The sequence below is a fragment of the Mauremys mutica genome, chromosome 7 (assembly GCF_020497125.1).
Source record: "Mauremys mutica isolate MM-2020 ecotype Southern chromosome 7, ASM2049712v1, whole genome shotgun sequence".
NCBI classification, from domain to species: domain Eukaryota; kingdom Metazoa; phylum Chordata; order Testudines; family Geoemydidae; genus Mauremys; species Mauremys mutica.
In genome coordinates, this window is record NC_059078.1 from 33,991,634 (window position 1) to 34,279,991 (window position 288,358).

Below are 288,358 nucleotides of genomic sequence, written 5' to 3' on the forward strand. Positions count from 1 at the left end.
GACTCCCAGTCTAATGCACTAGGGTATTCAGGAAAATCCTGTCTTTTCTCCCACAGCTCACAGTTGTGTTTAAATTACATCATTTGATTAGATTTTGAAGATATTAGTTTGTCTCAACCTTAGCTATATTGTACTACTGCCCATGCCCCCTTATAATAAAAGTGGATTTCTGTAATGCTTTGCAATGTATTATAGGGTCGTTGTAGCACTAACACAGACATCAGCTTGGGGGATGCTTCAGTCCTCAGATAACGCTCTGCAACTGTTCCTAGAATTCTGTCGGCAGAGAGCCCTTGGCTATAGTATAGAAGATACTTTCCCTGGTGGGCAGGGTTTGTTTGCTCTCCAGGGTCGTAGTAAAGAGGAGTCTCATGGGTGTATTTTAGTGTAATTTAATATGTATGTGTGATGTGGGTGATAGACTTTTGGGGGTGGGGGAGAAGCAGGGAAGTCTTGCTGCTCTAGTGATGGGCACTGTTTTACAAATACCTGTATGTATATCTATATGGCCTTCTTGATAAGTACAGTGAGAAAATTGTATGCAAGTTTTTCCACAGCTAGCGATCCTTACAGAGTGTGGTTACTAAGGCATGAGCTAAATCCCAGCCCCTGGGGTAAAAAGAGTTGATAGTACTTCATGATATGTTTGCTGAGACAGAACCCTTGAGCTCCACTGCTGATGCTTCACTGCTGGACTGGGAATCGGGAGACCAGCGGTGAAATCCTGGCCCTATTGAAGTCAATGAGTGTTTTGCTTTTGATTTCAGTGAGGCCCTGAATTGTGTTCCGGACTCTCACTGACCTGCTGTGTGACCTTGGACAAGCCTCTTCCCCTCTTGGTGCCTGTCTCTCCCTTGTCTGTTTTGTGCATGTAGATTGTCAGTTTGTGACCGGGACTGCCTCATTTTGTGTTTTTGTACAGCCCCTAGTGTGATGGGACCCTAGTCATGGCTGTGGGCTCTAGGTGCTACTGTAATGTAAATTAATAATTAGAACAAGGAAGAGCTTCTTGCATTAAATGTGCACTATACATCCTTAAAAGACAGTTCCTCAAATAATAGATATTGGTTAAATCTGCATGGTGCCTTTGATGTGCTCACTGGTAACTGTTTGCTTAATTCTTCTTCTCAGCTTTTTTATTGTGTGCGTTGCTCTTCTCCCCTTTGGATGCAGCATTGCTCCCTAGAGGTTTCTGTGCCCCCCCCCTTTTTTTTTGGTCCTCCTTATCTGATACATGATGCTGCTTAATCTGTCCTGAGGGCTAAATCCTTATTAAATCAGTGTAGCGATGTATAGTTGCAGAAGGTGTGACAGCTGGAAAGAAAGTTAAAGAAAAAAAGTTGAGCGTTTAATGAGGCAGAAGGGAAAAAGAGAGCTTTTCTACCAGAAGCAACCTTCTGTTCCCATCAGCAAGGGGACATTCTGCCCATGGAGTCCACAGAACCCACTTCCCTCTTTGCTGCCTTGTCGTCCTGAAATAGGAGCATCTTTGTTTTGATCTTAAGAACCTCATGGGAAGAAACATTCTTGTTTGATTACTGTGGAGATGTCACTTTCTTGCTGAGTTTAACTGAAACCTAGCAGCAAAGCAGTTTGCTTCACCAACCTGAAAATACGATGACAGTAAAACCTCTTTGGGTGGATAGATTGCCTTGCTCCCCATCCAAGTTGGACACAGGTGTGTCTAGCTAACTCTGAGACATTGGGGTAGTGAAAATGTGGCTTAAACAGGAAAGGAACAAAAGGATCAAGTTTTACTAACTGGTGCTTCATGGAAGACCTCTGACAAATTACAGTGAATCAGAAGTAGTGAGATTCTGCTAGAACAGGACTTGGACAGCTTACATTGACTGACTGTCCAGGAGCTAGAGGGATGATGGAATGAAGTTTGACACAAGAGGAGAGGGAATGTCTGAAGATACTGAGAGAGATGACTGGTACAGAGGAACTGCTTCCCATGGTGACAGTAGTGTGACAGCCTAGCTTAGGTTGGGTGTTGGGAGCAGAAGGAATAAGTGCATGTTAGTAGGTTTCACTGGATAGTATATTTCAGTTGCCACTTTTCACTGAACAGAGGCACCCTTTATTGATTTTTAACTTTAAAACCCCGTTCTCTGCAAAGAAATAAATTATTTCTGACTACACAGGAACAGAATTTACAATGAAGTGGAGAGGGTGGAAGCAACCACTCTATGGCAAACTGAGAAGGCACATTGGATGGATACACAAGAGGTAAGCATTTTTGTTGTTGTTAACAGACATATGCAGATAAAGGAGACTTCAAAACAAAACTCTCTAATGCCAGTTCACTGGGGATTTCAATTCCCCTGATAAGGAAAAGCGTAAGGAACGAGCAAAGGTGCATAGTTCTGAAGATAAATACTACAGGATGTTAACCAGCAAGATCAGAAATTGTTTTGGGCTTGTTTCTTGAGACCCAGCTAAGTACTGTATAAAACGATAAAGCTGGTGAATGTGTAGGCCCACTTGTCATATGAAATGCTTACAGTGCATGTGGGATTTTGCAGCCCAATCCAGGAGTGGTGAAAGAATGACACAACGGTTAAGCAAAGGTCAGTGAATATACTGTAGAAAAATAGGGACTTATTAAACTGGCAACACTTTAATTATGTCATTGTATAGCTATTTTATTATAAAAATCTGACTCCTTATGGCACTAAATAGATGCCATCAAAGTCTGCCTTGCAATCTGATAGATGGAGAGCGCTTACATGGGCGCCTGTGCAGAATTTCTGAATGGCCACGTGTCCTTTGCTCCTTCATTCACTGCCAGTGTGAAAAAGCTAAAGGGGGCAAAGGGATGGATCTGTGTCTCTGGGAAGCTGCAGGGCGGAATGTTAGAGTCCAGAGTCTCAGTGACACGGGGAAAGAATTCAGATGAGATAAGAGTGCAGGCTGAGGAGGGAAGGGGATTGAGACACTTCTGTGGTGAACTCAGCACATGGAGTTCATTTCTTTTTTGCTTTTCCATAGATGAGCCTGTCCCCAGAGAACCCAGAACCAGCAGTGCTTTGGCTGAGACAGGTGGCAGAAATGAGAGGAGAGTGGAGGGGAGGGTGAGTGCTGGTCGGCTTGTAGGGGTAACTCAGCAACACTCACACAAGGTTGCCTACACCAAGTAAACTTTGTACTCCAGAAGAGTGCCTTTGAGGAGGCCAGTGGCTGCAGAGATGGGAGGTGGATCTGATCAGATTCCCTAATTTCAGCCCTCTGGTGGTCTCCTGTCACTAGTCAGTGGTAGTGAATGTGATGGGTTGTCTGTGCCGTTGCAGTGATGAAGCCTCATTACATCCTGATGCAGTGTATGGGGGTACAGACTGAAAGGCATGGTGGCTTTCTGGAGGATGGGATTCAGAACAACTTGGAAACCATCTCAGTTCCGGGGACTGGAGAATTCAGACATTCATAGAACCTCCTAAAATCCATTAAACTGCTCCCACAGATCCCCAAGGCCTAGCAGCCATCAGACCCCAGCACGCTTGGAGAAGTTTGTTGCTGGGGTGTAAATGTGGGTCGCTTCCCCGTTTGGACAGACTTGCCTGAGATGTACAGAAGGGCAGGTCTCATCTGGGATGCCATTGTGTAACAAGCTGCAGTGCCTGTATGTGTATATGGGCACAGCCAGCTTACATGCTCCTCAGTGAACCAGCAGATTAGCCGGCGTGGTGTCTGTGCACTTATTACTCTCACAGATTTAGCACCGCAGCAGCAGTAGGTGGCTTCATTAAAATGCCAGATGATTCACTGGCTCCTCTTGTGGTATGCCCTACACTTGCCCCTGTCCAGGAAATAGTTCTGGGGTTAGAGGAATTGGTGGGAACATCCTGGGACCTGAACCATGTTCCCCCACTACAGTCATGGCAGGGAGATAATCATACAACCTCTGTATGATTATCTGGAGGGGCAGAGTTTGCCCTCCAGACCATCCTGCCTGCCCTGCTTGCCAGTCCCTGGGACCCAACCTCGCATACCAAAGAGGAGCTTCTCCCTGCAGATCTCTGGGTTTGGGAGGAGTGCTAATCTTGGCCTTCTTCCATGACATCTCTGTAAAGACAGAGGCAACTCACAAGTAGGTTGCACTGTTGTCCAGGCATAGGAAACGATTGGCTTAGGCAGGGGCGATGGCCTTGGGCTAAAGTCTCACTCACACCCTTAAGTATTATGCCGCTATTTGGCCCCTTTGTGCTAGCCCTGCCTCCAGTGCCTTCTGCAATGATATCTGCAGTCTTGAGGGTTGTGGGAGGCTTCATGATGATTCTGTTGCCCACAGTGAGTAGACCCTGGGTAGGGGATTTGCTGCCTTGGGCAGCTCCACTGACCAAAACTGGCTGTGAATGACATACAGCAGTTCATCCATCAGCTCCATTACAGTCAAATGTTCAAGTGCAGCAAAAACCTGTTGGAGGAGTAACAGATTTGTGCACCTACATGTTAGTTATCAGTGTTCCCATTTGTTTAGGGGGGCACTGCTGTCTTAGGGATAGAGAAAATGTATTTCTATAACAGATCTTTTTTTCTTTGCCCTACAAGGGGTCCTTTAAGTTCCTTTTGGAAACCCAGAGGATTCTGCCACCACTTTCCCATTTATATGTTATCTCCCCTGGGGCAACCATCTTTCCAGCTGAGGATAGCTGGATTCCCCTCACCTCTCCCACTGGACTAAGTAGACTGGCTCTGGAACTAGCCTAGCTCATGCCGGCTAGGATTGGAGGAGAGTTGGGGCTTCAGACTTGTATTCCCACCTAATTATACATGCAGGTCTCTCTTTGCAAGGAAATCTCCTTGGATGACAGTCACTCCTAAGTCTGTCTAATTGTCCAGACAACCTGCTGGACCTCACTGAAGAGCTTTAGGGTACTTAGCATTGAAATCTGGATGGTCACCCTTAGACTGGGGAACAACAATTCCTCTTTGAGTGATTATTCATGTGTATTCCACAGCCATGTGCACCGGTGCTGGAAGTTTTTCCCCTAGCAGTACCGGCAGGGGGGAGTGCCCCCCGCAATCCCTGGAGTGGCGCCTGCCTGGCACAGTATAAGGGGAGCTGTGCGCTCCCCCCACCCTCAGTTCCTTCTTGCCGCCAGTGAAGGTGCATTGGAACGGCTCAGCTCCAGCCTTACTGCAGCTTGTCCCCAGAACTGTTCATTCAGTAGTACCTGTAGTCAGTTTAGTTTTCAGTGAAGTTTAGTTAGTTAGTAAGCCCAGGCTGGGGCATGCCCCATGCCCCAGGATTTAAGTCGTGCAGCTCCTATAGGCGTTCTATGCCAAGGAGTGACCCGCACACAGAGTGTCTGCTGCTTGGGAGATACCCATATCAGCGAAAGGTGTAAAATCTACAAGTGGTTCAAGCCCAGGACTAAAAAAGAAAGGGACATTAGACTCCGGGCCATCCTGATGGAGTCGGTGCTGGCCCTGACCCCAGCATGCCACTCCGATCTGGTACCCAGCACCACAGAGATCCTCTGGTACCTTCGACTACTTGGCACCACTCCCTTTCCACGGGGCATGCCAAGAGGACCGGAAAGACTCCTTCGCAACGGCACCGAGGGAAGTCTGGGACAGGGACTAGGCCCATGTCGGGTAGTCCTTGGTCCCCATCGGGCCCTAGGCCTCCGACTCACACAGAGCGGAGTAGCCCGGCCCCTTCGGGGCAGGCCTCTCCAGATGTCTGGATGCCATCTACACCCAAAGCCCTCTAGGTGGCTAAGGACGTCATATCCATGCCAGTGCCAGGACTGCTGCCCATGTCGGCCCCATGCTCCAGAGGCAAGCTGCCGCTGGGATGGCTGCAGTCGCCCCTGGCCCGGTACTGGTCTCGGCTGAAGGAATGTTCCTGACACCGCTCACCGCCCAGCGACTGTTCAGGGCTCAGTCCATGTGGATAGCCCTTGACGCCAGGTAGACTGTCTGGATGGGTGCCATCCGATCGGGACTCCTGGCACCCCTTGTCTTCATGGAGCAAGCACAGACGGGACCGTGGCGGACGTTGCCAATGGTCCTCGTCTCAAAGGCGGTGCCGCAGTCGGTTGCAGCATGACCGTCAACGCCGTTCCAGCTCGGAATCCTGCTCAAAGTCTCTGCCAAGGCACCGTAGCTCCGGGTGTCAATCGCCGGCTCCTTGTCGTCACGGGTCTGCCCGTCGAGACCGCTCGCGGAGCAGCTACTACCATTGGTGCTGTTCTCCCGCCTCGAGGTCACGGTCCCATGGTCGACCTAGATCCCGACACCGCCGCCACTCCCGGTCCAGAGGCAGCAGCGTGTCGTACGCCAGACCGACCTCCGCTCTCAGTCACCCGTCTACAGGCCAGGCTAGCCAGCCTGATCGTCCAGCCCCGCCAGTGCCTCAGCAAGTGCAGTGGCACCGTGTGTTGTGGCCAGCCCAGTGGTGCCAGTGGGCACTGTGGCCTCCAGCACAGCCCCCAGTGGGGGCTCGCTCGGTGGCTGGGGCGTCGGAAGCACTATCGGCCTCCATCCCAAGACCGCCAAGGAAAGAGTCAATGGGACCCATTTCCTCGGTGCCATGCCCGGAGTCCGACCAGGTGGTGGATCCTCCGGTGCCAACTGACACCTAAAGTACCGCACCGGCCTCCTCGCCCCATCATGAGGAACCGATTGCGGCCCCATCCCCCTCTGTCCCACAGGAGGACTACCGGGCCCATCAAGAATTACTAAAAAGGGTGGCAGCAAGCCTCCATCTCCAGGCAGAGGAAATGGAGGAGCCCTCAGACTCCCTGTTCAATGTTCTGTCCCTCTCGGCACCGGGCAAGGTGGCCTTGCCGCTCCACGAAGGGGTGGCGAGAATTTCAAGTGCCCCGTGGCAAACACCAGCCTCTTTGGCTCCCATCTCTAAGAAGGCGGAGTGCAAGTACTTTGTACCCACTAAGGGGCACGAGTATTTGTATACCCACCTGGCGCCCAACTCCTTGGTGGTCGAGTCAGTCAACCACAGGGAGCAACAGAGGCAGCCAGCCCTGACCCCAAAGAACAAAGACTCTCGGAGGCTGGATGTTTTTGGGAGAAAAATTTATTCATCGTCAAGCTTCCAGTTGAGAGTAGCAAACCATCAGGCTCTCCTGGGTCGCTACAAGTTTAATCTCTGGGGATCCCTCCCCAAGTTCGAGGACTCCCTCCGGGAGCGTGATAGAAAGGAGTTTAAGGCGCTCGTGGAGGAAGGGGCAGCTGCCACAAGGGCGTCTCTGCAGGCCGCTTCGGATGTAGCGGACACGGCCGCACAGTCCATGGCCTCGGCGGTGTCCATGAGACGGGCATCCTGGCTTCTGCTCTCCAGGCCGTCAAGTGAAGCACAGTCATCGATGCAGGATCTCCCTTTTGACAGGAAGGCACTGTTTGCGGAGGAAACAGACACAAGGCTGCACAGCATGAAAGACTCCCACACGGCCCTCCAGACCTTGGGCCTCTCTGTCTCTGCTCCGGCAAAACCCAAGTTCAAGCCACAGCAGGCTCCCGCCCAGGCCACCCTCCCAAAATATGAGGCCACCCATAAGAAGCAACGGGACTATAAGAAACACCCGCAAAGACAATACCGGCCTGCCCCCCAGCCTGGGTCCTCTAAGGGCAAGCAGGCGGGTAAAAGGCGGTTTTGACAAGACGCTTGGGGGTACCCCACTAGTTTTCATCAGGGATCCACCCCCAATAAAGCTCCCTTTTTCCAATCGATTGTGTGCGTTCCTCCCGGAATGGTCGCGGCTCACCTCGGACTGTTGGGTCCTCGACACCATCTCCCGAGGTTACACCCTCAAGTTTACCTCCTACCCGCCCAACCACCTCCCACACCCATCCCTCTTGGGGGACCCATCGCACAAGGCTCTGCTCGAGCAGGAGGTCTGGAGGCTCCTGGAACTAGGAGCGATAGAGGTGGTGCCCAAGGAGTTCCTGGGCAAGGGGTATTACTCCTAGTATTTCCTTATCCTGAAGGCCAAAGTGGGGCTCAGACCCATACTGGACCTGTGAGGTCTGAACCAGTACTTGGTAAAACTCAAGTTCTTCTTCGAGTGATTGCTCCTATGCATTCCAGTTAGGTGTGCGCGCCGCGCGTGCACGGCATCTCGGAACTTTTTACCCTAGCAACTCCGGCGGGCCGGCTGGGCGCCCCCTGGAGTGACGCCGCTATGGCGCTGAATATATACCCCAGCCGGCCCGTCCGCTCCTCAGTTCCTTCTTACCGCCCGTGACGGCCAGTTGGAACTGTGGAGTGCTCTTGTCCTCCACGACCCTAGCTCTCGCTTCTTGTTTGTACATAGTTAGTTTAGTGATTAGTTTTACAGTTAGTTAGTTAGATAGTTAGTGTTAATAGATAAGGTAAAAGGGGGGGGGTTCCCCTTTTGCCTCACCCGGTGCGGGCTCATGCCCAAAGCACCGGGCTTTAAGCCCTGCGCTGCGTGCCAGAGGCCTATGCCCGTCGGAGACCCGCACGACGCCTGCCTCCGTTGCCTGGGCGAAGGGCATAGAACAGATAAGTGTTCGCTCTGTTCTACATTTAAACCGCGGACTCGAAAAGAGCGGGATATCCGCTTGAAGCAGCTCTTGATGGAAGCGTCGCTCCAGCCACCGGCACCGTCCGCGCCGGCACCGCGAGCTTCCTCGGTACAGAGCGCACCGGCGGCACCGAGCCGCTCCGGCGCCGCGGCACCACAGCCTAAGAAAGCGGCTACGAAGTCTCGGCACCGCTCGCTTTCGCCTTCGAAGAAACATAGGCTGGCGAAGGCACTGGCGCAGGCTCGCGCTGAGGACTCGGCGAAAGCGGTTGCGCCACCTGCGGCCCCCGCGGTGACCGTGCACAAGCCGTGCACCGGACCTTTGACTCCGGCGCCACAAGGCCCGTTGAGTCCGGCGCCGCCACGCTCCCTGGTGCCGTCCGTGGTTGAGCCCCGGCTGCCGTCAATGCCGGAGACATTCTCTTCCGCGCGTGAGCTGATTCAGCTCATAGAGGCACCGAGCCTCCGGACCCCGGCACCGCCGGTGCGGGCTGTCGTGTCGGCGGGAAAGCTGGCCAGAATGACCCGGCCGCCCTCTCTGGACAGGCGACATGGACGGCACACCCGGTCCCGGTCACGTTCCCGGTCCCATGGCAGATCTCCGTCCCGTCACTCGCGATCTCGGCACCGCTCGCCATCGCGGTACCGATCGCCGTCGAAACGTCGGTCGCAGTCCCGGTACCGCTCGTCATCGCGGTACCGGTCGTACTCCCGGCGTCGCACGAGGTCCAGGTCGCCATCACGCCGGCACCGGCAGAGGTCTCAGTCCCGGCACCGTGACTCGCGCGGGCGCTCCCGGCACCGCAGGTCTCAGTCCAGGTCGAGCTCCCGGCACCGGTCGAGCTCCCGGCACCGTGACGGACGTCGCTCCCGGTCGCCATCCCGGTACCGAGCGGACCAGCATCGCTCTTCGCTGCCATCCGGGGATGGACTACCTCACTCCGCAGCGCACTCCGTCAGCGCCTCGGCACCTCCTTGGCCATCCCGTCCCGCATCGGTCGCTTCTGGGACGGAGGGCTACGGACTCCTGCCACCCACCCCGCAGGGCCATCCTCAAGGGACACAGCCGTGGGGCTTCTGGGTTCCATGGGCCCAGTATGAGGCGCAGGGGGTGCCCTTCCCCCCAAGACCCCTCGCGTCCGAGCGCAGGGTTCCAGAGGCGACAATCAGCCGACCGGCCCCTTCGCCGCCTGCTGCGGATGCTATACCACCTGAACCCCAGGGGCACGCGCAGCCCGACCCCCCCGACAATCACGCGGCGGATCCCTCTTCGGAGGCGGTCATCCAGGGCTTGTCCTCGTCCTCGCCTGATGAAGCGGTGGCCGGAGCGTCGACGAAGGAGCCTCCACCCATAGACTTAAAAGCGCACCAGGACCTCCTTCGCCGCGTGGCGACGGCTATGGCTCTGCCGATAGCGGAGGTACAGGAGGACGAGGACCCCATCACAAATGTAGTGGGGGCAGAGGTGCCAGTGCGAGTTGCACTGCCTTTCGTGCGGACAGTGCAAAAGAATGCCACCACTCTCTGGCAGACGCCTGCGTCCGTACCTCCTACAGCCCATGGGGTTGAACGCAAATACTCTGTCCCTCCCATGGGCTATGAATATCTGTACACGCACCCGACCCCGGACTCCCTGGTCGTCCAATCGGTTAATGATAGGGAGCGGCACGGCCAACCGGCCCCTGCACCCAAATCGAGGGACGCGCGGCATATGGACCTGCTAGGCCGAAAGGTCTATTCCGCTGGCGGTCTGCAAATGCGGATAGCCAATCAGATGGTCCTCCTCGCCAGGTACGTCTTCAATATCATGACGTCCCTGGCGAAATTTACGGAGCTCCTGCCAACAGCCTCCCGACAGGAGTTCGCGGCGATGTTGGAGGAGGGAAGGAGGTCATCTAGATCCTCCATCACGGCCGCCCTCGACGCTGCGGACTCAGGTGCTAGGACCTTGGCCTCCGGCGTGACGATGCGGCGCATCGCTTGGCTGCAGTCTTCCACCCTGCCGCCGGAGGTTCAATACACGCTACAGGACCTACCCTTTGACACAAAGGGCCTTTTCTCCGAAAAGACGGATTCTCGAATCCAAACTTTGAAGGACGGACGTATTGCGATACGTACTCTCGGCATGCACACGCCGGCGACGCAGCGCAGGTCCTTCCGTCAGCAGCCCTCCCGACCCGTCTATCAGTCCCGATATCGGCCATACAATAGCCGGCGACCAGCCCAAAATCGCCGTCGTCCTTCAGGCAACCGCCGTAACCAGGGCCAGGCCTCATCCAAGGCCCCTCGGGGCCAAGCAGGCCTTTTGATGGGACGCTCGAGGACGGCCCATCACTCTCCCTACCGGATCCTTCCCCGTTATTTTACAACCGCCTTTCCCATTTCTTTTCGGCGTGGTCCCAAGTAACATCAGACAACTGGGTGCTTCAAACGGTCCAGTCGGGATACCGCCTGCAATTTGTTTCGCCCCCACCTTCCCACCCACCCTCCCTGTCCCGCTTCAGGGACCCCTCTCACGAGCAAGTCCTCTTACAAGAGGTTCACACTCTGTTGAGCGTGGGTGCCATAGACTCACCGCCCACTCGACGAGGGCGCACGCCTCGTCGGCTGCCTTCCTGGCCCATGTTCCGATCCAGGACATCTGTCGAGCGGCCACCTGGTCTTCGGTCCACACCTTCGCCTCCCACTACGCGTTGGTGCAACAGTCTCGAGATGACGCAGCCTTCGGCTACGCGGTATTACACTCCGCCACGTCTCACTCCAACCCCACCGCCTAGGTAAGGCTTGGGAATCACCTAACTGGAATGCATAGGAGCAATCACTCGAAGAAGAAAAGACGGTTACTCACCTGTAGTAACTGTTGTTCTTCGAGATGTGTTGCTCCTATCCATTCCAGACCCGCCCTCCTTCCCCACTGTCGGAGTAGCCGGCAAGAAGGAACTGAGGAGCGGACGGGCCGGCTGGGGTATATATTCAGCGCCATAGCGGCGCCACTCCAGGGGGCGCCCAGCCGGCCCGCCGGAGTTGCTAGGGTAAAAAGTTCCGAGATGCCGTGCACGCGCGGCGCGCACACCTAACTGGAATGGATAGGAGCAACACATCTCGAAGAACAACAGTTACTACAGGTAACCGTCTTTTTCGCATGGTTTCCATGGCCTCCATCATCCCCTTCCAGGATCCTGGAGATTGGTATGCAGCCCTCGATCTGCAGGACGCGTACTTCCACGTCCACATATTCGAGGGGCACAGGCACTTCCTCCATTTGGTGGTGGGACAGAATCCTCCAATTCACGGTCCTCCTGTTTGGTCTATCCACTGCTCACAGGGTCTTTACAAAGTGCATGTCAGTAGTAGCGGCCTACCTCAGGTGCCGTGGGGGGGGTCCAGATATTCCCCTATCTGGACAACTGGCTTGTCAAGGGCACCTCCCAATTGCAGGGGAGGGATCATGTGGCGCTCCTCCTGTCCACATGTACCGCACTGAGCCTGTTGGTAAACAACACCAAGTCCACATTAGTCCCGGTCCAACGCATAGAGTTTATCGGGGCGCTCCTGGACGCAACATCAGCCAGGGCCTCTCTCCCCCCAGACAGGATCGAGACCCTGAAAGGGATCATTGACTCGATTGTAAGGTTCTCGGTGACGACAGCTAGGTCTTGCCTACAGCTGCTAGGTCACATGTTGGTGTGCATGTATGTGGTCCGCCACGCCAGGCTCTGGATGAGGCCCCTCTAACTCTGGCTGGCCTCGCAGTTCTTGGACAAGGTCCTCACCCTGCCGAACTCAGTGACCACCTCCCTGCGGTGGTGGTCCACACCGAGCAACATGCGCCGGGGAGTCCCGTTTAGGGGTAGGGCCCTGTCCATGGAGCTGGTGTCCGATGCATCGGACCTGGGCTGGGGAGCCCATGTGGGGAATTTTCAGACCCAAGGCCTGTGGTCTCCACAAGACCTGACCCTTCACATAAACATCAAGGAACTCAGAGCGGTGCGGCTGGCATGTACGGCCTTCCGCTCACACCTGAAGGGCAAGGTAGTCAGGGTTCTCACGGACAACATGGCCTCAATGTTCTATATCAACAGGCAAGGCAGGGCCCGATCCTCCGCCCTCTGTCACGAAGCCCTCAGTCCGTGGGACATCCACCTAAAAGCCTTTCACCTACCGGGTGCCTGGAACGTGAGGGCGGATCGCTTGAGCAGGGATTTTTCCTCTCAGCACGAGTGGTCCCTACACCTGGAAGTGGCCCTCTAGCTTTTCCAGAGGTGGGGAACTCCCCAGGTGGACGTATTCGTGACCCGAAAGAACCGACGATGCCCCCGGTTCTGCTGCGGGGGGGCCTGGGGAGGGGTGCTATCTCCGATGCCTTTATCCTGCTCTGGTCAGGCCAATTCCTATATGCCTTCCCCCTGTTCCGCTGATCAGCAGAATCCTAGAGAAAATAAAGATGGACAAGGCCAGGGTTCTCCTCATTGCCCTGGCATGGCCCAGGCAGCCTCTTGGGCCTGGTGGTGGCTCTGCCATGGCCGTTGCCACGCCGTCCGGACCTGCTCTCTCAGGACTGGGGCCGTCTCCTCCACCCCAACCTGGCAGCTCTTCACCTCATGGCGTGGCTGCTCAGTGGCTAGGTGGCGAGGAGAGGACATGCTCGGGTTCAGTGCATCCTCCTTGAGAGTAGACAGCCCTCCACTTGCCGCTCCTACATGGCGAAGTGGTCTCATTTTGCTAGGTGGGCGACGGACCAAGGTGTATCCCCAACGGCCGCCCCAATCCAGCTTATCCTCGATTACCTCCTCTGCCTGAGGGCCCAGGGCTTGGCGCCCTCGTCAGTCAGGGTGCATCTGGCAGCCATATCTGCTTTCCATCCCCCAGTGCAAGGTCACACGGTGTCCCCCCATGCCGGTTCCTTAAGGGTTTGGACCGGCCGGTTCCTTAAGGGTTTGGACCAGCTTTACCCATATTCTAAGCCCCTGGTCCTGCAGTGGGACCTGAATCTGGTGCTGGCTTGGCTTACGGGGCCCCCGTTTGAGCCGCTGGTCACATGTTCCTGGTCTCACCTCTCATGGAAGGTGGCCTTCCTGGTTGCTATCACGTCAGCCAGGCGGGTCTCGGAGCTCAGGGCCCTGACCTCAGAGCCACTGTATACTGTGTTTCATAAGGACAAGGTCCTGCTCTGCCCACACCCCGCGTTCCTCCCGATTCTCCGCCTACCACATGGGTCAGGACATTTTTCTACCAGTCCTTTGCCCCAAACCACACATGACTTATGAGGAATGCCACCTCCACACGCTCGATGTGAGGCAGGCTCTGGCTTTCTACCTTGAGCGAACCAAACTGTTCAGAGAGTCCTCACAGCTGTTTGTCGCCTCAGCTGAGCGCGTGAGAGGCCAGCTGATTTCCACTCAGCAGCTGTCCAACTGGATCACTTCATGCATCAGCTCCTGTTATGAGTTGGCGGGTGTTCCCCTGCTGCCTATTGTTAGGGCACACTCGACGTAGGCGCAGGCCTCGTCGGCTGCCTTTGTGGCCCACATCCCTATTCAGGACATTTGTAGGGCCGCCATGTGGTCTTCGGTTCACACGTTCACCTCGCACTATGCGATAGTCTCCCAAATCAGGGATGACACTGGGTTCAGCAGTGCGGTACTCCAGTCCGAGAATTTGTGAACTCCTACCCACCTCCAGCAGATACAGCTTGGAATACACATGAGCAATCACTCGAAGAAGAAAAGGCAGTTACCTTTTTCCATAACTGGTATTCTTCAAGATGTGTTGCTCATGTGTATTCCACATCCTGCCCTCCTTCCCTGCTGCCGGAGTTGTCTGGTAAAAAGGAACTGAGGGTGGGGGGAGCGCGCAGCTCCCCTTATACCACCGCAGGCAGGCACCACTCCAGGGGGCACAGGAGGCGCTCCCTCCCCCCGCCCCGGGTACTGTTAGGGGAAAAACTTCCAGCACCGGTGCACGTGGCGAGCATGCCCACCTACTGTGGAATAGACATGAGCAACACATCTCGAAGAACACCAGTTACGGAAAAAGGTAACTGTGTTATATGGAACGTCTCCCTCCCTCTGTGATGTTGCATTGGTGCCATTTCTCAGACAGAAAATATCATATTGCCGCTACATAAATCCATAGTATGTCCACATCTTGAATACTGCGTGCAGATGTGGTTGCCCCATCTCCAAAAAGATATATTGGAATTGGAAAAGGTTCAGAAAAGGGCAACAAAAATTATTAGGGGTATGGAATGGCTTTCGTATGAGGAGAGATTAATAAGACTGGGACTTTTCAGCTTGGACAAGAGACAACTAAAGGGAATATGATTGAGATCTATAAAATCATGACTGGTGTGGAGAAAGTAAATAAGGAAGTGTTATTTATTCCTTCTCATAACACAAGAACTAGAGGGCACCAAATGGGCAGCAGGTTTAAAACAAACAAAAGGAAGTATTTTTTTCACACAACACACAGGGAACTCTTTGCCAGAGGATGTTGTGAAGGCCAAGACTATAACAGAGTTTAAAAAAGAACGAGTTAAATTCATGGATAGGTCTATCAGTGGCTATTAGGGATGGTGTCCCTAACCTCTGTTTGCCAGATGCTAGGAATGCGTGAGAGGGGATGGATCACTTGATGATTACCTGTTCTGTTCCTTCCCTCTGGGGCACCTGGCATTGGTCACTGTCGGAAGACAGGATATTGGGCTAGATGGACCTTTGGTCCGACTCAGTATGGCCATTCTTACGTTCTTATGCCTCTTACTCCAGATCGCCTCTAAAATGGAAGGGGAGCAACTATGACTGTCTAAATATATTTGTAAAGAGGTGCCACCTTCGATGGGTTTGTGCGTAGGAGGTGATCCTGTTCCTACTGACCGTCTCTGTTGCTAGGGATGACTTTTCTTGAGTTAGGAAAGTGGACAAACACCTTATTCCAAATTAAGAGCGTCAGGAGAGGCAGCCTGATCCAGTGGATCGGACCCTGGAAGCGGACTCAGGAGGCCTGCGTTCAGTGCCTCAAGCTGCAAATGACTTGCTGTGTGACCTTGGATAAGTTGCCTCCCCTCGGTGTCTGAAATAGAGCTAGACAGGAGCTCCTGGTTCCCACTCCCCTGTTTAGACCACTTGACTAAGCATGGTGCAGTTGAGGGTGGGGGGCCCCCACAAACCTAGTTTTCCAATAGATCAGAATCCTTCACAGGTTTAGCTTGTGCATCAGGGTGAAATCCTGACTCCACTGGCGTCGATCAGCGGGAAATTTGCCATTGATTTCCGTGGAGCCAGGATGTTCCCCCAGCAGTTATAGCTTTTTCTTTTAACAGGTATATCCCTATATCCTGTTCCTGTAAATGTTGATTTAAGTGTGTGTGGGGGGATTCGGGGGTGTTTGTTTTTTGGCTGTGTGTTGTTTTGCTTTGGTGTACAAACCAGTATTCATTTAACAACCCTGTATGTAAGTTGTGTGCACTTAACAAAGAGGAAAACAAACGCGTTATAATAGTGGAACTTGCAACACTTTGAAACCGCTTCAAGGTGAACTTCTGGCTTCCTTTGCTTTGTAGTGAATGAGCCTCTCATTGCTTCACAAGAACCCCTAATAAAAACAGGAGGGGGGTTAAATAAATACTAATTACACTAATGGCAGAGGCCGACTCCCACCCTTTTGTGCCTCCTCTCCCATTGTTCAGCTGCAAGCTACAAGGAATGTAAAGGATCCTGGTCCAGTTGAGTTCACCTTCAGAATAACCCATCTGACGTGTTTGGGAAGTTCTGATTTGTTCCTTGTAATCTAACCATTGGATTAAGTCTAGCATTCGGGTTTTTACCAAGCTAGATAGATTTGTGACTTCAGGCCTGAAGACAGTTACTGATAAGACCTATGAAACAGCAGTTACTCCAGTTCCATCAGGATTCTTGTGATATTTTGGTGTTTAAAGCCCCAGTTCCTGCAGTCAAGTTGTTATGCAAAAATGTTCCTTTTTATAACGAAAGCCCAGTTTCTAGCCCTCATGGCTGCAGAGAAAAGCTTGAAAATATGAACCTGAAAAGATCCAAAACCAGTGGAGGAAAAAAAGGACCCCAAGGCTCAAAATGTAGCACTTTTGCCAATCTCATTTTTGGTAGCCCTGACTTGTGTTTTTTAAACACTTGGAATTGGCCATATTGGTTATTGCATTAGATAAATGGGGTGAACTGCTAACCCGGGATGAAGTACTTCTCTGAGGCCCAAGGAGGTCCTGGAAAGATTGGTTTCTGGAGTTGCATTGCTCCCTTACTTGGTTGGGTTGTTTCACAAGCGAATGCAGACAGAAAGGAAACAGATTTCCTTTCGGTTTCACTTTCAGAATGCCATTAGGCAGCCTTTGTGGTTCTGCCCTTGGCTTTTACTGGGTGCTCTAGTAGAGCTAGGACAGCATGGTTGTTACCAGCTAGCGCCACTGGAAAAATTAATAGTTTAGTGGGAATGGAGCGTCTCCATTTACTTTCTCCGTTTACCTCTGAGTCTAGTGTTGCCACCTGGCACCTTTCGTGAGCACCGAAAATCCACATTTTGTGATTCTTCCCCTTGCCCTGTTGCATTATATTCTCAGAGAATAGTGTATATGGGACTGTGGTGGGCATGAAAGGCACCAGAGCAACAGCACTGGAAACAGAAGTCATCTTTTTATCCGAAGACCAGGTATAGCATGGACAGTGGCAGCAAAAACATCCCCGCCACTGCCTCTCCAAAGCAGCTCAGTCCTGATCCTGATAAGCATTTCCATGGCTGGGAGGATAGTTTCATTTCTGTGACCATTCACTATTTGGCCTCTTTGCATAAGGCAAGAATATCACTAAGGCTGCCAGCTCATGTTCATGATGTTTCCCTTCTTCTTTGCACCCTCCACTTGGATTTGTTTCTCTGCAAAGACAGATTATGTAACAAAACCATCTTGCTCTCCCAGTTTTCTGAAAAGCCTTACAAGTTCTGGTGAGGCAACGCAAACATGTTTCAGAGATACGGGAAGTGCTTTCCTGAAGAGGTTGCCCTCATGGTGCCTTATATTTCTGGGTAGCAGAGAAGATTGTGATCTGAATGAGGCTAGAGTGCTGTCACCTAACAAATAAACAGATGTATAGATATACTGGTAAACCCGAATCCTCATCTGTGAAGAACGGTTCCAGCAGAAGGCAATGGCTGTAGATTAACTTCCTAGAAAATCGACACATCCCGTCTACTCCATGTGAGCTGTCCCAAGTGGTTGGGCTTTACAAAGATAGGTGAAAAATACCATAGCAAAGCATAGAAAAATAGCTTCAATTCTTCAACTGTGATCTCCCTGCTAATGTTCCTGAAGGGAACAGACAGGAAGCTCTTATTGCAGTGTGCTTTTAGCAAAAATGAAGCCCGGGGACTGCTGGGTTAGGAAATGCAGTTTGCTAATGGTTTAAAATGCTGTTTATATAAACGGCTTTACACAAATTCCACTCTGCCCATGCTGATTGCACAAGCCTTTTCATGGGAATCATTTTTTAAAAAGCATTTTCCTGAACAGTTCTCTGCGATGGCCGTCTCTGCGGTGCAGAGAGAGCCTTAATGGCCAAACCAGGGTAGAGACTTGCATGTTGAGGTAGCCATCAGACAAAGCACATGCCAGAGGAAATCCGCCTGTGTGCTGTTGAGGGCAGCGCAGTCTGGAAGCAGGGCAGAGTCTCGCTGGAAACATAAGATTCTGGAAAATAACCTCTTGGGATAATGGTTTGCTTTCCAGAAATGGGGGTTGAGTCCAGCAGCTTCCGTACTCACTAGTTCTTGCTCCAGTATATCTCAGGAGAGGTTTCCTTCTCTATCACTTCTGCAGTTCAGCAGCTACCGAGCTCATGATGGGTGGAATAGGCAGATTCTATCCTTGTGGTTCCAGGATAGACAACAGCAGCAACAGAGGGTTTATTGAGGAGAAGTGTCTTTCTCCTTTCCTTGTGCAGATTAATTGATGGTTTCTACCTGCATCATTCTCCTGGATGTTTGTTCTGCAGTAGCGGGCTTGTTCTATTTTTCAAACTTCGTTTATGCTCTCCTGTATTTAGGTCATTGTTCATCAGGCTCATGAATGACTGTAGATGTAGCTAGGGAATGGTATTGCCATGTACTGTGTAGCAGATCATGTGAGATCTTTGCGGGAAAGGAGATGATGGAGGAGAATGGATTTCTCTCTCTTTCATCTAGCAGATTAATTCTGAGGGAGGTCCCCTGGTTTGTGCTGTTTCCACCTCTGTGTAGGTGGCAACCCTAACTGTATTTCATTGGCTATTGTTTGAGGGAATGCTGCAGCTTTCCTCGCTGCGTGAGAGCTCACTCACGGTTGTAGGGGAGGTCATTATGTTTTCCCAAGGGGGTTATTGTATCTGCTAATCTGGACTCACAGATATTGTGTCTTTTGTCTGGGCTTGCTGTTGCTATAGAAGAGAGAACCCCAGTTTGACGGGCACTTACCAAAAGAGGAGATGCATGAGGTCAAGGAAGGAGGAAAGAGAAGGGATATGCTGGAATGTTGGGCCTTAGGTTTTTAATTTTCACAGCAAAGTGAATGTTGAAAAACGGTCCTTTAGATGTTACATTTGTTTGCAGAGCCTGAAGAGGGCTGCCTAGCACAACTGGATTGTTTTACAAGGAGGCGTTATTGGTGTTAACGCTGACAGAGAGAATCTCTGTGGAGAAGAAACTCTTGCGGAAAAAGGATCACTCAAACCCTTCATTCCACTACAACTGTAGCTGCTCTTAGGAGCATTTCCCAAGCACAGGGGCTATTTTAATAAGAGTAAAACTCAGACGTTGAATATGTTATATGAGTGGCATGATGCAGTTGTTGTGAAATGACACTTTAAGACTGTTTATGGTAACTGCGGTATGTAAACTCTTCACATTGCCTGGAAAAGGAGTGCATATGATATAGGTGAAGCACAGGAACTATGCTTTTATGAACGTGATTCTCATGACTGCAAGTGATTGCTTATGGTATGACTGACTGTTTCCCACTTGATGACGATTACTTCAGTCAGTTAATAGTAACGCAGCCTGGAAATGGGTTGTAAAAAGGCCAGGCCTAAAAGATAGGAAAGAAGGAACTCAGCGTGGTTATACCTTCCGCATGAGCTTAACTCTGTGATGACCCCTCGTGTAAATTATGGGGGCCTCCATTGGGCAGGTCCCCTTCTCTCCAAATCATAAGCACCTAACATCCTTGTGGGGCCTACAGTAATTACTGTCCTATTATCATTTTTCCATCCGAGCATTTAGTGTATTTTTTTGCTTTCAGTGAAATTTAGCAGCTGGAAACCATCCATGGAGATCAGTGATCTGCAAACTGTAGAGTGCACCCCCTAGGGGGGCACCTAGCAATGTTACGGGGGGTGCACAGTGGGGCCTAGGCCAGCCCCCACAGGGAGTGGAGAAGGAGCACCCCACTCTGCCCCTAGACCAGCTCTGCCCCAGCTCCACTCCACACCCCCCCCGCTCTGTCCCCAGCCAAGCCCCACTTCTACCCCCAGCCACATCTCTGCTCCACCCCCAGCTCAGCTCTGCTCTCATTCCCTCTCTGCCCCCAGCTCCTCCCCCATCCCCAGTTCTGCCCCCAGCTCCACCTTCAGCCTAAACTCCTCTGCTGAGCCAACTGTGCAGTATGGAGGAAGGAGAGCACCACTGGTTTAGATACTTCTCTGGCTCCCATCACTATAGCATCGGAGTCCCTTTCAAGTATTTAAAAGTGGATATAACAATCTCTCTGTCTTCCTAGGAGAAATAACTTGATTAGTTTGTAGATTGCCTGTCTGCTTTGCTTGTCTGTGTGAGAGTGAGTTGTGTGGGTTGGGTGTCTGTGTGAAGGAATTATTGAGGGAAAGCTAAACCAAAGTGATGGATTTTTAACTTTCATAGAATCTCAGGGTTGGAAGGGACCTCAGGAGGTCATCTAGTCCAACCCCCTGCTCAAAGCAGGACCAAACCCAACTAAATCATCCCAGCCAGGGCTTTGTCAAGCCTTAAAAACCTCTAAGGAAGGAGATTCCACCACCTCCCTAGGTAACCCATTCCAGTTCTTCACCACCCTACTAGTGAAAAAGTTTTTCCTAATGTCCAACCTAAACCTCCCCCTCTGCAACTTGAGACCATTACTCCTTGTTCTGTCATCTTCTACCACTGAGAACAGTCTAGATTCATCCTCTTTGGAACCCCCTTTCAGGTAGTTGAAAGCAGCTATCAAATCCCCCCTCATTCTTCTCTTCTGCAGGCTAAACAATCTCAGTTCCCTCAGCCACTCCTCATAAGTCATGTGCTCCAGCCCCCTAATCATTTTTGTTGCCCTCTGCTGGACTCTCTCCAATTTATCCACATCCTTCTTGTAGTGTGGGGCCCAAAACTGGACACAGTACTCCAAATGAGGCCTCACCAGTGCTGAATAGAGGGGAATGATCAGTGATGAGCTGCCAAAATCATAACAACCGGTTCCCTCCTCACCCCAGGAGGAATCATGCCCCCCCCACGGACTCCTGCCCCAACCAACCCCCGCGTTCCTTGATGCCCCCCCCCAGGGACCCTTGCCCCATCCACCCCCCTTCCCTGTACCCTGAGTACCCTCCGCCGCTCCATCCAACCCCTCCTCTCATTCCTGATGGCCCCACAGGACCCCTGCCCCATCCAACCACCCCTTCTCTCTGTCCCCTGACTGCCCCTGGAACCCTTACCCCTGACGGACTCCCACCGCCCTATCCAACCCCTGATCCTTTCTGACTGCCCCCCCAGGACCCTGGCCCCCGTTCAATCCCCCTGTTTCCTGCCCTCTGACCCCCCACTCCCAAACTCCCCTACCCTCTCTCCCCAACACCCCCTCCCTGCCCCCTTACCGCGCTGCCTGGACCTGGCTGGGCCGGGACAGGAGTCGCGCGGCCGGAGCCGGAGGATGCGGCGGGAGCCCGGCGGCCGGAGCCAAGTGGCTGGCCGGGTGGAGCCAGGGAGGGCTGCAGCCAGAGCGGGAGCCGGGCAGCCGGGGCCGCCGCCACGCCCAGACCCGCGCTGCCGGAGCCCGGCCCCCTGGCAAAACAGCAGGGGCGGCTGGAGCCACGGGGCCAGGCCGGGCCAGAGGTGGGGGGCCGTGACCAGAGCCGGGCATCCCGGTAGGTGGGGGCACGGCAGGGCCGGGGGGGGGTGCAGCCGGAGCCGGGCGGCCGGGGGGGGTTCGGGGGAGGGTCGTGGCCGGGGACGCGGGGCCTTGCCGCGGCCAGTGAGGGTCGGGCGGGGACCCGGGGACTGGGGTGGGGGGGCCGCGGCCGGGGAGGGTCGGGCGGGGACCCAGGGACTGGGGTGGGGGGGCCGAGTGGCCGGGCAGGGTCGCGGCCGGGAACGCGGGGGGGGGAAACGCGACTGGGGCCGGGGAGGGTCGTTGCGGGGCCGGGGAGGGTCGGGGCCGGGCGGGGACCCGGGGACAGGGGTGGGAGCGGGCCGGGTGGCCGGGCAGGGTCGCGGCCGGGAACGCGGGGGTGGGGGGGGACGCGGCCGGGGAGGGTCGGGCGGGGGGGGGGGCGCGGCCGGGTGGCCGGGGTGGTCGGGGACGCGGAGCTGGAGCCGGGTGGCCAGGGAGGGTGGCGGCCGGGGAGGCGGGGACGGGCCGCGGCCAGGGACCGGCCGGGGCACGGGGACCCCCCTAGTTTCCTACCTCAGCGTCGTCTTCCTGGGCCGGGGAAACCTGCTTGCTTCTCAGCCCTCCCAGGCTTCCCGCGCGAACAGCTGATTCGCGGGAAGCTGTGGGGGAGGAGAAGCAAGGAGGAGCGTTCATGGCAGGAGGTGGAGGCAAAGCTGAGGTGAGCTGGGGCGGCAGCAGGGAGGGAGCGCTTGTTAAATTTAAATGCCCTTTTAGAACCAGTTTGTCCCACGGGGAACAACCGGTTCTAAAGGGGGCTTCTAAATTTAACAACTGGTTCACGCGATCCAGTGCGAACCGGCTGCAGCTCACCACTGGGAATGATCACATTCCTTGATCTGCTGGAAATGCCCCTACTTATACAACCCAAAATGCCATTAGCCTTCTTGGCAACAAGGGCACACTGTTGACTCATATTCAGTTTTTCGTCCACCGTAACCCCTAGGTCCTTTTCTGCAGAACTGCTGCCCAGCCATTCGGTCCCTAGTCTGTAGCAGTGCATGGGATTTTTCCGTCCTAAATGCAGGACTCTGCACTTGTCCTTGTTGAACCTCATCATATTTCTTTTGGCCCAATCCTCTAATTTGTCTAGGTCCCTCTGTATCCTATCCCTACCCTCCAGCGTATCAACCACTCCTCCCAGTTTAGTGTCATCTGTAAACTTGCTAAGGGTGCAGTCCACACCATCCTCCAGATCGTTAATGAAGATATTGAACAAAACCGGCCCCAGCACCGACCCTTGGGGCACTCCACTTGATACCGGCTGCCCACTAGACATGGAACCATTGATCACTACCCGTTGAGCCCGACCATCTAGCCAGTTTTCTATCCACCTTACCGTCCATTCATCCAGCCCATACTTCTTTAACTTGCTGGCAAGAATACTGTGGGAGACTGTATCAAAAGCTTTGCTAAAGTCCAGAAATAGCACATCCACTGCTTTCCCCTCATCCACAGAACCGGTTATCTCATCATAGAAGCCAATTAGGTTAGTCAGGCATGACTTGCCCTTGGTGAATCCATGCTGACTGTTCCTGATCACTTTCCCCTCCTTTAAGTGGTTCAGAATTGATTCCTTGAGGACCTGTTCCATGATTTTTCCAGGGACTGAGGTGAGACTGACTGGCCTGTAGTTCCCTGGATCTTCCTTCTTCCCTTTTTTAAAGATGGGCACTGCATTAGCTTTTTTCCAGTCATCCGGGACCTCCCCCGATCGCCATGATTTTTCAAAGATAATGGCCAATGGCTCTGCAATCTCATCGGCCAACTCCTTTAGCACCCTCGGATGCAGTGCATCCGGCCCCATGGACTTGTGCTCGTCCAGCTTTTCTAAATAGTCCCGAACTACTTCTTTCTCCACAGAGAGCTGGTCACCTCCTCCCCATACCGTGCTGCAGAGTGCAGCTGTCTGGGAGCTGACCTTGTCTGTGAAGACAGAGGCAAAAAAAGCATTGAGTACACTAGCTTTCTCCACATCCTCTGTCACTAGGTTCCCTCCCTCATTCAGCAAGGGGCCCACACTTTCCTTGACTTTCTTCTTGTTGCTAACATACCTGAAGAAACCTTTCTTGTTACTCCTAACATCTCCGGCTAGCTGCAACTCCAAGCGTGATTTGGCCTTCCTAATTTCACTCCTGCATGCCTGAGCGATACTTTTATACTCCTCCCTGGTTATTTGTCCAATCTTCCACTTCTTGTAAGCTGTTTTTTTGTGTTTAAGACGAGCAAGGATTTCACTGTTAAGCCAAGCTGGTCGCCTGCCATATTTACTTTTCTTCCTACACATATTTCGTTTTGATGGTAGTGAGGTCCCTGGTCCCTTTTTGTCTTTCAGGTATGAGTTCCAGAATCTAGGCCCACCTGTGGTGAAAGTTCTGTCTCCTTCATTCCTGAGCCTGCCCCTGAGGACCAATTGCTCTATTACTCCAATGGAACACAGCTATTGTGGTAGGTCAAGTATATAGAGCGAGAGGTGTTCTCAGGTAGGTAGGGTCAATGCATGAAGGAAACCAGGACTGTGTGACCAGCCACCCATCAGTAGACCATCAACACATTGCCCCATGCACCACCAGAAATTCCTGGAGAGCACTGTGGGATACTGACATAAGGCATCTGTGGAGATTAATACCTTTTCATGGGAGATTGAAATCCAGCTGTTAATCAGCCTCTGACATTGCTGTCATTCACTTTAATCTTTCAAATAGCATGAAAATAAACAGTTATTGAGCACGTAGAAATATGTTTCTAACTAGAGGATGAGAATTCTGTAAAGGAAAACTTGTCTTGCAGTGGGGTAGCTGTTGTGTGTATTTCTGAAAATTCCCATATGCCATCAGGGCAACCTGCACAGTCTTAATCTTGTGGCTAGAAAAACCTGTTGTAGGTGTTGACATTTTCCAGGGGTAAAGGTCATGTCTCTGAAGCCCTCTCAATCCTAAGTAGCATGCTACAAGACTAGACCCTAGTCTGTCTCTCTCCTGCATGCACTTTATGTAATCTCCTCAAGGTAGAGGAAATCTGATACAAAATTATTCACATAATCTAACAAAAATAATGGGTTAAATACACACACAGAAAAGGAAAGGTGAGCCAGGCTTGAAAGAATATCATCATCATCATGAAAAAGACCTGTAAGAACACACCCTGAATCATTTGCTTCAGTATACAAGAATACTGAACTAAACTTACACAGTGTTGTAATGATATGTTCTGAGCTAAAATTAACTAGGGTTCTCTTCCATTATCTGCACTGAAAATTGGAGATGCTATCCCTTTGTAGCCTGAACATTCAAACCAGCAGCTTCCCATGCTATTCACTTCCTAGCCTGAACAGTTCTAAACACCCAGACCTTTAGACCACTCAGCAGAAAGCCTGGGTCTTGGCTTTACTTGGAGTGGAAACAATCACCTGGATACCCTGCCCCACCCTGGGCAGAAAAATCTGGACAGTGCATTTTAGTTTCCTTTTGAGATTTAGAATATGTGTGAGTTGCCTTGGCAAGTGGCATGCAGCCAGCATAATATTCTCCACAAAACAATAGTCTGGAACTATTTCTACTGCTGAAATAAATGTCATTGCACCAATGCAACCATGGTGGTTCTTCGAGTGATTGCTCATGTCCATTCAGCCTACGTGTGTGTGCTCGCCAGATGCGCCGGTGCCGGAAGTTTTTCCCTCAGTAGTATCCATAGGGGACTGGCTCTGGTGCCCCCTGGAGTGGCGTGCATATGCCACAGCATATAGGGTGCCACTGGCCCTTCTTGCCACCAGTGACGGTGCATGGAACTGGTGCTGCTTCAGCTAGAGCTGTTGCTTTTTGTTTGTTCAAATTCATTTTCCTCTTGCAAATATTACTGTATATAGTTTCCCTCTAGTTTAGTTCAACCTATTTACGTTAGAGACTTAATAGGTCCCTAAAGGGACTTCGCCTCGGGATGGGGCATGCCCCAGTCCCCAGGCTTTAAACCTTGTAATCACTGTAAAAGGCCCATGCTCATTAGTGATCCACATAATAGTTGTTTACGGTGCTTGGGCAAAGGTCACATTAGTGATAAATGCAAAATCTGTAAGTCCTTCAAGCCCAGGATGAAGAAGGAGTGTGACATTAATTTGAAGGTGGTCCTGATGGAGTCTGCCCTTACCCCGATGCCAGAGCAGCACTCAGATTCTTGATGCGCAGCGCCCCGACGGTACTGTCTACTATTTGGCACTGGTCTCTTTCCGTGGCTCCAGCTAAGAAGCCCAGGAAGACAGGGTGAGGAAGCTTCCCGCAAAGGAAAGGACAAGTCTGGGGTGGACCAAGGCCCTGTCTCGGGCGCCTCTTCACTCCCTTCAGGATCCCGGGCCCCAGTTCCGGTCAAGCAGTGTAGCCCAGCCCGTTCCCCGCCGGCTACCCACGCCGAAGGCCCTCCAAGCGGTGCAAGACATTATGTCCCTCCTGGTGCTGCTCACTCCATCCCCTGCGGGGTCCCAATCCCGAGGTAAACCCGCCTTGGGACCACCACAGTCTCCACCTTTCCGCAGCGACGTCCCGCCAAAGGTCACCCTCTCGCAGCTGCCACGCTTCTGACCATAATAGGCCAAATCCTCATAGCCCCATAGCCCCATTTGGTCTCTGGACCTAGGACAAGGGCAGAGAGGCTTGAGGCATAGCTCACTGGTAACCGGGTGCAGACCTCTGGATGCAGGTACCCACCGGCAGGAGTTTCAGAGTCAGCACCCGAAATTTCCGTGGCACTGGTACTGCTCCAGGGACAGGTCAAGGGACCCACGGTACTGTTCCCGAGACTGTCACCGATCCCCCCCAGGGCGGCATCACCGCATGTGGCTACATCTTCACAACGCCAAGCTGCTCCAATTCCCAGTACCGCTCGTTAAACGTGAGGCATAGATCGCTGGCCCGGGGCTGTTGTGGATGCGCTGAGCGCCGCCAGTCGCCGAGGCCCTGATTCAGACGCTAGTTGAGGTCAGCCAGATCCAACTCCGGGAGGGGCGACCGTTACTGATTGGGACAGAGCCACCAATCAGCCCAATCTTGGTCACAGGAGAGCAACTGCTTGGGCTCTGGCTCAGGTTTGGAGCAAGGTTCCCTAGTGGCAGGAAAGGTTCTGGCACTTACAGTGCAGACTACGTTGGCGGAACTGCAGCTGGGCCCGTGGCCTCAGACTCCGTGGCTGGCACAGAGGTACCCATGGGGGTTCACTCAGCCCTCTCAGTCTGCCCGCTTGGTATCCAGAACTTCGGAGAGACCGGCAACCACCCTCTCCCACCCCACTCCAGCCCAAGAGGCCTTGGCTGCAGGCACCCCACAGGCACAGGAGGAAGTGGGTGAGCAAGCTGCCAGACCACCTGTGGTGGCGGAGGACCCCTTGCTACCAGCTTCCTCCTCATCGTCGCCAGATGAGGCCATAGTGGGGCTGTGACGTTGCACTCCATATATTTATGGAAATATGCTTATGAGTGTAAATATTATGTAACTGGAATATGCTTTATGCAAAAGGTCTCTTGTAAGGTATGAGTACAAAGCTTATAATCTACTGTGTTCATCCTATTTGTATGAATGTATCATTCTTTTATCTGAAGCTATAAATATGAAGTATAACTCTGAAGTCCTATTGTAACTATGCAAAGTGTGGGCCATTAATGGTGGCTTGGAATCTTGATGGCTCCCATTAACTAGGACAATTGGTTGTAAATAGCTCTGTTTACTTGTAAGCTTTCCTGTATACATGGGTGCCAGCCAGTGGGCAATGAAGTCTCACGGGACATGTGATCATGTCACTTAGTACTGGAATCCATCTTAAACCTGGTGCTTTTCCATTTAGAAGGAAGGATGAGGACCTGGAGAGACAAAAGATTCATGCCTTGTGCCAAAGCTATAAAAGGGGGTGGAACAGAACAAAGGGGGCTGCAGTCTTGAGAAATCCTCTAGTTACCACCTGAGCTGGAACTAACAAGAACTGTACTAGGGGAAAGGATTGGGCCCAGACCAAGAAGGAGTCTAGTCTGTGAAAGAAGCTTATTGGAACGTCTCTGAGGGTGAGATTTACCTGTATTCAGTTTCTTAAATGTATTAGGCTTAGATTTGCGTGTTTTTATTTTGCTTGGTAACTTACTTTGTTCTGTCTGTTATTACTTGAAACCACTTAAATCCTACCTTTTATACTTAATAAAATCACTTTTGTTTATTAGTAAACCCAGAGTAAGTGATTAATACCTGGGGGAGCAAACAGCTGTGAATATCTCTCTATTGGTGTTATAGAGGGTGGACAATTTATGAGTTTACCCTGCATAAGCTTTATACAGAGTAAAATGGATTTATTTGGGGTTTGGATCCCATTGGGAGCTGGGTGTCTGGGTGCTGGAGATAAGTAACATGCTGAGTGGTTTTCAGTTAAAGTCTGCAGCTTTGGGGGCGTGGTTCAGACCTGGGTCTGTGTTGCAGCAGACTAGCATTGTCTGACTCAACAAGGCAGGGTTCTGGAGTCCCAAGCCATCAGGGAAAACGGGCTCAAAGGTAGTTTCAGCACATCAGGTGACAGTCCCAAGGGGGTCTCTGTGACCGAACCTGTCACAGGGGCCCCCTCCACCAGGGCCCCAGGATGATACTAAGGTGCATCAGGAGCTGTTAAAGAGGGTTGCCGCCAACTGGGCCTCCAGGCTTAGAGGAACCCACAGACTCCCTCTTTAATGTTCTCTGCCCTTTGGCCCTGGCCAGGGTAGCTTTGCCCCTACATGAGGGGGTTGCTAAAATTACAAATGCCCTCTGGCAACCCCCCTGCCTTGCCTCCGATCTCTAAGAGGGCAGAGCACAAGTACTTTGTGCCATCCAAGGGCCACGAGTACCTTTATACCCACCCTGCTCCCAATTCCCTAGTGGTGGAGGTGGTCAACCACAAGGAGAGACAGGGTCAATGGGGGGCTACCCCTAAGAATAAAGATTCAAGAAGACTAGACTTGTTTGGGCATAAAGTTTATTCATCCTCCAATCTACAGTTGCGGGTGGCCAACCATCAGGCCTTTCTAGGCTGCTATGATTTTAATATGTGGCAGGCCATGACTAAGTTCGAGAGCACCCTTCCTGAGGCTTCTGGGAAGGATTTCTGGCCGATCCTGGATGAGGACTCAACTGCAGCCAGAGCAGCATTCCAGGCGACATCAGATACTGCGGACACCGCCACTTGTACCCTGGCATTGGCCATCTTGTTATGCAGGGCTTCATGTCTGCTCCTCTCTGGTCTTTCTTTGGAGGCTCAGCAGTCAATGCAAGACCTTCCTTTTGGCAGGCATGCCCTGCACACAGAACAGATGGACATTAAGCTCCATGGCCTGAAAGATTCCCGCATGACCATAAAAACACTGGGCCTGTACGTCCCCGGCCCTGCCTGCAAGCGGTTTAAGCCATAGCAGCCTCAGAGGCAGGGGAGCCACCCTCGCCAGGAGCCTCTCCACAAAAGATCCAGGGGCTACAAGAGGTGCCCTGGCCACCAACCCCTGTCTACATGCCAGGTGGGCTCGACCCACAGTAAGCAGACAGGCAAGCGCCTGTTTTGAGCGTACACCCGAGGGCGACCTACCAGACTGTTCCCCTGACCATGGCCAGGGTTTGCCTATTCATACTAGGTCACATGGCAGTATGTACATATGTGGTGCGCCATGCCAGGCTCCGGTTGAGACCTCTGCAGCAATGGCTAGTGATGATCCACTCCCAGTTCAGGGACAACCTGGAGAAGGTCATCAGCATCCCCGCAACGGTACTTACCTTGCTGTGATGGTGGACCGACACCGGGAAAGTCATGGAAGGAGTTCCCTTTGTCAGCACTCCTCACTCAGTCGAGTTGGTTTTGGATGCCTCCAACCTCGGCTGCAGGGCGTACCTCGGCACCCTCCAGACTCAAGGTATGTGGTCCCCAGAGGAATTGACACTACACATAAACGCCAAAGAGCTCAGGGTGGTGTGCAGAACATGCGTGGTCTTCTAACCTCATCTGTTGGGCAGAGTCCTTACAGACAACACAGCCTCGATGTTCTACATCAGCAGGCAAGGTGGAGCGTGATCCTCAGCCCTTTGCCAAGAGGTGCTCTGTCTCTGGGACTTCTGCTTTGACCACAGCATCCATCTAGAAACGTGTCACCTTCCGGGTGCCAAGAACATGATAGCAGATCACCTAAGCAAGGACTTCTCCTCTCACCATGAGTGGATGCTCCACCCTGAGGTAGCTAGAATGATCTTCCAGAGGTGAGGAACTCCTCAAGTGGATTTGTTCGCCACCAGGCAGAACAGAAAGTGCCACAGGTTTTGCTACAGACAGAGTCTGAGCAAGGGCTCCCTCTCCGACACCTTCCTTCTGCTGTAGGCAGGAAGCCTGATGTATGCGTTCCATCCGATTCCACTTATCAGCAAGGTCCTAGCGAAAATCAAGAGGGACAAAGCGCACTCGTGGAATACACATGAGTGATTGCTCATGTGTATTCCACAATAAGTGTGCGTTCTTGCCATGTGCACTGGTGCCAGAAGTTTTTCCCCTAGCAGTACCCATATGGGAGCGCCCCTAGTGACCCCTGGAGTGGCGCCTCCATGTCACAGTATAAGGGGTGCTGTGCGCTCCCCCCACCCTCAGTTCCTTCTTGCCGCCAGTGAAGGTGCTTCGGAACTGCTCTGCTCCAGCTTGTCTGCAGCTTTCCTCCAGAACTCTTGTTCATTCAGAGTAGTAGTACCTGTAGTTAAAGTAGTTAGTGTAACTTAGTTTAGTTTAGTGCACCTGGGCCAGGGCATGCCCCGTGCCCCGGGTTTTAAGTCATGCGACCCTTGCAGGCGACTGATGCTAGTGAGTGATCCACACACGGACTGTTTACACTGTCTGGGCGAAACCCATCTCGGCGATTGCTGCAAGATTTGCAGGTCTTTCAAGCCTCGGACCAAGAGAGAAAGAGACATTCGGCTCCGGGCTATCCTGATGGAGTCGGCGTTGACCCCAACTCTGGCGCACCACTCTGAGTCGGCACTGGGTACCGCGGTGTTGGTGCGCAGCAATCCCTCAGTGCCATCTGCCAGTCGGCACCACTCCCCATCCACGGGGCACGCCAAGAAGGCAAAGAAGAGGACTTCGCCGCCGTGACACCGGAGCAAGACTGGGGGAGAGGCTAGACCCATGTTGGGCAGTCCTCGGTCTCCATCGGTTTCCAGGCCTCCAACTCAGGTTGAGCAGAGTAGCCTGGCCTATTTGGAGCAGGCTTCCCCAGATGCCCTCCAGGCCAGAGGCCCTGCAAGCTGCCCAGGACGTTATGCCCATGCCAGTCCCAGGGGCACCGCCAACGCTGGCTCCATGGTCCAGAGGCAAGCCACCGCTTGGATCTCCACAGTCGTCCCCGGCTCGGTACCATTCGCGGTCGAGGGAATGTTCCTGACGCTGTTCGCCGCTTGGCAACCATCCCGAGCGTAGTCCATGCTGGTCACCGTTGACCCCCAACCAGGTTGTCTGGTTGGGTTCCGACTGACAGGGGCTCCAGGCACTGCTCAGCCTCAAGGAGCAGGCCCCATTGAGACTGAGATAGACGCCACTGAAGGTCTTTGTCTCCGACGGGCTACCGTAGCCGGTCGCGACATCAACGTCGACACCGTTCCCATTCATTGTCTCGCTCCAGGACCCCACCATGGCACTGCTCCCGCACTTCCGGGCATTGATCGCCATTGCCTTGCCGTCGTGGATCCACCCGCCGGAGCTGATAGCAGAGCAGCTGCTACTGGCGGTACCGTTCCTCCACGTTGGGATCGTGGTCTCGTGGTTGGCACCGTTCCCAATGCCGCCGCCGCTTCTCCCGGTCCAGGGACAGCACCAGGTCATACGCCAGCCCGGCCTCCTTTCATAGTCGTCCATCGATGGAACAGGCCAGTCAGGCTGAACAGCCTGTTCCGCCGGTGCTGCAGCAGGTCCAGCGGCACCAGGTTCCATGGCCAGCACAGTGGTACCAATGGCCCTGTGGCCCCTGACGGAGCCCCCAGTGGGGGCTCGCTTGGTGGCCAAAGCCTTGGACCAGCTATCGGCCTTCCTGTCCTAGCCTCCGAGAAAGGAGTCGGTGGGACGTGCGTCTTCAGTGCTGTGCCCGGAGGGCAACCAAGTGGTGGGTCCTCTGGTACCGGCAGACATGCAAAGTACCGCGCCTGCCTCCTTGCCCACCCCGATGAGGCGATTGTGGTCCCTCCTCCCTCCATCCTGCAGGAGGACCTTACAGCCCACCAGGAACTATTGAAAAGGGTGGCATCAAGCCTCAGCCTTCAGGCCAAGGAGGTGGAGGAGCCCTCGGACTCCCTCTTCAATATCTTATCCACCTCAGTGCCGGGCAGGGTGGATCTCCCACTCCACGAAGGGTGGCAAAATTTTCAAATGCCTTGTGGCTTCTTTGCCCCCCATCTCTAAGAGGGCTGAACAGAAGTACTTTGTGCCCGCCAAGGGGCATGAATACTTGTACACCCACCCTGCCCCCAACTCCCTGGTGGTCGAGTCGGTCAACCACAGGGAGCTGCAGGGCCAACCAACCCCTACTCCGAAAAATAAAGACTCAAGGAGGCTGGACTCATTTGTGAGAGAGGTTTATTCATCCTTGAGTTTCCAGTTAAGGGTGGCGAACCATCAGGCTCTCCTGTGTCAGTATTAATTCAATTTGTGGAGCTCTCTGCCCAGATCTGAGGACTCCCTCCCGGAGCATGACAGGAAGGAGTTCAAAGCTCTGGTGGAGGAGGGTACAGCGGCTGCCAGGACGACCCTGCAGGCAGCATTGGATGCAGCAGATAAGGCTGCACTGTCTATGGCTGCCACGGTGTCCATGAGGAGGGCGTCGTGGCTCCTGCTGTCTGAACTGTCCAGTGAGGTGCACAGCTCCTTGCAGGACCGCCTGTTTGATGACACGGCTCTGCTTGCGGAACAGACAGACATGAAGCTGCATGGCCTGAAAGATTCCTGCACTATGCTTAAGACACTTGGCCTCTATGTCTCGGCTCTGGCTAGACCTAAGTTTAAGCCGCAGCAGGCTACCACCCACTCTAAATACGAGCCTCCTCATAAAAAGTTGCAGGACTATAAGAAACGCCTGCAGAGGCAGTCCCGGTCTGCCTCCCAGCCGGGGTCCTCCATGGGCAAACAGGTGGGGAAACGGAAGTTTTGATGGGATGCCCGGGGGTGACCTACCAGTTCACATCAGGGATCCACCCACAATAAAGCTTCCCTTCGCCAACTGGTTGTGTGCTTTTCTCGTGGAGTGGTCGTGGCTGACCTCAGACCAATGGGTCCTCAACACCATCTCCCAGGGCCTCACCCTCCAGTTTACCTCAACCCCACCCAATCACCCTGCACCCCCATCCCTCCTGGGGGACCCCTCTCAGGAAGCCCTGCTCAAGCAGGAGGTGGGGCGGCTCCTTGGTTTAGGAGTGGTGAAAGTGGTGCCAGTGGAGTTCAAACACAAGGGGTACTACTCCTGCTATTTCCTTATCCCAAAGGCCAAAGGGGGGCTCAGGCCCATCCTGGACCTGCGAGGCCTGAACCAGTACATGGTAAAGCTCAAGTTTCGCATGGTCTCTCTGGCCTCCATCATTCCCTCCCTGGATCCCGGGGACTGGTACGCCGCCCTCGACCTTCAGGATGCATACTTCCACATTCACATATTTGAGGGGCACAGGCGTTTCCTCTGTTTCACGGTTGGGCAAGAGCACTACCAATTTACGGTCCCCCTGTTTGGCCTGTCCACTGCTCCCAAGGTATTCACAAAGTGCATGTCTGTGGTGGTGGCCTACCTCAGATGTCGTGGGGTCCAGATTTTCCCCTATCTGGATGACTGGCTGGTCAAGGGAAGCTCCCGGTCGCAGGTGCGGGATCACGTGGTGCTCCTCCTGTCCACATGTGCCACCCTGGGCCTGTTGGCAAAAGACGGACAAGGCCCAGGTCCTCCTGATTGCCCCGGCGTGGCTCAGGCAACATTGGTACAGGACCTTCATGAGCCTGGCGGTTGATCTGCCATGGCTGTTACCGTCTCGCCCGGACCTGCTCTCTCAGGGCCAGGGCTGCCTCCTCCACCCCAACCTAGCGGCACTCCAGCTCATGACGGGGCTGCTCAATGGTTAGGCCGGGAGGAAGGGATGTGCTCGGAGGGGGTTCAGCGTGTCCTCTTGGAAAGCAGGCGACATTCCACGTGTTGAGCCTACTTGGCAAAGTGGTCTCGGTTTTCCCTATGGGCGGCTGAAAGGGGCGTTTTCCCCCGTGGCTGCCCTGATCCATCTCATTTTAGACTATCTCCTGCACCTTAGAGCCCAAGGCCTGGTGCCCTCGTCCATCAAGGTGCACCTGGCAGCCATATCGGCTTTCCACCCACCAGTGCAGGGGCACACGGTCTTCTCCCATGCTATGACTGGCTGATTCCTTAAGGGATTGAATCATCTCTCTGGGAAGGGCCTGGAGAAGGCAGGCTGGAAAGGACTTACAGGGAGCAGTGTAGGCTCCTGAGGGAAATCCTGAAGTAGGGCCTGAAGAAGCAAGAAAGTCCCTGGGAAAAGCTGCCAGCATCCCTGGGGAGGGGAGGCAGTGGGGAAACCTGCTGGGAAGAAGAAGCTCTAGGGAGAAAGCCCTGGGAAGCAGTGCTCAGCTTACAGCACCTAGGAGAGCTCTGCAGGGCCCGGGATTAGGAGCAAAGCTCTCAGAACTTCAGCATAGCCCAAGAGGGGCGGAAAAGCTGTTTGTTTAGATGCTTATTTGGATTTTCAGCTGGACTTCTGTTACCCCAGAAGGGGGTTGAACTTAAAAGGTGACCTGGCTGGAGGACTGGGCTATGGAAGATGTAGATGGAGACAGGCCATTGCAGCACCAAAGAAGTGGTCAACATGGGGTACTAGAGGTGAAACTGCCTGCAATGCCAGGTCCTGACACCTGGGGGTGCTATAGAGGTGAGTGGAACCCTTTAAAACCTAAGTACTTTCCTGAATCAAGCACTTTAATGATGTGCTCTAAACTCGAATGTCTCCCTGCTTTCCTGTTATCTCATTCATCCATCTACTTCCCTAGCGTGCTTCTCCCTGTCTTTGGGGCCTGATGATCCGAGGAGATGAACATAGGCAATTCCATCCCCAGCATTGCTGCTGATCTGTTGTGAACTGCTCAAATACATATTTAAAAAACAGAGGGGGAAACTGGAAGAGAAGTACCCTGCCACCAGCTAACTCCTATTTTGTTTAAGTTCTTGAGGCTAAGGGTTGCCTCTCTGTTCCCTATAGTTTTCTTAAAGAGCAGGCACAGATGAAGAAAAGTGATAAATCAAGTTTCTTCTTAATGTTAAAAAATCCAAACAGGGTAAGTGTGTACAAAGAGATAAGAGGTTCATAAGAGTATATCTATACACACACTCAGACAGAGAGAAAACACTATGCATCTAGAGGAAAAATGTTCCAAAAATGGCATTTAAAACCCTCCCAGAAAACTCCCCAAATGATTACTAGTTCTTATCTGCGTAACAACAACTGTGGCTGGTGCTCGTCTGTGGGGATCTGTGAACCTGGATCTAAGAGCATGAGACTCTCCTGCTTGAGATAACAGTCTAGGTATAGGGTTTTCAGAAGTGCCCAAATAACAAGTCCTAGGCAATGCGATTTATGCTCCTAGATCACTTTGGCATATTTGAAAATCACATCCGTGTCCATGAGCTCAAAGACAGTAGCGGACTTGAAGACCTTCACATGTGGTATAGGTAGTAGTGTGGGACAAAGAGCCATACTGTGTTAGCCTGGGTTACTATTATCCACCCACAGAGACTCAAATCAAGATGTTAGCTGAATATACGTTCTGATTTTTTTTCTGCTACGTTTTCAGTACTTGCCCTTTGCTCCAGAAGAAACAGGAGGAAGTTGAACTCAGTGCTCCAATCTGCATTATACCAATTAGAACGTTACAACTGAATCCTGCCGCTCCTTCCCCATTAATGAGAGCAGTCTCTTGCTGTGGCTGGTAGGTCTAAATGCCAATGAGGGCGTTAGAACAACTAGATGACCTGGCAAACTGTAGGATATTGGGTACACATGGCTAAGGGTGGCTCAGAAGTACAATAACTGAGATTCCTAGCAAAGAGCTCTAAGGATTTTGCATCAGCTGGCTGGTACACTAATACCGGGTATGTCACAGTTTATCTTCGTTGTTGCTGTCAGAGTCCCCTCAATATTAAAAGGGCCTAGCTCCCAGTGGCAGCAGTGAAGATGTGTTGGCAATGGAGCTCAGACAGTGCTTTGGAAATTGGGCCGCTTGCCTGGAGCTGCTGGTGGAAATTATAGAAAGGACAATAGTAGGGATGCAAGGATAAAGTTTTTCCCAGATCACATGGGTTTGTCTCAAGCAGTTTCTGAAGCAGTTGGGAGCTGGTGCAAAGCACAGAACATAAAGTGATGAGCTCCTACGGTTGCGAGTGCATACACACAAACTGGGAAATGTTTGGGTTTTTTTAAATTAAAATACTGATTGTACAAATGCAAAAATGAACTCCAGAATGCACATGTATCAGTCAATATACACATGCTTTCCGTGTGCAGATGCAAAACCCATTTCTCCAGTCCTTTCTCATGCCAAACTGCAGTGGACTCGGTGAATGTTTTGCCTGAATATGTCCTTACAGGATTTGGGCCTGGTCATGAGTGGTTGCGTTTAAGGCCCATCCCCTATGATTTTACAGTGTAACTGCAGTCTAGTGTATACATTTACAAAACCCCTCTCTTCATTTCATCCAACCCAGAGGGTGCATCACGCCATGTCTTGGTTTATGGTGGGACCTTTAGGGTGTGGCTGAGACTGCTTTGGATGTGACCCCATCCAGAGAAAACCGGTAGATTGAAGAAGCATCTGGGGAATCTGGAAACGAGGGTGTATCTCTGCTCAGTGTCAGTCACTTTGTGGCTTGTAGATATTGTTAGACTCCCAGCTGCTGTTAGATAATCATAGCCAGAGAGACTCGGATGGTTTTATTCAATCTGCAATGGTCATAAATTTGTGATCCTTCCTCTTGGTTGCAGACCACACTCCCATCACCCAGGCCTTTGTCATTTCAAGATTGGACTGTTGCAATGATCTCTGCTTGTGTCTATGCTTTAAATCAGTTTGGAAACTGAAGCTGGTGCAAAATATGGTGATTTGCTTGTTAAACAAGAATCTGTTACCATGAGCATGTGACTCCAGTGCTCTGTGATCTACACTGGCGCTTGTTGATTTTGGGGGGAGTTTAAGGATTTATTTTTTTCCTATAAAACTCTAAATAGTCTGATATCCACCTGCCTGAGACCTCTTCTTTCTCTTTCTCCTACTGCAAGAGCTGAGGGCAGTGGAGGTGTTTGAGCTGGTGCTCCTTTGGAGTAAGCAAGAGGGAGCCGTGTGGAGTGGCCTGTTCTAGTGCAGAGGAAGGCAGTTGGTTTGTTACAGCTCTTTGTGTCTTTGTTGGACTGTGTGTGTCATTATCTGTCAGGAGTGCCCAGAGCCTGCATAGGAATTGTTATGCAGAACTCAAACCTAAGGAATACAATAAAGAAATATATGAACTGTGAATTTAGGCTACATCTATTGTGATCCATGAGCAAGTCATAAATGTCTCTCTATGATAGGAGGTATACAGTGGGGTATATTGATAATACCTAGCTTTTATGTAGCACTTGTCATCAGAAGATCTCAAAGTGCTGTACAGAGGAGGGCAGCCAGCATCTTTATCCCCATTTTATAGATAAGGAAACTGAGGCATGGGACACAAACTGCCCAAGGTCACCCTTCAGCTCAGGGCCTGAGCAGGGAATAGTACCCCACTCTCCTGAGTTCCAGTCCAGTGCTCTACTCACTGGGCACCACGGCCTCCATACGACTATTTTTTCACTGAAAAAAAACGTTACTAACCGTCTTTCCTCGACTCACATTGCTAAAATCTAAAGCCTAGATATTGAGCACTAGTGAAATAATTAACTGACGTAATCCCCATGGTTACATCAAACAGCTGAGCTTTTCTTTTTATCTATGTTCTGAAATGAGTACACAGAGAGAGTAATAGACTCCACATTCCTGGAGCAAATTCAAATTTAACAATACACATGGTGACATTATTCATTGGGTCCTTTGTGATGATATTAAACTGGAACAGAGTTGTCTTTTAATCAGATACTGGTTAAACTCCTGATATATACCAGATTAGACGAGGGCTAAATATGATCTCATTTAAAAAGGAAATATATTGTTTTATTTTAAAAACAATTAACTTTCTTGCCCCAGATTGTCCGGATAAATGTCTGTAGTGCTGTCATCTTGACTCTGCAAGCAGGCTTGAGTGATAGTTCTCACAGATGTGAACTGCTCCATTCATGTCAAACTCTAAAGCCTACAGACTCCAGTTTAAATGTTGACTTCATTTACATGAAACCAGGTTAATGGAAACATCCAGCTTCTCTGGGATTGTGAGAGTGCTGCTCCATTTCACCCCTACAGGGCCCCTAGCTAAAGTGCTAGAGCTACCCACTTGACTCCCAGTAGGGGTGGACTCTTTGGCCTCCTTAAACTTTTTTGGGCTAAGTCCTACTCCCATGAAAATCAATAGGAAATTGCCATCAATGGCAGTAGGCTCTGGCCCATAGAATAAGAGGACTATTGCTTGGCATGTGATCAGATACCTGCATTTCACACTAGTCTCTACCTATCCTGTAATGATCACAGTCAGATTTTGTTACTCTGCTTTTCAGCACATTGAAAACTTTGTTTTGGAAAGGCACTAAAAAATTCAGTTTCCATGTTCAAAGGAAAACAAAATGGCACCTTGCAGTGCTGTCTCTGCATACACATTTCATCTCAAGACCAAAGCCAGGTGAGATCACTTGCTTCAATTCCCCCCCCCCCCCGCCCTTTCCTTACTAAGATTCACTGTCGCCCCACTAGTTTGTGGTGGAGGGAATTCCCCTGTATTACATTTTGGCAAGATTGCTGAATGCTTTGCTACACCTTTTCCTCTGCTGCTTTACTCTCCTAGACCTGGTCTCCTGTTTTTCTGACTGGGGCACCATAGGTTTTGTCTCCTTTTAATTTTCAAAAGTGACTAGTGATTTTGGGTGCCCATCTTGAGATATCCTAAAAGGGACCTGTGCCTTAGAGAGCAGGTGCTCGGCACTGTCTTCAACGTGACTCAAGTTGGCACCCAAAAAATTGGAGGGTCCCAAAGTCACTATCCACTTTGGAAAATGCAGGCCTATATTACTAACCCTGGCAGACTGCATCGTTACTAACCCTGGTAAGCTGCATTGTTAGTAATCTGAGTTTGTGATGTGCATACAATACTGTGCAATACTTTGACCCCAGTCTTATGGGGAAAATTTGAAACCCTACACTGTTTATAAAGGAAAGCCATCATAAAATATTTAACAATCATTTGCAAGGTCATCTACTACCAAACAATCCCAGGGGAAGTGGATGGCTCAGGATATTGATTATGGGATAGAGACTTTCACTTCTAACACTGCTGTCTCAGTCAGAGGCCTCTATAAAATGACTTGTCAGTCTCCCACCAGTCTTGGTGGACAGTTCCCACTGGTACAACTGTTAACCTTGTTGGTAATCTCAGTGGAGAGACCTAGAACTAAGCCTATATGGAAATGAGAATCTCCCTCGCGTGCCAAAAGGTGACGCCTCCACATCAGGATGGAGGCACATTGATGGAGCAGAGCAAGAAAATGTACATAGCTCCTCCTTGGTCTGAGATAAATAGAAGATTGTCAACTGAGCACCGTTCAAAGCACTAAATCCCCTACAATTAATCCCATATCAATTTATTCAGTGTGCCAAGTAAATAACTAATTTAAGCCTCTTTCTTAGTGAATGCTTTAAAGTTAGTTACTGCACTCCAAAGTGAAGCCGGAGGAAGGCTACAACCCACTCCCCCAAGCCCCTCTCTTGTCCATTACACAAGCTACCATGATCCTTGCCTCTTTACCAGCTTGGCAGACTCCCGCTGCTGGAAGAGAGGTCTTCACCTTTCAGAGAGAAGTATCCGTTCAAGCTGAGGATCCTCTTACACTTCTGCTGTTACTCACTCTTCTTTTTGTGGAGGATGATTGCAGTTTTGGGCTGTATAGTATTGTACTCCTGGGCTGCCTTTAGCAACCTGTACCCAATATCCTACGGCTCTGATTTGGCACTTCATAGAGCCAATCCATTTGTTTTAATCTTTTAAGGGTTACAGACCTAGTCACTCCATTTCTAATTTAAGGGTGGATGGACTGACTTAGGTAGACTTATGTGGCTTTTAAGGAAATTTAATATTGCAGAATATCTCCATCAAATACAAGTTTTCCCTTCAAAATACATAGGTCTTTCATGCATCCCTCCCACACCTTGCTTAGACCCCTGCTAATAATTCTATAAAGCTTTTGTTTCTTTAGGCATTACAGTGCAATTCCAGCATTGGGTTAAAATCATGTTACTTTAAAGTTTAACCATCTCTCCTTTGGATATAGAGTTGGTTATCATCAAAATAAAGTTTTGGGGTTTAGCGCTACATGCTGTACTTAATTATGTTTATGGGCGTTTGCATATACACCTATATTATACATGGTCTACTTAAAATGATGTGTATATATGGGTGTGTACACACACACACACACATCATGTATAGCAAGTTTGGCAACAGCTGTAAGTGTACTTTACAAACTCCTGCTTTTGAGCGTGCTGGAGAATATGTTAATAGGTCCGGGGGAAGGTTTATGACCATTTGAATCAATCAAATGACTAAAGTTGGGAATCAGCATGAGAAAAACGGGACAAGTGCCATTTTACAAAAGTTTGAACCGGCCGCTGGAATTCAATGGACAAGGCGTATTGGGAACAACGCGGTGCAAGTGTCACATCCGGTGCAAATAGAAACTTATCGTAGGGGACATGTTTTATGTTTCTCGTTTGCAAACAGGATCGCGGAAAAGAAGCGCCACAGAACGCAAGGGACCAGCTGGTCCGCGCGGAAAGCTTTATTTCCCTTCAACGCGCTGTCGGCGATGGGCACCGCAAACACGCAGAACAGAACAAGCCTGTTCCAAAAAGTGTTGGCTGGAAGCTGTAGTGTGTCTTCAGAGGCGTTTTCCTGTAAACCGCCCCCCCCTTCTCAGCGTTGGGAAGGCTGCTCTCTCGGACGCCTCCCTGGTGCAGAATCCTTTCCCAATGGGATCTAGAGCTGGTGGTGTGAGTTCCTTGTTTGAATTCACTCCCGGTTCCCATCTCTGCAGGGAGCACAGCCCCTTGGCCGCCCCTGCGCTGTGTGCAGCATAGAACGAAATAACTTTTTTTAAAGCCCCTATTTATGTCCCTTTAAAAGCAGAGTCGCTGCCCTACTTTCAGGTCCCTTTTTGGACATTCCCGCGCTCTGACTTGTTATATTAACAGTTAGGTTCATTTACCCCCCCCCCCCCTTTATTCGGTCCTGTTGCCAGGTGTCACTCGATTTGCAGGTGTGTGTGTGTGGGGGGGGGGGGACTCTGTCCCCCTCGAATCTGGAGCCTGATTTTTGTTTTTAAGGCCAGTTTTTAAAAGTCTCTCCTTGCAGTGCGGAACGATTACGAGATCTTGGCATTCAGCGCAGCCCATCTCCACTCGTCGTTTATTTCTTTTAAATCTCCCTCCTTTTACTCGTCCCCGTTTTTACACCCAGCCCTGCTTGTTTTTCTCAGCAAGGTGGGTTACCTCCCCTCTCAGCCCTCCCCCCCCCCGGCTAATATTTTGCCCGGTGCCAAGCTCTGAGTTTTCAGATTCGCCTCCCCTTCTGCAGCCTCCCTCCCCAGCCCCATCGGAGGAAATATTACAATGTTGCAAGCTGACGTAAGGACATTAGAAGGAAAGGGCTACATTTCGGAGTGTTTATGAAAAGCCGCGGTACTGTACTGTCACCAGGGGGCACGCAATAGAATGCATTTCGCCAAACATTTTGGATAATAATCATTTACCAACAACAACACACACAAAAAAAGCCCCAGTTCGCCTGGAGCTCGCAGAGCCAGAGAGGAGCCATGCAGCCAAAGTTTGGGAAGCTCTTTATTATTTTTCTGACATTGCGAGCTCGCCCTTGAGGAGCTGTAATTGCATTATCTGATTTTTTTTTCACCCTTCTCCCCCCTCTTTCCCCCCCTTCCCGCTCCGTCTCTCGACATTGCAATTTTTTTGCTTGCGTTTTGGAAGGAGAAGCCGCCAGCTACCTAGCGGCAGGAGCCGCCGCCAGCCCTGCTCGCTTGCCTGGGAGTCCAGTGTTGTTTTGAAGGGAGCTCAGCTAACATGGCGACGGTGCCCGTCTATTGCATCTGCAGGCTGCCCTACGACGTAACCCGCTTCATGATCGAGTGCGATGCCTGCAAGGACTGGTTCCACGGCAGGTAACACAAAGGGCTCGGGCCTGGCGTCCCCCCCCGCACCCCGCTCGGGCTGCGATCGCCCCTTCTCGCCCTTGGCCGCCTCGTCTCTCCGGGGCAGAGGGAAGCAGGCGGCGGAGCTGCCGCCGCCGCTGCTGCTGTGTGCAGTTTTCCAACAGGCCTTTTTGGAGAGGAGGAGGAGGAGCCTCGCTGCCCCCGGCCCTGGCTGCTGGGGCTTTTTTTTTTTTTTTTAGGGTTTTGTTTTGTAAATGTTCGGTTCTCTGCACAATGCCTCCCCCCCCCCGACTCATGGGGGGCTATTGTCCGGGGGGGGGGGTGGCGGCTCTGGCTCGCGCCTGCTTTCCGGACCATTGCACCGCTGCCGGGTGGGCTCGTAGCGCCGGGGGGAAGCGGCTGCGCGGCGGGGCTGGGTGGTTGCCACCCGGGGCCGGGGGGCTGCGGAAGCGGACACAGAGTGTGCGGTGGCCGGGCTCGCGGGAGCGTGTCCCGGGGAGGCGGCGGCCGCCGGGCCGGGCCGGGCTCCGCTGCGGCGCGCGGGCGGGTCGGCTCCCGTGTGACAGGGGCACAATGGCCGGAGCAGCCTGAGCCGAGCGCCGGGCAGGGCCCGCGGCGGCACATGGGCGGGGGAAGCGGCGCGGAGACAGGCGAGCGCGGGCCCCGCCGCGGCAGGGCGGGCTGCGAGCAAGAGCCGGAGAGGCGGGTGGGGGCCGGGCTGGGAGCCCCCGGCCGCTGCGGTGGGAGCCTCGGGCGCGCTTGATGCCCGGCACGGGAGGGGGAAGACCCCGCTAGCCGAGAGCCCGCCCCTGGCAGGGCAGGGCAGGGTCCCTCCGCGCGGGTCCCTCCGTGTGCCTAGGGCCGGGCGGGGTGAGACCCCCCGTGACCGACCCCCCACCTCATAGCAGCGCCCTGCGACTGACCCCCACACCCCAGAGCAGCCCCCTGTCACTGTCACCCCTGGGTTTCAAGCGGTGCCTGGAGCAAAGGGGGGGACTTCGGAGCCCACTGACAATTAGCAGCGTGCTAACAATTTAACAACAACACTAACCCATTGCAATCGTTTAACCCTGGGGTCAATTGACACTCCGCAGAACGGGCGCCGCCGCCCTTGCCCTCGCTCATTGTATCGCTGCTGGGGGAGCGTGGGTCCGGAATACGTTGCTTTGCCCCTTTGTCATGTAACCACCACATTGCATTATCGCTGAGTCAACAGCATTGCTATGATCTTGGTGTCACAAGAGTAAGTTTCTGGGACCACAGGGATTGCCAGAGCAAAACAGAGCCCCCAGGTGATTTACAGCTAGTCGGATATAAATTGACTGAACTTTATATCTCCACAACTTTTGTGGGAGGAGGGGCGGGGGGAATGATGTTTGGGAGAGTTTGTTCAGGAGCAGACAAAGGGAAAGGCTTATCTTTTTATTTATTTCCTACTAAACCATGGTATAGAAAGTATGGTTGAGGTTTTATGTAAGTGACAATATTGGACCAATTTCTGGTGGTGAGAGAGACAAGCTTTAGAGCTTAAACAGAGCTCTTCTGGGGAGGGAGTGTTAATCAGGGGAACAAATACTGTGAAACTGAACTTCAAGAACATGTTTCTTTTTCTTGTTAGGAATGGGGAAGTTAGTTAAAAATAGCTTGAAAAGAAAGTTAAGGGGATTAAAATTCAGAGAGTCCTCTTGAAGGTTGTTTAAAAACAAACTTCTTAGAGTCATACAAGATTGGGGTACTCCAGATCAACAGAAATTAAAATCAAGGGAAACAAAGAGGGGGGATGAACAGCAAGGTACCAGAGGTTTAGGATTAAAAGGACTCAAATGATACTAATAGAATGGAAAACATCTTCAGTGGTTATTTGAAAACCCCAGAGGAAACTGGGGGAGTAAGTAGCTAGAAGTATATAAAATAAGAAGATATTCTTCTAAATTTATCTAGAGGACTGTTGGAAGCACTTGGGAGAGTCAGTGTGACTGCTAGTCCCTCAGGATGGAAAGGTGGACATAAAAAGCAATTCTTAACAAGTAGTAAAGGTCAGATACTGTGAGCGATCGAAGTATCAAAAAAGAAGTGAAATTAAAATAGAGTAAATCACCAGGGCCAAAGATGTAATATATCTCTTAGTTCTCAAAGAATTCAAGAACAAAGTAGCTTAGTTAAAAACTATTGGCCAGATAGGCCAGGAAAAATAATAGGAAAATAATTTAAAGATTGTGTTAAGCTCCTACACTGAGTGCATGAAGTGTGATAGGTATTCTGTAAGGGTAACTTGCGACTCTCTCCTGTTCACTCTTTTGAAGAGTTCTCACAGAATACCAGATAAAGCAGATTGGTTGGAGCAGGCTAAGGGCCTGTTTTCGCTGTCACTGGGTACTGGAACAGGCCCTAAACAAGCTAATGGAGACTGAGCTGGAGATAGTTTATAGAGGTATTTCAAAAGGAATTTGATAAACTTCCTTGCAAGAAGCTATTATAGAAACTTGTTAACCGTGGGGGGAAAGGTAACGTCTCATCATGGATTTCAAAAGTGGTTCAGAAATGTGAAGCAAAGTGTGTGAATTAATGGCCAGTTCTTATAGGTGAAAATGTTAATAGTGGGGTGCTCTAGGGTTATGTACTAGACAAATTTCCATAGTGGTGTGCAGTATCTCATGTTTGTTAAGAATTTGGAAGAGAGGTGATAAAAATTAAACAGCTAAGACTAAAGAGGATTGTGAGAACTCAAGTAGGACCTAAAACCTCAAGGTTTTAAGACCGAATGGTGGCAGAGTAAAGTCAACATAGACAAGCAAGTAAGAAGGGACTAGTTAAGATACTTGTATACACTGATGGGTTTTGAAGGAAAATGCTCAGGAAAATGATCTCTGCATGACTGTGGACAGCTCAATGAAGACAAAGCTCAGTGATAGTGAAATAGGATGTTCTGTGCAGTATTAGAAGGGAAAGAACGTAATAGCAAACGGGTGGTGTATCTTCACCTTGTGAACTGTGTTCAGTTTTAATGATTTTAAATAGAAATAGTGGCAAACATAAAGGTTCAGAGATGGAGTCTAAAAATAACTAGGGGTTGTGATGGGGGTTCCACATAAGGAGAAAGTAAAAAGACTTAGTATTTACTTTGAAGAAGAGACACATAAGAAGAGAAAGGCCATTCGGAGCTCCTATTTGTTTTTTTTCCGTAATGCAAGCAAAAAGAGATAGTCAACAAATAAAGGTTTCAGAGTAGCAGCCGTGTTAGTCTGTATCCGCAAAAAAAACAGGAGTACTTGTGGCACCTTAAAGACTAACAAATTTATTGTAGCATGAGCTTTCGTGAGCTAAAGCTCACTTCTTCGGATCCGAAGAAGTGAGCTTTAGCTCACGAAAGCTCATGCTACAATAAATTTGTTAGTCTTTAAGGTGCCACAAGTACTCCTGTTTTTTTTTCAACAAATAAAATATACCCAGTGGTTTAGTTTAAAAAAAATCATGGGTGTCTCCTAGAAACCTCAATCTTGCGTGTGTGTGTGTGTGTGTGTGTGTGTATTTTACATTACCACCGAAAACTATTATTTTTAAAATAATGTAATTTGTTTCAATAAAATATACATAAAAATCTTAAACTCATGTCACACATTCTGTGCACTTATGATAGTCACAAAAAAGTTCATTTTATTTCTGAATTAATACATTGTCTTAATATTCAAACTAATCAATGTACAAAGAAACTCATCAAAATTAGTAATCTTTGAAGGGTGAGAACTTCATTGATTTCTTCAAGTACCGTGATAGGCTGTGGGATTTCTTAAAAATTCCATAATCCCTATTTTGTTTTTGTGGAAATGGCTCAGGTGTTTTCCTGATTCCTCTGTGATGGGGCTTTCCAAACTTTTTCATAGCGTGCACCACATCTTAATAGAGATATTTCATGGGTTATTTCACACCACACTCCTAACCTAGCCTAGTATCTTATGTCTGACAGTGGCCAATTCTGGTTGCTTGGATTAAGGTATAAACCCCTCATAATGCACTTTGGTTTGCAGTACCATACAATGGAAGATTATAACTATAGATTCAACTCCTGTTTGTATAAATATAAATCCTGTTTTGAATCTTACTGACTAGTTTCCCTCAATATTATCAAGTGTCAGTGTGTTTTGCAGATTTACACTGCACAAACAGTGTTTCATTTAGTATGAGGAATTAAAAATATGAAAAAAATGTTGCATATGTTTAGTTGTTTAATTTTACATCATAAAGATTTTAGGTGTTTCAGAGTACCCTAAAGGAATAATCCACACTAAGGGCTGGGCTATACAGGGAAACTTACTTGAATAGCTGTTGTGGAATAAACTGTTCCACAAAGCACACTAATTATTTTGGAACAGAGTATTCACATGCAGAGCTATTCCAGAGTAGTTATTCCAGTCATTTCCCCCATGTAGACAAGCCCTTAGTGGGAATTGTCTGCTTTTAAAAAAAACTAACTTGTTTGTTTGAAACCTGGTGCAGCAGTGTTTGAAACTAATATACAACCACATTTTAAGCCTCCTTCCATTGAAGTCAATGTTTGTTTCACCATTTATTTCAATGGGAGTAGGATCAGGAACAACATAAGAACATAAGAACGGCCATACTGGGTCAGACCCAAGGTCCATCTAGCCCAGTATCCTGTCTTTCGACAGTGCCCAATGCTGGGTGCCCCAGAGGGAAGGAACAGAACAGGTAATCATCCAAGTGATCCATCCCCTGGTGTCCATTCCCAGCTTCTGGCAAACAGAGGCTAGGGACGCTATCCCTGCTTATCCTGGCTAATAGCCATTGATGGACCTATTGTCTATGAATTTATCTAGTTCTTTTTTTTGAACCCTGTTATAGTCTTGGCCTTCACAATATCCTCTGGCAAAAAGAGTTCCACAGGTTGACTGTGCATTGTGTGAAGAAATGTTTCATTTGTTTGTTTTAAACCTGTTGCCTATTATTTTCATTTGGTGACCCCTAGTTCTTGTGTTATGAGGAGCAAATAACACTCTCCACACCAGTCATGATTTTAGAGACCTCAATCATATCCCCCCTTAGCCGTCTCTTTTCCAAGCTGAAAAGTCCCAGTCTTATTAATCTCTGCTCATACAGAAGCCATTCCATACCCCTAATAATTTTTGTTGCCCTTTTCTGAACCTTTTCCAATTCCAATATATCTTTTTTGAGATGGGGCAGCCACATCTGCACGCAGTATTCAAGATGTGGGCGTTCCATGGATTTATATAGACTCAAGCAATATGCTATTTTCTGTCTTATCTATCCCTTTCTTAATGATTCCCAACATTCTGTTCGCTTTTTTGACTGCTGTTGCACATTGAGTGGATGTTTTCAGAGAACTATCCACAATGACTCCAAGATCTCTTTCTGAGTGGCAACAGCTAATTTAGACCCCATCATTTTATATGTATAGTTGGGATTATGTTTTCCAATGTGCATCACTTTGCATTTATCAGCAGTGAATTTCATCTGCCGTTTTGTTGCCCAGTCACCCAGTTTTGAGAGATCCTTTTGTAGCTCTTCACAGTCTGCCTGGGACTTAACTATCTTGAGTAGTTTTGTGCCATCTTCAAATTTTGCCACCTCACTGTTTATTCATAGATTCATAGACTTAAGGTCAGAAGGGACCATTATGGTCATCTAGTCTGACCTCCTGCACAATGCAGGCCACAGAATCTCACCCACCCACTCCTCTAACAAACCCCTAACCTATGTCTGAGTTATTGAAGTCCTCAAATCATGGTTTAAAGACCTCAAGGTGCAGAGAATCCTCCAGCAAGTGACCCGTGCCCCATGCTGCAGAGGAAGGCGAAAAACCTCCAGGGCCTCTGCCAATCTTTCTTGGAGGAAAATTCCTTCCAGACCCCAAATATGGCGATCAGTTAAACCCTGAGCATGTGGGCAAGACTCACCAGCCAGCACCCCTTTTTCCAGATCATTTATGAATATGTTGAATAGGATTGGTCCCAGTACATACCCCTGGGGGACACCACTATTTACCTCTCTACATTCTGAAAACTGACCATTTATTCCTACCTTTTGTTTCCTGTCTTTTAACCAGTTGCCAATCCATGTGAGGATCTTCCCCCTTATCCCATGACAGCTTACTTTGCTTAAGAGCCTTTGGTGAGGGACCTTGTCAAAGGCTTTCTGAAAATCTAAGTACAGTAACTCCTCACTTAAAGTTGTCCCGGTTAACATTGTTTTGTTGTTACGTTGCTGATCAATTAGAGAACATGCTTGTTTAAAGTTGCAATGCTCCCTTATAACATTGTTTAGCAGCCACCTGCTTTGTCCACTGCTTGCAGGAAGAGCAGCCCATTGGAGCTAGCTGGTTGGGGCTTGGAACCAGGGTGGACCGACAGCCCCCCTATCAGTGCCCTGCTTTCCTAAGTTCTCTGTGCAGCAGCCGCCCAGCAGGCTATCAATGGCTGTGCAGTACAGCTGTTCCTCCCCCAACTGCCATGTGCTGCTCCTCCCTTCTGCCTTGTAGCTGCTCCCGGGAGCCTCCTGCTTGCTGTGCAGGGGGGAAAGAGGGGTGCTAATGTCAGGGTGTCCCCTTCCCCCTGCTCCTGTCCCCTGCTCCTTTACCCCATTTCCACAGAGCCAGGGTAGGGGGTTGCAGCAGGGCTCAGGATGGAGGGAGCTTGCTGGCAGCAGCTGCTGTTTCAACTTGCTGATCTACTTAAAAAGGCAGTGTACTTAGAGTGGGGTCAGTGTACTTAAAGGGGCAATGCGCGCCTCTCTCACACACAGGGTGTGTCTCTCTCTTTCTGTCATGCTGCCTCCCCTCCCTCCATTTGTGCTGCGTTGTAGAGTGTGAGGCTACATTAACAACAATGTATTAACCCTTTAGGGCTCAGCTGAGTGCTCATTCATCATTTAGCAGTAAGGCATTCCCTGGGAAATATCCAACCCTCTTCCATCCTCTGACTTCACCACCTCAACCAAGCTTCACAATCATCATTGCTGTGTACAGTATTAAAGTGTTTGTTTAAAACTTATACTGTGTATACGTGTGTGTGTGTGTATACACACACACACACACACACACATATATATATATATATATATATATATATATATATATATATATATATATATATATATATTCTTTTGTCTGGCGGAAAAAAATTCCCTGGAACCTAACCCCCCCATTTACATTGATTCTTATGTGGAAATTGGATTAACATCATTTTGCTTAAAATAGCATTTTTCAGGAACATAACTACAACGTGAAGCAAGGAGTTACTGTACACTATATCCACTGGATCCCCCTAGTCCACATGGCCTGTTGACCCCCTCATAGAATTCTAGTAGATTGGTGAGGTATGATTTCCCTTTACAAAAACCATGTTGACTCTTCCCCAACAAATTATGTTCATCTATGTGACTGACAATTTTGTTCTTTACTATAGTTTCAAGCAGTATGCCTGGTACTGAAGTCAGGCGGCCTGTAATTGCCGGGATCACCTCTGTAGCCCTTTTTAAAAATTGGTGTCACATTAGGTATCCAAGGCCTTTACATTATTCTGTAAGTTTAAAAGAGTTTAAAGAATTTAAATTGCCACTTAAAATTCAAATCCATTTGGTGTCTCTGTACTTCCCTTTGTTGCAGTCTTTTAAGAGGAGATCACATTTTCTAATCGGATCAGGAACTCTACACTTAGCCTTCCTTCATAAATATGGGATTCAGAATTAAGCTCCCATGCTAATTATCAAAACATAGTTTTCAGCTGCAAATGAACTCTGGCCAGCAGGTAAAGGAAAACAATATTGTGAAGCCCATCAGTGTTGAGTTCTTGATCCCGTAGAATGACTCAGAGGTAATTGTTTCACCATTTTGCTTGTTTTGAGATATGTAACTATGGAAAGAGATTTACAGTGGAAACTATAACAACTTAACATGCTGTAGGATACTTCCGATTGATGCTCCAGTATCTCCAGAGACCTTGTGATGTCAGTCATAATATCAAGACTACTTTGAATCCATTTATTAATAAAAACAGTGTATATTCTCCATATACACTGTGGATTGTCAAATTATTAATAATGCATCCTGTTTTATTTTCTAGAAAAAAATTGCCAAAGGGCCAAAAACTTGGTGTGAATGGAAAAAGGTTGAATTACTCAGCCCTAAAAATAAAAAGTTTACAATGGGAACTGCAAGTCGACCTTAACTCTGAGGTGCCAGAATTCTAATACTGACAACCCCAGGCAAAGCACTTCAGTAGTTACACAGCACTTTATTTCTAAAGTATGGGCTCCATGTTCAGATATGCATGCAAGGAGAAAGTGGATTAGCTTCCTCAGAATAGTCAGTTCTTTTATCTTTAGGTTTTCTGTTCCCATTTGGAACACTGCCCAGGTATCAAACTAGTATTTGGTGCCTGTTAGCATGATATCCAGTGCTATAATGCTGACTTTTGAGCTGAGTGGGCTTTTCACTCCTGAACAGTGCTTTGTTGTAGGACTCAGTATGACTATTGATTAGAAAGCTCACAGCTTTTCAGTGCCTGGGTGATTGAGGCTCAGGCACTATAGCATGGTGAAAAAGAGTGGTCCTTATTGATAGGTGTGGGATTGGAAGTATAAAGTCTTGTATTTAAACCTGTTTGTTAGAATACATAATGGCCCAAATTTGCAAAAGGGTCCATCATGAGACAGTTTGAGCTTTATTTTCAGAGTGCTGAGTACCCAATTTTTATTCATAGCAAATAGTATAATGAATGCTTAACAGCTCTCTCAAAGGCAGCCTGTAATCTCTCAGCTTGGGAGCCCAAAAGTCAAGAACCCCAAATTAGTGGATATTTTAGAAAATATGAATCTAAAGGATAGTAACTGTAGACACGTATATGATAGGAACAGACCTGCAAGTGTGTTTCTGAGATACTAGCATCTGACAGCAAGTAATAGACTTGTCCAGTTGAACTTCTAGTATGTGTGAAAGTCCTTTAAAGATAAAAGGATTTTACAACAGAAATTATAATAATGTTATAAATATTGGACACAATTCAGGTTTAATTAAAAAAAAATCTAGCAAAAGGCTCCAGTGCTCACCATGAACCAAAAACCTGTTGCTGAACCACATTTGGGGCCCAATTCAAGGACAAAATGTCTGTTAACTTCAGTGAGTGCAAGATTGGACCCTTAAGCATCTGGCAGTTTTTAGCCAGAAGGGTTCAAACAGCATCATTTTCCAGGTATGGTTAGTAAAGGGAAATAAATTCTGTCAGTGAGCAAGGAGGAGATAGGTTAGCTGACCACTGTTCTTTGTAACCTGAATATGTCTGTGGTGGGGGAGAATAGATATTTTTTTTAATATTTCTGCAAAACCAGTTAAAACAATTTAACCATATATGAGGAAAAATTGTTGCTGGACAGAGAAACTTTGTCAAGATTATTGTAACACTTCAAAAATGATTTCCCTTTATTTTTAACAGCTCCCTCAACCTATTCCTTCTCTCACTAATAGGCAGACTCTTCCATTAACATTGTCACCATTTGTTGATCTGTTTGAACCTGTGTAATTTTAATGGAACTATTCTGGTTCTTCCACGGTTCTCATGATTATTCCAGTTTTTACGTAGGGGGCTAGATGGCTTGGGAGATTGGCGATGAGTGTGTAGCGCCTTTTACCACCAGGTTGTTGGTTTGGGTCTAGTTAAAGTTGGCAGAGGGCCGATGTTATTACCACGTCATGACTGTTCAGTGATCTTTGTGAAATGAGTTGGTGGGCTCCATTTTTGACCTAGGTGATAGATAGATAAATAGGAAACACATCATAAAAACCACCCTGGGCAAAATTCTGACCCCATTGAAGTCAATGAGTATTTTGCCATTTACGTCATTAGAGTCAGGATTTCACCCCATATCTGTTGGCAACATTTTGAAAGCCCCACTGGAGAGGTCAAGATTTGGATGAGCAATGGAGAATGATCTATTATTTTACCCGTAATGGCACTCCCTCTATCAGGATACCAGATGTAGAAGGGGGTCAGTGGGGAAACTGGAAAAGGTTCACTATCTGTCTTTGCTGCCTGCCAATGTTCTGGGCATGGGCACCTTCATTCTCCAGTGCTGTTAATCTTTGTGCCTTGCATGATTACTGCATGCATTTCTGTTTTAAAAGTGAATGATCTTTTTGCTGGAACTTTTATTAGCAAAATTATATTACACTTTAAAATGACATTCAAATTCTGTGTGAAATCTCAGCAAATATAAAATTGTACTAGTCGTGTAATACTCTGATAATCCCAGTTAACAGAACTACCAGTCAGCCAAAGGACAATCACTTTCCCTGATATAATAACTTCCTTTCCTGTTAATCAGAAACTGAGTTTATTCAAAATGTTTTGCATCTACTCTCTACATTTAGATAAACATGGTTGAGTGGTATTAAAAAATCTGGTATAATTATGCATTGTTATGACTCCAGAGACTTCGCTGCAATGTACGTATCCTAAATTTTGTTTAAATTGACCAGATTTTTCACAGTAGCCATTTTATGCATCTAATCTGTGGCATGGAACACAATGTGCATGTTTTAAAAATTCTTAGATCTCACTGTTTTACATATAAAGTATCTCCTCTCTCAATTTAAACAACTCAGTTATTTCTAAGTTAGTATTTGAAAATGGTAGAAGTGTATCATCTGTGTTAGGTATGTTATTTTCATATTGCTGTTCATCTCCATAGTATCTGAGTACCTTCCACACAGGGTATGTCTACACTTGGAGCTGGAGGTGTGATTCCCATCTCGAATCAGACTCGGGCTAGCTCTCATTGAGCTAGCGTGCTAAAAATAGAATGTGACTATGGCAGTGTTATCTGAGACCTTCAGCATGTAATCTGGGTGCTACCTGTCACACTGCTGCAGCTGCATTCTGTTTTTAGCACACTAGTTTAGTGAGAGCTAGCATGAGTATGTCTCTTTGAACTGGGACTCACACCCCTAGCTCAAAGTGTAGGCACACCCTTAAAACAGATTGGCAGTAGCTAGGTCCCTAGTAGACTTCATGCAATCTCTGACTCTTCTCTGTTTTCAGGGCACAAAAAAGAGATTTATTAGTTTATTTAAATGACTTCAAAATTTTTATTTGTAAAGATGTAACTGTTAAAGGTGCAGAAAGTGAGGTAGATATCTTACAATCTGAGGGCAGGTCTACACTAAGAATGGGGGTCGAACTAGGGTACGCAAATTCAGCTACGTGAATAGCGTAGCTGAATTCGAACTACCCTAGTTCGAACTACGTACCCGTCCAGACGCCGCGGAACCGAACTCCGCGGCTCCAAGGTCGACTCTGCTAACTCCAGCTGCCGAGGTGGAGTACCGGAGTTCGAACTAGCGCTTCCGGAGTTCGAACTATCGCGTCTAGATCAGACGCGATAGTTCGAACTCCGGAAAGTCGAACTCACCGCGTCGACCCGCGCGGTAAGTGTAGACTAGCCCTAAGGCCTGGTCTACACTAGGACTTTAATTCGAATTTAGCAGCGTTAATTCGAACTAACCGCTCAACCGTCCACACCAGGAAGCCATTTAATTCGAACTAGAGGGCTCTTTAGTTCGAATTTGGTACTCCACCCCGGCAGGTGGAGTAACGCTAAATTCGACATGGCTAGTTCGAATTAGGCTAGGTGTGGATGGAAATCGAACTTAGTAGCTCCGGGAGCTATCCCACACTGCACCACTCTGTTGACGCTCTGGACAGCAGCCCGAGCTTGGATTCTCTGCCCAGCCACACAGGAAATGACCCGCGAAAATTTGAATTCATTTTCCTGTCTGGGCGGTTTGAATCTGACGTTCTGGTTGCACATCGGGGCGAGCTCCGCAGCACCGGCAGCAATGCAGAGCTCTCCAGCAGAGGAGTTCATGTAATCTCTGAATAGAAAGAGGGACCCGGCATAGACTGACCGGGAACTCTTGGATCTGATCGGTGTGTGGGGCGAGGAGTCTGTGCTTTCGGAGCTGCTCTCCAACGAACGGAATGCAAAGACCTACGAGAAGGTCTCCAAAGCCATGATCCAGACAGAGGATACAGCCGTCATGCAACGCAGCGCCGCGTGAAAATCAAGGACCCCAGACAAGGCTACCAAAAAATCAAAGCGGCCAACGGACGCTACGGAGCCTGCCACCACTGCCCCACCAGTGACCATGGACTCTGATGATGGGACAGTGTCGACGGACAGTTCCTCGACGATGTTCACGGACGGGGAAGATGAGGAAGGGTTTGTGGAGGACGAGGCAGGCGACAGCGCTTACAACGCTGGTTTCCCCGACAGCCAGGATCTCTTCATCACCCTCACGGAGATCCCCTACCAACCCTCCCCGGCCAGGAACCCGGATCCTGAATCAGGGGTAGGAGCAGTCGGTAAGTGCTTTAACCATGTTAACTTTTATTCTTAATATAACAGGAATCTGAAGTGTGTGAAAAGGAGGTCTCTGTATATATGGTGATAGAACAGAAATCCTCCTGGGAGAACGCCACGAAGCTCTCCTGCCGTTAATCGATAAGCATCAGCAGGAGGTTCCTGGGGAGAGCTGCCTTATTGGGTGCTCCGTGATAGCACACTTTTCCGCGCGAGGCTTTCATGCGGTATTCAGGGAGCACTGCCTCCCAGAGCACGGCTGCATAGGTCCGTGGTTCGTGCTAGCTTTCACGCAGCATGCGCTCTCTATCTCCTTCAGTGCCTGTCCTCACGGTGATCTCGCTCAGAGACTCCTGCATCTAAGTAGGGGAAGAAATGTTACGTTACGCCTGGTCCAAAGTATTTTTAATAAATAAACGGACAGACGGCATAGCACAGACTCAGCACGCAGCTGCGTGACGAGCGTAACGGAAAGCCAAAGAATCAAATGGACGCTCATGGAGGGAGGGGGGAACGAGGACGCAAGGTATCCCACAGTTCCTGCTGTCTCCGAAAAGCATTTGCATTCTTGGCTGATCTCCAAATGCTTCTAGGGTCAAACACAGTGTCCGCGGTGGGACGGGGCATAGCTCGGCAATTTACGCACCCCCCCGACCCCCAGAAGTTAAAGGGAAAACAATCCTCTGTTGACTCTTTTACATGTCACCGTATCTGTACTGAATGCTGCAGATAGACGCGATGGTGCAGCACTCAACACCAACATCCTTGCTCCCCCCACGCTATGGATGGCTGATGGTACAAAAGGATGGAAATCCATCCTCATCATCAGCCTATTGGCACATGGGGCAGTGCAAAAGGGCTGGTAACCATGACAACCGTACCAACTTGCTTGGGACGGTCGGTCAAGGCCGCCTGTTGCTAATTTTTCATGGTAGATGGTGCAGTATGGCTGGTAACCGTCCTCATCATTGCAACAGGGGGCTGAGATCCATCAGCCCCCACCCTTCATTGTAAAGAAAAGATTCAATTGCCCCTGGACTAGCAGAGGGATGAGTGGCTCCCTCCTCCACACCCCTTAATGTCATCTCTGGACTATCATTGCAGCTGGAGGCTTCCTTCCACTCATTTCTCACAAACGACTACCTGTGTCTATATGCATTCTATATTACTTCATCACACAAGTGGGGGGACAATGGTACTGGAACCCAGGAAGGCTGGGGGAAGAACGGAATGAACAGCTGGGGTTGTTTCAGGAGCACACCCTGTGAATAGCGTTCAGCTCAAAATTTATGCAGGATTGGACAGAGAGCAGCTGTGGTCTCTGGTTGTATGATACAGTGGTTCTCTAGTACACTTGCACATAATCTAGGCAGGACTGATTCTATTTTTAGATACCCAAAAAGGAGGGATTGACTCGGGGAGTCATTCCCAAATTTTGCTTTTGTGCCCCTGGCTGATCGACCAGGGGCACTTATGACAGCACCAAATGGCGCAGTGCAAAAGGACAGGTAACCATGACCATCTTATTACCGTCTTCTTACCAGTTCATGGTATGGTAGACGGTGCAGTATGCCTGGTAACCATCGCTGCTGTCATGCAAAAGCATAAGCATGCTGCTGTGTAGCGCTGCTGGTCCGCCTCTATCAGCGGCATACAGTACACATACGGTGACATACACAAAAGGCAAAATAGGGTCCATTGTTGCCACGCTATGGCGTGTGCCAGGGCATTTCATGGAAAACGTGATCGAAATGATTGTCTGCCCTTGCTTTCCCGGAGGAAGGAATGACTGGCGACATTTACCCAGAATCCACCGCGCAAATGATTTGTGCAACAGCAGGCACAGGGGTTCTCAACAAAAAATTCACAGAGACAGCCTAGACTCAGTTAATTGTTCGCAAAAAAGTATCATTGCAAGGAATTAACTAACTGTTTCCCATCTCACAGCTTCCACTGTCTCCAGACCTTCCACAGCATCCACCTCGCAGAGGCTGGCGAAGATTAGGCGGCGAAAGAAAAAGACAAGGGACACGATTTTCGATGAATGTGTGGGCTGCTACCTAGCCGAGGCGGACCAGCAGAGGCAGTGGAGGGAGCACAGCGAATGGGAGGAGAGGTGGCGTGAGGAACACAAGCAGGCGACTCAAGCAATGCTTGTACTACTGAGGGAGCAAACGGACACGCTCCGGCGACTTGTGTATGTTCTGCAGGTCCGCTGCAGGACAGAGCCCCCGGCAGTATCTCTGCAACCGCCCTCCCCCACCACAAAGTCACATACCCCCCTCACCCTAAATAACCAGGAGGATGCCCGCCCTGGGCCGTGAATACTGTCACTGCACCCCAGCAGAGTGCTCAAGTAACCAAAAGCTCTCATACCCTACGTTTGCATAAGTCCTTCCCTTCCGGACTCAAACAAGTCCCAATCCCAGTCCCATCCCATAACTGTGTACTTAAGTAATAAAAATACTTTGCTGTTAAGTACTGTTTCCGTCATGTTTCCTCACTGAAGACTGTGTTTGAATGGGGTGCGTGGGGAAGTGCGTTGCTAATTGCATAGGACAGGCACCTTTCGCAGGGTACAGACACGGGGGCCGGATCAGCAGCGGGTAACACACACAGTGCAGTCAGCAGGCACCGTGGTCGGTATGGGAGGTGGTTTCCAGGTTCTGTGTGGGCGGTGGGGATGTGACTTTTTAGCGGGGGAGGTCGGGTACAGATCTTATACAGCGGTCCTTGTTGTGGACCGCTGAGTCACGCAGCAGAGGAATCTGTATCCGTCCTCCTCCGCCACAAGGCCACATAGCCGCCCGCACACAGAATCCCAAAAAGGAGGGATGGCAGGCTCCGTTGAAACAAGCAGTCCGGCAATGCGGACCGCTGTAGGAGCAGGAGCCTGTCATTCCTTAAGTTTAGAGGCGGTCTTTACATCAGCGCACACCCTACCCACCGCAGTCTGCGTTCCAGTTTCGACCCTTTAACGAAAAGTCATGAATAAAGAAACCTCTCCTCAGTAACAGTGTGACATGTATTTTATTTTTACACGTGTCTTGGAAGTGGAGGAAATGGGGAGAACGGGGTATTTAACCGAAGAGGAGAGTCAACAGTAACTGGGTAAAGAAACAGGGGCAGGTTCAGCTTCTCTGTAAAGAAACTGAACAGTCACAGGTCACGCTGCTCGCTGCTCGCTGGTATTTGAAGAGTTCCTTGTCGCTGTCCCAGTCGCCTGTATAGGGCTTCATGAGCAAGTGCATTAGCGGGCAGGCTGGGTCACCGAGGATCACTATAGGCAAATGCACATCCACAACAGTTATTTCGTGGTACGGGAAGAAACTACCTTCCAGCAGGCGTCTGAGCAGCCCACAGTTCCTGAGAACACATGCATCAGGAACCTTGCCCGGCCATCCGACGTTCATGTTGGTAAAACATCCCCTATGGTCCCCCAGTGCTTGCAGAACCATTGAAAAGTAGCCCAATTTCTCAGCAGCTGAATGTGGAAGAGGTGGACGATAAAGTGCGAGGAGGAGAAAACGGCGAGGATCGCAGCGGGCTCCATGCTTGCAGTGCTGTGGCGTCCACGCTTTCACTGACCAGAAAAGTGCATGAACAGATTGCCCGCAGGCGCTTTCAGGGAGGGAGGGAGTGAGGGCGTGATTGACGGTTCAATGACGACAGTTACCCAAAACCACCCTCGACACATTTTTTCCCCCAGCATGCATTGGGGGGAAATCCCAGCATTCCAATGGGCAGCGGGGACTGCGGGAACTGTGGGATAGCTTCCCACAGTGCACCGCTTCGAAAGTCGACGCCGGCCCCGTGAATGTGGACTCAGAAGTTCGAATTAGTGTATTTAGTATGGATACACAAATTCGACTTCATAAGGTCGAATCCACAAATTCGAATTAAGTAGATTCGAAATAGTCCTGTAGTGTAGACAAGGCCTAATCCATTACAGATCAATCATGTTAACACTTTTTTAACAATGCATTCCTAGGCTGAGAATATATGCACTAAGTGTCAATGCAGTATGATTTGGAAAGGCCAAGTAATAAGTCCCTGCATAAACAGAGTTAAATTCATCCTGGAAAACAGTGACATTATCCCAGCGATGTGTTTAACCTGTGGGGTTTATAACACAATTGCTGCTATATCTGTATCTATGATGATACTGTTAAAATAGCAGGCTATGTAAAAAGTTTACCTGGCTACTGTAAGTGAACTCATCATTGTGGGGAGGGATAGCTCAGTGGTTTGAGCATTGGCCGGCTAAACCCAAGGTCGTGAGTTCAGTCCTTGAGGGGGCAATTTAGGGATCTGGGGCAAAATCTGTTAGGGAAGGTACTGGGTCCTGCTGTGAAGGTAGGGGATTGAACTCAATGACCTTTCAAGGTCCCTTCCAGTATATTTCCATATTTAAAAAATAAAAATCAGTCTTTCTTGAAGGCAATTTGCCTACCACTATAAAGAATGCAGTAGTCCAGCCACTTCCAAAGTAACCCACACTGAACACCCATCATCACCTTGTCTCCAACCTCCTTTTACCAGACAAACTCATTAAGAAAGTGGTGATGACCAAACTCCAATGGTTTCTCACCTTTGGTGGTATCCTCTACCCTTTGGAGTCAGGCCCCTGATAGGGATATGGCACAGTTTGCTGATGGGTGATTTTCTCTTGGCCTTGGATAGCAAACAAGCCTTCATGATTACACTATTTGATCTCTCAGCAGTCTTCAGTACTGTTGACTGTGCAGGGCCGGATTTAGGGGTGGGCGACCCAGGTGACCACATGGAGTTCCAGGCTTGGGGGGTGCTGGGCTTGGGGTGCTGTAAGGTATTAAAAGTTTAATGAATGGGGGAGAGGCGCTGAAGGCATTCGTCACCTGGAGTGCCATTTGATCTAGGGCTGGCCCTGACTGCAAGGGGCTGAAGAAATGCCTAAGAGACCTAGCTGAAGTAAATGTGGTAGCTCTTCACTGTCTCAGACAGGCCCCCCAAAACCTAGACTGGGGTAGGCAACCTATGGCAAAGCTGATTTTCAGTGGCACTCACACTGCGTGAGTCCTGGCCACCGGTCCAGGGAGCTCTGCATTTTAATTTAATTTTAAATGAAGCGTCTTAAACATTTTAAAAACCTTATTGACTTTACATACAACAATAGTTTAGTTATATATTATAGACTTATAGAAAGAGACCTTCTAAAAACATTAAAGTGCATTACTGGCATGTGAAACCTTAAATTAGAGTGAATAAATGAAGACTCGGCACACCACTTCTGAAAGGTTGCTGACCCCTGACTTAGACACTCAGGGCACGTCTACGGTAGCATCGAATGTCGGAGCAGTGCACTGTGGGAAGCTATCCCGCAGTCGCCGCTGCCCATTGGAATTGTGGGTTAAGCTCCTAGTGCATGATGGGGCAAAAACATTCTCGTGGGTGTTTCTGGGTGTGTTCTGTCACTCGCTCCTCCCTCCGTGAAAGCTACAGCAGACGCCATTCTGCCAGCAGAAGGTGCAGTACGGTGCACCACCTGTCTCCTGGTACTATGAATCCACCTCGCATGTCCTCTTGTCTTTCTATCTACTCTTTTATCTAACCATTTCCTGCCTTTTTTCGGTTACCATGAGCCGAGCAGCACAGCTTCCGCCGCAAACTGTGCTCTCCCGCTCTTGCATCACTAGCTAATTTTTCCATATTGTCTGTCCCGGGCTCGCATGCAAGCTACAGAAGGCAACAATTCCCCGCCGTTTTTCAGCCATCGTGAACTGAGCCACACAGCTTCTGCCGCTTTTTCCATGTTGTCGGTCCTGGGCTTCCGTGGAAGCTACAGACAGCAACAATTCCCCACCATTTTTGAGGCATAGTGACCTGAGCCGCACAGCTTCTGCTGCAAACTCTGCTCTCGCTTCTGCTGCAAACTCTTCTCTCCCGCTCTTGCAGTTCTAGCGAGCTTCCCGACTCCGTGAAAGCTACAGAAGACAACCATTTACTGCCTTTTATCGGCCATCTTGAACCGAACAGGCCTCCTACGTTTCGCGCCCTTTTCCGAGGATTACCCGTGCAGGCACCATAGCGTGGCAATCATGGAGCCTGCTCAGATCTCCGCTGCAGTTTTGACCATTGTAAGTACCTCGCGCATTATCCAGCAGTATGTGCAGTACCTGCAAAACCGTGTGAGGCAGCGACGACAGTGTGATTACTATACTGATGAGGACATGGACACAGACATTCCTAGAAGCATGGCATGTGGTGATTGGGAGATCATGGTGGCATTGGGCCTGGTTCATGCCGTGGAACGCCGATTCTGGGCCTGGGAAACAAGCACAGGCTGATGGGACCGCATAGTGTTGCACGTGTGGGATGATTCCCAATGGCTGCGAAACTTTTGTATGCTTAGGGCCATTTTCATGGAACTTTGTGACTTGCTGTCCCCTGCCTTGAAGCGCAAAGACACTAAAATGAGAGCAGCTCTCACAGTTGAGAAGCGAGTGGCCATAGCACTGTGGACGCTTGCAACGCCTGACAGCTACCGGTCAGTCGAGAATCAGTTTGGAGTGGGCAGATCTACTGTAGGGGCTGCTGTGCTGCAAGTAGCCAATGCAATCATTGACCAGCTGCTATCAAGGGTAGTGACTTTGGGAAATGTGCAGACCACTGTGGATGGCTTTAATGCGCTGGGGTTCCCTAACTGCGGCGGGGTGATAGACGGAACGCATATCCCTATCTTGGCCCTGGCACACTGGGGCGGCCAGTACACAAACCGCAAGGGGTACTTTTCTATGGTGCTGCAAGCACTGGTGGATCACAAGCGATATTTCACCGACATCAACGTGGGATGGCCGGGAAAGGTGCATGACGCTCGCATCTTCAGGAACTCTGGTCTGTTTGAACAGCTGCAAGAAGGGACTTAATTCCCAGATCAGAAAATTACTGTTGGGGATGTTGAAATGCCTATAGTTATCCTCGGGGACCCAGCCTACCCCTTAATGCCATGGCTCATGAAGCCGTACACAGGCACCCTGGACAATAGTAAGGAGCAGTTCAACTATAGGCTGAGCAAGTGCAGAATGGTGGTAGAATGTGCTTTTGGATGTTTGAAAGCGCGCTGGTGCAGTTTACTGACTTGGTTAGATCTCAGCACAATCAATATTCCAATTGTAATTGCTGCTTGTTGTGTGCTTGACAATATCTATGAGAGTAAGGGGGAGACATTTATGGTGGGGTGGGAGGTTGAGGCAACTCGCCTGGCTGCTAATTTCGCACAGCCATACAACAGGGCGATTAGAAGAGCGCAGCAGGGTGCGTTGCACATCAGAGAAGCTTTGAAACCCAGTTTCATGACTGGCCAGGGTATGGTGTGACAGTTGTGTTTTTCTCTTGAAGTTGCCTGCCCCCTATATATATGAAAGGAAATAAAGTCAAAATTGTTTAAAAACTGTTCTTTATTATTTGTTGCACAACACATTGAGATAAATCTGAAGGTAGACTGGGGGTAGGGGGTTTTTTGGGTTAGGTGGGTGGAGGAGGAGGGAAGGACAAGTCCAGAAACCAAATAAAAAGTTCGCATATGCCAGCTTTTTGCTGCTTGGGCGATCCTCTGGGGTTGAGTATGTGGGTCCCTGTAGCCTCCCCCTTCGTGTTCTTGGGCACCTGGGTGAGGAGGCTATGGAACTTGGGGAGGAGGGAGGGCGGTTATACAGGGGCTGCAGCGGCAGTCTGTGGTCTTGCTGCCTCTCCCGCATTAGATCCACCAGACAGCAGAGCATGTCAGTTTGCTTCCCCATGAGCTTGACCATAGCGTCCTGCCTGCTCTCATCGCGCGCCTCCCTCCTCTCTTCGTGTTCCTGTAATGCTTTACGGGACTCCGCAATTGTTTGCCTCCATGCATTCAGCTGGGCCCTATCAGTGCGGGAGGACTGCATGAGCTCGGCGAATATGTCATCCCGAGTTCATTTTTTCCGCCTTCTAATTTGGACCAGCCTCTGGGACAGAGTAGATAGGGGCCACGTTCAAACATTTGCACCTGCAGGAGGAGAAAAAGGAAAGGTAGTATTTTAAAAGATACATTTCAGAGAACAAAGGGGACACTTTGGTGTGAGTAAGCCACCACACACCACCGGGCAACAGAATTCATCTTGCAGGCAGCCTAGGGGCATGTGGAGTTCTGCTTCTTCTACATTCATTTCAATGCTTTCAAACTGCTGGGCCCCCTTTCCCACAGCAAGCAATGCCTGGTGGGTTTACCATATAAAAGGAGGGCCTGCAGGCTGTCTAGGATGATCGCTTCACACAACACCTCCCCACCCCTCACCCCCCCGCACCTACCGCGTGGCTCCAATGAGGCTTTGAGCAGGGATGAGCCCTTTAAACTAAACACGAACAGCCCAGCGTGGCTGGGTTTCCCTCCTGCCCCCCACCGCGTGGCTCCGATCAGGCTCTCACTCAACAGAAGTACCTTCTCCAGGGTCATGGTTCGGGAGCCCGCCTTGGGAGTGGGGGGAGGCTATTGACTCCAGCGTTAAGAATAGTTCCTGGCAAGGGGGAAAACGGATTCCCCACTTGCTGCCTGTGCACTGTCCTCCTCCTCGTCCTCCAATGACTCTTCCTCCTTGCTCTGTGCAACTCCCCCCTTGCAGGTGTCCACGGACAGTGGTGGGGTGGTGGTGGCGTCACACCTATAATTGCATGCAGCTCACGGTAGAAGCAGAATGTATGAGGCTGTGACCCAGAGTGCCCATTCGTCTCCCTGGCTTTTTGGTACGCTTTCCTGAGCTTCTTGATTTTTGTACGACACTGCTCTGTGTCCTTGGAGTAGCCTCTTTCCGTCATGGCCCTGGAGACTTTAGCGTACGTATTTGCATTCCTTTTTTTAGAATGTAGTTCTGCCATAACAGACTCATCTTTCCAACATGCAATGAGATCCAGTACGTCCCATTCAGACCATGCTGGAGCTCGTCTGAGAATCTGGGACTGCGTGATCTCCTGTGATGGTGGACTCTGCATGGTCGTCTGTGATGGTGGACTGTGCTGATGGTCACCTGTGCTGATGGTGACCAAACAGGAAATGAAATTCAAAAGTTCCCGGGGATTTTCCTGCCCACCTGGCTAGTGCATCGGAGTTGAGAGTGTTGTCCAGAGTGGTCACAAGGGAGCATTCTGGGATAGCTCCCGGAGGCCAATAATGTTGAATTGCATCCACAATACCTTTAACCTGGGATTGCGATCTCAATTTAAGTGCCACTCCACTTGCCAAGGTGGAGTACAGAAATCGGATTAAAGAGCCCTTTAAATCGAAAAAATGGTTAGGTCGTGTGGACGGAATCATTTTTTTTCCGAATTAACTCAGCTAATTCCGAAATAACAGACTAATGTAGACTAGGCTTCACTCTCTATACTTGGTCCCCAATCCAGGAGAGCACCTGTATAACTTTAAGCATGTGAGTAGCCTAGTGAAATTAATGGAGTTATTCACATAATGGAAGCTAGGCACATGTTTAAGTGCATTACTGGATCCAGTCTAATGGCTGTCACATGGAATCCAGCAGGATTCTGTGCTTTCGTCCATCATATTCAATATCAGTGGCTAGAGCTGGGCAAAAAACTAACAGGAAATATGCTCCAATGAAAAGCAGATCTTTTTTTCAATGAAAATGTTTGTAGAAGATTTCCACCCCCCCATTTTTTCAACCTGTTCTCATATGTATTAGAGCTAGCACATGTGGCAACACTTATAGTTAAGGTTACCTAAATGTTTCCATTAAAAATATCATTTTTAGTTGCTTATAACTTTCCCAACAATTTAGCATTTCACCAAAAAATAGGTATTCTTGCTCCCAGATAAGGAGAACATTTTTCATCAAACACATTTCCAAGATATAAGGATTGAAAAAAATCAGATTTTCTGCTAAGAAACAATTGTTGTGACTTTTTTTAGCACCTCAGTGGAAGGTGTTGAAAACTTGACATTTGACAGAGATGTAGTCCATATGTCATACCTGCCTTACATTGGTCTGGAAAAGAAGCCCATATTTAATGCATGTTCACTGTTAAAACATTTAATACTAATAATCTCCCAGTGTTCCACTGGCACAGTAGATATGTGTTATGTGTATACTGAATGGGAATTTCCATGAATAGATATCATCTCTGGATTTCATTGGATTTGCACATGTGCTTGTCAAAGCGTGCAAACACCGAATGAGTACTTTACTTTGCACCATATATGTTCTTTGCCTGGAGCTTTTTGTATGAAATATTTATATATACATATAAAATTACTGGGAGAAACTGAGTTACCATGGACATGCACTAATACTTCTCAAATGATGCAACTTCCTTCATTTCAGTGCTGGAAAGAAATAAACATGAAAATTATTTGGTTCAGTCATAATTTAGAGAATGCAGAAGTGATAAAGGTAGGAAGTAGGGCTGTCTAACGATGGGAAAAAAATCACAATTGTGAGATTTTAAAAAGTAATGATTAATTGCAGTTTTAATTGGACTGTTAATAATATTACCAATTTAAATTTATTATAAATATTTTGGACTTTTTCTACATTTTCAAATATATTGATTTCAGAACACAGAATACAAAGTGTAGAGGGCTCAGTTTATATTTTTGATTACAAATATTTGCATTGTAAAAAGCTAAACAAAAGAAATAGTATTTTTCAGTTCACCTTGTATAAGTACTGTAGTGCAATCTCTTTATCGTGAAAGTGCAACTTACAAATGTAGATTTTTATATATATATATATATATATATAACTGCAGTTAAAAAGAAAACAATGTGTAAAAGTTTAGAGTAGAACTAGCAGTCCTACTTCTAGTTCAGCCAATCACTCAGACAAACAAGTTTGTTTACATTTACAGGAGATAATGCTGCCTGCTTTTTATTTACAATGTCACATGAAAGTGAGAACGGACATTCACATGGCACTTTTGTAATATAAAGTGAGCACTGTACTCTTTGTATTCGGTTGTAATTGAAATCAATATAGAAAAACATCCAAAAGTATTTATAATTTTAAATTGGTATTCTATTATTGTTTAACAGTGCTATTAAAACTGTCATTAATTGCCACTATTTTTTAAAATCTATTTAATTTGTTTTCCGTTAATTGCATGAGTTAGCTGCAATTGCCAGCCCTAGTAGGAAGAATAAAGCACTTGCAGGAGTTGACTAAGGTACCAATCCCATCAATGCATCTGACCACCTAAGTTCCCTCTAAGCTGCGCAGCTGTGCAGCTGCCTATTAAGCCCCACGCAGGGGCTCAGGGCTGTGGCAGGGAGAGATGCGTCTCCCTCAGCGTGGCGGGGAGAAGCACCCCTCCCTGGGCCTGGCCCAGCCCAGCCCAGCCACCGCAGCTGGGGAGAGGCACCTCTCCCCCAGCCCTGAGCTGCTGTGGCGAGAGAGGACTGAGGGGAGTCTTCTTTCCTACAGCAGCCCTGGGGCAGCCTGCACCCCAAACCCCTCATCCCTGGCCCCACCTCAGAGCCTGCACCCCCCACACCCAAACACTCTGCCTCAGCACTGAGCCCCCTCCTGCACCTTGAACCCCTCATCCCCAACCAGAGCCCTCACCCCCCCCGCACCTCAACCCTCTGCCCCAGTCCTGAGCCCCCTCCCACACTCTGAACCCCTCGGCCCCACCCCCGCCACATGAATTTTGTTATGTGCACCAGTATGGAAATGATGTGTCACACATCACCTCCATATTGGTGCACATAACAAAATTCATTCCGCACATGGACGTAAAAAATTAGAGGGAACACTACTGACCATCATTCTTCAAAGTAGTGCATAGGTTTGGGGTTATGTTGAACTCCTCGTAGCAACTAGCTACACAGATTGCAGCAGTGACGGGGAACACTTTCCACCTCTCTGATCAGTTGAGGACTCAAGCACTGTGATCCATACGTTCATCACTTGCAGGTTAGGCTACTGGAGCTCTCAGTATCAGGGGCTGAATGTAACTGCTATATGGTAAATACAACTCATATAGCATGCACCATTAAGGTAGCAAGACTGGTGTGAACATATCACACTCATGCTTTGCATACACTGCTCCTTTCCTGTCCATTGTTGCACAAGATTCAAAATTCTAGTCTTACTCTACAAGATGTCCAATGAGTTAGGATCTCACTATCCAACACCCACCAACACAACTGCTCTCCATATGGATGCTACATCTAGGGAAGCCTAGAATAAGAGTCTCATGCACTAGCCCAGAGATGTCTTGGTGCCAGACACCCTGTTTGAAGAATTCTTTACCAGAGGAGACCAGTTTATTTTACATTGGCCTCTCTCAACACTGAGGAGGGACAACAAAGGCAGAAGGATCGACTCATTTCTTGGGCAAAATACAAAGAAGGGGGGGGTGTCAAAGGCTCACAATGAAGGATCCAGAAGGGGATCTTGAGCAGAGATCCTTGGACAGAACCCAGTGCTACAGAAAGGAGCCAAGCAAGGATGTGCTCTAACAAGTGTTTGGAAGAAGATCCCACATCCACAGAGAGCTTCCTGGTCTAGCTTCTTCTTCCTGGGTTGACAAATGGATAATTTAGCCAATGCCAGGAGTAGATTACCAGGGGTGATCAGACTGACCCCCAAGGCCTAACCATCTATGGATAAAAATGCAGGAGCCACTGTCTGCTGGCTTACCTTTCCTCCATCAGGTGTGGCCACTTCTTTGGTTTCCCTCTTGTTGACTGGATAGTTAGTCTGAGTCCTTCCAGGGAAACGAAAGTCCAGCCTTTCTGATGGGTGTAGAGATGGATGTTGAAGGAGTTCAGGGTAGTGTCTTTATGGCCAGTTTGGGAAGGACATCCCAGGTGTCCAAGGGGCAGGATGGAGAAAAGTACAAAGGGGCTTATGGAAGAATTGGACAAACAAATGAAGGAGGCTGACACTGTTGGACAAGAGAGAGAGAACTTGATGTGATGGAAGAGCAGGGACTCATAGGTAGAATTGGTGGGACATTGTTGGAATGATAGGCCAGCCAGGTGATTTTAACAGCAACATTTTGAATGGGCCTGAGTGGAGAAAGGTATCGGGAAGGTCAGAGAGGAGAAGGTTGCAATAGTTAAGATGGGAGATAATAAGAGCCTGGATGATAGTTTGAGCAGTGTGGACAGATAGAAAGGGCTTAATCTTGGCTAAGGTTCAGAGAAAGAAGTGGCCAGATATGGAATTAGAGTATTTTAGCAGAGTGACTCTTTAAAACCAATTGCCTAGCTCATATTATACCTTACAAAAGGCTTTGAAAATGTCCGTCCTAATAAAGTCAGTTCAGTAAAACTGCTGTTTGCTGTATCAAAGATTAGAATTTAAATCACAAGCAAGGGAGAAGAGACCTCTTTGGGTAAATACTATGGGGGTGTATTATGCTAGAAGCTACTAAATGAACATAGAATGTGTTCCTGTATGTACCTGTGTATTCAATAAAGGTGAGTCATGTGATTAAATACTACAGATTTATCCTTTCAGTTCAAGTCATCATCATCAATACTAACATAATGTGAAAGAGTATCTCATTTTAAAGTTCTAAGAGTGGGTACAGCAGTCTTCAGCGTTCTGATGCCAGATACAACAATGAATGCAAATGTTTTTCATTATGTTTTTGGATGAATAGAGGATAACGTGGGAGTATATCAAACAGTGAGTGAGCATTATGCCAGAATACAATCCAAACATCACAGAAGTCCCTTCAGAATCCAGACAATTTCCTTCTCGTTGAACACGTCACCAGAGCCTCTATTCCAGGGATACTCAAACTTTTTCATTGTGTGGATTGTGTTTTAATGCTGAGAATGTCTCATGGATCACTATCCCTCCATTGGTGATTCTATGGACCACCTTCTCTCCTGTTCATGATCACTAACTATTCCTGGGGCAACTACAACACTTGCTTAGAAAACTCCTCAATGTGTTTTTTAGGGCTTTTAATGTAGTTTGGCAGCTGAAAATAAGGAGGGAGCAGCCAATTCTCTGCAGACCATCAACATGCATTGCATGGGGCCCATTTGGAATTGTGTATCCTGTGGAATTATAAAATGCTGTTGTGGTGAGGGATCCTACTGAGTATCAGACAAAATCCTAATCAAGACTGGAATGGAAGCATGTAGGCCCATAAATTCCCTTCTCCTTTGTCACACCAAGCCAAGTCACAGAAATCCCATGAAAAAAACTATAAAACAACCCAATAAGCCAAGGTTATGTTTCCACAGTGGGTGGACTAGAGGGCCACAGTGGAGTTTGGTGCCCTCCAGTCCTAAACAATCCTGGCTGACTCATCTCTACTATGGAAAGTGTAGAGGATCTCGCTTATCACTCCAATATTTTCTCTGTCTGCTGTGGATGAATTTTTAAAACCTGTTTTCTTCTGTGATAAGATGTGTATGTCCCACATGCAGCTGGAGAGTGAATGGATTCAGTCATGGGAAAGGCTGCATTAGATTCCAGCTTTGGAGTGAATGCCTATCAGTTCAAGCTTGTTAATAGGCAGTCATAAAGGGGCGTGGGTTTCTTGGGAGGGGCCTCCTGGAGGGGAAGGAGTTTCGTTTCCTTCCAACTGAGTAGAGAAGACACATGACTTTGTGCCCTGGAAGCAGTGTTCTCTTACTTGCTTAGATATCTCAAGGGGGTACTTGAATTGTTGAGTTCCATTCTGCTGAAAAGAGGACCTTACAAATTTTAAGGCCACAAGGGGACCAGGATGGTGCCCTGCTCTGACCTCCTGCATAGAATTTCACTCAAAAATTTCTGCATCAAGGCCATAATTTCTGGCTGAACTAGTGCACATCGAGAAAGACATCCAGTCTTGAGGAGAATCTACCAAATTTCTCGGAAAGTTGTCCCAGTGGTTAATTACCCTCAGTGTTAAAACTCTGCACCCTATTGCCTGTCTGAAATTTTCTAGATTCAATTTCCAGCCACTGGATCTTATTTTGACTCTGTCTGCTAGATTAAACAGTCCTCTGCTATTGGAAATCTCTTCCCCATATAGGTTCTTTCTTATACGTTTGTTTAAGAAGGGAGAGCCATGAAGGCTCTGTTTGACTGTAGCAAACAGGGAATCCCTTTGTTTATCTCTCTAAATGCAAGAAGATAAAGTTGTTTGTTTTGGGCCCTCGAGAGGAGGAAATTGACCAACCGATGACTCCCAAGAAAATAATATATTTATTTTTTAGACTCTTGTATTCCCCTCCCCTGCACCAAGTTAGCAACCCCTTAGTTTCTAGGATGTGACAGTGACCATTTTCCTGTGTCTTCCACTCAGCAGTATTTTTTCCCCACTTGAATTCATGCTACAACTTCAATTACTAACATGCTCATTAAATCAAACCATGGACCTTTTTTCATGCTTGTATATCACCACAACATCCAGATGGATTTTTACCCATTATTTTTGAAACACCTCAGGACTTTAAAATACCTTTTGGTATGGTGTCAGTATGGTAGAGGGAAGTATATTCTGCACTTGTATAGGGATAAAAACAACAAGGAGTCCGGTAGCACCTTTAAAGACTAACAGATTTATTTGGGCATAAGTTTTTAGGGGTAAAAAAACCTCACTTCTTCAGATGCATGGCCTATGCATGAAAGCTTATGCCCAAATAAATCTGTTAGTCTTTAAGGTGCCACCGGACTCCTTGTTGTTTTTGTGGATACAGACTAACACGGCTACCCCCGATACTTGTGTTAGGGGTAAACTCTGTGAACCAGTGGGCGTGTTTTCCATTACAAGACTATGAACTTGCATTAATAAATGTCAATCCAAAGAATATAATTACTGAAGAAAGTTGAAATCACTTGAACATATGGGCTCATAATGGATTTAATAACAATTGTAGTGTCACTCTAACCAGCCCAAACTAATAACTTCCAACAAAAGACAGTTATGGGAGCAAATTATGTAATAAGCACCACAAAGTACCGGTAAATTTCTCTGTCAAATTTGAAAAGTCATCATGATTTTTTGCAGCCATCCTCCATCTCTCAGGAACACTCTGCCTCTTTTAAAATATAAAATATTGTGGTGGTTTGGGAATATATTTATTGGCATAATGGTTCATATAATCTAGCGTATTTGTCAGAAATCAGAACTTGATGCTTAAGAGGAAGGTTAAAAAATGTGCATAAAAACTTTGTAATGCATAAGTCTATGTAACTGTGTGTGGGAGAAAAAGTCCTTCCTGATCATTCAAAGTGATCTGCAATGCTCCAAAGCATGAGCGAGGATTGTTATTGGGACATTTTCTTAGTTTGTAAGAGTTCCGTGTAGGAAATTCTCTTGATGGCTTTCCTGGGAAAAATATGTGCTGTAGAGGGAAATTAAATTAATTTTACCAGAGAACCTGCTATATTCATTTAGAAAATATTACTTCAGTCTCCCATGTCTCTATGCCTTTGTGAATCCCATCTAACATGAGACTACTCCCTGAGCTCATCCACAAGGTCAAAAATCAAATTGATTTTTCAATACTTTACACTTCTTACTGTTATCAGAAATAACAGCATTTTGCCCATCTGCTGTTGCCTTCAAGTCCTCAATTTTCTTCTCAGTCTCCTGCAGTTTTATTCCAACATCTTCAAGCTTCTTATCTGTGGCAGCCATAGTGGCCTAAATTACATCCAAGTTTGCATTGTAACTCACACACTCTTTTCATACTGCCTCAATCCGTGTCCTTATAAGATCTCACAAGCTTAGCAGTCATGCCTAAGTAGTACTTGGATGAGGGATCCACAAGGTCAATCCAGTGTGCTCCTGGAAGTAGTACTGGGCATTCTGGAAGTGACATGCTGCCTTTTGAGTCAGTATTGAACCAAGCCCCCCATGTCATGCTAACAGGAACTGTATCATTGGAGGTGGTGTCCGCTGAGTTAAACACAAAGCCAATGTTCTGACTGCTTGTGATCATCAGAGCACTTTTTGCAAGGATGGGGGTGATAGGCCGGGTGATGTAAGCATGAGATAGTTGGGGGTTATTACATTCTGCCTGTCTAAATTCCACAAACAGCTTCTATTGGACAAGATATTTTTCACTTCCTGTTCATGTGTGGTATCTCCCTCACCGCTAAAATGCAGCAATGTCTGTGTTGAAATGCACAAGTTCTTTAACAGTGCATTGCAGCTCTATACAAATTTTGGTGCACGTATGTGTACTTAGATTTTGTAAACTTTGTAGAGTGGTGGATGATTACAGGTTCTGCATAAATTACTGTGTTCAAGTCTCTGTATTGAACACTTCAGCCGTATTAATATAGTTATCTTTATTAGATATGTTGGTTAAACACAGAGGTTAATGCAGAGGACAGGGAGATGGGACTCTTGGAGTCTGCTGTTGGTACAGCCTCTGCCTCATTGGGAGACCTGGGGGAAAGCAGGTAAACTCTCCGTGCTTCAGTTTAATCATCTCTAAAATGGATACAATACTGACCTGTCTTAGAAGTGTGTTGTGAGACTCAATTAATGCTTAGGAAGTACTCTGATATTTTGGGATTAAAAAGTGATTTTTCACTTTTCATTTGTAATTTCACTGTAAGTAAGATTAGATATAGTGGGGAAAGCTAATTGTTTACACCAGGGGAAAAAAGGTAGAGTGAGGACTGCTCTGTCAGAAGGATAGAAGTTGCAAGATGTTATAAAGACCTATTTTACTAGTGTCTTCATAGACTTCTCCTGGATTCCATTTTAACTTGGCTGGCTGAACATGAGGATCACACTTGCTTCTGAATTATGCAATTGTCATTGTAGCCAACTTTAATAGAAAGTCTCCTCCTTTGCACTGAGTTGTACTGTGAGTCTGGTATATGTTCTTGTTCTTTGCTCTTTTAAATGAATTTGCTACTGGTGGCAGCCTTGCAAGTTTGTAATTCAACGGAATCTTTTACTTGTTGCTGCAAATGGAACATATATTAAATATCTTAAGAAAATGATTTCTTTAAGGGGAAGTATGTGCCTTTTGAATGCACTGTGCTTCAGTGCAGCTTGTCAGTGATATGGCATAGCAGATAAGTGACAACCTACTGTGATTTTCTGAATGCGTGTCAGAATATTTAGTTCTAGTTATACATTCTATTTGAATCAACAAATCTGTGTACGTTTTTCAGCTTCTGGAATGATGCTGTCATAATCGTGGGTAATGTCATTTGCTCACCCTTTGCTATTTTGGATTTCAGGAGTCTTCCAACCCAACATTTTTTATTTTTCTTTCATTTTTTTTAAATTCAGCTCAAGGATTTGGAACTGATCATCTTTTCTTCTTACCATATTTTTAATATTCATCCCAATTCAAAAATAGGAGCCAGATCCTCAGCTGCTGTAAACTGGTTTAGCTCTGTTGACTGCAGTGGAACTATGCCAGTTTACACCAGCTGAGGATCAAGCCCAGTGTTCTCATTGTGCATTTTAGTGTACAATTCTGATGGAAGTCTTTGTGCCAAATTCATCTTTGATGCAAATGGTTTTGCAAGTTGCACTCAGTGTTAAGTGGGTAAGGAAGCAGGTGTCAACAGAACGGTTGTGTAATTTGCACCAGTTTGACATCTGTCGGAGGCCAGATTCTCAGTTGTGGTACACCAGAGCAGGTTGGAGGAGGTGGTGTGAAACTCACCTTTGCACTTCCCTGATTTTGTGCCAGTTGTGCTCCAGTCTGGTTCCTAGTGTAAGTTAGAGCTGCTCTGAATCATCCCAATCAATTTGTGGCAAATCCCAAAGAGATATGGCCACCTTATAGATTAAGTGCCACCTGGATCGATCTCTGGCTAGGTTCTTAAGGTGGTCTGGCTGGACATTGAGTTTATATCCATCACTGGCAATCTTATCTCTCCGCTGAAGTTTTGGTGCCCAATTATGCCAATCCGAGGGGCAGGAAGAGAAGGCGTAGCTGGACAAACAGCAAAGAGAGGGCATGAGATAAAGCAGTTACATTGACTGTATAATTACTTTGTTAGATAGCCTGCTCACCAATACATAGGCTTTACAACACACTTGTATCTTGCATGTAATTACATCACTGCTGAATTTGTCCGAGTTTGTTGTAGCAAGATAATACATGTATTAGTATTGCTGAAGTAAAACTACTTTGATAATATTTGAAATCATATAAAGAGTAAAAAATGCACAAAGTTATTAATAAGCAGCAATGTTCATAGCCTCTTTATACTTTAAAGCTAAAAGTAATGAAGAAAGGGATGGATGGGAAGAGAGAAGTGGATAACCAATATAGACGTATCATTTATATTAAGGGATAGTGACCCACTCTTTGTAAACACACAGAGGCCAGATTTTGCAGTTCTCACTCAGGTAAAGCTGGCATTGCTTTAAAATGAGGTTTTCCTGAGTATGGACTGACAGCCAAATCCTTCTCCCTTAGTTGGGAATACTCCTGCTGAAGACAGTAAATTGGTAGGGTGAGCAGGATTTGGACCTTATTTTCTCCATCAACCAAAAACCTTTATTTTAAAGAAGCCAGTTAGCAAAGGTTGCCATTGCAGGCGTTGATGTCAGGAACTGTTGGTGATTTCCAGTTTGTTAATATTAGCTTTGTTGCCATAAATGGTACTTGAAGTAGTCAGCTGTTTCCCGGGAGTCTGACATTGAAGGGAGAGAGAGTTGTCAAGTTACATGTGACAAAGAAGTGCGGGTCTCAAGGCGGCAGTGATGTTCAGAGTGCACTCCTGAATAGCTATTAATTTGAATTCAGAAGCAAACAAAGATGTATTTTGTTTTCGTCTTCCCCTCTGACTGTTTACAAGCACAGTCTAAAATCATGTTGAAAGTAGTCCATGTCTTGTGCTGTTTTCTTAATGGTACTTTTCCCTTGCATTCTCAAATTCTGTGCAAAGCAGAACTGTTTATTCTAAGCGTGAAACACAGCTGAAGGCACTTGCTTCATGCAAGGTTCAGCTCCATTGGCCCATTCCTATTCCCACGGAAGTCAGTGGCAAAATGCCCGCTGACTGGAATTGGGCCAAATTCAGTCTCCCTAATGCTGTAGTTCTTCAAGGAGTTAGGAACAGCCAGAATTAGAGACAAGTGAACAAAGGTCAATGTCTGCCTGTTGATGCTGACACATGATTCCCTTGGAAACTTCTGAGAGCTGCATATGCACTCAAGAGCAGAATTTGGCCCTAAATGAAACTTTCCTACTATCTGTGCAGTGCTGTGCCGTTGTCTGCCAGTGCTCAGAAAAGGGCAAGAGTGCGAAAGGCTAGGCTATTCAACAAGATTTTTCATTTAAAAATGAGATGTGTGATTTCAAATAAATGCTGCGAGTAAAACTCCAGAATTAAAGTAGCTCTTAACTGTCAGTACCCACCACTGCTGAACGTAGGTGCTGGAACTAAGGGTGCTGCTGCACCCCCTCACTTGATGTGTTTTCCATTATATATAGGGGTTTATAGTTTCGTTCAATGGTTCTCAGCACCCTCACTATAAAAATTGTTCCAGCAACCCTGCTGTTGAAGGAGTATGTCACTCCACAGACTGATTGTGTATTACAAGTCCACAAGTGCCCTCATGTTAAAAAGCGGAACTTTTATTTGGCAAGGGAAGCATACACCTTAATCCCCAGTATGGAAGCACATGCATGAGCGTGTTCTCTTGATGAACTGTAGATAGTTCAGAGAAACAGAAAGTTCTGTATGTGTGTCTCCTAGGGTGGACCTGAATCTATATTCTTGACAGCTGTGTGTACATCATCCCTTCCCCTAACTAAAGGCTTGAGTCTACACTTAAGCTTCACTGAGCATTTTGCCTGCGAAAGGAGAGCAAGATTGGCTCATAATCTTATATTGATTAGTATATTTTTTCTACATTAGGCTAAATAAACTTTGTCTTGTTCTGTGTTTAAGACTGCATTACAAGAGACTTAAGAAATAAGAGGGAATTTATTACTTCCCATGTGATGATTTAACAGCTTTGTGAATTTGGTGCCTTTGGTAATATAGTTTTCTTCCTCCTACAGTTTTCAGATATACTGTATCAACAAGTAAGCATGCCCTCTTAAAACTGGGCACTCATAACTTTGAAACATAAATAGAACACAAGCACTGCTCATACATAAAAACAAGAGCAAAATGTTTCATCTAAAGGCTATAGGACCCGCCCCACCAGTTTAAGTCAGAAGTGGTAAGGAGGATTGTAGTTTGAAAAAAACAGAGATTCCAGGTGTGTGAACAATCAAAGCCATTCAATGTGTTTATTGAGACATTTAATCCATGTCTCAAAATGTAACATGATTAAATTTTTTACAATTCTTTGGTAAATGGAAATCTGCTTCATAAATTGAGTGCAGTAAGTGTTTGTCAATTTGCAGACATCCGAACTGAGAGAAGCAAATAGCAATTTACTACTGCAAGGACCAACATACATAACAATGTGCAATCTCAAGGGCATCCTTCAGTTACTAATGACAATATATATGACTAGGTATTTTAAGTCCTATTTACTTGAATATGCTGCTCTGCAATTCAAAGTAATGTTTCATTTAAAAATATTTAGGGAGTTTCATGCCCGCTTGAAGGAAATAAGCTTCATAGATGTTAGAGTAGCAATTTCTAAAGCATAGAATAATTTGTAAACAGGTTAAGAATTACAGGAGGTAACCAAATGCATACTTCATGGCAAAATCAAATTGATATTCTTTTTCTTTGGTAAAACCAGAGAGAGCTTAATGGTTTTTTTTCAAAAAATTAATCCAAATTTACTACCGGCTACCGGATGAAATCCCAGCCTTACTGATTTCAGAGGGGCTAGGAATTGTCTTTTACTAATGACCTAGCTTTTCCTGGAGAAAAGAGAGAAGTATTGATCCTTTTGCTAAAGAGATTGTATCTTGTCTCGAGCATTAGTGCCACTGAGGGTACGTCTACATTGCCATTGGAAGTGTGGTTTGCAGCTCATGTAGACATACTTGCGATAGCTTTAATCTTGCTAAGAATAGCAGTGAAGATGCGGTGACATAGGCTCCAGCATCAGCTAGCAGTGTGAGTTCGTACCCAGGGTTCTGGGTGGCCTTGTACAACCTCTGTGGCCAGGCCTGTGCTGCTATTTTTAGCTGTGCTAGCTCTGTTAAAACTAGCACCGGTATGTCTACATGAGCTGCAAACTCCTCCTCTAATTGTACTGTCAACATATCCTAGGACTTGTCTTCACTGCAGTGCTAGTTTGAGAAATGAGGAATATAACTCTAGTGTTGCCCCTAACCTGACTCCCAAGCACCCAAAACAGTCACTAGCCTGAGTTAAATAGTGCTTAAAACTTGAGCTAGCTGGTCTGTCAGTGGCTGAGGGTTGAAGTGTGAGTGCTGTTGACGCTGGAGCTTGCAATGCAGCAGGGACTCAGCTACTCTGTGCTGCTGATCCAATCTCTCTTTGCAGTTTGGTGTAGTGTTGTGTTGTGACCACTCTCGCTCGAGCTAGGCTAACTGGAGTGTAGGTAACATGAGCCAACGCTGTGGTGATGGCGAGCCCTTAGGTTGGAATTCAAGGTGCTTTTAGGTATTAATTGGGTATCAATCACTGAAGGCAGCATTCTAAACATTGCCTACTATAGTAACTGGGTATTAGGGGATTTCAGTCCTTCTGAAACTGGAAAGCCGGTTTCATTTCTTAACCTAGAATTCTGGTATTTGAGGTGAGGGGGGTGATTCATTTTCCATAGAGTCATTAGGGGCTTGATATTGCTGCCACTGAAATCTGTGTTCCTGTTGACTTCAGAGAGAGTAGTGCAGTAAAGTGGTCATGATAGCATTAACTGGGTTGGTTACTGAGTATTATGGGATGGAGCCATGCTTCACCCTCCCTCCATTCTTGTTTAGTCAGGAATTTTCCCCCTACTCTTGTGAGGCAGTTAAACAAAGCAGCAAGTTCCCCATCCTGGCTTGCAGCCCTGTGAGTAGACTTATTTTTGTTGCAGAGTGGTCCCTTTGCAGAGTGTAGAAGCAGGCCCAGGTAAGCAATAGTGCTGCATTGTCCCACTAGTTTTATCAGGTAGATTGCATGGTCTAGTGGCTAGAATCCTGGACTGGGACTCAGGAGACTTGGGTTCTGTTCCCAGCTTTGTCACTGGCCTGCTGAATGAGACGTTACTTCCTGTTCTGTGCCTCGGTTTCCCCATCTGTAAAATGGGGATAATGATGCTGACCTCCTCTGTAAAGCACATTGAGATGGACTGATGGTGAGTGCTATCTAAGGATTAGGAGGTGGTATTATTAAGAACTGCTTCAGTGGAGGCTTGTGCTTAACTTCATGCACATTGAGGAGTCCTGAGTCCATCAGAACCGGGGCCCAAGTCAGGAAAGGAAAGAATTCAAAATAACAGTATGTGTAAAGTTTTCTGGAAACAGATGAGGTTTTGTCCAACAGTAAATTTAACTAAGGAAACGAAGCGATCCCTTTAAGAGGAGGAGTTGTGAGAATTGAATAGTTTTTTCCAGGACATCTTAATTTTTCAGTCACATACATTATTTGTTAATGGTTTATTGCTGCAGTATTCACAGTAATATGGATTTGGGGTTATGTTGCCAGGGCCTTGGTTTAGTGTGATGCTCACCGTCAGACAAGACTTTTGCTAACTCTTATCTAACACACACACACAATCAAAGAGAGAGGGAAAATAGTAAAATAATTACAGCTGAAAAATAGAGTAGCCTTGTATTTCTACAAAGTTTTAATTTTTTTTAAAAGGTGTAAGAGTTTTCAAGGGGGAAATTCCTTGAGTGAAAGTTTTTAAAATGGCATTCAGTGCTTTTGTTTGAAAAAAGAGAGAACAAATCAGTTTTAAGTAGAGGCTAAAGTTCAGTTCCAGGTTTGTGTTTTTTGTAAAGAAACCAAGACAGACTCACCCAAAAGGAATGACAAGGGAAGAGAGGAAAGAACAGCAAAAGAGAGGTGTCATGGTTACAGGGTGATCTGCCCTTTAGGGCGCCTTCCAGTCCCCCTCATTCAGTCCTCGAGTGAAGGGCCTGGCTTCTCCTACCTCACTGTGGGTGGAACCATGTGGTCCAACCACTCAGCCAGGATCTCTGAGCTACCAGCCCCTGTTTACCAACTGTGCCAACCTGACAGGCACAATTGTGTTTGGCACCTGTAAGCCCTTTTTTTCTGGATGTCTGAGACCAGCGAGCTGATTCTAGTGAATCCAAAGCAGCTTCTTCAAAACAAAGTATTATTTATTCTTTCACCCAAAGGTACAGTACAAAGGGATAAAGCAAAAAGCCCTATGTGCATATTTTCCCCTAGCTACTCCTTAATCTTTCCTTGCAAGCTTTAGTGAGCTCCATTCAGCTCAGTTACCTCCACCTGTGAGTTGGACAAAGCAGACTGCATTGTTGCAACCTGTGAGTCTGTGTTAGAGATTCCCCCCTAGCTGCTGCTGACAGCTCATTCAACTCTCCCCCCCCGGCCCCCCCAGGCCACCATCTTTAAGGTTTTAGCATCCCCTTGGATCCTAGGTTCAGCCTAGGAAAAGTAAACTTTGCCAGCCTGGCAAAGGGGCAGCTATCTTGTTCCATCAAAATCCCCAAATTCAAGCGCATTTTTGACAGCAAATATATGGCTATGCTCTTTCATATATTTTCGGAAGATTTAGTTTAATTTTTGTAATTGTACCAAAAGTTTAGTGAACCTGTAACTAGCTCTTGTAGCTATTTACTTTATTTTAGTCGTTGAAGCAAATTTACCTTACATAATGTTTTTACTTTAGTTTGGAGGGGTTTGTATAAATAACAAGTTTCCACAACGTGTGGAATTTTCAAAAAGCGCTCAGTTTTGCCCCCACTCTGCTCCCTTAGCAGTCAGTGAGGAAACTCCCCTTGGCGTTTGTGAGAGCAGGATTAGCTGCATTTCATGCTGAGCAGTTTTGAAAACACCACCAAATATGTCTATAGGTGAAAATGACAGCTAACCACTTTTTACTCACTCTAAACAATTTGAGACCCTAGCACTGCAATGAGTTCTACATTCATGTCATGTTTCTCATGTGAGCAATACCTATTGACTTCAGAGGACTACTCACATGAGTAATAATACGTGTGTAAGGATTTGCAGGACAGGGCCATATGACTATGCCAGGGTAGGGTTTGCAGAACATAGTTATGTAAAGTATAATGCATGATTGGTTTGAAAACAAGCATATCCTAGCAGTTATTTATATAGCATCTGTGAGCTCACACTTCTGCTGTATCTAATATTCTACTTCTCTCTTTGCAAAGCATCATACCATTGTCTGTGTTGAAATTCTGGGAGCTGTAATGAATAACTGCCAGAATGTACAAGAAGAGAGTGTGAGAATGTCTGTCTGCTCTGGAAGATTTGGTAGATAACGGTCATGCAAGGCAAGAGAGATACAGCATGGTTAGAAATGTGAGGAGTTCGGCCATGATGTTTAAACTCTTTTGGACCTGATCCTGCAAGCAGAACTTCTGTTGAAGTCCATGGGAGCTCTGTACACAGAGGGATTGCAGGATCGAACCTTTTAGTTTTAAGTGTCCATATATGTTTTACTAGTAATGCTACATTAAACCAGCTGTGTTGTCAACTGGTCAATTGGATATCACCAGTGGGACCAGAGGCAATGATCTTTAGCTGCAGATGTGTATTTGTCATGTATTCGATTACATCATTTTCACCATCTGCTTAGAGAGGAGAAAATAACTTTTCACAGTGTTTTAATACACATTGCCATCATGAAAATGCTTTCTGTATTTACACCCATGGTGACATTGACCTTAGCTTCACTGTCTTTCTTTAAATCCATTATTGTCAACTTGCTAGTCTTTGCCATATGTAAAAGTTAAATATTTTCATTGCAGCATAGGGTAGAGACCAGTTGTACCAGTTAATCAAGGAAGAGACTATATTCAGGGCTAGATTCTCAGTTGGAGTAAATCAGTGCAGCTTCAGTTAAGTCAACAGAGCTACATCAGTTTATGCCTGCTGACAATCAAGCCGTCAGTCATGTTATAAGTGTCTGATAAAGTGAAAACCACTGGCTTTGTGCCATTGGGAAGTGCAAATATCACCAGCACATTTTTTCTTTTTAATGGTGCATTTCCATCTTAATTTTCTCTCTCTGCCATCTGATCTCTGTCAGACATGAAAGGACTCATTGTGACACATCCCATCCTATGTAGTGGAGGAGAAAATTAGCTGCCTCCTGCAGCAGATGCCTGCACTGATCCATTTAGTAAGGAGGATGTTGTGTGAGCAGAGCAGCCATACGCTGCCTTACAAATAAGTAGCTTCTGAGTTCAGTCTGTCAAGGATGCAGAAAATGATGAATGAAAGACATGCACATACAGTGATGGATAAAGTCAGTTCTCTAGCTTAAAATACTGTAGTAAACAAAGACTGTACATCTGTAATCACTTCTTTTTGACTGAATATTAATTTGCCATTTCTAAAACATCAGTATTTTTCTGGGCTATTGTATCTGACCAGTATGATGATAAAGCCCCATATGAGCATAAAAATTAAATTACCTTCTGATTTAAATTTTTGCTTAATATTGTCTCCTTGAACCTAATCATAAATAATTAACCTGCCAGTCCATAAAGAAAAAATAGCTTTGCTTTACGATATGCACTTAACATACCACACATTTATTTTGCTACATTGAGATTGGAGTAAGTAAACATACCTGAATGAAAAAAGAATATGAGAATTTCCACTTTTTCTCTTAATTGGACCTGGAAAGGTATTAGTACATTTATTTGGTGATATTTATTACATCCAACAGATCGAGGTGTCAGTTTAGGATCTAAAAGTGCCTCATCATAATGGTAATTGCATAAGAATAGCAACTTTGCTCATAATTTCTTTCCGATATTTCTGTGCCAAATTAATTCTAGAGTAACCAGTGGCATTCTTGGATACATGAAGCTCTGTTGTTGAAAGGGGTAAAGTTAGTATTTCCATTAAGCATGACGTGAAAGAGTGGTAAAAAGAAGACCATGTGTGTGGAAAGATTTGAAAATGTGTCAGCTCTATGGATTAAAGATAAAATGTAAGTGCTATTAAGGAGCTGGTTGCAATATAAAATGTAGGGAAAACAAGAGAAGTGGTGTCAAATTTGCCGATCCTTATGACTGTTCTGCATGATGAATGGAGAGAGGCCACCAGAAGAAAACCGGAGTAGTCTGTGAAGAATATATGTACTTTAGGGCACATCTACACTTAAACTGCTGCATTGGTGCAGCTGCACCGCTCTAGTACTTTAATGAAGATGCTCTAAGTTGGTGGGAGAGAGCGCTCCTGTTGACATAGCTACCACCTTTCGGGGAGGTGGATTAACTATGTCGGTGGGAGAAGCCTTCCCACTGACATAGCGCTATCTACATGGGGGGTGTGTGTGGAAAATCGGTGGAAAAAACAATTAATTTTTTCTGGGTAAATATTGGGGTTTATTTTGGTGGATGAAAGGATGGGGAAAAAGTATTCAGTAGATTAATGCTTTGATAAGGGAATTCACTGTGGTTTGCTGCAGAACTAAAACAGAACTCAAAACACAATGCTGTCTCTGATTCTGAAATAAAACTTTTCAATTGAATAAACAGTTTACTGTTGAAGACTTAGAACTATTAGACTATAAATATTTACATTTAATAAGTAGGCCACACATTTGCAGTGCATACACTCAACTTCATCCTTTTCTCGTTTTAAACTTTTGAATACTTCCTTGTGTTCTGAAATGTATTTGGCTACAGATTTTCATTTTCTTCTCATTTTAGTGTGTCAGATCTTTAAACTGTTATCTCCTAACAGCTTGATATGTGTACATGCAGGGTGTGAGATTCATCTGTACATGTGCACCTGTTTGTTTATTATGTGTATCTTCTAGACTAATACATAGCCTTACTTCAACAGGCAGGTTTGCATATACACACAGACTACTCATAGAATATCAGGGTTGGACGGGACTTCAGGAGGTCATCTAGTCCAACCCCCTGCTCAAAGGGGAGCCAATCCACAGACAGATTTTTACCCCAGTGCCCTAAATGGCCCCCTCAAGGATTGAACTCACAACCCTGGGTTTAGAAGGCCAATGCTCAAACCAGCGAGCTATTCCTGTCCCCTGATATGTATACTGTAATACATATATCTCATGCAATATATTGTATTTCCTAATAAAACAAGTTATTTTTTATATATTTGAATGATTCAAAGTAGGGTGAAAATTGGGAAAAAAACAAATAATACTTTTTGTAAACCCAGGATTTTTACGGTAGAAATCAGTTTAAATTGAAAACGAAGGGGCTTAACTATATTGCAACAGTATGAAAAAGGATCTTGAAGTAATGATTGATACCCATATAAACACATCTCTACAGCCTGTAGAGGCAGTTTAATAAGGCTAGTTCAGGGCTCAGCCGGAGCAGGAAAATAGATGCTGAAGAATGTTGTGATGAGATATTATTTCAGTTCTCTGATTATTTCCAGGTTGGGGTCAAATATTCAGTTTTGGCCACTACATTTTAAAAAGATTTTGCACCCCTTTGAAAAATACCCAGAGAAGGGCACGAAAGGGATGCCGAGTACTGAGAGTGATAAGCTACAAGACGAGGCTACGCCGTGAAGAAGAGAAATATCCAAGAATGGCTATGGGAGTTATTTGTATAATTTATACAAAAGGACATTGCCAAGATTGTTCTTAATGTTCTAAAATAATTGTCATTATTATTATAACCATCCTTTAGTGAAAAATGGAAGAGAAAATGATTTCCTTACTAAATACCTTCCTGGCTTCCCCTCTTTTTGCGTACAATTATTATTGGGGTTTCCAGTGTGTGCAAAGCTGTTGGCTTTAACCTATTTTAAAGCAAAAAGGAGCATGGGAAAAGCCTGCATGCTATCACTCTACAAATTATGTAACAAAAAAAAGTGCAAGGTACTGTGAGCAAAATCTGGAGCCAACCAAACATTGCAGTGTTTTTTCAAGTAAAATTTTAAGTGGATAATGCCCATCCATATTATGGTTGTTAGTCAATTGGGTGGTGTTAACAGGCATTGGAATGAAAGCAAACCACAAATACATAATACACCTCTACTTGGATATAACGCTGTCCTGGGGAGCCAGAAAATCTTACCACGTTATAGGTGAAACTGCGTTATATTGAACTTGCTTTGATCCACCGGAGTGTGCAGCCCCGCCCTCCTGGAGCCCTGATTTACCGTGTTATATCCGAATTCATATTATATTAGGTTGCGTTATATCGAGGTAGAGGTGTATCAGAAAATCGTCCCTTGGACAGACAGATGGACACACACACACACACACGTGTCCGATCTGCTTTTTTTGTAAACTTACCTGTTTTGGAATGTTTATGATATGTAGAACGTCAGGAAGGTACATTTTCCCCAGTGTGTTGCATTGAAGAATTAGGTGTATTATGCTTTTCTTTTCCACCTTCCAAAGTAGTGTCAAGTTTTACCCAGGGCTGGTGGCAGAATACTTGATTTGATGGATTGGTGGTCTGAGCTAGTGCAGCAGATCTTGTGTTCCTAAAAGAATGGCTCTCTGTGCAAATTACAGCATGCAGAAGCTGTTGAACAAATTGCGGCTAGCTTAAAAAAAGGTTGGCTGGGGGATATACTGGCAGCGCTATGCAATCCCACACTGGGGATCCATGTTTGTGGCCAAAGTGGTGTGGAAGTAGCACGCTGGTCTCGGTGGGAAGAGAACGCCTTATGAATTTGTTGAACAATTTCTTCTGCTCGATGCGCAGAGCTGCACTGGCAGTCTGCAATGGAGAGTCACTCTGATGCAGAGCATTTGAAGGGGACAGTTTATCCTACCTGAATATCTATTGATTTCCATTAATCTGTCTATGTATCTGTGTGGCAGTGATAACTGAGGTATCCAGGCATTTATGCTTAGGTGGGAAATGTGGGAGATCCTCACGGAACCCTGTCTCCTAAAATACATCTTAAAAAGAAGGTGTGGTCAGCTATATTTGCTTTATCCATTCCCCTGCTCCAAGTGCAGGGCTGGCTCCAGACCCCAGCGTGCCAAGCGCGCGTTTGGGGCGGTGTCCCAGCGGGAGGGCGGCAGGCGGCTCCGGCGGACCTCCCGCAGGCATGCCTGCAGAAGGTCCGCTGGTCCCGCGGCTCCGGTGGAGCATCCGCAGGCATGCCTGCGGGAGGTTCACCGGAGCCGCGGGGCCAGCGGACCCTCCACAGGCACGTCTGCGGGAGGTCCACTGGAGCTGCGGGACCGGCGACCGCTAGAGCGCCCCCCGCGGCGTGCCGCCCTGCTTGGGGCGGCGGAAATCCTAGAGCCGCCCCTGTCCAAGCGCGCTAAAGCTTCCAGGCTTGAATATTTTATATTTTTCCCTGTAACAAAATCAGGGTTTTTAAACCTCGATCAGAACACTTTTTTAAAAGCAGGATTTCCAGCAAGTGTGAAGAAGGAAGGAATTTTGAGGGCGCTAAGAGTATCTTTCACTTTTTTTTTCATCTTTACCTCGAGAAGAGTTACCATTATGCAAAATTTTAAACGCACACTATTCCCAGTTGTGTTATCTGTTTGCTACTGCAATTCTCAGTGTGCTTTTCCCTATATATTTTTAAGTGCAATGAGTGTCAAAGAGGTGAGGCTTCATATATTCTTAGAGTATTAGGAAGATAAATTCCTAAAAAAGGGATAGGAAATGCAAAAAGTTAAGTTAGAGTAGGCCTAAGATTTTACATGCACAAACGTCTGGAAATTTAAAGTGCAATTTAGCAATCGCACATTCAAACAAACTCGTGTTTGACTGTGTGATGAATAGATTACACAGTCGCTTAAAAACCTGAGCACTCCCTAAGGCTCTGATTCAGCAGTCCATTCCTGTTCCACAAAGCCAACCTAACCTTAAATAAATGCTGAAGTTGCTTTACTGAATAGGGATGGATATAAGTATGGACTTAAATGCTGGGCTGAACTGAGGCCTATGCATTTGCTCTGCTCTGTAGAACATCTAACATGAAATTCGTGATGCCAGGATCCTGAAGAAAAGGCCTGCTAGGGGCTGCTACTGATTTTAAAATAGGAGGAGACTCTGCAGGGTTAGAATAGCTTGTTAGGAAGGGTGATGGGTTCAGACTCGGAGCTTCAAGAGCTGTGTGCAGGTGGTTATGTATAGGTGCATATTAGCATGTGCGTGTATCTAGATATCTTCCCTCAATGGCAAATCCTGTACCTTCCTGTGTGGCTGTGCGGCACATCCAGGTAACAGAACTGGATGGTCTGCGTGTAGGAAGGTAGAGCAAGATCTGAGTAGTTGATGCAGGAGACACCCCATGTGTGCCACAGAACTATGCAGGGTTATGCCATGAGTACCTAGAACTGTTGGGTTCTGAAGGGGAGGCAGGGTGGCTCAGGTCAGGACTGGGGTAGGACAGGACAGGATTGCTGTCATGCAGATCCAACAAACATAGCTTCCCACAGAGTGGAGGTGCAGGGACAACAGGTATTACTGTGGCCCTAGTGCTGCTGAATGGCTGGGTGGAAGCATTTCTTCTTCATTAAGGGCTTATCTACACTGGGAAACTGACCAGCATTGTAATAATGGTGTAATTATACCAGTGTAACTCCCTACGCAGACACTCTTATTCTGGAATAAGGGGAATTATGTTGGTATAACCACAGCAGTATGTATATATGGGTAAATTTTTCCGTGTAGACAAGCCCTCAGACTGGTACTCAGGATTGATGTGACAGGGATAGAGGGAGGGGCATTATTTAACCCTCTGCACCCACTTAAAGTAACATCTGGTACATGCATGCTGTGCTATTTCCACTCACCAACAGCTTGGTTAATTCTTAACTTTCCTTTTTCAAACATACCCAATATCCTCCTCCGCTGCAGATCTCAGACAGGCCAAGCCTGGAGTTTAAAATCAAAACCAGTTTTGTTAAGTGTGCACCGAAAATGCATCTGAGCACTGTTTTAACATTGGGAAAATACCAGTTGTTCTCACACAGAAAACAAGAATCGCCTCCAAGCTGGAAACAAGAGTGAGAAATGTCAGCCCCTGGCAAAGTTATAAGCCACGGAAAATGTAGGTGTTAGTCACAAATAGGCTTGGTAATTTGTCACAAAGCAAGATTTATTGGCAAATAACTTGTATTCTGGCAGTGCCCATAATGCACCCAGACACACGACACATACAGGAAGATCTGGTCCCAGCCACAAAGAGGTCACAATCCAAGAAGCGCAAGATGTTTTAAAATAGTGGTAAATACTTTTTTCCTATACAGCTAGAGGTTAAATCACGACTCTCCATGTGGTCTGTGTAGGGGAGACAGCTGTTTGTTTTACACAAGAGCACATCTTACTGCCAGCCAAGGAGCAGCATTTCTGTTGGCTTCGGAAGCAGCTGTTTGCCCATTTCTGAGCCAAGGAAATGAAGCTGGAGGTGTATAAGTGCATGGCCTGGAGACTGTGGTGGGGACTGTGGATAGGAAGTGAAATGGGAGAATGGTTAAAGCCATGGGGCAAATCCTCCATGAGTGTAAATTGCCATAGCTGACTTCAGTGGAGCTATGCCAATTTACACTAGCTTGAGATGTGACCCGTGCCTCTTTAAAATGAAACAGGTATTTAGAGAAGAGCAGGAACATAAGGTTGTCAGTGAAAGCATCTGCATTCGTTTAGCAGGCAGACCTGCCCTTCAATGGCTATTGGTTTATCTGGCTTTTGTTGAGCCCATTCTATCTTTTTGCAGCTCTGTCTGAAGAGCTAATAAAGTAAGAAGGGTGAAAGCATAGGGTTACGGGAGTGAGAGCACTGAATGGTGATGGTGCTTTGCAGTTAGAGGTGCTCACTGCCACAAAGGTAAAGGTAGAGAATAGCTTTTGTGTGTAGCAATGATCCTAGCGTTAATAATTCCAGCATTCTTGACTTGGCAAGGTATATTATTTTATACAAATAATACCGCAGAATGGTGCAGCAGCTTAGACTGGAATGTATCTTAACGTATGCTTTCCTACTTCTGTTTTGAGCTATCTGGAATTTCCCTTAAAATCCTCGCTGGCCTCCTAATGGCTAGGCAGAGCTGAAAAACTGCACATTTCCTGCCATTTACCAAAGGTAGCAAGTTACTTATAGGCTCTGCAGAGGGGACTTCTTTCATGACCGATGGAAGCAATACAGACGCAGTGATTTGCTCATCATCCCCCACCAGGGGCTAATGCCTGTTTATAGCTGAGAATAGAAACAAATGTTAACTTGCTCACTAGTGAAACCGATATCTCCAGGAGTAGACAGGCCAGTGTGTACCTACTGTCATTACTCTGTTGAACCACCTCATAGTAGTTCTGCGTGATTTAGAGCATATATTGCAACAATGAAAGGGAACAGTGTTACGCTGTGCAGAGTTACTGTTAAAGAGTATATTATAAAATGAAAACCACTGGGGAATCTATCAAAATTGCAGTTGCAGATGTATAATATTCCTACATCAGGGGCAGTTTTATAATAAGTCCTGGGCTTTGTGTGACTGTGTTTACTCAATGGTTTTCCCTTGGTAAAGTGAGCCTGTTGCAGTGATGCTGACTGTATGTTTTTCTGACATGCTGGTTTTGAATGAAGAAGCTAGGTGTAAAGGGACTACTGAAGTTGTACCTCATCTTTTCTCTACCTATTTGCAAAGCTTATGTAAGGCACTTACCTGCTTCTTTTAATTTATTTCATTTAAAGTTAGTCTCAGCAGTTTCACAGACACAGTGATGTAAATGCACAACTACACTGTAAATGTTACACGCTGGGTGTTGGCTCAGTTTAAGGTGCATGGCATTGTAGCGCTGTATTAGAGTGACAATTCATGAGCTCAGTCACCTGTACCCAGTAAGCACTGGTGCAGTTCCTACTTGTCACACCCTGACCATAGGACCAGTTCTGTGCCGTCCTTGTGCCTGGTGTAATTTAGATCAGCCTCAGGACTGTTCTAGCCCAGTGATTCTCAACCAAGGGTATATGTACCTCGGGGGTGTGCAGAGATCTTCCGGGGGTACATCAACTCATCTAGATATTTGCCTAGTTTTACAACAGACTATATAAAAAGTAGTAGCAAAGCCAGTACAAACTAAAATTGTATACAGACAATGATGTGTTTATACTACTCTATATACTGGGGTGGGCAAACTTTTTGGCCCGAGAGCCACATTGGGGTTCCAAAACTGGGGGGTCAGTGGGAGAGGGGCCGGGGGCTAGCCTCCCCGGCTGGGAGTTCAGGGGCCGGGCAGGATGGTCCCACGGGCCGGACATGGCCTGCGGGCCATAGTTTGCCCACCTCTGCTATATACTGAATGTAAGTACAATATTTATATTTCAATTGATTTATTTTATAATTATATTGTAAAAATGCAAAAGTCAGCAATTCTCAGTAACAGTGTGCTGTGACACTTTTGTATTTTTATGTCTGATTTTGTAAGTAGTTTTAAGTGAGGTGAAACTTGGAGGTACACAAGACAAATCAGACTCTTGAAAGGGGTACAGTCGTCTGGAAAGGTTGAGAGCCACTGCTAGAGGCTAGAATGGGGTGAAATCCTGGCCCCAGTGAAGCCAATGACAAAACTCCCATTGACTCTATTGCAGCTATGATTTCACCCGATATAACTATGGTCCAAGGGGCCAGGTCTTTGATTGGGGATTACAGAAGTACAGTAGCGTGCTAGTCACACCCTGTTTCTCCCAACCCCATCCCCAGCACATGGGGCTTGGAGAGAGGAGGTACAGGAGGCAGTGCCTCAAAAGGCTCCTATTCCAGCCAGGCATTACCTTGCCCTGGGAAATCCCCAGCTGGCCAGCTGTGCTGGCTTTCCAGCCCCTTTACATTGCTGGAATGGTGTACAAAGACTGGTTTGGAGCCAAGGATTTGGGCCCATATGTATCAGTCACTCATACTGTGCCGCTTACTTAGCCGGAACTCCCACTTAAATCTATTGCTTTAGTCAATGGGAGTATTGCCTGTGTAAGGACAAAGTACTGGGATCATGCCCCCTAGAAACAGTTTTACATCAAGAGGGCATGATCTAGCCCAAAGTAAGGTCTGCAGGATATGGCCCATCCTCAATAAAGTCTTTGCCAATGATTATCTTGGGTGGCAGGTCAATTCTTGTGGTTATACATAATGAAAGCTAAAATATTACATGACCTAATAAACCAGTCCTTCAGAGCTGTGACCTTCTGCTGTGGGGAATCAAGAAACAGAACATTGCTGTTATTGCTGATTTTGAGTGTCTGACTTTTGGCTCTGGGAAATAAACTTGTCTCTGGAGTAAACCAGGTCTAAGCAGGGCACTTAGCAGTATGATGGTAGCGGAAATTTTTGATGGTGTAATAACTTTAAACTGCTGTGATTTTGCAGCCTTACATATTTCTTTCTGACTGATTTACATTTTTTCATACTGTATAATATTTCATTTATGAAGCAATACAATTTTTGGTTCTACTGAGGAACTAAAGGCCACTTGCTGCATATATAGCACAATTCTCTCCAGTAGTTCTGAGCTGTGCTCAGTCAAAAAGTGCTATTTTGAGGCAAACAAATGGAAGTTGAATCACAATCTTTCTTCCTGTCCTTCACTGTAAAGAACCGTGTGTGTTATTTTTGTAACAAATTTGTAATGCAAGAATATCTTGCATAGCATCCTTCATACAAACTGCTTTCCAAAGCATTTTATCGAGTAATTGAAAAATAACAGAATTGAAAAGTTAAATAATAAATAATAGCAAATTGGAAGACATATTGATAGCTGAAGGGAAAGGAAAAATAATACATCTTCCTCTGAGTTTCAAAATGAGTTGCAAAGCTGATCAGGCAGAGAGAGACAGAGAGTCTGGTCCAGATGACAGCAGCTGTGGAGGAGAAGATTCAAGCACCAGCAGTGCTTTTTATATAAGTATTCATGTTACTTTTCTATTGATTTTTGGGGTGTGGTGTTACCTATTTCTTTTAAAACATCCACTAGAAATCCAATGTAAAATACTCTAGTGCGCCAGGACTCAGAAGGCAGTGTCCGGCCTCGTTTACTGACACGAAGCTTTTGTCAGGCAGCCTGCAGCATTGTAGTGGAGGGATGTGGGCTGGCTGCAGGGAGCGTGACAGAGCAAGTCTGTCCAGGTGAGGTGGGATGAATTGGGGTGCACTGGGGGCATACTTAGGCAGGCTTTCCTTCCTGCTGCTCCCAAAAGGAGCAGTTTGGCTCCTGGAGCCCATCTTCACAGCACTCCTGTAGAACCAGCGTGCATTGGGTAGGTACATTATCCAAGCTTCACACCTATTGCCCTTTTGAGTGTCAGGCAGGAATCACTTAAAAGTCTTGCAGTGTGTGTGTGTGTGCAGACACATGCCCAGGGTTCTGGGGTCACCTGACAGCTGCCCAAGCACTCAGGTGGGAAGTAGGAAGCCACGGGCAAGAAGGTGCAGATGGTTTTGTGCATAATGCCACTTTTGTAAATTCAGGCCAAATCTGAAGGTCATTACTCAGCTTTCAATCGTCCCTTACTGAAGCAAAACTCTCAAAGGACCTCAGTGGGAATTTTACATGGAGAATGATGACCCCAGGATTTGACCCGTTTGTGGTTCAGATCTCAGGGATGGGGGAGTATACTGCTCTGAAGGACAGTTACACGGATTATGTTTCTATGCCACCTAAATTCCTTTTCTACAGTTTTCTGAGGTGATGCCTTTGGCAGCCAAAAAAGTGTGTATATTTCAATTACTTCACTGCCGTTTTGTTTATGGATCAAGACACCATAGGTCTTTGGCCGTTTCCTCCTCTTGGTGAGTCCAAGTCTGTGTTAGGTAGGGAAATGAGCACTGCCATAATGATATCTGATATTGGTGTTCTGAGAGGTACTTTACGTAGGAAAGGAAAAACTGCTGACAAAAACCTTTATTAAGAGCATCTGGAACTCTGCAGGTACCCGGAGTTTACTCTTTCATCAGTATTGAGAGGGGCTCATAGTTCAACCTCTAAGTTATCTGCTTTTTGTGCACTTGGGCTTGAAAGATGGACGAAGGGCTGTGACTAGTGGAGGCTGATGGTGTCTGACAGTGAGTAGGCAAAGCTGACTCGTGAAGGCATCGACACAGAGCCAGCAGGGAAAGAGCTCTGACTCCAAGCACAACAGGCAAAGCCTCTTCTGCTTATACTGAGGAGCCTTTACTAGCTGTCATGGACAAAGCTTGTGAGTGTAGCGCATACTGCACACACAAGCTGATTGCAAGAGTAGAACTGGGTAGTAAACTCCTAACTAGATTCCAAAGTGCATACTGGCTTAAACACTGCAAGGTGCTGAATTGGCCAGGATTAAATCATGTGGGTAAACATACATTCCACATCGCTGTTATTAGATGAACTGACTCTTCCTTGAAGTAGAATCAGCCTCTTTCCCATTTTACAGTGTAGAAAACAGCTTCCTCAGTAGCACATTTCTAGATTCCAGGAAAGAGACTCTACATCAGGCATATTTACCAGTTCAAGAGTATCTTCTGAAGTGATTTCCCTTTCTACTTGGTGCTGTGCCATCTTTAGACGATGAATTGCATTTGTTCAGTCAAACTAAACACCAGTAGCAATGTCCAGTTGAAAGTCGTGCATTGGAAAGACCTCTACAGTTGCAGAGATCTGCCTATGTGTGCTCAGGAACAAATAAATGAAGGAGAGAGAAGTGAATCTGTGGTAAAATGCAAGTTGTTAAATAGCTTTATAAGAGCTTCCAAATATGTACCACTTGTTTACATTCAATCTCGTTATTCTTTATACATTATTGTAACAGGGCGCTCTGCCCCTTTAAAAGATAGGGGAGCTGGGGAGCAGCCAGCCCTGTTCTGGAGAGGAGCCTGGCAGGCAGGTGCTGGGAATCATCCAGCCCACCTGGACAACATCTGGTGATTGGGTCTGATGATTACCAGGCAGGATTTATAGAAGAGGGCCCCAGCTCCCTGAGGGAGCCTAGGAGCTAAAGAGAGATGAGAGTATACTCTCCTGTGACTGTAGCAGAGGGTTACGAGGGAGTGAGTGGGCCACCCCGAGGAGGGGGGCAAGAGGGGCAATTTGCCCCAGGCCCTGCAGGGGCCCTGCGAGCCCTGGCCCGGTGGCAGTCCGGGTCTTCGGTGGCATTTTGGCAGCGGGGGGCCATTCAGTCGCTCCAGGTCTTTGGTGGCATTTTGGCAGCAGGGGGCCCTTCAGTGCTGCCGAAGACGCAGAGCCACTGAAGGGCCCCCCGCTACTGAAATGCTGCCGAAGACCCGGACCGTCGCTGGGTGAGTACAAGCGCCGCAGCTCCCCTACTTTGCCCCAGGCCCCCTGAATCCTCTGGGCGGCCCTGGAGCGAGAGGCCCTCTGGATCCCACCAGTCTGGGAAAGGTCTTGACCATTAAGCTGCCAGGGGCCCCCACAATCTAGATTGAGAACAGGACTGTAGCATAATGTTGTCACTCCACGTTTCCTTTTTTTTAAATTTTGGAGAATAAACAGAGGCCAGGGCTGTGAACTGAACTGGGCGTGGCTGATTATTTTTCCCAGGCTGGTGGTCGAGTCCACCAGCCTACAGGTATATTACAGTTGTACCTAGAGGCCCCAACTGAGATTGCGCCCCATTGTGTTAAGTGCTGTACATGCATATAATAAAAGACAGTCCCTGTCCCAAAGTGCTTATAGCCTACATATATGGGACAGACCTAAGGTAGAAGAAAGAAAGTAGTATCCCCATTTTATGAATGGGGGTTTGAGGAACAAGAGATGAAGTGATTTACCCCAGTAACATAGGAACCCAGGAGTTGAACCCACATCTCCTTAGTCCTAGTCCAGTGTCTTAACTACAAGACCATTCTTCCTCTCTGTAGAGTGCTTATCACAAGTGTTCCTCTTTCTGTGTTTCTCCAAATAGCAGATGAACCACAAATGCAAAAAAGAAAACGCACACAGTGAACGTTTAAAGAGGAAAAGATAGCTAAAAATATTTTGCTTCTCTAGATATTCAGACGTCCTCTACAACTGGATTCAAACGGTGGGTGTAGTGTTGTGTGTAAACAAACAAGCGGGGCTCATTTGGAAGAATTCTCTGGGAGCTAGTGCAGTTGTCACTCAGAACAGATGCGCTGTTGTAACCCACACAGAAACACTGTTATATTTACAGACATTCCAGGCTTGCCGAGGGTCTTGGTTATGTAGAATACTAATGACCAGGCACTAAGCTCTCTTACCTGAACAAAATAGGAACATATTTCACAAGTATGGTGGGGTTTTATATCCCAGAGTCCAGCTCATTCTTGGTTCAGTGCTTGACTTTGCAATGTTCTGGGGGCCTATCCTCCAGAACCTTGACCAGTACTTTAGGGGAACAACCTAAGGAGTGAGGATCCACCCTAGAGTTACTCTGAGCCTTGTGCATGCTGGGAAAAGAGTTTGGAACTTTAGTCAGTGCTGTGTAAATGCAGATGTGATTAATGAAGCTCACAGTATATGGACTTCACTCTCCAGAGTCAGTTCCTTGATTTGAGGAGCTCTCAGGAACCTAGAACGTAACAGGTATCACCATTAGCCTTTTCAGGATACTCCAGGCTCCTTCACTTTACTATATATATTTTTACATAGTTTGTTTCATTACATCATTTGACTGTGTAGTAAAAGATGCTGATTTTGTTTCCTAGGTGATATGAAAAGAGGTCTTCATTTTAACAAGTGGTCTAAGATGAATATGTTAGCTGTTGGTTTTGATGCTCAAGGACCTGATCTAGCACCCATTGAAGCCAGTAGAAAGATTTGCATTGATTTCAGTGGCATTGGATCAGGCCCCATTTACAGTCTTTGAATTAGTACAGATTTTTTTCTAGGTTTTAGGATAATTTTAATGCCACAGTGACTATATTGTTGTTGCAGGTGCCTCATGGCTACTTTGCATTAGCATGTGGCACTGATCCATCACGGAGGGGGAATTCCATATTTCTTTCTTCCTTATTCCATCTTACAGTTTTTAAAATGGTAACACTGGGCAAAAGCAGCTGAAGGATCTAAAAGTTCTGCACCAAGACCCTTAAAATGCTCCTTTTCTGTCGAGTAGTGTTGCAAATTGAAGGCTTTATCCTGTATCCCATTGACACAAGAACCACTTCAGGTCATATGAAAAGGCCACTTCTCCAAACCCTTCTGAGGGGGTTGTAAGGAAAGATGAGACTAGGATAGTCCACATGTGGGAATTTCAACCAGATCTCTGTGCCTTGCTCAACACAGACTTGTATCATTATGTAGCTTTCAGGGCAGTGACCCACAGCTCCATGTAGGTGTCTGCTCCCTTGTGATGCCTTGACACTATTAACCTGGAAAGTACAGAAGCAAATGTGATTGTGTCTCATCTCTTCAACCCCCCACCCAGCTCTACCTCTATAATTATGGAGTGCCACTGAAGTACAAAGGGTATTTTGAATATTGCTGACTCTATTTAATGATAGCTACATTTCACAGCATAAGAACATAACATCATACCAGGCCGGACCATTAGTTTGTTTTGTCTGATGTCTTCCCTCAATGATATTGGCCAGTCCCCGGTGCTTCAATAGAAGATGAAACAGAAAATTGAGAGCAGTGCACTTAAGGCCACTACAGAGCATGCAGACCTGTGTGTATAAATTCTTTCTTGACACTTGTAGGCTATCAGCTCACACCTTAACGCATTACTCTCATCAAAGTTTCATCTTACATAGCTTAGATATGATGCAATGTTGTTAATGTTTATGTAATAGCATAGTCCTCTAGCCAACACATTTCTCTCTCTGGCCTTCTGCGGCAATGAATTCCACAGGGTGATGATTGGTATTTCTGCACTTTCCAGCATTTACGTTACACCAAGACAGCTCACCTAAGTGGAAGCAATTTTATTACTATATGAGGCCAGATTCTTTCCTGGAGCAACTCCATTTTCATTAATGGAGTTGCGGCAGCAATGACTTTTGCAGAGAGAGGTTTTTTTTTGAATTCTGCTTTATTTTGCATTCTTAGTTAAATATACTTTTTTGCCCTTTGAGGGATTTGTTTTTAATTTGTCATAACTTCAATAATTTGTTGCCTAAGTTTTGAATGTTCCTGCTTTTCCCTTCTCTGTTTCTTGACTCTTCTCCTGCCTGGCTTATTTTCCTGCGTGTTTCTGGACAACCCAGAAAGGAGTAGGGGCAGAACAAGAACCAGCAAAACTGTAACTGCATAGGCAAAGGGTAGTTGATAAACTTGTCTGACACAGTATCCAGACCACAGTTTACAGCCGTGAGTCTTGGGAACGCTTCCATGTTTGGCCACACCTCCCTCTAAACAGGTGTCTACACAAGTGCTCTGTACTGACAGCAGATACCATTCATGGCTCAGTAGTGTCTGGCTGAGTGTTTGCTTCAGACTGAAGCTGGCAGAAAGCTAAATGATAGTGCAGTAACCAAGCAAAGAAAGCCAAGGCCAAACCTCTTAATTATTGAGTGGTCTTGCATACTGAAACTTTAGAGGCCCTGATTCTTATCCCTGCTACACTGGTGTGACTCCATTCACTTCAAAACTGGCAGTCTTGACTTACTCACCCGTGTGAGTGTGAGAGCCAAAACGGGCCCTGAGTTGCCACAAGATGATGATGAACGGAGGGCACAGATAATAGTAGGTTATTGTTCAACCAAATGCAGAAACATTTTGCCCTGGTGTTGTCTTTACGAAGGGTGACTTTTTAAAGCATTAGTCAATGTTTTAGCCAGATGACCGACATTACAATCAATGGAGATTGTGTGGCTAATGGCCAGTGCAAATCTATGAAAACTTAAGCTTTCATTCCTTTAAACGAATCATAACTCTGGTCTACACTACGCGTTTAAACCGGTTTTAGGAGCGTAAAACCGATTTAACGCCACAACCGTCCACACTAGGAGGCACCTTATATCGATTTTAATGGCTCTTTAAACCGGTTTCTGTACTCCTCCCTAACGAGAGGAGTAGCGCTAGTATCGGTATTACCATATCGGATTAGGGTTAGTGTGGCCGCAGATCGACGGTATTGGCCTCCGGGCGGTATCCCACAGTGCACCACTGACCGCTCTGGACAGCAATCTGAACTTGGATGCAGTGGCCAGGTAGACAGGAAAAGCCCCGCGAACTTTTGAATATTTCCTGTTTGCCCAGCGTGGAGCTCCGATCACCACGGGTGGTGATGCAGTTAAAAATCAAAATAAAGAAAGAGCTCCAGCATGGACGATGCGGACGTGATCGCTGTAAGGGCAGGCAAAACTGTTCTATCAGCGCTCCGTTACAGAAGACGAAATTCAAAATCATTTTTTAAATATCTCCAGACAGACGCCATAGCAGGGACTCAGCGCACTGCTGCGTGGCAAGCGTAACGGAAAGCCAAAGAATCAAATGGACGCTCATGGACTGGAGGACTCAAGCTATCCCACAGTTCCTGCAGTCTCTGAAAAGCATTTGCATTCTTGGCTGAGCTCCAAATGCTTCTAGGGTCAAAAACAGTGTCCGCGGTGGGTCAGGGCATAGCTAGGCAATTTACGCACCCCCCCACCCACCCCCAGAAGTGAAAGGGAAACAATCCTGTCTTGACTCTTTTACATGTCACCCTATCTTTACTGAATGCTGCAGATAGATGGGATGGTGCAGCACTCAACAACAACATCCTTCCTCCCACCCCGCCATGGGTGGCTGATGGTACAATAGGACTGCTACCCGTCCTCATCATCAGCCTATTGGCACATGGGGCAGTGCAAAAGGACTGGTAACCATACCATACCAACTTGCTTGGGACAGGTCGATCAAGGTCGCCTGGTCCTAATTTTTCCTGGTAGATGGTGCAGTATGGCTGATATCCATCATCGTCATAGCAACAGGGGGCTGAGCTCCATCAGCCCCCACCCTTCATGTGTAAAGAAAAGATTCAAGTGCCCCTGAACTAGCAGAGGGATGCACTCCTTACTGTCCTGTCTGGACTATCATAGCAGCTGGAGGCTGCCTTCACTAACAAGTCACTGTGTCTTATTCCTGCATTCTTTATTACTTCATCACACAAGTGGGGGGACAATGCTACGGTAGCCCATGAAGGCTGGGGGAAGAATGAAATGAACAGGAGGGGTTGTTGCAGGAGCACCCCCTGTGAATAGCATACAGCTCATAATTTCTGCAGGATCTGACACAGAGCAGCTGTGCTCTCTGGTTCTCTGATACAGTGGTTCTCTAGTATACTTGCCCATATTCTAGGCAGGACTGATTCTATTTTTAGATACCAAAAAGGAGGGATTGACTCAGGGAGTCATTCCCAATTTTGGCTTTTGCGCCCCTGGCTAAGAGCAGCCAGGGGCACTTATGACAGCAGCAAATGGAACAGTGCAAAAGGACTGGTAGCCATGATCATCTTATTACCAATTTATGGATTGGTAGATGGTGCAGTATGGCTGATAACCATCTCTGCTGTCATGCAAAAGCAAAAGCATGCTGCTGTGTAGCGCTGCTGAATCGCCTCTGTCAGCGGCATCTAGTACACATACGGTGACAGTCACAAAAGGCAAAACAGGCTCCATGATTGCCATGCTATGGCATCTGCCAGGGCAATCCAGGGAAAAAAGGCGCGAAATGCTTGTCTGCCATTGCTTTCCCAGAGGAAGGAGTGACTGACGACATTTACCCAGAACCACCCGCGACAATGATTTTTGCCCCATCAGGCACTGGGATCTCAACCCGGAAATGCCAAGGGGCGGGGGAGGCTGCGGGAACTATGGGATAGCTACGGGATAGCTACCCACAGTGCAACGCTCCAGAAATCGACGCTAGCCTCGGACCATGGACGCACACCACCGATTTAATGTGTTTAGTGTGGCCGCGCGCACTCGATTTTATAAAATCTGTTTTACAAAACCGGTTTATGCAAATTCGGAATAGTCCCGTAGTGTAGACGTACCCTGTGTAAAATTAAGCAGGATTTTGAAGGGAATTAGAACGACGAGTGAAAAACTGCATCACATCTTGTGGCACTGTTGTGATCAGACAGAGAGCAGCTGATCGAAATGGGGCTCAGTCCCTGAGGCAAACAGCTTGCTGCTATGAGTGGAAGCACTGAGAAGCAGTGGCATAGGAAGACCTTTCGGCCAGTGCACTAGAATGTCTGAGGGTTGCAAGGAAACAGACTTTTTTTTTTGACACTGGAAGTAGTGAAATACTCTGATTTTTTTCTTTTATTTTTATCTGAATTTTTGCACTATTTTTTTTTTAAATCATGAGCAAATAAAAATACAGCACCAAATCCTGCCCTGTATTTATAGGCCAGTGTGGAACCCTTTGCAAGGGACTGGTGTGCAGGGACAGCAAAGGGGATCTGGCACACGTGAGGCAGGCGATGCAGCGCTACTCGGGTGGGACTGTCATGCATTTGAGCTCCTTGAGTCCCATGCAAAGTGGCAGTGGTACAGATTGTGGCTCTTTCTCGCCTCTGCCCTCTCTGCATTGGCACCAGAAAAGCGATGGGAGAAGGAGAACAGGTCAGAGATGTGGTTCTAGTCTGCCAGCTGATGTGATGAGCTTTAGGCGATGTCTTGAGTGGTGAGGGGCGTGGAGCCTAATTAATGGATGTGTATCTCTTGGCGGCCTTTAGGAGATTCATCCCATGCATGTGAGATGTTTGATTAGTTATTTTGATCCTTTCCCCAGCTAGTGATATCTGAATGCTATCCAGGACTAAGGAGAACTGGGCTCAATTTCCAACTCAGCCAGAGACTCCGTGTGTGTGACTTCGGGCAAATCACTTCCTTGTGCCTCCATTCCCTATCTGTAAAATGGGTGTAACAGCACTAGCCTACCTCGCAGGGGTTTTGTGAGGGTAAATACATGAATGGTTGTGAGGTGCATGGATACGAGAGTGTTGGGGACCATATACATAGGGGGAAGTCAGAATGTAATGTAATGCAATGCCCTAGATGCTGCCTGATTCTCTGTAAGTCTTTTTGAATATAAAGTGTCTGCAACATCTGCTGGCAACATATCTACTGGACAATACAGGTGCTTCAAATGTTGGCCTGCAATATGCATTAAAATGACGCTGCCAATATTCCCCTCATGCATACATGTAACTTTAAACGCAGAGAGTCAGGCCTCAAATACAGACAAACACAGCTGGCCAGATTCATCCCTGGGGTAACTCAATAGAATTTACCCCACAGATGAATTCAACCCTTTTCATGTTGCTGTAACGTCCATGGTATTCTTATGCTTTCGCACCATCATTAAGACCTTTTGAGGGCACTCTAGTCCAAAAAGTGTTTCCTCAATTAGTTTGTGCCCTTCGTGATATAGAATAAACTACAACAGCTCTAAACTGGGGAACGTCTCATCAAATTGACATCTTGTTCTCTTTTCCTAAATAATCAGCCTTTAGTTATACCCAACCCACTATTGTTTGTTTTCTTTGTTTTCCTTCATTTACTGCCACCCACCCCAGAAAATTACACGCACACTGTGCTCTGCATTGCCTCCTAAGTATTAATATGGTAGCTAAGGAGAAGCTTTGCACTACAATGAATTTGTAAAATAGCAGGAACTAGTCAGCGTGCGATGTATTGCTTCAGCCTGTACATTGCATAAATAATTTTTTTTTTTTTTTGCGGAGAAGAGGGAAAATCCATCTTAAACTAAGCACTAAGTCTTCATTGAAATTACTTCTTAATAAGAAAGGGAACATCTTGGATAGTCTTTGATTCAGATGTACTGTATTTTAAATGTGTCCTAATTATAGCGCTCATCGCTTAACATTAATTTAATGAACATCCTCATTTATAAGGACAGGGTTGTCAAATAGAAATTAGTGCTGTTAAAACCACAAATCTCCTAAAGGCGAAAAAGAAATCCAAAGCTCTGTGAAGGGACTTTAACCTTATTATTTATAACAAGGAGAAATACAAATTCACCAGCTGTACGTTTTTATAAGTGGCACAGGGGCACTGAGCATATGCAGTTTCCAAAGCACTAACATCAAGCTGTCTACAGACTGTGATGTGAGGTGCTGGTCTCAGTCCAGTTCCTAGCTGACAGGTGTCTGCGTCACAGAAAACACTATCACATTTGACACTAATTGGCAAACTTGTTAGTAGCTCAGCATAGGGGCCAAAGACCAAATGGAGAATGAACCCTACAGGGAGTTTCTCTAGTCAAGGTGGAGGTAAATTAGCTTCTGCTGTTTGTACTGTACCTGTTCTGCGGACAGAGGACGTTTGTCTTAAGGGCTGTCAATCCAGCATCGTTTATGAGTATTAAAATATTCACGTAGATATAACCAAATATGGCTAAATGACACACATGCTCTGTGTTACTGTGCTGCACCTCTGAATTATGGTTCTTGCATGTTGGGGTACCCCAATATCTAAGTGGGTTTCTCTGTTTTTCATGAACTGTCATAGGCGTGCATGGGACTTTACAAGGAAATAAAACACAAGAGGCCAAATTCTGTTTCTAACAACTCTGGTGTAAGTGTAGCGGACTCAAAGTCCCTATTATGAGGAATTTGGAATTTAAGGTCCTGATCTAGCAGTTGGATCCCTGTGGGTGGATTCTTGGACGCATAGGTTTCAGTGCAGGCTCAGGATTCACCTCTCTGGATCCAATACCAAGATAAAGGGCTTAGACCAAATAAATGACACAAGAAATGACAACAAATGATGGTACAAAAGGGCACAACAGGAAAGAACTGAAAGAACCTGCCATTATTTGGTGGCGTTGGGAAAAGCTTTTATGGTGCATTTCTTTGCTTTTATCATTTGATTGCTTACTGCTGACGGAATAGCTGACATTTAAGAAACAAAACCTATCTTGGTCCTCTCATAATTCTTTTCCTTCTTTTTTTCCCTCCCACAAGTATTTGATTTTATGACATGAAAACTGGCAACGTGCTCATTACAAGCCTTTTGCATCCAGGCTTCATTAATCTAGGTCTCAGATCCAGTGTCGATGAATCTGGGGCTCAGTTCCACTGAAGTTAGAGGAAGACAAATAAAGTTAATGAGTGTTTGCCCAAGTAAGGTGGAGTAAATTCTAAGGGCTAGATTGTGCTAACAGCACAGTGCCCATAATAAAGGGGCAGTGCAGAGCCATATACCCCAAGCAAGCAGCAGAAGGCATTCTGCTTCAGGGACTTGTTAGAGGGGCAGGGCCGGCTCCAGGGGTTTTGCCGCCCCAAGCAGCCCAAAAAAAAAAAAAGCCGCGATAACGATCGCGATCTGCGGCAATTCAGCAGGAGGTCCTTCGCTCCGAGCGGGAGTGGGGGACCCTCCGTCGAATTGCCGAATACTTGAAAGTGCCGCCCCGCTCCAGAGTTGCCGCCCCAAGCACCTGCTTGATAAGCTGGTGCCTGGAGCCGGCCCTGTAGAGGGGTGTGCATTCAGTGACCCCTCTTATGGGCTGCAGTATATTACCCACTTGGGGTTGCCTAGTGCACAGCGAGGTGGAACAGTTGTTGCACCTACTCCCACTCCCCTCCTTCGGGGAGCTACTCTGTACCACCCAAGGCAGTTCTGGGGCCCCTCTTGTGGGGGCCATGCAAAGTGAAGGGGAGCTGCTTCCTTCCTTCCCCAGCCCGCACTACACAGCCATGTAAAGGTGTGGGGGTACAGTTGGTCCCTAAATAAAGATTTCAGGGTTTGGCCCCTGGAGAATACTGCCTCCTATGTGAAGGGGATTCAATAGGAAAATGCTGTAATTTAGGGCCCAAAGCCTGTAAACTGTCAAACAGAGCTGAAGTCCAGTGTGAAGTCAATGGGAGAGCAATGTACTGTGGGGCTGGCAGGACTTGGGACTCTGCTTAACAATAGCTGACTTATATGGTGCTTTATTCTTGGATCTCGGATGCCTTCCACTTTAAACCGATCAGTTGATTCTTTCTGCCATTTTGCACAAACTCTGTCAATTTGAAAATTCGAACTGGCAAATTCCACTAACACTTTTAAATCTGTAATGCATTAGGCAGTGGCACTAGTGGCTCCAAACTTAAAGTTGCAGCTGAATTGCAATTAAAAGCCGGATTTTTCACTCCTCTTCTAAAATACAAAAATATAGGTCTCAATTTTGGGCCTAAGGTAGAATTTTTTTTTACCAAATGTTAAATGAATTGGACAAAGGGGATCATGAATTTATAATATCTTAAAAATAGAGCTCATGAGAATCTAAAAAACAATCTGTCACTTTATAGCAAAAAAATTAAAAGAAAGTGGGGGAGAGAAAAGACACGGCTTACTGGAGTCGTCTGGATGAGATTATCCAATGAGACGCTTGCATCGATTTTTATAGGTTTTGCTATTTTTATTTTATAATTCACTCTTTTAACTTAATTTTCATACTTTCCAATGTTTTAGTTTCTTGTAAGTTTACCTCTGAATTATCTGCTTGCTTAAAAGTAGTTTCTTTAGCTCCAAAGTTCTTGTAAGAATATAGCCTTGAATTTACAGCCATGCACTCTAACCCTTCCACTTTAGCAAAGAATTTTCCATTTGTTTAGGCACTTACAAGACTAAAGCAAAAATGTATGTAATCAGGACCATCTGTTTGGTCTGTGTTTGTACAGCACCTAGCACACTGGGACCTTGGTCCATGAGTAGGGCAGCCAGGGGATATGGTAACTCTAATAATAATAATAATTTACTTTTCGGTGTTACATGGCTTCTGTGTAATTTTGCAGCGATCCTCCCTTCTCACCAGTTGCTCTGAACTTGGCATGAATCACTCATGTTTCAGAGCCTTCTGGAGAACTTAAACTACCATGCCAGATAGATAAGCTTTGGCTTTTCCCACAGGTAGCTCTGAGCATGGTTATTAAGTGATATTTTTCTTATTTCTTCTATATACAGTGTTGTTTGCTTTCAGATAGACAAACTCAATACAAGATTTGTTTTTTAATGTATATGGCTAAATGTTTATTTTAAACCAAGGCCCAACTGACAGAACTAGGGTATTGCAGCACAGTTGTTAACTTTGTTCTTAATCTGATGCCAGTGACTAAGTTTGATTCTGCTGCGATACTGCGCTGTGGTGTTAGAAATGTGTGGTTTCGTTTGCCAGAGACAATAATAAAAAACAGTTAAGGCACCTATTGCTTTCTTGTAAAGTCTGCTGAAGCCACCTGTTTTGCTTCCCTTTTCTACCCACTCTGCTCGGCTGCCCCTTCCACACTTTTCTTCTCCACTCACCCCTTCTCAGCTGCCTTTCTCCCCTCCTCTTGTTCTGCTGGCATCCCCTTTTTCCACTGCAGCACCATGCTGAATCTTCCCCCCCCACCACCTTCCCAGACCCTCTGCACTTCTCCTATGCCCCCAGGAAGGGAACACTAAAGCCTGAAGGAGGGGTATTGGAGCACTTGAGGAGCAGCCGAGCAGGGAGAAATCCCTGCATTGTGTACGTGAATTCACTTAGCTTCCTTGTCTCCCACTCTGTTATTTTACCTAGGATCTCGCCAAAAACTGTAAGAAGATTTTTTCTTTGATTGTGTCTTAATTTACAAACAGCTTGTCCCGTTAACTACAATTTCCACTGAAGAACTTTCCTAGGAATTGGGTTATATTTTGAGATTTTTAAGGAAAAGAGCAAAAGACTCAGGATTTGGGTTATTTTTGTTTTTGTTTTTTGTAATGAAAACTTTCTCCAGCAGTCATTTGATGCCCTTGTTTAAGCTCATCAGGAAAAATGGGCCATTTTGTCACTACTGCTTAAAATCTTAATAACTTAAAAAAATTAGAATTTAACCAGCTAATCGTGGGTCCTGGGCTCTAGATCTAGAGGTCAATCCAATGCATAGTGAAGTCAATGAGGGTCTTTCCGTTGACTTCAGTTTGAATTGGACCAGGCCCTAGATAAATTTCAGTAAACAGTTTAATCCGTCTATCTAAATCTTAGGCTTTTACACTGCCACCCATCATCATGCTAGCTGAGCACCTTCCATGTAAAATCAGTAACAATAGTGAAGTCCTGAGCGGACTGCAAGGAGTCTCTGGCCTTTCTTCCTACTCACGGTCAAAATTCTGCTTGGGACTAAGGGTGGTTTTGTTTGTTTTGTGGAGGTTTAGGGCTATGAGGGGTTAATCTTTTTTTTTATCTTCTTTGCTATAATGTGGGGCCAGATCAGACATTTGACAGAGTCTGCCATTGACTTCACCATGCACAGACTATGGCCCATGATGCTGTGTCCCGTGAACTGAGGGTGCCTTACAGTGAAATTGAAAAGAAAAAAATATGGTTCAACTGAATCAGGGGCTAAATTAAAGAGAGAATGTTTAGAGTTATAGTCCCTTTAATTAAGGGTGGAGACAGAACTGTCTCTGACACCTGAAGGGGAAAAAAGATTTCAGAAGGAATAATGTGTCTGATGATGAGAAGTGGGATAGGTCAGTTGATATTTGTGAGGCACTCCAATGACCTAAGAAGTTCTTTTAACCAGTCTCAGTACAGGATTTTTTCTTTTTATTTCATTATTCATATTTAAGTCCCTTTAATTAATAAGATACAAACAGTTCCAAATTCCACTCTCAGATCCATGGAGGGGGTTTCCTTTGAAGTCAGTACATCTGAAAGCAGAAATTGGTCCAGAGTATTGGATTTTCTTTGTGAATTTACATTCTGCATGGCATTATAACTCCACTTTTCCACCACTTCAGTAGTTGAAAATTGTATTGTTTCTATTGTACCATGGCAACTCCTGCATCCCGATAGGTATTCAGCCTCTGAAAAACAGAGCACTTTAAGAAACACATACCTCAGTGTTTAATGTGAATTGCTATGGTTTTTACATTGCTGTGAGAGGACCCACTATTGTAGAATAAACATGTTTTCCCCAGTTTGTTTATACTAATTTTTTAAAGTTTTTTTTTCTGCCTGTGTTTTCTGTTTCCTTGGTGTAATTTTTTCCTTTTCAAAAAGTGACACATTTCATTTAAAGGAAAGGGTAAGAAAGAGATTACATCTGTTGTTCTCCTGACCTATTTACTGCTGTCTAGAAAAAAAGCAGAATTGTATATCTTTGTTTGCATAGAATAAGAAATTGTTCTAATAACCAGTCACTAAACATGCAGGTACAACGGCTGAAGTCCATATATGTAATTTTTATTCACTTCCTTACACAGGAAAAATAACTTTGAAGCTGGTTTCAAGAGAAACTTTGCCTGAATTAAAATCTGAATCAGGACTTTAGCAATTGTATGAGCTATTGAGTGAAATGGTTTATTAGGATGCATTGCTAGATAAGCCCATCTGTCCCTCTGCCAGACTTTTTTCAAGAATTTTTTGTCCTTCTGATTAGAATGGCTGTTTGGAGGAACATAGGAGGCTACAACAATGAAGAAGCAGTGGCCACTAACATGTTGAAATGAAGAGGAAGACACCTGTGTCCCAGGCAGTTCTGTGGATGTGTACTATCAGCATTTCCGCTTTTGAATTAGACGCTGAACTCTCCCCGTTGAATGGAGGATGGCTTCTGCAGTGCTTGTGAAAGAAGCTGTTTTTCTCATAGAGTTTCAGAATGCCTGTGTTTGTGTCCAGTAAAAATACCAGACATTGATCTTTACAATACTATTTTTCTGGTTAAAGACTAGAATTTTGGGTGCACAGTGGGAGGGAAGTCAATTCAATCTTTTATGTAGGAAGGGTGAAAGAGATTTATGTCACAGAAGAGTACTAGTTTCTGTGTTCTGCATAGACTGTTGTGAGTAGTTAATGAGTGGGCAGCACTGGTGTTATTCTTAGAGGTAGAGCTGAACAAAGAATTCATAGCAAATAACTTAGATGAATTTAGCCTCTGTTACTGTTTGCCGTTTTTTGTGAACAGTTTATCATTTTCTCAGATTTATGCATTATTAAAAATTATTTGCAGAATAATTTCTGGGACTAAATCCTGATCTGTCATTTGTTTGCAAATACTAGTTCCGGGATAGTCATAGTTCAAGGTACGGTCGTTAATTTGATCAGACGCATTGTGCCAGTCACATAGTATGTTTGTGAACTGTGATTGCATGGATGTGCTTTGAATCAGACTTCTTGTGCAAAAACTCAAAGCTAAAAATTTGTTTTCAAGGGATATTGTCTAATATTCATCTAAAGTGAACCGTTTCACTGAATTTTCCTGCCACTAAACTCATTTGCTAGAATGTTCACAGGAATTAAACATAAAGGGAGGGTGTAAACACAGTATCAGCAAAATCATATTTTTATGCAAGCCACGGTTCAGTTAATATTTACTCCTCTCTTCTTAGGAGATACTTTGTGCTAACTGGGCAAGAACAACTATATTGACTGACTCCTGAAGTGAGAAGAGAGTAGGGTTATAAAGGAGAAATAACAGGCTCAACAGGAACGTGTGGATCATGTGTTGATTAGCAAGAATTTAAGGACCATGTGTTGATTGGTATTCAAGTCTGAGGCAGCTGCAGCAATGGAGAAGTAATCTTGAGATATCTGAGGAGGAAAAAAACTACAAAACAAAATAAATAAATACAATTATGAACCTGCAGCCTGGATGCTTTGTTATAATGGGGGAAAACCATTTAAATTTAAATGTAAACACTGACTCTTAAAGTTTAACTTGTTAATGGGAAGTCCAGTTTTCAATCTTGAGGCCAAATCTTTCATTTTGGCAGTGAAATTGGCACCGAAAGCTGGCATTTGGGCACCTTAGTGCCAATGTGAGCATCCAGATCCAGGATTTGAGGCCCTATTTAGGCACACAAGTCTGAAAACTGGGCCCAGGCTTAAAAATGTAGACAACCACTAGTATGAACTGTGTCATCCAGACTGAAAATAAAAGCCCCATCCTTGTCTGCGCTGAAGCCAGTTTATATTGCATTGTGCGTGCAAATCAGCTCAAAAGCCAGGTTAGTCCATTACAGAAGGATCACAAAGCATACATCTAGTGGTGTAACAGCTGTGCAGCCAGCAGAGAGGGCATGACTAGGGAAAATGGAGAGTAGCTGGAGATTCTTTGGGCCTCAGTTATTCCCAGTTGCTGTCATTCCCTGTTGGGGCTATTGGAAATCAGTGTAATTTAGATCAACTTTCAGATTGCTCTAACTTAGAATACTGGCCAAGTGAACAGCTAGCCCATGTTCAGAGGAGTGTAGAGGTCGGTTTGAGCCACTTTTGCATCCCCTCCTGAATTGCATTGTGCAATTCTCATCTGTATCCAAGTGCTGGGGCCAGTGAATCTACTAATTACATTAATTAACAATTGTGCTGATTAAAATGGATAATTTCTTTTTTTATAACAGCCCACAAGGGCTCTGGTCTTCTTATCTGTCCATTAAATATGTAAAGAGAATGATTCGCAGCAGTTCACCAGCTGCAAGAATTATGCATTTGTTCAAGATGGGTAAATTAAATGAATTTTGCTTTTGAGATCTTTTTGAGATATATTATTCTTATTACTTGTTATGAAGTCAGGTTATGGAGCCTGGTTCTTTGCCAGCCTGGTATTCCCCTGTGCTGGATGAATCCTCAGCTGCCCAGTTAAGGCAATTTTCCCATCTTTTTGTGCCGTTGGAGCAGCCCAAAGGGGCCAGCACAGGAGCCAGAATCTGGCTCATAGGTTAAATTACTAATTGTTCATTCAAAAATGAAAAATTAAACCCAACCAATGCTATGTTTTATTAAGTATCATGGCCTCTAGTCTGTAAACTATGAATTACATGAGTAATCTTTTCTCATGGGAGTAGTGCCTAATCCATGGAACAGCATCCATTAGGAGAGATTTGTAGGATCAGGTCCTGAGAAACTTCTGCTGATATGACATTAGCAAATTTACCAGCTAAGCTCTTCATTAGGATCAGAGTAAATCCTTTTCATTTCACTCCATTCCAAAAGACATAATAGGAGGGATGGAAGCTACTAGGTAAAATGGGCCTGATCTGTACAGCACCTTGGCTTTACAAAACAGCTAGAAGGGTTAGGATTGTCTCTTTGCACAGCCTTAAGGAGAGAGCTCCATCACTGAGTCTCTTGCGAGAACAGTTATGCCACAAACGGCCTTTTGCAGGAGAGCTTATATTAGATGGAAACAATACAGTACATTTTAAAAAGAAAAACCCAGTAAAGATGTCTTTATAAACTGGAATTTTAAACTGTCTCGTAACACAAGAACAAGGGAGTGTTCTTTCAAATTGAATGGTGGCAAATTCAAAACGGATCAAAGGAAACACTTTTGGCACAGTGTTGCAATTAGCCTCCGTGACTCATTGCCACAGGATGGCATTGAGGTCAAGAGTTTGGCAAGAATCAAACAGGTTTTGGATATTTATGTAGATAACAAAAATATTGAGCGGATAAGATTGAGTTTATGTCAATGGGATTTAGGCTGCTAAGTTCCCATGAACCGCTGAAGATGGGAAATAGGTTCCTAAGCCACTTACATGCTTTTGAAAATTTTACTCTTTTTCATTTAACTTGGAGAGAAAACTGTCACTGAACCATCTTCTATGTATGTTTGTCCCCCATTTTCAGCTTTCCGGGGGGAGGGGGGGACATTTTTATTCTAATATTTTCTTTTCAGAGGTAAAAAAATATACGTAGTGGAAAACATAAAGCATTTTAAATTCCCATCCCAGCAAACAGACGTTTCAGAAGAATCTAAGTCACTTATGGCATATTGAGCCTAAGTCACTTCTGAAGCCCTCTTTCAGAAAGGACTAGACCAAAGCACAGACACGTCACCAGGGTCTGCCCAGCAGGCTCATGTGGGTAGAGTCACATCCCTGCTGGCCGAGAACTAAATGTGTGGACAAGACATTAGGCTCCTAAGTCACTTAGGGCTTGTCACAGGGTAGACTGGGCTGTTTGAGAGGGAACAGGTCCAGCCCAGCTGTGCCTCATTAACAACCTCTCCATGAGGCCTAATGCAGGGCAGCTGGTCTCTATGAAGAGCCAGAAGGGAGCAGGGAAAGGAAGCTGCTTCAGAGATCAGGTGGGTCCTGTGGAGACCTTTGACCGGAGGGTTTGGGCCTGGAGGGCCACTTGGACACCGTGAGCCAGTGGAGGAATCCAGGTAGGAAGGTCTGGGAGTTACTGCCAAGACCAAAACCAGGGAAAGACTCCTGGTCAGGGAGGTGTGGGAAGGAGCAGGGAGCAACCAAAGGAGTCCAGGAGGGGCTGAGGGGAGAGATGGGAAAGGGCTGAAAGCTGCGTTCATAGGGTGGGTAGAAGAGTTCTCGAATGAGAATAGGGGACACAGACCCCACGGGAAGAAGGGGCTGGGCCCGTTTGAAACTAGCACAAAGACTTTATTTGCTGTGGACCTTTATAAGCTGGAAGCTATGGCCTTTTTGTTAATGGCTGAACCAGAGGGCCATGTCACTGAGGGGAAACCGAGGTAGGGATGCTGTAAGGTTACTCTGTGCCCTGAGGAGGTGCTTGGGAGGCAGTGACCCGTTTGCAGGGCTAGATCTTTGAACTCCAGTGGGAGTTAGGCACTGAAATATCTTTATAAATCTGGCCTTTAAGCATTGTAACATTATTTACCCAAGAACAATAGCAATGTAAATAATAAAGCTAGCAACTTTCTGCAGGATGAAGTAAACTCCGGTTTCCTTCCAAACCGAAATCTGTTGTGAACAGGCCTGATCCAACACCCACAGAAATCAATGGAGAGACTCCTAATGTGTTTTGGATCAGGCTGTTGGTATCTGAAAAACCAGATTTTTCCCACAATGAATAATATGCTTAAAAATATGATGACTGGGGGAGGATTATGATGAATGCTATTGGATATAATGGAGAGGCTGCTGTTACACCTTAGGGGGAAAATATCCTGTAATAAAGGTTGATAAATATAATCTGACTGGTGTTTTTTTAGCTGGTTTTATGACTTAGGTTTGACCAATATGGATATTGTTGACTACATAAAACATGAAATTCCATCAGTGAAATTCAAGGGCTTGTTGGCGCCAGTGTTTTGATCCTGTATCCGCTGTTATTTTAACTCTCCTCGTGGCTTGTATCAGTCCTGCTGAGAAACGCTCAACCCATGTTTTTCAAAATTATTATTGTGATTTTTTTGGTAGACACTATTTCTCGTGGGTTATCATTTTTAGAAAATCAGGAAGAGCAGCTGGGTGTTCTTTCAAGCTGTTTGGCATTTCAGATCACTGGGTCTCAGGAGCTTAATATTTAGATCTTCCTAGGTATGTCTTTACTCCAGATACATGGATAGATATAGAGTGTATTTTAGTGCCTGCATACTGTAGTTATGGGGTCTGTACCAATGTCAGAGATAGAACAGATTAGATAATGTGATTTGATAGATCCCTTTTTGCAATTTTAAAATAATTCTTTGAATAGCTTAACTTGGCTGTAACATTTGTTTTTCAGGAAGGTCCTGATTTCACCTAGTCTTACAAGTGGCTTTCTAGAGGTCAAGTGATTCATGCTGCCTCCCAAAGGGCTAATTCTCTGTTACACACCACAATTGCAAGCAAAGTTTTTGTTTTTTTTCTTTTAAAAAGGTGGTGTAGTCATCCAAAGAATAAAGTGTATCCGAGATTGTACAACTTGTACAACTGGCTAAAAGGAATATGTCTAGGAAGAAGCCGCACAAGCAGCTCCTCACTGTCATTCACGCCAGCTTCCATTTCTGTACAGAACTATGATATGGCTTTTATTAAGTTAGTTTTCTAAAATGAAAAGGGGAAGTTATCTTATACTTTAGGCATCCCTGACAGTCCGCTTAAAGCACAGCTGCGAACATAAAAGAAAGACGGCAGCAACCCTGCAATGCATAACAAAATCCCCAGTGAATCACAGAGTGCAGATAAAATAAAAATGAATCAATATCCCTATTCCCCCACCTCTGTTAAACATCCCCCCGTGGACAGCATTTCCTTCGCCAAAGGCTCCCTCCAAAATGAGTCTGACGGTGCTTGAAGAGTCAACAGAAGGGGGACCATATGCCAAAGGAAAAGTTCCCCCTGGCCAATCAGCTTTGGTTGTATGTCACAGGGAGAGAGGCGGTCTCTTATGAGAGTAAGTCCCAGTCTGTTGAGGGCTTGGTGGGTCAACGCCAGCACCTTAAACTCCACTTGGAAACCTACAAGCAGCCAGTGCAGCTTACAGAGCACCACTTGAATGTTCTCACGCTGTGATGCTCCATTTACCAAGCAGGCTGCTGCATTCTGACTAGCTTTACTTTCTGAATATGTTTTGTAACACACACCTGTATTTACCGGGAGCAAACTGCAGTAGCAATAACATTGTGCCTCTTTACACAGACAATACCCGCCTACCTTTTAGAGCGTGTGCTAGAGACAAGCAGTACTTTTTAATGGTACACCTAGAATTCCCATTGACTTCAGTGACTTTAATGGTGCTCGGCACATCCCAGGATTTGGATCATGGCTGTTTAGCTCAAAAGCATATTCCTTGTGTAGAAAATATGCCATCAAGGTAGATGGGACATGTTTTTAACCACCATTTTGCTTAGACTTGCTTTCAGCAGGTTTAACTAAAATGGAGGTAAAAGCAGGTCCGGTTGCCAGAGCCCTATCTCCATTATGCTTCCTGCTTGTGCTAACACCGGCTCAGCTGGATCACTCTATACACAGGTGGGAATTTTTCTGGAAATGTCCACAGCGCAGACCCTGTCTGAGGTTGATATGCCTTAGTTTATACTCCCTTAGACACTGCATAGCAACAAATAATCCACATTAGTTACACATTGTGCTTTTTTTCCCTCCAGCCCCTTTAGTATATTATAAACCCCTCAACTCAAAGGGGCATGGTCAAAGTTTTTAAAACAGAAAATGAACTGCCAGGAAGATCTTATAATCTGATTTGGGGGAAATCCTCCGAGTTCCAAATACTGAGTATGTTTGTTTTAAAGTTGCTATTATTGCTGAGACTACAGAAAATTAACAGCCATTAAAAAAGCCACGTTTGCTGCTCTCTGTGCTGGCTATACAGTAACATATACCTGGTTAACACAGAGTGATGCTGACATCATTTGATGGTTCCAATGAGCAATGAAAGAGGCTCTGTCCCTACATGAACCAAGGGCAAGATCATGCAGCTGCTGGAAATCTTTTGAAAATCTGAGGATTTGTGGAATGGAAAAGGACAAAATGTTTTATTTACAAACTCCTACAAAAGTATTCCAAACAATGGAGCCCACACGCTACAGGAAAGCAATTAAAAGAGCACTATTCAATTGCACCACTCAGCATTTACGTAGAGCTGCTCCTCAAAGCCCTACACAAATATTAATGAGTTAATCTGCACAGCACCCTTGGAGGTAGGCTGGCAAGTACCATTATTTTGCTGATGGGGAAGCTGAGTCAAAGAGGTTAAATAATTTGCTTGGGACCGCACGGGGGAGTTGTTGTAAAACAGGGTAGAAACTCCTGGCTCCTCGTCCTGTGCTCAGTACTATGAAATAGTTTCTTTTTATCTCCACATCTCCTGGCCCAGTCCTCTGGGTTCCCTGATGTGCTGCCATGAGCCCGTTGATGTTCCATTGAAAGAAACAGGATATCAGGGGGGACCCTGGATGCATTCTGTTCTCCCCTGGAATGTTTGCTAAACAGTCAAAGGACTGCTGCCCTGTCAGGTGCAAGGGACGGGGAGTGCATGGTCAGAGTTCAGCACTTGGTGCAAATAGATGAAGCAGCAGATGGCAATGGCATTAGAATCTTAAAAACATCAGACTGTAGAGGGCACCTGGACATTGAACCTATTAAGCTAACTCTCTTGGAAATCCTGCCTGTCAGTTTGTTTTTGATTAGCACGTAGGAGACTTGGATATTACAGATTTTATGTGCTTTACATGGTTTTGTTCTAGCAGGTCGCTGAAGCAGCTGTCTAGCACAAACATTGACAGGTGGATTCAGGGGATAGAGTTTGTTTTGAAACGAGAGAGTTGCTGAAATCTGTACCTCCAAATGTATTTTCTCCCTACACTGGCTCATCTGTAAGGTGTATACGCCTTCCAATTAAATGGAATATTGATTACTTGGTATATTCAGAGTTCTCTTTCATTTAGGCCCCGATTCAGCAAAGCACTTAAGTCAGTGGGCTTGCTTGTGCACTTAAAATTAACATGTGCTTAAATACTCTGCTGAATTGGGCCATAGTTTGGATTTGCTATTCTCCCATCCTCATTCTTCTTTCCTTTCTATAACATCCCTTGCCTCCATTATGGTATTTGACATATGGTTAAAGCACTTGCAGATGTCATCATTTGGTCACGTGAGAATCAGTGTGTCAACCTGTCTGATAAACTGGATAAAAAAGCAAGCCCTTGCTGAAAAAGTTCTGCATCTGAGCAAGTTAGAGCTTTCCCTAGGCTGACTAGGCATTCATGCTTCGGTTTTGCTGAAATTGCATACAATGTCAGATCTGATAAAAAAGAGTAATAAACGTTTGATCAAGTAGATGCGGCAGTGCAGGATAACCATAAAATATGGGAGGATAAATCATGATTCTTTCTACTTCTGAGAAGTCCTAATTTCTCTCCACTCTTATTATAGCTCAGGTGGAGGCTTCTGAAATTGTGATAGGTGTGGTGTTCCAACAAAGCCCCGAGGGGCAAGAGTATCCTACCTTTCACATAAGCTACAAGCGAAAGGAAGAACACTGCTGCTCAGCGAATGATAAATGTCTTGCAGGGATGTTGTGCTTTTAGATCCTGTGTTGTTATTAGATGGGAGGGGAGTTCAGGTGAATTATGGATCACCACCTTTACTAGGAATAAAAATACCACACGTCTCTTTTGCTATCACTTTTCTAAACCATGTGGTTAGAAGCTGTGTCCTCAGCTCTCAGGCATGCATCACACAGGGCTCAGTCTCTGCTGCTCAGCATGGCCCCTGAGCTCTCCTGCTGCTAGGGAGCCAGCACCAGGCCCTGAGCAGCCTACCCACACTACCACATAAACTGGCCAGGCCTGAGAGCCATGCCTCCTGCTGCAGCAGACAGGAAAATGGGTCTCAATCTGCTGACTCTGGGCAAATACACCTCTAGGTGCCATCACTACCTTTCTCCCGCCCCCCGAAGGTAAGAGAAGGATTGGGTGGGTAGGTGACTGAGGGCAGAGAGAGGGAATGGGGCACTGAAAGAGGGAGCGGAAGTGAGTGGAGGATGAATGAAGAGTGTTAAGGAGAAATCCAGAATGCTGCTGCAGAGGGAGTCAGTGAATGGGAGAGGAGAGGTAGAATGGAGCTAAGGGGATGAGTCGGACAGAGGATTAGAGGGTGGGCAGGGGGTGAGAGAGGCTGCATTCAGAGGTTTTAAACTTGACTCTGGCAGTCTTTTGGTCCACACAAAGTGTAAAAAAAGAAAAAAAAATTAAGCTGGAACATTGTCTGACACCACAGCCTTTCCATCCCTGGGAATCAAAACTCCATGAGCACACGCTTGTGGCTTTGTCACTGACTTTTAGTAAAGTTGGTGGCAAAACGCCCACTGACTTCAATAGGGGCAGAACTGGGGCCTTTGCTTTGTACTGTTGTGTCTCAGTTTCGCCATCCTTAAGCTGAGGGTAATACATACCTCACCAGGATGGGCTGTGAGGATTGATTGATTGTTCGTAGAGAAACTTTGAAATCTTGGATGAAAGCCGCTATTGAAGTGCAAAGTATTATTGTATTGATCCCCACCAGTGTGGTGCTGGGTTATTCCCAAGGTCTGAGGCTGGATCACCCTCAGTGTTACTACTTGCGGGTGGGAGCTGATTCAGTGTGAGAACAAGACACGTATATTTCTGGAGTCCTGGGAAATTAAGAGTGAAGTGCCTGTTCTAGGGCAGCGATAAAAGTCTCTAGGCCTTTCGCCCTATTTTGGTGAGGCAGAAAAGAGTTAAAAATAAGTTATAATTAAATTAGGAGAATACAGACCCAGGAGGCTTGTATTGATTTATACGTCTTGTGCTAGTCAGATTAAAAAATCGTGAACAATTTATTCAACAACTGATGCAGTGAATACTGCCTGATCAGCTTATAGAGCTAGTTGAATAATATGTGACAACCCTCCCCACCATTGTCAAATATTTGACAAATATTACGTGCCAGGGAATACTAGAGTGTAATACAATACGCACCAGAAGAGACTGATCACATCTGAAAGTGAACAGGTGAAAATGACACACGTAAGTGTGTTCTGAGGCAACTGTAATATAATCGGTTCAAAAGTGAGCTGTTAGCGTCCTAAGAAGTCACACTATTTCTTTACTATATTGCTTTATTAGAATGGGGGTGAGGTAATAAGACTACTTCAAAGGGCCCGCTTCTGTGCTAAGAGCTCTAAAATGTAATGTAGCTTTGCAGGTTTTGTTACCAAGAATTGTCCTCAGGGTGGATACAAATATGAATTTGTTTAAAAAAATCAGTTTTTTTATTTAAATATTTTTTAAAATCAGACTTTTTATTTATGTTGCTAAAATTGCTAACATTTTTTTACTTGTGTCTGTTTCTGAATTGTTAGTAGAATATAAGATTTTACATAGTTTTTTTTATTAAGAAGTTTCACATTTAAAATGCTTCCATGCTGAAAAAGACCTGTCCAGGGCTTGTGCAAACACCACAGACTCAAAAAATTGACAAGCAAATCCCTCATGCTATATTTGCAACCAGCATCACCTTCCACTACATTGAGCTTCCTCGAGTCAGGAAAGCTGAAATGCTTTGACTAGAACGGGGGTCGGCAACCTTTCAGAAGTGGTGTGCCGAGTCTTCATTTATTCACTGTAATTTAAGATTTCGCATGCCAGTAATACATTTTGATGTTTTCAGAAGGTCTCTTTCTATAAGTCTATAATATATAATTAAATTATTGTTGTATGTAAAGTAAATAAGGTTTTTAAAATGTTTAAGAAGCTTCATTTAAAATTAAATTAAAATGCAGAGCCCCCCGGACCGGTGGCCAGGACCCAGGCAGTGTGAGTGCCACTGAAAATCAGCTCATGTGCCGCCTTCGGCACCCGTGTCATAGGTTGCCTACCCCTGGGCAAGAATATACTCTTCTGATGGGATTGCAGTTTGAAGTCAATGAGATTTGGGCTTCTAAATCACTTAAGTGCTTTTGAAAATCCCATACGTACGTGCCTAAATATGGGTGTAGAAGCCTAACTTTAGGCTAATATTTTTGAAAAATTTGGGTCTGTATAAAAAAGGTCACAATAACTTTGTTAGTGCATCGAAAGTCTAAACAACTTTTTGTTGTTAACATTGAAACACTTTTGTTTTGAGGTGACTCAGATTTTGTACCATTAAGAGAGAAATTTTTAATTAAAATACAATTTCAGCCCATTATCCTGCAAACACTTCTGCATCTGGTTAACTTTAAGCATGTTATGTACCTGCTCAAATGGTTGGAGGATCAGGGCCTTAATTTTTTTTTCTATTTTATTTTTTGCCTACAGCAGTTTTGTAAAATTCAAATAAGATACCCTGCCTATAACGGCATTTAAATTTTAATTGAAAGATGCAATAGCACAAATTTCAAACAGGTTTTACAAAGCCTCAATATGGTTACGACTTTAAACATATATTTTTTAAATCAAGTGATTTAAATCACTTATTTAAATTGCCTTGATTAAAATCACCCCAGCCTGGTTGTCCTTCACACTAAAGGAGACTGATTTAACAAGAAAATGTTTTGGACACATAGATGGTTAATATCCTTTTCCATCTTTGCAGGCTTTTCTACAGGTTGGGCAAGAAAATGGAATAGCATTTTTTTTAGCTGAATTTATAAGATTCTCTCTCTCTCTTTGCTTGGGAAGAACCCTGTTGTCTTGTTGCCTGACCAGCATGCCTTGCATCAGCGTAACTTTCTGCACCAGATGTTTCCTTGGTCCCCAACTGACATGTTTACTGCTGTAGCATCTCACATGTTAATATCAATGTCACAATGAATGAGGTTCTTTTTCAGGACATCTCAGGAGCATTTCTTTCCCTCCTCTTGATCCTTCACCAATTAAAAGTTCACTGTCTCAGCATTTGCTTGGGGAACCTGGTGTCTTCCAAAAGGAGGACATGTCCAGTCCTGCAAATCTTCGTAATTGTCACCATGTCAAAAACGTAGCAAGGGACAGCTCATAAGCCAGAGAAATGGGGACTGCCTGAGGATCTACCAATACCTTATTAGGCCATGGAGTCATGGTGATTGTGTGCATAGTTGTAGTAGGTACCTAGTTGCACACATAAGTGGGTCTATGTGTGATAATTAGGTGGACCCTAGGTGTCCTTGCATTGCAAACAGTACCCCACTTGAAAAGGTCTCTTTCAGAAGGGTAATCTGCATGATACTCTGTGTGTGATTTGGGAGCTGAGAGAATCCTGCTGAGACGTGAACATATTGTTCCACAGTGTTTATAGGCTTTTTAAAACTGATTCTCAGACCACTAACCCAAATGAGGCAAATAAATCTGCTGTTGCCCAGAGTGCTGCTTCCCAGCTCCATCTCCTGCTGCTGCACCCTCTGTTGCTTCTTGTTCCCTTAAAGGAGCAGCACCTCAGAGACTGCTCTGTCCCTTGCTTCCCTCCCCAGTCCTGGGAAACAGCAGGGCTCTGCTCCCTTACTCTCATCTACCTTCTTGTGAAGCCACTCTGCTGTCTGCTCCCTCTCTGAAAACCAGCTCCTGGACTTCAGCTGCAAGCATCCCAAACAGTTAAAGGAGCAGTACTGCACAGAGTAAGGAGAAGCCAGCTTGTGGCCCCCTTGCAGTCATAGCCTCTGGAAGTGGGGAATAGACAGTGAGGAGGCTGGCAGCTGCTGCGGTCCCAGGATATTGGCCAGGATTCCAGTTCCCTGTGCTGTTTTCAGCTTTGGCTGCGCTTTTATAACTGTTGTTTCCGTGCCGGATTTGCGGTTGCTTTGCAGAAGCTCTCATGTATGATCTGATTGCATCTCTTCATATGCATAATAGGTCAAGGGTGCCACTGTTCTTTGTGTTGGTGCTATCATGCCCAGGTTCCATAGCAATAGACTGATGTGGGAATCACTATAGCATGGCCTTTGGCTGTAGTCTGCTACCACACTTGTTACAGCTGATCTCACTTTGTCTAACTTTGAACCCACTTGATCGCTGTATGTGTGGGGGTCAAATGTTTGACCCAAGCACTGCGAAATGTGCTTCTCTCTTAAGAGAGATGGGGGTGGGGAGAGAAGCAGCAGGGAGAAGCATGACAAACAGATACAAAGAGACTTTGCAAAAAGGCACAGAGAGGGGAAAGAAAAGATGCTCATGAAAAAATAAATACAGTGCACAGCAGGCACTCATGCCATCCGCATTTTAGGGGGGCTCTTCTACAGAGCAGAGGGTTTCCTTTAGCTAGAAAAACACGTTTTTAAAGAATGACATCACTCTTGAGAAAAATAAGGTGTTAAAAGGGAAAGCAGTTAATGAACCCATATTAATGTTGCAGAAAGTTTTGAAATCTACATTGGTTTCCCATCCCTACAGTCAAGTTCTTTAGCCAAAATGAAGTTACAGGGGGTAAATTAGTGCAGCTGAATTGCTGGCAGCACTGGAGGGAACCGTTTTTAACGAACCTTCTATAGTGTAGATGAGGTTTTAGGGAGTGGTGGTGTCTACATGTCGTGAATGGAAGGCTTTATTCATATGGAATAGTACCTTCCCCCGTGAATAATCCTGTTGACGTCAGTGGGATTATTTGTGGAGTACGGCACTATTCAGTGAGAGGACAGGGCTCCTAAAGTAGCCCCGAGTTGGGATAAAGGTCGGAATCAGTGCAGCAAGGCACTCTGGGACTTTAGGGCCAGATTCTGCCCCCTTACTCATTAGTGGAACTACTCTTGGAGTAAGGTACTGCTCCGTGCAATGAATGTGGCAGAATCTGAGCCTTAGTAAATATAAATATGCAAACCCTTGTGCAGAAACCATACCCTAGGTAGGATGACCACATGTCCCGATATTCAGGGCGTTGTCTTATATGGGCGTCTATTACCTGTTTATCTAGGGTCAGTGTGAGGGTGAAGCCTGATCCTGTTTGCTATACATTATTCTTATTTTCCTATTTGATTCTCCTTAAATAACTTTTCCTGCCCTAAGAGCAACAGGTCCCTCCATATACTCAAGCCTTAGCCCCATTATTAGTAGCTTTTCATACCTCTTCATAAAGCAAGGTAAGCCTGTTCTCGGCTGCTTAGTGTAGCTAAATATAGACTTTTCAAAGCACCACTTTAGAGCCTAATCCATACCTTTACTAAGCTTGACAAGTTGAAAGCAGTGGCATAAGCAGCTTTTTGGAGATATGAATGCTACAATTCTGTTTTACTTGTGCTAATTTATGAGCTTTGTTTAAATTCTCTGATGGCTAATCTGGCATTTTACTGCCTGTAAAATCCTTGACCCTAATGATCTGGATTGTTGTGATAATTTTCCTGTTCTTAATTTTTTTTCTGTACGTACAATTTGGAGAGATCAATTTCTTTTGTATTTGTTGAAGTATTAGAGCAATGCCAACAGATACAGCCATATCTATATTTTTACAGAGGAGTCAAAAAATTTTTATTGCCATACCAACCAGATGATGCTAGCAATACAACTCAATGGCTGGACCTTCAAACATATTGGCCAACGTGGTAGAACTTGTTTTGCACTGATCCACTTCTCCTCTCCCTTGCACTATTATAACTTTTTAGCATTCAAATTATTTAGGGTTCTTTCAGTGGAAAAGCATGTTTTGTATTATTTTGGTTGCAGAGATTAGATTAACATATACAATTCAGCTCTGAATGATCCTGGGATGCTGTCCACATAGCGAGTCACATTTTGTTAGTGCAACTATTGAAAAACAGTCAAGAAGATTTCTGGCAGAAACTGGACAACATTTTTTGAGATGCTAATCAATAACCATGCTAAAGGAAGCCATGCTATAGACCACCTCCTAGTGCAGATGTTTTTAATGTGGTAGTCACAGGGTTTGTCATCATGTTAGATATGGGTGCGAGTTGTGTTAAACTGGGTTTCAAAAATGGTTTCAGGCACACTTTTGCAAACACTAGTGCGGTCAGGGCTTTAGTGCATTTCAGGAGTCAAATATTTCTCCATCCAGGTTTTAGTAAGACTCCCCTCCTTCCCCAGATATTACAAGGAGATGGCCCATGCTGGTACCGATGTAGTTGAGTGACTTGGGAGAGCATAATTTTATTGGCACTGTGACAAACCCCTATTGCCTATCTCCATGAAAGGGAATTTCACTCATTTTTATAGTGGCAGAATGCACTCAGCTTTACCAATAGTCAGTTAACGATCGTGGATCAGATTCTGACCCACAGTATGTCCCCTTTGTGCCACTGGAGCTCTACAGCTGAGGAGTTTCCTGGATCTAGCCCATCCGCCTTCCTCTGGCATAGGGGGGGTAGTGTATGTTAGAGGAATCCTGAGACTAATTTAGGTTGGGGACTGAACTAGTCCCTTGCAGCCCAGGGGATCAAGGCAAAGATGGTATAGATCTACCTTTGTCTCTCCCCCTGCCTTGCGTCCTGTGCTGAGCACAGTTTCTGTGGAAGAAGGAATGGGGGGCTGTAGCCTTAGGGTCCCAGCCTGATTCATGGAGGACTGAAGTTCTCTTTTCTGTGCTTCAAATTTGCCTTACATAGTCTGGGCTGTTTTAGGCAGAACAAGCATGAAAAAAAATCCTGTTTGCCTTTGCTCCGTGTGGAGTTCGATTATTTGGCTGGCTGCTCCCTACTTTGACTGTACAACAACTTCTTATCTTGGGTACTTCATTCCTTTGTAATTTAGTTTTGTTTTCCTCCTAGTGCTCTGGTCTGCCGTTGGATTGCAGGCACACAGCGTGCCCGCAGGCTGCACTGTATTGTTACATATGTTGTGACATCCAAAATAATCTCAGTGGGTGTTCCGAGCAGCTGCCACAGTACAACCTATTTTGGCAGCCAAAAGTGCAGTGAGCTTTGTGTGTCACCCTTTCCTTCTCTCCTTCATAACATTGTTACAGAGATGGAATCTACTTATGTTGTGCGTGTTGTGTATTATTGTGTCCCTACCACTTGCCAACATTGCCCTAGTGTCTAACAACTGTCCATAGGTATTTTGTAAAAGGGCTTGTGTTTTGTTTATTGTCTTTGGGGTGGATTGAATTTCCAGAACTGTGTGTAGATGGGAATATTATTTTGTCCCAGCCAGCTGAAGTGGTCTTTGTGAATGGAGCAAAGAAATTTTAGTCAGCGTCTCTACCACTCTGTAAGGGAGGCCCATACTGAACTGGCAAACAAGTGTCTGGGAGACATCTCTTTCAGCACTAGACCAGCAGTGTAGGCTGCAGTGACATTTGACCTGACCTTATGCACACAGAAGAGGTTCGTCACATTTTGCCTTGATATACCCTTAGTGATTAACAAGCCTGCATATTAATTGCAAAGTTAAAATTTTGATCACCTTGTGTATTTGCACTTTTAGAGCCAGACTGAGGTTGCTCTATTTTTTTTTTATATTCCAGTTGTGTTGGTGTAGAAGAAGAGGAAGCGCCAGATATTGACATCTATCATTGTCCGAATTGTGAGAAAACCCATGGAAAGTCTACTTGTAAGTATACCTGCTTGATTCCTGCGCCATCTCAAGTAGATTCTCTATGTTTAAGCAATGGCTAGTTTTTCAATGTTTGGTTACAAAAATATATGTTTTAATTTAAGTGTGTTTCTTACGATATATGGCAATCCTGCTACAATGGGATTCAAAACACAGTAAGGGTAACAAAGATGGGGCGCTTAGACTGGGACTAGGGACATGTAAATTCATTACCCTGCTTAGCCTAGCCCAGGCATCCTATGTAACCTAGGGCAAATCATTTCATCTACCCCATGCTCAGTCCCCCATCTGTAAAATGGAGATAACACTTTCCTACCTCACCAAGGTCTTGAGGATAAAATCCATTAATGAGGCACTTAGGTACAGGCTGTAATAGTTCCTGGTTAGGTAGATAGATCTGATACAGTCACTTATCATAATTACACTATTGCTTTTGTCTTCTGATAACAAGAATAAGAAACACTGTATTATGTCTGGCATGCACATATGGTTAAATGGCAATTTTGGTGGCCGTTAAAATTTTAGGGTACATTGGGGGAGCTGGTTCTTTCCCAGACAAAATTCCCACCTGTATGAAAAGATTGCTGATGGGAGTGGGGGTTTTACCTGACAAAGAACTGCAGGATGTTTTTGCTTTGGCCAAATGAATAAAGAATTCTGTTTACTATACTAGAATATCCTTCCCCCAATCATTGTGAAAAATTAAATGCTTAATTTAAACGCATTTTATTATAAATATGATATCAATTGGCAGAGATTGTTGCTGTTATGCAACAAACTACAATTAAGGACACGTAGAGGAAAAATATTACCCTCATTTTCCTCTCGGTGGGTTTGAAAGCCTCACCCTGCCTATTTCTCAAATTTGTAGTGACATACATACATCAGGAGTAGGTCAAATAAATAACTACAAGTCGTCTTTAAAGTGAATCATTTAGCAATAGAATGGCTTGTCTTGAAGAGGAGTGGTATGACTGAAGATATGCAGGGTCAGTCATTGCCTCATTGTGGGAGATAAAGCATGATTTTTCTAGACTCTGAGTGAAATTCTTGTGTTACGTTAAAATGTATTTGATGCTTTTCTTGCTTCCACTTGGCTGTAAATTATGAATGATGGAAGACATCTAGTCTTCAATGTGGAAAAAAAACTGACAGAAAAAGCATAAGTCTGTAATCAGGAATTAAATATAAATTACATAAGAAAACATGGGGGCATAATCTTAGAATTCAACCACTGACTGCTTCAGTAAGAAGTTTACAAGAGTAATATACCAATTATGACAAGTAGAGTTGAAATAACAGCTAACTTTTAATTCTTTAAGCAGGTTCTTGGCTTTCCGTTCCTTAACAAAATCTGCTTTTGGCAATATGTCTCTCACAGTCAGTATTGCACAGTATGGTAGATATAAAGGTGCTGTATCAAAAACATTGCGACTGCAACAGTCTTGTAAACATATGTGGTTACAGCTGTGGCAGAAGTAGAGTGTCATACTACAATAACAATGCTATGAGGGTTTTTTTCACTGTTGTATCTAAGATACAGCATATCATGACATCACAAAATCAGTCATTAGAGTGGAATAGTGTAAAGACCTGCAACGTTAGTGCTGAAATCTTAGTTTATTGCTGGAATATCACAAACTGAATTTTCTTGATCTGTATGTTTATAGTTTCTCAAAATGAACAGCAATTTTCAAGAACATTAAAAAAACCAAAAAACCAATTATGTAGGTTCTTATAGCCATAAAGTAAAAGGGGTATAAGTCACATTGCAAAAATGAAATGTCAGGGTGTGATCCTTCCACCCTTTCAGGTGGTGTGTGTGTAACTGCAACAGACTGGAAAAATTAGGGGCCAGTCTTGATGTGAAAGCAGGAACAGGTCCTCTGTTAAGTTATTCTGTCAAACAGTTGTGTGCAGCGTGTTCCCGGACTTGTATGAGATTATGAATTTCATTTGTTGTTAACTGTTACAATATATGTGTAAACTAGCTGAGTTATCTTGCAGTATCAATTTTGTAAATGAGTAGGTGTTGTTCCAGATATGATAATTCACGGCCAAGATTTAATTATTGCATTCCATGATGTATGCTCTTCAGATGTCAAATTTAAAAATCATGTTCCTTTTCTTACACTCTCCACCTTACCAATGTCACTTGGTGACTACTATTTCAGAAAATTGCTTGTGACATTTGAAGTCATTTTGATTTAATGAAATTTGGAGATACTTCTGTTTGGGGGAAAAAATATACATGTTCACAAATACATTTCTGATGTTGTTATTTAAATTTAAGTGCTCTATTTAGACAAGCTTGGTTCATTTTCATAATGCAGGGGAAAACATTTGGCCTGATTTCCTTCCCACCAGTGAAAATCAGGAGAAATTCCACTGAAATCAATGAAGTTACAGTGATATAAATAAAAGGGGAATCAGGCTCAAATGTTTGAAATAGTGTCAGTCAAAAGATAACAAAATGAGCTTATAGATGTCCTTTGGTTCTAAATATATTTATGTACGTTTAAGTATACATATGAATTCATGCGGTGTATTCAGCTTGAGACAGAAGTGAGAGAATATAGTTGTTAGAGCTGGTTGAAAAATCTGGTATCTCAATGACAATTTTTTGTAAATTCAAAATTTTGATGGACAAGTCTTGCAAAAATATTTCTGCATTCTTTGCCAATCCCCCCCCCCCACAACCCTGCATTTTTTTTTGGCCAGCTCTGGTAGTTGTTTATAATTTTAAATTATATGTTACATTTCTGCTGCAGTTGTTCCCAGAAGCCCAAATCAAATATTCCTCACTGTGGTACACATTTTACAAACATGTAGTAAAGAAACTGGCTGATACTGATGGAATGCTGCACTACATGACGCAGCATCTATGAGGGAGATTTCAAATGGGAATTAAGCATCTATAGATTTTTCAATAGGAGTTACATATTGCCCTAAGTTACAATGTTATTTCAGAGTGTGCTGATTGAAAAGAGTTGCAATGAGTATTTATTATAATCTACAGCTTCATGACTTTGTCTAGAAATTTAGGCAATTTTGAGGAAAAATAAAAGGGGTATGATAGAATTCTCTTAATGACACACTTGTTTAGCTGGGCCAGTTGATACGGAACAGAACCAGGATGTAGGGAGATGGGTAGAGGTCATGGGAAGGGAAAGTGGGAGGGAGTGGTGTACATGTTGGGGTTGATTCCTATGTTACTGGGAGTATTGAACTAATACACTAAGCCTGATGGGCATTAAGATAAAGAACTAGCAGCTTTAATGACTATATCCAGCTAGGCTGGAGAGCAGCATGGAACTAATAAAACCAGTCTGTGTTGTACAAAACCTGGGAAGGATTCTTCGGTAGATGTCTCTACTTCCAAAGTCCTGGCCAGCGTACAGAGGTGGCTTTTCAAGGTCTCAGGATGTTATAGTTTGGGCCTCCCATCTCCCCAGCTTCTTTGGTAGTCAAAGAGTGAGTGGAGGGGGAGGGGGAGGGGGAGGGGGAGGGGTAAGGGAGGGCTGTGGAAGGGCACATGTCCAGTCATGGTGATAGAGGCAAGTGGCTTTCTTCCAGAAAACTGGTTTGAACATAAGAAAAGCTTGGGTTTGCTTTGAGGTTTCGTGGAGTCTCAGGTTTCATATTTTATCCTAACCAGCTTGCCTACCTTTAGGTACAATATGAACCCAGGATACAAAAAATTCTGAGGGCAGAAAGCTTAAAATTAGGGGAGACTGCATTTCTGATGTCAGTAATTTCCTACCGCAATAAATACCCCATGTGAGTCTAAAAGCAGGAGCAGCTGAGAGATTTAATGCTGATTATTGGTAAAAACTGGAATGGTTCTTCTTGGCCAGTGTTAAGTGACTGTTGAAAAGAAAAGTCAGAAGCAAGTTGACGTGTGACTTGATTTGACTGGCATATTTCAGCTGATCCCATTTCCCTGATCAGCTTGCCTAAATGTCTGTCATCCACTGAGAGCATGAGCCAGGGGCATTCTGCTCTGCCCCATCAACTTAGCTTGTATTTACAAGCATGGTAATGAAAGGCACTCCAAAAACTGGATTGGATGTGAACTTGCGTCTTTTTACACTGAACATGGATACTAAATTTTCTTACCAGAATGAGGCATTTTGTATTTAGGGCCTGATCCAAAGCCACTTGAATTCAATGAAAAGACTTCCATTGAATTTGGCTCAGGCCCTTGGAGAGGTGTGGCAAAGAAAGAGCATGTTCATAATGATCTATGCTACAAATTGAGAGAGCAGAAGAGAAGATTTTTTGGGAGGTTTACAATAAAGATTAAGTGTGTAGTCTGGCAAGTACAAAATGTTATCCAGAGCCTGCATTTGCTTAATGCTTGTGATAGCCGTAGAGCTCAGTAATTATCCGTCTGGTTTCCCTTATGTTACAAACGAACACGGTTCAGTATGTAATAGATCTTCAGGCTACAGTGTAATTGTCTAATGGTGAATCAGAACACAATGTTAAAATTAACAGTGCTGCATAGTGGGCTTCTCTTTTCTTGGCTTGCATAGAAAGTACTACTAAGAACTTTCTCCCACAGAATGTTTTAATAAAGATCCCCTGCTTAGCATATGGTGCTGTCCAATTCACTCTCTTTCAGTGAAAAAGAAAAGAAATTGGCATAAACACGATACCGGGCAGTCAACAGAGGTCAAACCTGTACAGAATGGGAGTCAAGTCTTTATAAAGGAACTTCGAAGTCGAACTTTTCCAAGGTAGGTTATTCAGCTATGTAAGTAAAAGTGCGATTACTGTGATGCACGTGGTCAATTATAATTTGAGCTCAAGTGGAGGAGGAACTGTGGTGGCTGTCGTTTGCTCAGTTTATATACAGCATAGGGAGAGGAGTGAATGAAAGAGAATTCCCCATGTGAACGTTTGCCATGTAAAGACCTAGTTTTAAGCTAATTTCACAGACTTTAAGTCTTTTAGTGATTGTCATTACGTGTAATGGCCCGAATTCTCCTCTCGGTTACATTGGTGCAGCACTGTTAAAACAGGTGCTTTCTCCAGTTAGCTGAGTCCTGTTCCTTACTAACATCTGTAAAACTGGCACTGACTGGGTCCTGGGAAGAAGTAGCATCTAGAAGGAATCCTGTTACTTTATCTTTAAGGACCTGGAGCCTTGCAGAGAGAGGGGTGGGGGCTCCACTCTCACCCAGCCAATAAATAATGAGCTGGGAGAAGGGGCCAGCGTAAATGCTGCCTCCTTCATAGCAGGGTACATGCCTGTGAACACAGCAGGGAATAAGAAGGCTCCTCGAGGGTCCTGAGTTATCAGGGAGAAAACAGCAGTGGAGCAAGTTCTGCCTGCTGAACTCTCCTTGCCTGAGGGTGGAAGGGCTGACTGGGAAAAGGGCCAGGTGGAGGAGTAGCTGCCTGAGGCTCTACAGCTGCCTAAAGTACAACTCCAGCTCCAAGGAGGAATTTCTAGGAGGCTCCTGTCCTAAGGAGAGGGACACAGGGAGAGTCTGAAGTACAGCCCAGCTCTGGTAGAAGGGCTGGTACCTCCTGTACAGGGTAGGAAATGGACCGAGACTCTTGCATGGACCCAGAGAGGGCATGGACTTGAGCAGCTAAATAAGTGAGTTGCTCTCTGCAGAAGGAATGAATAAATCAGACCCCACAAAGAATGGTTGAACTAATCTGGTGTGAAAAGATCCAAGGGTTGCTGAGTGCAGTGAGCCTTCGGGGCCATGCCAGGCCGCAAGCGTGCATGCTGGAGTGGCACGCCCTACAGCATCGCCACACAGTAATACTTAGCTGAGAAACCTGATGAATTATGTTCAGTGCTCAAGAATAGTGCAGACTTTTCTGAAGTCCATCTCAGCTTGAACAAAAAGGTAGCCACATCCTTAGTTGCTACAGGAACAAAAACTTGTTTGGGCTATTGATAGTGGGCGTCTTACACATTTATTTTGTAACTCTGTACCTCTATTCATCAGAATGATTATTTTTTCTGGTTCTTATAAGTGGATCTAAGTAGTGATTGAGACTATTTCACAATCATGTTTGGAGGCAGGTAGAGTGTACTCAGTAAATATGAAAGTTCTATAATTTATGGAGAAGATTGCCTTAATTTAAAATGTCTGCCCCCAAATCATTACTCTATGGGGAATCAGCTGCAAATTTATTTGCCAAAGCTTCTTTTTGTGAACATTGTGTATAGGTGTATTTTTCACTTAACTCAGTGCTTAGCAATTTTACTTGTATGATTTTAGACCTTTGAACTCTTTGGTTTTCAGCTTAGCCATTTTTGGACTGGCCACTTAAAAACTATGTTTACCAAATTGTGCAGTTATATTAATAGATTTTAAGGCCAGAAACAACCATTATGATAATGTTGTCTGACCTCCTACTTAACACAGGTCACAGAATTTCACCAAAGTGGTTCTTGCAATTACTAGGTGAAACAGAATAGAATATTCAACAGATTTAAAATATCAAGTGGTCACATTGAAACTGCTTAGCTGGAGCAGATTGACAAATTCCTTCTCAAACTTTTTTGGGGGGGGGTCTTTGAGGGATCTCTTCAACTGCCAGTCACTCCAGTGGGAGGTGAAGGCATTTGGCACCTTAAAAGGGGGTAATCAACAGCTTGAGGGATCTGGCACTGATTTATTCAAATCAGGAGTCTGACTTTCACCTGGTCCATGTTCACGTACATCCACGCGTGTGCTCCCAAATCAGGGAGGTTTGCATGCAGTTGTAGGTCTTGCATTTGCATCTTTCTTGGCTTTGAGTCATTTTGCAGCTTCTGTAAATTTGACCCTCAGTTTGTTTTCACCATTTTCCGCTCAAGATGGATGTGCACAAAAGAGAATCCCTACTGCTGAAGCAGAGGTTCCAAGGAGGAGTTTGCAAACAGTTCATCACAGGATTTATCCCTCGGCCATTTACAGTTGTGATGTTAGTAAAACAAAAAACTTTTGGGGCCTTCACTATTTTAAGATTGACTTCATAATGAAAATAATTGATGCAACTGAAACCTGCAAACGTTCACAGACCAAAACGCACAGTAACTGTCCAGATCTGACAAACCCACAAAGGGGCTTTTTTCTATTTTTAAGTTGAAACCTCTTGCCTGTGTCATAGCACAAAGCTGAGGTGAAATTGAGTTACTGAAACCCACCTAAAGCCATAAACCTTGTGGTCAAGGAATCCAAGGTCCGACTGAGATCAGTGGAAATAAGGAGGGGAGAGCCAATAAAGAAAATGGGACAGAAATGGAGCTCTGCCTTGTGACAATGTGCTCATTTCATTTCCTGTGTTCTGGGCCTAAAGAGAGTGAACTTTGTCAACTTGATTTTACACTTTTATTTTGGGTCTTTACCGATTTCTCCCCCCCACAACAAATAGGTATCTCCCAAGGGCCTTAAATTTAACACATTAACCAAAACCACTAAAACACTTTTTAAAAAAAATTACATTTAAAATCAGCCCGTTGGTCCCAAAGTACACATCAAAATATCACCTCAGGCAATGAGACTGGGTATCTGGGTGGAGCCGCTCTAGAATTTGACAGAGGAGATCAGTTTGGAGGCAGGGCTAGTGACAGGGAGAGGTAAATGATGAGTTTGAGATGCTTGGACCCATATTTTGGCACTCAGTGGGGTATTTAGGGGAAAGGGGGGTAAGAGATTATTCCACCAGGGCTCAGTAATACATATTGTGACTGGCTTATCATGGCTGACTTTGATTCAGCTCCTACAGTATTAATCATAGAATATCAAGGTTGGAAGGGACCTCATGAGGTCATCTAGTCCAACCCCCTGCTCAAAGCAGGACCAATCCCCAGACAGATTTTTACCCCAGTTCCCTAAATGCCCCCCTCAAGGATTGAACTCACAACCCTGGATTAAGCAGGCCAATGCTCAAACCACTGACCTATCCCTCCCCCCATTAATACTAAAGTACCATTAAAATGAAAAAAATTAAATCCCACAATTTTCAGGTGCCTGAAAATTTCAAGGTCTGTTTCTGAATAACAGCTGCCAACTGCTCTGGTGGATATGGAGCTCCTTTCATGGAGCTCCTTCCTAGCTGTGAGCTTCTGTGGGCTCTTACAGGACCAAATTCCTTGGTGACTTAAACAGACATGTGAGTTCCATATGGGGTGTCCCTGGGCTATGATGCAAGCGTAGGGGTTTAAGTGATAAACCAACGGAATGTGAACAAATTGGGCATTCTCTGGGTGAATAAACTGAATGTAATTTCTATGCTGATTGGCAAAGCATGTATAGCAGAAAAGTGACAGGAGGATTTAAAAGAAGAAGAATATAAAGCATCCAACCCATACTTTATTTGGCAGTTTCCTGTTAGTTACGGTTTCTGCTGCATCTCTCCCATTTGCATCTCCTTAACATGTGTAGATTACCCTAATTCTGCATTCCCAAATTGGTGCAAGTTGCACAATTTATCTCTCTTACACTCCTTTTATGTCCCATTTACACTCACGGTGTAACTTGCATCACCAATGAACTTGTTCTCGGACCTTTTATGGGACCTGCACCTGTTTACATCAGTGACAGGTGAATTTGGCTCATTCCATTGAACACTCTCCTGTAATTTAATGGCTCCACCCTTTGCTTCTTGTTCCTAGTTAAACAGCTCCTCTTCAAGTTCACAGGTTGCATAGAGTTTAGGTGGAGCTCATCTTTAGCTAAGTATCTTTTACCCCAAGAGGTATCTTTGTTCCTTAAAGCATAAAACTCTCCATAAGCTAATACCACCTCATCTGCACCTTGGGGCACCAGATATCCATCTAGGACTAATAGTACTTAATTTCTCAGAAGGCCATCTCTGAGGATCTGCTCCTTGACTTACTACTTTGATCCTTAGATCAGAATCTCAAGACTCACTCTTTGCACCTTAACGACACCTAGGTGCAGGAAAAGCACTGTCCTTACTAGTCCTAGCTTAAACTGTATCTACCAAGGAAGTAATATCTGCTACATGAACACATGCCTGGCAACATATCATGTGGATCTGTTATCATAACACAGGCTTTTATATAGGTGCTTTTGAAAAATTCCTCTTCCAGTGCCCTTACCTGTCTGTTCACTGAGTATCTCAGAAGTTCCCAATAGGAATTATTCAGTTTACCTCTTGATCATCTTCCACTAATTTACCCAGTACTTGGAACTGGTTAGAAGGCTCCAGAAACAGCCTGGTTCCTTAGAATGGTTACCACTGTCTTCACCTTTTTCCTATTTTTATCTAGTCCTCTTGTCCTCCAAGCATCCCCTTCTCTGGAGAGCTGGCATGGCAGTCTGGCTAAAGAATGTATCAATAAACTTCTCACTTTCTCCAGTGTGAGGCTTTCAATTGGTTTCATGAATCCTGAGGAAAGTTAAGAATTCCAGAACCTCATTCAGAAATTCACCCATCTGACACTGAGTGCACTTTCTCCTGCTTCCAGCGGGCACTAAGCTATCCTCAGTGGAGCTTGATCTCAAAATCTACTCACCCACGCACAAAAAGCCCCCAGATCCTGGTACTCAGACAGCTGTGTCATTTGAACTTCAGAATCTCATTATGAGTGGCCTGATTAGAGCAACAAAGAAGGGCGCTTTCCTAACTGCTTGCCTGAATTCAAAACTAACCCACCTTTCAGCGAAGAACTCTAGTCAGGACTATGCCATAGTTGTATCTTATGCACTGACACACTGAGAAGCTACAGTAAATTGAGTAAGTTGTTCTGGACTCCACCATGGCAGTATTAGTGTTTGTATACCTGCTTCATCTGCTACTAACACAGTCAGTTGTAGTTCAGAACTAACACAGAAGAGGGCAGTCAAGCATTAGTCTCAAGTATTTCTGGAGTTGTATTGAAGGGTCTATTATCCCCCCCTTGGTGCAAGTGTGAATCTCCCATTTGTGTTCTGGCTGTTGGTGCCTGTGTGCCCACTGTGTATGGGAGAATAGATCTCTCAGTATACACAGTAGTGCATTATTAAAAATATCTTCACGAGCTTAAAGAATCTTATACTTGTCCAAGTAACTAATTTCCCCATTTGCCTAGGTAGACTCAGAGGAGAAAATAGCATTTGTTAGACGCTTTTGCTAGAGGACTGTTACTATTTGGGTACTTGTAGTTATAGAATCATTAATCATTTTCACAGCGATCATGCCTTTGAAAATGTTTGTTAAAATATTTTAGTAGTGAGAAGCTCCAGAGGTTGGATTTCTGAAACTTCTGAGGTTAGTTATCTAAATTTGGTAAAACTGCTGCATTGTATCAGTTTTTGTTAATTACTGTAAGACCTTAGTGTTTGACTGTGAGTTTTAAAGAGTTTAAGTGAACAATTTTCCTTAATGTTACATAACATTTTGAATGTTGGCTTCTTTAAATTGGAATATTTAACACTGTCGATGTGTCTGCATTGAGCACTGATAACTGACTGTTCTCTACACCGATTGAAATTGGTTCATTAACACAAAGTGTTACCTTTGATGTTTTCAGCAGTTTAGGCACATGAATTTATTCCAGAATATTTAAGCATGCTTCACATCTTTTGCAATAAATTGATTTATTATTTCAGTCTTATGCATATAATTGGATTGTTGCAATCAAATGTGAACCTGAATAGAGTTCAATGGAACGCAGTTAGCTATCTAGTCACAAAGAGGCCTGATTCTTCACTACCTTGCACCTTGTATAGTCACTTAAATCTATTCAGCGTTGGTGTAAAATGCTATTCAATTAGAATGGTAGCATTTAACACGCTGCTTGAAAAGGTGTAAATGACTACGCAAAGTGCTAGGAGTGGAGATCCAGGCTTCCAATTTCTAGCTGTTATGAATTAATTGCCAAAAGACTTCAAGATTTATTACTATTCCTGGTTTGGGCTCCTCTTCTTATAGATCCAGGTTTTTGGCCTGATTCTCAGATGCCCTGAGCACTTACAACTCCTATTCAAGACAGTGGAATTTTTGGGTACTTGGGAACTTTCCAGATCATGCCCCTAATAAGAAAAGAAATATAATATTCTTAGTGGCAACATACAAAGTCTTACCTTTTGTGACCAGTGAATAACTGACTACAATTACTGGGCAGAATTATACCCTCGTCTGGAACTGAAAGAAGAATTTGTCTATTAAATTTATCAGGGAAAAGTTGTAAGTTAGAATTGTTGGATAAACAAAACAAGTAAGTGTGAGTGTGTGTGTGTGTGAGAGAGAGAGAGAGAGAGACAGAGATAGATAGATATATAAAACACACACACAGCTACTTGCTGTTGAAAGAATGTGCTTTTGACTGTCTTTGAATACATGTACTTATATATATAACGGGATGAGATATTAAACTGGCAGTCATAAGATCCAGCGTACAAAATTCATATCTAGTTTTATTTGACACACTGACTTCAGTAGAACCATGACTTCTTTCGTATAGTTTATAGTTTCCAATAGCAAAATTCACATTACACTATTAAAGGTGCCTAAGGGAGTTAGGTGTTCAGTTTCCATTGAGTTTCAATGGGATTTGGGCACCTAACTACCATATGCTTCTTTGAAAATCCCAGCATTTTGTCAATATAAGTAGAAGCCAAGGACATTGTTTTGGATTGCTTCAAAAATATCAAGCCACCTGATTAAACAAAGCAAGAGATACAAGGGATAAGTTATCAGTGGCATCTTATTGCTTACAGCAACTTGTATATAATTGTGTGCTTACCCTTTCAATAAAGAAATAAAAAAGATGCTGAATTTGGATGTGAAATATCTTAGCACAGTATCTGTGTTTGTATTTCTAGTGCTGAAGATGTGGTAGTCAAAGTGACAGGAAGCCAGCTAACAACAGAGTACTTGGAAGAAAATGGGTTCACAGAACCTATCCTGGTTCCGAAGAAGGATGGCTTGGGCTTAGCAGTACCCGCACCTACATTCTACGTCAGTGACGTTGAAAACTATGTCGGTACGTATTTGTCTAGAAAGTGGTGTAATAGTTGTTTGCTGCTGCTTTCAGTCATGCCATTTCGGCCTCGCCCTGTCAAGGGCAGAGCTGCACATCCAGGTGGGAGAGTGCTCACACAGCTGCTCACTTCCCAGGATCAGAGGTACTCCTCCCTGAATGCTCAGCCAGCTCTGATGCCCAGATCAAAGGGTGACTGGTCCATGGCTGCTCCTTCTCCCCTCTTCTCTCTGCCCCCATTGTACAAAATCAGCACCGTTGCATCTGTGTAAAACTGGAGTAAACCAGCAGGGAATCAGGCCTCTTTGGTTTTTGTTACTTATTTAAATGAAGCTCCTGACAAATGCTTGGGGGAAGAACTCTTTGAGTGATTCCCCCCTCCCTCCCCACTCTCATCGTCTGCTTCTCTGAAGGAAGGTGAGATTTGATGGGCCAAATCCTCAGCAGGAGTAAATCTGTGTCAGTGGAGCTAATCCCATTTATGCCATTTGAGGATTAGGCCCATAATATCACTGGCATTTGTCAATAAAAAGCAAATGGGGGGAAAATGATGATAAACTAATTTCAGGCCTTCTTAAACGTCATCAGGAAGGAAAAAGGGGACAAACACAGGTCCTCTTTAGAAATCAAGATCTCCTCTGACCTGCATAGACATGCTGGCCCTGATGTTCGGGTCTGGCTGAACTGCGTTTGGTGCATCACCCTGTGGGGAGGGGCAATGATGTCTCTGTGCCACCTTTGTACTCCTCAGATTTCCAGGGCCGTGGGATCCAGTTTGGACTTTTCACATAAGCTATAGCAACTGCCGAAGGCTTCTCTGTCTTCCTGCAACCTATAGTGGCCCCAGGGCCGGTGCAAGGATGTTTCACGCCCTAGGCGAAACTTCCACCTTGCACCGTCCCCGAGCCCCTGCCCTGAGGTGCCCCCCCTCGTGGCAGCTTCCCTCCCTCCTCCCTGAGGCGCCCCCCCGCCCCAGCTCACCCCTGCTCCGCCTCTACCCCGAGCATGCCGTCACTGATTCACTTCTCCCGCCTCCCAGGCTTGGCGCCGCAAGCCTGGGAGGCGGGAGAAGTGTGCTTGGGGAGGAGGCGGGGCAGGGGTGAGCTGGGGCGGTGACTTCCCCTGCGTGCTGCCCCCCCCTTACTTGCTGCAAGTGGCCCTCCCCATGCTCCCCTGCCCCAGCTCCTTCCGCCTAAATGCCGGTGGTGACTGGGGCAGCCGAAGATCTGGCCGCTGCGGTTGCTGCCGAAGAAAATGCCGCCCCCCAAATCCTAGTGCCCTAGGCGACCTAAATGGTTGCACCGGCCCTGAGTGGCCCAAATGGCTGTATCTGGGGATTGCTGGAATGCAGCAAGCTCTGGTCATGCCCCCCTCAACACACTGGAACACCCCCTACCCCTAGGGATCCCCGAGCTGCACAATTAGGCCAACTTTAAGGCTGCTTTGTGCTACTGAAGTAGTGAAAAGGATGCTCGGTAGGGTCAAGGTTCTGTCCTTAAGGGCCTGATTCTACATTGCTTTACTCCTTGTGCAGTCATTCGTACCTGTGCGAAGTGGGTGTGAAATACTTCCATTGGGATTGGGTAGCATTTTACAACCATTTTGTGCAGGCAAAGTGACCTCACAAGGTGTGAGGAGGCTGGCCCTAGAGATTCTGTGGCACTTTCTATAAAATGATGGTGAGAGTTTGCTCAGTGAATTTCTCTTCCCACGGTAGTGCAGTTCTGTGTGCTGGTTGGCTGCCACCCTCTGTCCAGAATTGGCTGCATTTAAGTGGTGTGTTAGTTTGCAAAACATTTTGTCTTAAAATTAGAACTGCGCTAAATGTAAAATGTTGTTGTCATCCCTCCCACTGCAAGGCTCCCAAACTTCATTACACAGCAGTAGCTTTTAATTACTAGTTAAACCACAATTATTACCTGGCCAAATCCTGTGTTGGAGAGAGTGAGAGCAAGGGTTTTCTTTTTTGTTGCACTGCAGAGCACTCTGTTCCAAGAAGCAGTCGTCATGATATTGAGAAATTGGTTTTCCAAACCATGTCCTAACTAGGGCTTTCAATTAATCGCAGTTAACTCATGCGATTAACTCAAAACAAATTAACTGGATTAAAAAAATTAATTGCGATTAATTGCAGTTTTAATTGCATTGTTAAAATATTTTTGGATGTTTTTCTACAATTTCAAATATAGTGATTTCAGTTACAACGCAGAATACAAAGTGTAGAGTGCTCACTTTATATTATTATTTTTTATTACAAATATTTGCACTGTAAAAAAATAAAAAAGAAATAATATTTTTCAATTCACCTCATACAAGTACTGTAGTGCAGTCTCTATCGTGAAAGTGCAACTTACAAATGTAGAATTATTTTTTCACATAATTGCACTCAAAAACAAAACAATGTAAAACTTTAGAGCTTACAAGTCCATGCAATCCTACTTCTTGTTCAGCCAATCGCTAAGACAAACAAGTTTGTTTACATTTCTGGGAGATAATGCTGCCCGCTTCTTATTTACAATGTCATCTGAAAGTGAGAACAGAAGTTCTCATGGCACTGTTGTAGCCGGTGTTCAAGGTATTTACGTGCCAGATATGTTAAACATTTGTATGCCCCTTCATGCTTTGACTTGTAGATTGTACTATTTTCGTTTTCTTTTTTGCAGTGCAAATATTGGTAATAAAAATAATAACATAATGCGAGCAGTGTACACTTGGTAGTCTGTGTTGTAATTGAAATCAATATATTTGAAAATGTAGAAAAAGACCAAAAATATTTATAATTAATTTAAATAATCCATTATTGTTTAACAGTGTGATTAAAATGGCAGTTAATTTTTTAATCATTTGACAGCCCTAGTCCAAGCTGACTACTACCATCTCACCATGTATCAGACATACAGCTAGACTGAGGTCCTCTGTCCGTACAAGGCATTCCAGCTTGCTCAGTTTAGCTTTATATCAGTCAGTATTGTTAGGCTTTTTGTGGTTTCTATTGCTAATGATCATTTGCATTAATTTGGTGATATTCTCCTGCTGTATCACTTTCCCGGTCATCTGGTTGACTTCCTCAAGTTCTCTCCAGACTCAACCTGTTCAGAACTCTTCAGCACCCATCTCAGAGTGATCACGTGGAGCCGTCCTGAAGGAGCTCTGTCACCACTGCAAAATTTGTTCTCCTTGCCTTCAAGGCCCTCATTCCTCCATCTGCCTCCAGACTCTTGTCTGCCCTTCCACCTCACCCAGTCCCTCTGCTACAACACTTACTTCCTTTCCCTCCTCTCATCTGCCATGACTCTGTACCGCCATCACACCTTATCAATACTGCAAAATCTGCCCCTTCTCCACTATAATCAGTTAGCTGCCAACTAGTGTATTAACATGTACTGTTATCAGCCCTTGATGTTTCTCCATGTCTGCTGTCCCTCCCCACCCTCACACCCTCTTCCCGTAACATGTCCATAGTTGTAATGGTTGTGTACAGTGAGATAGTTGCACAAACAACAGTGTATTAAAATAGCCTTTAGTTTACTGTAATTTCCATCCTCTCTAGTCTACTGGAAGCATATTTTTACTTGTCCATCTGCTGTCCTTAGCAGATTTTATTGTTTGACCTGAGTGCTCCTTAGCATCTGCTGGCTTTCTCCCAGCCTCTAGCTAAAACAATCCACCCTCCCTACATACAAAAAGCTCTCTAATAAAAAGCCAAAGAGTAGAGGAACACAGGCTATTTAATGTGCAATCTGGAACTGGTTTCTATAGAGAATGGGACAAAACAAATTTCTGGTGTAACATAAGTGTAATTTGGCTTTGATGGGGTTATACCAGGGAGGAATTTAGCCCATTGTTTCTAAGGTTTTCCACAGGCCATAGAAGAGTCTACTTAAGAAGCAGCAGAGGAGAAAGTAATTTGTGTAAACTAAAGAGCCAGACAAGTTGTTATTGTGCTGGCATTATGCACTAAAAGCTGTGTTGTGACTAAAGAACTGATTTATTCTATATCTGCCCCAATGTGAAAGCTATAAACAGAGATATTGGGAGAGAAAATTAAGGCTACACATTTAAACTCCACTGAAATATAGAACAGTAGGGTCACTTTTCAGGACAGCAGACTAGAGAAAATGGTAACTTGTTGGCTTAAAAATGGGCACTCATTAAGGATTGTTAGAGCTCCTGGGCCTGACTCTTCCCGCACTTACACCATTTTTACCCTGTTGTAGCTCCACCAGCTTCTGTCGAGTTACTCTTGGTTAGCGTTATCACTGGAGCTCTGAATCAGGTCCAGTTTCTTTTAGATGAAATGCAGAATGGAGGTTCTGGGGACTTGTTTTCTGTGTTTGGGAAAAGATGAATTTTTTGGTAGTTTTAACAAAATAAACCAGACAAAGTAAGACTCTTTAGGTGCACCTGTTATTCCAAACGACTGTACTTTAGAAATGGGAACAATGTTAGGTGGCCGATCTTCGTTGATAGCTAACATTTATTTCAGTTTGCCAAATTGAAAATTTATTAGAAAAATAATGGGAATAAGAAACAATTGGAAAATTAGTTGTGCTGTATAAGACCCCTACTGTCCTTGTAATATACGGTACGATAGGAAAATATAAATGTTAGTTAATCACATAGGGTTGGTTTTGCAGAGCTATTTCATTGTGGATTTCCATCTGATTTTGATTATGCTACTATGGAAATTCCACAATGAAATAAGTAGAGAGATTAAAACTAACCTAACACTAATCTTTTTCAGATAAAATCTTTTAAAATGAAAAGCTCAGAGGAGATAAGTACAAAAGTTATTGTTAATATAACCTTAAGATTACACTGATTAAGGTGATTAAGATTAAACATGAAACAGCTGGGAAATGCAGAAGATTAAGGTGCTTCTAGAAACTTTAACTCACCCATTCCTAGTGATCTAAAACTCCCATTTTCTCTTGGCATTAATTTCTTAGGACCAGAAAGAAGTGTTGATGTCACTGATGTCACCAAACAGAAAGACTGTAAGATGAAACTGAAGGAGTTTGTTGATTACTACTACAGTACCAACAGGAAAAGAGTTCTCAATGTAACTAACTTGGAATTTTCAGATACAAGGTAAGAGGAAATAATTGACCAGTCTACTCCATGTACCCTGGAACCATGCCCTCTGTAGAGTATGGTGTCCTAAAAGCTCCATAAGATTTGAGTCCCTTCTGGCTTCTCCCACAAGTTTCTCTGCAGGAGGAGGTGCTGTGGCCTCAGCATACTGATTTCACAGTGGGTCTGATTCTCCACTGCCTTGCCCCTTGTGTGGTCAGTTAGGGTGTATCTACATGGGAAAGTTTTACCAGTTATACCAATGAGATATAGTTATGCTGCTATAACTCCCCATGTGGACACTCTTCTAGTATACTAGTGGCTTTTTTCAGCGTCGCTTAAGCTCCTTCCCAAGTGATGTAAGCTAAACTGAAAATGACCTGGGGAGTTATACTGGTTTAATGATAGCTTAAATTCAAACCTTCAGTTATACCAAATTTTTTTCCCATGTAGACAAAGCCTTAGACCATAACATGCTACCAGATAAAAACAGGCGCATCACACAGCCACTTTGCACATGGCTACACAAGGCTTGAGGCAGTGGACCGTCAGTCTTGATGCATGTCTGACATCACATTGGATACTTATATGAAACATTGGATACTTATATGAAACTTATATCAAATATTGGCAGGATGCCAAAAAAAAAAGAGATAAGGCAAAGGCACAATGAAACTGTAGAGAGATGTGTAGATTAACCAAGTCCTCCACATGAACTTCTCAAGGGATGAAGGGGTGGGGGAGGTCTCGTTTTCCAAGCTTGTTTCTGACACAATTTTTTTTTTAAATTAACAAAGTCAGAAGAAAAAGGGGCAAATGGTCTTTGGAAATCTGCTGTAAAATAAAATTATCCATAGCACCTGAGAGTCAGTGGAACTTGGACTCCTTAGTCACGTTGGCATTTCTGAAAATTTTACCCTCAGTCTGTTTTCCTTTATTATATTTCTGTGAGTGTCTCCAAGAGCACAGTACTAAAATGGTGATGTTTGATAGATGTTTGGTAAAGCCATCCTAGGCACCTGTAGACATTGGACCAGATTCTGATTTCAGTACACTGCAAATTCAGTGCAACTCCAAACAGATTAAACAATATACATCGGAGTTATTCTGGTTTAATTTAGTTCAGGGTTTGATGAGAACAGGGTTAAAGTGAATATAGTCTGGGGGTTTTGTGGAGGGTGTGAATGCCTCTGCTTCAGTGTTTGCAGGTAATCTGTTACCTCTTTGACTTCAGGTCCATCCTGACGTTGACCTTATGTGACAGTGACACTGACTTGAGCACAGATGTTTGTTAGTTGTCCCTGAATATGTGTTCCTGCTATAGCACTGATTTGAAGCTAGCTGCAAAATTTAGTGATTGAATGAATTTCAGTTTTATAAACCTCGGACGTGGGGAATCTCCCATTCTGCACTGTGTTTCATGTTGTGTTTCAGGCTCTTAACAGTCCCCTCTATACCTGAAGTACAAATTGCTGTTTTTTTAGTTTATACAACCATATTCAGGACTTGGAGTGAGATTATACCCCAGGAGTAGCTTCAGTGACGGTGATGAATTTATGCTATCCTGAACCTTATGCAGCCACATGAATTCTTTAGATTTGCCTTGTACTCCTTCTGGGTAATCTAGACACGTATAAAGAAAATGTCACTGGGGAAAAGGACCCTTTATAAAGACCACATCACTACAGAGAAAATGATGAGCTCCAGCAGAAAAATAAACAGTTATGATTTTAGAAGAACATTCCATCTTGCTGAAAAGAAAAAAAAACAATAATAATTAACACAGACTAGAAAAAGGCTGAAAGATAATTGCAAGTTCATTTCTTTTAATATCCAGAGTTTTCTCGCCCGTGCTCTCTTGTATTTATTGTTTTAGTGATTTAAGCTTGTTTCCACATAAAGAATCTAAAGTAATTTCAGAGTTCAATAATTACAAGTATTTTCAATAGGGATTTTACAGCTTTCCACTTTTAAGAGACAACAATGATGGGAGGTCTTTTATTCTCAGGATTGCTGGAGCCATCACTCATATGCTGATGATTTAGACATCAACTACCAAATATTTTATTTCTTAACAAAGACAGTGACGTTTTAATTGAATCTCAGACTCCATCTTTCCCAGCCATTTTAACTGGAACTATGTTACAGGCTCTGACGGTGAGCATAAATGATACACGCTTGGCAAATGGGAGCATATAATTTTAGATTGATGTTCAGATGCTCTCATTTAAGTGACATTTTTAAAGTGCCCTGTGTTGGAAAAATAGATATTTGTTCTAAGTATTGACCTGGTTTAAGTAAAAGGTTAATTTAGTCCCAGCACTACATAGTCACTTTTTCAGTTCTTCATGTCAACTTGTGATTGAATATGCTTGGATGAGCTCTCCGAATAACACTTTCTCCTCATTTGAAGTTTTTGAGACATCACTGAGACCAGAACTGGCTCAAGCCCTCATTAATTGTATTAAGAATGGCCAGCTCACTTTGCAAAGAAAAGGAGTGATTTCTCAGTCCACCAGGACTCCTCCTAGCCGGGACATCAAAAAGTAACACATCCACTGTATGCCACCATACGATCGCTAAACCTAAACATCACAATATTGATACTGTAAACCAGGAGCTAATTAAACAACATTAATAATGTCAACAGCACAAGTTCACAGACCAGAAAAGGATCAGCATGTTTCATGAAGAGATTTAAACCCCACCAACTTCTGCTTGTGAACATTTTTCAGCTTATTGTAAAAGTATAGTATCAGAGGGGTAGCCGTGTTAGTCTGGATCTGTAAAAGCAGCAAAGAGTCCTGTGGCACCTTATAGACTAACAGACGTATTGGAGCATGAGCTTTCGTGGGTGAATACCCACTTTGTCGGATGCATGTGCATTGGAGCTCATGCTCCAATACGTCTGTTAGTCTATAAGGTGCCACAGGACTCTTTGCTGTAAAAGTAAAGTTTCCTTATGCCTGAAATATTCCAGATCAGGTTCTGATCTTAATTACTTTGCTCTAAATTCAGAATAACTCCATTGATAGGTATGGAGTTACTCCAGATTCAGATTGATGTAACAGATCAGAATCCAGCCCTTCTTTTCTGTATGTGATGGTTATTTTGATCATTATTAAAAAGGTTTTTTATCCCCTCTGTTAAGAATGTCCAGTTTTGTAGAACCACCAGACATCGTTAAAAAGCTGTCTTGGGTGGAGAATTATTGGCCTGATGATGCTCTGCTGGGAAAACCAAAAGTGACCAAGTACTGCCTGATATGCGTGAAGGACAGCTACACAGATTTTCACATAGACTCTGGAGGGGCATCGGCTTGGTACCACGTGCTGAAAGTAAGGAGTTACATTTTACTTCCCATTTAATAACCAGTTCAATTCTTAGACCATCATAAACATTTCCGAGCTCTTTGGCTAAGATAAAGTGTCACTGTAATAAAATATAGGGCCAGGTCCTCAACTGAGGTAAATCAGTGTAGCGCCATTAGTCGGTGCTGTGCCAGTTTACACCAAGGATAGGGCCCCTAATGTATAAGTTGTCTAAATCTTCTCTTTCAGAGAACTCTAATTTAAGGATGAATTAGTTAATGTTTGTGCAGTACTTTCTAAATTTAAATCTATTTATAAATGCTAAATATTATTATATTCTGCTGTTACTCTGATACAGTAGGTCTTTTCCATCTGTTGCTAATACGATTCCAAAGTCTGAGCAATTATCTACTAGTAACAAACTTGGTAAAGGTTTATTTATAAACACATGATCCTTTTAAAAAAAACTTCTTAGACTATATGTAATCCCATTTTCTGTTATGTTTCTATACCAGGATTCTATCCAAAATCGTCTAGCAAACCTTATTTAAATAGTGTTAAAATATGCGGTCCAACTCTGTTGCAGTTTCATTTGGTTCAGATGTTTGTTGCTAACTGCATTTTTTTTTTCAATTCAGGGAGAAAAGATATTTTATCTCATCAAACCGGCCTCTGCAAACATTTCCCTGTATGAACGCTGGCAGTCAGCAGCAAATCACAGTGAGATGTTTTTTGCAGACCAAGTGGATAAATGTTATAAATGCACAGTTAAGCAAGGACAAACGCTCTTTATCCCATCAGGTGAGTAGGTTGCTAAAGGTGATCTGTGTAGAGGATTCCCTGGAATATTAAAAACAAGTGCTGCTCTGTGCGTGCAAGCTTTGCCTAATTATAAATTATTCTCTTCTCTGGGGAAAAAATGGTATTTCGTGTACTTACTCAATTGACCTCATCAGATGAAGCACAGATTCTGTGTGCCTTGCTTTATTGTCATTTACATGGTGCATGCTGTACAGCAGATACTATTGTAATTTAAACCAGAGATCCTATTACTTGTCTGTCATTTCAGTGATGTGCAGCGAACATTCTGCTCTAACCGAGCTCCATGTTCCTCTCTGTTTTCCGTGCCAAAAGGATGGGGAGGGAGGAAGAATTAATAGAGGCCTCAGTGCAGGAAATCTGTCTATTTTAGGTATTTGTTTAGCCTCCTTTACCACAGGGTCTGAGCACCTCATGATCTATAGAATATTTATCCTCACAACACCCATGTGAGGTAGAAAAGTATTTTCCCAATAAGGGGCTATAACGTAACAGCTACATGATTCTCCCAGGCTCTCACACACAGAGTTTTTAGCAGGGCTGGGACTTGAAACTGGGTCTCCTAACTCTATGTCTAGCACACTAACCACTGGAGCATCTGGGAAAACACACTGATTTGAGGTAGCACTTCTACATGCTTTTCTGAATCAGGAGTGAAGGTAGAGAAGCAGAACCTCCCTGGGGCATGCAGTCCCTCCTGTGAAGTTTGAAAAATTTTGACCAGTTCTATAGTGTTGACTTCCCTAGTGCTGTGGAGGTGCAAAGGAAAGCAGATTCTGGCCAAAGAATATTGTACTGTACCAATATTTAAAAGGAGTAAACTCCCGGGGGAGAGAGAGAGAGGAATTATTTAGGATGATCTAGGAGTAGTTGGATTGAGTTAAGCAAAGGAGTTTTGTCTGAACATCAGGAATATTTTTCTAAGGGCAAAATCTATTAATCTGTTGAAAAGCCTCCCAAAGGCAGTGATGGAAGACATTTAAAATGGGGCTGGACAAAGCATTAGAAAATATACCACAGGAGACCACCCTCACTCGACCCTTCCCCCAAGGTCCCACCCTGTCCTGCCCCCTCCCCCGAGCGCACCGCGTCTTCAGTCCTTTCCCCACCCCCCCAGAGCCTCTTGCGCACTGCAAGTGGTGAAACAGCTGATGGCACGGAGGGGGAGGTGCTGATTGGCCAGGCCCTTCGGCAGGCAGGAGGCACTGTGGGGAGGGGGAAGTTCTGATGGGGGGCTGCTGGTGGGCGCTCAGCACCCACCATTGTCCCCCCGTTGGTGCGCCAGCCATGGAGCCCCTACGGAGTCGGCGCCTATGGCTGGAGCACTGGTTCTGAGACCTTCTCCCCCATGGCGTCTCAGAAGCCAGGTGCCAGCCTGAGCCTGAATGTTTACACTGCAATGTTAAGCCCTGTGAACCTGAGTCAGCCCCCATTGCCATCGGTCTCTTATTGCAGTGTAGACACACCCTTAGACTTCTAAAGTCCTTTTCAGAGTCCTTATTTTCCTATGATACTGGGGAGCTAAGGGTCTGTGTCTCTGGCCGTTGTTCCACTCCAGCCCATATACTGAATGCTTCACTATACATTCAAACCCTAGCTGCAGACTGAGGATGGTAGATTTTGCTTTGTCAACTCCCTTATTCTCGGCACCAGCATCTTTATAGAGATGCAGCCTGATGAGAGGTAGCATAATCCAGTGGATGGGACACTGCATTGAGTGTCATGAGATCTGGATTATATTTATGGCTCTACCTCTAACCTGCTTGTGCCGCTTCGCCTCTCTGTGCCTCAGTTTCCCCTTCCCCCCTTTAGACAGTCATCTCTTTGGGGCAGGGATTCTCTTTCTCTGTTTATACAGTGCCTCTCACAATGGGGCTCCTATTTGAGTTGGCATGTCTAGGTGCTGCATTAACACAAACAATTATTAATATTAATCCTGGTACTCATGCTTTACAGGCAGCATCCAGAGTGTCCCCATTTCTTTCTCTGTGTGTAGTCAGAATTAATTACACATTTGAGTTTTGCTTTGACCGTAAAAAGTAGAAAGTAGGCGTTTTCCTGATGACCATATGTGAAACTGTCTGGCAGAGTAAACACTGAACAGTTTACAGGATCCACTATGTGAGGGAGTTCAAGCGAGAGTAGCTTTTTGTATGAAAATAAGTATTTGGAAAACACCTGTTCATAGCACCACGCTTGAAGCCCTTATCAAGAGTTGTCAGTACTTGGGGTTTTTTACACTTGAAGGTCTGAAAACAGGTACTGTTCTATTACTGCTGTTTTTCAGAGTAACAATAAAACAGTAGCTCTCTGAATGATCTGTGCAACATCTCTTTCTCTCTCTCTCTCTCTCTGTCTCTGATCTTGCTGCAAGTGAATTAGCAAGACTCCCATGGGAGATGAAGGTTCTCGGCATGTTACAGGATCAGGCCCTTATGTACAATGAAAGCAGTGGGTGCTAATTCAGTGCTAATTTAAGCATGTGAATCTCTATTTACTCCAACAGCGTAACCCTTGCTCACTAAAAGGGCTGAAATGGGCCCATGATCTGGATGGCCACACAGGAAGTAAGATACTACATAGACTGCAGCAGCATGCTGTTAACAAGTTACCAGGGTTTTACTCAGTGTCTCCTTTATTTCTCTGTCTTTTACAGGTTGGATTTATGCAACTCTCACACCTGTAGATTGCCTAGCATTTGCGGGACATTTTCTACATAGCCTAAGTGTTGAAATGCAGATGAGGTACTTCGTCTATGTTTTCAGCTTTTCCTTATCAATTTTATCTATACTTAGATTTCAGATTGAGGTTCTGTATTTGGAATCATTTGTTGATTTGGGATCTGAAATTTCGGTTCAGACCTAATTTTAGATGTAAGGAACTTAGATTTCCTTTACAGGTTACAAAGACCATGAATTGAGCCATACTCCCTTCTAATAATTAGCTTGAATATTTAATACACCGCTACCCCGCTATAACGCAACCTGATATAACACAAATTTGGATATAACGCAGTAAAGCAGTGCTCCGGGAGGGCAGGGCTGCGCACTCCGGCCGATCAAAGCAAGTTCGATATAACACGGTTTCACCTATAACGCGGTAAGTTCTTTTGGCTCCCGAGGACAGCGTTATATCGGGGTAGAGGTGTACTTATGTCCGTGTATGTTATGGGCCAAATTCAGAGCAATGCAAAATTTAGACACTTCTGCCTTCTTAAACTATTTTACACTTAGACTCCTCAAGACATTATTTACCCTCAATCTAATTAAATGCAAGGGTATCTAAGGGTATGTCTGCACTTTAATTGTGGGGTGTAATTGCAGCATGTGTAGACGCATCCAGGGTAGCTCCAATCTGGCTCAGTGGTGTAATGGTAAAAAAAGAAGTGGGTGAACTAAGCTAAACTAAACTCCATGTTCCCCAAACAAGAAGTAAGTGGGTAAACTCTCTTTAGCCATATTTACCCTCGACTACGCTACCGATCTAACTAGTTCACATTTCAATAACAATGAGGCTGTCTCATCATGGACTTCAGCATGGGCTAGCTGCCCGAGTAATTACCCAGGGTTCCAAGTGGGCTAGTAGCAGCCAGCTGTGAAGTCTGTGCTGGCATGGCTTCACTGCTACCAGTTTATGAGCTAGCTAGGTATGTCTACACATGCTGTAGATACACTCCTCGGTTGCAGTGTAGACATACAGTACGTTGTTTTAATTTACGCACGAGGGCACCAGAAGAAAAGAGATATGTTATGTTACTTTGGGAGATGTACCTTACAACACACTGTGCACCCTTCTGAATATGGACTTCTGGCTGCCCAGCTGGGGACCGTACCAAGCGTAAAGTAAAGGTCTGTTCTGAGGTCAGACAAATCATGCAATGAGACCATTTTCCGTTGTTAATTTCCTGTTTCTTTTTTACTTGTGTTATTTTAATGTTGTGTTTTAGGATTGATTCCAGCCTAGTTGATTAAAAAATACAAATCTGGGAAATAAATCCATAAGACGTTTGCATTCTAATGTGTCAATGAGCTATACTTTTCTTTTCACTTGTAATGTAGCTTGCAGTCTGTTACACATAAAGTGCATTTTTGCTTTGTATCACAGAGCGTACGAAGTGGAAAGGCGGTTGAAAATTGTCAGCCTAACCCAGTTTCCAAACTTTGAAACGGCATGTTGGTATATGGGAAAGCATCTGCTGGAGACATTCAAAGGTAGACCACTGTTCCATGCACTCTGTTTTCTCAGCTGTGGTTATGTGAGGATAGAGTTACCATTATTTTCCGTTGGTGTGCAAGCCACAAGATGGACAGGGGCCAAAATCACCAGTTTTTGATCTAGCAGAATCAAGTCTTTGCGTTTTACCTAAGATACCAACAGAAGGCAAAGATAAATGTGCTTAGCTGGTGTGTAGGCTAAAAAGAACATATACACATTTGGAAAGTACTTGTTGATTTTGGTCCTATCTGACCTACTAGTACAACCATGTCAGGTCACCATCTTATAATACAGTAATTCCCCCCCAAATCATTTAAAGGCATTATTACATTCTGTAGTGCAGAGAGGAGCTTATCTCTGTCTCTTATTTATTCTAAAGCCTCTAAACAGTTTAGCAGAGTTGAAGACAGAGCTGAGGTCCCACCAGTTGTATCACAGGGCAACTACATTGGAAGGTAGTATAGCTTTTCTAGAGTGGCTGAGTGCCAGATTTGCAGTCATGCCCTATGATTTGTCTAAATTAGTGCCAAATTCTGCTGACCTTAGATTGAGTAGTGCCTCATTTCTCAAGTGCTCCACTGATTTTCATAGAACTACTTATGCAGCCAGGTGCTAATTACCTGGTTGTAAGGGCAGCAGAATCCGGTCATTTGGTAATGTTAATGTGACCTTCACAGATGCTGAATAGTAAAGTTTTCTGGGAGCACAAGAGCTCCTGAACTGGATTGCTTCAAAGTTAACAGGCACACTATATACATAGATACCTCACGCACACCACACACGTTTTATTTACTGTAATTATTTTGTTCTTCATCTTAATTTCTTGTCACAGCATCGTCTGAAGAGAGAAACACACAGATTTTTTTTAAATAAATAAAATAAATTGATATAATTTAAATAAGTAAGACCAAAGTTTCATCTTAATGTGGGCTTCAAGGGGGTCTCCTTGTGACTTAGCTATGAACCAAACTATAATGAGCAGAATTATTAGGGGTACCTTTTATCTCCAGAAGAACAGATACATTGTTTGCCTGGTGGAAGCAGTGTGTTATGTTATAAACATCTAATCCGTGGCAGCTCTCTTTAATGAAGTATTTTAGATACCAGGTTTTTTATTCAAAGTGACCAGAACTGTTGACAGTATCATTTAATGCTATCAGAAATAAAAGAGAGCAGCAGACACACAAGGGTAAGGGCCTGATTTAAAGTCTGCCAAAGTCAATGGGAGTCTGAGCACTGAGGTAAACCACAAACATTTGTGTCCTAAGACCAGTGTTTGTGGAGTGTCCAGACTAGCATGTACAAACTTGGTAGCTAATTTGAGCTAACTGGGAATCAACTCACTTCAGTTATAAACTCAAATGGAGACATAATGCACAGGGACAGAGCAGACTCGTTGAGGAATGGATTATGGCACTCCTATTACTATAGAAGTTATAGCCATGATTTGGTTTCAGTGAGTACATGCTACTGGCTCCAAACACCCCCTCGCCTCCCACGTCAGTGCACAGCTAGACATTTTTTAATAAAGAATTTTAAATAGAAAATTGGCCACCATGGTTGAATATTATTGAATATTTCCTTTGCTTAGGTTTGCACAAAGCTGGGCAGCAGCCTCCTTCTCATTTAGTCCAAGGGGCAAAAATTCTTAATGGTGCTTTCAGGTCGTGGACTAAAAAACAGGTAGGAAAATGTCTTTTTTTTTTTTTTTTTAAATTCTGTTTCATTGGTTTGTGTTGTAGCAAGAACAAAGAAGAAGACTGAATAACAAAAATAGCGTCCATGTAGCAAAATCAGTAATCCTACTTTCTTGGAGACAGGGAGATAGGGGCTTATATTATTAGCAGAGCAGTAGCCTGAGGTACAAAAAAGTCAGGCATATAATTACACCTCTACCTCGATATAACACTGTCCTTGGGAGCCAAAAAATCTTACCACGTTATAGGTGAAACCGTGTTGTATTGAACTTGCTTTGATCCACCGGAGTGCGCAGCCCCGCCCCCCGGAGCACTGCTTTCCCGCGTTATATCCAATTTCATGTTATATCAGGTGACGTTATATCGAGGTAGCGGTGTATGTGCAGAAAAGGGGAAGTTGTCCCTGCTTCTTGAAAACCAGGATGAATTGGCAACAAGCTGTACGCCTTGGAGCTAGAGACGACTTCAAAAGATTTGAGATCTTGCAGGCCTGAATTGCCTCTCAAATACACCAGTTGTAGCTCAACTGACCTCTGTGAAGTTACTCTTGATTTACACCAGTGTTAAGTGAGAGGACAGGAGCTTTAGTGAGGGGGCAGAATTCCACTGTCTAATCACAAAACAGCAGCAATAGAAGCATTAGCACTGCAAGTTTCCTCAAATGGTATGGTCTGCTCATCCAGTGTAGCTCAGCCCTGATTGAGTGGAACCACTTGCAGAGGTACAAGGCTAGTTCAGTCTCCATGTCCATTCAGCCCTTGGCTTTTCTGATGAGTCTGCCAACTGGCGTCCGTTGTGCTGATGGTGTTGCGATGAAGTCTGCTGAGCAGAGCTAAGACCACCAGTCATTGCTCATAGGCCATCCAACAAATGTCAAATGGAGATAACTTTCATAAACTACTGACCAGGTATATAGTTGAACTGTATATAGAGGAAAAAGGCATCCTATTCCATCACCAGTCCTCTGACCCTTAGTTTCTAAGGGGCACCCTTTGTAAAGGGGAGCCCCGTTATGAATGATCCCATTAATCACTGTTTTCTTCTTTTAATCAGTCTAATTCCTTTTGGTTTTGAATTTTATGCATTTTTTTCTTGGTGTAGCCCTCGAGGATAGTGTCAGAAATACATGGATGTGAACACTACTTGACATCTTTTCTTGGTTGGCGGAAATCAGAGCAGCTCCAGTGAAGTCAATGGTGCTACTCTCATTTACACCAGCTAAACACCTGGCCTGACACCTACCTTCTTTTAGTGTAGGAGTTAAAGATATTTGCCACGCTGCAAACTTGTCAGGAGGAGCGTTTATGAATGAGTGGTGCCTACTGGCAATATAGAGACTTGTACTGACGTTATAAATGTCTCTGAAGAGGCTACTACAAATGATCCCATCTGCCTGTGGAAGTCCTCTCAAGTGTTGGGAACTTCAGGGGGCAGGGCACTCCTCTTCTGAGAGAGAGAAGGCTGTGCCCGGGTTCTGGTGGTGCCCACATGGACAAACACTTAGAGAGATGCAAACTGAAAAGGAGAAGGGAGCAGGTCAGTCCAGAGAGATGGCATTTCTAGCTCCAGTCAGTTTTTGTTTTCTTCTGCTTTGGCTTCTTGCTCCTACCTAAGAAAAGCAACAGGAATTGTAATCAGGAATGCATATTGTCAGAGCAACTCCGCCTCACTTACATTGCTGTGACTCATTAAAGTTCAGTTATGATTTCATGGGTCACACTGAATAGTGTTTCCATCTGTAACTAGTTTATAAAGGGTTAATGAACGATGAATTGATGTCATAAGCACGTCACAGCCCTGAGTAGTATGTTGGTATAGGTGGTTATAAGTACATCAATAGATGTTATTAATGGTTTTAAGCCAGGGTAATAAGCCACCTTTTGATCTGTTGGATTCTATAACAATTCATTAATTTATGAAGCTGTCATTTACTCATTGATTTATCCTTTATGAGCTATTTGGAACCGTGATATAAGGTGTGACCGTTTCATAAGTGTTCCTACATAGAATTGATTTACTTGTTCCATGTCTTCTAAGATTAGCTGCTGAGTTTCCAAGTACGTCACAACATACTTGTAGGGTCACACTTAGGGAACCTGCAGCAGGGATTGACAGATGTAGGGTAAGATTTTCAGACACTGGGCTCTGTTTTAGCAGGGCGTGAGCAACGGAGGGCACAAGTTTGTACCATAGAGTTTAGATCAATTAGATGTCTGTGCCTTATTTGCATGCAATTAGCCGATAGCAATGGAGGACTGGTTAATGCTGAGTTCAAACTTTGGTCCTTCGAATCCTGCAGTCCATGTCCTCTGGGTGTCAGAGCGGACTCTGGTTTGGAAGTTCTCTCCTCACTGTCACCCTATTTATTTGTCTACCTCAGTGGCTCTCAACCTTTCCAAACTACTGTACCCCTTCCAGGAAGCTGATTTGTCTTGCGTACCCCCAGATTTCACTTCACTTAAAAACGACTTGCTTACAAAATCAGACCTAAAAATACAGAAGTGTCACAGCTCACTGTTACTGAGAAATTGCTGACTTTCTCATTTTTTACCATATAAGTATGAAATAAATCAATTGGAATATAAATATTGTACTTACATTTCAGCATGAGACCCGAGTCTGGTTTTCACTTGCCAGCCTTGTCTGAAACCTGAGCCCCAGGCAGCAGGGCTGAAGCATGGCACTTGGCTTTGCGGGGCCCCCTGTGGTGCATGGCCCTGGGAATTGCCCTGCTTGCCACCCCTGAATGTCGGCCCTGCACTTGTGATCCCTCTGAACCTGTCCCGTGACCCCACCCCCCAGGGCTGCAACCCCCAGGTTGAGAAACACTGATCTAGATGAGTTGAGTACCCCTTGGAAGACCTGCATATCCCCAGGGGTAGGTGTACCCCTGGTTGAGAACCACTGGTCAACCTGGTAAGCAGATGTGAAATAGGATAAAAAATGTGCAAACAAGTAATAATTTATAGTGGTCTGGTGCAGTTATTGACATCAGAGCTTGGGATGTTATAACTTGGCATGCGAGTGCAAATTTCATTAGGTCCCCACCCACTCTGGCAGCAAGGGACTCACCTATTATCCTCAATTAAGATACTCTTCTCAGATGTTCTCTACCCTGTCTTCCGGGTGAAGCTGTAGGAAATGAACTTATCAAAAGAAGGCACAGAGGGAGGAAAGCAAGGAAGTGCTACAGCTGTAAAATCACACACAGTCTAAAAAGAACTATTGATTTTATAAGTAGTTATCCTTAGGGAGCAGAAATAACACACTGACAGGGTAAAAACATATTTGTCTCTTAGTTGAACGGAATCATCTAATGTTGTTTGTGTTACTTGATTTGAACAAATAGAAAAAATATAGATGGGTCAGTTGACAAGTCTTTTGATTGTGTGTGAGAAGAATATTAAGGAAGTGAAAACAGCACGGTGGCTGTGTTTTGTTTTAGGCTCTAGCTGACCATGAGGACGAACTCCCGGAACATTTTAAACCAGCACAACTTATCAAGGACCTTGCCAAAGAAATAAGATTAAGTGAGGTTTGTGTTCTTTCCATAATGTTAACTACCGGTACATCACGCATTTTTCGTAAACTGCAGCATAAAATGCAGGATTATTGAAATAAGTGAATCCCTTTCTCATTACAGGAAGATTAATGGGAAATTTAGGAACAGTGATGTTGTTAAGGCATTCTATCTCCTGTGCTGATTGGCCGTTTGCTCCAAACCCCCTTTTACCCTGCCTCACCGGCTCTTCCTCAGCCTCAATCCACATCTGCTCCTCCTCCTCCTTCTCCTGTTTCCTCCCCTTCCTCTTCGCATCTGCTCTGTCCTGTTCACCCCTCTCCCTTCACGTTATCTTTAGCTAATCCCCACCTAACTCACTCCAGTCCCCCGCCGCAAAATAACATGGAACTAACATGATGTTTGCCACCATCCTATTGATCACTTTGCTCGTGTGTTACATCCCTTCCCATACCTTCACCTGCACTCTCTGTTAAGACTGTAAGCTCTTCGAGGCAGGGCCTGTTTACTGCTACTCTGACTGTACAGTGCCTAGCTCGACTGCTCCCTAGCCACTACTGGTATAAACAAGATTAATAATAATAATAATAATAACAACAACGTGGCACGTAAACCTATATGTCATTTACAGTACGCCTCTTAACACACATGCTCACTACCCGTTGGTACTGGTGGGAGTCCTACAGTGGATCGAGAGTAATAGATAGCACTGTATATTTAATCACAGACGCACTATTATGCTCTGTCGTGTTTTGAGACCGACATTTAGTTTGCTCCACCTCTTTCCTACCCTTGCCTTAAGTCACCGACACTGAAATCTAGCTCTTCCTTTTATGCCTTTTTACGTAAAATCAGAATGGCAACTTAAGCAGAAAATAATTTCTTTTTAATTAGTCAGAAGCTGCTAATTTTAATTGTGCAGCTTTTTACTGCTTATTTTACCCCGGGGGTGTGAAACATGGTTCTGCTGCATTTATCGCATCTGAATTAATTTGAAATGTATTCTGTTATGTCTGATTTGCATTTTAAACACAAGACCGTCTAATTTCACAAGGTTTTTTTCCATATTGGAATTCTCTGGATAAAAGAAAAGGAAAAATAAAACCCAGAGACCAAACTAAGGAAATATTGACTCTCTGCATTTTAAGGTGCAGTTAATTAATATTAGCTTCTTTGATATGAAAACAGCCTTTCTGCTTATGGAAGTAGAGTCTTGTATGGGACAAGCATCCCGATACTTTAGAAAATCAAATGCAGGTTTACAAATAAGTCTGATAATTAGTATGTTTATCCAGAGTAGCTGCGGATCACCCCACCGGAGTCCTTAGTGTGGTGCATTTTTTTTAATGGCACCTTTGTGCTACCATTCCTGAGTCCCCTGAGTACCAGTCCAGCCTCTGGTGGAGATTGAAGCACCTGTAATCTGTGCTGGCTGTCAGCAGCTCTCAAGGATTGTTCTGGGATGTGGGGATCAGTTGGTTGTAAGGGAACCCCAGCCTCATCCCTTTTACCTGGCCACACCCTCTGCACTGGCAGTTGAGAGGGAACAGTGCAGGAGTATGCTGGAAAGCTGTAGGCTCCCTGAGGATTCCCCTATGTTTCCTGTCCAGCCTGGGCATGAGCATCTTTATCTTTATAAGAAGGTGTTGGGGTTTTATTTCCATGAGGAAGGGGAGATGCTGCAGAATAACTAACTGTCTTGAAGTTGGAACTGAATGTGTTTCCATGCTCTGCCAAACTACAGAATGCTTTCAAAGTCAACAAAACAGAAGTGAGTGCCAACGTGAAAGTAGAGGAAATCTGTCCTGTGGAGAAGCAGGAAGTGCCATCGCCTGTACCATTGACTCCCCCTCCACCACCTGTAGAAAAAGTTCCGAAAAAAAAGACTCCAAAAGCTGTGAAAACCCCCAAGCCCCCTAAACCGCCCAAGCCCCCTAAACCTCCCAAACCGCCCAAAACTCCAAAAGTCAAGGGAGAAGGGAAGAAGAAAGGAAAGAAGGTGAAGGAAAGCCCGCCACCGGCCATTCCAAATCTGGACCTGCTGGAGGCGCACACGAAAGAGGCTTTGACAAAAATTGAAACGCCAAAGAAGGGGAAGGTGCGTCACATTGTTCTAACTACTCTCAATAGTTTTTCAGTAGCATGAAGTAAGACTTACGTTCAGGTGTCTCATGCAGGAAAAATTAAAACACAGTGGTTGAAATCCTGGTTCCATTGATGTATTGAGAGTTTTGCAATGGAACCAGGTTGCCACCCATTACATTTAATTGTTTACATTTGGTTCTACAAGAAATAATATTAAGGCTTTTAAAAAGTAGTTTGTATGCAGTTTGTGAAACTTGCCTATGACGCAACAGGTAGGAGATGAAAGCTTTATAGTGACTGTGGCAAAGGAGAAACAAAACTAATTTTCTAATTTCTCTGAGCATTAATATTTGATTGAATCTCCAGCTATTGTGTCAAAAAGAATCAGTGTCAGTGTGATTTTTTTTTTTGGTGTAAAATATTTCTGTCTTCCAGACGATTCAGCTATATGTTTATTAAGGGGGAGATAATTAACTTGGGAAAATTGGAGCTCATCTCCTTCCTGCTTAGGAGTATGTGGTGATTTTTTTACAGGCTGCAAAGAATGTTTTAAGTGTTCCCAATAAGGAAGTTGTTAATAAGCAAAATGAGGTGGAGAAATTTGAAATTCGAGAGCACAATAAGAGCAAAACGGAAGCCAAATGGAAATATAAGGTAAAGTCTGTTGTTAACTTGTGCTGCCACACTGGAGTACAGTAGCACACAGCAATGGGAAACACTAGAAATTGAGGAAGAAGCAGTGTATCTTCTAGCAGAGTATAGTACAAACAATGTGCAAATATAGGGCCTAATCCCAGATTTGCTCATTGGTTTCACAAAGTGTAACTCCACTGAGTGCTTTGGTGTTGCTCTTGATTTACACAGGTGTAAGCACACAGAGAATCAGGCCCCTCCAAAAGACGTTAGAATAATTATGGAAAATTAAAGAAAGATTTTCAGTCAGACAATAATTGTAGACAGCACTGAATAATCCTACCTCTACTCTGAAGTCATGATTCTGATCTGAATTACACCAGTTTAAATCTGCAGTAACTCCAGTGAAATCAGTAGACTCACAATGGTGTCAAACCAGAGTGAGAGAGATCCAGATCAGACCCCATACATTTAAAAGTTTGCCTCATTGAGACAGGCTCCTGAGATACATAATGTAGGTTGAATTCACTCCTGGAGTGCAATAATCTTACTCCAGACTATTTTGGAGCAATACAAAGAATGTAATCCATAGCATTCATTCTGTAATAGCTGCAGTCTTAATTTCAGAGCATTCTGCAGGCTTCTTATGAGAAAGGATTAATCATTCCTTAAAATGAAACAAAACTGTGGTTTACTTACCCCCCCATCCGTAACACACACATGCCTGCCAAAAATACATAAAAAAAAGAGAATAGCTCAGTGGTTTGAGCATTGGCCTGCTAAACCCAGGGTTGTGAGTTCAATCCTTGAGGAGGCCACTTAGGGATCTGGGGCAAAAATTGGTCCTACTAGTGAAGGCAGGGGGCTGGACTTGATGACTTTTCAAGGTCCCTTCCAGATCTAGGAGATTGGTATATCTCCAATTATTATATTATTATTATCAGCAAAGAAGCTACTCTCGTTGAGCCAGATCATCAGATGATGACTGGTGGTGGTAATGTATTTTAATATACACCAGTTGAGGATAGTACCCATACAGTTTAGAAGAGAGCAAGGGTTGTATTTAAAAAACAAAACAAAATTCTAACTGATTTGATGTTAAATCCAGAAATATAAAACACATAATGTAATAATTATTGCTTCTACTGTAGATTAAGGGGCAAATCCCTTCCAGAGGGAAAAGGAAGTATTATCGTATCCCATCCTTTTAAAAAAGGGTAACTGTAACTGCTAAATTGTTAGATGTGTGACGTGAAAGTGCATTCTCTAAGTGAGCAGGTCTCGGAGAGAGACTTGCTGCTTGAGGGAGCCAAAATAAGGATTGTTCCCTGTTGCTCTTGACTCACTGGATCCAGGCAGATCCCAGTTTCCAAGTTTCTTCTATGTAACAAGTTCAAAATATTGACAATGGAGGGAGGTGTATCCTCCTTTAAAACTGTATTTGAAAACACTTTGTGGCAATATCATTCTGCCACAAAGACAGCTTCTGCCAGTGGGTAATCCCAAGGAACTGTTTGGATTAATAGAACTGGTGCAATGAAATGAACTTGATTGTGATGGCTTTGATTCCTTAACATCCTCTACTGCTACTAGTCTGCAAAATATTAGTAAGGGGGAACAAATACATACGTTGGATTTTTCACATGTCAAGGTGTGGTTAAAACCACTTCCCAAAAAATGAAACCAAGGAAATGTTGAAAATGTAAGCATGTGCTTCTTTGCAAGAAGAAATGAGTGCCAACGTGAAAGTAGAGGAAATCTGTCCTGTGGAGAAGCAGGAAGTGCCATCACCTGTACCAGTGACTCCCCCTCCACCACCTGTAGAAAAAGTTCAGAAAAAAAAGACTCCAAAAGCTGTGAAAACCCCCAAGCCCCCCACACCGCCCAAAACTCCAAAAGTCAAGGGAGAAGGGAAGAAGAAAGGAAAGAAGGTGACCCAATGTTTAGTTTTGGCCTTAGTTGTGTGGGTACAGTGCTGATACATTTCATTGGGAAGAGCACATGTGTAAAGGCCTGATTCTGGAATGCACTTAAGCTCATGCTTAAGACCATCCCCATTTAGGATAGCACTTAAGCACATGCTTACATGCTTATCTTTAGGCATATGCTTAGCAACCATTGTCTTCAAAGGGACGTAAGCATAAGTTTAAAGTTAAATGTGTACTTAAGTGCTATCCTCAACAGGGATGCTTTCCTGAATGGGCCTAACTGAGGTGAAAACTAAACCATTTATATATCTACATTTCTATGTGTGAGTGTATGCATACACATTCTGTGTATCCTAATTATTTAGTAATAAATACCAGAATTTGCTTAGAAATCTAAAAATATTGGTAACATATTAACCTAGTTTTGTTGCTGTTTTCATGATTTGCAGAACAGCAAACCAGATTCATTATTAAAAATGGAAGAGGAACACAAATTGGAAAAGACACCTTTATCAGGAAATAAGGACAATAAATTTACATTTTCTTTCTCTAACAAGAAACTGCTCGGGTAAGTAAAAATATGGCAATACACATTGAATTATAAAGGATAAATGTACTATATGGATGGGGAGGGTTTAAACAGGGAGGTGACAAACTTGTCCTTATGTTCAAAAGTAAAAATTGTGCTTATGTTTTTATTATTTTTAAGTACCATAAGTAAATTCTATTTACAATATGCTTAAAATATTTCTTAGTTATAAAATCAGATCCCTATTAGTGGTTTTACAGAGATAGTGGCAGTTCAGATTATTTTGTGTGTGTATTGTTTTACATTGGTTCTCTAGTTAGAGTGTGTCAATTATAAATCTCTATTACCGGTAGTTTATATCTTGGCTGTAAAAACTTGCCCTAGGCTAAAACACCGGTATTTTTTCATTAACGCTTTTTTTAATCCCACTTTTCTCAGTAATAAAAGAAAAAATCGCCTATTTTCTGGCATGGTTCTAATATTTACCTGATTAAATGAGACCTGGATCAGTGAGTAAATAATATACATTTAAAAAAAATACTTGAACTGGTAGTCAGTGCAGCATTTCACTGGAGCTACTCTGGCCTTCTGGATGTGTATCCGAACACACTGTATATGCTCCTTATAGGGACACATTCTGCCTGATTCTGCACTGTGATCTGTCCCTTTGTGCCATTTGTAGTTGACTGGGTGCCCTTCTCTTCTTCTCCCCTCATGCTTTGTCCTCCTCATCTCCCTTTCTTTTCCTCTTTTGTCTTGTCCTCCTCCACAGTTCATTTTACTGCAGGCCTATTGGTTGAAATGAGAATGAGTCAGTGGTAGGTGTGGTTGGGACACTCAACCAGGTGTTCTGGCTGCTACTGTTCTATTGGCATCAATATGGGGGAAAAATTCCACTGTGGTCAATGAGTCAAATCCTGAGCAGTCCTGGCCACCTGCAATTCTCACTGGCTCCATCAACATTTATCGATTATGAGGAAGTGCTTGTGTTGCTCCTGCCCTAAAGACCACCACCTCCATCTCAGCAGCTGAAAGAAACTGCCACTCATGCTAATGGAGACCACATCGGAGTGCTTGTTAGTTGCTCTATTCCCAATCCAGGCAGAGCACTCTCATCTCTAGAATTTGATCTGACAAAGCCCAAATTTATTGGCTATAATGGCAATTTGAAAGGTTTATCTGTTCACTCTGGCAGATGTTTGAGGATGGTGCCTTAACTGGACTAAGCTTTAATTGCAGGCTGGCGGGATATTTTTCTGAGTTGACTTCTTGTCAGTTTGAGTTTTTATTTTATGCTGTATGTACGTCTCCCCGGAGATTAGGCTGGACACATTCTACATAAATCAACTAAAAATGGAATGCAAGGATTTCATGTAATATGTGTGTATTGCATATATATTGATTGTATTATGGTCTAGATCCTTAGCAGGTAGAAACCAATAAAGCTCAATTGACAAACCAACAAAGCTCAACGTAGTGCTCATTTGAAGTCAGTGGAGCAACTCCGATTTGCACTAGTTGAGGATCTGGTCCTGTGAAACCTGTGCAAAACAATACACATGCAAACCAATGTGAACTGCCACTCTATCTTTAAAACTACCATGCTCTGATTCCCTACATGTATAAGAAATGTTACCTTGATATATGGCTGTGTGTCTCCTTGATACATTTTCCGTGTGAAAATGTTATCATTTCAGATTTTATAATATTTGTCTCTATAGTTCCAAGGGAGTCAAAACCCAGTTGAATCCTGGTGTGTTTGGGTCGCTGCAAAATTTTAAAGAAGATAAAACAAAACCTGTGCGAGATGAATATGAGTATGTATCAGATGATGGCGAACTGAAAATTGATGAATTTCCAATTAGAAGAAAGAAAAACACTACGAAAAGAGATTTACCTTGTAAGACTTCATCCTGTTTTGTCTATATCTGTACAATTAAATTGTATCCAATTCTTCAGAACTACTTTTTAAAGTTATTATAAGTTTTACAATAAATAAAGAACATGTACAGATTACTTGCAGCACAAGATTTAAAATAAATACAGTGGACTTAAATTGTATTCTGAGGCTGTACAGGTTGTTTCTGGAGTTAGTGAAAGGTCTGTCTCAACTTTAACTGCTGTTTTTTTTTCAGTTTTATCAGATAAAAAAGAAACGCTACAACACACACCAGTTAAGAAGCCAAAGGTGGAATCAGTATTGTATAAGGTATTCTATTATTATCGTACCTTTCCCTGTTGTATCTGTGTGCCATTACACACATTTAGAAATATATTAAGGGCTTGATCCTATGGGGTGCTGAGTCCTCTGACCTTGATCCACCCAAACACACGTGAGTATTGAGAAGCCTCAATGAAATAGTCATTGAATTACATTTGCAGCCACTCTAAAGCCACTTCATGCTGCCAGAGTGGTGTAAAAGGGCATTACTATAAATGAGAATCAGACCCTTAATGTACTAAAGACTTGTAGATTTCTTTATATCCAACTGTAATGTCTTTTCATTTAGCTAACTAGAGGTGACCTGCTATTTCTGCAGTGGATTGCATTAATATATTGTAGCAGATCGGGGTTAGTTGTTACTGTGTCTTGATTGCTCATATATTGTCCACTGCAGTGGGGAACGTAAACGGAGTCTAGGACCTGTTAAGCATTCTGCAGAATTTTATTGTTAGACACCTCTCCACCCAAATGAGTTGTATGGCTCAATTCTCTTGCCACAGGACACCAGGAACTCCCATTGTCTTCCAGTGGTGGCAGGGTTGGGCACCTGTCTCATGATAGGCTGGCACACCTGTGGCAGATGCATGCTCGGTCAGTGTGGGGAAGGAAGATGGCATGTGTCACTCACAGCAATTCCTCTGGACAATTAAGAAGCAGAGTTAGTGGACTGCAAGGATAGTCCTGTCCATTCTTCCTTATCCAGACTCATGGTACCTGCACTGCGGGAAATGAAGACTGTGGGAAAATTAGGGGGCTGGAAAGTTTTCATGGCGGTTAGGGACAGGGCTGGTTGGGGAGAAGAAAAGACAAAGGAATGAATAGGAAATAACTTTACAGGAACAAAGTGTTGTCACTTTCCTTCCCTTTCACTGGGAAAAGGGAAGTAATACAAAACAGAGACATGACCAGGAATGATGGACAACTTTGTAAGCAGGTAACGAGAGAAGGAGACAGAACATGAAGAATCATGTCCTTGTCTGGAGGGTGAGTGGGACCCGCTCGGCAGTGCTCACACTGGCACTATATTGCTGGCTCTGTTCTACGAACCTGGGCTCTGTTCAGGACTCTTTCCTGGCCTGTGGCAGTAAATGAGCTCCCCTACGTCTTCATTTTCTTTTGGCACTGATCAGCATTAATCCATTTCTACACAGTACTTTCAACAAGTGAATCTTAAAGTAATGTGAGAGGCGTGTTAGCATAGTTGGTGTTTTATATTACAGGGTGCCCATGATGCCTATTACATGATAACTAAGGGCTTTATTTACTGAGTACATAAGAGGAATTTTCTTTCCTTGTCATCTCTCTCACATCTATAATGCCCCCAATTCAGCAAGACACTTAGTTACATGCCTAATGTTAAAGCGCTTGAGCACTCTCACTGGCTGCAATGGGACTGTTTATGGTCAGAGTTCAGGGAAGCTCTTAAGCAGATGCATTGGTCCATTCCTAGTCAGGATAACATTTAAGCACATGCTTAGAGTTAAATAGGGGACAATTTGCATGCCTATTATATGATTTGAATCACTTGCAAGAAGCAAGGTAGACTGTTGACATAAACTGTATATATCCAAGACATTCAGATTTCCTGAATAGTGTAGACTTCTTTAACTGTGTTTGGGGAGACATGATGGCTCAAGGAAATTTAAGGGCAATCAGAACTTCTCACCTGTACATTCATTGATGGTTACAGTCCAGTAGTAACTCAAAATTGTTACCATTAGAACTGAGCGAATAATTGGGGTGGTTTTTGGTTCAGTGTTTGAACTGGAAAAAAATTGTTTAATTTCAAACTGAAACTGAATTTTTTCAAAATGAAATGTCCAAATGAACCATTTTGACTTTTTAAAAAAATCCTAATTTTTTATTCGCCCCAAGCCATTGGCCGAATTCAACTTGAATTCATGAATAGTTTTGTTTGCCTCAAAACTGCATTTTTTGGCAAATTTACTGTTTGACTAAAAAAAATTCTCCCAGCTCTCATTCCCATTTGATGTGTTCGCCTGACAGATGTGAAATGAGATGACGGTCTCAGTGCAGATGCTAGAGCACAAATGTTCATAATACAAAACCAGTAGAAATTGGCATCCATTCTTGGTGGTCTTAGCAGTGACACAAAGCACTGGAGAGGCCTGAAGAAAGAACACTCTCTAACTTGGGGGCAGGGATGCCTTCAGAAGAAGAGTGAGGCACATTGGAAAGGTAGCGCGGGGAAGCTTGCACTGCTGTTGCCTAGATGATAGATAAATAGGGGACTTCCATAAGTCTGGCACGCCTCAGAAGCATTAAATTGACTCTGAAAAGATAATACAACAACAAAGCCATAAGGAGACCTGTTCAAACTGTGCCCCTAACTTTTATAATGAAAGCAGTTCTGTCCTCAAGTTTTTGGGGGACAAAAACTATTTGACAGCTTGCTGACTAATGTAGCTTGTTTCCATTTTTTTGAGCCTTTTCCTTGCATTGACAGAGTGATGAGTCATCAGATGAAGATTCGCTTCACATTGACACAGAGGCAAAGCCAGGCCGCAACTCCAAAGTGAAGAAAGAGAGTGGAAGTTCGGCAGGAATTCTAGATCTTTTGCAGGCGAGCAAGGAAGTTGGGGGGTTAGAGTATAACACCAACAGGTAGGCACAGCTGGCTGATGATCCCTCTCTTAAAGCAAAATAATGCTCTGTTTCATGTGTGCAACTAACACAGGGATTTTGCAATTTAGTAATCACTTTTTCTCCAGTAAACTAGCTCCTTCTGTGTCCCATGCCTTGGAGGTGAGCAGGTGGAAAAGGTCCTGGTGGTATAATTATAAAATTAGAGGCATTCCCAGCTGCAAATGCTGAAAATCCACCGAAGAAATAACAATAAAGTAGATGATTCATTCTAAAGGAGACAGCTCAGTTAATGCAGCTTGAGAACAACATTAATTTATGTACCAAGCAACTTGCATTCATTTTATAATGCTTGGTACTGTCCACACAGTCCTGATGATTGGCTGTTTGGAAGAAGAAAAAATTCAAGAAGCAGCAAATGACTGTAAGAAGTGATTTCTCTAGAGGACATTAAGCATAATATGGGTCTTCGTGGATCAGTTTGGGGCCTTGCTCATCTGCAAGGCTATATGTGTGCTGGAAATGTTTTAGCAGAGGCTATTATAAGTGTGATACCAAAATCAAATTGATACCAAAATCTTTGAGGTCTGGCTAATAGTGAGAAATGCTGGGAGGCTTTTTACACTGTAGTGTTAAGCCCAAAACTGGAAACTATTAACGGGAAAGGAAAATATTTTACAAATTAGAGCTGCAAAATTTGGATCCAAATCACAAACACCCCAGACATAAGAGCTGTTTGGACCTGGGACTTTAGTTCAGGTCCATCTCAATTAAAACATATGTGTTAAATATCCCAAATCAATGCAAGGCAAATTTGATCTGTCCCCTGATCCAGCAAGGTATTTAAATGCATGCCTAATCTCAGCATGTGAGTAATCCCATTTACATTAATGGGACTGCTCACATATTTAATACCTGCTTGATCTGGTCCCCTGTGAGCTCAGCCCAAGGAACAACTCTCAGAATAGTGCCTTGCAGGAGAACCACAACTACTAGTGATTTTGGGGTGAAATAGCAGATGCAACGTGCTGTGCCTGCTCCCCAGTGAATCCATGGTCCTGGCCAGGCTGTATTTCCCCTCTAATGGAAACCACAGAAATTCACCATGGTGATCTTCTCTGACACACACTGTGTGTGTCCCACCTGCATGGGGCCTCCCTGCTTTGGCTCCCCTGCAGAGCAGCCCTGTTCATCAGATTTCGGCCCCATTGAGCCTGCTTGTGCAGATACAGGCTCTGGGTCTCCAGCCCATTGACATCAGGAGGGGGCCCATCTCTTCAATCCACCCTGGCACAGTCTACTTCCTCTTGTCCTTTAAAAAGAGCAAAACAAATACCTCCCATGTACATATCAGAACAATTTTCCCTTCTTGCTTTCTCTTCTCTCCCATCATCTGTATGATCATACGTCTAATCTGGGTCCAGCCTTACTTATCTCACTCACAATTTCAGTCCCATTGAGTAAAGAGAGCAAAATTTGGCCCTTCCTTTCTAACCTCCATTCAGCAAAGGCTATGTCTGTAAAAGGCCATGCTGTCTAGGGCCTAAAACCTAAGTGAAGGACTTGGGGTGCTGTACAAATAATAAAAATATCTGGGAATGCCTAACACCGTGCAGGAATATGTTCTGTTTAGGTGGTACTGACATCATCTGACGTTTTCAGCAGAGAAACAGAAACTTGGACTCAAATGTCAGGGACATAAAGGGAGAACAGCTTTACTAATGTTTTATTTTACATGACCATGTATTTGTAATTATTAACCATACCACTGTGTTGTGATAGTGATTTGGAGACTTGCACAATTTTTAAAAAATAATTCTTTAAAAGGCTTTGTAGTTCTTTTTTTATAGGCACTGGACTGGAACTTAGGCGACCTGGTTTTAGTGCCTGGCTCTGTCACAGACTCCCATTATGACTTTGGTCAAGTCATTCAATTTCTCTGTGCCTCCATTTCCCATCTGTAAAATGGGGATGATGATGATTCCTTTCTCCTGTCCTTTGTCTGTCTTGTCTGCTTAGACCGTAAGGTCTTCAGGGCAAGGGCTGTCTATTAATATGTGTTTGTGCAGTGCCTAGCACAGTGGAGCTCTGGGGCATCTAGGGTCTACGGTAACACAAATAATAATGTAAATAAATGTAAATATACAATTCTGGGAGAACGTACCAAAACCAAGGAGTGCACGATAAGTGGAGTGCTTTCCTGTAAAAGCCTTAAGGTGGTTAGAGAACAGTCCTGCACAGCTTATTCAGGCAATGTCTTCTGAAATCAGTGGGAGTTTATGCCTGCTTAAAAGGTGTGTACAATCCAGTTCTTAGTATGGGAGAATCCAGGAAGCTGTTAGCCCAGATGGCTTCGTTCAGTAAACAGGATTTACTGACCCCGGGAAAGAAAGTAAATCAAAATAAGTAGTTAAGATTCAAGGATACTTAACAGTTGTGGTTAACAGGGATACAGAGACCTTAAACGTCCTGGCTACACAGAAAAAAAACCTGAACATTGTCATTCAAGGCAGACTTGATGATGATGATGTAATTAATAGAGTGAAACCTGGTCCAGAGGCCACCCTTGGTAGGCAACCTCCAGTCTTAAGAGACCGCCCAGTGTGTATTCCGGACTGTACTGAGTACCCTTTGCTTCACTTCTATTAGAGGGCCAATTTATTAGTAGCACTTAGGAGCAGCACATCTCGATGTGATTTACAAAGGCGCACAGTATTATTAGCCCCATTTTACAGATGAAGCAATAAATTTTTGTAAGTTATTCAAAACAGGTTTCACCCTCTTCACGAGTCACAAAGCTTATTAGTTGTGTGTGACAGACACTAACCACAGTATTTTGTAAGCACAAAGCATCTTCCTAGAGCTGGCACACCTAGGTTGGAAATGTCAGCTGTCAGGCTGGATCATTTGGAAACCCTCCGGCTGTATCACTGTCAGTTTGCAGCAGCCGCTCTCTTTCCAGCCCTCCTGTGGATTCCATGTTGTCTCAGGATCCACGTCTGGAGTAAATATGGTTGAACACTACACAGGGCTTATGGGAGAGCTGGGAGGGAGCGTGGAGCTCAGAAGGTGCAGGTGTTACTCTCTCCTTCCTTCCACTGGGTGTTTAATTTTTCTTGACACAGTTTCTAAACTGCAGCTTGCAGTTATGAAAGGGCCTTGGTAAAGTGGAATGAGCTCTTTCCCGGGGAGGTTCCGAAGAAAAAGAATATACTATCTATCCATTAAGAAACTCTGGAAATTAAGAACAATGCAGAGAATCCCAACAGAGATGCTTCACACTCAGTAGTGAACATATGGAATAAGTTGCCAAGTGAAACTGTAGCAGCAAATAGTATCAGTGAGTTTAAAAGAAAACTGGTTTGCTTTGTGATGGGACGGGATTGAAGTGTAGAGTGCCAAGAAAGGCAGTAGAGGTGCAGATAAACCTGAAGGAGGGAGACTTGTGGAGCTAAAGGAGTTTTTACCCTGCAGGAGTTCATGATGTGACTGCTTACTCTGCCATTCAGACAGCTGTGTGAGACATGGGAAATGAACTCTGTGATACAGAACAGGTCTTTGGAAGTTACACTTGCTGGGATACATGTATCATTTAAACTCAGAGACATCTTTGCAGTGTTTTGGGGGAAACCATGTCACTTGACTGACCCAAACTAAATTTGCAGACTCTCATCTTACCACTTTAACATCAATGCAGCTCCAGGGATGCTGGCAGTGGTGGAACTACTACTGTAGACAAGGCTCAAAGCGGGGCTACACAGCTGTAAAAATGCCAGGATTGTGTGTACACAAGGTCTGTTTTTTCAGTGGGGGGAAGGGGGGGAAGGGAGTGTTAAGGGGAAGAGGAAGGGAGCCTAGATTAGAGAAGGCTGGTATCTCTTGGAGACCAGACCTAGTCTTAGCTAATTGCTGCTTTTGCCTAGGTGGAGGCAATTACTGCTTACCATCCGCTAAAGACTGTTTTTGCAGAGTGGAGTAACCACCTTTCAAAAGGCAAGTCCTAAGAGATGGACCTGAGTCACAAAGTTTGGATCTGATTCCTGGTCTGCACGTTCCCAGAGTTTGGTTTGGACCCATCTCTAATTCCTTTACAATTAGTAATAAATGTACAACTTTTAAACCTGTAACTTCTTTTCTTTCTCTTCCCCTCAGCGCCATCTCCCTATCTAAATGCTACATCAGAACTCATCATCGGATTAGAGAACAACTTTTATTAATTCCATTTTCACCTAACAGATGTAGTTTAGTCTTCTTGTCATATTTACACTTAAGTTTCTCAAAATTATTAAATACATCGTACTGGGGGGGGCATCATGTTACAAGACTTGCTTACAACTGTGTTTGTAGTGGGATATGACAGCAGAATAGAGTCTATAAAACATAAGAATTATTAAAATTTGGTTCAGCCATTTTTGTTACATTGGGTGTATGACAGATAATGAGCTGGCTGCTTGTTTGCAATGTATCAAACAGAAACGTTTGTGAAAGTTACAATAATCCTCAAAGACTCTGGCTACATTGGTGCTATTCCGTTGACTTCAATGGGTCACAAAGCAATTCAATAACAGAATAGGAGTTAGCCCTCTCATTTTTCCTCCCCTTATACCAGGCACTGTATCCAGTGCATTCATAGCCTTTATGGCTTCTGAAATCCAAGTCTAAAATGCCATAATAACTAAATTCTGCATGAATTACTATATTGTGTGTTGTAGCTTCATGGGAACATGTATCACTTTTGGATCTTACATAAACAATTGGGTTTTGGTAGTGTGGGTATAAGCTTGAGTGAAAAAAGCTCCTGCCTAATGAAATTATTATATTTCATTTCATAATCACTCATTTTTTAATTAAATATATATAAACATTTTTTTAAATAGGAAAAACTCCCGAATATACACATGTACTACAATGCTGCACAATGCAAATGCGGTACTGTTTGGTTTCCCTACCATGTATTAATAATTCCCATCTTTCAATGGTTTTGGTTTTTCTTCCTCACCAATCAGCTAAAGTGGAAACGTTTTTCTTGGACACTCCACAAACCATTACTTAGTTAAACTGGTCTTGATCCACTGATCCAGTGGGAGTTGGATCAGACCCTGGGCCACAGCTGTGCCCACAGTAAGTTGGGCTAACTTTGGAACTTAAAATCTCTTATTTGGTGTGAGATTTCCCCCATCTATATCGTTTTAATGAGCTGTGATGTTACACCTACTGTATTGATACCCTTTTGTCAGTTTGAACGTTTCCTTTGCATATGGAGTGTGCAATGGCTGAACCAAGTTTTACTAAATTTTACTATGTTTTACAGATCAAGATTCTGTGTGAGCTGACAGTTTTCAGTGCAGTTCCTCTTTCGGTTGCTGAGATGTAAGCAGCTGAAAATCACCAGATGCTTACTACACAGTGAACAATTATTGAAGTAAGCTAATTCCCCCTCTGGTCTCAAGGGTGACAACTTTTTCAAGCACTAGTAAAGTATCTTTTAAAGGGGAAAGGAAAAAAAATACAGCAGAGGAAGTTACAAAAATGCAAAACCACTTGCAAAAAGGCATTAATTTATTCCAGTAAATTGCACAAAAATATCCTTTTCTCTAACCCTCCCCAAATCCTCTCCTTTAATACAAGCGAAACAAAAAGTGAACAGGATATGCTCAGTGACAAAGCAGCAACTAGTTCTGCACATTGCTGCATATTTTAGTAGCTCCATCCAGTTTGGGGGCCGGTACAATTGTCTGCCAGGTTATCTGTTCCCATTTTCTTATCATTTTCAAGGTGGGTGTCTTCATTGTTTTTAACTAACAGAAAGTTTACTTTTATAAATGGTATTTAAAAAATAATTTCTAAGGTTATAGAAAGGGGATATGGCTTTCCAAAGGTTAATAATTGCTTTCTGTTTCTTGTTCTACATTTTGTCTGGCTTAGAAAACAGAACAAAAATGACAATGCAAATCTGCAAGAACATGGCCTAATGAGAAACACTTTGCCTTATATTTAACTGTCTGTCTCTTTAAGAGGTTTTTACACACATGTTGAGTTTGTGGTTTGACTTTCAGAACTGCTGGTTTTGATCAGATTCCACAATTTATTTGTTAAAGCTTGTGTTGCTTTAGGCAATTCCTCTCTAATTCTCCCATTTGGTGGACAGTTTTTGATGGTCTGTTTCCACTGTTTTGAGAGTCTAGTGTTTGAGACAAACTGCTGAGCAAAATGTGAAGAAAATATGTTAATTTTTTGTAGATTTTATGTACAATATGAATGCAACAGACAGAAAACGAAGGTGTTTGACATGATAATGGGAGGATTAAAGTGTACTTCACCAAATAAATGTCTTGATGTTCTTTTTCATTGATTCACTAGCTGCTAAAACTGGCTTAACTCATTTTTAGGATTATTTATGATTGTGACTAGTTTCAAGAAACTTGCTGAATGTGTTCATGTTACTATGTCTGGAATCCTAAAAACCTTTAAAGGGGATTAAGTTAGCATTGAATAAGAGAATGTGACATGTTGTTGCTAATTTGCCCAGGAAATGTTTGGTATTAGTGGTTTCTATTGAATAGTGGTTTAAAAAAAACCACACACAACTTCATTTTGTCAGTGGTTTTTGCACTTTGTTTGCCTGTCTTCTAAAGAGTTGTAAGTATTGAGTACCTGCTTTTTCAGAAATTGCTTTTTTGTACTGTCTGAAGAGATTAATTTTCTTTGGCATTCTAGGGAACCTGTTTTTCTTCCCTCATTAAACCTATGTGCTATGTAGAACACTTTTCTAGAAGTGCTTACCACTTTTCTAGAATTTTTACATACCCTTTGACATCCACCTACCACTGCAGGAATAAAACTTTTACAAAAGCTACATTTTTCTGGTGAAATATTAATCATCTTGTTTAACATCACTCTGAGCCTGATTGCATTTTGACAGCTATGAATATCTGTCAGGGATAGTGTAGGTCTACATTTTCTCAAATTCTTTTGCAGGTTATGTTCATCAGTCTATATATACTGGTGCATAACTGTTCCTGGCTATTCTGTCCATCAGACACCAGTAGTAATGCAAAACCAGTAATAAATGCATAACTCTAGTCATATTCCCACTTTCCTGAATCTTTCTTCCGCCTCTCAACTTATCGTATTCTTTGTCTTTGTTGAGGTAAGACACAAGGTCTAGCAGCTTATTCTGTTTCCTGAAGTCCTATTCTTCTGCTTGGACCACAATGAAGAAAGTAAAGAGATATGAGAGGGCGTCTCATACAGTAGCACTAAAAGTTGGGCTCCTTTTGACCTTGCTATAAAATTCCTCCAATTTATGGAGTTGGGATTGTCTTTACATCTTTAAGCAGTTTCTGTTCCTCTCTGGGGAAGGAGAGGATCTAGTCCTCTCTAAATATAGGGGTATAACTAACTCCCTTTGATGCCAATGAGGTATTCAATATGGATGGAGAATAGACCCTTGAGTGACTGCAATTTATTTGCAAAGGTGTAGTGAAAGGGTTTCTAGGCCAACAGAGTTAGAGGACAAGGAAATTTGCTTCTTAGTCCTGTGAGCACTCAGGGTTAATATTCCATCACTTTCCCCTCTAACTCAGTTAGCACTGATCTTTTAATAAAAGTATTTAAATTCCTCGGTTATGGTAGAAATCTATAAAAAGCCCTTACATTGGGTGTTACCTGTGTAATTTTAAGGTGATGTATTTTGTCGTGATCCGTATCTAACTGTATCATTGCAAAGTGTAGTTTGAATAGTACCCTGAGCACCCTGAGGGGTGGTGGTCAGGGAGAAGGGCTATTTACAAATATTAAGTTGTTGTTATAAAACCCAAGCCAGTGCAGTTATCTGAAAATAGATTTTTATCAAACCAAACACCCCAAATACCTGAAATGTACACGTTCTGCAGTGATGGAAATCCTGTTAATATGCTTAACTATCTTGCTGGCTCAAGGCCTAGGAACTCATCTCCAGGAACATGAGGCTTTTAGATTGGGCCAATATTTTATCTAATTTAAAAAAAAGCAAATTCAGACACCACTAATAACAAATTTTACTCCTAAAAAAGAACCAGAATGTCTAAACAAACACACACCACAAATGAGAAGCCATATGTTATGTTCTAGTGCAAAATATCAGCTCTAAACATAGGATCTGAGCCTTACAGTGTAGAACAGAATTTTCACTGTGTTCATAGAGCTGCAGCTGCAGGGTCCCCTAAGCCCTGTCATACTGTACTTGTGACCTTCAGGATCTAACGGTGTCCAGCCTTGTGTGTGACAGTTGTGTAGGAGATGCTTGGAATGCAGTTCTTTCATTGGATAGATTCAGATGCTTAGGTTTCCTTTCTTTGGTGGGGTGGTAGTGAATGAAAATGAAAGAAGGTTGCCCAGCAGTGATGGGCAAACCTTTTTTGTTATCTTGTTTGAGATTAAGAGTAAAATTTTCAAAAGCACGTCAGTGACTTAGGAGCTCACTGAATCCCGTTGACTTGCCATGAAGCATAGACTCATAAGTCACTTTTGAAAATAAGACTTAGGCTCTCAAGTCACTGAAGCCTCTTTTGAATATTTTACCCTAATTTTTTGTCCCCCTTCTCTGCTCCACCAGCTGAGGATCTAGCCAAGAAAGATTTTGTAGAAAGTCTCCTGTTTATTTCTTTTGACTACTAGGTGTTGCCCCTCATTTACTGTTGGGTCTTGGCCGACCCACCTTGGAGCTTGGCTCATCCAAGTTAATATGTAACTCATCATCATTCTCTTCTAAAATGGGTACTGGAGTCATGACTTTGCTGGGTTACCAGCTTTTTGTTGTGGGGAGAGTCACTTTTGGTTACTCTCCTCACTCGCCCAAAATATGACTTGTGAAAAAGTATTCACGTAACTAAATTTTGGAAGATTTCCTGATTTTTAGCTCAAATCTCTGTTTGCCCTTTTAACCTTCTATGCTTGATGGGTCTATACTTGGTATAACTTTATTTCCCATAATAAACACCTACACAGTGGTGAGGCCATTAATCCAGAAAGCAAATTGAGCTGTATTTACAGTGAATACTGTTTATTTCATGTTGTTGATTTGGTAATTAGCTTAAAGCTCTTTATTTTGTTAATGTTTTCCCTCAGTCAGCCACCTGCATCTCCCAGCACACAGGAAGCAATCCAAGGAATGTTATCAATGGCAAATCTCCAGTCTTCTGACTCCTGCCTGCAGACTTCATGGAGTACCAACCAAGCTAAAAATAACTCTATCTCAGCCCAAAACTCAAAAAAAACCGGGAGCAGTAACAACAAAAATGCAGGCAAGCACTTACTGAAGAAGAGCACAAAAAACAGTATTGACATTGAAGACTATGACGACCAGGACCACTTAGATGCCTGTTTTAAAGATTCTGATTATGGTGAGAGAAAACAAATTAATCTCTGTGGCTGTGACCCCGATTCTGAAAGTATTTATGCATGTGCTTAATTATACACTTCTAGTTAGTCCCACTGAAATCAAGGGAACGGCTCTGGTACATACATTTACTCAGTGCTTGCATGCTTGGGGGGGCCTATATTGCTAGATTAGTCTGTATAAAGTAGGCAAGATTAAAGAGAGAGATTAGATTGGCTAGATAGACAAGGGTGAAGCGAGAGATTAGATTAAATTAGATAGGAATAAATAGATTAGAATAAACACATTAGACACTTGAGATTAGATAAACAGATTAAACTGATATTTTATTCAGATTGAACCCAAACATATTACACTTTTATGTAGTAAAGGAAAAAGATTTTAACAAGCACAGCAGTGGAGCCAAAACCACGATTAGCCAAATCCCAAATCATATATTTAATTTAAAAATAGAACTTTATGCAGTGTACCATGAAACTGTGATAGGTAGAATGAAATGACTATCAGAGAAGCTGTCAGTAAAGAACCCCTCAATTAGATACGATGAGGTCATGATCTTAAGTTTTAATGCCAAGAATGCTAAACTCTGCACTGAAAGGAAAAGAGGGATTTTTTAGACCACTACATCAAGTTTACTATATTCTGGAAGCGAGATTTTAATAATATGAAAAAGCAGCGTGTGTGAGTGTGCGCGCGCGCGTGCGTGCAAGCAGGTAAATACTAACACTCATAGAAAGATAAAACCACATAGTCATGCAGGGCTCAAGAAGGGTATGCAGCTCTTTAGCAATGTAATAAAAAAGTTACTTTAAAATGCTGCTGCTGACTATTACCCTTAAAAAACATCATTGAAATCTGCTTTCTCTATTAGATACACATATTCAAGTTCACATTGAAATGCTTAATGAAAACAAGACATTTTGAAAATACTGAACGTTTAAAATAAGTTAAGTGCATGTTGTTGGTTTGCAGTTACAGCACCTTGTAGGCGTATCAGTCAGGATAAATTACATGACAGATTTTGTGAAAGTGTAATTTATACACATGATCTACATGTGACAATGGGAAAATGGACAGGGTGATATTTTAAACCCCAACATTCTTGCTAATTATATATTTATGCTACTATTTAATGGGTTTTCTTTGTTGTAAGCAGTCTGAGTTTATAAAGACTCCATTTGTACTGCATCTGGTCAGCAGATTTTCAGTTCAGGGCTAAATTAAGCAGTAACATTATAACCATACATTGCTTTAACAGGCAAACATTGAAATCAAAATTAAATGCACATTTTAAGAAAAACAAAACCCTCTATCGAGGAGTCTTAGTGTGTATATACAGAGGATTGAATAAAACTCAAATGATATTGTTACCATTCACCCAAAAGAACTGTAAATGTTCATGGAGAGAACAGTTCAGGTGGCATGTGGCTGCAGAAAAAAACATTTTCAAGGTTTTCATAAACACCACCTGCCCTCAGTCCATTTATCTCTCTACCACTGAGGTATTTGTAGAGCGACTGGAAGGGTTTGATGTTGTTATACAAGGTACCGCTGATGACAGTTAGCACTTTGATAGCACCTAATACGTTCTTTTGCCCTTCCCCTCATGTGGGTTGGTCAATAATTATCCACCTTTTACTGAAGGGGAAATGGAAACACAGAAGGGTTAAGTAACTTGCTCCAGGCCACACACTGAGTGAGTGGCAAAGCAAGCCAGCAGTCCCAGGTTCCCAGTCCCATTCTCTGCCCACTAGATCCCACTGCCTCTGAAGGTTTCACAACTGCATCTGTGTGTGAGCAAAATCCAATGAAATTTAGTGAAAGTGAAACAAAATGTGAAAGGCAGAGATGTTGAGTGTTTCTGAATGTCTCACAGAACCCTAATATTTGCTGACACAGCTGGTTCAGGCAAACGTGAGCAAGGATTTTCTTCATATATTTAACAATAATACACCTGACTTTTCAAGCATGATTTAATGAATGATTGGGGGAAAACAAAACAAAACAAATCTGAATATTTTTTTTTGCGGGATGGGGAGAGGGGAATGAAGACAATCTGGGACCTTAGGCATACCACAACACAGGTCACCATGCCCCTGACTCCTGTGGCCCTGTCTGAGCCCACTCCCGCCCCCATCTCCACACACACACAGCAGCAGAGCTTCCCCGTCCCCTCTCAGACTGACAAGGGTGGTAGCATGGGATCACCTTCTGTACCTTAGGAATGGCAATTCCGCCTTCTTGGGAGCAGCAGGGCTTCGTGCTCTCCCCCAGAAAGGCAGGGTTGGCAGGAGAGGGGCACCCCAGGACTTACCTGCTTGGATGGGTAGGTGGGCCAGGCCTGCTGCACTCTTCCTCTCCAGTATGTACAATCATTTGCTGCATTGTGTTGGTGGGACTCTCCAGAGTGGCTCATAAGAATTAATACTCTGTTCACCTCTCTCAGAGCTATTGTTTCAGGCTGCCTGCAGGCTCAGGCAAGCATCACTGCATCGTTACGCTTGGGTCATATTTTCAAACTGTTTTCACCACTATGGGGGCTGAGAACTTACCTTTTTTAAAATGAAGTTGAGATTCTGATGTGATCACATCAGTCCAGGAGCAGGGGCCCTCGGCATTGGCCTGCAGTGAGCCTGTGCTTTAATCCAGTCCTGTTTTTTCCCCTCCCTGCCAAAGAATCCATCAGCTTGAATCTTTTGAAAACAAACAAATCCCATTCATTGTTTAAAAGAAGGCTCTGTCCTCTGAGAAGGGGAGGGAACAATTACTTTGATTTGTTAGCCAGGATCATTCGAGATACTAAGCTGGGCTTGAAAGTAAAACCCTGATGATCAAACTGGGGAGGAAAAGCCCCCAAACATAAAGAAGGCGGCAAAAGTTCCCCTCCAGCATTCCCTCCCCTGACTCCCAAGCCTTTCCATGCTCGAGCTGCCAGGCTGGGGGGCTATGGATCCAGAAGGGGCAGAAGGTAGAAGGAGCTGGGAATAGATCTGTTTGTCTTGGTGCTGGAAGGGAGCAGGAACCAGTGAGAACCAGTACTGAGAGCCAGGGTCCTGAGATCTGCCCTGAACCTGGGACACTAATGCGCATAGGGGTGATGAACTCCCTTCTCATTAATGGACGGACAATCCTCTTCCCTCTGACAGAAGCCTTGTGAGTGAGAACTCACTGTGTCTTCAGTTTCCTACATTTGTTTTTCCTCAAGTGGGGACAATGTGACCCTTTATTTTTAGTCACTCAGTAAGACGTGTGTGGTTTACAATGAGCAGAGAGAGGGGAAGAGGTCTTGAGGGAGCGAGCTGTGTCAATGCCATCCCAGCATTGTTTAACAGAGCAGCATTTTATTGAGTACAGTGGGGGATTTTATGGAGTAATAATTTTAATGACTAATAATCTGAGAATAGCTCTGTGTTTTGGCCAAGAGCCTCTGCCTGTGGCTTAACTGGACCAAATTCCACGTGCCCCTCACAAGGCCCATTAAAATCAGAAGGAGTTTTTCCCACAGACCAACATTAGCACTGGGTCCATGTACTGTAGAGTCAACCGCTCCGTTTACTCCAAGAAAGGTCTAAGAAGTGGTATTAATCACATACTTGTCACCCAACCGGTGTGGTCAAAATAGGGCTATTCAGCAAACTGGCAAGCAGCCGCCTCTCGTCAGAGATATCCAATGGCCTCACTTTTATCCTGATATTAGAATCAGAGAATCATAGAACTGGAAGGTACCTTGAGAGGTCATCTAGTCCAGTTCCCTGCACTCAAGGCAGGACTAAGTATTATCTAAACCATCCCTGACAGGTGTTTGTCCAACCTGCTCTTAAAAATCTCCAGTGATGGAGATTCTACCACCTCCCTGGGCAATTTATTCCAGTGTTTAACCACTCTGACAGTTAGGAAGTTTTTCCTAATGTCCAGCCTAAACCGCCCTTGCTGCAATTTAAGCCTATTGCGTCTTGTCCTATTCTCAGAGGTTAAGAAGAACAATTTTTCTCCCTCCTTGTAACAATCTTTTATGTACTTGAAAATTGTTATCATGTCCCCTCTCAGTCTTCTCCTCTCCAGACTAAACAAACCCACTTTTTTCAATCTTCCCTCATAGGTCATGTTTTTTAGACCATTAATCATTTTTGTTGCTCTTCTCTGGACTTCCTCCAGTTTGTCCACATCTTTCCTGAAATGTGGCGCCCAGAACTGGATACAGTTAAGGCCTAATCAGCGCGGAGTAGAGTGGAAGAATTATTTCTTGTGTCTTGCTTACAATACTCCTGCTAATAGATCCCAGAATGATGTTTGCTTTTTTTGCAACCGCATTACACTGTTGACTCATATTTAGCTTGTTAAACACCTTCTTCTCCTAAGGGTACCACACTCTGTCTGTGTTTCTTAGACACGTAGGAAATTCTGTTCCACACCATGTGAGGGTCACCAAATGTCCATTGAGATGACCTATGTGCTGACCTATCCGATTGGGGAGTAACATCACCCCATGCACCTGATAATGACAAGTACTCCAAATAGGCCCAGCTATATGTGAGGGGAGGACTGGCTTTTCCAAGCCAAGAATAACATCACGCTCTGTGAACCAAAAACTGTATTATTATTTTCATTACAATAGCACCTAGAGGCCTCCAATCAAGATTAGGGGCTCCATGGTGATAGGTAGTGTATAAACGCAGAGTAAGAGCCAGTCTGTGCCCCTAAGAGATTGCAGTCTAAACAGACAAGACAGGCAAGGGGTGGGAGAGAAAACAGAAGCACAGTGAAGTGAAGTGACTTGCCCATGGTCACACAGCAAGTCAGTGGCATTGCTGGGAACAGAGCCCTCCTCCTCTGATTCCTAGTCTAATGCCCTATCCCCAGGGTACCAGTGCCTTTCAGACATTTCACTCTGTGTGCCACCCTTGACCGCAGTCTATTACATAGATACTCTAGGCCTGATTCACCACTGTGCTAATCCAATTCTACACTGATGGGTGAGTCGTACTTACCTCAAACTCTTGTTTAATACTGCTGCAATAAAAGCTATTTTTTGTTCCTGGTTTAGTTTACCCATCTTTGGAATCCGACGAAGATAATCCAGTATTCAAATCACGATCAAAGAAAAGAAAAAGTTCTGATGATGCCCCCTACAGCCCGACAGGCAAGTCCATTATGTCTTGAATGTTCAGACTCAGGGAGGATATTTCAAATTGAAAACCTAGAAAAGAACAATGGGATTTATTATTTTTACGTAAAGATTGTGCTCGTCTAGATCTCTCAGTTGAGAGACTAACTTTTTTTTTTTTAAATAGTTCCACTGTAGTGAACACTAAATTGAGTCTAACACATTCTGGACAATATTACTCTTCAGCTACCTTTTAAAAATAAAAAGCAATCTCCTGTAGGTTGTAGGTATCTTTTAGATCCTGCCGGTGAAGTCGATGATGTATTGCTAGTATTATGATGATGTAGTGGAGAAATCTTGCAGTTCTGAGGCAGCCCACACCTTATATATATAAAGCATTAAAAAAGAAAATAGAGAATATAAACTATTCCCCCAGTTTTCATCAAAAGCGCAGTAAAACTGCTCAGTATAACTGCTAGGGACAGTTTCTGTGCTGTGCCTTACAGGAAGTGCCACCTTTTACTTTGCCCAGATTGTGGGCCAACTGGGGGCCAGTGCAGCTCCTGGTGTATATTAGAGAGCTCCAGGGCTGTTCTAATTTACAGCAGCCTGACCCGAGCCACCCAGAACGTCCATAGTGTTCAGTGCTACCTGCTACACTAGTGGGGCTAGGATGGACAGGGTTAGGGTTGCTTATGGGAGCCTTGCACAGCACCTGCCCTGGAAGAATTCTCCCTTGGCCAGGTGGGCTGGGAAGAGTTTGTGGAAAATCCCTATGAAGCATTTTGCCTGTTCATTTGGAATAAAGTCACATTCCCTGAATGTTTGATTTTTCATTAAATGTGGACAATTTTGGAAAATCGGGAGGAGAATATTCCTTCCAAAAGCTACATAGTTTAAGTGGAGTCCTGAGCTCTGTTTCCACATCTGCCACTCAACGGCCTTACTAACACTTGGCACTTATAGACGTTAGCCCCACTGAAGTAGAATGTCCATTTAAAAATAAGCTCTGTCTTGCCCTTGTCTCCCCCCATGCCCCTCATTCTATAGGAATGCAGTGTTCCCCCTACACAGAGTATCCGTTATACTGTATTTTCATTTTGTTCTTACATTTAGCAAGAGTTGGTCCCTCAGTACCCCGACAAGACAGACCTGTCCGAGAGGGTACAAGAGTTGCCTCCATTGAAACTGGACTGGCGGCAGCAGCGGCCAAATTATCCCAGCAGGTGAGTTTGCATACTAGGTAGCTTTCCCTTAGAAAATATGTTTATTTTCAAATGGAGCCATAGCACTTCCCTGTCTTCGCCTGTTGCTTGTTGAATGTTAACTAAGTTGTCATACCAGCTCATGTTTAATTACCGTACACGTCCAATTCTGTACTCATTGAATTCAGTGACAAAAATCCCAGTGGCCTCAATAGAAACAGGATCAGGTCCTAAATTACACTTTCAGATTTCTGACGACACTGCAGATCAGAGGTTTCTAGTTCAATTAGGTGCTTTAAGCACACTGACGAAATTATCAGTTGGGCAGATCAGGTAAACAAAGAAGTATTTCGGGGAAAGCTTCAGCGTAAGCACCTTTTACATTAATAAGATTAAAGAGTAATTTACACATGTGCTTATGTGATTTAGGAGTCTAAGTCCTATTTTCAGAATTATCTTAGGTATTTGGTGCCAGATTTGCAAAGGTATTTAGGCCCTTAAAGATGCTCATAGGCACCTAGTGGGATTTTCAAAAGTGCCTAAGCCGGTTAGGCACCTAAAGTCCCTTTCAAAAATGGTACTCAGACACCTAGGTCTCTTAAATGTTTTTGAAAATGTTACTCTAAGTAATTCAAAATTGAGAATTATGCCAGATTTTCATCATCTTTTGAATTTAATTGATTTTTTATGTTAAATTCTGAAAGTTGTGATAAAGCTTTTTCTTATCTCATAAACTTACATTCAGTTATGAAAATGGATGTTTGTATACAAACATGCTGAACTTAAAGATGCTTACGGAAAATCCTCATAGGAAGTAGGGCCAAATGCAGTACTCACTGTTCAAAACTACATTGCCTCAACACAATAATCTTTCAATCCTTTTTAAAGTACCAAAAGACACTAGGCAGCTGTGTCAACACGCATCATACAACTCAGCTACATTTTCCAGTTTAGTGATCCCATTTTTAACAGGTTACCAAAGCTTTTCCAATATCAGCCTGCTGTCATCCCTGTGGAGTTTAAATTGTTCCTTCGTTGTGAGTAAAATTCACCACGATACAGAGAGTTATTACAGGTCTATGTACATAGGGTTGTGCTCTACATTGACATTACGCTCAGCAAACTTCTGCACAGATGTTAATTTTTCCCCATGAGATGAAAAATATTGAGCCTAATTCTCAATGATTCTGTTCCTATACTTGGATCAGGAATGGACAAGGGAAAGGTGGCTTTAAGCCATGTTTGTGCTCCCATATACTGGGGCTGCACAGGGACCTGCCAGCCCTCAGTGTATGTTAGAGCAGCCACAGGTCTACTCCAGTTTATCTTCTGTCTTCCATAGCCCTCTGTGTGCCTTTGGAAACAAAGAATAGCCATAAAGCAGTGCACCCAGACCACTCCCCTGACAGGCAGCCCACACAAGGAGCTGAGGAAGAGCCAGTTTATATCTTTACATCAGCTCTCTACTGGCTGGTTGCCAGACCACCTGCACTAGGAGTGTCCTCAGGGGGTCAATTTTGCCCACTCTACGGCCTTGTTATGCTGCCAGAGTGACATAAAGGTGCCTTTGTGTAATTGAGAATCAGGCCCATTATATTTATCTTGTATCATTATTATTTGTATTATTACAGCACCTAGGGGCTTGAGACATGTATCAAGGTCCCATTGTGCTAGGTGCTGTACAAACACAATACAATGACAGTCCCTGCCCCTAAGAGCTCACAATTTATGACAAGATACAGCAGGTGGATGCAACTAACAGACCAAGAAACAATGCTGTTGTGATCAGTTCTCACTTTGAGTTTCTAGCAACCCTGTTCGCTCTGTGTCTTTATCCAATTCTGACAATATCCCCATTCTTGACACGATACACAGTGTAACAATGTTAACAAATGCCACTATTTGTCACAGTCGCTGAATAGGGATTCTGTGCTTTATTGAAAGGAGGAACAAAAAGGCAAGAAGAAGAAGAATACCAAAAAGAAGTTGTCCCCCAACAACACAAATAAACTCTCTCAGGAAGGCAGCTCTCCTGAACCCAAATTGGAGTCCCATGCCAGCAGCCTAGCAGATCACGAATACACTGCCGGAGCAAGCACGTTTGGGGTCGCCCAAGTAAACAGAGGCTCTCAACCTATGGCACCTGGAGTTTTCCTCACCCAGAGGAGACCCTCATCATCATCACAGAATAATGCAGCTGCCAAAGGTACTGTAAGTGTTCACAGAGGAAATGGCAAAGATCCATTCAGTCCATCTCCCTGACAGGGCAAGCTTGTTCCCTACAGTGTAGTCCTGCATCCCTTCTCCATTGTGTACTTGTTCTCTTCCAGTGGAGCTAGGCTTATTTACACTAGTTGGGGATCTGGCTATGAGCACCGAGTTGGGTTAGCATTGTTGGCCTATGTGTTCCACTATGTGGGGGTGTCTTATGGGGAAAAGAATCCCTAATACTTGCCAAAGTGAACTCTATAGGTTGTGTTCCCTGTTTTAAAGGAACTCATCTCTGTATCACAGTCCAGCTCCTCCAGTATCTAAAAAACTATTCACAACAGACCCTGTCACATTTTCCTCTTCGCTTGTTCAGAAACTCTGTGTTTTTCCACTTTCTTCTATATATTTCTTCTGCCATTGACTCAGTGGGGTCAGGATTGCAACTGTAAACCTTAGTACAGATAAAATTCCAATGCACCTATTCTGTACATGTGTGTGCACAGAATATTTTAAGTCATAAAGTTGCCTTTCCTACATTGGATTATGCTTCTTGAATTTCAACAGTGCAAATATTTAAACTACTTTTAGGAATTATTGTGCTTAAGGAAACAACATAAAAAAACCCATGCAAATCAACTTATTTTTCAATATTTTTGTTTACTGTCTGTAATCGGAATTTTATTTTTACACTGAGGAATTGTTTGAGTCAAATGTTTCCCCTCCTGTCTTCCGCTATCCCTCTCTGAGCCCACATGGAAGTTATAAGACCATAAGTCAAGAAAACGGTGGAGGGAAGTGTGTGTGTGTGTGTGTGTGAGAGAGAGAGAGAGAGAGAGAGAGGTCAGATTCTATAATTATCTACAGTAGAAGCTGAGCATTGAGCAATGATGCAATTTATGATAATTTAAGTGACTATATTTCCCCTGGTTTTATAACCGTATGAATACAGTGGAGATAGTATGAGATTTCACATAGTCCTGTATGCTATGTGCTTAATTTGAAAACATCTGTATCACTAAATGTGCTGTCAGTAACATTTTCTTAACAAGATATTATTTATTGCAAACTCTAGATCCAGAAAGCAAAGCCAATTAAAAGTCAGAAAGGCGCACAGGAATTTTTTTTTAATACATGTGGCCATTGGCACAAACAGCAGCAAAATTAAACATTTCATTCAACTTACCTCTTAATGTGTTCCTGTTCTGCCACAAGTTAGTCTGTTGAAATGAACCGGGTTATATAGTGAAATCAGAAATAGCTCAAAATACAGCAGGAAAGTGAATGAACAGCTCTTTCTGACATCCCTGGGTGCCTGTTTAATAGAAGGAGGCTTTAGGATGCCTTTGTAAGATAGCCGTGTGGTGGTTGGTAAAACAAGGCCTAGAAGGCTGAATTTAATGGGGATTTAAGGGCAGTCCAAAGGAGGCAGCAGTGTTAAGCCAAATCAGCCAGCTTTGGGCCATCACTGCTCTGCTGGGATGTCCAAGAGAGCTCAATCCAGTCCAGTGCTGGAGAGAGAAAATATTATTAAAACAGCAGATTTCCCCTCCTCCTTTCTTTCTTCCCTCTTTTAAACCACAAAGACGCTTTTCACCTTCAGTTAAACTCAGTAAAAACAGTACACTCAGGGTCACTGCCTACCTTGAGGCCTCATCCAAAGCCACTAAAATCAATGGAAAGACTCCCATTTATTTTAATGGGCTTGGATCAGGCCCTTCATGGAGAAATGTGTATACCTATATGCAAACCGACACAGCTATGCTCCCTTATTTGAGTGTGTATGTATGTTATATACACAAAAATAAGAGAGCATAGTTCGCATATCTGTGTGTGTGCGTGTGCGTGTGCACGCATCAAGGACCTGATCCAGATGACACACATGCACTATGAAAAGTAAAGATGAGTGATAACTGAGCATTTATGTCCGTTTACTAATGTGCTGTTCTGACCAGAAAGTATACAGTTCTTGGCTAGACATGCAGCTAAGATCTTAGTTACACTTTCACTGTGGTTTCTTGAGGCAGCAGAAGACACGTGTCTAGAGAAAAAATATGCTGGCGGCATAAAAACAGCACCTGCAACTTTATACATGAATAGGTTTTAACTGTAACTTCTAACACATGATTTCCATAACCTGACTTCTCGGTGGTGTTTACGTCTGTAGCATTTTAAGTGTTCAGAATGCAGATTTGTTCACACTCTGTCAGAGCTGTTGTGAAACAGTATAGGATGATTACGTAGGAGAGCAATGTGTCAAGGATGCATTTGTACCCACCAACTGCTCTCTCTCCCAGCTGCGCGAACACAAAGGTGACCAAGTTGCAGTAGTTTCACTGCTGAAATAGAACAAAGGGGTGAGCAAATATTATGCTTATGTACATTTAAGAAACACAGCAGTATGGTCTGGTGGATCACATGCTGGACTGGGAGTCAGGGGACATGACTTGATCTGTCCTCAACTCTGCCTCTGGCTCATTGTGGATTTGAACAAGTCAAAATTTATTTGTTCCTCACTTTCCCCATTTGCTAATGTGGGAAATGATATACTCCAGGTTCTGAAACTGCCCAGAAGAAAGGCACAACTATATCCATATTATCATTTATTTTTAGTAATGTATGGAAATACATGTAGATAGTTGAGCCTGATACTGCAGTCTTTGCACAGCTGAATCTCATTCAGTTGAGTAAGATCAGAAGCTAGACTCAGCCTAAGCCTGCCTGCCATTTTGCTAGTTCAGAGTCAAGCTACCAGGGCACAGCTGTATGACATGGACAGAGTACCTGCATTAGTGCATTCTTGTCTGATTGTACATGGATTAAAAAAATCTGGTTTTGTGTCACTTATATGACAATCCAGAGGGAAGTAAGTTACACAGACATGCAAGCAAAAAGTAGAAAACAAGTACATGACAGTGTGGTGGGCCCTGTGTAAAATCATGGACGAAGTTGCTATATTTCCTAGATGTGTCAAAGTGAATATGATGAATGTCACGATATGGCCACAGATGAAAAGGGAACAAGTTATACCAAAGCTGCCAGCTATTATAGAATTTAATCAAAACCTTGTAAAACAGAATGTATTTTTAAAGAATAAATACAATAAAAATGAACCTCAGTCTTTGAAACTGCACACAGTTTTTTTTCTTTAAACTAATGCAACAAGAGATACAATTACAACCTCTGCAGCTTTTAAAGTGCACAGTTAAATGGTCTAATCTAGATGAATTATTTTTTTTAAAACTTCTTTCTTGTGACTGCTTCCATTCCACCACACAAGGGTTTAGCACAGCACTTGGAAACCATCTTAAATTCATTTAAACCTGGCGAGTGAGTTTCCACTAATCTTACTATCTGGCACTGAGTTTTAGATACTTGGACAATTGAAGAGAGCCCCCTATAGAATAAATATGTGCATGCTTTCAAACATGTCTCTTGGGTACTTTGGTTCACGAACACGGTTAAACAGGGAATGGTACTTTAAGAATGAAACCGAGATAGTAGAAAAATCCTGAATGAAACTTGGTTAAAATCCATAGTAAGACAATCACCAGGAGTAAGACAATATAGTATAGGTTGGGATACACAGCACAGATTGCGATGTATGGCAATGCTTGGTTTTCTTTAGAGCATTCTGATCGATGTGTTACATACACACACACACACAGCATGTTAACGTTGAGAATTTGTGGTATACATATCCAAAATGTAATTTCTTCAGGTGGAAATCAGACATCAGTGTGATTGCACCTGCTTACAGCACTGCTGAAGTTAGAGCTTCTGTTTTTGTATCCAGTGAGCCTGCTTTGCTGTTTCTACATTGCTGTGGCTGCTGTTACTTGACATGTTCATTTTTTTTTCAATTTTCAGGAAAACGTACAAAAAAGGGCATGGCTACCGCAAAACAGAGGCTTGGGAAGATTTTGAAAATCCATCGGAATGGGAAACTTCTCCTTTAATATTTCAAAAACTGGGACTTGATCAAAGCTCAGTAATTCCTGAGCAGACACTAACTCTTCAACTCTTGAAGGACTTCAGTAGTATTGTGCATCATCTTAGGGACAATACCAGTTAACTTTTTGCCACCACTTTAATAATTGTTTTTAACTTTCAGCAGTTAAAGTGTACAGAATACTGCTATAAATATTTTTTAATATAGATGTCCTTTCTCAAATTGCTGAGAGTGACTAGTTCGCAAAAAGTTAATGATAATCCAAGAAATTGAGGATCATTCCAGTTTTAGGAAAGTATCCCTTTAACTTGTTCATAAGTGGAAACCAGTTGTTTTAACAGAATGAACATCCATTTCAGTTACATTTCGCTTAAAGAAAGAAAAAAAAACAAGTACTATCTTTAAAGAGGTATCTGGTCAAGAAGCAGGAGATTAAATTTAAAAATTCTGCATTTGTCTGACAAATAATATTAAAAGATGGGGGACCTTAAGTTTGATGGCTGGAGACATTTCCCCATGCTATAGCGAATGCAGAAGATAGTCTGCATAATGTGAAACTTCATTATCTCACCCTGATCATGATCTAGATGTGTTGGAGGAGCCATTACTGCACTTGGGCACTACTCCATCCCTCTCAGATAGCTGCGGGTTGGACAATACTGGGTGCACGAGGCAGCATTTGTTATGCACAGTGGGAGCTGGTTTACTGCTGCGTTCATAACTGGTTGGGAGTTTTAGCTCTATGCCTGAGGGCCAGTTTCTTTTGCTAACTGACACACATGATGGTACAGTAGCTCGTGTCAGTGTCGAAATCAAAGCACACAAAGATGTGTTGCAGATCTTGCAGTCACTTTAACTGCAGTACATGAGGTCAAGCTCTGCTTCTTCATGTGCAGTTTTTGACATTTATATCAAGGCACTTCTTATGAGATACACTTACTTTGGGAACGAGGGCTGCATGCATCCAGGTGTCAGATAGTGGGAAAGTTTAGCTTATTGACAATTTGACTGGATACTTTTTTGTCTTTTAACTCTTTTAGTGTTTGGTGTAGAGTGCATTATTTTACATTAAACTGCTTGTCTGCATATAAACACTTGAGGGGTTAAATTTGTTTCTCAGGCAATCCCGTATTTTAATTTTTAGATGTGTTTACTAAGGCATATTTTTCATAGAATGTAGCTTGTAAATAGCTTTTTAAATAACTTCTTTTTTATAAAAGTAAAGTATCTTTAGACATTTCTTTCTATAGACTACTTCATTAACATTTATACAAGTCATTGCTGAGTATTATCAGTTGTATTTTAGTTTGGTTTTAAAAGGGTTGGGTGGAGGTTTTTTTGTTTTGTTTTTGTTTCACTTTCTTGGAGGGGGTGGGGGGTGGATTTGGGCGTTGCCTGGAAAACAAGTAAAACTTTGTGCAGCCTTATAAAATGTCTTATACAGAATCAAATAGTAGAAAATAATCTATTTAAGACACATTTTGAAGAATAATCTTCAACTTTAATACCAGCTCTTTGTTTTAATTCTTGTATTATGAGGGGATACAGTTATTTTACTAGCACCTTGTGAAGTGTTTCTGTGTTTTGTGATGATGTAATTTATTAATGTTTGTAGCTTTTTATATTTGTACATTTCTTATGAGCTTTGTTTATATACACATTACCTGGATGTGATGTCCATGGGGAAAAAAAAACAGCTACAGGAAACAACTGAGGCCTTATAAACTAACCTTTATGCTATTACAGTGGGACATAGATTCTGAATGGTAGGAGTCTGATAAAGTTAGTTGAATAGGGCCCCAGATTTATGCAGAGCAGGGTTTTTAAGCTTCCCTAGTATACTGTTCTTGTTGAGCATTTATATACTATAACCCAGACATCATGCTGTTTTTTTATTATTATTTTCGCAACATGTACATTTCTAACAAAGTTTATTGTGGCTATCTATTACAGTGTTTTATTTACTGATTCATATCAAATGCTCTTGTATCAAGTCCATGAAATCTAAGTAAACTTAGATCAAAGTTTAAAAAAAAAGTAAAATATTTCAGGTTTTGTATAGAATCGTGTTTGGTTCATTTATTAATCATTAGGGGCCCAATGATGGGATGTTATACACGTGCCACCTTACTAAAATCAACACGATAGAATGGGACAGATAGTACAGAGCAGAGCATGATTCTTTGTTTCATTCTGTTAAGCTATGGTGGCTCCTCATGGGTTAGAGAAGGCAGCCATGACTGGGGCGGAGATGGTCTGAGGAAGGTTTAGCAGATGGACTGCTCCTCCCCCATGTCTAGATGGAGCTATGTTGAAGTCAATGGGGTTACATACAGGCACGGAGGCTCACCTGCGAGTTCTTATTGCAGGATTGGGATTTACATCTGCAAAATTGGTTTGAAAAATCTCCTGGGACTAGGCTTTCTCTCAGTACCCAGCCAAGCCTGTGAAGTGCTGACAGTTTGGAAACCGGGGGCTTTTATTTTTCCTGAACCAGTTTACCCATCCTTGCTTGAATACTAAACATATCAAATGTATTTTCAGTCCAACAATCAGAGGCCAAGATTAAAAAAACAATAAATAGAAACATTAAAAAGAAGACAGCTTGGGTGCTTTACCTCCAGCACAAAATGCATGAGATTTGTTTCCAGAGAGAAATAACTCCACAGAGGATGAGGCAAGGCTGAAATCAGTGACAGAGCAAAGCAGGAAAGCCTTATTTTTCCAATAAGTTTATACCAGGTCTAACAACCCATCTCCCAGCTTCAACTCATGCCGTTTTCTAGCCAGTGTTTCCTGAAGTAGTGATTGGAATCTGTCACTGAGCTCAGTATCATATCCTGTCCCTAGCTGCGTAATCTCCACCTACAGCTGCCCACACTTCCCCCCCCCTCTCCGCTTTGTCTTCCCTACCTTGCACAAGCTGCGATGTCCTGGTCTTGTGGATTGGGTCAGGAAGCAAGAGTGGGAGAAGAGCTGGTTGCATCAGGTGTACAGACCAGGAGATGGAGGATGGTTTACAATGGCAGGGAGGAGAGTGGGAATCTTGGATTAAGAGAATTCCCATCCTGCATTGCCTTTTGCTCTCACAAAGCCTCATTCACTTCTGTTAGCGGCTCCCTCTGGCAATATCTTAGATGTAATCACAGCCACAACATAATTCCTAAATGTTACAGACACAATGGAACAAAAAGATTAGCATTGCCATAAATGAATTCATTGTTTTCGCAGTGTTTCAGGCCCCATCTGCTGGAGGTGTCAGTGATGGGATTGAGTTTGGTGCATCTTCTTAATTAATACAGTTCATTTTTTTTAACAGCATGCTGTCAAAATAAAAAACCCTGCACCCTGACAAATCCAAAATGTGGCACCTCTCAAAAGGTTAAACAACTAACCGACTTTACACTTAAAACAGTAAAGAAAATGCTGCACAATTTATACAGGATTTTCACATATGGGTCATGCGCACTTTCTAAGACTACGTGCCTGAAAAACTAATAAAGGAGCCAAGGGCCCTCCCTCTTCATCGGCGACGGGTGCAGCTAGCACTGGGTTAAAAAACACAGAACACCAGTGGCTGGAAACAGAAGAGAAGGCAGTGCAGAAGTGAAGGGTGGCATCACGCATGTTACATAACGTGCTGCAAAAAGATACAGAAATAGTTCTGCACCATGACCTAGATTTTTGTCCCTGATTCATCAAGGTACTAAAGCACGTTTGACATGAAGCATGTGAGGAGTTCCACTAAAGTCACCAGCACCACTCAAGCTGCGTTTATGTACTTTGAGCAGCATGTGTTGAAGTACGTTGCCCATTTGCTTCAATATGCGGTAGGATAATTTGGTGGCAGCCCTTGAAATTAATGTAACATTTTTAAAGGATACAAATAGCCTCTGCTTCTTCAGAGTCAGAAACCTCAATTCCACTGAACGCCATAAAAATAGCTTTTTACTGGGGGATGTATTAGTGAGTTTGTTTTGCCATAATACCTGCGTCACCTTCCTATTCATAGGTGTAAACTACACATACATTCATCCCATTGACTTCAGTGGCACTACATCAGACAGAAAGTTGGTCCGATGTAGTTTGATGTCAGGGTAGTATATTGTTTAACAGGACTTTTAACTTACACATTGGAAGAGCTGTCTCGCTTAAGTAAGTGTTGCACCAAAGTCTTCAAGCACTTCGCTCACATTGATTAACTAAGCTTCACAGTGTAACAGCGACAGACCCTGGTCGTCAGTGGGCGGGATTGAACCTGGGACCTCTGAAGCTAAATGCATGAGTCTCTCTCTCTGCTGCATGAACTAAAAGCCATATGGGCCTTAGCTAAGGCTGTAGAGCAAACTCATTAATCTCTCTCGCTTGCCAAGTGGTCTCGCTGCTAGGAGATAGGACAGACCACCACACCCAGGTTACAGCAGCCCTTCTGGGACAGCACCGTTAGTCCCAATGAACAGCTAGGGAAACTGAGCCTCAATGGTGGGGTACTATTTTAGAGCATGTCCCTCTTAGAGCTGGGACTAGCCTCCCACACCTCCCTACTCTATTAGATCTGAACCCTCCTTTCATGCCCAGTGGATTTTGATGAGCTGTGTCTCAATTGCTTTGACCAGATACTTTCTCTATGTTCAGTGTTTGAGGCTAGTAATAAAGCAGAATATTTGCATCAAAGAATTAAATAATTGGCTAACATGGCCTTTGGGCCCTCAGTCCCCGCCCCCCCCCCCATTTAAAGTTTTATAACTTTTGTTTAGTCTCGCTTCCAAAGTGTAAATGAAATTGTGCAAGCTATGCCTAGTGGAAATGGCTGTGGGAACACTCCAAAGCTATGAAATGTGTGTGTGTAAATTTTCCATTCCACACACATCTAACGCCATAGTTCAAGTTCAGAAAACTGACCTTGTTCATAGGACAGGTGCTTTTAAAGCAAGAGCTGCTGTAAGCCTGCATGTTTAGTGTTGTGTTAAACCAAGGAATGTAACTAGCCACTAGATGGCGCCCTTCTCCTTCATTAGCAGGACGATTTGACTTCGCATGACCCATTTGATTTAGTGTACAAAACCCTGACATGATACTATTATTGTTTAACCTTTTCCAAAATAGGCAGGTGAACATAAAAGGTGTAGGGGGGGTGGGGGGCATATCCCAAACTAGGTACAGTATTCCAGCACCAGTGGTGCCAGTGTCCTTATACCTTATACAAACTCTGGAATTAGTGCACTCAATGTCAATGTAAGAGACCCACAGCCACACACAGCCGGATTCATTACAGGGACTTGAATCCAGGGGCGGCTCCAGGCCCCAGCATGCCAAGCGTGTGCTTGGGGCGGCAAGCTGCGGGGGGGGGGGGGGGGGGGAAGGGGGGGGGGGGGAGGGGGACGCTCTGCTGGCGCCGCGAGGGCGGCAGGCAGGCTGCCTACGGCGGTTTGCCTGAGGAGGGTCCGCTGGTCCCGCGGCTTCGGTGGACCTCCCGCAGGCAAACCGCCGGAGGCAGCCTGCCTGCCATGCTTGGGGTGGCAAAATCCCTAGAGCCACCCCTGCTTGAATCCAGGTCTCCTATCAGCCTGGTGAGTGCCCAAATCACTGAGCTACTATGTAGTTTGGGGCAGAGCTCTCGCTCAGTCTCTCCAGTAGAAGCCATGACTTAACTGTTTGGACTAGGCACTTGACTCTAAGGCATGTCTACACTTACTTCCAGAGTGATTGATCCAGCAGGGGTCAATTTATTGTGTCTAGTGGAGACGTGATAAATCGACCACCGTGCGTTCTCCCGTACTCCACTGGAGTGAGAGGCGCAAGCGGAGTCGACGGGGGAGCAGCAGCAGGTGACCTACCACAGTGAAGACACCGCAGTAAGCAGATCTAAGTACATCGACTTCAGGTACGTTATTCAGTGTAGACCAGGCCTGAGTCTCCTGGCATTTAGGAGACTGTCGTAACTACTGGCCTATAGAGTCATGCTCTCTCTGTTGCTAGCCCAATGAATATTGAAGTATTTCTTAAACAGCGTCAACCGGAGAGATTGAGAAAGAGCCCCACCCAAGACTAGAGTGCTCCCATGGATACTAGGAGACCTGGGAGCAAATCCCTTCACTAATCAGGCAGACTGGAATGCTCTAATTACTGGGAAGAGGGAGGGGTGTCACCAATAGCACCTGCTCCTTCATTATTAATGAAAAAAGATGGACCTTGCTTTGGTACCTACGTGCAGGAGAAGGTTCATGGCTGAGAAGTCACAGCAGAGGACGGTGTTGCCATCCAGCCTGAAGTTAGGTGCCTAACTGCCTTTAAAGGTGAAGTTTAAGCTACAGCTCTCTCCTCAGCATTTCTTGTTAGCGGGATTAGGCATCGCTCCACTCAGTGTGCTGGGGTTGTGACTCTCCCTGTGCCTTATATAGGGCACCTTGACACCTGCCTGTGGCTTCCACAAGGGGGCAGCATGCCTAGCAGTAGGTATTGCGACAACTGAGCTGAAGTTCCCTTTGTGGATCTAGCCCTGGATGCTCCTTTTAAGCTGAACTGAGCTGGAGCTCTCAAATACAACCAGGGTTTCTCAGAGAGAAGGAACTAGAGCTGAAAACACCTGAATTTTAGGGATGTCCAGTTCCACTCCAAATCTCTAGTTTCACATGAGGTTCCTGATACTTATTGATGCCAGCTTGGCAGGAAATAGGGAAAGACACAGCTTTTTTTCTTCTTCTCAGTATTGGGGCCTGGCAGAAACCAAGATGTCCAAAGGAATGTGACCATTTAGAAACACCAGAACTTTCTACAACAATGAAAAAAAATAATTTTTGACTGAGGGAAAAGATTCAATTGGTTCTTTATATGGACTGATTCACTCATCCCTGTTCTTAATTCAAAAACCACTCCATGGGCTTGACACAGCTTACACTAAAGGAATGAGTGAGGAAAAAAATCAAGGGCCGTGTGAATGCAGAAGGTCCTAGAGAAATGGAACCTCTACAACCAAAAAAAATTCTATGGAAGCCATCAAAGGAGTTGATAAAATAAACCAAAATGTGGCTGATTCAGCAAGAAATGTATTGCATAGTGTGAGGAAATGTAAAACCAAAATGATGATAGATTGGGAGAAATGACAAATGTGCTAATCCATTTGACTAAAAGTATTCTATAACTTGGAACATGTGCGCATCTTAAGTCCAGGCAGGAATAACAAAAGGCTTGTTGGCAAGTGTAAAGCCCATTCACAGAGAAGAATTCCTAGGGAAAAATGCTAGACAAAACACTAGATACCAATATATAGACCACCCATTATCACTGTGTCTGTTCAACTAGGCTGTGATTCAGCCACATACTTCAGACCATGTTAAACTATAAGCAGGTAAGACCATGGACTTCAGTGGGACTACTCAGGGGCTTAAATTTGAGCACATGTTGAGCAAATTTAAGCACTGGCTCGAGGCCCTACTGCCTTGCAAGAAATTGCCACAGGAGGTTCATGCTAGTCTCATGGTAATACAGATCCTCACTCTAAGGGCACACAACCTAAACTTGTGATGAACAAAGGTTGCTAAAGCATTGTCAGATAACAGCCCCCTCCCTCCTGACTTCTCCCAGCTTGGAGTACACCGTACATGCCACAACTGTAATGAAGTCAAGAGTGAAGTAGGTCAGCTATGACCAAGGTCACCGTCAGCAGCCTGGGGGAGGCAAAAGGGGCAATGATGTTAAAGTGCTGCAGCTATTGCTTTAATGTGGGCTGCATACAGGCCGGTACTGGCTTCTTACCAGTACGCTGTACCGGCCCACTTTCACCCCTGACTACAACACACTGGATCTAGCCCATCTTCATGTGGCATGGAACAGCAAGAAGTACTAGCCTTACCTACCACGCACCTCCGGGCAGTAGGTATACCACAGAGGCCAATATTTCTCTCTGAGAAGAACCAGATGGAGAAATTACTACTGCATAAGGTAAAAATTGCTACATCTGCCAGTTGAGTGCGTGCACCTCCCTTTACTATTCTGCGTCACATGGCAGCATTGGCTAAAATCAACCTCTTAATGGTTTTCCTAATTTTTGTGGCCAAGCCTGGTGAAACGTTAAGTCCCACACCTGCTCTTTGTGGTTTCTAGAGGTGAATCACTTTATTTTTTTGATGCAGTATCCTTAGCCATGGCCCCTTGGGCCACTAAGTATGCAAGGAACAGCGCTTGTTCTAACTAACGTTATAAGCGATGCACAGAATTTGTCTGTGGTTTTCACCAGTATACATAAATTGGACTATGACACAACAGCCAGCTGAAGTACTAGGGTCTCAGCACAGTACAGCACCCTTTAATTGTGACTTAATTAGAATAGGAGTAAGTGAGCACATGCGTTCTTGTTCACACATTGTGCCAAGGTAAAGGCATCGCCCCGAGCCTGGGTGTGGTTAGAACACCTTGGCTGGCTTTCCTTTCCGAAATTCACATAAGAATGAGCCCAAAGGGGGCCTCCCTGGGCTGCAGGCATGTGCAGAATGTACAGGAGGGTTCACTTGGCTCTACAGAGATAGATTGAATTTATTTTTACAAACATTAAGGGTTAGCTTCATTTATGTGCTGCCAGCAGGCTTGGCGTAGGATCTGAGCATTTCTTCAAGACTTATTTGCTTACTTAGATTAGTCTAAATGAGCGATCTTCATCTTCTCCAGGGAATCCTATTTTACGGTCTCCTAGTCAATAGACGTGACTGTTCTACAATGAAAGCTACAATCTTTTCCCCCACATTCACTGTAGCCATGAGTCATTGCAACTGAGTGTTGGAAGCTGTTCATTCTGAGGCCTGGTGCACACTGAAAACTGACACTAGCTTAATGACGTCTCTCAGGGGTGTGAAAAATGCACCCCCCCATGAGATGTAGCTATGCCGACCTAGCCCCCGTGTAGACAGTGCTAGGTTGACAGAAGTTACAAGAAAACAGTAATATGCTTCTCTTGTGTACACGTAACCCACACACCACCTGGGTGTGGTGTTCTGTCCCATCTAGTGGCACCAAGACCACTTAGAGAGAGATTAATGCGTTTGCTCTACAGCCTTAGCTAACAGACACTAACTTCCAGAGGTCCGAGGTTTGATCCTGCCCGCCAACGACCGGCATCTGTCGGTGTTACATGCACACTTGGTGTGAAAGCTCTTACTTTACCAAGACCGTCCATATTAATTTTTCATTCTGGCTAGGAGATAGCTATATATATATATATATATATATAGGCAAAATATCCATGAGACAACACATGGCCTGGCAACACCTATTTGTTTCTTTAGTTCACATTGCAAAATGTACCTGCTAACGGGTCAAACCTGCAAATGGACCAAAAGCAATTTACAAGCTGCAGCTCTGTAGCAGTGGGCCAAAGACAGCAAGAGACCCTGCGCATGGGAACGGCACATAGACCAGGCAGTGCCTCTGCAGAGGGGACTTGGGCAGATTGGGCCATATCAGTGCCACGGGGAAGGGGCCTAATCACAGCAAGGAACCACTCAGCCACAAATCTAAGGGGGGGAGAGGAGGTGCTCATAGGCAGCACCCTCTACCCAGACCCACCAGTAACTGGATACAGTCCAGTTGAGTTTCTGCTGTGGCCCTCTTTCTGGTTAAGAGTTATAATTAATTCTCCCTCACTAATTCCTTTTTTGTTCAGATGGCCAAAGCCTTTTTACTTGGGCTTTACTCACAGGCTCAGTACAGGACCCACTATCAGGTCACTTCCACACAGTTAGCTGCTGTTTCACCAGTGTGTCTCTGAAACATGCCAAGTTGGTGCCACGCAAGCCGGCTGTCATAAAACAGCCTGTTTGCTGTCACTATTTGCGTAGCATTGTTGCTGATTCAGAAGTTACTGCTACTATTTCCTTTGAAGAGCAGAGATTAGTGTGTAGTCAAAACAAAACAAAACAAAACAAACAAACAAAAATCCACTGTGGATTCTACACTAAAAACAGGAACGTGAAGAAATGTTCTCATCTTGCTAGATGGAGCTTTGAGCCTGCAACACCCCTGGGTACTAAAGGTGATGCTGTCAAAGCTTGTAGGCTTTGGTTTGGTAGCATGTGATTGTCATTCCAGGCCTCTCTCTTCAGCCCATGTGCTCTGTTCTCTGAAGACAGAACTCGTGTGCATGCACAAAACCTGCCCACATTTGAGGAAGCACAACACATGTGCTTGTGTATAAACCTGCCACCCTGGAGTTGTTATTGTAGGGTCCCTCAGCAGACTGGTCTGTTTACTTTATTTATAAGGCAACCCTAGTTTGGAAAAAATTTCATGGTGAGAATCTTTTTTTTAGTACAGCGAGTTAAATTTTGGATCTGTCAAACTTAATAAGTCCCCTTTAAGAGGAGTTTCATACAAAATATAAGACCATATGTGCAGAAGTTCCTGAATAATGAGATGAGACTGCAGAGCTTCTCATTTTAAAAAGTTGTAAATTGTGTAGGTTCTGGATAATCTTTTGTTTGTGAATGATCGTTTTAAATGTAACCCTTCTGCCCTTCTGAGTTGGCAGCAACAAGGGCCGGGTTCAGTATCCAGGGGTTCCGTTTCAATAACAGAATGCAAAACTGGCTCGAGTCCCCACCCAGTGACCTGGGACAAGTACATAACATCCCTCCCGGGCGCCTCTAGGAGGCAATACTTCCTCACTCGCAAGCATGGAGTCCGAGTGTAGCAAAATCCTTTTAATAAAGGAGGGAAACAATGCGGCATCACCATTGGAGAAACACCACAAACCGGATTATAACACAAACCATAAAACACAATCCACCTCCAAGTATGTTTGGCAATGTCCTTTCCCCCTTAGGGTCTTAAGTCCAATCACCCCAAAGTCCAACAACCCAAAAGTCTCTGTCTCTGGTCAGTGCCACCCCAGAGTTCAAAAGTTTATCTGTAGAGTTTTACCCCCCCAGCCTGGGTGGAAATGGGGGGGGCACACACAGGGTGTTAAGGGGCACCTTACGTGGGCCAGGGCCAACTGCTCTGCCTCTCCATGGAGTTCTGCTGCAGCCTTCACCACGACTGGCTCCACTCCACCAGCTGTGCCGCTCCTCCAGCCGACCTGTGAACCGCTTCAGCCATCCCCACAAACTGCTCCACTCCACTCACTGTTCCATGGGCTGCTCCAACATGCTGCAAACTGCTCTGCCCTGCCAGCCACTTAGCGATAGATCTTCAGGCTCCCTCACTAGTTAACACAGCACTCACTGATCTCAGCTCAGTAAGCTTAGCTCTTTTACTGATTTCAGCTTGTAGTAGGGGAACCCCGGTGCTGGTGCACTATTGGCCCAATGTGAATTCAGGTCAGCAGCCTCTAGATGGACTCCTAAAGGATTCAAAATTAGCTCTGCTCATCAACAGTGGAGAAAGAGAGAGAGAGAAGAATGTGCAATTGGTGTTCCAGGCCCTCAAAAGGGGAACCATACTATCAGGTACACACACCAGTCCCCAACCTCTCTCAAGTCACTGGGTTTTGGCACCCATGTTCCTTATCTAGCAAGTGCTACTTAATAGATAGTGAGACATCTCTGTCCTAACGCAGTCTCAGAGTTCCTCATTCACATAATCAGGGTGACAACACTTTATTCCTCCTGCCCCAATAATCAAAGAAATTGGGGATCCCAGAGCTGTCAAAATAACCATCCCAGGCTGCCATGGGCTATATTAGGTGGGGTGGGTGTGCCAATGCAAATACCTGAAATTCCTTTCCACACTCCCCATACTTCACCACCAGATGTCAGGGTAGAGCTCATCCTGACTCTGCTTACATAAATGTTTACAAATAGTTTCATTCAGGGGAAATTAATGAAGATATAGTGCTATATTGTCAGATGGCGTCAGGAACAGGCCAAGTATGACTCCCTCAAGAGATCTTTAGGGACCTGAAAAATCAAAAAGTGGAAACATGGATGAATTGCTAAGGCACAAAATGAGTTACACCTAGCCAGGGACATCAGAGGAAGAGGTTCTTTAAATATATTAGGAGCAAGAGAATAAAACTGGACATGATTAGTCTTGACACAAGAAGACTGAGGGCGACCTGATAGTCTTCAAACATGTTAAGGCTGTTTGTTAGAAAAAGGATGGTGATTAATGAGTTCTCTATGTCCACTGAAGAGAGGAGAAAAAGTAATGGGCTTAATCTGCAGCAAGGGAGATTTAGATTAGATATAAGGAAAAACTTTCTGACTCTAAGGGGAGCTCAACTCTGGAATAGACTTCCAAGGGAGGCTGTGGAATCCCCATCCCTGGAGGTTTTTAAGAACAGGTTGGAAAAACACTTGTCAGGGATGGTCTAGGTATACTTGGTCCTGCCTCAGTGCAAGAAGCTGGACTTGACCACCTCTTGAGGTCCCTTCTACACCTAGATTTCTATGAACTGGTGTGGTTCCACTGAAGTCAATGGTGCTATACTGATTCACATCAGCTGAGACTTTGTGTGTGTGTGTGTGTGTGTGTGTGTGTGCGCGCGCGCTAATGCTCTTGAGGAATTTACAGAAGTCGATGAGGTTGACAGAAGTCCTGCCTTTACTGCACATCTGAAGTGATAACACTCTTGAAATGATAATGCAGATCAGATGTCACGCATTGCCCCATTCTGTTTCAAGAAAACAGGTAGCTTCTTCTCATGATAGCTAAGATTCCAGTGTGATACTGGACAGAAAGAATTAAATGCAAGCTACTGACAATATACTTGGGCTCACAACAGAACACTTGCTATCTGTTTACCAATATTCAGAAAAGAAAAGCACTGGGTTCATTCCAGACAAGCAGAGCATTACCTCTGGCAGTAGATATCTGTCATGGAGTCACCACAGAAGAAAGGGAGTGGAGAGCTTACTAGACTGTACAGTACTTATTTATAGAGACAAAGATTCACAGTCCTTTATCAGCAAAAATTCCCCTGGTCATTAGGAGTTTTGCCTCCTTAAGGACTACAGGACTTTGAAGATCTCAGGTGAAAAAGAATAAGCAACAAGAAATCCAATATTGCAGAAGAAAGAGGACATACAAAATTCTAAGTGAGTGTACGAGTTATACAGAGAGGTCATCTTGTCTGCACAAGGGCTAAATACCAAGCTGTCCACATTCCCAGGAGTCTTCCCCCAACCCATATACACCATATGTGCCTATAGCTGGGGGGAGGGATAGCTCAGTGGTTTGAGCATTGGCCTGCTAAACCCAGAGTTGTGAGTTCAGTCCTTGAGGAGGCCACTTAAGGATCTGGGTCAAAAATTGGTCCTGCTAGTGAAGGCAGGGGGCTGGACTAGATGACCTTTCAAGGTCCCTTCCAGTTCTAGGAGATTGGTATATCTCCAATTATTACCTTTAGCCTGTCATGTGAGGACTTTTCCCAACAGGGGAGTTATAGGATTTAGGCCCTGATGCAGCAGGGTGCTGAGCACCTTCAAGTCTGTGGGTGTTCAGAATGTGCAGCATCTCTCAGGAAATGCCCAGCATCTTGAAGGATTGGGCCCCTTACTGACTCTCTCAGTCATATGATATTAAAGCTATAATATCAGGTCGGCGACACAGGAAAATAATAAAACAAAGGGGCAGGTCAGTTAATAGAGATTATTCATCCATTTTTTTCCATTTTTGACAGCACTTAAAGCATTGTGCAAATGTTAACTAATTCTCTTCTCTGATTGGAACTGTAAATCTCTGTTGCATACTCTTTCTGTATAGTTTTCTTGAATAGCACTCCCAATAAAGTCAATATACAGTTTCTGTGTATATATAATTTTCATATATATAAATAAATATTGACAGCGAGAGAGAGAGAGAGAGAGAGAGAGAGGCAGGCAGGCACAGGTAGCACCTGATTTAGGGAAGGCTGAGTTTCAAATTTCATAGTACCACGTGACCTTTTTAAGTTGCATAAATTATTCAACCCATATTGTGCAAAGCATTTCACCCAGAAATGAATTAGTTTGAGCAAGCAGATCAGATGAACATTTCCTTTCCCATGTTCCATTCAAACATTTTACATTATGCTATTACATATAAATGCCTGAAAAGTAGAAATTTCAAGTTTGGCTTGTTGTGTAGATCTCATTTAAACTTCAAGTCAAGTTTGAAGACTATAATTTCAGTATTTGCAAAGTTCTGAATATATAAATTAAGTTGTTTTTTTTGCAAATACACTTGAATTTTTCCATTTTAAGTTAAGGATGACTCTGGTACTGGCAATGTGACACTTCTAATAGCAAGAACCAAAGCTATTTGGCTAGGACCGTGATATAAAGAAAAAAGAAAATATGAAAAGGTTGTGGGGAAGAGAACCAGAAGAAATTAACAGAGAACTACAAAAAAGTTATTCATCAAGAGAGCTTACAAACTCTGCCAGCTTTGGCCTGGAGGTATCTGAAATGCATCAGGCTTAATAACTTTATCACTGAGACAATACTACAGTATTTTAGCTAGCGCTATCTACTCTAAGATCTTTAGCAGTGGGTCTATAGAAGATCTGCATGGGAGAGGGCTGCTACAGCGTAGGCATGATGGTGACATAGCACTGCAGTATAGCGTAGCTGAATATTTCTGGTTCAAGGCATTTATACAAACTCCACTGGCAAAGCTAGTGGCCCTTATCAGAGCCTCAAATTAAATGTTTCTATTTGTCCTTTTTTTTCCTTCATAAAAAAAGTGTGGAAATATAATGCAAATGTAATGTAATATAATGTAAATGAAATGTAATGTAATCTTATTTAATTAACACTGGAAAATTTAGGAATGAAAAATGAAGCAACCAAAAGTCAGAAAATCCCTGGAGTTAAAATTGTTCCCACAGCATCAGAGACATTGCAGATATATATTAATTCTGAATCCTGTTTTACTGAAGGTAAAATAGTATTATTGTTGGGTGCAGCTTGGACTTTTTAAGTGTTTGATTTTTCAACCTCAGAGAGAAACACACAAAAGAACTACAGGCCTATGTATTAGCATTGCATTAAAATATTAGTCAAATCCATTGTAACCCTTTTGCCAGGTGGAGCCAGCAGCAACAAGGGCTGGGGTCAGTATCTAGGGGTACCTTTTCAACAAGACAACAAAAACCAACTTGAGCCCCCACCCAGTGACCTGGGACAATTACACACCACCCCCTGTGCGCCTCTAAGGGGCAATACTTCCCCACTTGCAAGCACAGAGTCTGAGTGCAGTAAAAACTTTTAATAAAGGAGGGAAGTAACTCGGCATTAATTTGGGAAAACATCGCAACTAGGGTTCACAAACATAAACCATGAGCAACAGACCCACCCTCAAGTAAGTTGGGCAGTGTCTATTTCCCCTCAGGGTCTTAAGCCCAGCAACCCAAAAGTCCCTTTAATGTACCTATCCCTTCTCTGCACTCCACTCACAGTTGCTCTCCTTGGCCAGTGCAGCCCCAGAGTTCAGAGGTTCATCTGCAGAGTTCACCTCCCAACCTGTGTGAAAGGAGGGTAGTAAGGAGGCACCTTACACACTCCACTGCTTGGGCACTAGCTTGTCACCCCAACAACTGATTGCTGTGCCTCTCTGCAGGGCTCTACACTGGCCCTCTTCACCATCCACCCAGCTGGTTGCTTGCCACACCTCTCTGCCAGCCACCCACCAAGATATCTTCAGGGCACCCCACTTAACACAGCTCTCCGTGCTTTTAGCTGCTAGTGCAGACTGGGCAATCTCTTGCATAGAAAACCTATCCCAAAGTAGGCCTAAACACTATCAGTGATTTCAACCTGCTGCATGTAACAGAAAAATCAAATGTCTAGAACCCTTGAACCAGGCCCACCAAGTACAAGCACCTATCCCTCCTCTCTCATTGGGCTTTGGAACTCATGTCCCCTGCCTGGTAAGTGCTGTTAAGTTGAATGGGAGTCCCTCCATCGAGGTATGCTAGATACAGTTCTGATTCCCTCAGTTCACACAACAAGGATAGCAACTCTTTATTACTCCTGTGCCAATAATAAGGAGACTAGGGATCCAACACCAGCCACAACTGCTCATTTTGGCAAGCAATCCCATCATGCATTGTTGAGCACCTAGGCAGGATGGGTGTGTCCATGCAAATGAGATCAGCTCCTGAAGTCTTTTTCCACAGCTCACCACTAGATGTCAGGAGAGAGCTCATTCAGACTCTGCTTACACCATGAACATACATTTACAGCAAATATCATCAGTTCTTACTCTCTTCCTTTCCTGGGAGGTCACATCACCAAGCACCAGGAGCCCTCCTGTTCAGGGCATGACCAACACAGCATTGGCACTCCTCCCCATAGCAGAGGCATGAGAATAAACAGGAGAAAAGATGTGGCCAGCCTCTGTCATATGAAATTAACTCATGTTACAGTGCAGGTAAGTGAATCATCTCCCAGAGTCTCTATAACCCTTGGAGGTCACCTCCTGTATCCAAGAGGTGTGAGAAAGTGCACAGCCAAGCTATCCTGGCACGATCAGCACATGACGGGAGGCAGCCTGCCTGCCAAGAGGCACATAAGCACTTTCATTTATATTTCGGGTCTTCATTTATATGTTTCACTTAAAAAAAATAAGCATTTTAATCATTCACATTTGTGATTTGTTTTGAACACAGAACATCCTGTGTGGAATTTGTGTTGTGTTTGTTTTGTTTGTCCACGAGGCACTCATGGCAAAAGAAAGGCGCCTTGAAAGGATATTCAATTTCTCTCTGCATCAGCCAATCTTCACTAAATGGTCTATAATGTGAGAAATACCCATGTTCATTCATGTGACGGACTGGATGCCAATACTTAAAAACAAAAGTAGGAATGGTAAGAGTGCATTGATGCTGAAAGACCAAGTAAAATACAGTAATAGCCTGAAGACCATCCTTATTAAATCACCACCACTTTTTTGGGATCATCCTGCGCCCTTTACCCAATGATTTTGGTCAGTTCCTTGAATAGTCAAACTTTTTCCACATAAAAAATTCTCATTAGAATAAGTGGTTTTGTTGACATTGACTTTTTTCTGCGTGAAAATATCAATTTCAGCTAATTTTGAAAATTCAAAACTTTTTTTGTAAATGAAAGTAAATGAAATTTCTTTTTGTTTCATTTTGATGGAAAATGTTATTTTTCCCCAGTTTTTAGAAATCAAAATTTTTCAGTTTTCTACTTTTGATCTTTGGTGCCCCCCCACTTTCTCCTTTCTTTATTCCCCTTCCCCCGCTTTTTTCCAGTGATCAGATGGGGTGGTAGTATGAAAGTGTGAAAAAGTGGAAAAAAGATTTTGCACATTTTTTATGGTTTTCTAATTAGAAAAAGTTGGAAAACACTAGGAGAGTGTGAGAAAGTGTGGACGAAAAAATGACTTCACACACTGTCTTGTTGTCTTGCTGTTCTTACTGTCCAATAATTGAATAGGAACTAGGAGAATCCTGGGGTCCCTTTCAACTGACAGGAAGGCTCACGTTGTGAATTAGGCCTGGATCTCAATGCACCTCAGCCAACCCAGCTGCAAAACCGGGTCAGAAGCAAGAGCCTCAGTGAACACTAGATGTCTTGTCTGAGCTGGGATTTTCTAAGTAAATAAACATACATTAAACCTTTAAATCCTTGGTGTATTGTAGAAGAAGAAATCTTTAGGGGGCCTCCTGCTCTGAGATCTTGCCATATTGCCCTGTTGGGGGTCAGTTTACCCTGCCATTAAAAAGGTTTCAAGACCTACCCAAGCCTCACAGACTGCCAGGGTTCCATTTAGATCCCAGAGGAGCCACAGAAGACAAGGAACATTTGCATGGAGGTTCTGTGCCTCCTCTCTGGCTATGGTCTCCAGCAACCCTTCCCTCCAGCTTTGAAGCATCCTGACTCCAAGGGGGTGAGCTTAGTGGAAAAGAAAATGCAGCTGGAGCTTTGCTTATCTTATTCTCTGTCAAATCTGCATTGGGTAGAAGGCTGGATGGCGTACAGCCTTTGGCCTCAACAGCCCCATTCTCTCCTTTTACCAGTGCACCCAGTCTCTGCCCTCTTCCCAAGGGTGGATCCCAATCCCACAGTGAGGCCCACAGGTGCCCTGATGGCTGCTGATGTGGCGCAAGGAAGGCAATCCAGACCAATGGATGGAAGGCCTATTGGATGATCTGCTCCCTTGGCAAAAACAGGAGGCTGCCTATCAAATGTACCAGGCATGAATTTTTACACCACAATTCAAACGCTGATGTGCCTTGTTGCTTATTGAATGAGGGCTTAGAGCCTCCTGCACTGTGATTAAAGCAAATAAACAAAAATCACTGACTGTGTATATACAATATGGTACAATAAGAAATACAGTCACAAAATAAAATTGTACATATAAAAAGATCCTATCCTTCCATCAAATACTTGCATGGCATATATTCCTGTGGGTCCTGGCTTTTATATGAATTAAATTGTTTCCCTGGGTTTAATAAAGCTCATATACCAGTCAGTCTAGTGGGAGAGCTGAAAGACCAAATCAGTATGCAATTTGCCTCCCAAGGTCTTTATCCCGTTTTATTATAACTGACAGCACTGCAAGAGCACATTGAGATAGCAAACTCACATGTGTTTGGCACACGTTTTCCTAATCGACTGCTGCAGGATTTTCCTAAAAGTGATGACAGACAGCACTAATATCTTCTGGCCAAGATTCATCATATCTGCCCTAGTGGTCACCCAATAAAACAGTGAAATTCAAAGAGAGGCTAATAATCTACTAATAACTGAAATGAGAATGGAAGTCTCATCTCAGTAGACCCTAACTTCTGATGTACTGAACCTCACCGCCCTATCTCCATATCAGGATAGGTATATATTAGCCAGAGGAGAAGGCTAACGTGATTTTTGTATAAAACTAGACAATACAAACTATTCAAATAAGAAAATACCTTTAAAAAGCCAACCACACAGCCCAACAGTTACAGACAGACAATGTCAGCATGATCTGGCACAATGACAAACCCAATCAGCATCAGCAAGTCACCAAGGCCCATTGAAATCAGTGCCAGTTAGGTGCCTAAATACTTTTGAGGCTCTGGGCCCTACTCACTGTCCAAAAGGGATAAACTCCCCACTGGCACAAAGAAAGGAGGGAAAGCGCATAGCAAGTACAAAAATGCAAGGGAAGAGGACTCCAAAATGGTCAGGACTAAAGGGTGCATCATAAAGACAGCCAATGATCACCTCTGGGAGCTCCTCCACTGAGCCCTGCTGTTACCATTTCAGTTTTGACTGAATACAGGGGAGAAGAGCAGAATAATCCCTACAAACCACGATTACTACATGGAATAAGATACAATCTCTCAAGTCTTTAGGGCCTAGACAACAAAAGGCTGTGTATACAATATTAAGACCTTGAATAGCATCATTTTGTGACCTAGCAGCCAATAAAGTTCAAGGAGGGCAGGTGTAGCCCTTTCTGAAACTGTCACCTGCTATATAAAAAATCACACATGCACAGGCATCTGCATATTATATGCTACATGGGCAAGTCATTTAAGAAGCTTTAGTAGTAAAAAGTAAATGGAGAGAATGTATTTATTTATTTTACCTTCCAACTTAAAAAAAATGGTTGAAGAGTGGAAATAGAAACTGAATAATCAAGACATCAGGAAATTGTGGAAGGCATTTTACATTGGATTGCTCTGGAACGGAGTAACATTGCTATTCTCTATGAGTAAACTCTTGTCCATGCATTTCTCTTTCTCCCCCTCTGCTTTCTTTTTCATTCTTCTAAAGCAAGACATGAGCCTGCCAATGACATTTGGATTCAAACTTCTCTGAAATTCAAGTGATTTGGTGTTTGATATTTCAGTTTGAGCTCCTCCCTAATTTCTTTGCATTCTTTCACCTGTGTCCATCCTTAATCTCTTAGGGTCAGATTGTGACTTTCTGTCACTGGTGAGCAGGTTCCCGCACAAGCGGTACAGTTGACTTTGCTGGAACTACTCATGTGAGAAACTGCTCATCAATGTAGGGAAGGAGCTCACAATCTGGCCCTTAGAGAACAAGCAGGAATATATGCTGCAGAATGAAAAAAAGGTGACTTCTTTCATTTGTATTTTCTTTAAAGCATCTTACAGCCCATTACTAATGGCATAAATTAAGCTACTTCGGACCACACAGTTAACTTCTTACTTCCGCTATTGAATGGTCACTCATCAGCCCATTTGAATTGTGTTCAGGATCTCAGATGACTTGAATGGGGTATAAGTAACAAAGGGCAGAATTTGTCTTTGCACACTTAGGCCTGGTGTACATTTAAAATTTAGGTTGCCATAGCTACATTGTTTAGAGGTGTGAAAAATCCACACCTCTAAGTGCAGTAGTTATGCTGATCTAACTGCCAGTGTACATGACGCTAGATTGATGGAGGAATGCTACTATAGACCTGGTGTTAGAAGCAATGATATGGAGAAATATATGCTATACCCTTCTAGGAAACACAGTCCCATATTTACAAAATCATTACATTTAGGTTGTACTAGAGCATATTCTTGAAGATATGCAAAGTTTGGGATCCACAGTCAAACATGGATCTGGAGCAAGCAGAAAACCAGCTCTTTGTACTTTAAAAACTTTCTCCCTCTAAGTAAGTTGATTTTTTATTGTTAAGAACATCTTTATTAAAACAACCTTGGGAAACAAGACAGCTCATTGTAATTGCAGATGGTAGCCAGCTGAGGGAGTTCTTAATTAAAAAAAAATCAATGCAGAAAAAATATGAAACATAGTAATGAAAATATTAACAACATGAAAAGACAGTGCAGATTCAGATTTCTGGCTTAACATGACAATCTGCCATAGTTTAAACAGAATAACATGGTATGTTTTAATGGGATTTAAGTTTAGCAATTGTGGAGACACCACTAATTTTTCAAAACACAGAGCCACCCCCACTCCCTCCCTTGGGTGGAGCGATAGCTCAGTGGTTTGAGCATTGGCCTGCTAAACCCAGGGTTGTGAGCTCAATCCTTGAGGGGCCACTTAGGGATCTGGGGCACAAATTGGTCCTGCTAGTGAAGGCAGGGGGCTGGACTCAATGACCTTTCAAGGTCCGTTCTATGAGATTGGTATATCTCCAATTATTACCTCCCAAATTAATAATAAATAAAATAAAAAAGGAACCTTTGCAGAACAGTATGTTTAATCAGACGTAAGAGGCTTAGCAGCTATGGCACTGGCTTATTTTAATCATGTAAAAAATGCTGTATTGCATACCTAATAACTGTAGGTAAATAAAAGTTCCATGTGAGCTCTAAATTGAGCTAAAGTTAGTGCTGGATGAGGTGCTGTGGGAGTTCTTCATTAATATTCACTGAAAATCCCCCAAGAATAGCCTAACTTTCACAAAGTTTGTTTTGGACAAGGAAGAAACCACAGATAATAAAGTAAGATCAATAAGGAATAATTAGAATTACAGAAAGCTTTGATCTGGCATAGCTCAAGAAATGCAGATTTTCCTGGAGGCTATTTGCAGACAGTGAAAATGCAACAATAATGGAACAAACCAATCAAGGGCAACTACCCTCCATTGGAGTCTTCTCAGAGACACTAATCATTCTATAGTAACAGAAATTCATGGAAACAACAAAAAAATGGAACAACTTTAATTATCAGATAGATGGAGGTTCCAGGTGGAACTAATTGAGTGAATGTCAAAACTGGCCAATTTGTAAGTCTCTTTATAATTTCAAAGTTCTTCTTATCTTCCTTTGTCTGTAGCCGCTTGTAAGATTTCAACACGGGCATTACAAATGTCCATTACATGGCTTTCATCAGGTAATTATGCGATGACACTTTTGGTCGAAGCAGGCTAGTTGTCCTGCTGTGGTGCTAAAGGGCTGACTGATGTGTTTGTAATCTTTTATCTTATGCCTTTCTGTCTTTGCCTCCCTTTACATTGTGCTAGAAGAGCACACGATTCCAGCTTTCTACCAGCAACCAATCTTTCTTTTTTCTTTCTGAACAGTCAGTGGTTTTAACAAAGATGCAAATATCCTATTTGACAATCACTGTGGAACTGTTCCCCTGAACAGTAGTAACTCTGAAAATCTTTGTTTTAGTTTTTTTGGTCTTATAAATTTTGCCGCCATATGTTGCTAAATGTTACATTTCTTGGTATTGTATATTTAAACACTAGTTGGCAGCATGAAATTCAGTTATAGTATTCATTCCCAATGCATCTGACTGGGGTGGTAGAAAATCTTCATCTCAGCAGACTGGTTATTGTAACTGTGCTATTAAAACCATTTCTAGGTGGTTACTATTAATGGTGTCCAGTTTGCAAATTAATTCCAGTTCTGCAGTTTCTCACTGGAGTCTGTTTTTGAAGTTTTGAAGACCCAGAAGTCACCTACTACAGGACAGGCCCAACAAAGAAAGTAACAGAACACCACTAGCGGTCACCTTCAGCCCCCAACCAAAACCTTTCCAGTGCATCATCAAGGATCTACAAGCTATCCTGAAGGATGATCCCTCACTCTCACAGACCTTGGGAGACAGGCCAGTCCTCGATTACAGACAGCCCCCACAACCTGAAGCAAATACTCACCAGCAACCACACACTACACAACAAAAACACTAACCCAGGAACCTATTCTTGCAACAAAGCCCAGTGCCAACTCTGTCCACATATCTAATCAAGGGACAGCATCATAGGACCTAATCACATCAGCCACACCATCAGGGGCTCATTTATTTGCACATCTACCAATGTGATATATGCCATCATGTGCCAGCGATGCCCTCTGCCATGTACATTGGCCAAACCGGACAGTCTCTACGCAAAGAAATAAATGGACACAAATCAGACATCAAGAATTATAATATTCAAAAACCAGTAGGAGAGCACTTCAAAAACAAACTCAAATGAGAAACTGCAGAACTGGAATTAATTTGCAAACTGGACACCATTAAATTAGGCTTAAATAAAGACTGGGAGTGGATGGGTCATTACACAAACTAAAAACTATTTCCCCATGCTAATTTTCCCCCTACTGTTACTCACACCTTCTTGTCACCTGTTTGAAATGGGCCATCCTGATTATCACTACAAAAGTTTTTTTTCTCCTACTGATAATAGCCACCTTAACTGATTTGTCTCGTTAGAGTTGGTATGGCAACTCCCATCTTTTCATGTTCTCTGTGTATATATATCTTTCTACTGTATTTTCCACTCCATGCATCTAATGAAGTGGGTTTTAGCCCGGGAAAGCTTATGCCCAAATAAATGTATTAGTCTCTAAGGTGCCACAAGTACTCCTCATTCTTTTTGCTGATACAGATTAACACAGCTGCTACTCTGAAACTTTTATATATATTTCTCCCTGCCATCAGCAAGCAAACTTCATAAGGAAAAAGGGCTTTTTAAACAAATGAAATCCTGCTGATGGGGTAGCAACCTGAGTCCCAAAGGCAGTTCTGCTGTGCAGCCAGGCATGCACCTATTCACCTAACACCCACACACAGACAATGGAGATAAGGAATGGACAGTGTAGGACAGAGCTCTCTCCTACTACCTGTGAGGCTGTAAGCCAGGCCTCTGGAGGAGCAGAACCACCCCTGGGTGCTAGTGGATGAGGAAGTTAATTATTTAATAACTAGTTTGGTTCCACAATCTCCAGAGTCAAATCCCTTTTGCTACAGCAATAGCCACATTGCCCAGCCTTCCTGTATCCTGACAGCTGTAGCTACCAATCGCTCTAACAAGCCCAGACTCAGGGGGGTTGTACAATAGTCCATGAACTACAGACACATGCTCAGCAACCTACTCAAAACCAGATGCAGTGACAATAGGTTCAATGATAACTCTACAGACATAAATTATCCAAACCCTTTCAACTGAACAGCCATTCTTTGCTGACAAGGCCTGCAGTTATGTTCTAACCTTCTATCTTGGGGGTGGGGGGGGGGGAGAGGAGGGAGAAATAAAAGTTGTCAAGTAACAGCTATATCATTGGAGAACTGTTCATACATGTCCTGTGAATGGGTACTGGGAATACGAACAATTTAAACAAAAAAAGAACAACTATGTCATGCATGCTAGACCCTCAAATAGAACAATGGTTTTAAGACAGCAAAAGACGAGACAGATTTACTGAAAAAGACAGGAGAGTCTGTGCTATCACAGGCTCTTGCAGTGATGTATATTTTGAAGACAGAAAGGTCAGTTAATGCAAGATTAAAAAAACATTGATTATCCCCCTTCCACAGCAGGCTAAGTAGAGTATATCTGCTTTTGACAAACATGTCACCAAACCATTATCAAGAAGAGTCTGTTGACTTGAGCACTTCCCTCTTTATAACATTAGCTGTGCACTTGATAGAGCTGGGAACAATAGTTTTATTCACTTCCATTTTGAAAACATGGTGGACAATCCACCAGAAGATATAGCATTTCTATAGTGTCAAGTATCAGGGGGTAGCCGTGTTAGTCTGGATCCACAAAAACAACAAGGAGTCTGGTGGCACCTTAAAGACTAACAGATTTATTTGGGCATAAGCTTTCGAGGGTAAAAAGAAGAAGTGAGGTTTTTTACCCACAAAATCTTATGCCCAAATAAATCTGTTAGTCTTTAAGGTGCCACCAGACTCCTTGTCATTTCTATAGTGAGAGCTATTATAACAAAGGAAATGGAGTCATGATGCAATCCAATCATGTTAGAAAACTGAGAAATTAACCAATGAACTTTCAGTTCCAGGGGACTTAACTCATGATAAAGTCTTGCTGGAACAAGATGATCAGCTCACGATTACACCAGAAAGACAGCTGCTGGCCTTTCATGAAATGACTCCTTCAGTTCCTCTCACTTTATAACTCACTATGAACCTGAACTATCTTTACAGAGACACTGACAGTAATTTCACTCAATTCTAGATTGCCACTGGGTTATTACCGAGACACAGTCCCTTTCTATACGAGGGTTCATATCACCTTTGCAAAAGTCATGTTTCAAAACAGTTCCTGCTGGCCAGCAGGTGCTACCACAGATGTAACATGGATTTTTTTAGCTCACAAACTGCTCTGGTTCAAATCTGTCAACACAGGCTAGGGAAATCATATGTCAACATGGTTCTGGGTAGCAAGTCTTCATTATGGCACTCTTACTTGCAATGAGCAGCACCTTGCTTCACAAGTAGTCCCATTGGTTTCAGTGTGAGTTAGCATAACAGAATCTGGCCCATGGTTGGAGCACTAGTGTAGCTAGCACGTATAGTTACAGAAGAACTCAAGACGCAGCTTCCAGCTTCTCCAAGGGTAGGGGTGGAATGTCAGATGTGGGGTTCTGGTTTGATCTATTATAGGGAGAAGGACCACATGCAAAGTTTGGATCTGGATCTGCAACGTCTTCCAAAGTTTAGGGGTATTTGGACCTGAGATTCTTGTCTGGGCATGTCTCTATTTATGATACTTAGATTAACATCTATTTGGCAGTGAGATAATATAATGATTAATCAGACTTATGATTACTTGTTGGATCAGTAGCAAGACTGAACTGCATTGATCACACACTTACCCAGTTTTAAGCAACAGAAATAGCAGTAAGAGCAAAATTGTGTTAACTGTCTCTGTTGCAGAACTGTCATTTGCCCAATCTAAGGCATCCAATATACCAGTGTAGTTATGATTCAGATAATGGAAAGTATTAATTTAGCCTTTAGATAGCCAGAGAAATAAATATTCATTAATTATTTGCTAATATGGAACATGCTGTATTTGGGGAAAATAAGTGCACTTTACAATCTACTTTTATGGTGACCAGCAACTGGAAACACTTCATAAATCCGCTGCTTTATAAACAAAGGATGCCATTACTGAGGAGGTAATTTCTATAAGGATTATATGTGGTGAAGCTGTCAGTTGCTCCTGATAAATGATCACTAATAAAATTTTTGTTTCTACTGTTTCTCTATTTAAACCAATGAGAGCCTTTCCAAAAATGACACTTGGCACAGTCCCACATAAATCTTGCAGACATTACATTCATCTCAAGTCGTTGCACAGTCCAACTGAATTAGAGAAGGCATGTTTGTTATTTAAAACAATGGCATGTTGCCATCTTGACATAAAAATGATGTTATTTCCATTAACATCTGACATAGATTTGTAGTACCAAAACAGCAGAATTCACAGCATTTGTGTAAACAGTTTGAAGTTGTTCTCTGTACATTATGAGATAGTCTGCTTCTCTTCTGCTCTTAAAAGTATAATAATTATAATTAATTAGATTGCCTTCTGTTTTTAATATGCTTCAAAGAGGTGGGATTGGGCCAAATTTTAGGCCAATGTTATTTCAAACTTTAAATAATTCTTTCCCCCAGCTAACTGTATTTACTAAACATTTAAATCCATTGTGCACTTTTCTGATAAGGGCATGTAGAAATCTTAATAACAAATGAAACTTGGCTATAATTTCCTTTATACTACTGTATTTTGTGCACATAAACAGATTATATGTAAAGAGTGGTTTTAAAAAGGACTGAAGACATCTTTTCATACTAAGCTATCAAATTCATATGCAGCTCTCACTTTATGTGACAAGAATACACATTTTAAAAGGCCTTATGTTTATGCTAGTCCTTCATGGACAGTTTGAAATGCCTTATCTGGCGGCCTGAAGAAAACAGGATTCAACCTTTTCGTTGTGAAGTCAAACAGGAAGCACTTTGCTCATTACTCTAGTTCAGTCCACGCAAAAGGTCTGATGGGCTGACCTCAAGAAATGCTGAGCACTCACAATTCCTAGTACTTCGTGTTGGCACTCAGTATCTCTCAGGATTAGGCCCCTTAGTGCTGTTAATACACCTCTGTTACAGTCAACAATTTTAAATTAACATGGAGCCCTGCATTTACTTCAATATTATTGGGTATGTTTACACAATCTGCCGGATTGGCGGGCAGCAATCAATCTAGTGGGAGTTGATTTATTGTGTCTAGTCTAGACACGATAAATCGATCCCTGAGCGCTCTCCTGTCAACTCCTGTACTCCACCACCATGAGGGGCGCAGGTGGAGTCGACAGGGGAGTGGCAGCAGTCGACTCACTGAAAGACACTGTGGTGAGTACATCTAAGTATGTCAACTTCAGCTACGTTATTCATGTAGCTGAAATTGCGTAACTTAGATCGAGCCCCCCTCCGAGTGTATACCAGGCCTAAGCATTTGAACTTGCACTGGAGAGTTCAATAGAGACTAGGCAGTCACTTTAGGGCATGTCTTCATTGCAAAGTTAACTCAGGCTCTTACTCAGGTGTTGTACCTAATTGTCCACACACAGAAACCTCTACCATGAGTTCAGTGGTGCTTTCAGTTGGCGCTAGTTAACTGGCATGGCTGGGAACATAGGCTACAGCTTGGGTGCTGCTTTCACTAGCACTGGTAACCCACCCACTTTGCGATAGGATGCAATACTGATAATCCTCCACATTTACCTCCATGGGCCCAAAAGAACAAGCAAGTTCGCCCACAATTCACTGGAAAAGAATCAGAGCACTTCAGCTTACTGTAGCACAAAAAACAGTGGGATATGCCCCCAGAAGTCCTAGCAACACACACAGGTTAGTCCAACACCAGTGAGTATGCAGTAACTTGGGCTGGGTTATGCAAGGTGGCCACTCATATCTAGGTTAGGTTAACCTGGATGCTCAGACTTGGGTGATTAGCACCCATGTTAACTCTGCAGTGAAGACATAACCCTAGGGAAGTAGCTGAATTGTTACCTTTTGGATGGTTAAGTATTAGGATAAGAATACACACTGAGGTTTGAAGAGCTGAAGTCTGCTATGATGAGCTAGCTCAAGGGTAGGCAACCTATGGCACACGTGCCGAAGGCGGCACGTGAGCTGATTTTCAGTGGCACTCACACTGCCCAGGTCCTGGCCACCAGTCCGGGAGGCTCTGCATTTTAATTTAATTTAAATGAAGCTTCTTAAACATTTTAAAAACCTTATTTACTTTACATACAACAATAATTTAGTTATATATTATAGACTTATAGAAAGAGACCTTCTAAAAATGTTAAAATGTATTACCGGCACGTGAAACCTTAAATTAGAGTGAATAAATGAAGACTCGGCACACCACTTCTGAAAGGTTGCCGACCCCTGAGCTAGCTACATCCTCCAGCTTTCCTTTGACATTATATTTTTATCCACAAATCTAGGGCCATCATTTTCAAACTTGATTTCTAAAGCTAGGCATGTGAATTCAGCAGCTGCAGGCAATCAGCAGTTTCTGGAAATCAGAATGATTTTATGTAGGTGCCCAAGTCACACTGTATCACATTGCTATTATTACAGAAACAAAAGGCCAGTTATTATGAATGGTAGGATCATTCAACTAAGACTCTCCATCCAGCCACTGTTCATCTCAATTTCATTTCCCTCAGACACTCTTGAACTAGCTTAAATAGGAAATGGAGTTTCTTCCCTAAATTTGGGGTATGTGATAAACTCTTTCCCCAAAGTCCATACGCCCCTTTTAAATTGCACTACAGATGGGTCTGCACCGAGCTCCCCAGACCTCAATCTCTGTTTCTGTCCTAGACTGGATTCACCTTTACCATTTATCTTTTATATGTATTTTCTGATGAAGTAACATGGCTCTATCACTAGACAGACATATCCACCCATTGTTTACAGGCAGCATCCTAGCAAAATGTTGTATGAAGTATATAGTTTTTGTATAGGAATATAAACATAGGAAATTATGCCTAATAGATTGGGGATAAATTCATAAGAATGATAGTATTCAGATCAATCTCTAACCAGGAATTAAAGGCCATTTTCCAGTGGTGCCTAATCAAAGGAGAAACATTTATCCTGGACTCAGACGCTGTATTTCCTGCATCTTAGGAGTTCTATTTCAAAGCCTCCAGAAATCAATTTAGCTCTTTTGGAGTGAACACAAAAAGATGAAAATAGAAGTTTATCTTCATCTGGTGCTTTTTACCTCCTTGATGGCTCAAAAATGGCTTCGGTTTTCAAATTTAATAATTTGTCCAAGGTATCAGTTTTGTCCATTATGCTTTTTAATACACATCTCTGTATTATCATAGCGTAATGATCCATACTGTTGTATGGCATGATCAGATACTCAGTTTATACAATAGACAGTCACAGCTCCTTTAAGGCTTCATCTAAAGTTTATTAAATTCAATGGAAGTGTTCCACTGACTTCAGTAATCTTTGGATCAGACTCTTAGAACACTGATTCTACCAGTGAAACTGCAAGCATTATACACATTGGTTATTTATAGCTCTTCAAAGCAAACACTCATTTTTATAGTTGTCGACCTGCACATTTGTGACTGGCACCATTTTGGCTGACAAACTGGGCAACTAGACTGGAGACCTCCAGAGCTAAAAACACAAGTTGCTAAGGATTGAGGTAAAGCGTCCAGGCTCCCTAGGTGGGTCTATAGCAGACTCATATTCCTGGAGGAAATTAAATTACAAACCAGAATGTTCAATGTTAAGGGCTAATTTTTCAAAAATAGAGTCTAAATGTGTTCCTGCAGTTTGGTGGATGTGCAAACAGCAGAACTTACTTTAAATCGCGTGTAGGGGTACCACACAAGACTTGTGCCTCAGGGTACATCTTCACTACCCGCCGTATCGGTGGGTAGCAATCGATTTCTCGGGGATCAATATATCGCGTCTCATCTAGACGCGATATATCGATCCCCGAACGTGCTCCTGTCGACTCTGGAACTCCACCAACCCGAACAGCGGTAGCGGAGTTGACATGGGGAGCCACGGACATCAATCCCACGCCGTGAGGACGGTAGGTAATTCGATGTAAGATACTTCAACTTCAGCTATGTTAGTCACGTAGCTGAAGTTGCATATCTTAGATCGATTTCCCCCCGTAGTGTAGACCAGCCCTCATACGTAAAGCCCACCTAAGCCTTTGAAAGAAGGCTTCAGTAGGAATTATATGGTACACAGGCCTTGTGAGAGGCCCTCTGCAGAGAGCTGAACTGCATCTTGTCAGGTTTGCAGCCAGTCAGGTAGCTAGATGGCTAAGTTCCACTACTGACTTTGGGGAGCAAATAATTGAACACACAAAAAATGTCCTGTGCAAATGTAGACCCCAATCTCTTTTTAAAATGCTCTTGGTTTACCAAAATGACAAGCCAAAAGAGATTCCTTACCACTGATGAAAGGACTCAAAGGAGGATATTATTCACTCACTGTTTGCACCTTTACTTATCTGTGTTATACACTCTGAAAGACAATGGGTCCAAATCATCCCTGGTATAGCTCCAGTGACTAATGCCATTACACCAGGGATGAGCTGGCCTCATATGCTTGTACAAAACACTGGAAACCAGACACTGAATCCTGCAGCATTAAGTAGTTAGTGACTGATTAAAAGAAACAAACGCTAAACTGGCCAGATGCTTTGATATGTAGATCAAAACTATACAAACACCAGATTAATGAGAGTCATTGGGCAAAACTAAAGTTAACATGAATGATGGCTTTAGAATAAATAATGCTTCAGATGACATCACGGAGGGCCCGTTCTTTCAAACACAAGCACACACACACACACTAACTTTGCACATATGAGTAGTATCATTAAAGTCAATGGGACAACTTATGTGAATAAAGTTACTCTCGCATATTCAGGATTGGGGCCTGAATTTGTAAACAGATCATGTTTATTTTGCATGCTTATGTCAAGTTACTGGAAAAATAAATTTCACCCTAAGTGTTCCAGTTGCCATAACATAGGGGCTAATGTAATCCAGTGATGTATTAGAAGAAGGTGATTCCATCAAGAGATCCTGGTGATATCATGAAGGATGAGAGTGAAACAAGCGGTATATCAATGTCACTGGAGCCATTAAATGGATTAAATGCCTCTCTCTGCACTACAGCGTCATGTTTTATTTTTAAATTAAACATGATAAGCTCAGAGGTAAACTATTTGATAAATACTGATTAAACGGATGTAATCATTTGTCTTAATGTACCTGCAGCCTTTTAGACCTTGTACAAATAATTCTCTCCCTGCCCTACCAGCTGGCTCCCAAGAGAGTCCAAGTAGGACCTAAGTAGCAAGTTAAGAAGCCATTTCCTGAAGATGTCGGGTGGGGAGGAAAACGAGTAAGAGAGGTGAGGATGAGGGCAGCATGGCGTAGTGGATAGAGAACTACACTGGAAGTCATGAGGTCTAGATTCTATTTCGGGCTTTGGCACTTACCTTCCATGTGACTTTGGACAACTCACTTTGCTGCTCTGTGCCTTTGTTTCCCCTTCTGCCCTTTGCAGGGAGTAGGGAGCCTGACCCTCTTCTGACAAGGGCGTATGTTTGGGGAGTGCACAAACATTTGATTCATGACAGCTCCAGCAGTGAGGAACAATCCCTGCAGCTCTAGTTGGTGTGGGGATAAGACCAGTTGCCAACCCAGAAAGATCTCCCATTGGATTGGCAGTGTGATGGCCTGACCCAGCAGCCCTCACCTAAAAAGAGAGAAGTGGAAGGAGGAGTGAATAGCTGATGTCCCCTTAGGTGTGCCCAGGAAGGGTTTGGAATCCCAAGGGCCCTTATCCCAGAAGACAGCAACATTGAACAGGGATCCCAGGGGAAGGAAATGTGCCAGTGGGGAGGTAGCAGGAATTTCACAAGAACAATAGGCACTATATTAACTGATACAATAATACCCTTTGGATCTGATGTCAATTTCAGATCCAGACCACTACTGGAGTTTAGATATAAACTCAAACCTTTAATTTTAAGCCTGGTAGCACATGGATCAGACACTGCTGAATTAGCTCATCTCTGCTAGGGTTTTTTTGCATATCTATTGTACCCATCCCAAATACTACAATGTGTATTGACTTGGTGCTGCTGCGTTCTTGTTTGTCATACAGTAAATACCATGGCTTGGCAGGACCATTTCATATTGTATATATCCAATACAATCACTGAGTCAGAACAACTTTTTAAAGCTATGTTTTTAGCGAACTGTCTTATGCCTGTCATATTAATCACATAGCAAAGTTATTCACTTAGAAAAACTCTCCCACATTCAGAAATGTTTTGCACAATGCTTAATGCCCAAATGGATGTAGCAAATAGAACTATTACCACCGCATTTGGAAAGCCCAAATTCTACTAAAGCATTCAATACATCTCAAGTTCTGTAGGCCAATAGGACCATGAAATCACAAAGCAATTCCATTTCACTAATGCAAATGCTTTGAACCTCCAGCCACAGAAAGAACAGTTTGGTCCTTTCCTCAGCTGCTTCTTCCCTAGACGCTCCTAGCTTGAATGTCTGAAATGTAACATTATTTAGCTACCTGCAGGAAGACATTGCTTCCGCTCATTACTCTGCTGTGATTTTCTTGTTACGATGACAAATACCGAATGACTATGTGGATATACAGCACAGCATCTAGCTTCTGTAAGCCTATCACAGGCTTCTCATGTATAATAAGGCTATTTGCCACAGAGGGCAACTGACCTGTCAAACAGTTTTATCTAGACTCCTCGCACTGATGGTGGCAGTGTAAACACTTTCCCTCTGTCCAATTTTTAACCTCACTTGCTGAACTCAGCTGTTCTAACCGCAGAGCCACTTTGTTTTATTGCTGTCATAAAATATATTCAGTGGGTTTGGGTAGAAAACAACCCCCTCAACAGAATATGAAATATGACACGCCCCAGTCAAGAGGGGTTGGAAAGGGTGTGCGTGAATATTTCTCAGCAGCAGTTATGTTACATTGGACTAACTAATAAAATAAGACATTGACCAAGTTATAAAACAAAACACTTTAATACAGCATGCTTCACTTGTCCCTCAACCCAGGTTAAAGAACATAGCAGCACCCTTTAACATAATTTATTGAAACAATCACACCAGTCCAGTTATTTTCCTTAAAATGTGCAAATCTTTAACTTATCTCAAGGGGTTACTTGAAACTTGTGATGGGAATCAAGTATTAATTGGAGAAAAGAATCTTACTGTAAGCTTCACCACTGTATGGCCTCTCTGAAGCAAGAAACAACCTAGACATTTTCCAGAACTAAAGTGCTGCCATTGTATAGGAGCTTTGCTCATTGAATTCCATTGATTCTTCCCTGTCACATCTGATAATGGCTCTTGATTCCACTGAAAGAAAACTGTCATGGCTAAATGTACCTTGCCCACTTAAAGAGCGTATAAGCTATTAACAGGCTTGTTATCCTTGAGAAGTTTTAAACTGAAATTGTTCCCTGTCCACTCTTCAGCATAAGCAGCGATGAAAACTTTTCAACAGATGCTGGCAAAAAATAATAAAAAAAAATGCTGTGGCTTCAGACCATCTGCACGGATTAAACATTCATCAGATGAAGGAACTTTTCTGCACGCGAGACAAAGGAAAGTTTTCTTTCTCTATAGCTAAAAACATTAAATTTACCAAGATACCATTTCATTCCCAGCTGTTTTCATCATATCTTGTCGGTCAGAGAGTCATTTGAAAGCCACTGCTAATTTATTATTTTTTTAACAAACCCCTCTAGATTAAACCAATGTGATGACGCTAATTTACAAATAATAATAATAATAATAATAATAATAATAAAAGAATCGTTTGATAGAATTTCCTGCCTGCTCTCAACTGGGGAGAGTGGGAAGGTTCAATAGCTGACTAGCCCCATCTTTCAGTGGCCAGAAAGGGCCCAAGGAACTATGACCAGATTTCTATAGGATTCTCATGTCACATTATGGTGTACACAATATACTATGAGCGGACATGTGGTAACTTTTATTTTGACACCCCTGGTACAGACTGCTCACAAGCATTAACTGGGGCTTTGCCACATGTCCTACCTAAGGGACAGCACATAGTTGCGCTGCTTCAGGAACAGACCTGGAACCAAACTGTCACTCAAAGAAATGAGAACGGGAAGTGGAGCTTGAGGCACCCAGGTCTGCAGCTCCAGCACAGTAACTTGCAATAAGAAAAGTGAGTTGTTTAAAGGGACAGTGACAGATTCATCTTACAAAGAGATGTCCGTTTGAATGAGTTCATTGACTAGATGTAAATAAAACCAAGATTATCTTGACAGCATCCTTTCAAAAAGGCATATGGACTGGGGACTGCCCAGAGGCAAAGACATTAAGAAAACCTGCTGGCTGGGGCAGAAATTCATAAGCAAAGTGGGAGAGTTCATTTCTGGGTGTGAAGGCAGAGGTTTTGAGTCATTTCATAGGATAACTCCCCAGAGAAGAAACGATCCACGGAGTTTTCCCAATGTATCCCAAGTGCTTCATCTTGAGTACAGAGAGTGAATTTCAAGGGCTTACCTTCTCAACAGGTGCCTTACAAATGCCTGCTTCAAATACAGCATCTTGGAGGTGTGGCATCTACTCAAGAGGCTCTTGATGGGAATGACACCCTCAGACTGGGACAAGGAAAACCAAGAAGTCTGACGACTCAACTCTTGTCTGAGTTCAACTGACTAATTTGATCCAGCCCCAGAAGCTTGTTTCATAATTTATACTTGATTCACTGATCTGCGGTGTACGCTAGTAATGCAGTGTGGGGAGCTCTGGATTGGCTTCAGAAATCAGGCATGTACTGCAATATCAGCCACTACCCTGAAGTTTTTAATTGAGTGGTTTCACTTTGCTTTGAAGACACTCAGGGTCAATTTCAGATCCATTGAAGTCAATGGCAAAACTTAAACGCAAGTTGGATTGGGCCATAAGCACCTCTTCATTTGGCAGATTTATACCTGCTGAATGCTGTAAGATCTTTGGGTTCTTAAGGCTTTCAGCTTCTCATAGCCTGAGGAGTGGAGTTATGTGAGAAGTACCACAGTTTACTCGTGAAATACTAAGGAAAAACTAATCAAACTCACTGATGCATTAAAAATATGCACAGTTACCACAGTGGCATTCATAAGATGCTTGGCTTTTTGCTAGTGAAGTGTGTTATACAGTACATTATGATTAACTATTACACAAGCAGTGTCATAAAAACAATTAGAGGTAAAGAAAGGAGAATTTTCTATAACAAAGGTGTAACTGGGAATAAATTGTTTGACAATCAAAACTGCATTGCTCAGAAAATAAAAGCCATCTGAGCAGAGCAATTTGCTTCAATAAGTGTTAGCTGTGTGCAGTAACATCTGAACAGGAAATAACATCAGCTGGATCCTGTTTATATGGTGGTTTATCTCATGAAAATGGCTTGGCCCTAACATCTGATCCTTCTCTGAGAAATCTGGCTTTTTCCTTTTTTCCTAAAAGAAACCAACCCTATTCTGGAAGATTCAAAGTGGGATCATCACAGAGTGCTGGGTTGTATTTCTTTTAAAGAACTCTGCTGGATATTTTTAAAGAGGGAATGCAGTGTGGTTAAACTGATTCCTCCTGATTTAAACCATCTAACTAACAAGCACTTGCAGGAAGTATAATCACAAGCATTAAACATTTGCATGTTGTTACTGGCCAAAACATAAATCCCATTTGGAAGCGCTGGACAAGTACTTCCCATTTATATTAGGAAGTGCTCATTCAAGGTGAGGAATGACAGTCCTGCTGAATTCTTCCACATCCAGACAGTTAGTGTGCTCTCCTCAAGTTTATTCATAGTGCAAAAATACCACAAAGTTATGCTCTATACTATTGCCCTGTCACTGCAAATGCAAACAGGCTTCACTGGTCTGGAGTGTCCATGGTGCATGTCCAACAGTCTCTCAGAAGTGAAAGTACATAATTAATCGTTCCCTCTTTAAGGGAGGAGGATAGAGGAAAGGGATGCAGTCACCCTAACTACAAGACTGTTCAAGCGGGGGAGCGAGATTTAATAGGCTACAATACACATAGTTCTTCTAAATATATTTACGGAGGATTAACAACCGCGGCATACACATGTATTGATTACGTGGCTATTAATGTTAAATGTGGCCTTAATGATCAATTGTTGTTTTACTGATGGTCATGGTAGTAATTCAAACCAAAAAGAGAAAGAGAGCTCTGTTATCACAGTTGGTGATATAATTTTGTCACTGCACCAAAGCAACCCCAATTCATACCAATCACTATTACACCACCCGCACAATGTCAATCTCAGGATTTAGGGAAGAGAAGATTTTTCTGTGAGATACACGATAGAATTAACATAGACTAATTTATACAGGAAATATTTAAGTTCCCCCTGGTTTCCTGCTGTGGGATGGGAGCCTGGCTGCTTCTTAAAACAACTGGTTTATGAGCTGAGGTAATATTCCCAAGAAAAAGGGCTAGAAACTTAGGGCCTGCTCCAAAGTGTGTTGAAGTCCATGGAAAATCTCCTGTTGACTTCAATGGGCTTTAGGGTCAGGCGCTTAGTATTTATAAAACAAAAGTGGAGATTCACCTTTACATTCCCATGACTCTTTTATGAAGCTGCACGATTCATGGGCCCCATAGGCCAGCTCTGGTTACAATAATTATCTCTACAGAACAACCCCAGAGAGGAAATGTCGGTAGTCATCCTACCCCTATCAAGCACAAAGTTTATTCTTTTCATGGTTTTGCATAAACCTATCACTAACTATCTCACACGAAAACTCACATTGACCCAGCTTGTCCTCTGCTATGAAATATTATTATTATATAGTGCCATTCCAGTAGCACTCACAATGTGTTAGATACAGTCTCACACAGATAAGATACAGTACCAGTCCCCAAAGAGCTTATAACCCTAAAGAACTGAGGGGGAATATATTTTAAAAATCCCACTTAATCTATATTCAACCTTTCCATTATTAGTTGGCCAATATCTCATAGATGTTACAACAGAAGTGATTCTTGAGGAGGGATTTGAAGGAGGAGAGAATAGTGGCCATTCTGACTGTTTTGGGGAAGCCTCATCCTGCATGGGACACAGCATGAACGAAAATGTGAAGACTGTTGTGAGAGAAGCAGACAGTAGTGTATTCAAGGCTGAGTATTGTTGGCAGAGTGGAAGGATGGGGGAGGGAGGAGTGCTGGGTGAGAGTCAAAGCTGGATAGGTAACTGAAGGGCAGAGTTATGTAGAGCTTTGAAGGTGAGGACAAGTCATTTGAGCTGGAAAGGACTCAAGGCAGAGGAGCAGAAAAACCTAACAAGAATCTCCTCACACCATTTTCCCTGCAGCTTTCACAGGTGGGGATGGTTGGGCAAGGTCTGATCTACCCCAGGTTATGATCGTCAGCAGTTCTGTCCCAAGTCTGCAGACCTTGCAGTTCAGCAGAGGAATCCCTGGAGTGAATCTGGCTCATTACCTCTAATGGCTGTTACCAAGGCAGTGATTATCCTTGTGGATAAAGCAGGCTTGAGTTCAAATCCTGGCATCATTTTAATATAATTTCCTGTAAACTGTCTCTACTGAAGTGAGTCTAAGGCTACAAAAACTGAAGTGATATTTGATCCACTACAATCAGCTTGCTGAAAAAATATTAGAATAAAAATTGTGCAACCATACAAGAAACTGTTGGGGTTCTCTCTCCTCCCCAGTGCAGACCTACCTTTGGTGGAATTATGAATCATAGGGGAAGAGGGGGAATCATTGGAAGAGCAATCCCAGAAGTTCAATTATATTCTCTTGTGACAGACCCTCAACGAGCCCTATGATAGGAAACAAGCATCTGAAGTACTTTGAAATGGCCTTGCCTATTGTGATGAATTAGCTTCTATTTCTGTTAAGTATCGAGCACCTCCTGTGAGGTTCTAAGTATCTTTAGCTCCTGGTTGAAATCAATGGGAGTGGAGGGCGCATAGCACTACACAATATCTGGCCCAACGGGTTCAGAGTAGAGCCCCTTGCAATGAATATTCTTTATCAGTTCTTCTGACAGGTCTATGCTGTCAAACAAAAATGTCTTGAGGATGGAAAGAGTGATGGGAAGAAGGCAGTGCTCAGTTTGCAAAGAAACTGAAGACTTTAGGTGTTTGCTTTCTTTAAACGAAATGTAGTGTTTGTTTAAGTGTTACTGACATTGAATGGGGATAACTCCCGAACCTTAAACAGAGCTTTCCGCGATCCACTGAATGACTGTAGTACTTTCAGAATCAGAATGTTGTTGACACAGACCACGTTTCAACTTCTTTCCCAGGGTCTGGATAACCTGCACACTCATGACACTGGATATAAAAACAGCTGTACCCTACCTACAATATTTTTGACCTTGCTTGTTGATCTTGCCTATTAGGCAGTAACAACAACACAGTCTTTACTCAACAAGCAGAGCACTGCATAAAATGTTTATCTTTATTTTAACAACCTCAGGCTGCTGAATGAAGAGGCAGGGGGAACAAAATAAATCTGTCACAAAAATGCACGCAAAGTGCTTTTTTTATTCATGCTCAACTAGCAATGAAAAAGGGCTTATGAACTGTTACCTTCAGCAATGTTAGTACACCTCTTTCTGTTTGTGCAAAGGGATCTCCTTAGGCATTTGAGCATTGACAATGAGCCAAAAATCATTTGCTTCAGATTGTTTCTGACAGGGCTCATTGTCCTGATAATGGCAGAGTGTGATAATAAAACTTTACCTTTTCACCTTAGGAGTAACTTCCTTCTTGCAAGGAGTGTTGTGTTTTGAATGGCAGATTTATGAACAAAAAGGGATGCCGGGGCTTAGTCCCCAAAACGTCCCCCTAACATACACATTTGTTTCTTGCAAATACAACCTTGGAAGTTTGTAAAGTGCTGCACAGAAATGGTTTCCAGTATTAACAGCGGTGCCAACAGCACCATGGCCAGCCCACGTACAGCCTTGGGCGCTCCATGGGTGCCAGTTCGTTTGTGGGGTTGGAAGAATGACTCTTGGGTGGGAGCGATGTGGCAAGATATGGAGTAACTGAACAGGGGTGGATAATGGGCAGCTTTGCCACAAGGCCATCAACACGTTTGCTCCTTAACAGATGAACAGATATTCTGCCTGCTTGCACCTGAACCTAGCAGGGCCCCACTAGAGAGCAAGTGGGATTCTGGTGACCTCCCAGCCACACAAGGGTCTGGGATACCTGGGAAAAGGGGAAGGAGCCTGTCCTTTGAGGTAGCTGTGAAAGAGTTTATCTTCATTTGTTAAAGGCAATAATGCTAAGAAGAAAGGCTGAGGGGGACAGTTCCATAGAAGGGAAAAGCAAACACACACATAAATGAAATAATACAAACAATACACAGTGAGCCCAGGGACACTTTTTCTAGGAAGGGAAGGGATGTTAAAGGAGCACCAAGCTGCCTGTGCTGTTAGTCTATGGAACCACATTATGTTATCCATGTTCCCCCTTTCCTCCTTTCCTTCCTATGGCTCATGATACTTGCTTGTTGCTTTTTCTCTTTAATTAGACAGCAGGCTCTTTGGAGAGGGGATGGCATCCTCCCGCGGATGTGCACAGCTCCTAGCATGGTGGGGCCCCAAACCTGATGGAGGCAGAGGGGAGAGAAGAGCCTTTGGGAAGTACGTGATAGCAATAATTTATTGTTATTGCTGATTTACTAGGTTACTTACTGTGCTTACGCTAAATGCCTGGGGTGGCTGCTGCTTTGCATATGCTCCCTCTGCAACAGGTTCACTACTGCTTACTGCCACTTAGCAATGGAATTGCATAGATCTGCCAGCAGAAGGACTGATCCTGTAAATGCTAATTCACATAAATAGACCTTGCCTCATTGATGTCAATCGCACTATTTACACGACTAGGGGCTACTTGCGGAGTAAGGTTTTGCAGAACCGGCTCCCAATCCATAGATCTGACATCTTACACCACACATGAGATGTTCAAAGACAGACTTCCAATCAGTCACTCATCTTTATTCAATGGCATCTCATGCACCGTCACCATTAAGTGGCACTACAGAGAAATACACATCATTGCATCCTCTTGGAATGTAATTTCCTCCCAGTTTATGAAAATGCATTATTGTGATCTCTGCTTTAGCTAGATTGGTAATAGGCGACTTAGAAATACTTGAAGACCTTCTGAAGTACAGAAAATAATTATACATGCATAACACGTGCACACAGTTAAGCACGTGTCAGTTAAGGCTAATAAAAACTCCCCGACCCAAACCACCACTCTGGCAAGTCTGCGTAAATGGCTAAGCCTTCCAACATCCTCTGCACTTCAACAAATAAACATTCCAATCCTGAATTCACTGCAGTTCTTAAAAAAATGCTTGTGTTTCCCAGAAGTATGTGTCCCTTCTTAATTAATAAATCTTTCCATATAGTCTAACTTCTGCTTAAAATAGACTAGAACAGTTTTGAATACAACAAGACTCAGGGGATTAGGGGGTGGGATCAGAAGTAAGCCACCTGTCAGACAGGATCAGAATTTAAGGATCCCCCCCACCCTCCACCACTCTTCCTTGGATTTAACCAGTCACTTAAAAAAAAAAGAATTTCATATGCTGTAATGTTCTCTGTATAGTCTTGTTTTTGAGCATGTATACAAAGAAAGGTGGCCTCATGGCTTAAAAGCACATTTTCAGAGTCATTATCTTCTTTCTTAGTTCTAGCCAATAATGAGAAAAGTCCAGACTCAACTACAGTTCATTCTTTTCAGCAGTGATTTATTTATATGGGGGAGCCGGAACCCCTTCTATACATTTTCTGGGGTTTACATGATCTTTTGCTAAATGTATGGTACTATGGACTGGTGTATGCACACACTCCCCCCACCCCAGCCTCAGTCTGCGGCACTGATTTATTGTGTGGCTTTCCCCATCTATGGAGTTCAGATAGCACTTCTAGTTAGTGAGATGACCCATGGCCTTATTCATCTTTGAAGGCTAGATTGTGACTTGGACTCAGGGGCGGCTCTACCTTTTTGGCCGCCCCAAGCAGTCAGGCGCGGGAGGCGCCCGGGAGCCCCGGGAGCAGTGGACCTCCCGCGGGCTTGACTGGTGAGGGTCCGCTAGTCGCGCGGCTCAGCTGGACCTCCCGCAGCTGCGGGCGGTTTGCTGGTCCGGCGGCTGTGGTTGAGCTGCCGCAGGCACACCTGCGGGAGGTCCAGCCGAGCCGCAGGACCAGTGAACCGTCCGCAGTCATGCCTGCGGGAGGTCCACTGGAGCCGCGGGACGAGCGCCCCCTCCGCAGGCATGCCTGCGGCAGGTCCGGTCCTCCCGGGGCTCCGGTGGACCTCCCGCAGGCATGACTGCAGCAGGTCCACCGGTCCAGCCTGCCGCCCCCCCGGGAAAGGGCCGCCCCACGCGCGTGCTTGCCGCGCTGGGGTCTGGAGCCGGCCCTGCTTGGACTATATATCAGTGCAGGGTGGGTACCCACGGCTAAGGTCTGGGCGTATAGGAGCAAACAGGATAAGGAACTAGTAGCAGTATGTAATTAACTGTGATATGTAACCTATTGATGAAACAACCCTCTGTACCAGATGAATGGAAGGTAGCTAATGTACAGTAACTCCTTGCTTAACATTGTAGGTATGGTCCTGAAAAATGCGACTTTAAGTGAAACAATGTTAAGCAAATCCAATTTCCCCATAAGAATTAATGTAAATGGGGAGGGGGGAATTAGGTTCCAGGAAAAAAAAATTTCACTGAACAAAAGACTATACACCTCTACCCAGATATAACGCTGTCCTCGGCAGCCAAAAAATCTTACTGTGTTATAGGTGAAACTGCGTTATATTGAACTTGCTTTGATCTGCCGGAGTGCGCAGCCCCGCCCCGCCAGAGTGCTGCTTTACTGCGTTATATCTGAATTCATGTTATATCGGGTCGCATTATATCAGGGTAGAGGTGTATTATATAGCTATATCTATACACACACACACACACACACAGAGTATACATTTTAAACAAACAATTTAATACTTTACACAGCAATGATGATTGTGAAGCTTGGTTGAGGTGGTGAAGTCAGAGAGTGGAAGAGGGTGGGATATTTCCCAGGGAATGCCTTACTGCTAAATGATGAACAAGAACAGCTGAGCCCTCAAGGGTTAACACATTGTTGTTAATGTAGCCTCACACTCTACAAGACAGCACAAATGGAGAGAGGGGAGACAGCATGGCAGACAGAGACAGAGACACACACTCTGTATGTGTGAAAGAGAGGCGTGCATTGACCCTTTAACTACGCTGACCCCATTCTAAGTACACTGCCTTTTAAAGTAGATCAGCAAGTTGAGACAGCAGCTTCTGCCAGCAAGCTCCCTCCATCCTGAGCCCTGTTGTGACCCCCCACCTCCACTCTATGGAGATGGGGCAAGTGGGGGGCAGAAGTATGGGGCAGGGGGACACCTTGACATTAGCCTCCCCTCTCCCTCTCCCCGCCCCACCACACAGCAAGCAGGAGGCTCCCTGGAGCAGCTCCAAGGCAGAAGGCAGGTGCAGCACATGAAAGTGGGGGGAGGGACAGCTGAACTGCCGGCAATTGATAGCTTGCTGGCTGCTGCCACACAGGGAACTTATGGGAGTGGGGAGCTGATAGGGGGGCTGACGGTCCACGCTGGTTCCAAGCCCCCACCAGCTAGCTCCAATGGGCTGCTCTTTTTGCAAGCAAGGGCAAAGCAGGCAGCTGCCAAAAAACGTTGTAAGGGAGCATTGCGCAACTTTAAACAAGCATGTTCCCTAATTGATCAGCAATGTAACAATGAAACAACATTAACTGGGACGACTTTAAGTGAGGAGTTACTGTACAGACACCCCCCTGGTTACACAAACTCGACTTACGCAAATCCGCATTTACGGAAAAAGTTCCGTAATCTAGAAATAGGGTTTTTGTTTGTTTGGTTGGTTTTTTTTGTATAATGGTCAGGTATACGTTTCCGACTTACGCAAAATTTGAGTTACGAAAGGCGTTCTGGAACAGAACACTTGTGTAAGTCAGGGAACGTCTGTACTGGCAATTTTTAAAAAGGGCTCTGGAGGCGACCAAGGAAATTACAGGCCTAACTTCAGTACCAGGCAAATTGGTAGAAACTGTGGTAAACAGACTTATCAGACACATAGATGAACAGGATTTTTTAGGGAAAAGTCAACATGGCTTTTGTAAAGGGAAGTCATGCCTCACCAATCTATTAGAATTCTTTGAGGGTGTGAACAAGCATGTGGATAAGGGTGGTCCAGTCAATAAAGTGTACTTGGATTTTCAGAAAGTCTTTGACAAGGTCCCTCACCAAAGGCTCTTAAGGAAAATAAGTATCTATAGGATAAGAGAGAAGGTGCTCTCATGAATCAGTAACTGGTTAAAAGATAGGAAACTAAGCATAAGAATAAATAGTTAATTTACACAACGGAGAGAGGTAAATAGCAGGGAACCCCCAATGATCTGTTCCGGTCAACATATTCATTAATGATCTGGAAAAGGGAGTGAACAGTGAACCGGCAAAGTTTGCAGTTGATACAAAATTATTCAAAATAGTTAAGTCCAAAGCTGACTGTGAAGAGTTACAAAGGGATCTCACAAAACCGAGTGACTTGGCAACAAAATAGCGATGAAATTCAATGTGGATAAGTGCAAAGTAACGCACACTGGAAAAATAATCCCAACTACACATACAAAATGATGGGGTCTAAATTAGCTATTACTGCTCAAGAAAAAGATCTTGGAGTCATTGTGGATAGTTCTCTAAAAACTTCAGTTTAATGCACAACAGCAGTCAAAAAGGCTAACAGAATATTGGGCATTATTAGGAAAAGGACAGAAAATAAGACATCAAATTTCATAGTGCTACTATATAAATCCCTGGCACACCCACATCTTGAATACTGTGTCTAGTTCTCGTTGCCCCATCTTAAAAAGGATACAGTAGAAACTGGAAAAGATTCAGAGAAGGATAACAAAGATGATCAAGTGTATGGAATGGCTTCTAGACAAGGAGAAACTAAAGAGATTAGGGCTCTTCATTTTAGGAAAAAGACGATTCAGAGGGGACAGGATAGCCGTCTATGGGTACGTCTTCACTACCCGCCGGATTGGCGGGTAGCAATCGAATTCTCGGAGTTCGATATATCACGTCTCATCTAGATGTGATATATCGAACTCCGAACGCGCTCCTGTCGACTCCGGAACTCCACCACCGTGAACGGCGGTGGTGGAGTCGACGGGGGAGCCGCGGACTTCGATCCCGCACCGTGAGGATGAGTAAGTAACTCGAACTAAGGTAGTTCGACTTCAGCTACGCTATTCGCATAGCTGAAGTTGCATACCTTAGTTCGAACCCGCCCCCCAGTGTAGACCAGGCCTATAAAACCATGAATGGTGTGGAAAAAGTCAAGAGAGAAGTGTTATTTACTCTTTCCCACAATACAAAAACCAGAGGTCATCAGATGAAATTAATAGCAGGTTTAATATGAACAAGAGAAAGTACTTTTTCCACAGACTGCACAATTAACCTGTGGAACTCATTGCCACAGGATGCTGTGAAGGCCAAAATTATAACTACATTCAAAAATGAATTAAATAAGCTCACGGAGGACAGGACCATCAATGACAATTAGTCAAGACTGTCAGGGATGTGACCCTATGCTGGGGGCAACCCTAAACCTCTGAGTGTCAGAAGCTGGGAGGAAAAGACAGTGGTGGATCGCTCCAAAAGTGCCCTGTTCTGTACACTCACCCTGAAGCTCTGGTACTGGTTAAGACAGGATACGGGGCTAGATGGACCATTGGACTGACCCAGTATGATTGTTCTTATATTCTTAAGCACTTGCTTATCCAGGGGCATCATTTGCTGTGGGACTAGAGAGGCAGTTGTCCCCATTTTAACAATGTAAAAAGTAGGTACAAGCTCATAAGACATCACCATAATCTATAACAGCTAATACTGCTGGGGAAAGGTATGAAAGGGAGACAGACCGAATTAGTCCAAACAACAAGGCCTCCTGGTAAAACTCAAGGGTGGTGTTAAGATCATACTGGGCAAACAAGAGAAGTGTAGAACCAGAAATCAGTGAACCAAAATTGGTGTGTAAGAAACTAGGCCTAATTAGTGGACAAAATAATGAGGCAATGGGCTATTATGTCTTTTGTGGGCCTTAAAGAAAGAGACTTTGGGGAGAAAAATTGGCTACTGGAGTGAGCTTCGCTATCCTGGCTGCCAACCTCACCAACCCCTGGCACCCTGGATCTTCTTCATCCTACTCCTGAGAGCTGTCCTGACCAGACTAGCCAAGGAGAGAGACCCAGTGGGAGAACTCTTCAACCTCTCTAACCACTCAGTGACAGACTTGAAGGTGGCAATTTTGCAACAAAAAAACTTCAAAAACAGACTCCAAAGAGAGACTGCTGAACTTGAATTAATATGCAAATTAGATACAATTAACTTAGGTTTAAACAGAGACTGGGAATGGTTGGGTTATTACACTAACTGAATCTATTTCCCTATGTTAAGTTCTCCTCACACCTTCTATGGGTCATCTCAATTATCACTTCAAAGGTTTTTTTTTCCCTCCTGCTGATGATAGCTCATCTCAATTGATTGGCCTCTTCCAGTTGGTATGGGTACTTCCACCTTTTCATGTTCTCTGTATGTATAAATATCTTCTGTCTGTGTGTTCCATTCTATGCATCCGAAGAAGTGAGCTGTAGCCCATGAAAGCTTATGATGAAATAAATTTGTTAGTCTCTAAGGTGCCACAAGTACTCCTGTTCTTTTTCCAGATGATATTGCCACCTCTACTGAATCCCAGCCACCACTGGTTATGTGACTTTTTCATTCCTGCTTCACCCTCCTTCTGTGTCCCCCATCTTATTTCTTCTCTCTCCTATCCCTCTCCTTTTTTCTTCTGTTTAATAAGAGTCAGGCTTAGTTGGCCAAGACTGCATATTTTGCAACACTGCTGTAAGCCTGTGACCAGAAAGAGGCATAGCCTGAGCCTGGTACAAGTTTGCCAGGTCTCGGAGTGGCTAATAAGAATGTGTGCTGTGCCTGTGTTTTTCCTGCAGAGAGACTGCGGATGAGAGAAGCTGCATTTTCTATCTTTGCGGGTTTTGTGTGAGTTTGTCTTATTTTGTCTGCTCAGGAAATGGGATCGGACTTTACCAACAGCAATGACAAAAGCTCCAGCCCATCTCAACTCACTTCTCTCTTCCTCAAAAGGACAGTTATTACCGCCTTTAATGTCACCTAAGGCCTGGTCTACACTAAGAACGGGGGTCGAACTAGGGTATGCAAATTCAGCTATGTGAATAGCGTAGCTGAATTCGAAGTACCCTAGTTCGAAGTACTCACCCGTCCAGACGCCGCGGAACCGAACTCCGCGGCTCCAAGGTCGACTCCGCCACCGCCGTTTGCAGTGGTGGGGTACCGGAGTCGAACGGAGCGCTTCCGGAGTTCGAACTATCGTGTCTATATTAGACGCGATAGTTCGAACTCCGAAAAGTCGAACTCTCCGCGTCGAACTGGCAGGTAAGTGTAGACTAGCCCTAAGAGACTGTCGAACAGGGCATTTTCCATCTAAAACCTCTCTCCAGCTAACGGGATAGGGAACAAGGGATTTTTCTGTATCTTTAATAAAAGGTTGAAAGGATTTTCAATGGTGTGTTTGCCATGGTACTAAGCAAGCTGAGGCCTCTGTACACCAAACCTTAAACCTGGTTTAACATTGTTTAACCTTGGAGAGTGACTGAGTTATGTTAACACCTTTGGCCCATTTATTCCATCTAAATTAATAAAACACTCCTCAACATTGGTCTGCCCCCTCTGCCCCTGATTTTCAGAGGTCTAAATGCTCCATTATGTCTTCCACTCTTTGCCCCACATTTGGACACAGTTATTAAGAAAGCAAACTTTGCCACCCAGGGAAGGCTGCATTTAGCCCCGTTAAGTTAATGAGCTGTGATGTGTTTTGTTTCTTTAGAGGAGCAAGTGAACGTTATTATTTCTCCGAGTGTTCCAGGAGAGGGCTGGACACTTCATGGTGGATGGTTTGGGGGAAACTCAGGACTGGGAGTGTGGTGGGGACACCTCAGCATAAGGTAGCTGGGTGATAGAGACTAGAATGGGGCTGCCATGTTGTAGGCAGGCTGCTGGGGTCAGAGAGCTGAAGTGGGGCTGCGTAGTGCACAGACACTCAAGGAGCTGCATGCTTGTCTGCTTGCTGTTGGTGTCCAGGCTGTGAGTCATAGTGGCAGAGCAGTTAAAGCACCCAGGGTTACCAGGCAGGTGATGACAACTCCTCACTGGTCTGGATTGCACCCCAGAGTGCGACTTTCCCTGTTTAGTAAAATTGTCACATCTCTGATTACAGTTAGTGCTGTGGTGACTGAACAGCCTTATGCATGATTGGATACTGCAGCAAGACTGTTAATCACATCTGGGAGCATGTCTTGAGGGTGTGAATTCCAAGACAACCAGGCCTAAATTCTGGTTACCAATTGACAATGTACATTATAATAGTTTGTTTTCAAAACATTTCTAGTAATGCTAGGATGAAAAATCTTGATGAGTTAATTTTTATTGGGAAAGACATAATTTGCTCTAGCGTATAGTCCCTAAAATTTTCTTAAACTACAAACTAATCTGAGACATAACAATAACCAAAAGCCATAGTTCAAATTGTTGCTCATTGTTATTGCTATTAAACTGCTGTTATTCTTTGTATAAACCTACAATGTTTTGGAGCCTATCTTTTTTTGTAGTGTGCAATCTCCAAACAGCTGTTAAATGGAACAAAAGCATAATCCATCAGCATCAATTTGAATAACTATAAACATCCCATTTCCTTGAAGACAAATGTGGCATAGAATATGATCTGGCGTTGCCTAAATTTAACATTGGAATGATACAGTTCCTATATTTAAAAAAAAAAGCAGCACTGAAAACTTTGAATTTTATCCAAACTTCAAAGCTGGCATTTGACACAGCTGTGTTGTTTTCTGGCCTGGTGGATACCAAATGTAGAAGAAGATTTAAAATGTGTATTTCTTGCATTGATGCTGGTTAAATAATCACCCCCAGGTTATGCATGTATTCTGAGGCTGGGGGCTCAGAAAGATGACAATCTCTGCTATTCATAGACTGATTCCCATTGGCAGATTTTAGGCCCAGTTACTGGGGAGATGATAGAAGAGTTAGCTGGTTTTATTTAATATTGACATTGTTATATTACTGGGAGGCCTTGAACAAGATCAGGGACCCAACGTGCAAGATGCTGTGCAAATGCAGCCTGTCTAGAAGAGCACTCCATAACTGCAGATTGTAGAACTGATAAATGAAATTGTTTTTAATTGTTCACTTTATTAATGTAACTTCTGTTCACCATTCACTACATTTGCCTACATTGTAACTTCTGTTCACTGTTTGCCATCCACTACACTTGTCTATATTGTAACTTCTGTTCACTGTTTGCCATGTTGTAATTCAAACCCCATTTTAAAACGCTCACTCCATTTTGTAAAAGCTTTCTCCAACCTTCATTTTTGCAAACCCTGCTGAAATCTTATTAGTTTAGTTTAGATGTGTGAATGAGGCATGTATGGATGATGGAATCAACCTCCAGCCCCAGCCTGTCCTGATGAAATAGAGTTCAAACCCCACCGGCTGAAGATGCAGACAAGAGCCCTAACAAAGTAAGAAGAGTCCACCCTAAAAAGAAAAGGTACAACAGAAGAAAGATCAAAGCCAGGTCCGAGGCTGAAAGTCACACCTGCAATTGACGGGTGATCAATCACCAAACCCAGAGGCAGCGTGACACAGCAAGACCTATAGACTCTGGATTCAAACTAAAGCCTACAAAAAGGATGGGTGAGATGGAAGACTTTGGAGGGTAACATTCTGCTGCCAACATGGAAGGACATTGGTGCATGCCCAACAGAGATCCAGCTCGTCCTTGTGCCTGGCTTTCCTGGCCAGTTAGCCGCCACAAGCTACGAACCCAAGCTGCAAAATCAAGCCATGAACTTAAGCTATCTTCAGGACTGGTAACTATGCAGCAGCTGCAGAACATCTGATGAATGTGTGTGTGTGTTTGTGTGTGTGTGTGTAGGTATTAGGTATAATGTGTGTGTATAAGGATTAAGATATTAGTTATTAGTCATAAATCAGATTGTTATCATAATAAATGTGGCATCTTTGTCTTGCTCCCGAAAAGATCCTGTGTAGTTTTGTCTATACAACAAGATGCAAAAATAGCATTATAAGCCTTCAAAAGAGGAAGAGCAAGATCCCTGCAATTGCTAGCGGGAAAACCTAACTTCAATCCTCAGTAAAATGAGGGGACAGGCAGAAAAATCAGTGATGATCTAAAGCAGGAGCTCCCCAACTTTTTCACGGCCTGCATCACATCTTAATAAAGTGTCTCCTGGACAACTTCCCTTCCCATTGGCAGTTGAGTAACGTCCTGCGGCAGCTACAGCAATTGCGTGTGTGGCTATTTAAAAAGTAATTGCTCACTTTAAAGGCTTTCGTAAAAGGGCGACACTGTGGAGTTTTGGCCCAGCACAGAGGAAGGGCTACAATAGAGTGGCACCACCCTAGTGGGAGCTATGTTGCCTCCAGAAGCCAGAATGCTTCCTAGAACCCTCAGGCATACACAGGCTGCACAGCCACTGCTAAAACCTCTTCCTTCAGCGTGCCAGTCCCATTTCAAGGGCCTCTGTGGACAAGGGTTGCCTGCATGTGGCCTGGCCTCTCAGGGTACCGTATGCTCAGGGACTGCAGTGCTGCTTGGCCTTTATAAGGGAAAGGATCCTTCTGTCCTATCTTCAGGTTCACCTACACGAAGTTCAGGAGGAATTAGACCCTCGATGACTTATTGGTAATTTTCTGAAGATTGACAAGAAAGGTGCCATTTAGGAAAAGAAAAAACAAGTGATTGGCATGAGGTTTTTAGGGTGGCCCCGTTGAGTTCCTCCTCCCTTCCCCTCCGCATAGTACAAGCGTTTGCTAGTGTTCTTTTGGCACTTTGAAAGTGACAAACACTGGAGGGAGGAGAAGATCAGAGAAGTCTGGTCGTAGGAAACAAAAACGCTTTCTCTGGTTGGATTCAAGACTTTTAAACCTGAACCTAACCAAAAAAATGTTTTTCCTTTTCAAAAAGCCGGGCTATTTTGAGCACATTAATATTTCTGTGACTCTCAGTTAGTTTCAAACAGTAATGGATGGCTGCAAATCATTCCATTCAAGGACAACCAGGGAGGTGGATTGGGATCAGATGTGATGAGGCCTGGGACTGTAATGCCGATCCTCGTATGTTTTTCCATACTCCATTCACTTTTAGTCTGCACTGCTTCCTTGTTTTAGATCAAGGGAAACAGCAACAAGAAAGAACAAAAGTAAAATATCCAAAGGGTGAACATGTCTCGTTTGTAACTGCCTACAGGAATTCTGAGACCAAAATAGCTGCTACTTCTAGACAGGACTTGAAAAAACTACTTACCCAGAAATGTTTCCCAGGCAAGTGGGCTAATACAGGCAAAGGAGCCTTTGGTCCCTCATGATAGATGCTGCAGCACTGTTGCAAAACAGAAGGAGAGAAGAGATGCCCTTGCTCCTTTCACAGGCAGGAGCAGAGCAGCAGGAACCCTTGCTGCTTGTCTCTGAAAACAGACCCATGTGGAGAAGAGCTGCTAACAGAGACAGTTTCCTACACATCCTGCAGCCCCAGAAGAGTCCAGTATTTGTTCATTTATGGGAGGTAGGAAGACCAGAACTAGTTATTGGGAGTGACGGAACCAGTCATTAGTTAAATACAGTGGTGGAAGATCAAAAGTCCAGTTTTGACTAGTGAGGGCAGAGGGAGAGTCATGTAACTAACCTGAAACAAATGCAAAATAATACAGCTGAGAAATAATATTTTGCTCATGCCTGAGCTAAAAAATTATTTCCATTAGAGGTCATTAGTCATTGCATTTCATAGCTTCATAGAATTTAAGGCCAGAAGAAACCATCAGATCATCCAGTCTGACCTCGTTTGTATCACAGGCCATTAGTTTTCACCCATACACTCCTATATTAAGCTCAAAGACTTTAGTTACACTAAAGCATTTCAGTCCTCAGGAGAGTTAACTGTGTCACAGGGAGAGACCAAAATACCACCAACATCCATGACCCCTGGAATGGCAGGGAATTGATTAGGTGAGATATCTCCAGATGTTCATTGAAATGCTCTCCAAACCATTAGCCACTGATGGGCAAGACCAACAAATATTTTCTCCAGGCCTGTTTTGCCTATAGAAATGAATGCACACACACACACAAAAAATGCTACTCTGGCACAGTGTATACTTGGCATACAAACTGCTCCATCGTATGTCCACTTAGCTAAATCTTATTTCCCTACAAGAGTTTCAGAGCATGAAGTGGATGGCAAATATACATAATCCATCCCTTCTGTGACATGAACCTTGGATCCGGTTGAGTGCTAAAAGGAGTAGCACTGACTGATACTGTGACAGTGCAGGTACCATCCAAGAGACATCATATCTGATATACAATGAAATAATGAAATATTGTAATTTTAAAACTGGGACTACAGGAGTTTGAATTTATCTAATCATTTGGGCCAGTTCAGTAAATCACCTCAGAAGAAGAAAATGATCAATCAGTGGACTTTATTCTAATCTAGTGGCATGCAAAATGTTTATATGCCTTTACCTAATATCAAGTCAGGTTTGAAGAGTTCCTATTCTAACGTGATGTGCTATGTGAGTGACAATTTGAAAAATATGGCCACATGTTCCAAAAAAAAGTCAGCTTGCATTAAATATATAATGGCACCTTGTGCCAGCAGAACCAACCTGCAAAATCTTATTCTAATTTACTGAAATGGAGAAATAACATTGTATATGCATAACAATACCCATCTAAACTGACAGCACCGGATGTACACCCTAAAAATGAAAGGAGTCAAAAGAGTCTCACCCAAGAAGGAGATATGGAGGAGTGATGGACAGGGCAGCAGGGATGGAGAAAGCTGAATCTCTGAGTCTGGGAGAGCTTCCATGTCAGAAAAGAAATGACTCACATTCTGAGTTGCTAGGAGACAGAGCTAGGAAAAACACAGGAGCTCTAGAGTGAGAGTTAACTGGCACTACAACACTGCCTAGTGAGTGAGACGGCTGCCAGTCTTTAGACTAGATACATATCTAGACTAGGATGACAAGATGTCCTGATTTTATAGGGACAGTCCCGATTTTTGGGTCTTTTCCTTATATAGGTTCCTATTACCCTCCCTCCCCCTCCCGATTTTTCACATTTGCTGTCTGGTCACCCTAATCTAGACACATACTATTGATTTTTCTCTCAGCTTTCTTAGAGGCATTGCTTACTTTAAGATACTTTTGGAATTAGGCAGTTATTGTGCAATTACTGTCGGCTATTCTTGAAAACAAGAAAAATAATTGTCTGACCTCTGGCTATAGGTGGAGGAGGTGGATTTACCTGACCTGCACTCTCATTCACAGGTGTACATAGGAGGGTGTCCATTCCTAAAGGTGCTTCCAGATGCTTAGTGGGGACAGCCTGGTTATTGAGGGGGATGGCAGGAATTCAGGTTACAAATATCTTCTAATAGACATCTAGCTGGTGAAGGGCAAGGCCATCCCAACCTTTTCAGCTAGAAGTCTGTAGTTTACCAATATGTTGGTTGTTAGACAATGGAAATGTAGATTGTGAAACCAAGAGGAAGGCTGAAATAAAGCATGCTATAGTATCAAGAGAATATATTCTGCTCTCAAGTTGGAATAGCCTCAATGATTTACTGGGTCTGTTCCATTTTTAATTACTATGGTCTGGTGAGAAGAGTAAGCAAAGGGTCATGCCAGAATAAATTGGATTAAAAATCCCAGTGCGTCTCCTTACTTCCTTTCTAACACTGATCCTTTACCATTAGGATTTAAATCTGACTGTAAATGAGTTAAATTGAACATTCATAATACTTGTAAAGCAACTTGTCCCCTGAATCTCTGAAGAAATAATTATATTTGTATTAATATAATATGGCACTTTACAAGTTTGATAGGACTCAGGAGTTCCTGACTTCCAAACCTATGCTCATTTCCCTAGACTTATTGCCTCATCAAATAATGGGAAATACTAACCTTTACAGAAATGTTCAGACTATTTAATTGCAATGCTACTGTCATACACCTGATTGGCCAAGTTTTCAAACAGGCACATGTACAGTTTAAGCATGCAGATGCACCCCAGTGAGCACGTGCAAATCAGGTTTTCTACATACACATTTATGTCAAAACCCCAACCTGTGCATGCACACAAGAATATTGCCCAGGAGAATTCTGCAAGCATGCACTGCTAAAAATTTGGCTATCAAAATAACCTCTGATAGGTGATTCAATTGTGTTCTAATTTTAGTTGGTTACTTTAATGGCTAGGCACTGGTTTTTCAAATACTGGTTTGGTGAGCTGTACTTACTCAAAAACAGGGGTGCACTGCCATATAACAATGCAGTGTGTATCCTGTTTACAGTACAAAAGAATTAGCCAATCTGTTTGTTTATGCATGATGTTAGCTGGTCTACTGCTGTAATGGGAGTGCAAAGATTATGGTTTTAGTTTGCAATGTGTTTAACTTGTTTGTTTTGAGGGTAAATTACCAGACCATCTTGTTAAAGAAAATGAGAACCATTCTTAATGGGCTCTTTGTAATATGATACTAAAAGTTAGACCTGTCGTTCAAACATATCTTGAAGCAAGGCTAGCTACAAGTGTTACACTTGAAAGGAAGTTTGAAGAGGCCACTGAAAAGAAAGCTATGACAAAGGAGATTTAATTAAAACTTAAGTTACTATCTAGTGACAGCACTTAATGCCAAAGCAATGCAATGCCCATGCACAATTTCTCTCTCTCTCTCTCTCTCTCTCTCTCTGTCTGACTTAGGAGAAACAACTGCACTTGATTCAGTGTTTGGCATGGATAATGTATATATTCTTTAATTTCACATTGGCAAGATGACATTTTAGAATTATACGGTTATGGTAAAGTACAGCAGTAATAGAATACCATGGCGATGCTCAAGTATGTATAACTAAATGAAAGCAAAGCTTTTCAACCCTTCAGAAATCAGCTGAGGGAACATGCTCTTGAGCCTCCATTCTAGATTTGCTGCTTTACTCTTGATTTGAAAGGTTCACAAGCTTAGGCCCACATTCTGATACCTTACCTGTCTTCACGCTGAGCAGAAGTTTATTCCACAAATGGGCCCCTTGAGCTCAATGGGACTTGTAGCATAAGGGATGACTCTCTGTGAGTAAAGGGTAGAAGAATCTCTGCTTGAAACGCACGTTTGAGCACGGGCAATGATAAAATGAGCACTAGCAAAACTAGGGACCAGATTCAGCTGGTGTAAATCAGCACAGTTCCAGCGGCCCTAACCTTTAAAAAAACAGTGGAGGGGATTTGCTTCAAAGAGGACTGAATTCAAAATGGCAGCCCCTCAAGAACTTGTAGTTCATCCTGAGCGAACACAACAGCCTATGTTAAAGCAACATCATATGAATCCTCATGAAGGGATTTCGGAGGGTTAATGGAGGGAAAAAGTGGAATATATGATCTTCAAAGGAAAAAAGTTGTGCATTTAATATAATGGCTTCACAATGCATAATGTTTAGAAACTTGAACCCAACAGAGTCAGTAGGGTATTTTTTAATTAGGAGTGTAGAGTTTTATTATTTAAAAGGTTTTATAAAAGTGTTCTAAATAGACCATGGAATTGCTATAGCAAATTTTTTCTGTTGGAAATTACTCAGCCATTTGGTTTTTATTTTTGCAAAAAAGAACAAGCCTTTTGAACACGCATTTGATATGCTTGTTGATGCATCACAAAAAGGAGACATGCTTTGAATTCTCCCTAAAAGCCCCGTGTAAACACATGGCTTATGTATAATTGCAACAAAATACCATCTCCATATAGAGTGCTTTCACATGTCATTTCCTCTCTGACTACTGCATGTAAACATAGTTATTGTATTTGGGGAAACTCCCAGGCCTTAAGCAGTGCAACTGGGATCAATATCTTAACAAATGCAAATTATATTTTAAAATGTCCCTGCTTTGCAACAAGATGCCTGGATGGTAACCGAAAAAGAAACAGTAACAAATGCACTTTCTCATATAGGAAGGTTCAGAGGTATTTGGCTGATGGTTCCACTCTCCACTGTCTTGTGTCACAGAATTTCTCCATGTGTAGCGTATGTATTTTCCAGATTAAAAAAAAAGAAAAAGAAAAAGGAAGATTTCCATTCCAAAGAACATAACTTTGGCAACAGGAGCATAGAACTTAAAGGTCGTACAAATGTTCAATATACATCAGGCTTTAAAGATGACAGGCATTTAAAGCACATTTGGCTGAGTTCCATTTAGTTCATTTTGACTGACCATACATAGCATCTACTGCAAGGGGACTTCTTTGTTTATTTTTTAATTCCATTGTTATGCCCTTTTTAACACTTAAGAAAAAGGTTAGAAATGTCATTTGTAAATACCATGGAAGTATTGCTTAAAAACATGGTGATCCAAAATCAGAAGGAAAATGGTCATGGGAAATCACAGAGATTGGGGTTTATGTGTGTGGTTGTGCCATTTGAGATTTTGAAAGTAGTTTTGGAGTTAGACACGCATCTTTAAATTGAATGGAAAAATATATATTTAAGTTCCTTTGTTTAAGTTCTTGCTTTGAAAATCTCAACCTTTATCTCTAAAGGAGAAAAGCAATCAGGGCTGGATTTAGGGGCAGATGACCCAGGCAATCACCTGGGGTCCTCGACTTGGGGGGCGCCGCTTGAGTGCTGTTTTTATTGTTAGTGACAAAAGGGAAAATAGCTGTAATATTGTGAACCTTGTTTTACTGTGTAATTGTGAAAGTGTACTTGTGTTTTAAGACTTGAAGAATGTAAGTAGTGACTAATAAAGGACATATTTAATGAGTCGCCAGAGATGTCTATCAAACCTCTATCTACGCAACAATATAAAAGAAATATTGTTACTTCTTTTGCCACGCTTAACATGTTTAATGACTTTCTAAGACTAAGGAGCAAAGACTTTTGCTCTCCCTAATACTTTCTATTTTCCCCAATAGAAAGTAAAAGATGCCCTCCAAAGGCCTTCAGGAGCTCAGTATAAGAAGCAAAAAGCTCAACTGCATCTAGTTTGGGGCAAATTTGATAGGAAAATACCTGAAAAAGAACAACATAGACCAGGCTTTAAGCAGTAGCGATCATACCAGTGCAGAAGAAATTGAGGAGTGAAGCACAAATGATAGAAGTCCTATTACTAAGGATTTAGCAGATTTACCTGAAGATAAGGAATGAAATGTGAGGAAAGTGATGGAGAATTGTCCATGTTTCCTGGTGGTGTAAAGGAGAGTGATGATAAAGAAGAATGTGGCTCACATGAAAAGGAGAGTAATGACAAAGAATAATCTGGTTTACATGAAAGGGGAGAAACAACAAAGAGGAATCAGCCTCACGTGATGGCAGAAGCAACAGTGAGAAAAACTGCATGCCACAAATTGATACATCAGATCCTGCTTTATAGCTGGCGATCCTAAACTCTGCCAATATTGATTGTATAGGCTGGGCAAAATCAAGGATATGATGTTTCCAGTAAATGAGTAGAAGCAATACTTCTCAGAGTCATACTGCGAAACAGTGCTTGAGAATGGTGAGAAACTGAATCAACACTGGCAAGTTTACTCGAAATTAACAAAGTGTTCTGGTTTTGTTGCAAAATATTTGATAAGAATGCCAAATCATTGCTTGCGCTTTCCAGGTACAATTACTGGCATAATTCAGCTGATGCTCTGAAGCAACATGAAAAGTCACCTGGCCAAATCCAGCATTGGAGAAACGGGTTTACGTGTCTAATCTCAATTACCCTCTTCCTTGCAAAGAATAATTTGGCTTTCTGCTGCTCATTGGATTAGTTGTTCACTGAACATAAGGGTAATTTCCTTGGTTTGGTAGAGCTTCTTGGGAAATACGATGATGTCATGTGTGAGCACCGTTGTCAAGTAGTTCGTAAAGAAGCTATGGGCCATTACTGCAGCAAAACATTTCAAAGCAAAATTGATTGACCTTATGGCAAGGAAGATGCTTGATAACATGTTGATGTGGCTCGGCAAAGCAAAGTACTACGCGTAATAATGGACTGTTTTCGTAACATTAGTCACAGTGAATATATGTCATTGACAATAAGATTTGTTGACAACAAGGATGGCTGTATCCAAGTAAAGGCATAGGCGCCGAGTTTCTAATCAACTGGGGGGGGCCTCCCCCCCAGCTCTGCCCAGCCCCCCCCCCACTCCACCCCTACCCTGCTTCTTCCCACTCCCGCCCCACCACTTCCTGCCCCCGCCCTAGACTCATAGACTTTAAGGTCAGAAGGGACCGTTATGATCATCTAGTCTGACCTCCTGCACAATGCAGGCCACAGAATCTCACCCATCCACTTCTATAACAACCCCCTAACCTATGTCTGAGTTATTGAAGTCCTCAAATTGTGGTTTGAAGACCTCAAGCTGCAGAGAATCCTCCAGCAAGTGACCTGTGCCCCATGCTGCAGAGGAAGGCGAAAAACCTCCAGGGCCTCTGCCAATCTGCGCTGGAGGAAAATTCCTTCCTCACCCCAAATATGGCGACCCCGAGCATGTGGGCAAGACTCACCAGCCAGCACCCAGGAAAGAATTCTCTATAGTAACTCAGATCCCAACCCATCTAACATGCCGTCACAGACCACTGGGCATACTTACCTGCTGATAATCAAAGATCAATTGCTAAATTAATTGCCAAAATTAGGCTATCCCATCATACCATCCCCTCCATAAACTTATCAAGCTTAGCCTGAAAGCCAGATATGTCTTTTGCCCCCACTACTCCCCTTGGAAGGCTGTTCCAGAACTTCACTCCTCTAATGGTTAGAAACCTTCATCTAATTTCAAGTCTAAACTTCCTAGTGTCCAGTTTATATCCATTTGTTCTTGTGTCCACATTGGTACTAAACTTAAATAATCTCTCTCCCTCCCTGATATTAATCCCTCTGATATATTTATAAAGAACAATCATATCCCCCCTCAGCCTTCTTTTGGTTAGGCTAAACAAGCCAAGCTCTTTGAGTCTCCTTTCCCTGCCCTGCCCCTTTCCCGCCCAGTTCCGCCCCCTCCCCTGAGCGCGCTGCGCCTTCGCTCCTCCCTACTGAGCCTCTGGACACCGCGAAACAGCTGATCCGTGGCAGGCGCTTGGAGGGAGGGGGAGGTGCTGATCGGTGGGGCTCGCCGGCGGGCAGAAGGTGCTGGGGGGAGTGGGAGGTTCTGATAGGGGGGCTACCAGTTGGTGCTCAGCCCCCACAATTTTTTCCTGTGGGTGCTCCAGCCCCGGAGCACCCACAGAGTCAGTGCCTATAAGTAAAGGAACACTTTATTGTTTCTGGTCTGTGGAAAAGGCCTAAGAGAACTGTTTATGAACATTTTAAATGAGAATAAAATAAAGCCGCAGGACAAGGCAACAATAATGGTGCAAATATGAAGGGAAGAAACAGCGGCATCCAGACAAGGATCCTTGCGCTGAATCCAAGAGCTTTCTTCATGCCTTCTGGATGCCATTCCCTCAACCTGGTTATGTCAGATGCAGCATTATCTTCTCTAGATTCAGTATCTCTCTTTGGAGTAATGCAAAGGATATACGTCCTGTTTTCAGCATGAGCTATCAGGTGGAAGCTCCTCATGGACAATGTTACAAATCTGACTGTGAAGCTGCTAAGTGACACTTGCTGGGAGAGCTACATTAACAGCGTAAGGCCAGTGAGGTACCAAGTGACTGAGGTTTACAATGCCGTGATGGAACTGGTGCAGTCAAATAAAGCTGAGGCTGGAATCTGACATGAGGCACAAAGCCTGGCAAACCAGATCACTAACCTCAAATTTCTGGTTTCAATTGTGGTTTGGCCTGATATCCTGTTCCAAGTAATCATTGTAAGCAAGACATTACAAATTCAGTCGATGGACATCGTAACTGCTACTACTTTGATGAGAAGCTGCCTTGATTTTGTTGTGGCCTACAGAGACAACAGATTTGTATATACCATCACCACTGCCAAAGAAATGGTGGAAAACTTAGGAGTTGAGCCGGTCTTCAAGGAAATTCGTATTCATCAGAAGAAGAGCCAGTTTGATTATGAGGGCAGAGATGAGGTGATGAGAAGCTTGGAAGAAAAATTCAAGACTGAATTTTTTTGCTCACTTATTGACACTGCTTGAGTGTCCACTGAAGAAAGTTTTGGACAAATGAAGCATCACAAAAATACCTGGGTAAGCTGCTTAGTAAGCAGCTGGCAGAGAGGGAAACACTCTTAAACAATTGTACGGACTTTCACCAGATGCTGACACATGGGGAATGTTCAGACATCAATGATAAAGACCTCTGTGTTGAATAAATATGTTGCATAAATAAATACAGATTTACAGATCCTAGTGTGCACATTTATCATCTTATATGTCAGGGATAAATACTGCATGCAAATCGTGCATCAAAGTCATGAAATGGGCTACAAACACAATAAAAATAAGGCATTCAAGAGTTTAACAAATGAAGGTGGGAGGTCACCAAAGATGCTCCTCATCTGGGGCACCATTTGGTCTACGGCTGGCCCGAAAGCAATAGCTATGGTTACATCTACAGAATGGTATCTATTAACCCACTGAGAAAGAAGTCGCATAGTGATGTGATAAAAGAAATTAATTTTGTTGAAGGCTTGAAGGAAACAAACATTGTAAGGGTAGCATTTTTTAAAGCCCAGAAGAATCCTTGTGTTCAGGTGCTAATGGAAGGGTATTTCAGTAACTCTAAATTCTTTCATGTCATTAAAACACAGCAAGGACTCACAGTGCCTGTTTGGAAACTATTTGTGCCTGTTTTACATAAAAAGATGAAAGCTGAATTTTTGTTGAACCACAAATGATTTAAATAATTTAAAATGTGCACACATGCTGCCATGCTGCTTTGACAAAAGCACTCAGGGGGACATCAAAAAATGATAAGCCAGCATGCATTCAATATTCCAAACTTTGTGACGGGATGCAAAAAATCTTAACTCCACTAATTTTTTTCCCCACAAAAAACAGCATAGTACCACTCACCATTTCAAATTTTTCTCCCCTCACGGAAGTATAAAATAGGTTTAGAACTAACTAGTAGCTGATGCTGTTCCCCGTCAAGTTCCTCACAACTGTCTGCACAGACAACCTCTTGCACTCTATGTGCTCTACAAGCCTAACTGACCTCTCGCTAACTGGCTGAATCCAAGCAGCAGAGCGAGGGGATGGACTCGCTGGTAGCCACAAACTCCCTGGTTTCCTTAAACACAGAACTCCTTAAAGCCACCAGCCCTTCCTGACATTTGTCCTAAGAGCAACAACGAAAATAAAATTAAAGAAGAAACATGACAAAAAGATTAGTTCAGTATTATAGCATGAAAAGAAGCTAATCATCTTGCATACTGTACAGACAGTGACTTTTTCTGTAGAAATATTTTGATACTTTTCCTTTCTACAAGTATCCAGCATGTTTTAGACCAGTGGTCCCCAACACAGTGCCCGCGGGTGCCATGGCACCCGCTGGGACATCTATGTGCACCCGCGTACTGGCCAGCAGACAAGCATCTGCTGAAATACCGCCGAGAAGCAGTAACGTCAAGAAGCGGTGCCACCAAAAAGCAGTGTCATCAAGAGGTGTTGCCGCCGAAATGCTGCTGATTTTCGGTGGCGACGCCTCTTGTCATTGCCGCTTCTCGGCGGTATTTCGGTGGATCTTGTCCACCAGCCACGGTCCTTGGTGGCTCGTTGACAGATGAAAAAGGTTGGGGACCACTGTCTTAGACTATTTCCATTTTCTTATCTTCAATACTTCTTGGAAGACCTTCAAGGAATTTTCAGGTTATTACTTAAACCACTCCCACACCCCCTTTTTTTAAGCTTATGGGTCCAGCTCTCATTCAAGCACATAAAATTATCTGAGTGGTTCTGATGTTCAATATTCTCTTCTTTCCTTTAATGTAATCTTGTGTAACAACCACATATTTATGAGGGAATGGGAATTAACATTTTGTTCCTGGGGCTTAATAAACGAATAACCAAGGGAGCCATGTTTTATTTTTGTACAAATATAAATTGCATGATGGGACCCTCCCATTATTCAACATTGCTGGACCTTCCATAGAAAGGCTGTCTAAATTCTATTGGTTTCTAGAATAATAGTTGTAAAACCCATTAGATTACATAGGAATTTTCAAGGACATAATGTGGTTCTGAACAGGGGACGGAGGAAGTGAAGGAGAAACCTCTGACCTAGTGAAACTTGGAAATCTAGTGATTTCTAGTGCTATTGTGTTGGAGCTAGAGTCAAAGTGCAACGTGGAAGAATTCTGGTCAATACTGTAATGATCATTTCTGAGTGAGAGCATCTGGCATGTGCTCACGTTTCACTATCTGCACGATGGCTGATAGTCTTACACTGAAATATCAGAGGACACCTTGCTACATGCAACAGCTCAAATACACTTGCTGCCACAAACCTCCCTTCTGTTGGTGAACCTTCAAGAGAATAGCACAACCCAAAATATGGGCAGCAGTGGCCCGGAAGAGCATGGGATTCTCTAGTTTAGTGAAAGCAGCAAAGAATCCTGTGGCACCTTATAGACTAACAGACATTTTGCAGCATGAGCTTTCGTGGGTGAATACCCACTTCTTCGGATGCAAGTCCGAAGAAGTGGGTATTCACCCACGAAAGCTCATGCTGCAAAACGTCTGTTAGTCTATAAGGTGCCACAGGATTCTTTGCTGCTTTTACAGAACCAGACTAACACGGCTACCCCTCTGATACTCTAGTTTAGTGCATCACCTAAAGAGTCTCTACTGGCAAAGTTCCTAGAGGTCCTTGACTGCTACTTAAACCCCTTTCTCCTAGTAGAAACCCCATAGAAGGACAGGCGGCAGGAACACCACCTGCTCTCCCTTGGCTTGAACCCCACTCCCTGGGGGCTGCAGGGGTATCAGCTGACACAAGGAGGCACAATTTATACCATCCTGTACAGATCTGGTGAGTCTATCTCCTGGTTTAATTCAGTATGAGGATTTAAATTGCCTCTTACTATACAGTCACCATTCAAAGTTTATGAGCCAAATGCAGAGTAACTCCACTGATCTCACTGGTGATTTACACTAGTGTAAATAAGAACAGAAATGGCGCTGTTTCTTTCAGATACACAATAATGACTTCACAGCTAGCATGATGAATTTGGGATTTCAAATTCTAGAAACATGTACAATATATATATCATAAAGAATGCTGAAGGCCAAGTGTGACTAAAAGTTTGGGCTGCAACTATTTAAGAAGATAAAAAATTGTGGTTGCCAGTAAAATAAAATAGTTATGTCAATAAATTGGACGGATTAACAAAAGGCTAAAAATATGGTTTGGTTTAAACCTATAAAAGAAACAAAACAGTCAGACACCAAAAAAATCAGTAGCTTTTTATCAATTCCCCAGTACATTAGAAATACCTTGAAAACACCCCATTCCCAACATTTCTATTTCTCTTTCTACTTATTTAGCACTTTTTACTTTTAAGTGATCCCTTAAAGTTTTAAAAAAGGGATTAATTTAATTAGCAGGCCAAACAATGACGTCTGGATAATTATGTCTACCTTCAAATAAAAATAACTTTCTCTTCTATTCGATTTGAGAGTTAAGACATCATTGACAGGAGCTTTTCCTGTCTGGTCCCAAAACACAAACTTTAATGAAACTTGTTGACAGTACACTATAAATGAAATTTGAGGAGTATAACTACAGTCTTCTGCTGGTAGATTTTATTCTGGAATTTAAACCAGTGATACGTTTGTTTATAGCTCACATTAGCCTAATACTGGCTCCCACGTCTGAAAATTCTCCTAGTTCCCATATATCAAACTACTTTGCTCTCCTCGCAGGCTTGGCACTCCAAGGGTTAATATAATCCTACCTTATTTTATAAATTGCTGGTGTTATAAAGCAGCCATAAGTTTATAGGTTAGCTTTCTTCATATACCTTTGAACACATGATGAGTTGTTACATAGCTAAACAGCTACCCGTCTAGCTATATTAAAGAAAAAAAGTCATGAATGACAAGACAGAAACCAAATTGCTCCTTTTCCTCCAACTATACATATATTTTTCTTTTCAAAATTTGTTTCTACTAGGCCCCAATTAATCAAAGCACTATAGCATGTTAAAGTCCCATTGCAGTTAAATTTAAGCACATGCTTAAATGAATCAGAGCCATAAAGAAGAAATGATCAGCTTTCCAAATTAAAGATTGCAATACACTAAGCGCTAGCAACTTGTACTTTACATGATCATGACTGTGTCATTCATACTACTCCCCCTCCCTGTTCTCCCACCTGAAAGGAGAAAAGGAGAATGGTGTGAAGTGGAATTAAAAAAACATATATGTAAAAATGGAGATAAACACACACTGTCTGATTCCTAGGAGCGATAAGGACAAGAAGGGCTACATTTCTTCTTATTAGAGACGGATCAAACCAACACTCAGAATTACACACCTCAAATTTTGGCAGAGCCCAGATCCAGTTTAGGAGGCTTTTCTCTAGCTTTTCACCAGCCCTATTTAAATGTAGCTAAAAAATTTTTAAAATTTGCCTGTAAGTATATATTATTATTTATTTGTGAGAGTGGAAGGAGGTTAAATGAAGGCTACTGGATGTCTTATATTTTTAGGTGTATTTTAATAAGAACTAAAGTAATACTGCACGAGTAGAACTCCCATGGAACATGCATATAATGTTTTCTTTGCTAGCCTCCCTTCCTTTCTATTTGACACTTTCCCCTCTGATATTCTTTATTGGAACAATAATATTTTAACAGTCACAGCTTTTAAAATGCTTGATTATGATCAAACATTTCTCCCAGGCAATTGCATATTGACAGAAGGGAAAAATTAAACTTCTCAGGAATGAGGTTATTTAGGGCATAAAATGCAAGGAAATAGGTATTTAGGTAACTGTGGGCATGGTTTTTATTTTCCCTAATTTTCAGATTACTTTCGATTAGGTCTCTTCAGAGTGGAAACTTCTTGATGTGAAATAGATACTATCTAAATCATTACAGCTCATTCATTGCCATGTGCCACCTTTTAGGGCAATTAAACCTGACCTCAGGGTTACCTAGCTGAACACTTGCTGACCTAGGGCATTTCCTCTGAATATGAATAAGCTTGTAATACAAATACAGTCAGAAAACAGAATAGCTCCTAGCACAGATAATGCCCTTCTTAAACAGAACTGAAAGTCTGGTTTGAACCTCATACACTGTTAGAATATAGAGTCTATTGATTCAGAGCATTCTCTGTTGGGATCAGCTTGGAATTTTTTTCCAGCTGACATCTGGAGTCTATCCCTTCTAAATGCCTCTCAGCCCCCAATCCAAAAAGAAAACAGAAAAGAAAAAAATTTTGTGCCAGCAAATTTCTTGGCATTAATATTTTTGTCAGTCACTAACATTTGCCAAACAACACTCAAAGTAGTCTCAAAAATATGTCATCAAGTGAATTCTTCTTACTTTCAAATGTTAGGTAGTTGTTCCTGTAGTTAAAATGTGCAGCACCTGTGCACCAAATTTATAGCTCTTTGATCATAGTATATTCACTAGGCAATTAACTCCCAATGTGGTGCCGGTGACTGGCAGTGCCGTAACAAGGGCGAGGCGAGTGAGGCACTTGCCTTGGGTGCGCAAAGCTGAGGGGCGCAGAAAAAGACAAAGTTTTTTAATTCTTATTATTTTATGAAAAATTATAATCACATAATATGCACATGGCATCATGACAAATGTACAATGTAAATGGAAAATAAGTAGAATACACCCTACAGTAATGATAAAGCATTGGTTCTCAAAGTGGGGGTTGCGACCTCTCGGGGAGGTCGCGACCTGGTTATGTGGGGGATAGCGAGCCTCGACCCCAGCGCACGGCTGCAAGTTGTGAGCCCTGACCCCTGTGCGCCCCGACCACAACACATGGCTGTGAGCCCCAACCCCTGTGTGGAGCAGCGGGACTACGAGCCCCAACGCAGGCAAGTGGCTATGAGCTGCGAGCCCTGACCCTGACCCCTGTGTGGAACTCCGGGGCTAAGAGCCCCAACTGCTGCGCTGGGCTGTGAGCTCTGACTCCGACATGGATGCGCGGCTGCAAGCCCCAACCCCAACCCCCACAGTTCATGATGCACTATGATGCACACCTCATATGTAGAGTATCAGAGGGGTAGCCGTGTTAGTCTGGATCTGTAAAACTGGCAAAGAGTCCTGTGGCACCTTATAGACTAACAGACGTACTGGAGCATGAACTTTTGTGGGTGAATACCCACTTCATCGGATGCATCCAATGAAGTGGGTATTCACCCATGAAAGCTTGTGCTCCAATACGTTTGTTAGTCTATAAGGTGCCACAGAACTCTTTCCTACCTTATATGTATTAGTTGATTTTGTACATGGATCTTATGATTAAAATAAATAAACATTCTATTATCATTATTATTCTTGTTATTTACATATTTTTCTTTCTTTTTTCTTTTTTTTTTTACAAAGTAACTACTATGAAATTATATGGAGGGGGGAGGGTGCAATTTTATATTCTTGTCTCGGGTGCAAAAATAGCTAGTTACGGCTCTGGTGACTGGCTTCCCTGGAAATATGTGGAAGGCTGACCAGCCCATCATCCTTATTTCAGTGGCTTCTTGATTTGGAAGAACAAATGTCATAGCTGCCTGTACTTACATTAAACAAAATAGGAGATGCTGGTAAACAATTAAGTGAGGCTGTGTTTATGGAAAATCTTTTCATACACTGCCAAAATATGTAAAACAATAACTTGTCAATTTCAGTTCAAATGGCAGAAAAGCTGCATTGCACTATACAAAAATAATTATTGCTAGTGTTTGTTCACAAACTGTGTAGTACAATTACAGTTATTTACCTCTGCAAACCCTCAACAGTTCTGAAAAATTCCAAGAGATGTTTCTGACAGTTTTCATAAAGCATTAGGTAGGAAAGAAGTGACATATGGAATTCTTTAGCATGGCAAAGCAACTAGTCATTAAGATGCTGACCTGAAATATAATCTCCCTGGTGACCTACTTGAGAAATGCCTGGGACCCACCTGTGATGTAAAAACCTTCTTCTGAGAAATATTGCAAGATTACTGATATCAGATGCTTTGCAATTTGTCTTTCGGAACATGTGTAAATTAGCATCTAGTTGTGTTTGTCTGCAGATGGGATGCCAAAGGGAACATTTTACATACCAATGACCTATCAGGCTATCTTATTTCTATTTTCCATTAGATGCGATAATGGCTGCTGTGCTTAAAATGATCATTTGATGTGTAATGGAAAAGTTTGCACTGGCATAATTCTATGCAGTGCTTACTTCAATCCCAGATCCATTGCCTAACCTAAAGGTCATTTACATGTCTGTGTGAATTGCAAATGCGGTTTCAATAGTGTTGGTTTGATTTCAGGCAAAGTATAGAGCAAGCAGTTAGAAAGAAGCACAAATAAAATCTTCCATCAAAAAGAGGTTATGTCTTTTTAGTATTATTAAAAATGACTAGTGGAGAAAGAATTTGAACTTTTTATGCTTTATCTGTAAAAGCCAGGGAAATTATCTTCAACTATCCAGATATATGTTAGGAAAATAACACCGTGGGGCACAGACTATCCAATAAGTTCTTGGACTGCATTGCAGACAACTTTTTATTTCAGAAGGTTGAAAAAGCTACTGGGGGGAAGCTGTTCTAGACTCGATTTTAACAAATAGGGAGGAACTCGTTGAGAATTTGAAAGTAGAAGGCAGCTTGGGTGGAAGTGATCATGAAATCATAGAGTTTCCAATTCTAAGGAAGGGTAGAAGGGAGTACAGCAAAATAGAGACAATGGATTTCAGGAAGGTGGATTTTGGTAAGCTCAGAGAGCTGATAGGTAAGGTCCCATGGGAATCAAGACTGAGGGGAAAAACAACTGAGGCGAGTTGGCAGTTTTTCAAAGGGACACTATTAAGGGCCCAAAAGCAAGCTATTCCGCTGGGTAGGAAAGATAGAAAATGTGGCAAAAGACCACCTTGGCTTAACCACGAGATCTTGCATGTTCTAAAAAATAAAAAGGAGTCATTTAAAAAATGGAAACTAGGTCAGATTACAAAGGATGAATATAGGCAAACAACACAGGAATGCATGGGCAAGATTAGAAAAGCAAAGGCACAAAATGAGCTCAAACTAGCTACGGGAATAAAGGGAAACAAGAAGACTTTTTATCAATACATTAGAAGCAAGAGGAAGACCAAGGACAGGGTAGGCCCACTGCTCAGTGAGGAGGGAGAAACAGTAACAGGAAACTTGGAAATGGCAGAGATGCTTAATGACTTCTTTGTTTCGGTCTTCACTGAGAAGTCTGAAGGAATGCCTAACATAGTGAATGCTTATGGGAAGGGGGTAGGTTTAGAAGATAAAATAAAAAAAGAACAAGTTAAAAATCACTTAGAAAAGTTAGATGCCTGCAAGTCACCAGGGCCTGATGAAATGCATCCTAGAATACTCAAGGGGCTAATAGAGGAGGTATCTGAGCCTCTAGCTATTATCTTTGGAAAATCATGGGAGATGGGAGAGATTCCAGAAGACTGGAAAAGGGCAAATATAGTACCCATCTATAAAAAGGGAAATAAAAGCAACCCAGGAAACTACAGACCAGTTAGTTTAACTTCTGTGCCAGGGAAGATAATGGAGCAAGTAATTAAGGAAATCATCTGCAAACACTTGGAAGGTGGTAAGGTGATAGGGAATAGCCAAATCGTGTCAAACCAATCTGATAGCTTTCTTTGATAGGATAACGAGTCTTGTGGATAAGGGAGAAGCGGTGGATGTGGTATACCTAGACTTTAGTAAGGCATTTGATACGAACTCGCATGATATTCTTATCGATAAACTAGGCAAATACAATTTAGGTGGGGATACTATAAGGTGGGTGCATCACTGGCTGGATAATCATACTCAGAGATCAGAGGGGTAGCCGTGTTAGTCTGGTTCTGTAGAAGCAGCAAAGAATCCTGTGGCACCTTATAGACTAACAGACGTTTTGCAGCATGAGCTTTCGTGGGTGAATACCCACTTCTTCGGATGCAAGACTCAGAGAGTCTTTATTAAGACTCAGAGAGTAGAACACTGAGCGGACACTAGGAGAGGTAAACATCCAGAACCACGCAGGCTTAGCATACCTTTGTCAGCTTCTTAAGACTTGTCTACACAGCCCTGCAGTGTCTGAGAGTTGGAATGTGCACTGAAGTGTTACTGCCTGGTGTAGACCTTGCTAGCGACAACAAAAAGGTGCCTAGTTCACATTAACATAGCCCCATTTGAAATGTACGTACCTTTTAGTCTGCGCTAGCAAGATCTGCACAGGATAGTTACAGCACAGCATTTTATCACACACAGCAATTCATGCGCCAGTAGTCCACACGGCGGGGCCATGTAGACAAACCCTCAGACTACTTCTTACTCATGTGCAGTATGCAGCTGTGAGCAGTTAAGAGCAATAGCAGGTAGACAAGGAGGCAGCAGAGTGCAAAGACCAAAGGGTTGAAGGAGATGCAAATGGCAATAGTTTCTGAGGGTATGTCTATATTGCAATCACAGGGTAGCTTGTACAGACATTCCCAAACTAGCTTTCATCTAGCTAGCTTGGGTACAAGAGCAGTGAGGCTGCAGCAGCACAAGTTAGCCCAGGGGTCAGGGTGAGCTTGTACAACCCGTGCTGAAGTATGCGCTGCCACAGCTTCATTACTCGGTAACTGAGATAGCTAGATTAACACTAGCTTGAGTACGTCCACACCCTATGATGGCAGTACAGACATACTCTGAGTGGAGTGTTGAGAGGGACTCTAAAGAGAGGCTCCAGTCCTGCCATTGGGTACACACAGGTGGGCTGTTTCACCTGTGCAAGTCCCATTCTCTTTAGAGGCTCTTCAAAGGTGTAAGGGCTGGCCCAGGTAGATCTGATTGCAGGAACAAAGTAATAAATTGTATATGTGCTTGAAGCTAAAACTCCCTATGAAGTTTGTGATAGTACAGCATTCCAGGTTACCTAAACAAACATGGTAAGACTGGCAGCTTGTCAATGTTTGCCTATGTCAGAAAAGCAAGCCACGTGCCCATGAAATTGCCACTGCTTATGCCTGCTGTGTCTTGGTTTTGGCCTATTTAAAAATCTCACTCAAATCACATAAAATATACAGCTTGACAGAATCAAAGTCCCATCACTTTTGAGACTACAGTCAGGCTGTGGGGGAAAAGTGATGATTCAGTAGTGGGAATGGACAGATATTGCACGATTCATTCATAATGCAATGTAAAATGTAATTTTCTTATTATCAAATCAAATCACTTATTCTCCTCTTTTCAGATATAGAAAAATGTAAACCATTTCCAAACAAACAAAACAAAATACTACACCATACAATGAAGACAAAATTACTCAACCAGTTTAGATAAAATGAGAACCAAACCAAACTTTCCAAAACTCAAACCAAATGCAACACAATTTTTTTGAGGTTTAAATAGGCGCTACAATATTACTCAAGTTTTTACGCCACTATAACTGCACTGAAGGCAATGGACTTTCATCAACACAAAACTGAGTAATAGAGTGGCGAATTAGGCCCATTGTTTTCATTTTCTTGGGCTTCTACACTGCAAAATTCCAACTTGGCATAGAAGCAGAAAAAACAAATACCGTAATTATGAGAAATGCTATCCTTGTATGCTTCTAGCTTTATGATTCAGAAATAGCACAAGAATATCTGTTCTTCCAAGACTGCCAGACTTAGTAAGTTCAGAGTGGATTCAGAAAAGCACTCCAACTTGTGATTATTTAAGCAAACCTCCAAGTCATTTCAAGTGTGCCTGTCATTAGTTCTTAAGACACTGCTCCAGTATGCAACTCTTATATCCAAAGAAAGATGCAAGAAGGTATAAAGAGTTCATGTTATATTCATTTCGCTAGATCACCAGATATTTTAATGAAATCCACCAGGAATTGTTATTGCCCAGATGTACTTAATTGTTGTATTTTGGAGTTTTAATGGTGCTTGACATACATCTTTAACCAATGATTTTATTGTATTATACAACAGTAATAACTGAGTGATTGTTACAAGATTGTTTGCCTGAAGGCTGGAACTCTTATATGGTGACCTGATTAGGACCATTTTATTTTCTATTCTTTTTAATTGTGTATGTTAATGTAAATATCGTGTACTGTGCAGTGGGAGATTTCCTTCGCCTATATTTGTACTGTAGTAAAGCGGTATTAAAAAAGTCAAGGCACGGAGCATACCAAATTGCTCCAATGCACTTATCCTCTTGGTCTTGCTCTTACCCAGATGCTGTATGGACTCAATGACTGGACTATTGCCTTTTGAAATCCAGTCTGCATTAAAATGATCTGCATGGTCTGGGTAATGGCATTTCCAATAAAGAGGCAAAACAACGTGAAAGATACTTTGAGAGAGAAAGAAGGCCAGCAATTTCCATAGCTCTAAATGTCGAAGTCAGGAGAAAATTATCATTGGGCCTGATATAATAAAGACAAAACAATCACAATTCCAGATGGAAATCTTGCCAAATAATCCAACTGAAAATGTATTTTCCAACTGGAGTGATTGCTAATTCCTGGGGAATTGCAGTAGTAATTTTCGGATTCAGACTGTACCGTATACATGAATGTATAAAGAGGCAAAATATGGACTCCTAGTCAATTGGAAATGAATGTTGCCCTAAGTTTTGAATAAGATCTTGGATCTAGTGTGTCATATCACAATAATTTGGAAATTTTAGTACATGAACAGTTGCTTTGGACCACAAACTATTTGAAGGTGAGGGTCCTGTCTAATATAATTTGTGAAGTAATTTTCACTAGATTCACAATAAAGTCTTTGATCTATAATCTTGATGCCTTAATAAATCTGAGATAAAATGAGAAACAAACCAAACTTTTCAAAACTCGTGAGAGATGTGTATAAGCCACCAAGTTTGGATATGAATATAGACCTCTGCTCCCCCAAAGTTTATGCATGTTCTGCTCTGGGTATAGTTCACACTGATACTGCTAGTTCTACACATACAAGTTAAATGAAACTTCCCATTCCTACCTTCACCCAAGTTGGTGTAAAGCCAGCCACATAATAGACTCAGATAGTAACTACTCACACAAGGAGATTTTGTGCTGGCACACTGTTTGTTATGAAATATTCAAAGAACAGATTGAAAATCCTTCCTGCTGTTTCCTATAACAAAATACCTGAGAAAATAGAATCATTATGGGAGAACGACAGAGTAGTGACTAAATAGATTCCAGGTGAATGCTCCATACCTGGCTCGAGCAATGTTCCGTTCACACTGTCAGTTAGCAAGATTAACATGTAACGCAGGAATCAAACTGAGTCACTACATAAATTAGCTAACGCAGCACTGGAGGTTATAAAATCAGCTCTTTCTCTTAAATTCCACCTGAACACAATTTAACACAACTTGGAAGAACCTTGAGGGCCAATACTCTTTCTTCTTCTATAAAACGTATACACCGCTACCTCAATATAACGCCACCCGATATAACATGAATTTGGATATATCGCAGTAAAGCAGTGCTCCAGTGGGGCAGGGCTGCACACTCCGGTGGATCAAAGCAAGTTCAATATAACACGGTTTCACCTATAATGCGGTAAGATTTTTTGGCTCCCAACGACAGCGTTATATCAAGGTAGAGGAGTATTTGAAGACAACCAACCAGCCAACCAACCAGATTGTACTGTACTCAATACAATACAATGTCTCCAGATAGGGATTTCTAAATTAAATTAGGCTGAGAGAAAGAGATAAGTGTCATTGTACTTGGATGACCAATGAGGCTCAAAAACCACTGATGATGGAATTTTCAGGCTATATGTAACTATTCTACTTGATCACTTGCTTCTATGTATGCCATGGCAAAGGCTGATTAACAAAATGTAAAGTTACACTTTTCACATTAAATGCAATAATAAAATGGGAAACCTGTCATTTTAAAATAGCAAGTACATTGCAAAATTTCAAGTTGTGCAACAGCTAAACTGATTATGGATATGAAAGAGGGTGATGCTTCATATCCAAACCATATCAATAACGACACCCAATGAACTTCTGGAAGGCACTGAGATACTACAGTGACAGGCGCAGCATAGAAACTCCTATGTTTCCACCATATCAAACGATGGAATCAAGAGAAAACTACACTTGCTATTCAGCTCTTTCTGCCATATCTATGGCTTTGCTCCAGAAACTCAGTGTCACGCAAATTGCATGAAGTAAACAAAGTGCCTTTGCAGTAAGAAAGCAGCAAGATGTATCTGTATGTACAGCATCAACCCTAGCACTAAGTAACTAGATGATCAAGCTGGGAACAAGAGAGAATTAATAAATACATGCAGTAATACATTCAGATTTCTTTACTTGCTCTTCCTTTAGATCAAATAAAAAGTGGAATTGCACTTTATATAAAAGCTAAAGAACTGGAAGCTTTTGCACACTGTGGGCCAGACGCAAAGCCCATTAAAGTCAATTGGGGTCATACCATTGATTTCAGTGGGTTGTGGATCAGGCCTCCTAGCCACACAAAAATCAGAATCAAAATCTCAGCCCATTTATCTCAGTTATCAAAAATAAAAAACATCTGTTGAAATATTCATTTTCTTTGGACTCAAAATAGGATCCAGTGAGGGATGAGACTCCAGACAGAGGAGAGGTTTTCAGACTTGGCCTTGTAATTATTTAAACAAATGGACCAGCTTTGAGAGGGCTAACTTTTTTTTTTAAGTGTTGCCATTATATTAGCGAAAAAATACTTATATGTAATCAGTGCTGCTTAATTCTATTCACTCCCATCTGTGTCTCTTTGTAGCCTGACACCTCTCCTGTCCCGGGGCCATGGAAAGTGAGCATTATTATTAGTGTAGCAGGACTCTGCAGTTCAAGGCCTCTGGGGAACAGCTGTCCCCAATCATCCTGCCCAGTGCCCTTTCATTCCACAGATTACATCTTGTACCAACAGTTTGTGTGTGGGAAAAATCAAAGATGTCAACGGCCCCTCCCTGGATCGTGCACTCTACGTAAGGTGCCCAATCACAGAGATCCGTGCTTTTGACCTTTAAACTTGTTAAGCATAATTAATTGGGGGCCAGTTTTAGGAAAATCACTGCCTCCAGCGGGTACCTGCTGTCATTATTCTGTCTCCATCAAGGCTCTGCATTAGAATAATCACTGACATGCCAAAGCAATGAAAGAAATCTGTTGTTAACAGGCTGAATTGGTTTGTTCCAAGCCTCGAGACTTCCTAATTTCTGGCATGTTACTTAATGGTACAATTTCTCTTTTTAAAGAAAAAAAAATCCTGGCTAAAAGATAGTAGCATTCCTCTCCCCCCACCCCCCGCCCTTCTCTTGTCCAAGAGTTCAAGAATGGTTGACAGAAAATCCAAGAATGAAATTCCAGAACAGCTTGACACATGGGAATGTAACCATATACAATAATGAAAGTTAAATGCCTGAATAAATCCTAACAGACTAGAAAGATTTGATAATGAAAAGAATTCCTTTAATATTAGTTCTTCATCCAAACAGATCACAATAAACCTATCAAATTACCTGCATTCAGTGCTTGAGGAATGTATCTCAGCTTTTGGTTATGGCTGATGATGAGTAGCATTTATGGTCTGACATTTGAACATCTTTTGTGGGTGCAACTTTGCACACATAATTCATTGCAGACACAAACGTAGGTATTTAGGTGTCTAGCTATTTGACTGTACCTGCAAAACAGGAGTTGAAACCCTTTTAAAATTTGACCATTAATGTTCTAGTCATGCTAAAGAACTGATTCCTAAAGCGGCAGCACTATTGTTCAGTAGCATCAACACAGTCCAGACTTCTCCAGTCAAATGACGTACTCTGAGAACCATCTATTAGTACTGCCAGTCCTGATAGCTATTGGGTCTATTTCAGCTTTTCTGAATCCCCCTGATTTTGTGACACTTGTTCATTAACCTTCCTTATTGGCATTTGCTCAATAATGCATTCTTTATATTGCTTATTCATGGGCCCCTGGATACCTGCCTTCCCATCAATCAGGGCTGGTGCAACCATTTAGGCAACCTAGGCGGTCGCCTAGGGCGCTAGGATTTGGGGGGCGCCATTTTCTTCAGGTTCGGCTGCCCCAGTCTCCACCAGCATTTAGGTGGAGGGAGCTGGGGCAGGGGAGCGTGGGAAGGGCCGCCTGCAGCAAGTAAGCAGGGGGGAACTCCCCACCCCAGCTCACCCCTGCCCCGCCTCCTCCCTGAGCACGCCGTGGCTGCTTCACTTCTCCCGCCTCCCAGGCTTGCGGCACCAATCAGCTTAGGCACCGCAAGCCTGGTAGGTGGGAGAAGTGAAGCGGCCACGGTGTGCTCGGGGTGCTCGTGCGCGGAGCAGGGGTGAGCTGGGGCAGAGGAGGGTGCCTCAGGGCGGAGGGTGGGGGATGGGGAGCTGCCGCAAAGGGGGCGCCTCGGGGCGGAGGGGGGGAGCTGCTGCGGGGGGGGGGTGCCTCAGGGTGGCGGGAGGGAGCTGCCGTGGGGGGGGGGCTCAGGGCAGGAGTGCGGGGTGGGAGGGCGCAAGGTGGAAGTTTCGCCTAGGGCGCGAAACATCCTTGCACCGGCCCTGCCATCAATATATCCAGGACAGTAATGGGGCACTGATAGAAATTTCTCCTCATGGCTCTGCAAGTCTATGAAAAAATTGTGACTGATCAGAAGTTAGAGACAAGGGCCAGAACGTGTTATGTCACGACTCTATTCACCAATTCACTTGCTGTTACCAGGTCACCAGAACTAGGGGAATGGTAGTTTTCTTTATTTGAAATCTGGTGAAATTAAGTGTTCAGGAAAGCATAATAGCACTGGGCTAGATCCAAGTAAAGTTCTGGCAGGCTTTCTGCAAACTCCTCCAGATAATTGCTAAAATACAGAACCTATTCCACTTTGGGGCCTTTCTGGGATTTTTTTATTTTTAGGGCTGGATATGGTTGTTATCACCACTATATCTGAGCACCTCAGCATCATTCATGGATTTAAGCTCACAACATGCCTGTGAGTTAGGAAAGAATTTTCCCCATTTTACAGATGGTGAACTGAGGCATGAGGTAATTAAGTGACTTGCCCAAGATCACACAGCAAGTCTGTGACTGAGCTGGGAAAGGAATCCATACCTCTTGACTCCAAGTCCAGCACCATATTCATTATACCATCCTTCCTACCCTGAACAATGACAAGCAATGGAGACTAACTGTATAATAGCTTTAAATAGGGACAACTGGGAACACAAATGAGACAACCAAACTCATTTCAATGGGACATCAGTCCAGTTTGACCATGTCTTCAGAAGTGTAAATTTATCTCACCAGTGCTAGCTATTTGTTCTCTTTTTCCATAGCTTAATTTTGTATGACGGTGCTAAAGAGGATTCTGATCCAATTCTCTTTCAAGTCACTGCGTGTCTCTCCACTGATTTCCATGGAAGTTGGAGTGGGCCTTATATGAATAGCAGTCATGTACTTCTCATGCCATTCTTGGTACAGTAGTTTTTAAACTGAGCTTTCTTTCAAACTCCAGCTGAATCATTTTCTTCCTCTCTATTGTTACTCCAATTCTGAGCTAAAACCTTATTCAATTATATATAGCTCTCTAAATAACAACCTGTACTTGCAGGTGAGACAGAGGTTTTAGTAACGTAGCAAATATTCAGAAGTGGTTAAAAGTTCAGAAGAGACAGCATGAGAATATCAAGTCAGATTGTTATTAATGCCTTAAATAATTATATATTCAACTGCACATAAAAGCCTGGTCCCCCCCTCACACTTTTTTTTTAAAACTTAGAGACACCATTGTTGAAGACCTCAGACATAGTACTAGATAAACCTGCCAAAATCAGGTACTAATTTAAGAATGATTTAAGCACTTTGTTCCAGTTTTTAAACAAAGGCTTCTTTTACAGTTTGGCTAGTAAAATGCCACTTACTACCTAGGTCACGTAAAAAATAAATTTATTGTGCTTTTATGAACAGAATACTGCGATGCTATCAGTCGATCAACATTTCAGCAGCTTCCTGTTACTGACTTGTTAGCAGGTATTTTGAAAGATTTAATGGCTCGATGTTATCAAATTGTAATACCGAACTCTGCATGTTGTGACTGATTTGATTTACTGAAGCACTGTATCCTGGTTTCAGTGCTGAGAGAAATAATCTTCATTTTTCATGCAGCAAACTAAAAGAAGTTGTCAAGCTAAAATGAACAATGAAAAAAGATATTTTGAAAGGGAAATTTAAGTTTTTGCCCCTTTGTTTTGTCTAATATTACTAATGTTTTGTCTATCGTATTGTAGGTCTCCTAAAACAAGAATAAAATATACTTGGCTATTGTAACCCGCCTGTTGAACAGGCAAAAGATTTATCTCACAACAGCAATAGTTAAGTGTCACTATTTTGAAACTACATTACTCTTACTTAGGTAGAAGGTCTTCTGTTCTGTCTAGCTGGAGTGCTTGTTTTGGAGTCTTTGCACAGGCTGCCAGAAAACTACTGAATTGATTTACTTCTGACACAGAGCTCTTCATAGTGTGAGCTCCTCCTCCATGTCTGTAGTCTGATCCACAAGACCAACATCTGCAAAGAGAGAGCAGGAATCATCAGGCCTTTGTGGCACGAGAAAGTAGCCATGGCACTAAGCAGATGCCCTCTGGGAATTTGGGGTCAAGGAGGGCAGGGGCCAAGAGCCAGTAAGGGAACTTATAAGCAGTGAATTTGTGAGTTGAAATGGGCATGTGCATTATAAATAGATGAAAACTGAGTTAACTGAGATTTCTAGTAGATATTAGATCAAGGAAGGTTATAGTTTACTAAAACCTATACTAAATAAAACTTAAGCATAAACAAAGATAGATAAATATTCAAATATCCGCACAGTTCATACAATCTCGAATAAATGTACACATGTAAAAAAATCCCCAAATCAGAAGCACATTCCAAGAACAACCTTAACTTTCACTTTATATCCCTGCCCAGCCTCCATTTATAGAACAGAGACCCTCTTTACAGCCACACAATTTGGATTACAAATAAGGACTTCAAACATATTACTAACAGCCCACTTTATATATGACAAAGGCCATATTTCAGTTTACCTGTCCATTATGGACTAGAAGCACCAATATTTCATCTTTTACCCTCAGAATGACCAGAGATTCAGCTCTTTCCCAAATACTATTCCAGTTTGCGGTTCAAAGCACAATCTGCCCCATCTACCCTCCCTCCACAGATTGGAAATTCCACTACATCTTCCCTATTAACCGCTCAGTACAAATCAGAGCCCCTGACCCTCCAGATACAGATCACATGAACAGTATCCATTTTTACTTAATCCACTGTGTACATATAAGCCACAGACTTCTGAGTACTCTATACATTAATAGAGGCTACTTCATTACTTATTTACTGAGGAAAACAGAAAATCAGCAAAGTCTGGGGGTGAAATCCTGGCTCCACTGAATTCAATGGCAAAACTCCCATTGTCTTCAATACGGCCTGAACTTCACTCTGGTTCTTTTGATCCAAAGAGGAAGGGAATTTTGGAATCAAGAGCCCCTCACTGAGGACGGTCTCTATCAGTCCCTTGCTCCTTAAACCGGAGAATTGTTAGCTTAAGGGCCTCAGCTGAACTCCAACTGTGGTGGTATATACGTAAGCAAGTTAAATAGTTTATATGGGTATCTCCAGTATCGGTTACAAAGTTGCTAATCCTCAACAGCTTTTAATAATCACTTAGTATTTAGTGAATATGCTGTACTATAAATGTCTTATTAAACCTAAATTAAATGCAGATTTGGAACATAAATGTGTTACTGAAATTTATGAGGGATATTGTCAGAGAATAAAAAAAAGACATTACTGTGAAGTCTGCAGAATATTGATTTCAAAAACAGTATAAAATACTGTGTGTCAGCTGTGAATTGTTTAAGGATAGGTCTGTGGACGTGTTCCTCTTTTTGGAAACCTCCCCCCCCCCAAAAAAAAACATTAATTTGACAACTTTGATTTCCAGGTCCATAAACAGAACCATAACAGGAGTGTGGCTCAATATCATGGCAGTGCCCTGTCATCCTGGAAATCCAGACCAAGACTTTAGGCTGATAGACCTCAGGCTTTGTATGAATAGAGACTGGCTCAAGCTGCAAAATTCAGATCCAGGTTACGTACATCCCAACCTCTGAGCATTCTGGTCTGAGGTGCTGGTTCAGACCATCTCAAAGACAGGGTCCATTTGCAAAATTTGGATTTTAAAGAAACCCTACATTCCAGGGAGTCAGAATCCAGAGGTTTGGTCTTAGTTCTGTGAAATGATGTATGGAGATTCCGGAGAAGAATGAGGCATATTGAATCTGTAGTTTGTTGCCTCTCACTATTTCCTTGCTTAGCTATTTAAGCATTAAGGCACTGACCCAACAAAGCATTTAAGCACATGCTTAATTTTAACCCCTGAGTAGAACCACTGAAATCATGTGCTTAAAGTTAAGCTTGTGTTTAAGTGCTTTTCTGGATTAGGGCCCAAGTCAGTTTTTTACACTCAATCAATCATAGCTTTAAATTTTTTGATAACTTTAAAGAATCTTTTAAATGCTAAAAACATAATGGATGTTAAATGAGGTAATTAGCTGATCAGGTGGCCTCACAACTTTACTTTCAGTCCTCACAGAGAGAGAGGAGGGAGTGGGAATGGGAACTGCAAAGTTAAAACGAAGAACAAAGCAAAGATGCACAGCCCGTGTCAATTAGTCTTACACTCTGATAGTTGACTGTGGCATCTGCTAAGAAACAGAGGCCTCCTAATGTGTCTAAGCATGGGTGGTTGTGATTAAAGGAATTGTGTCAGCCATGTTAAAGTTAAGCAGAGATGAAGAGATTCAGGGCCGCCCGAGGGGGGGGAAGTGGGGCAATTTGCCCCAGGCCCCGGACCCTGCAGGGGCCCCCACGAGAATATAGTATTCTATAGTATTGTAACTTTTTCTTATGGAGGGGGCCCCCAAAATTGCTTTGCCCAGGCCCCCTGAATCCTCTGGGTGGCCCTGAAGAGATTTGGAAAAAGAACTAGGGTATTTCCTAACAGTTATTGAGGTACAAGTCTAAAATTTCAAATAACTGTTACATTTGTTTACATGGGATTCTGAATACTATGTACATTATATACACTATATTGTAATATATATATTATCTCTCTCACACATACACAAAATATAATCAGGGGATAGTATTATGTATGTCTATAGGATATTGTTAGGAATTATGTTAGCAGTATTTCACAGATAATTTAAGATTCCTAATTAAAAAACAAACACTGGCAAATATATAGATTTCAACAGCCTTACAAAGAAAGCTCATAACAACCTTAGTGCCAGAACTGTTCCAAATACAGGCATTGTCTTTTTTTTGCATGCTTTCCTAAGTTTAATCAAGCACACATCTCAGGAAGTGTGGCAAGTTAAATTGTGCCTTGTTTTAGATGTTCACACCTGAAGAAAAAAAGAGAGAAATAAAGCCTAAAACCAGCATACTGTTTTTACCATCACCATAGAACTGAATATGAGATATTGCTACTGATGTGGTCAATAGTTCTACATAATAGGCAATTTCTGTGCTGATAATTGTGGTTGTAATAGACTCTCCTGTTCTCTCATCCTACTAAACGAAGATACTAGACTGCAAATGTTACACATCCACCAACCAGTAAACCAAAAGCCAAAAAACCCTGGTCTCAATAATTCACTCAGATCTAGTAATCCCAAATTCATGCCAACAAACTTTATACCACATTCTTGTGAACTCCCTGTGTGGCCTATATATTACAGAAAAACTATATTTTAGGAATGTTTTAGAGAATTTTAAAAATAATTAATTATTGAGATTTAAAAAAAAAAATCATTTTACCTCTAAAGCAATGTGCTGTTGCTCCATGAAGGCTCAGAAAGTAATAAAAACATCTAAGACTGACCTGAAATAGCTTTTCTATGCATAAAATTGGCACAATTTTAAAATCCAACATCTTGGGGCTTCCCCAAGAAATGAGTGCTGGTAATTTCCCCTTTCCACAGATATAACAATGTGCCTAGCTCTGCAGGGTCACAAAGACTTTGGACTTTAAAGTCAATGTCCACCTTGTGTTTGGCTGTGGCACTCTGAGCATATTTCCCAGACCTGAAGAAGAAAGATCTGTAGCTCGAAAGCATGTCTCTCTCAACAGCAAAAGTTGGTTCAATAAAAGATATGACCTCACCAACCTTGCCTCTCTACAGCCATCAATTTTTATGTACAGTAAAGCTGTCACTTGCCTAGGATCAAATACTATCTGTGCTGGCTGAGCTACCCAAATACTAACTGGGCCTTGGGCAGGTGTAATGTGGGAATGGAAGAAGGAAATATTTCTCTGACAGGTTGATTAAAACAAACCAAAAGGATTGCATTTGTGTCTGAAATTGCTCATGGGTTTGGAGTGTTAGAATAAATCCCAGAGAAGACAGATTAGTGCAGCCTTTCTCAATGACCAGTCCATGGACCAGTGCCGGTCCCTGAGATCTCCCTGACACAGTTTAGGAAGGCAGCAAGTCGGTCCCTTGTATCAAAAAAGTTGAGAAACACTAAATTAGTGGGTATATCCAGGGTTCATGATAATGTTGTTATTGGCTCTTCAGTTTGTTGGACGATTCTGCATCTAATTACATGACCATGCAAGGTATCACAAGCTATCATCTCCACACACAGGTTATGAAAGAGACAGAATCTACTTCCTTACCCCCTCAGTAAAAAGAAAATTTAAATCTCAACAGAATAGAGACTATATAAATGTGCGTAGAAAGGGATGGATAATACAGACAAAAGGAAAAGGAGGAGGAAGGATGATAAAATCAATGACTGAATCCACAATTTCCCCTAGTTGTTCATCACCCCATTCTCCCCGCCTACAAAACAAGATTCCATACTGCAAGCTGAAGTGGGAAGAAATAGAAATAAGGGCATAGATGTCTTTAAGTGGCCATGTGGATGGGGATCTCTCTAACCACTCTAGGAAAGTGGTCATATTGTCTCAATATTTTCTATGATGAAATCAGTTTGATTACCTATTTCCCATCAATTAAGAGGTTGATACAGCTACAATTTCTACTTCCAGTCCTGTTTTTGATTAAAGAACAGTGCACGTCCTAATCAGTGACTTTCTACAGAATGCCTATGTTATGAAAAAAACAAAACAAACAATAAATGAACTGTCAAAATGTTGGATCGGGATTTAGGAATTTACTAGCATAGGAAGATTAAGATTATTCTAGTTCAAATAAGTACCATTTTTCTCTAACTGGTAGCAGATATAGCATAGGAACTGAATGTGCTGCTCTGAAAATGTAGCATGATTTTATTGTACAGTCGGTAGGTCTCTAGGTTAAATGTAGCTTAAAAATTAATGATCAGATCCTTGGCTGCCCCATTACATTGATGTAATTGGAAGCTACACCTATTTATACCAGCTGAGGATCAGGCCCAGTGAGTCTTTTTTAAGAACGGAAGCTTGAGTCTACTCTCATTTACCCTGGAGTAAACCAGGTAGTAACTGTACTGAAGCCAGTGGACCTAGGTTAAACAAGTACACGTCAGATGAGAATCAGGCCCTTGGCCTTTAAACCACTGAGCTAAATAATTTAGTTAATAATTGGAATGTTCTGTATGCCACCAAAAGCCAAGCATGAAAAACAGAACAGTACTTTAAAATGTAAAGAAATTGGTACAAAGCAGCCAGGGCTAAATTCAGAGGTGGTGTAATTTATACCTGCTGCCAGCCCCGCAGGGGCGGCTCCAGGCCCCAGCACGCCAAGCGCGTGCTTGGGGCGGCAAGCCGCGGGGGGCGCTCTGCCGGCACTGCGAGGGCGGCAGGCAGGCTGCCTTTGGCAGTTCGCCTGCAGAGGGTCTGCTGGTCCCGCGGCTTTGGTGGACCTCCCGCAGGCAAACCGCTGGAGGCAGCCTGCCTGGCGTGCTTGGGGCGGCAAAATCCCTAGAGCCACCCCTGCAGCCCCCTCAACCTGCATATTGCATGATCTTAGAACACACTGTGTATGCTTTATATCTTTAGACTCACAGCCATTTCCCAACAAATAACTTACTCCTTTCTATACGTCATCTTTGAACTTAGGCTTGGCTAGGCTCAGTGGGCCAAGGGATCCTAACATGAGGTAACCCACAGGCCAAGAGGCTGAGATAAAAGTATAAGTAGAAAAAGCAAGTTACTCACAGCATGTTTAAATTGAAGTAGGCCACTTCCTACTTTAACATTTGCTTTTGTCCAGCTTATTAATATGTAAAACCAACTTAGACTTCCCTTTGGACTCAGATCCTTTGGACTCAGATGCTCTTATAACTACATACTGAAGTGTAACCTGCACTCTCTCAATCTGGCCTAAAACATCAAGCAAAAAGCCCCAAACCTTGTTAATGTGGGCAAGATATACTAGTATAAGCTACAGTGTAAATTTAAACCAATAAAGTCATAAAGCCAGTATAACCTCTGGGCGGGCATTCTTATCTTGGTATAAGAGAGCCTTTTGCAGTTTAGCTTATGTCACCTGGGAATGGACTCAAAGTAACCTGAAAAAGGCACCCTTATACCAGGATAAGCGTGTCCACATGGTGAGTTATACCAGTATCACTACACACCAGTATAACTGGTAAAACCTTCCCCTGCCTCAGACAAGGCCTAAGTTCTCTGCACCTTGAAGTCTTTAAACCATGATTTAAGGACTTCAATAGCTCAGAGATAGGTTAGAGGTTTATTACAGGAGCGGGTGGGTGAGATTCTGTGGCCTGCGTTGTGCAGGAGGTCAAACTAGACGATCATAATGGTCCCTTCTGACCTTAAAGTCTATGACTCTATGACTCTGTGAATTCAACCACTTTTCCTCCCACAAACCCACCTCACAGAATCTTTTGCATTAGATCCTACAACATTTCAAGAGAAGTGGCAATTTCCTTAGCATGTCAAAAGATTCCTGGCTGTGTGGTGGTTGTGGAGGGGTGAGGGGTGGCGTAGGGTGCGGGGAGATCTCATCTCATCAGATCTCACTCTCTGTCCAGTCTAGCTACGTGGACTAGGCTGAGAACCACTGTCTCTTGTTTCTCTTGAATCCAGGCTAGCTAGCTTATGATGGAGAGCAATTCTACTCCTTCCCTACCACTGTTCCTAGGATGTAGGAAGTCACTCTCTTCCTCCTGGTTGCTAGAAAAGTGGTGCTCTCTTTCTCTTCCTCTCTACACTTTCTTCCATCCATCACAGCTGCTAGGAAAGGAAGCTCATTTGCAGTGAGTCTCTCTTCTCCCACTTCAAGTGATCTTGGCAGCTAATTCTCTTAGTGCGAGGTGGGTGGTTACTCAGCTGTGGGAAGATAGGTGCTCCAGGTCGGTCTACAAACACATGAGAGCAGCATTCCACTTTCTATGGCTAAGATCAAGCAGAGAGAAGTTCAGCAGGTCTAGGAGTGGCCTTGCGACTCCAAGGAAACTTCTTAGTGATTCAGCTTGCGGTCACCAGGTTCAGAACTGCTGCATGTTACATTTCTGTCAAAAGTATGGTCACAAAGAGGTGTCAGAAGGACAACCATCCTGCCCTTCCCATATTGCTGAATGGAAAGGGTGTCCCAGCTACATCCCAAGTAGATGGGTGAGGGGTCCTAATATGGAAGAGAGCCCTATTATGGAAAAGGTTAGAAAGTACTGCTGTATCCATAAACTACTGTGTCCCTGTATTCTAAGAGACAGTTTGAATTAACACAGACTATGGGGTTTAGGGCCAGACTGTGACTCTTGTACTCTCATTGGTGAGCTGTCACTTACAAGAATAGTTCCATTGACTTCAGGGGGACAACATGTGCAAGTAATTGCTCATCAATCGGACAAAGGGGTACTGGCCCTCGCACAGACAGCAAAAGGCAACAGGAGAATCTTGATTCTTCATTCCAGCTGAGTCACAGACCCAACATATAACCTTATGTCACTTGGTCTCCTTATGTTTCAATCAGCTCAGCTAAGTTAAAAATTAGCAACACACTGAAAACCAGATGCTGCATGTGAGCCAAGCTTTCCTGGGTAAATAGACTGCAAATAATACAAATCATATTATTTCAAACTTTCCAAGAATGTGTATATATTAAAATATATACAACATTCCCCCTATATTTCCTGACACTTGGTTCATGGTCCAGAAGAAAAGAAATCCAGCAGACGGAAATTAATAATACATTAGAACAAACACAAGTGCATTGTTTTCCATGTAAGGAACCGACCTGATATAAAAAAATCACTTGCTCAGATTCTGTGATTTAAAGAAGAATCATTCTTAACTGAGATAATGAATGATGCTTTCAGAAAAAGAACAAATACGAAGCTGCCTTCAAAGGGAAACTTCAAGAATGAGTCATAAATTCTGATGCACATAGTAATTAGTACTAATGCGGCCAGTTTATGAAAAGCATACTAAATAGATATGGACTTAAATTAATTCCCTGGGTATTAACACCCCCTGAATTTTGGGAAACTTCTGATCTGGATCAGTGTGATGCAGCTTGAGGCCATTTCTACTATGAACGCTTATTCAAAGGGACTGTTTTTTTTCGAAGGACCGTAATTCTGCTTGTTGCATACATGCAAACTACCACATGTGCCAGAAAGAGAGAGAATTTGTGCAGCCAAATGTCTCCCTCTTTCAGAGACACAAGGTGGGTGAGGTAATATCTTTTATTGGACCAACTTTTGTTGGTGACAGAGACAAGCTTTTGAGCCACACAGGGTATGTGGCACAGCAAAAGAAAAACCCACGACTGACTCGTCCTGGAGCCGAGCTCTGGGACCCTCCCACCACACAGCCTGCACCTGGAAATCTACACAGCAATGAAACAACCCCTCAGCCCAAGCCCTGTGAGCTTGAGTTAACTGGTTTGGGCCAGCCATCGTTTTTTCTTGCTGTGTAGACATACCCACAGAGCTCTTCTTCCAATTGGGAAAAGCTTCTCCAACATCACAGCAAAATGCAAATTGGAACAGATTGTTTAGCATAAGTAGTTAGCACATATTGGATAGGACTGGGACATTATCCAGGGTACAATCTGGACTGTTGGACAGCTGTGTTCCCTCAATTCTCCAGCCTGGAATACCTTTTACACTGCTTCGCTGTGAGAGTACCCATGCCTGGTCTGCTCACACCCAGCCTCCAGTCACTCTTGAATTACACTGCAGAGCAACACCAGAAAATTCCCAGTCCCAGACTTTCCCTCTGAAATATGCATCTTGTTATGCCTAGCCCTCTCCTGGACAACACAAGCTCATATAAAGTCTGTCATTTTATTAATAGAAAATAATATGCACAAATCTTATTATTTCAAATGGAGTTTCCCAAACACTTAAGTCCTGGTTTAGATACACACTGGTTTAGATAAAAGAATAAAACAAGTTTATTAACTACAGAAAGCAAGAATTTAAATGACTACAAGTAATGAGGCATAAAAGTCATAATTGGTTACAAAGAAATAAAAGATAAAATGCAACTCATAACAAACTAAGTGAATTCAAAGCAAAAGTCTCTCTCACCACATATTCTAGCAGTTTTACTGGTTGAATCTTTCAGTCAGGATCCCCCTCTTAGTCCAAAGCTGTTTCTTTGTTCCTCAGGTGTTGTGGCTGCCATGGGTAGAGAGAAAGGGAGGAATATTTTGAGGCATCACTTCCCCATTCTTATACCTTTTCCTCTTCTTTGAGAATCATCTCCAGCTGGGAAAGTCTGTGGGGGCGGGAACCTCCAGCTGTTTCTTTCCCAAGATATGACTTTTTCCCTCACAACCTTTTTCCTGCCACAGAATGGCTGCTTAACCAAGGGATGGGTCCATATGATTTCATTGACACCTGGCTGAGGAGTCAGTTTGCCTTTTGTCTTTGAGGAATTGGTTTGTGGCTGCTTCCCCAGATTTGGAATATGTCTTAACAACATCATAAAGTAGAATCTTATAACTTTACATACAATGTTGTCACACATATTTTACCAGGACAATAATGATCAGCAAGTCACGAGTTTTCAGATGATACCTTACAAGGCACAGTTTGTACAAAATTTATCATAATCATGAAAAGGGGATGGACATAGGGATACAGACAGTCCCAGGGACCATTCATAGCAGAGTGGCCCGTTAACACCTCTGCAGTCATCAGTCAAATCCAGTGTCTGTGTTCAGTCCATGATTTTTAGTGTCCAGCAGAGTAATGAATTTATGCTCCCAGGCTCATCTTTTGAAAGCATTGTACAGATTTCCTTTGAGGATGATGACTGATAATCAGTCAGATATAGAGCGATTGCAGGTGATGTGGTGTCTTTTATCATTTTCTGATGTGAGTTTATTCGAAAGTGTAGTGATTGTCCAATTTCACCCACATCCATGTTACTGGGGCATTTAGGGCACTGGATGAGTTTTATCATTTAATGATAGGCATGTGTAGGATTCATGGATCTTGAAAGGTGTGTTGTGGAGATACGTTTGCAAATTTTGTGTCTTTTTTTCTGGCAGGGTCCAGTGCCTCTGGGAGTTGGTGTGTCCTGGTCAGTGAGAAGCTTGCTTTTAATGATGAGCTTGGAGAGGCTGGGGGGTTGTTTGAAGGCTAGAAGTGTAAGTTTTCTTTCAGGAAGGGTTGTAGATGTTAGATGATTCCCAGCATGGGTTCCAGTGTGGGTTGGTAGGTTGACAACTAGGGGTGTGCACCCAGGGTGGGGTTTATTTCTGTATTGAAGCAGGTTCTCTCGAGATATTCAGGTGGCCTGTTCCATGATGCAATCTACTTCTCTGATGGAACATCTTTGTTTGGTGAAGGCAGTTTTGAGTGTGTTAAATTGTATACCCCAGACTTCCTCCTTGAAGCATATTCTGTGGTTTCTCAGTTTCTGGCTGTAGAGAACAGATTTCTCGGTGTGTTAGGGGTGGTTACTGGATCTATGAAGGTAGACGTGGTGATCCGTGTGTTTCTTGTATATGCTTGTCTGTAGGGTTGCATTGTTGAAGCTGATTGTGGTCGCTCGCTCTCTCTTTCTCTTTCGCGCACACACATACATTTTAGCTTTTATAGGATGCAAATGAGTGTGTGAAACTATTAGTGAAAATTCTGAGGCTGTTATTAAAAGTTTGGCCCAAAGAGTCAACAAGTATCTAAAAAGGTGAAAAATTAGAGATAGAGCCCAGGCCTTAGAGTTTGGATCTAGGTCCAAACCTTTCTCACATTTGGATCTAGGGATTTGGCTTTTAAGTTTGAATTTTTACCCAAACTCCCCCTAAATTTCCAGACTTTGAGTCACATACTTGCAGAATGCTGAATCAGGCTCTATGAACCCTGGCCAATACCCAGTTGTGTTTGTTCCTGAAGGATTTGGCTAGATATTTGCAAAGTGCTCATCACCATAGCTGTGAGAATAACTGTTATTTTGTTTGTTTGCTGGCAGTTAATAAAAAGGGTTAAATGAAACATTTTATTTGATCTGAAATTAAACATTTTGTTCCAATTTCTAGCTTTTTTTAATTTTTGAAAATAAAAATAAAGGAAAATGTGAAATTAAAATAGTTTTAAATAGAACCTTTTTGTTAAGAAAATGTTGAAACAAAACATTTTGATTGCTTCAGAACTTAAAAAAAATTTTTTAAACCAAAACAATATGGTGAAGTTGACATGAATTTGGGAAATGTTTCAGTCAGCTTCAATCTGCATCTGGAAATTCCCCCCCACCCACCTCATCTACTATAGTGGGTACTGAGCTCTCAAAAATCTAATCCCAACTGTACACACTGAATACCTTCGAAATCTGGCCTTCTGTGCCTGCCTCAGGCACAGTATTTCTGAGATATGCTAGAATTTGGGCCTCTGTAGATTCCCCGTTTCATGCAGGGGCTCATACGCCACAATCTAACCCACAGAAAGATTAATTCAGTAATAAAAATGTGAGGATAATCACCTGGCATCACAGTCTAGCACAGTATAGCTCAGTGAAAAACTGCCAGATTATTTGCCCAAGAATGAGATGCTGGTTTAGAATTTATCAGTCTGCAGCCCAACATTATATTACTGATCAATACCAGTAAGGTGGTAAATCGTCTTTGTTCTAAGCCACTAGCACACCCCTATGGAATCAGCGCAGTTCCAGAACGTTTAGATTCACCAGTCAACAGGTAACAATTACTGCAGCCTCTCACAATTCCTAGAATAACTCAGAGAAACACTGGAGGAAAAAAACTGTGCGAAGTATTTTAAAATGTTAAAATCTGAAAGTTAAACAAAGAGACTGCTTTAATTACTATGTATACAGCCCTGCAAGTGTGTGTGATGCTTTACCATCTAATATAAAGACAAGGTCCTTGTCTCCCAGGGTTTATAATCCCATGAAGAGCAAGAGGAAAAAGCTGGTTGCATGGTAGATTTCTAGTTTGATTTTATTTTAAATTATGACATTTATAAGGCAGACCACTTTATGACAAAGTTAACTGTAACAGCATTTGGAATGAATGAGAAAAAGAACAGATCATAAAATATTTTCCTTTGCTTATATTCGTGGTTCATGAACACAACTGTTTAATGAATAAATTATTCTAAGCAAACGACATTTTATTAGAGCAGAGTACAGCAAACTGCTGTTAGTTCCAACTTAAATTTCCTACACTTAAACAATTGATTTCCTTTTTATGTGTGAGAAAAACTATAAAATGATGCAATCACCCTCTGGTATTTTAGCTAGTATAAATGCTGAGGCTTTACAAAAGTCATTTATCTTTCATAGGAACTTTTTGTTAGGCAGCAAGTCAGGTTTAAAAGTGTTTAAAGGGTCTTAGCTAATTGATCATTTTAGAGATGATTTAAACACAGGTGAAACACCGACAAAGACTTTTAAAGTGAGCTTTCTTAATGGATGAAAAACTATCCATCATACTGCTTACTACTTGCCCTCCGTTCCTCACCATCCTGTTAAATCTAATAAATTCTATTAAAACTGTTAACATGTGGTGTCCGTTAATGGAAAGTGTATAATACACAAAGAATGAAGGGGACCTGAAGCCCCACAGAAGTAAAGGTTTAGCAAAGAAATAGGAACTGTAGTCATTTAGGAGGTCAATACAACAACAGGGCCAATGTTGCAGCTCTTACTTGGGCCAAATTCTCATTTAATGTTTTACTTGTGTAAGGAGAGCAGGGTTAGGTTCTGCCAACGTACTAAGTTAGGGCTCATATTTTTCAAATGCTTCATAAAACAGAAGTTAGAGCCTGAAGAAAAAAATATTTACTTCTGGCTTGGGAAGATAATGTGACACATGACAAGTCTGGATCTCTTTTTGATGGTTCTAAATTATCGAGATTAAGTTTAATGATTCATGAAGAAACACAGCAATCTTGAAATCTGTATGGCAAAGGCTGTAATAGGTGCTCAGAATGTCTGCTGGTAGCTGATTACAGACATCTTGAAAGAATTGCTCAAGCAGGCCTTCTTGTAAGTCTGAAGTTAGCCTTCTGTCATTTGGGTGCTGCTTCAGAACTAATGCATTCATGCTAGAAAGTGGTTGATTGGAAGCTTCAAGGACCTGGGGGTAATCAAAAGCTTTGAACTCTTTGTAGCTTGTGGAACTGCTTTACTTGTTGCTATGGAGACTATCAGAACATATTATAATGACCAAAACCAGTCTATGTAGTAACAGCTGTGAGTGTAATCCATAAATTAGCTCATTAATTCAAAGGAAAATATTTTCTGTTTGTCTTTCATTACAGATAATATGTTTACTAATTAATTAAATCTAGAACTTCTATTGGAATACTATGAAAGTTAATGTTTTTAAATAATGTATGTGTGGGGTTTTTTTGTGCCTTAGTGGGACTCCTGTTGAATTTATTCTCTAAAATCTATTTATCAGAAGAAATTAAGAAATGATGATGACGACGACCATAAATGGAATACTTACTTGGAGTAAGACTTCAAGCCACCAGTCCACTCCTTGATCCAGAACCTAATTTGAACCTGAAATCAGTTTTGTTGATAACTTTTTTTCCACCCTACTTGACTTTTCTAATTCTTGGCAAAACATTCAGAAATTAGAAAGACTTCTTGATGTTATCTGTTAGTAATCGTTTGCTATACTAAGACTCCTAAGTTTGAGCTAAAATATAAAAACAAGGAGAGAGATGAAGAGCTATGGAGCTGTGAGCATGGTAGAACCGTGAAACTAGTACTGAGAGCTAGTAGTGTTATCTACTGTGATAACAGACACAATTGTATTTATTATTACTGTATTATTATTATTTGTTTTGTGGCAGTGCCTAGTAGTCACGAACAAGGGCCCCATTGTGCCAGGCACTGTACAAACACAACAAAATCATGGTCCCTGCCCTAAAGCATTTGCAATCTAAGCAGATTATCAAATATATTACAGGGACATTGTCCAGTAGCTTGGGCTGACAAGAGCCAGTCTTTAGAGTTCTGGGTGGCCCAGCAGAATGCATTCGTTGCCCTATCCCAAAGCAAGAATGCTTTTTGGTCTCCACAAACTAAAATTCCCTTTTTAAATAAAAAGAGAAGGTGGGAGAGCGGAATGTTGGGGCCACAGACAACTTCCTCTCCTGCAGTAGAAGCAGAGCCTATTGTTTGTGCTGGGGTCCAGGAAATGTCCTCAGGGTTTAAAATAGCCTTCAAAGAACAGTTCACTAAATAAGGGGGGTCACTAGGCACCCCAGGCCTCAGAGGGTACTGTTTGAATAATGATAAGTCAGGGTCCCACTCCCACCTGCTCCCTCATTCATTGAGGGCCATCGCTCTACACCTCAACCTGCTTCTCAGTCCCTCCATTTCCTTGTCACAGGTTAGGGGACTTCTGCAGCCCCCAAACCATCCCTTAGTTCCTGCTCCTGGGGGAAGCATAGTCCCAACCTGCGTCTCACTCCTGTGGCAACCCCTCCCCCCACAAATGTTAAAATAACCTTTTAAGAGCCTCCCAGAGAGGGTTTGGAATCCACAGAGATCCATAAGCGCGCCTGAGCTCAGAACTGCTGGTCTGCCTGGGAAGCCTGCATGGGAAGGAGCTTGGGGGCTAGCCATGACAGTAGCAACTAGAATGGAACTACTTTGCACATCGTTACCTCTGTTTTATAACAGACTCATTATCCTGCTCTTTGTTCATACACAGCACAATTTTGCACATGATACAGTTCTGAAAACTAACAGTGGAGCTGTTGGACACTTCAGCGCCTTTCTGCTTACCCTTTAGCTGTAGTCTGCTGACTATGAGATTCATCTCAGATATGACACTGTTACCCTATGATGAACAGGCTGAGCAACACTGACTATGACAAGATTGATCTTCGAGACAATGGCCCCAGTTCAGCAAAGCACTTACTCATGTGTTCAACTTTAAGCACTATTGAGCTTCCCATTGAAGTTAAAGCTCATGCGCTTAAACATTTTGCTGAATTGATACCTGCAGTTATACAAAGAAACCAAGTAAGGCAACAAACACTTAAACAAAATTAAAGTTGATTCAAGCACATGGGTCCCGACACTCTGCTTAGTTACACTGGCCTAAATAAGGAGTATCTCCATTGAAAATAGTGGAATTAATCTGATATCAGTGAGTGATGAATCAAGTCCTATATTTCTGTTTGCTAATGCAATCATATCGGATTATAGGATTACAGGAAAGACATGCATCTGCTATTTTAATATTAAAACATGTTACTACAGGGGGAGGGATCGCTCAGTGTTTGAGCATTGGTCTGCTAATCCCAGGGTTGTGAGTTCAATCCTTGAGGGGGGATCTAGGGCAAAAATTGGTCCTGCCTAGTGAAGGCAGGGGGCTGGACTCAATGACCTTTCAAGGTCCCTTCCAGTTCTAGGAGATTGGTATATCTCCTATTATTATTATCTCCAATAAAACAAGCCAGGCTAATATTGCATAAACATAGTGAAATAGAAACCAATAAATGTTTGCAAACCAAAATAACTGGAATAATTGGCTTTAAGAAACACATGGTCAATATTTTATTAGTTTTACAATTTAACATAAAAATACATTAAAGGCACAGCAGGTATATTTTAGAAAAACAACAGGCTGAGAACAAATGCATTTAGATGATGAATTGCCAGCCTCCTGCAGAAGAAAGTTAGGTTGTCACTGAAATAGAGTGTTTAGTATCATTGGAACAAATGGCACAACTGAGAAATGACTCTGCAAGCTAAATGTTTACATGGTAGATACAACAACCCCCCCCCCCCAAATTACCTCACAAAACATTTTTTTTTCATTTGTATAAATTACGTGATATAAGATGTAAAATTATTCATAACGAGCCAAATGATACTATTTTCTCACAAAAGGAGAAATTCATGAACCCCAATAATCACAGTAAGAAATACAAATAGCAGTAAGATGTAGGGCTGTTGATTAATTGCAGTTAACTCAAAAAAATTAATTGTGATTAAATAAATTAATCACATTGTTAAACAATAGAATACCAATTGAAATTATTATATATTTTTGGATGCTTTTCTACATTTTCAAATATATCAATTTCAATTACAACACAGAATACAAACTGTACAGTGCTCACTTTATATGATTTTTTATTACAAATATCTGCACTGTAAAAATGATAAACAAAAGAAATAGTATTTTTCAATTCACCTCATACAAGGACTGTAGTGCAATCTTTATCATGAAAGTGAAACTCATGGTTTTTTTGTTACATAACTGCACTCAAAAACAAAACAATGTGAAACTTTAGAACCTACAAGTCCACTCAGTCCTACTTCTTGTTCAGCCAATCGCTAAGAGAAACAAGTTTGTTTACATTTATAGGAGATAATGCTGCCTACTTCTTAATTACAATGTCACCTGAAAGTGAGAACAGGCATTTGCATAGCACTATTGTAGCTGGTGTTGCAAGATATTTATGTGCCAGATGCGTTAAAGATTCATATGCCTCTTCATGCTTTGGCCATCCTTCCAAAGGACATGCTTCCATGCTGATGACGCTGGTTAAAAAAATAATGCGTTAATTAAATTTGTGACTGAACTCCTTGGGGGAGAATTGTATGTCTTCTGTTCTGTTTTACCCACATTCTGCCATATATTGCATTTATAGCAGTCTTGAATGATGACCCAGCATATGTTGTACATTTTAAGAACATGTTCACTGTAGATTTGACAAAACGCAAAGAAGGTACCAATATGAGATTTCTAAAAATAGCGATAGCACTCGACCCAAGATTTAAGAATCTGAAGTGCCTTCCAAAATCTGATAGGGACAGGCTGTGGAGCATGCTTTCAGAAGTCTTAAAGGAGCGACACTCCGATGTGGAAACTACAGAACCCGAACCACCAAAAAAAGAAAATCAACCTTCTGCTGGTGGCATCTGACTCAGATAATGAAAATGAACATGCATTGGTCCATACTGCTTTGGATCGTTATCGAGCAGAACCTGTCATCAGCATGGACATATGTCCTCTGGAATGGTGGTTGAAGCATTAAGGGACATATAAATCTTTAGCACATCCAGCATGTAAATATCTTGCAATGCTGGCTACAACAATACAATGCGAACACCTGCTATGACTTTCAGGTGACATTATAAACCAGAAGCAGGCAGCATTATCTCCTGCAAATGTAAACAAACTTGTTTGTTTGAGCGATTGGCTGACCAAGAAGTTGGACTGCATGGACTTGTAGGTTCTAAAGTTTTACATTGCTTTATTTTTGAAAGCAGTTTTTTTGTACTGAATTCTACATTATTTGTATTAGGTGAATTGAAAAATACTTTATTTTTGAAAGCAGGTTTTTTGTACTGAATTCTACATTATTTGTATTAGGTGAATTGAAAAATACTATTTCTTTTATTTTTTACAGTGCAAATATTTGTAATCCAAAATAAATATAAAGTGAGCACGGTATACTTTGTATTCTGTGTTGCAATTGAAATTAATATATTTGAAAATGTAGAAAACATAAAAATATTTAAATAAATGGTATTCTATTATTAACAGCGCAATTAATCGTGATTATTTTTTTAATCGTTCAATTAATTGTGATTAATTTTTTAATCGCTTGCCAGCCCTAGTAAGATGCAGTCTGGTTGCCCTGTTCTGCCACTGGTGTGGCTGACAATACTGGAAACAAGTTACAGGTGTACCTAGTCATTTTAGTTTATACTCAGTAAAGGGGGTTTTATGCCTTATATTTTATATATATATAAGTGAATGAATATCACCGTTCTTTCTTACTAATTGTCACAAAGATCAATCAACAGTAAGCAAAACGTTAACCCTTCCACTGCTGCGCACTTTTGCCAGTACAGAACATAACATTCATGACTTGATTGTGCCTTGAAGGGGCATCTTCACATTGTGGTGCTCAGCTCCATTGCAAGCTCTACATAGCACTGCACCTCAAACAGAGAGCTCCCGAGAATGCAGATGCTGTGCCTCTCTTAGAGGATGAATGCAGGTGCATGCATGTATGTGCTGTCCTAAGGGCAGCTCCACTTAGTGGAATGGGAGGGGGAGGGAAGATGTTGTAGTCCTACCTCTCTTTAACACCATCAAGAGGCTTATGTTGGGGTCTAGCCGTGGGTCATCATTTTGTACAGAAAAGTAAAAGAAATACATTTAAACTTGTAATCCACATGAAAGCGCAAGTGGGGAAGACTCCTTCAACCCTCTTAACTATCCAGGCACAACCTGCCCCTGAATAATCACGCAGGTATTCATGCAACCATCCTGTTTTCATTGTAAACCCTCCTATTTAAGACAGTGGGATATTTGGGTGTGTTATGAATTCAGGATCAGGCCCTCCAAAGTCAGTGTAATGCTTAGTTCTGGTCCACAAAAATACACTCTTAAGCTTCCTTGACCAGGAATGGACAACAAACATGGTAGGCGATTACTAATACCACACTTGACAGAGAAAGTTGGCCCCGCAGAATGAAATGATAGTAAATAACTAGCACGAAGAGTAGGAGTGCTGGAGTTCAGAAGAGGATGATTGACAACAGCAAAGGGTTTGCAAGTTCCGTGAGGAGAACCAAAGGAGCAGCATATATCCCAGGGGAAGAGTAGTTGTAGCTAAAGAAACAAAGGGCAGGGGAGAGAACAGTTTGTGCAACACAGAGTAGACAGGGAGCCCATTAGTGGATTAAAAGAGTGGCACAGTAGGAGGCCAGGGTAGCATTGGAGCTACTTCCATACACACAAGAGGTGAAATCCTGGCTCTATTAAAGCCATTGGGAAAAAATGCATTGACTTCAATTGGACCAGGATTTCATCCTAGGTATGAAGCTATGGAGAAAATATGGCTGGCAGGGCAAATCAATTAAAATTTAGTTAAAAAACAACCTGTAAGCTAAATGTGTAGGAAAAAGGTGGAAAAAAGACCACTTATGAATAATAAAGAAGCTGTAAGGACCAATGCTGATTTTCAGTAATCCAGTTATCAGAATAGGAAGATATAAGCATAAAAATGGGATTATGATGTTTTGACAAAACTATTGCCCTGCGGTAGCACTTCTAACTGTTAATACTACACACTGGGTTGTTCTTTTATTTTCTGCAGTGGTCTCTGCAGGAAAACTTGCCATTGGCAAGTGTTAAAGTCTAATTGGACTCTACTTCCACTCAGGCATTCGGCACAAGGGGAAGTGTAGATATGGTTATTATGCCTCTTCAACCCTATTAGCTCAGTCCAGCTGCTTGGAACACCATTGTGCCCCAAAGAAAAGCACTTTTAGGATCAGTGCTTTGTTCGCAATACATGTTGAGCCAAGACTTGTGGGATTTTACTGCAATTTCTAATGATGAACAGGACAGTAATACTTATTGTTCAGCTTGGTTACACCAGCAGTGTTGCAGAAACTGTATGCTATACACTGCAATTAGGAAAAAGACTATATATTCATTAAAATGCTGTACGCTTATGGCAGAGGAAGCACTTCATCACCTCCTTAGGAGCTTGATCATTAAGATGCTGAGCACTCTGGCCCTGATCCAGCAAAACACTTAGGCACATGCCTAACTTTAAGCATGTGAGTGGTCCTATTGACTCATGCCCTAAGGGGTTAAACATGAAAACACCCACTAGAGAGCAGTAAACTCTTTACTTACTACTAAGTATTTAGAGGATTGGGCAGTATGGCCCTGATCCAGGAGACTGAGTAGGTAGAAAATTTTATAATAATTATTTAATAGGAAAAAAATTGTTATTCACTACTTGCTTATGGATTCTTCACAGCAATTTGACTTCCATCTTATAAAGCATGCAACATTAAAACTTAGTGACTATAGATGCTATTGCAATTTGAGTCCCTTCTGCAAACTTCAGTTTCATCTTCTTAAAAAGCTGAGTCAATAGGAGCTGTTGGGAGTGAAGCTCTTTTGAAAAATATTGGGTAAATTGTCCTAGCTCCACTGACTTCCAACCGAGGATCTGGTGCTTAGTCTCTGATTATTCATTTTAGAAAGTAAGCAAAAGCTTGACTCCAGTAACAAAATTTAATTCAAAGATAAAACGTAATACTGCAAGCCGACAATATTTACATTTAACAGATTGTAGCACTTTGGTTTTCAAAAGACTCCGTCCAAGGTAATTAAAACTTTGGTGGCCTTTCAATTTTTAAATTGCAAATAAAGGATAACAAAACCTAGAGAATTGGGGTCTTTCTCCAGCACATGTGGCATGAAAAGTCCATGCTGTCACGGTTTGACAGGTGTGTGCTGCTAGAACTGCTGTTGCACAGAGTTACTCATGAAATCTGAGAGTGTTTGTAAACAGTCTGTACTTTCTCAAAAGTACCCTAGAGATTTGTTACAGGAAGTCAAATTGCTCAAATCTACATAATTTGGCACGATACGTTGAAAGCATGCTTGAGTGATCATAATTGCACTGGGACTGACTTCATTTAGCAATCTCTGGGCATACCTTTCCAACAACAACTGCAGGCGATATAAATTCAATCTCTTGTTTGTTTCTGAAAGTGATTAGCCTAAAAAATTTGGAATTTAAACATTCATAATTACAAAGTGTTATTTATATTTAATTTTGATTTATTTTTTTTAAAATGGTGACCTCTTTCTCTTCGGGATTCATTCAAGTTGCGTTGGAAAGTGAAAATATCATCAAACAGAAACATGGTGAAGGGAGAAAGATAATTCTCACAGGTGGTGAACACTGTCCTTACGAAAGCACTCTCCCCTTAAAGGGTACACTGTAAGATACCAGTTTGCAAATAACAGCATAAAAGTGGCTAATGTTGATCAAACATAGACATTATGCTATTAAATGTAAGAACTTATGGTACACTGAACTAACATTAAGGGCTGCTTTAAACTGCCCAGAAACAAAGGTTAAGGCTGAGCTAGAACTCCAACTTCATGCTGCAGTGTAACAAAAAGTATACACAGCATGGGCTAATGGAGTGTTGCTTTAGTTCTCAACACAGTGACTATTGTTACTTAACATTATGAATAGAGCTGGATGAATGTGTTAAAATTTTTACATGGATATTAAAAATTTTAAACCAAACCACTTCATTTATGGTTGTCTCCTTTTGTATTCACTTTCTTCAGAGACTTTAGGGGTAAACATTCTGAGTGGCAGGAATGTTCAGGGAAGCAGTGAATTTAAACTGAGTATTTGAAAATATTTGATTAAAGGGAATTTTTAATTCATAAATGCAAGTGTATGCATAGGAAGTCTACTCTAAAAAAGAGTGATTCTCATCCAATCAAACAATAGAAATAATATCATGTGACTTCTGTACCAATAAAAACTGCTTGAATGTCAAATATAGAATACTCCCCATGAAAATAAATAAGTACATTCAAGGCATTTGTAGAGTGCTCACATAAAATCACAAAGAACAAGGCAAAATTCAATAAAAATGGTGTTTGCTAGAAATTATTTGCCTAGCTCTAATCATGAACTATTGCATATTTAATTTCCTTGTTTGTTTTCATTAAAAAAGGAAATGTATTGTGGGTTTTTTTTTCAAAGGCTATGAAATGTGTAATTATTTACAGAGCCAGACAAAAGCAAAGGGTGCCTTTGAGTTTGCAAAACCATATCAGTCAGGTATCTGATTGAGAAACAAGAAACAGGGATGTAAAGATGAACAGTTTTGGACAAAGTTCAATTTTTTGTTCAAAACCACACAGCTGTATCTGAGATGTTCCAGCCTTTGACTAAATCTATAGCCAAGGATTGATTCTGAACCTTCTTGAAAAAGAACTTGAGAGTTGGAAGACGTAGGGGGCATCTCTCTTCACTATAAGGACAGCAAAGCTTACAGTAAACAGTGCTCTCTTTGTTATCGACAGTGTGTATTCATGGGCAGCATTCCGGGGGCAATTCAGACCAGTGAGGGGCTGTGTCACCCTGGCAACCTTGGGTGCCTCACAATGCTTTGCTGTTGTAGCTCCCACCTGAGCTGCTCACAAACAGCCTGCCAGTATGTAGGTCACACCGTGAGTGTCTGTGCATAGCTACAGCCTGCCAGCACACTCCAGTCACACTCTGGCTTCTACCAGCCTAGGTTACCACTTGCAGGGTGACCCCAACACATTTTCAGTCCTAGATTTTCCCCAAAAAACATGTGTTCTGCACTGTCCAGCCCTCCAAAGGGTCAATATACAACAGTTTGCTACTTTAAATGGAATTACCCACACAGTTCACAACACTAGATTAAGTATCAGAGGGGTAGCCATGTTAGTCTGGATCTGTAAAAGCAGCAAAGAGTCCTGTGGCACCTTATAGAAAGCTCATGCTCCAATAGTCTGTTACTCTATAAGGTGCCACAGGACTCTTTGCTGCTTACACTAGATTAGTTTTGCTTAAAGAATAAAACAAGTTTATTTAACTACAAAGAGAGAGGCTTTAAGTGCGTTCAAGTATTAAGGCATCAAGGTCAGAAATGGATACAAGAAAAATAAAGATAATATGCTTCCTAGTACTAAGTTTAACAAAGTAGACTTGGTTCAAGGTGAAATTCTTACCACGTTTCCAGTGCATTGCTGACCAAACCCTCAGGCCAGGATCTGCTCCCAAGGTCCAATGGCTATTTCTTTTGTCTTCCTAAGTGAAAAGAGAGAGATGAATAGGAAGAGATAACTTGGGGGTGTTTTTTTCCCCTCGCTTTTCTAGTTCAGTCACCCTTTGAAATGCATTTTCCTGAGAGTAACCCCTACATAAAGTTCTTTCCAGTTGAGAGGAAGAAGACATGGAATCTGGTGGGGAAGAGGTGTTATGCTGTGGCTTTTCACAGCCGTTTGCTAAGATGCAGCTCTGTTTGTCTCTTGCCTTTCTCCTCCTTCCATGCCAAAGAATGGCCAGTTGATAGGTGATGGCTCATCAGGTTTGATGACACCTGGCTTTGGACATCAACTTATCCTTTGTCTTTGAGAAACAGGGTTACACACTTCAGTCATGATTTCAGCTTATGTTCATAACTTTGCATATAATGTTGCTACATTCATGTTGCCATGATATTATTGACCAGCGAGTTATTAGTTTTCATAGGATACCGTTCAGGGCATATTTTGAACAAAGGTTATTCCAATAGTGTATAGGGTGTGAATACAAGGGGTGCATTTGGGCACAGTATGTCAGACTGTGTGTAAGGTTTCTGTAGCTGTGCTTCTCATATATTAGATGAGCACTGTCCACATTTGTATCATCAATATGTGGGTTTTCACTCTGTAATGGGTGTCTCTCTCCAGTTGCCCAATCCAATGTAATTTGGACTACCATATTAGGCCTCTCCCCACTCTGGTAAGATATTTTATTGCTTGATTTGTGATATCTTTAACTGTATAGCACTTGAAAGGGTTTGTGCAGCCCCTCCCCAGGCACTTCAGGTTGCATCATCTTACATATTATAAAAACAACCCTTCCCACTGTTCTTACAGATCAAGAAAGGGGCAGAAAACAGTGAGAGTTATCTCAATTTCCCCAGCATTGGTCTGTCAGCAAGGGCTAAGTTTCCTCCCAAAGAACAGACTGAGGGGCCATCTTCCAAACACTATGGGTCCTGGGAGATCTGTAGAATGTCTATGCCTCTTCATAGGCTCTGGGGCCCTGGCAGAAACAATCTGTCCTTAACCAAGCCAAGCCACCACTATAGTTAGCGAGAGCTTTGCCCAAGGATGGACCAGAGCATTTGGCTCAACCTCATCTCAGCGGTAATATGATTAGCATCATGTGATGAATAAACATATCTTGAGTTGAACCCACAGTGTCCTGTCAGTACATTCAGCATGTGGATAAGCAGGAAATACAGCATGGACATATATATTAAATCTGTAGTTACTATTCAAATCCCAGGAATACTATGTACCTGGCCAGCAATGTGCAGTCAAGATTGTAGCATTTCATGGTATGTGGCCTGTCTCTCTGTGAAGCTGGAGGCATTTTTGCCTGCCAACTGGCTTTCTTTCAGTGACATACCACAGCTTACAGGTGACATAGCTCAGTACAAACAATCCACCCCCGCCCCCAATGAGTGTGTGACTTGACCTTTACTACATTGAGAGCACAGCACATGGTGCTCCCATATCTTCTCATGGTTCTGGATACGCAATTTCCATTCAGCTGGGTTCTCTCAAAGAGGTGATTCTAAAACACTCAGCTAGGAGCAGATCACAGGACCTGAGGACTCTTTGAGTCATCCTTTACTCAGATAGTAGAATGCTGAATTCAAATGCACAACACTCTCTGCTAGCTGATGCTTGCAGGTGGCCCTTGTTAGCTCCAACCAGGATAAAAGAGGGTTATAGAGTTCCTACAGGGTTATGGGTAGAGGAGTCCTAGGAACAGCCAATTCCGAGGAGAATGTTGAAAGTGCAGTTCATTTTGTAGTTATTTAAATTACCAATAAAATCAAAACCCGAGGAAAAGGGTATGTTTGGACTACAAATGGTGTGTGTAGATTCTGTTTAGAACAGGGTGGAAAGTTCACCTTCAGCTACCCAAATGAATACTTTGCTGCTATAATTAGCCATGTTTCCGTCCCAGAAATGCCACCTTTTACCTGCAATGTGAGTTAGAGAGCTTCATGTATTTTTAAAATCACCAAAAATATTTTATTTTTAGACTCGTGGCCAATGGCAGGACTTGAGAGCCATCCTGAATGTTCATCGTGGTTGTTTATAGTACTTGAAGAACACTGCTGGATTACTGTTATAAACATTCTACGTTTGGCTAAATATTGTTGGTATAAACAAGATTTTTTTACTTGTTATAATCTGGTGCAGTGTAAGAAAATATTGATTTATCAGAAGTAAATAAAGACAGATACTATTTATAGCTATTTGTATCTTTTAGATGCTATAGTGTAAACAATCCTTTCCATTAAAATTAAATTACCACTAATCTTGCTGATCCCTATTATAATAATTATTAAATATATACCACATATGCAGCCGAATCCTGAGCTAACAGCTGCCCTGGGACTTCAGGTGAAAGAGGGGAACTTCACAGAAATTATCTCAGGTTTGTTAAGAGTACATTAATTTATATTGGATTCCTACTTGGGTTTGGGTTTGGTTTTTTTTAGGAGGAAGTAGGAGTGAAAGATTCACATTCCTCCTAGCCTTCCCCACTACCCTCCAGCCCATCCCTCGCCCCTCCTAGATAAAAGTTTCCATGTGAGAAAAAGATTACCCGGTAATGAAAGGGGAGAGAGGGGTTGGCCTGGGTGAGTCAGAGAGAACAGGCCTCACAGAAAAGTATTTTTTAACATTGTCTCTGGGCCTGGATTTTGTGTAACCTTTCTGCTTAGGGGTGGGACATGGACTCAGATCAAATATATTCTAGATATGGAAGAGTCCAGATTCAGAAATCTCTCTCCTTTTAAATAATTCTTGGTTTCCAATCCATGTTTCCCAAATTCATATGTACTGGCTCCAATTCCAGGGTTCCACACAGTAACCTGAGGTGGGGAGGGATAGCTCAATGGTTTGAGCATTGGCCTGCTAAACCCAGGGTTGTAAATTCAATCCTTGAGGGGCCCACTTAGGGATCTGGGGGAAAAATTGATACTTGGTCCTGCTAGTGAACAGAGCCGCCCAGAGGATTCCGGGGGCCCGGGGTCTTTGGCGGTGGGGGGCCCTTCCGTTCCAGGACCCGCCGCCAAAGTGCCCCGAAGACCCACGGCGGGAGCCCCCCGCCGCCGAATTACCGCCGAAGCGGGACCCGCTGCCAAAGCGCAGCCCGGTCTTCGGCGGTAATTCGGTGGCGGGGGGGGGGGGGGGGCCCGGAACGGAAGGGGCCCCCCCGCCGCCGAAGACCGGGCTGCGCTTCGGCGGCGGCGGTGGGTCCCGCTTCCCCCCGGCCCCAGCCTCTTACCCGAGCGCGTCTCCGGCGGGGCCAAAGCTCCGTCCCGCTCAGAGTCGCGTGGTGAGGGGGCGGGGCTGGGAGCTCAGCCCGGAGCTTGCAGCCCCGCCCCCTCCCCACACCGCTCTGAGCGGGGCGGGGCTCAGGCCCCGTTGGACCTCCCAGCCCCACCCCCTCATCACGCGGCTCGGATCGGGGCGGGGCTCAGGGGCTCGGCCGGAGACTCGGCGCTTGATGCGGTGAGGCTCCAGGAGAGGGGCGGAGGCGGGAGCCTCCGCTCTTCTCTTGGGGGCCCCTGCGGAGCCCGGGGCAAATTGCCCTCTTTGCCCCCCCCTCTGGGCGGCCCTGCTAGTGAAGGCAGGGGGCTGGACTCAATGGCCTTTCAGGGTCCCTTCCAGCTCTATGAGATAGGTAGGTATAACCTCAATGCATGAGTGTTTTCTGACCCCACCATCTAGATAGCATGCTTTGATCAGAAAAGGTGATGAGTTCTAGCTTTGGCTTAGATGGAGACAAGGCTAGAGGAGGCGTGGAGAGCAAGAGTTCCAAATTAGATCCTGTGATTGAGCATACAGATACAGTATTGATGGAATAACCAGTTCAACAGCTACCAGCATCTCAGAGATTTAAAATTACTTATTAAAAATGTGCAGGAAAAATTGCCTCGCCTTTCCTTTAATTAAACTGAAACAGATATCCCTTTACTTAGGAGTAGGAACCTACATTTTCTTTTCCCAGTTTTAGGGAATCAATCTTGTGAGAAGCTGCCTCTCTTCAAATCATTGACGTGAGGAGGAGTTGGGGCGCCCTGCAGTTCACACTTCCATCCCCAGAGCTAGCTCAATTACTCATTCACAATGAGAGCCTTTGGGAATTCTACTTTACAGCAGAACAACTTTAAAGGGGGGAGAGATAAGGAAACCTAGAGGACTCTTCCTGTCCCTTAGCAGACAAATATATTAGTGGTTAAGGCTCCAGCACTGGTTAAAGCGAAAGACTAATGCGTTGATGAAATATGTCTTAAATCATTTTGATATATTTAAGTGTCACTCTAAAGAAGATCTAGAGAAAATGAAGTATCACTTAAAAGAAGATATTGCAAGTAAAGGATTTAATTGGTAGCTTTAATTTCTTTCCCCTTATCCATTTGGTCACTGTAATTTTCTTAGTGGTTGGAGATACTTCTTCTTCTTTTTTTTTTTAAACAAGAGCTTACACAGTTTCCTTAAGTGAAATCATTTTAATTTAACCAAACTAAATATTTTGTCCAATTTTAACATTCAACCTCCTTCTTCACTAGAATCTAGAAAAAATATCTTTCATTTCTGACAGGATGCATAACAACTCGGAGGCTTCATCCATAGGTACCCTAGGTAATGTATAGAACTTCAGAGAAAATCTATACAGTAGTGACATGAAACAGTGTCTCAGCCTCCAGGGAGAG

The 288,358-nt window shown here is 43.3% G+C and overlaps 1 protein-coding gene across 2 annotated transcripts; it reads left to right on the forward strand.

The window, feature by feature from the left end:
- Positions 1 to 41,410: 41,410 nt before the first annotated feature.
- Positions 41,411 to 186,501, forward strand: PHF2 (PHD finger protein 2). Of its 2 annotated transcripts, XM_045024624.1 has the most exons (22): positions 41,412 to 42,086; positions 121,913 to 121,998; positions 126,629 to 126,743; positions 133,788 to 133,948; positions 138,895 to 139,036; positions 142,170 to 142,356; positions 142,968 to 143,130; positions 145,805 to 145,892; positions 147,253 to 147,359; positions 148,955 to 149,046; positions 152,506 to 152,595; positions 154,325 to 154,678; positions 155,200 to 155,319; positions 157,676 to 157,794; positions 159,477 to 159,655; positions 159,891 to 159,964; positions 162,447 to 162,604; positions 171,692 to 171,966; positions 177,007 to 177,102; positions 178,183 to 178,292; positions 180,216 to 180,477; positions 184,350 to 186,501. In XM_045024624.1, the coding sequence occupies exons 1-22, from the start codon at positions 41,989 to 41,991 to the stop codon at positions 184,436 to 184,438; spliced, it is 3,165 nt and encodes a 1,054-aa protein (XP_044880559.1). In that variant the 5' UTR covers positions 41,412 to 41,988; the 3' UTR covers positions 184,439 to 186,501. The 2 variants fall into 2 exon arrangements, 1 of the variants encoding a protein (XP_044880559.1); XR_006581129.1 differs by lacking the exons at positions 177,007 to 177,102; positions 178,183 to 178,292; positions 180,216 to 180,477; positions 184,350 to 186,501 and adding an exon at positions 167,895 to 168,005 and having other exon boundaries at positions 41,411 to 42,086; positions 171,692 to 171,825.
- Positions 186,502 to 288,358: the final 101,857 nt, after the last annotated feature.

Excerpts from the sequence above, each read along its gene's own strand:
- PHF2 (XM_045024624.1), top strand. The coding sequence starts at position 41,989 with ATGGCGACGGTGCCCGTCTATTGCATCTGCAGGCTGCCCTACGACGTA. Across the intron at positions 133,949-138,894 it reads TGACGTTGAAAACTATGTCG|GACCAGAAAGAAGTGTTGAT; the intron begins GTACGTATTTGT and ends TTAATTTCTTAG. Across the intron at positions 155,320-157,675 it reads AAGCCAAATGGAAATATAAG|AACAGCAAACCAGATTCATT; the intron begins GTAAAGTCTGTT and ends CATGATTTGCAG.